At 41.5% G+C, this 288,358-nt stretch overlaps 2 protein-coding genes, 1 long non-coding RNA gene and 1 other non-coding gene across 11 annotated transcripts; 2 read left to right on the forward strand and 2 right to left on the reverse strand.

The window, feature by feature from the left end:
- Nucleotides 1-272: 272 nt before the first annotated feature.
- LOC118966068 lies at nucleotides 273-4,921 on the forward strand. Its single transcript, XR_005053278.1, has 2 exons — nucleotides 273-3,314; nucleotides 3,413-4,921. It is a non-coding gene; the product is annotated as an uncharacterized LOC118966068 (long non-coding RNA).
- A 17,457-nt stretch (nucleotides 4,922-22,378) lies between these two features.
- On the forward strand, nucleotides 22,379-134,324 carry si:dkey-178k16.1 (band 4.1-like protein 1). Of its 4 annotated transcripts, none has more exons than XR_005053279.1 (22): nucleotides 22,379-22,582; nucleotides 49,701-49,789; nucleotides 50,051-50,218; nucleotides 64,350-64,454; nucleotides 90,835-90,877; nucleotides 90,971-91,046; nucleotides 103,108-103,326; nucleotides 103,944-104,031; nucleotides 104,362-104,514; nucleotides 105,752-105,849; nucleotides 111,134-111,309; nucleotides 113,514-113,719; nucleotides 118,094-118,132; nucleotides 122,338-122,496; nucleotides 126,999-127,049; nucleotides 127,295-127,657; nucleotides 128,082-128,747; nucleotides 129,802-129,867; nucleotides 132,112-132,201; nucleotides 132,381-132,461; nucleotides 132,641-133,048; nucleotides 133,082-133,123. XR_005053279.1 is itself a non-coding variant. In XM_036988244.1 (22 exons), the coding sequence occupies exons 2-21, from the start codon at nucleotides 49,718-49,720 to the stop codon at nucleotides 132,755-132,757; spliced, it is 3,036 nt and encodes a 1,011-aa protein (XP_036844139.1). In that variant the 5' UTR covers nucleotides 22,379-22,582; nucleotides 49,701-49,717; the 3' UTR covers nucleotides 133,252-134,324. The 4 variants fall into 4 exon arrangements, 3 of the variants coding, with proteins under 3 accessions (XP_036844139.1, XP_036844140.1, XP_036844141.1); XM_036988244.1 differs by lacking the exon at nucleotides 133,082-133,123 and adding an exon at nucleotides 133,252-134,324 and having other exon boundaries at nucleotides 132,641-132,757; XM_036988245.1 differs by lacking the exon at nucleotides 133,082-133,123 and adding an exon at nucleotides 133,252-134,324 and having other exon boundaries at nucleotides 122,341-122,496; nucleotides 132,641-132,757.
- LOC118966203 lies at nucleotides 94,971-95,027 on the reverse strand. Its single transcript, XR_005053469.1, has one exon. It is a non-coding gene; the product is annotated as a U7 small nuclear RNA (small nuclear RNA).
- A 6,064-nt stretch (nucleotides 134,325-140,388) lies between the features above and the next one.
- On the reverse strand, nucleotides 140,389-243,676 carry cntn3a.1 (contactin 3a, tandem duplicate 1). Of its 5 annotated transcripts, none has more exons than XM_021616089.2 (24): nucleotides 243,349-243,676; nucleotides 242,444-242,510; nucleotides 227,095-227,235; nucleotides 220,098-220,230; nucleotides 213,455-213,630; nucleotides 204,885-204,980; nucleotides 182,540-182,743; nucleotides 182,173-182,275; nucleotides 180,445-180,629; nucleotides 176,722-176,861; nucleotides 172,839-172,995; nucleotides 169,045-169,195; nucleotides 158,413-158,540; nucleotides 153,545-153,720; nucleotides 150,499-150,616; nucleotides 150,061-150,219; nucleotides 149,716-149,865; nucleotides 149,306-149,376; nucleotides 148,701-148,935; nucleotides 145,246-145,361; nucleotides 143,882-144,068; nucleotides 143,528-143,640; nucleotides 143,091-143,259; nucleotides 140,389-141,817 (listed from the first exon to the last, which is right to left on the reverse strand). In XM_021616089.2, exons 3-24 carry the CDS (start codon nucleotides 227,147-227,149, stop codon nucleotides 141,801-141,803), a joined length of 3,039 nt encoding a protein of 1,012 aa, XP_021471764.1. In that variant the 5' UTR covers nucleotides 227,150-227,235; nucleotides 242,444-242,510; nucleotides 243,349-243,676; the 3' UTR covers nucleotides 140,389-141,800. The 5 variants fall into 5 exon arrangements, with proteins under 5 accessions (XP_021471764.1, XP_021471762.1, XP_021471760.1 ...); XM_021616087.2 differs by having other exon boundaries at nucleotides 140,389-141,892; nucleotides 172,839-172,968; nucleotides 243,349-243,673; XM_021616085.2 differs by having other exon boundaries at nucleotides 140,389-141,892; nucleotides 243,349-243,672.
- Nucleotides 243,677-288,358: the final 44,682 nt, after the last annotated feature.

Here is a 288,358-nt window from a genome sequence, read left to right on the forward strand (position 1 = left end):
AGGGGGAGTACGTGTCAGGTTTAAAAAATATGGTTTAATGATTCAGCAATCAGGGGGGCAGAGAGTGTTGGATCCTGTATTTTACATTATAGCCATTAGATATATATGATTAAATATTATCTGATGTTGGTTGTGTGAGGTGACAAGAACTGAGTAACATGACCTGCATGTTGCAAAACTGTAGATAACAGCCCAGCAGATGCTTTGTCCTTGTGTTTGTATGTAACAATATTGAGCACATGGTGTGACTTGCTGTATCTTACAAAGTTGTGATAGGGAGGGGTGGTCATCACGAGGTTTAACTGAGATGGAAAAAATACTGAACAACACAATAGCAGGAACTGAGCAACTGTTCTAACTAGGCTGCGATACCAGAACAGTAAGGATCTATACATCGACAGAGGGAGAACTCCAAGAAGCGCCAAGAGGCGGGGACCCGCCTGAGCGCCTGCAATAGGCTGGGCAAGTTTAAGTTGGGTCTCCCACTGGTCTGCTTGCTGGGGTGATTGAAGATTTGTGTGTGTATGGTGTAAGTTGAAGCTTACTGGCGTAAATGAATATTTGTGAGACTCAAATCGTGTGCATGAAATACGCTTGATATTCAGTCGGGGACTAATATCGGTATGAATGAGTTCGGGGACCAAGAGAGTGTGGTACATTAGGTATTTCAGTTGGAGCTGGTACCGGTGAGAATGTTTAAAAAGTCGCAGGCTTGCTGATGAGATGTTTGCACAGAGTTATATCATAGAATATGAAGGGGGTGTGCATGGCTGTTGGAAAACGTGTTAAACTCTTAACGTAAAATTATGTGTGTAGATTCATATCATGAGGTTTGAACTATACTAATATTGTAGAATTACATAATCAACATCTGAACATACTTACATTAAACATTAATTGAGCCACTGAGTAATAGATAAGATGTACGTACGGGAGACGGGGCGAAGGGTGTGGTCAACGTAAGACGGGAGGGGTGTTCTAACCAAGTGCTGAGAAATAAGGTAGATTTATTTTGTTCTTTTAATTAATTTACACAAGTACTTCCCGGTTATTGATTTTGGTTTGATTGTTCAGATAACACCATAGAAATTAAACAGGAGGTTAAGGTATACTAACATTAGAATCTGTTTTCATTATGGGGAACAATGAAAGGCCCGCAGAGTGGATTGCAGGCTGATTTTATTTTATGTTAAAGGGCCAGTGTACGTTTATCACAGTTGTGTGTGTCTAATGGCTGGGTATTTAAGAAGTATTTTGGGGAGACAATTTGGAGAAACACGAATGTAAGACATGAAACATTGAGACAAATTATTTGAGTTTGAGGGGATTATCATAATTATTAGGTTTTGTTTTTGTAGTAAATGTTTTGGGTTTAAGGGGATTTCCATGTTCCCAGAGACAATATATCTTAAAGGGGTACACTCACATATGAAATATTAGAAGTTTTTATTTTCTGAGTCTTAATTAAATAGGTGAAATATTTTGATAAAGGAATGTTGTTTAATATAGTAAGAAACACTTCTTTGGAGGGGTGGTATGACTTATGACCTCCATTGTAACTTTCCTTTGTGGTCTGATCAGCCTCATTGGAAAGCCATTTGGATGGAGAATCTAGGGTAATTTGTAATACTGATATTAAGGTAATTTAATACAAAAAGGCAATGAAACTTACATTATAGTGTCATTATATTTTCTCTGATGAATGTGGTGTGAAAATTAGCTAGGATAAGTTTAATGATGGGAGACTCATGTTAACTATTTGGGACATATTTTGAGCCAACAGGGCAGGGAAGAAATTGAGATATTTGTGTTTGGTTTTAACACCTGTGTACAGGAGTGCCAGTGTACCTGTGTAATGGGGGAGGGTGTCCGTATGGGGATTACATGATAACCAATTTGGGACAGTTCTGGGATTGGAGAAGAGGGTATCCTTATAGCATAGGGGATCCCACAAAGGTGGATAGGTTTTCCATGATATGGGGGAAACCTGGGAGCACTGTTGAACTTTGTAAAGGTGATGAAATCCTACTAACCATCAAAACTATTAAGCTCTCTGATGCAGGCACTTACACCCTGTTTTCTATTAAGATGCTGCCAAAACCACAGAGGTCCCAGACGAACCAGAGCCAGACACACTCCTCTACCACCCCTGGACCGAACCTGCCACCTACCACCACTGTGTCAAATCTCATTCAGGTAATTACCGTTAGAGACTATTCAGCTATTGATCAATTAGGCACTGAGACTGGTTTTGATGGTAGAGACAATTTGTGTCTGCCTTATATGAGGTATACAGCTAAGACCCTGAAAAGAAAGGACTTGCATGAGTTACATGAAACATTGGTCATGCTAGACCTGTTCTGACTACACATCCATCTGCTATAGGAGAAGGAGAGGGGTGTTTGTGTATTCTGAGAGGTTTTTACCAGGTTCAGCCCAATTCAACTCTCTGTTCCTCTTTGAGCCTTGTGTTTCCTACAGTACCTCCTCATCGGGCCCTTTGGGGTGTTAAGGCATATGGGGGCAATTACAGTTGCATCACGGGTACAGGTAATGGCATTGATTATGGGAGATTGCCTGAAGCTGATTGCAGTAGTAACATAACCATTAATTCCACTTGGCCAGTTACAGGCCTAAACCAAACTAGTGGTCTGGCTGATGTGTGGTGGATCTGTGGACCCAAAAGAGTGCTGAGACCCATTCTTAGAGGAGACTGGCAAGGTACGTGTGGTCTGACCAGTTTGATAATTCCATTGTTGATGTTACTGCTGAACAGCTGTTGGGTTCTGTATCCAGGGGACCTGAAAACATTACATCCCATGGGAGACATAGACGTAGTGCTCCATGGACAGAGGATGTAGTTGACATACACACTAACCTGTTGGGAGTGCCAGTGGGGGTTCCTCATGAGTTTCAGACCTTGGGTAGGAATGATAGACTCTGGCACTTACTACCTATTATAGGTCCAGCCATAGTGGATGCAAGACAGACTGCATGGATTAATTATATCTACTATAATCAACAGCGTTTTGTGAATTACTCCCGTGATGCACTCACTGGTATGTCTGAACAGCTTGAGGCCACATCTAGGGTTGCCAGACAGAATATACTTACTTTGGATATGCTTCTTGCCAGTCAGGGGGGTGTCTGCAAGATGTTCAGTGAACAATGTTGCACGTATATTCCTAATGACACCAGTCCAGATGGTAGTATATCTAAGGCCCTTAGTGGGCTTGATGCACTATCTGCTGAGATGAGGACCATGGCGGGGGTGGAGGAGTCTGGACTGTTCTCTTGGTTGGGAGCCTGGTTTGGTAAGTACACTAGTATGGTGGTTACTGGATTTCTGACCCTAATTATTGTATTTTTGTTATTGATGTGTTGTGCTGCTTGCATCATACCGTGTTTTAAGAAGTCTGTTACAGATGTGGTGAAGGCTTCAGGCATGATGCCTTTGCTTGATGCTCCAGTTGGAGATGCTGATACTGAATCATGCTTTCAGGGGAGGATGGGACTGACTGAGGATGATCCATGGTATGCTGTGGGTGAGGTAGTAGAATAAATATTACACCACCACAGTTCCTTGTTTTACATTTTTGTTTTATGTTAAGTTCTTTCCAGTATGTTTGTTCTCCCTGTTGTGAAGGTTTGGAGTCCCTGGGTGGCATGGTGCCCACCTGGTGCAGGATAGGAGTAGCTGAGAGGACCAGATGGTTTATAATAATGCTTTGCTCTGCTTTACTCTGTTTTCCATGACCAAAGTTTTATCCTACATCTTACATGTCAATAAACAGTAAAGTCTTATCCTGTTTTTGTCAAAAGGGGGAGACAAAAGCATATATCACTTGATTTTAATTTTTTCTTGGTTGATTTTTATTTTCTGTTTTTCTGTAAAAAATAAATAAAAATAATAATTATAATTATGTTTTATTAATAATAAACTTTTTGTTATTTTCATGAAATGCTATTAACATATTACTATGTTGGGACTGCTGAAATAAAGGATAATGAGTGACACCCTAGCGGGTGTCAAAAGGTGGACTTAAATTTAACACCATTTTCTTTTATTCTGTTTTTAAATGAGCTGTTGTTCTCTTATGACATGAGGGTTTTAAGTTCCTAGGTGGCTGGTAGCCAATCTAGTACATAGTGGGATCGAATGGAGGACATGAAGCTATTTTAAACTTTGTAACTGTTATATGATTCATTGCTGAATTTTTGTTCACACCCTTGGGGGTGTGAAAAGGGGGGATTGTTGGATCCTGTATTTTACATTATTGCCATTAGATTAGATATATATGATTAAATATTATCTGATGTTGGTTGTGTGAGGTGTCTGCATTTGTGCACTGGAGCATCATTATGAGATTAAACAACTGCTTGCTACTTGCCTGTTTGTGTGTGACAAGAACTGAGTAACATGGTGTGACCTGCATGTTGCAAAACTGTCAATAACAGCCCAGCAGATGCTTTGTCCTTGTGTTTGTATGTAACAATATTGAGCACATGGTGTGACTTGCTGTATCTTACAAAGTTGTGATAGGGAGGGGTGGTCATCACGAGGTTTAACTGAGATGGAAAAATACTGAACAACACAATAGCAGGAACTGAGCAACTAGGCTGCGATACCGGAACAGTAAGGATCTATACATCGACGGAGGGAGAACTCCAAGAAGCGCCAAGAGGCGGGGACCCGCCTGAGCGCCTGCAATAGGCTGGGCAAGTTTAAACCACGCCCAGCCTCTACTGTGATAGGCCAAAAGACGGGTTGGAACTATGTCTATCACAGTATAAAGAATACTGTTTACATACATCTTGTCAGTTCTCTGTTCTGCCCTGCGTGGTATTACAGTGAGCCTGTATATACAAAAGTTGCATTTGCCATTTATTACTTAGCTAATAAAAAATACATAGTATAAAATCGGTGACTCATTGTTATATTTATCCTGATACCAGATTCGAATTTACGCAACCCTAACAAGAGCTGCAGCAAAAATGGATCAAGCATATCAACCCCAGTGGATTTATTTTCTCTGAATTGTTTAAAAGAGGCATGTTTATCTGCCAGAGGAATAAATATGGAGGATACATTTTCTAGAGCCAACTCAGGATCAGGAATACAGGAGACTAGATGTATGGCTAAATCAGAGTAGAACATGTAATGTGAAAACCCTTGAGGAGAACACTTTAAAAAATGTGTCTTCTTAATTAAACAAGGATTAGAATTGAGCTGTTTGGTATCTCAAACACATACTACATGACAATGATCACTGAGATCATATGCAAATACTTCACTAGACAAATATTTATGGGGGTTATTAGTAAGAATTCATTCAATCAGGAGTTAACAGCGTTTTTCCCATTTAGCTGTGGGGGTTTTGAGATCAATTGAGTCAGACTAAAATCAATGCATTTACTCTTAAATTGATTGAGGTTGGGGATAGCCAATCCAGATTTCAAATCCTAAAAAATGACCAACTCAGAGGAAAGAAAATGTGTTCAACACTTAGATGTAGCACCAACAGCATCTGCCTTGGCAGTATTCTGGTTTATGGACACATCTACATCTAAATATTTCAAGAACAGGGCGCCATGAAATTTTACATTTTAAAATATTGATTTGACATATATGGCCACAACTCCCCCTTTCTGAAATATGTCAAATCTAAATACATTATAATCATTTACTTCAATGTCTTTATCAAAGACAGAACCATTTAACCGTGTTTCTGAGAGAACCAGAATGTCAGGACACAAGTCCTGTACCCAAATGTAAATTGTGTAATTTTTTTTAATCATACTTCGCACATTTAGGTGCATTAGCCCAAGCCTTCTACGTGACTTAAAGTCAGAGGGGGTATTCAGCTCATTCCCATAAGAGCTAACAGGCATAGAGTCATCTGTAGCTATTTGTTGAGTGAGAGCAGAGACCTTTGCCAAGGTCCCTGGCCAACCACGTAAGAGCAGAGCAGACTGAGCTGACAGACCTCCCTAAAGTCGCTGGATGCAGGGGCTGGTGCGGGAACTGGGTGAGCAGTGTTGGCAGAGATCAGTCCGGCCGGATGAAGCTCCCACCACAGGAGTGAAGCTGTTGCAGGAGACCGGAGTGGCTGCCAATGCTCCATTCTGAGTGTGCACACGAGGCCCTTGGTGTGGCTCTTGTTGCAGGGTTGGGGCCGCCATGGGGGGCAGTAGTGTCCCAGACCTGTCCTGGGGATGGGAGTAGGGAGGGTAACCAAAACTAGCCTGGAAGGGAGGTTGTGGGGGAATTGAGGAGGGTGGTGCGGAGGGCAGTGTAGCTGGCAAAGCTCCTAATTCTCAGCATATGAGGGCTGATGATGTGAATGATACATGGTGTGGACTGAATCATGTGGTGCACTACCCTCGACAGTGTTTTGCCAAACCCTAGGGTATTGGTCGGTCTTGTGTAGAGCTGGACTGAGTTGATGCCTGCCTGGTTTGGTAACATGGGAGGCAGGTTGTTGGATGAATTGAAGAGGGTTGTGTGGAAGGCAGTGTCACTGGCGATGTTCCAAACTGCGTGGGGCCACTGTGACTGGCTGGAGCATAGCTCAGTGTATCTGCATGCAGTTCCTGGGAGAGAAGTGATGACTGGTGATGTGGGGGGCAGTGTTGCTGGCTGTTCTCCAGTCTCTGTGAGGCGCCATCAGATGCAGGTCTAAATGAGCCTCTGATTTGTCTCAGGGAGTTGGTGGCTGGTCTGCTGCTCCTGTAGGGTGAGGTGGACTGGCCACCCAGAGAAACATCCTGACGAAGGTGGGTACACCCTCTTTGAACAAGTGTACATTATCACACAGACAGTCCAGACTAAGGGTGGGATGGTGGGTCAATTTCACATTTGGCCAGTTAGCACAGTCCCAAGGGAGGCTGGCATTTATTCCCTCGATAGTGGCAGGTGAAACTCTCTCCTCCGGAGCAGGGTGTACAATACAATCCTGGCATCTGGGGAGGTGGTAGAGGCCCTCTCCACCATCCTCCCAAGTGATGTGGCCACCTTTTCCTGTCTGCAATGCACTAAATTAACTAAGCTGTTCACATATAATAAAATAATTTAACAAAAAATTTAAGGAGGCAATTTAAGGAGGAACCCTTCTTAAGTCTTGCTGCACATGGAATTGGTTGCCAGGAGACGATCACCCTTCGCGGCGGTGGATGAAAGCGGGTGTTGCCGGTTTCAGGGATACAATATTTTTAACCTAACATCCATTTCCCCTGCTACATTAAGTTAGTTCATGGTTTACACAGCTTGTTGGCGGCATCATGCTGTGTTTTTCAGCAGCAGGGACTGGGAAACTAGTCAGGATCAAGGGGAAGATGAACGGAGCAAAGTACAGAGAGATCCTTGATGAAAACCTGCTCCAGAGAGATCAGGACCTCAGACTGGGGCGAAGGTTCTTCCAACAGGACAATGACCCTAAGCACACAGCCAAGACAACTCAGGAGTGGCTTCGGGACAAGTCTCTGGATGTCCTTGAGTGGCCCAGCAAGAGCCTGGACTTGAGATCGATGGAACATCTCTGGAGAGACCTGAAAATAGCTGTGCAGCAACGCTCCCCATCCAACCTGACAGAGCTTGAGAGGATCTGCAGAGAATAATGGGAGAAACTCCCCAAATAAAGGGTGTGCCAAGCTTGTAATGTCATACCCAAGAAGACTCGAAGCTGGAATTTCTGCCAAAGGTGCTTCAACAAAGTACCGAATACAGGGTCTGAATACTTATGTAAATGTATTTTTCAGTTTTTATTTGAATACATTTGCAAAAATTTCTAAAGAACAGTTTTTGCTTTGTCATTATGGGGTATTGTGTGTAGATTGATGAATAAGACTGTAACGTAACAAAATGTGGAAAAAGTCAAGGGGTCTGAATACTTTCCGAATGCACTGTATCTATGCCTAAACAAATAACATTTTGACAACGGCAAAAACAATTACTGATCAACACCAATGTAGCGGGTGCGGCAGAGAAGTCAGGCGCAAGAGAGCAGAACTGGTTGATAACTGGAGATTTATTATGCAAAACCAACAGCATCCAGAACAACAAGATAAATAGGCACAAAAATAACCCGTTGTGCGCTCACGGGGAACGTACACAAGTACTACAATAAACAATCCCACACAAAGACATGGGGGGGAAAAGAGGATTAAATATATAACAAGTAACTGAGGAAATTGAAACCAGGTGTGAGGAAAAACAAGACAAAACACATGGAAAATGAAAAGTGGATCGATGATGGCTAGAAGACCGGCGACGCCGACCGCCGAGCGACGCCCGAACAAGGAGAGGACCCGATCACCTTTATACATTAGATCCAGCTAATTCTCACAGCAAAACATTTGAGCTTCACCTTGTATGGGGGATAATCTTGGTTGATTGATTGATTTGAATTAATCTGTTAATGAAAAGTAGTAGGCTGCTTGAGCCAGAGACGACATTAAATACATAAAAAATGATCAAGGTTAAAAAACTGAATAATTTCCATTGAGGTCCTCATATAATCTTGATATAACCAATATGGTTTATCAAGATTATAAATCTCTGTGACTGTATAAACAAGGAAAACGTTTGAAACCTTCAAACTTTATATTGTGATTGGATCAGTGTGAATAGGAATGCATGAACGTGAAAATAACACTGTGGTAGATACTGCCCCCATGTGGATCCAGGCTCAAACATAACTTTATTTCATTATCTATTATCTATAAGAGAGAACGTGTGTCACAATGTTTGTAAATGCTTTTATCTCCATGTTTTCTTCTCTTTGATATGCCCTCCACTATATTGCTCTCCTCCAACCAGCCTTTTCAGATCACTGGACATAGAGGAAGCCAAGAAAAGGGGGAATTTACAAGTATGACTTTTTTTTCCAAGCGGCAACTGTTGACGGCTGCCTCTGACAATGTGTGAGGTCAAACTGATTAGGCTACTTCCTAGCTCCCACTCAACATAATTGTCAACAAAATATCACGCCTACGTCAAACCAAGGCACAGCCAAGTTGTGTTAATGTTCCGAAGGAGAACCATTGAGCCTGATTGGCATTGATTTTCCATAGGTCTATGCATATTACATATATTTGTACATAAACACTCCGCACAAAATCCAAGGAGGGCACCCATTACACAAGCTTACTATGCTCACATCCAGTGCAATACATCACCTACTTAGCTTTCAATAACTGGATGCATTTGACTATGCAGCATATGCCAATTGCTGTTTATGTGAACTAATGTGTGGAGAAATACTGTACAAATCATATTAATGCTAAATGCTTGAAAACCAAGGTCATTTTAAAGGAATACATGGTGCAGAGGTGAGGTTAACCTCAGAACACAAGTGAAATGAACCACAGACTATAAACAGAAAACATAACAATTCAACTGAATGGAGCTTACTAGAATCGACCTCAGCTCTGGCTATGTGCCCATTAGTTATTTTCTCACAATAACTTTGCAAGAGAAAGAACGCTTACAAGCCTGTAATGGTAAATCTAGCCATATATCCCACTGAATGGTAATAGGATTAGCCATTAGTTTTGTGCAGAGTGAGGAGCAGTGATTTGTCATGAGTGACACTCTTAGAAAAAAAAGTGCTATCTAGAACCTAAAAGGGTTCTTTGGTTGTCCCCATAGGAGAACCCTTTGAAAAGCACTTTGCAACCACAAAGTAGAACCCTTTCGACAGAGGGTTCTACACTGAACCCAAAAGTGTTCTACCTGGAACCAAAAAATGGTTCTCCTATGAGGACAGCCAAAGAATCCTTTTGGAACCCTTTTGTCTGAGAGTGTAGTGTCCATATATCAAAAATGCATGTGGATTTTCAGTAACTGACAGCTACAGATGACGTCTGCAGGAACATTGGCAAGCACAGACCACAGTATTGTTATTTATTGCCTTGCTCACACATCTGAGCTAGTTGGAGTAAATTACCAGGAGTAGACCCCCAGACCCCATAGCTCAGCACATTGGAGAATATCCTGGGTCATTTGTTAGAGGGGAGGAGTGACTGTTGATGTAGCAGACTGGATTTGTTTTCAGTGTTCATACGAAAGCCTATAGGAGGATAAAGAAAAATACGTATTAGCTTTATAGGGAAGATGTATTAGCTTTATTAGTTAATACGATTTTAATAGGCCCCCATGGTCAGTTTTTTTTCTCTCAAAACCTTTATTCTATCACAAATCGCAAGTCAGCAGGATTGTTACACAACTTCACCTTTATTCAGTTGTAGCATAATAGCCTACATTTTGGGAGATTTGACTAAATATGATAGCCTGTAGGCTTGACTACAATTCCTCAAGTTGTGTCCAAGCAGGGCCGGCAGTTTTAAAGGCCCAGTGTAGTCAAAAACGTGATTTTTCTATGTTTAATATATATTTCCACACTATGAGTTTGGAATAATACTGTGAAATTGTGAACATGATGATAATGCTATTCTGTGTAAGAGCTGTTTGAAAAGACCACCTGACATTTCAGCCTGTTTTGGTGGGATGGAGATTTGGCCTTCCATGGTGACATTACCATGCTGTAAATTAAGTGAGTTAATTAAGTGATAATGCCCTCGAAGCTGGTGTTTGGAGGATATATTGGCATGGTTCGTCTAGGGTCGGAAAACCATGCCAATATATCCTCCAAACACTGGCTTCGAGGGCATTAACACTTTTATACAACGGGTTACCAACATATTCAAATAATGATTTAAATATTTTTATTAAAAACACTATTTTCATTAATTTATTCACACTATTTCATCCTTCCACAAGATATAGTCCTGAAACAAATCTAGGGTTGCTACCCAAGCCGGCTGGTCGTTCGTTCTATCGGTTCGGTTGCCAGAGATCCGACCCAGTCGTTCAGTCTTTTTGTTCTGTATCTATGGACATGACCCAGTCATTCATTCTAAATGTTCTATTGCCATACTGGCTGGCAATGTTCTTATGCCTTGCTTTCTAGCTAGCCAACTACGGCTAATTTACAGTCACTACTTTGCAGCCAGAATAGCAGCAAAATAGCTGCATTTGCATTTGTTTAAGCTGTTTTCTAGAGACATGTATTTGGATCCATAACAATGAGCTAATGAGGCGCGATTTTGCCTGGCATAGAAAATGTGCAACACTCGTCAGGATACTGTTGTTCAGAGGTGCTAGCCAACAACACAGCTAACACAATCACTTTAAACTGAAGCTGGAAAGACTGCAAACTAGCTGCACTTCGTTTCGTTTTACCTTTTTCAATTGACATTTATTTATATTGTAATGAAACAAGCAGGTCTCGAACCCTCGACCTTCTAGCCCAAAGTCCAGCGCGCTATCGACTGTGCCGCAAAAGCATGCTCGTGCGGCAGAGTCGATTTCCGCGCTTATAAACCCAGGGTCGTTTACATACACCTTAGCCAAATACATTTAAACTCAGTTTTTCACAATTCATGACATTTAATCCTAGTAATAATTCCCTGTTTTAGGTCAGTTAGGATCACCACTGTCACGACTTCCGCTGAAGTTGGTCCCTCTCCTTGTTCAGTCTGCGTTCGGTGGTCGATGTCACAGGCTTTCTAGTCACCACTGATCCATGTTTCCTTTTCGTTTTGTTTTGTCTTCATTATACACACCTGGTTTCCATTCCATAATCAATGTTCCTTATTTAACCCTCTGGCTTCCCTTTCTGTTTTGTGCGTGATTGTCATGTGGTTTTGTAATTTTGTGCTCTGGATATTTGTGTTTTTCCTTGTTTGGAACATTGCTTAATTTTTGAGTATATTCTCTGATTATTACTCATACATGTGTCCTGCGCCTGACTCCGCCTTATCCGTTCACCTAATCACTGACAACCACTTTATTTTAAGAATGTGAAATGTCAGAATAATAGTAAAGAGAATGATTTATTTCAGCTTGTATTTCTTTCATCACATTCCCAGTGGGTCAGAAGTTTACATACACTCAATTAGTATTTGGTAGCATTGCCTTTGCATTGTTTAACTTGGGTCAAACCTTTCGGGTAGCCTTCCACAAGCTTCCCACAATAAGTTGGGTGAATTTTGGCCCATTCCTCCTGACAGAGATTGTGTAACTGAGTCAGGTTTGTAGGCCTCCTTGATCACACATGCTTTTTCAGTTCCGCCCACAAATGTCCTATGGGATTGAGGTCAGGGCTTTGTGATGGCCACTCCAATACCATGACTTTGTTGTCCTTAAGCCATTTTGCCACAATTTTGGAAGTATGCTCGGGGTTATTGTCCATTTGGAAGACCCATTTGTGACCAAGCTTTAACTTCCTGACTGATGTCGCTTCAATATATCCACATAATTTTCCTTCCTCATGACTCATGATGCCATCTATTTTGTGAAGTGCACCAGTCCCTCCTGCAGCAAAGCACCCCCACAACATGATGCTACCACCTCGTGCTTCACAGTTGGGCTCTTCTGCTTGCAAGTGTCCCCCTTTTTCCTCCAAACATAACATTGGTCATTATGGCCACATTTTTGTTTCAACAGACCAGAGGACATTTCTCCAAAAAGTACAATCTTTGTCCCCATGTGCAGTTGCAAACTGTAGTCTGGCTTTTTTTTATGGTGGTTTTGGAACACTGCTGAGCAGGTTATTTATTTAACTAGGCAAGTCTGTTAAGAACAAATTCTTATTTTCAATGACGGCCTAGGAACAGTGGGTAGAAGGGGTAGAACGCCAGATTTGTCAGCTCGGGGATTTGAACTTGCAACCTTCCGGTTACTAGTCCAACACACTAACCACTAGGCTACCCTGCCGACCCATTATGTCAACATAAGACCTGTTTTACTGTGGATATATATACTTTTGTATCTGTTTCCTCCAGCATCTTCACAAGGTCCTTTTGCTGTTGTTCTGGGATATATTTGCACTTTTCGCACCAAAGTACTGAGCGAAATGATGGCTGCGTGGTCCCATGGTGTTTATACTTGTGTACTATTGTTTGTACAGATGTATGTGGTACCTTCAGACAGTTTGAAATTGCTCCCAAGGATGAACCCGACTTGTGGAGGTCTACGATTTTTCTTCTGAGGTCTTGGCTAATTTCATTTGATTTTCCCATGATGTCAAGCAAAGATGCACTGAGTTTGAAGGTAGGCCTTGACATGCATCCACAGGTACACCTCCAATTGACTCAAATGATGTCAATTAGCCTATCAGAAGCTTCTAAAGTCATGACATCATTTTCTGGAATGTTCCAAGCTGTTTAAAGGCACAGTCAACTTAGTGTATGTAAACTTCTGACCCACTGGAATTGTGATACAGTGAGTTGTAAGTGAAATAATATTTCTTAAAACAATTGTTGGAAAAATGACTTGTGTCATGCACAAAGTAGATGTCCTAACCGACATACCAAAACTATAGTTTGTTTACAAGAAACTTGTGGAGTGGTTGAAAAACGAGTTTTAATGACTCCAACCTAAGGGTATGTAAACTTCTGACTTCAACTGTAGGTAAAACAATTGACCAAAATGTTTTTCGGTTGTAGAGTTAGTTGTGTTTCGTTTTTAAGGTTCCAAACACACTGTCATTTTCTTAACGCATCTAGTGACTAAATGAGAGCATAGGTTTCAAGGATTATGCTAGCTAGTCTGTTAGCCTAGGAAAGGTTACAGGAGATACAGGTGGGATGAAAGTAACACAATGTTAACTGATAACCTAGAATAAAATAAAATAAATGTTTAGGGCTAGGGGGCAGTATTCGGAAGTTCGGATGACTGATGTGCCCAAAGTAAACTGCCTGTTACTCAGGCCCAGAAGCTAGGATATACATATAATTGGTAGCATTGGATAGGAGTTTCTAAAACTGTTAAAATAATGTCTGTGAGTATGTAACAATATAACTTTAGACCGTCCCCTCGCGCGAACCAGGGACCCTCTGCACACATCAACAACAGTCACCCACGAAGCATCGTTACCCATCGCTCCACAAAAGCCGCGGCCCTTGCAGAGCAACCACCACTACTTCAAGGTCTCAGAGCAAGTGACGTCACCGATTGAAACGCTATTTAGCGCGCACCGCTAACTAAGCTAGCCGTTTCACATCCGTTATAAGTATAACAGAACTGATATGGCTGGCAAAAACCCGGGAGAATCTATGCTGATTTTTTTTTTTGAGGTCACAGGCCATTTCAATGCTAGTCTAAAGGATATTCAAAATAATTCCTCCCAGATTGCAGTTGTTTTTGGAAAAATGAGCAAGTAGTTGTAGTTTTTCAAGGTGTCCCTCATTAGGACTCTAGTCTTGTGTGAATGAGTTTGCGCACATCGTTTTTTTATCTCCGGTATTGAACATACTACATTCCGTCTTAAATTTGTATCATTTATTTACATATTAGGCTACCTGAGGATTGATTAGAAACGTTGTTTGACTTGTTTGGATGAAGTTTACCAGTAACATTTGGGATTCCTTTGTCTGCATGTTGAACGAGTGGAACGGTGGATTACTGAGTCAAACGCGCCAACTATATAGATTTTTTTGGGATATAAAGAAGGACTTTATCGAACAAAACAATCATTTGTTGTGTAGCTAGGAACCTTGGGATTGCAAACAGAGGAAGATCTTCAAAGGTATCGCTATTTATCGCTATTTCTGATTTTTGTGACGACCTCTGCTGGTTTGAAAAACGTTTTTAATGCTGGTGTATGCGGGGCGCTGTCCTCAAATAATTGCATGGTATGCTTTCACCGTGAAGCCTTTTTGAAATCTGACAAGAAGTTAAGCTTTTAAACAATGCAAGGCACTTGTATTTTCATGAATGTTTAATATTACGATTTTTGTATTTTGAATTTCGCGCTCTGCAATTTCACCGGATGTTGTCGTAGTGGGACACCTAGCCCAAAGAGGTTTTAAGCACAAGCCATTGTCTCCTCTAGGGCTGTTGCAGTGACCATATTACCCCCACAACGGCAGTCAAGAGTCATGACCGTAGTAAAATTCCATGTGACCGTTGAGTCATGGCAATCTCCTATTATGCACTCAGGACATTCGTTGGTAGTATTCTACTCGCTAATGGCCTTGTCTCAGGGCTCTATTGTCCTTCTAACCACTCTGACATCAATGCAATCAAAAAACACATCAAAAACGTATCATCAAAACAATATTGTGCTTTTAAAACGTACGTCACTGTGATTGATCAAGAAGAAAGAAGTTCAACAACAGGTTGAAACTGAGTGGAAAACATGGTCATGGTGGATGTTATTTCAAAACCTAACAATGAAATGGACAGTGCTTTCTAAGGTAATGATTAATTAAAAACAACCATATGTAACCGATGTGAAACGGCTAGCTTAGTTAGCGGTGAGCGCTAAATAGCGTTTCAATCGGTAACGTCACTTGCTCTGAGACCTTGAAGTAGTGGTTCCCCTTGCTCTGCAAGGGCCGCGGCTTTTGTGGAGCGATGGGTAACGATGCTTTGTGGGTGACTGTTGTTGATGTGTGCAGAGGGTCCCTGGTTTGCGCCCCGGGTATGGGCGAGGGGACGGTCTAAAGTTATACTGTTACACATAAACAGCCTGAGGCAAGGAACAGAGAGCAAGCTTTTTTGTGACTTTCTCAATAGCCTATAGTTGCATCATGCAGCCCATATATGTTTGGATTTCTATGACATTCTAAGGTTTGTATCATTAACAACTAAAGTTCCCAAATAACTCTAAATATAGCGCAACCTATAGGACCTGTTTCAAATGTTCCCTTTTACGCTTGTTGTGTCTTTGGCATCATTAAATTGAAGACTTATTTTATCAAATCAATTCTCTGTAATTATTATTACGTGATTAAACTAATCATGTAAATGTAATTAACTAGGAAGTCGGGGCACAAAGGAAATTCTTCAGATTACAAAGTTATAATTTTCCTAATATAACTCTTCAGATATTTTATTATCTGATCAATTAGTCTTCTAATGAATTATTCTTTACCTCATGTTAGTCTCATTCCGAACCTAAATTGTTGGTTATCTGCACGAACTCAGCCTTCACTATGAATCATCAATACATCAATTGTCTTAATCATTTATTTACTAACTAACTAAATAATCACATAAATGCATAACAAACAAACAGTAGATATGGTTACGAGGAAATGATAGGGGAGGTTCCCTAGTAGGCTAAGACGATATGATGGCTTGGTAGACAAAGGGAAATGGGTGTGGACTGAGAAGGGAGCGAAAGACAAAAGTCCATACACAGTTGATAATTATATTGATTGAAATGCATTGCAATCAATATATATTTACACTCAGTATGTCGTCGTGATCTCTGTTGGAATCGTCTGTCTTTCTGTTGGAAAGTTCACCCGCCCGTCTCTGTCTCTCCCATGAAGTATTTTGTGGTTAGAATGGATACTTCAGATATTTAATTTTCATGAAATCACAAGTGCAATATAGCAAAACACAGCATAGCGTGTTGTTAATCCACCTGGCGTGTCAGATTTCAAAAAGGCTTTTTGGCAAAAGCTATCCAAGTGTTTATGTAAGGACATCTATCTCAGCAGACAAAACATTACAAAGAGCTTGCAGCAAAGTAGATTGGTCACGAAAGTCAGAAAAGCAATAAAATTAATCGCTTACCTTTGATGATCTTCAGATGTTTGCACTCACGAGACTCCCAGTTACACAAAAAATGTTCCTTTTGTTCCATAAAGATTATTTTTATATCCAAAATACCTTGCGTTATGTTCAGAAATCCACAGGCTCGAGAGGTCACGACGGGACAGACAAAAATTCCAAATAGTATCCGTAAAGTTCGTAGAAACATGTCAAACGTTTTTTATAATCAATCCTCAGGTTGTTTTTACAATAAATAATCGATAATATTTAAACCTTTTTCAATAGGAGTGAGAGATAAAATGTCTGTTCCAAGCTGCTTGCGCATGCAAAACACTGCTGGCACCCAGCCATCCACTGATGTGATGTGATCGTTCTCGCTAATTTTTCAGAATAAAAGCCCGAATCTAAGTCTAAAGACTGTTCACACCATGTGGAAGCCATAGGAAAAGGAATCTGGTTGATATCCCTTTAAATGGAGGGAAGGCATGCAATGGAACAAATAGGTTTCAGGAAAAACAGCACTTTCTGGTTGGATTTTCCTCAGTTTTTCGCCTGCAATATCAGTTCTGTTATACTCACAGACAATATTTTGACAGTTTTCAAAACTTTAGAGTGTTTTCTATCCTAATCTGACAATTACATGCATATTCTAGATTCTGGGCCTGAGAAATAGGCAGTTTCATTTAGGTACGTTTTTCATCCAAATATCAAAATACTGCCCCCTACACTCAAGAGGTTAAGACAACGGACGTAGTTAATATAACTATTTGTTCAGCACTTTTGAAATGTACAGCGACAGAATTCAGAACATGGGCCGTTTTTACAGTGTACTCCCTGTACAACTAGTCAGAACTGTAGGTTAAAAAAATAGGGGTCATATAAACAGACAATGAAAGCTCTTACAATATTTGATGATTACATTTCTCTAAAACAGGTTATAGGCTACATATGCACCACCAAGTTAGAACAGTAGGCGCAATTAAGAGGAGCAAATATCAGTAGCACTGTCAAAGCTGTACAAAAAGGTTTGCAAACAAGCACACACCGGCCATGAACGATGTGTTTACAATACCGCGTTGTTGAAAATAGACCAAATTATTAGGGTGAGGCACATGGGCTTCTAACAGCTTACTACACAACATATACACTTAGTATCACTCTCTTAGCTACAGTATAAATATCTCCCTTGCATATTCATATTTTATGCAGCAGCATACAATACATTTTTGCACTCACCTTGTGTAGGTGGCGTGTCCTTTGTGGACAAATATTGTCATCAAACTTTGTCATAAAAGTCTGGCATTCTCTATAATTACAGTGGCAAGAAAAAGTATGTGAACCCTTTGGAATGACCTGGATTTCTGCATAAATTGGTCATACATTTTGATCTGACCTCTAAGTCACAACAATAGACAAACACGGTGTGCTTAAACGAATAACACACAAATTATTGTATTTTTCTCGTCTATATTGAATATATAATTTAAAATTTCACAGTGAAGGTTGGAAAAAGTATGTAAACCCCTAGGCTAATGACTGCTCCAAAAGCTAATTGGAGTCAGGAGTCAGCTAACCTGGACTCCAATCAATGAGATGAGATTGGAGATTTTGGTTAGAGTTGACCTGCCCTATACAAAACATTCACAAAATTTGAGTTTGCTATTCACAAGAAGCATTGCACGATGTGAACCATGCCTCGGACAAAAGAGATTTCAGATTTTAAGAATTGTTGACTTGCATAAAGCTGGAAAGGGTTACAAAAGTATCTCTCTAAAGGCCTTGATGTTCATCAGTCCATGGTAAGACAAATTGTCTATAAATAGAGAAAGTTCAGCACTGTTGCTACTCTCCCTAGGACTGGCTGTCCTGCAAAGATGACTGCAAGAGCATGGCACATTATGCTCAATGAGGGTAATAAGAATCCTACAGTGTCAGCTAAAGACTTACAGAAATCTTTGGAACATGCTAACATCTCTGTTGATGTGTCTATGATACGTGAAACACTAAACAAGAATGGTGTGCATGGGAGGACACCACGGAAGAAGCCTCTGCTGTCCAAAAAGAACATTGCTGCACATCTGAAATTTGCAAAAGAGCACCTGAATTGTCCACAGCGCTACAGGCAAAATATTCTGTGGACAGATTAAATTAAAGTTGAGTTGTTTGGAAGGAACAGACAACACTCTGTGTGGAGAAAAAAAGGCACAGAACACCAACATCAAAACCTCATCCCAACTGTAAAGTATGGTGGAGGGAGCATCATGGTTTGGGTCTGCTTTGCTGCCTCAGGACCTGGACAGCTTGCTATCATCGACAGAAAAATGAATTATCAAGTTTATCAATAATTTTTGCAGAAGAATGTAAGACTATCTGTCTGCCAATTGAAGGTTGGGTGATGCAACAGGACATTGAGCCAAAACACAGAAGTAAATCAACAACAGAATGGCTTCAACAGAAGAAAATACACCTGGAGTGTCCTGACCTCAACACGATTGAGATGCAGTAGCATGACCTCAAGAGAACGGTTCACACCAGACATCACAAGAATATTGCTGAACAGCCTCCCGGGTGGCGCAGTGGTTAAGGGTGCTGTATTGCAGCGCCAGCTGCGCCACCAGAGACTCTGGGTTTGCACCCAGGCTCTGTTGTAACCGGCCGTGACCGGGAGGTGATGACACCATAGGCCTTGTTGATCTCTGCACCAGACAGGATGATCTTGCCAGCATACTTGGGGTCCAACATAGGATCCTCTTGATGGGGCTGTCCATATCGGCAGTGTGATATGGCCATTTCTTGGAGACTCCTTCCCCTCCAGGAGACTGCCAAACATGACAACACCACCCCAACGGGTATTGCTGGGCAGCTTCAATGTGGTGCTCTTATTCTTCTCACTTTGCTTGGTGAGGTAGATTTCTGCTATAACTTGATGACCCTTCACATACCTAACCATTTCCTTGGCTCTCTTGTAGAGTGTATCCATTGTTTTCAGTGCTATGATGTCCCTGAGGAGCAGATATAATGCATGAGCAGTACAGCCAATGGATGTGATGTGAGGGTAGGACTCCTCCATGTTAGACCAAGCAGCCTTCATGTTGGCAGAATTGTTTGTGGTCCAAGGTCATTGATGACTGCCTTCAGCTGATGTGCAATGTAGAGACCGGGGTGTCTGTTGTCCCTTGTGTCTGTGCTCTTGTAGAATACTGGTTGAGGGGTGGAGATGATGTAGTTAATTATTCCTTGCCCACAAACATTTGACCACCCATCAGAGATGATTGCAATACAGTCAGCTTTCTCTATGATTTTCCTGACCTTCACTTGAACTCTGTTGAGCTCTGCATCCAGCAAGTTGGTAGATAAAGCATGACTGAGGGGTGTATGCTGGACGAAGAACATTCAGAAATCTCTTTCATTACACATTGCCTGTGAGCATCAGGGGTGATCCAGTTGCATACTACGTTCCTCCATTGAGTTGCATACTACGTTCCTCAATTTAGTCAAAAAAAACTTCTGATTCCAGTAGGACCATGAGCTGTTGCTATCGATAAGGTGTCTGATTCATCATTTTCACCTCGAATATAAGTAGTGGACCTTTTGTCAGGGTTTGCTTGCTGTGAGCACTGAGGGAACTTCATGCACATGACCAGATGATTCTGCATCTTTGTTGCATTCTTCACATATGATTTGGCACAGTATTTGCAAATGTACACAGAATTAACACTCCTCAGTTAGCAGGCTCAAGCAAGCTAAAACCCACATGATAGCAAAAACTACTTAGCAGAAATTGTTAACAAGTTAGAAGTTATTTAAAGACACTTTGCTGTTGGCTACTAATTACTATTCACCTCACCCAGTATTGTAATCAAACTTACCAGAAAGCATGTAGTCCTTGGCTCAGACAGTCTAGTGGTGTGGGCTCAATAGCATCTCATTAGTGTGCAAGATCTTGAGAATCAGCTGTACATGTGATGGAAAAGTGCACTGGACATGTGATGGAAGAATGCACTGTGCATGCAGAGGGTTGAGATTCCATTGAACTGGGGAAAGTTTAACCAAAATATACCACAAGACCTATAATTGCCTTATGTGCATCCCACAAAAAAGGTTAACGCACAATTGGCCTAGTGTCGTCCGGGTTAGGAAGGGTTTGGCAGGTAGGGAAATCCTTGTCTCATCGCGCACCAGTGACTCCTGTGGTGGGCCGGGCGCAGTGCGCGCTAACCAAGGTTGCCAGATGCACAGTGTTTCCTCCGACACATTGGTGTGGCTGGCTTCCGGGTTGGAGGGCGCTGTGTTAAGAAGCAGTGCGGCTTGGTTGGGTTGTGTATCGGAGGACGCATGACTTTCAACCTTTGTCTCTCCCGAGCCCGTACGGGAGTTATAGTGATGTTACAAGATAGTAGCCACTAAAACAATTGGATACCACGAAACTGGGGAGAAAAAGGGGTAAAAAAAAAAAAAGAAGAAGAATATTGCTGAACTGAAACAGTTTTGTAAAGAGTCGAAAATTCCTCCTGACCGTTGTGCAGTTCTGATCCGCAACTACAGAAAATGTTTGGCTGAGGTTATTGCTTCCAAAGGAGGGTCAACCAGTTATTACATCCACTTTTCCACCCTGCACTGTTCACACAGTGTGCTCAATACATGAAAACGTATAATTGTTTGTGTGTTATTAGTTTAAGCAGACTGTGTTTGTCTATTGTTGTGACTTAGATGAAGATCAGATCAAATTGGATGACCAATTTAAGTAGAAATGCAGGTATTTGCAAAGGGTTCACATACTTTTTTGGGAATTCATGTTATTTCATGCTAATGTTAGTGGTTGCTTTGCAATGCTTGCAGTTAGCCACTGATTCCTTACAAACCACTCATTGTTGAATTTGCGATTTCCAACTTGTTGTGTTATTTTTATGTCCAATGGCTGATGAGCCCGGAAAAGTTTTATCTATAATTTGTCTTCATTTATTTCTCTTCATATGACAAGGATTGAAAATAATTTGCCAGTAGATTGTCGACTTGATTAATGATGATGGCTGCTAGCTAAGACCTTGAAAGTAAGATGTTGACATGATCAGTCCAATCAAAGCTACTGTACATATAATGTGATTTGATGTCATTTTATCTGTGGCCAATGACCTTGAGCCTTCTTGGAAGGGCACTTGTAATGGCAGGACCCAAAGGGCTGAAATTTTGGATGTCTACCCTTACTATGGACTTAAACTTGGCGATGACGTAGTGTCCCCATGAGTGACAGAACACTGAGCCAATCACCGTGCAACGCTCCTATTTTCTGATGGCTCGCCCCACCACCACAGAAAGCACTGAGCTAGGCTGAATTCACCTGCATTTTGGAGCTGCCTCACTCAAGGAAGCAAAAAAAGAGACCATGTTTGTATGTGGCTTTATAAACTCAATGATATATATATATTTTTTTTTTTACATTGTTTGTAAACTATTATTTGACACATATTAATGGCAAAATAACATGCTAAACAGGCAAGCCCCCCCCCCCCAAAAAAAAAAATATTTATATTTTATATCAAAACAGGTGCGGCTCTGCCCTGAATGACGGATCGCCACTGGCTGACATGGCTAATTGAGTGACTGTCAGCGACTGACATAATAAGAGAAAAACTGCTGATGCACAACCACATTTCGAAATTTCACCTGGTCTATTCTGCTATTCTTACTTTCATTAATAAATTGAGACCCGACTGAGTAAAAAATAGTTGTGTTGTTTTTTATGTCTGCATCGGCCCTGTGTCCAATATATGGTGGCTGGAGCAGTCGACACATCACGCGCGTCGCTGGGAGTTCCCTTGTCCCCTATAGCACGCCCCTCCGTCTTTCCTCCGCGCCTTCCCGGTCGTGCCTCCCATCTATTCTCTCGCGCCATCTCCCGGGGAAAAGAAGCTGAGGGGCGGTGGCGGCGTCGGTGTAACGTTGCTTCGCTGGCCTGTAACCTCAATGGTCCACATCTAGACTGAAGACTGACAGTTGGACCCGACAGGACAGGTAGCCTTTATTTAATTGTTCTGCATTCTCTGGCAGTTATCTTGCAGTGTATGGGAGGCACAGGTGTAGCCTGTGTATCATGTGAGCATGACATTGTAGCCGACACCCGGAACGTTTTGTTATTCGTACAGTAGTGGAAAATAATGCCTGCACAAAACCGTGTGTTGACACCTTCCCATATATGCTACCGGTGTTAAAGCCACCGCCGGTTTCGTGGAATGATTGCAAGGGTGTTGCCAAAGGTTTAATCTGTGCAGTATGATCGGTCCGGTGTTCAATCATATGCCAAGACCAACATCCTTCTTCATGTATGATATGCTGGGTTATAATGCAGCGTAGCCTACGATAGCTAGTGTCAGTGTTGCTTATAGTAATGTGTATTAGGCTACGCGCGTAACAATGCGTTAGGACCCTGCGAGTCAGATGCAAGTGTGTCAAATCTGTTGTCCGAAATATTCTAATATCCAGTATTGAAATAGGCAATTGACCAATGCAGTATATTTGGCTGTCATGCCTACGGCTTTACTTGTGTGCGTTTTAAATGATTCAAATAGCCATTGTCTCACCTCTAGACAAGAGAATGAAGCCGGAGTATTGGTGCGGGTGTGGCAAAGGGGACAAGCAGCATGCGTGCCAATCTGTAAATGAACGTGCATGCTCTGGGTAGGCAACAACTGTGTAGGCAAAACGCTAAATAAATAGTTTAACTGAAATCGTTCAAAATCAAGAAAAGAAGGTAGAATTTAGAATCCTCGAGATGCACCTGCTACAGAATAAGTATATTTGAAAGCATGGCTAGGCTAGCCTAGTTTTGAGTTCACATCCACAGCTGTAATCTGCTGTAGCCTATTCAATGGTCATTTAAATTAGGTAATGACACAGCCTATTACAAATATACCAATACCCCCCCCTACCTACCTGCTGCTGCTGCACCCCCCTTCCAACAACGGAACCTTTTTGTCCAGTTCTTATTTTGGATGTGAGTAAAAACCCCATCATTCATTGTTAACACATCATATTCACCACCAACTTGTAATTCAAATACAATTTCTGAATGGGGTTTGAGTAGCTAGGCCAACAATAAAAAAGCAGACCCCTCATAGGTAGATGCTTCCATTTTTCAGTGTAGGCTACATTTGCACTCACTGAAAGTTTGTTTTTCCCCAACCAGACAATTAAGTGAGTTTTAATATCAAAGTTGCAAGATGTGAGACTTTCACATGAAGAAATTTACAGTAATGTCAGGTATTTATTGAATTTACATCAGGGATGATAAAATATCACACATGAAACAACACTTAGAAAACAATGGCTGTGCAAACGACAATTGTTCTTCCGAGACAGCGCCACAATCTAACTGTTCAACAAACAGAATTGTAAGACTGATGTTTGAGCGGGCAGTGGTTGTGGGATTGATTAAATATTGTAGAGACAAGCCAAATCTAGGTGAAAATGTAAATTTTTGCATGACGGCTGTTAGAGAACATTATACACTACATGACCAAAAGTATGTGGACACCTGCTTGTCGAACATCTTATTCCGGCAGGGTAGCCTAGTGGTTAGAGCGTTGGACTAGTAACTGGAAGGTTGCAAGTTCAAACCCCCGAGCTGACAAGGTATATATCTGTCGTTCTGCCCCTGAACAGGCAGTTAACCCACTGTTCCTAGGCCGTCATTGAAAATAAGAATTTGTTCTTAACTGACTTGCCTAGTTAAATAAAGGTAAAATAAAAAAAATAAAATAAATTCCAAAATCATGGGCATTAATATGGAGTTGGACTCCCCTTTGCTGCTATAACAGCCTCCACTCTTCTGGAAAGGCTTTCTACTAGATGTTGGAACATTGCTGCGGGGACTTGCTTCCATTCAGCCACAAGAGCATTAGTGAGGTCAGGCACTGATATTGGGCGATTAGGCCAGACTCGCAGTCAGCGTTCCAATTCATCCCAAAGGTGTTCAATGGGGTTGAGGTCAGGGCTCTGTGCAGGCCAGTCAAGTTCTTGCACACCGATCTCGACAAACCATTTCTGTATGGACCTCGCTTTGTGCATGAGGGCATTGTCATACTGAAACAGGAAAGGGCCTTCAACATTGAGATCTCTGTATTACAGCAGCTAGCTCTTATTGGTGAGCTGGTCTATACATACTTTCATTGCATCAGACTGAGCTTACAGTACCAGCTACCGACTCATGCCTCCTCTAGTCTCACAACACAGTCCTATTTCTTACTGTCTGGATTCAATCTGATCTTCTTTTGGATCCTCTCGTTCTTTCTCCTAGCTAATCTACTGTCTACTCTACAGTATTCGACTGAGCATCTGTGTGGGTGTCAGTGATCAGTCTAGTGTGCGTGTTCACTCACCGTGCTTCTCCACTGATCGCGCACAGCAACTGAAGCAGGATTTCACATTTCTCTATTCCCCCTATTTGGGGCCTGTTCAGAGGAAGGCAAGCCTGCCACTCCTCCATCCCTCTGTCTTACCTCTCCTTGATTACTGCCTGTTTCTGCTTCCCCAGAGTGCATTCTAGTCTTTGTGCCAACCAATGTCATTGTTCTGTGCCCCTTGTGTTATTATGTCTCCCTGCGAAAGAGGGTTGCTTATGAATACTATTGGTTTGGAGATAAGGGTTATGATCAACACATAACACCTCCAGATACATACTATATGAGGAATTGCTGTACAGGAAAATTCCTACAGGAATATTCCTTAAAGCCTATGGTTCAGTTAGTTTCCTTGTGAAAATTGCATTTTATGTTCATGTCACATGGAACACATTTACCAGAAATAGAAGCCAATTGTCCATAGAAGATCATTTGGAACAGTTCGTGCATGTATCATGACGACATTTTCTGACGTTATTGTTCGTTTTTGACTTCGGCAAGTGTTTCTTTGGCTGTTTCGTGCACACAAACATCTTTCGCGAAGGCAAGCCGAAGTCGTCAGCCGAAGTCGTCAGCCGAAGTCGTCAGCCGAAGTCGTCAGCCGAAGTCGTCAGCCGAAGTCGTCAGCCGAAGTCGTCAGCCGAAGTCGTCAGCCGAAGTCTACCACCCCTCGTTGGCGATTGGTCAACTGAAGGAATTCTTCAATGACGTGCCTGTTGTCATTCAACAAGAGACGACTCGTCGTCATGCAATTATTTTCCGGTTTGCCTATAGGCGCCAGCCAAACTGTAGCATGCTAACGTCTTTACAGTCATGCATGACACACTCAGACACACTGCCTCCCCTGTGTCAGCTCCATGTCATTACATGATTGATTTTCAATCCATGATATTTCATTGAATCTGCTGGAACAGTTATTTGTTCACAGCCATATTGAATTCACCACTAGATAAACTTACTGTCTCAGAGTCATAAGATTGATTGTAATAAACAGTCATTACACATTACAATTGACAGATGTTTATATCTTTCGAATGACGACATTGTGTTGTCTTTACGCCACTGAGAGGTAGCTAGATGACTGTATTACATCAATTTACCTCAGGAAGACAATGCATGTCCAAGATCATTCTCGTGTCAAGCAATATTGTCTCGAAAGACCAACAAAGGATTTTGCTGCTACCTGGCACATTCCTCTTGCAATGGCTGTTTGCTTTTGCAGACACTGTTTTGAACGTTTGATTACACTAACTCAGTCTGAACAGCTATTGGTTCACAAGTGTTATGCTCATTGCTCACTATTTAGGTCAACAAATTAATATGAAACAAACTGCCTCAGTCATGATGTAGCATGTGTATTTGTCACGCCCTGACCTGAGATATCTCTGTTTTCTTTATATTTTGGTTAGGTCAGGGTGTGACTAGGGTGGGTACGCTAGTTTTTGTATTGTCTATGGTTTTTGTATTGTCTAGGGTTTTTCTATTGTCTAGGGTTTTTGTATGTCTAGGGTTTTGTAGGTCTAGGGGTTTTTGTATATCTATGTTGGCCTGATATGTTTATCGTTGCTGTTTATCGTTGTCTCTTATTGGGGATCATATTTAGGTAGCCATTTCCCTTTGGTGTTTGTGGGATCTTGTTCTATGTTTAGTTGCCTGTCTGCACTATTCATATAGCTTCACGTTTCGTTTGCGCTTGTTTGTTTTGCTGAGTTTCGGTTTTATTAAAAACATGTGGAACTCTACTCACGCTGCGCGTTAGTCTCATCTTTATAACGAACGTGACAGTATTACATCTTCCAATTAGAGGAACTAATAAACTATGAGCCTATCCTGTATTTGTCTATGACATCCTCTGCTAAACTAGCTGCTCACTATTTTGGTAGTGTGGCTGCATGTAACTATAGAAGGATAATTCATATTTTTGACTGCGTACATCAGATAACAACACCAATATAGCCTACAGAAAGAGGTACTGTTCCATGTCCTGTGAAGGTTCTCCCACTTGACTGCACATGTGCGCCCACCTCTACTACAGTAGGTAGCTCGAGCCAACTTCCTCTCAGCATAGATTGATGGACTGGCCATAAACTCCATTAGAATAAAATATCTGATTAATACAGCTCCGATAGTGTATGGACCGGCATACTAAACAGGCAAGGTTGTGTGAGGAAGGTCCCGTGATTGGCCAACATTGAGAATAAATAGGTTGGGCTCTATAATCATGTGGATCGAGGTCTTTCACTTTATGTGAACTTGATATTTATTTTTATTTATCCTTTATTTAACTAGGCAAGTCAGTTAAGAATAGGGTTGAAAAGGGTCGAAAACTTTCCAGTAAATTGCCGGAATTTTCCATGGGAAGTTAAGCCCTGAAATTTGGAGAATTTTGCTTAAAACTTCTTAGGGCTGAAATCCCGTTAACGGGATCGATATGACAACAGCCAGTGAAAGTGCAGGGCGCCAAATTCAAAACAACAGAAATCTCATAATTAAAATTCCTCAACCATACATGTATTTTATACCATTTTAAAGGTAATATTGTTGTTAATCTCACCACAGTGTCCAATTTCAAATAGGCTTTACAGCGAAAGCACCACAAATGATTATGTTAGGTCAGAGCCAAGTCACAAAAACACACACAGCCATTTTTCCAGACAAAGACTGGAGTCACAAAAAGCAGAAATAGAGAGAGAATTAATCACTAACCTTTGATGATCTTCATCAGATGACACTCATAGGACTTCATGTTACATAATACATGTATGTTTTGTTCGGTAAAGTTCATATTTATATTCATATTTATCAGTTCATAAATCTCAGTATACATTGGGCGCGTTATGTTCAGTAGTTCCAAAAACATCCGGTGATATTGCAGAGAGCCACATCAATTTACAGAAATACTCATCATAAATGTTGATGAAAATACAAGTATTATACATGGAATTAAAGATATACTTCTCTGTAATGCAACCGCTGTGTCAGATTTCAAAAAGGATTTGAGTCCCTGGCGGCGTAGTGTGTTACTGATGGTAGGCTTTGTTACTTGGGTCCCAGGTCTCTGCAGGTCATTCACTAGGTGCCCCCGTGTGGTTCTGGGATTTTTGCTCACCGTTCTTGTGATAATTTTGATCCCACGAGGTGAGATCTTGCGTGGAGCCCCAGATCGAGGGAGATTATCAGTGGTCTTGTATGTCTTCCATTTCCTAATAATTGCTCCCACAGTTGATTTCTTCAAACCAAGCTGATTACCTATTGCAGATTCAGTCTTCCCAGCCTGGTGCAGGTCTACAATTTTGTATATATCCTCTCTCATCTTTTTAAGTGGGAGAACTTGCACAATTGGTGGCTGACTAAATACTCCCCCCCCCCCCACCCCCCCCCCCCCTGTAAATATTCACTTACCATTGAAGATCTTCATCAGAATGCACTCCCAAGAATCCCAGCTCCACAATAAATGTTTGATTTGTTCAATAATGTCCATTATTTATGTCCAAATAGGAGATAGGAGATACCGCTCATGTGAAATGCACATGAACAGCGCGTTACTGCTGCCAGACCTCTGACTCATTCAGCTCTCATTTGGTCCCACTTCACAGTAGAAGCATCAAACAAGTTTTTAAAGACGATTGACATCTAGTGGAAGCCTTAGGAAGTACAAGATTATCAATATCCCACTGTAACTTCAATAGGGGCTGAGTTGAAAATCGACCAACCTCAGATTTCCCACTTCCTGTTTGGATTTTTTCTCAGGTTTTTGCCTGCCATATCAGTTCTGTTATACTCACAGACATCATTCAAACAGTTTTAGAAACTTCAGAGTGTTTTCTATCCAAATGTACTAATACTATGCATATATTACCAACTGGGACAGGTAGTTTACTCTGGGCACCTTATTTATCCAAGCTACGCAATACTGCCATAAGAAGTTAAATTCATCAGTTAGCTTATAAAAGTTAACCTTTTTTGTGGGATACACATAAGGCAATTATAGGTCTTGTGGCATATTTTGTTAAACTTTCCCCAATTCAATGGAATCTCAACCCTCTGCATGCACAGTGCATTCTTCCATCACATGTCCAGTGCACTTTTCCATCACATGTACAGCTGATTCTCAAGATCTTGCACACTAATGAGATGCTATTGAGCCCACACCACTAGACTCTGAGCCAAGGACTACATGCTTTCTGGTAAGTTTGATTACAATACTGGGTGAGGTGAATATATTTGATATGACATACATAACTAGTAATTAGTAATTAGTAGCCAACAGCAAAGTGTCTTTAAATAACTTCTAACTTGTTAACCATTTCTGCTAAGTCGTTTTTGCTATCATGTGGGTTTTAGCTTGCTTGAGCCTGCTAACTGAGAAGTGTTCATTCACCTGTTTCTATACATGTTTCATTTAAAAAATATTTATCTAACAAATTAGTTGTTTAATCTAACTGTTTAACTATCTATCTGTACATGGAAATGTATTTGTTTTTTTTACTCATTTTTTTTCTAATCTTTACAGGAAAATGCCACAGGCTGATGTGTAGAGAAATTTCATTCCAGCTAATGTAGAAGGAAAAGCTGTGTACATTTGCAAATACTGTGCCAAATCATATGTGAAGAATGCAACAAAGATGCAGAATCATCTGGTCAAGGGAATGAAGTTCCCTCAGCACTCACAACAAGCAACCTCTGACAAAAGGTCCACTACTTATATTCGAGGTTAAAATTATGAATCAGACATCTTATCGATAGCAACAGCTCATGGTCCTACTGGAATCAGAAGTTTTTTTTGACTCAATTGAGGAACGTAGTATGCAACTCAATGGAGGAACGTAGTATGCAACTCAATGGAGGAACGTAGTATGCAACTGGATCACCCCTGATGCTCACAGGCAATGTGTAATGAAAGAGATTTCTGAATGTTCTTTGTCCAGCATACACCCCTCAGTCATGCTTTATCTACCAACTTGCTGGATGCAGAGCTCAACAGAGTTCAAGTGAAGGTCAGGAAAATCATAGAGAAAGCTGACTGTATTGCAATCATCTCTGATGGGTGGTCAAATGTTTGTGGGCAAGGAATAATTAACTACATCATCTCCACCCCTCAACCAGTATTCTACAAGAGCACAGACACAAGGGACAACAGACACCCCGGTCTCTACATTGCACATCAGCTGAAGGCAGTCATCAATGACCTTGGACCACAAACAATTCTGCCAACATGAAGGCTGCTTAGTTTAAAGTGGAGGAGTCCTACCCTCACATCACATCCATTGGCTGTACTGCTCATGCATTATATCTGCTCCTCAAGGACATCATAGCACTGAAAACAATGTATACACTCTACAAGAGAGCCAAGGAAATGGTTAGGTATGTGAAGGGTCATCAGGTTATAGCAGAAATCTACCTCACCAAGCAAAGTGAGAAGAATAAGAGCACCACATTGAAGCTGCCCAGCAACACCCGTTGGGGTGGTGTTGTCATGTTTGGCAGTCTCCTGGAGGGGAAGGAGTCTCCAAGAAAAGGCCATATCACACTGCCGATATGGACAGCCCCATCAAGAGGATCCTACTGGATGATGTATGTTGGACCCCAAGTATGCTGGCAAGATCATCCTGTCTGGTACAGAGATCAACAAGGCCTATGGTGTCATCATTACCGTGTCTGGCCACCTTGGCCTGGATGAGGGCAAGGTTCTTGGCAGTCTGGCAAAGTACACTTCCAAGCAAGGGCTTTGGGATGGAGATGCAATATGGCAGTCGTGCCAACATATCTCATCAGCCACCTGGTGGAAGGGACTTTGTGGATCTGAGACTTTTTCTCCTGTTGCCTCCATCATCCTCCAAATCCCACCATCATCAGCCAACTCAGAGCGCAACTAGTCCTTGTTTGGTAACACACACACCAAAGCAAGTAACAGGCTGACCAATACAAGGGTTGAAAAATTGGTGGCCATCCGGGCAAATTTTAGGCTTTTGAGCCTGACACCGAGCCATCCTCAACAAGGTTGGAAAGTGACAGTGAAGATGAGGCCTCAGAGTCTGATGTTCAAGAGGTGGACGTTGAGGAGGTTCAGGGAGAAGACATGAAAGCCTGAGAGGAAGACAAACAAAGCTTTAGTTTCTAGACTATCATTTAACAGATGTATGTTAAATGTTTTTGGGGGATGCGATGGATCATTGGGAATCATTCAGTATTCCCTTTCTTTTGTTGTTCAGTGAAATCATCCCATGTGAAGAGTCAACTCATTTAATTAAAGTTCAATTCATAACTAAATTATATAATTTTTTTATATTAGAAGGATTTAATCATTTGCAATTTTGTCTACTTATGATAAGGTAAAATGTTTATGTTTCGGTCTTCATATGATATGGGAAATATATCCAATGTAAAAAACATCTACATTTAAATGGTATTAAAATTCATTTGCACATGTTTCCGTTAATTCCCATATATTCCCGTTAATTCCCATATATTCCCGTTAATTCCCACAGAAAGTTTCCACCTCTGAATATTCCTCAAACTGTGCAACCCTAGTTAAGAACAAATTCTTATTTACAATGACGGCCTACTCGGGTCAAACCTGGACGATGCTAGGCCAATTGTGCGTTGACCTATGGGACTCCCAATCACTGCCAAATGTGATGCAGCCTGGATTCAATCCGGGTACTGCAGTGATGCTTCTTGCACTGAGATGCAGGATCTTAGGCCACTGCGCCACTTGGGAGCCCTTGATTCTATACTGTCACATTATATACTGTCACCTCATATATACTTTTACCTCATATAAAACATTTGATCTCCCACCAAAAATGCTGGAGTATTGAGGCCCAATTTTTTTATTTATTGCATCACTGTCCAAATAGATACGGAGGTGAGTGTAAATAAAACCAACATCTATTTGCACCTCTATATGTCTGCCTGAATCTTTGCCCTTACAACTGCTACAAGGTATTTTACAAACAATGAATGTGCCCTAATTGGAGGGAGATAGACAATACATTCGTGGAGAGAGATAACCCTATCACAGTCCTCGCCTTCTTGTCTTTCGTATTCTGGACTGGTTCTTAATCAGTTATGTTTAGGGCTGTTGTTGTTAGACCTAACAGTTGTATATTTCTGTAAATTGAACCATGCATTAAGATTATTAGGCTATTGCAAGTGTCAGAGGGGAGAGACCAGAGACAGAGTATGATTCTCAGCAGTGGCGTGTATTCATTCAAGATATGGACTTGATGGAAAGACGATTGTCTTATATATTCTGGACTGGTTGTCATTCAGTTATGTTTAGGGCTATTGGTAACAGTTAATTATTTCTGTACAATGAACTGTGTATTTTGCAATAAATAATGTTATTTATTGCATTTATTATTAGACCTTTGTAGAATATTTATTATAAATGACATTGAACTGTTCCATAAGAAAAGCTTGCCGACCCCTGTATTATAGCTTCATGATATCTGGACAATCTTTCATATGCCAAGTCTTTTTGTCTCGTGCTTTAGACCCATCAGCCGAAATGTTATGGCAAACTGTGTTTGACAACCAGAGTCTTCACTCTGTCTTCCATGTGCCTTCCCTCTCTGCTGTGACATGACACTGAGCCACCATGTTTGATAGATTCCTCCTGCCACCTGCCGAGCAGATGAAGGATTGGCCCCAGGGCTACAGCGACCCGCCCTAGCTCGCATCACATTTTTGGGGCCGCAAATTGTCAGGGTCTCTGTAAGGAAGAGGGCATGATGACAGATAGGCACCGTCAGGTCATGACGGATGGCACGTCATGGCACATCATTCTGCAGAAAATGACCCCCCCCCCCCCATTATTTCCATTACAATCTGGGCATTTATCTTAACGCTAGCTACAATCGACGAGCCTTTGTTGTGCTACCATACTATATCTATACTCAACCTCCATTGTTTGAAAGTGACATTCTGCAGTATGAGTTAGGAGTCTTTCTACTACAGCAGATATATGGTTTCAACATGTCAATGATACTGATGTTTCATTTCAACGGAGCTGACGCAAAGTGGTGATTGTTATCTGGGCTCTGTCTCAGGAATTGAGAGCAGAACAGAGGTAATCTCACAGACATAACGTCTGATTGAGTCTCTGATTGACATTCCAGACTCACAAAGTTCCAAATTCCTCACTATCCCTTCCCCTAACACTCCATTGTTTGCAGATCTGTAATGTGTAAGCAAAAGGGCGGAAGCTCCACCACACACACACACACACACACACACACACACACACACACACACACACACACACACCACAGGGGGTGTATGTACAGAGCAGATATTAATAAGCTCCCAGACATTACTTGAAATGTCAAAACGTACAATAGATTAATTGGCCGACAACACAATGCCAAGTTGGCATCAAGAGGACATTGAAATCCAAATTGCCCAGCCCGGTAAACTCTATTTTATTACATGCCGGTATTGATGCATGGACTGAGTTGGATTTTTACCTTGCCTTAAATAACGGTATTTTAATGTTTAGTTTCAAATCAAATCAAGTTGTATTAGTCACATGCGCCGAATACAACAGCTAATGTGCGATCCAGAACACAGCCTGTAGCCCCAGAGTCTATGAAAGCAGGAACTGCCCTTTGCCCAGAAACACTGGAAACAACTCGGAACCCCTCTGTCCTCTCACGACGACTTTCCCAAAGCCGGTTGTCAAATCGGATGGCCAGAATGATAAGTTCATCCAGAGTGTCAGGGTTGTCCTGGGAAGCCAGTTCATCCTTCAGAACCTCACGGAGTCTGTTCAGAAAGGCTGAGTGAAGGGCTTCTGTATTCCAACCGCTCTCAGCAGCGAGCATCCGAAAGTCAATGGCGTGATCAGCTACTCTCTGGCTGCCCTGCCGAAGCGCAATGAGTCTTTGAGCAGCATTCCTGCCACTGATGGGTTGATCAAAAACCCTCTTCATCTCCTGGGTGAAGCTTTGCCAATTAAAACAAATGTCTGATTGCTTCTCCCATATGGCCGTGGCCCAGGCCAGAGCCCGTCCTGAGAGCAAGGAGATGACGTATGCCACTCTGGAACGCTTACTGGGAAACGTTGATGCCTGCAGCTCGAAGGCCAGCGAGCATTGGAGCAGGAACCCACGACACCTCCCAGGAGGCCCCTCATAGCACTCCTGTGCCGGGAGATGAGGCTCCCGAATGGAGGAAGATGCTTGGGCTGGTAGGGAGTGGAGGATTAGGAACAGCCACAGGTGCAGCAGCCGTTGCTCCCGCCTGTCCTGTCTGCAGAGTGAACACAAGAGTTCTTAAATAATCCGACAATGTCTGCAGCCAAGCCTGCAGCCATGGCAACCAATCACAGTTCCATGGTGGGTGAGAGCCGACTAGCAAGCGCTTTGGGTGTGCACATATACATTTTTTACCATGAATAGTGCCCGTTAGGCAACACTGGAGCCAAAAGCATCCTAGAAATCGGGACAATGCCCCTTGTGGCAAAAGTAAGAACTGCCATTGAATCCATTGAAAATGCATGGTCAGAAACTAGGTTTCCATTCAATTAGCGACAGATTTTCATGCGAATATTCTAAAATCTGCTTAAAGAAATGACATACATTTTCTCACCAGTCATGAGTTTCCACACGTAATGCACACAAAAAGTGCTTTTATGCTTAATCTTTCATGTACCGAATAAAAATGTATTTCCATCGCATTTTCAACTCTACTGATAGTTTTGTCACAGAAAGCCCCATTAAAATATTTTTTGTTGTTGCCACTCTAGGGTCATGCACGATTCATTAAGCATATTTAGAACTTTTATTATTCAAAAACATAAAATATATACCATAAAATATATACCATAACACCGTAAAAAGAAATACAAAATATTGTGATACAGTATTTTGGCCATATCGCTCAGCCCTAGCCCAGCCTCTAGTGTTCTGCAACATACTTCTGGCAATGATCTATGAACAGTAAGCTCATTTGTCTTTTTCTAATGTAATCTGCTGTCATTTACGTCACTCAGAAAACAGGGTTCCAAAAGGGTTCTTTGGCTGTCCCCATAGGAGAACCCTTTTTGGTTCCAGGTAAAATCCTTTTTGGTTCCAAGTAGAACTCTTTTGGGTTCCATGGGGTTCATGACTTAATGACAAGGAGCTTCTTTGAAGAGATAAACAGTCAAAGAGTTGTGCACCTAAGCACTTGCCGTCCCATTCCCTATTATCTCCTCTAGGCTGAAGATTAAGTGTGCAGTGACCATAACAGATGTGGAGCTTTCAGTAATTGAGTTGCATTGCGGCCTAAATGAAAGAATTGATTGGCCCCCACGTCTTGACATTTGAAATGAGCACCCACGCTTCTGTCACTGATCAACTTCTAAGACCATTTCTCTCTCTACACACACACACACACACACACACACAGAGCATATTACATACACTCTTAGAAAAAAGGGTTCCAAAAGGGTCTTTGGCTGTCCCCTTTGGAGGACACTTTTTGGTTCCAAGTAGAACTCTTTTTTTGTTCCAGGCGAAACTCTTTTGGGTTCCATGTAGAACCCTCTGTAAATGGTTCTACATGGAACCAAAAAGGGTTCTTCAAAGGGTTCTCCTATGGGGACAGCCAAAGAACCCTTTTAGGTTCTAGATATGTCACGGATCACCCTGGCACTGATGCTCATTCTGTTCACCAGTTCCGGAGGTCTACTTCACCGGCTTTCTAGGCTTCACTGAACGGGATTTGTTATCATCAACCCCGGACTGTCTTGTCTGATTACACACACCTGGTTCCCATTTCCTCTGATTAGTATGTTATATATGTTCCCTCTGTCTTTGTCGGTTATTGTTCCCATGTCCATTGGTCGTGTGAGTGCCTATGCATTGGTGCAGCTGTTATGCTGCTTGCTTTATAAATTGTGTACTATGGGTATCGTCCAAATCCTTTATACCAGATTTTTTTTCTAAGAGTGTAGGCTACCCATTGCATAAACATGACCTTACTGATGTAAAACTGCACAGTCCTGACATATAGCTCACTCACACGCAATACAGTTTCAGTTTGCAATTTACAGCCATTGTTTAGGAAATAAAGTAATTATACCCTATTTCTTATTGTTAGGTGCTGGTCATGAAGTCACTTCATAAAGGGTTCAAAGACACTCCATGTATTACTTTCTTTGTCCACACTGAGCTTTGAAATTGAGGGACTTATCACTAGACTTGGGCGCTATCCAGATTGTCATATGTTCCTTCTGACCTTGTGCCATATTCAGTAATACTGGCACTGAACACAAGGGAAGCTATTTTCAAACCCCACTGAGCCTTTGTAATCCGATAGAGAATGAGAATGATAATGATAACGAAATGATAACGGAATGATAACGAAATGCTCACGAGCACTACATGTTATACAGTCTCTAACCTGAAGTATTTGCAGGACAGACATCCCAGATCAAAGTTATACAAGTAACAAAAAGGCTACTTACAGTTTGTTGCATGCACAAAACAAATATTAGACAGCAAGGCTCTTGATCCAGGAGATGATTCTCTGCTGTTACCAAGCGCAACTTGATTTTGTAAGAAGCTAACCACTTAGCTAGATAACTAAAGAGCTAATAAATTAGCTAAATTATCTGACAGGTAAAATGTAGAACGCGATCTTCGGTATTTCCTAATGTATTGCACAAGTTGACTGCAGGTATTTACTTAAAGGGATACTTAGGTATTTTGCCAATGAGGCCCTTTATCTACTTCCCCAGAGTCAGATGAACTCGTGGATACCATTTTTATGTCTCTGTGTCCAGTATGAAGAAAGTAATGACAATTCTTTTTGTGTTTCATTATTAAATTTTTTACCCCTATTTCTCCCCAATTTCATGATATCCAATTGGTAGTTAGTCTTGTACTATCGCTGCAACTCCCATACAGACTTGGGAGAGCTGTGCGTCCTCCAAAACACGACCCCGCCAAGCCGCACTGCTTCTTGACACCCTCCCCTAACCCGGACGACTTTGGGCCAATTATGTGCCACCTCATGGGTCTCCCAGTCGCAGACGGCTGCGACACAGCCTGGGATCTAATCCGTATGAAGTTAGTTTCTCAAGCAAATTCTAACTAGCCTTAGCACAATGACTGGAAGTCTATGGGTATCTGCGAATCCTGTAGTAGCCTTTAAAAAGTAGCTACAAATATTAAAATGAATAAAAAACTACTTTGTTGTATCAACGGTATTGACGGTAATGAAAAACCATCCAGTGGCTATTTCCAAAAACCCTGGTATAGGTATATACGGTATACCACCCAAGCCTACTTATCATGCCGCGTATCACATTAGTCCTCTCAATAGCCTGTTTATATAATTTTTGGATTGCCTCTGCTTATGCACAGATAGGTTTGCCTGTCGCTAAAGTTGAGAGAAGTCTTCCGTCTGAGCCTTTCAAGAGTTAAATTCAGAGACCCGCTAGCAGACAGACAGCTGGCTGAGGGAAATGTTCATCTTAACTTCCTTGATGCTTTGGTGACTAATACCACATTATCCATCAGCTGTTTACAAGTGTGGAGCAATTAAAAGACTGAATTAAAACCCTATTTTGTTACTTCTTAATTAAGGTTTTCCTGGATGTGTTAAACTTTAATCTTAGCCTGCCTTGTGCCATTTCACTAATCCCACCATCTCATTAGCTTTATCCCTTGTTTTTTAATCACACGTCCATTCTAGCTAGAGAAATGGTACTCAAATCTGGATCAAAGTACTGAAAGATTTAGAGATGTCTGTAATCTTGTCTAATGTCCATTGGTGGCACTCATGGTTTCCTGTCTTTATGCTATAGCGTAGCCGATGTGGAATAACTACTCAGTTAGCGATGCGCTAATCTTGTGCAAGTGATGTCATCCGCCCTGAGACCGAGAAGTATTGTTTCCACAGACCTAGAAATGCTTTTGTTTTAGGTCAGTGGTATTGATGGTGCTTCTTTGGGTTGCGAATGTTGCGTGTTCGTGCCCAGCTTGGGGCAGACAGGGATGGAAGCTATACTGTTACACTAACACCATGATACACGTGTGGTTTGACTTACAGATATAGAAGGAGTAATATTTGTTTACATGTTTAACTTAAGTATTCCACAACATAGTAGGGCTGACCACATTTAATCGATGGGTCGATTGTTTAGTCGACAGCCTGTTAGCCGAACAATAGCAGAAAAATATACAGTATCAGTCAAAAGTTTGGACACACCTACTCATTCAAGGGTTTTTCTTTATTTTTTACAATTTTCTACATTGCAGAATAATAGTGAAGACATCAAAACTATGAAATAACACACAGGGAATCATGTAGTAACCAAAAAAGTGTTAAACAAATCAAAATATATTTTATATTTGAGATTCTCCAAAGTAGCCACCCTTTGCCTTGATGATAGCGTTGCACACTCTTGGCATTCTCTCAACCAGCTTCATGACGAATGCTTTTCCAACAGTCTTGAAGGAGTTCCTGTTGGCAGCTTTTCCTTCACTCTGCAGTCCAACTCATCCCAAACCATCTCAATTGGGTTGAGGTCGGGTGATTGTGGAGGCCAAGTCATCTGATGCCTCACTCCATCATACTCCTTCTTGGTCAAATAGCCCTTACACAGCCTGGAGGTGTGTTTTGGGTCATTGTCCTGTTGAAAAACAAATGATAGCCCCACTACAGCAAACCAGAAGTGTGCCTTGAATTCTAAATAAATCACTCACAGTCACCAGCAAAGCACCTCCACACCATCACACCTCCTGCTCCATGCGTCATGGTGGGAATCACACATGTGGAGGTCATCCGTTCACCTACTTTGCGTCTCACCGTGTCGGCAGTTGGAACCAAAAATCTCAGATTTGGACTCATCAGACCAAAGGACAGATTTCAACCGGTCTAATGTCCATTGCTTGTGTTTCTTGGACTGAGCAAGTCTCTTCTTATTATTGGTGTCCTTTAGTAGTGGTTTCTTTGCAGCAATTCGACCATGAAGGCCTGGTTGACGTAGTCTCCTCTGACCACCTGATGTTGAGGTGTCTTTTACTTGCCCTCTGTGAAGCATTTATTTGGGCTGCAATCTGAGGTGCAGTTAACTCTAATGAACCTATCCTCTGCATCATAGTTAACTCTGGGTCTTCCTGTCCTCATGAGAGCCAGTTTCATCATAGCGCTTGATGGTTTTTGCGACTGCACTTGAAGAAACTTTCATAGTTCTTGAAGTTTTCTGGATTGACTGACCTTCATGTTTTAAAGTAATGATGGACTGTATTTTTTGGCTTATTTGAGCTGTTCTTGCCATAATATTGCCTTGGTCTTTTACCAAATAGGGCTATCTTCTGTATACCACCCCTATCTTGTCACAGCACAACTGATTGGCTCAAACCCATTAAGAAGGAAAGAAATTCCACAAATTAACTTTTAACAAGGCATACCTGTGGTTCTGAAACACATCAGTGCGCAGTTGATTTGGCACCTTTTCCTAGACCATGTTGCTATGTGCATAAAAGCAAAGTTAACCAGCATATTGGTGTTGAGAACAATGCGGCGGAGGCTGCAGCAGAATGAGGAGACGAGAACACAGCCCTTACCTTATTGGCTAAGAAAAGTGAGGAGAGAGGAATCCCCAATTTAATTAGGTCTATAATCAATAGCCTAACTGTTAAATGTGCTTGGCTTTATGAATCATCCATATACAGTGCCTTGCGAAAGTATTCGGCCCCCTTGAACCTTGCGACCTTTTGCCACATTTCAGGCTTCAAACATAAAGATATAAAACTGTATTTTTTTGTGAGGAATCAACAACAAGTGGGACACAATCATGAAGTGGAACAACATTTATTGGATATTTCAAACATTTTTAACAAATCAAAAACTGAAAAATTGGGCGTGCAAAATTATTCAGCCCCTTTACTTTCAGTGCAGCAAACTCTCTCCAGAAGTTCAGTGAGGATCTCTGAATGATCCAGTGTTGACCTAAATGACTAATGATGATAAATACAATCCACCTGTGTGTAATCAAGTCTCCATATAAATGCACCTGCACTGTGATAGTCTCAGAGGTCCGTTAAAAGCGCAGAGAGCATTATGAAGAACAAGGAACACACCAGGCAGGTCCGAGATACTGCTGTGAAGAAGTTTAAAGCCGGATTTGGATACAAAAATACTTCCCAAGCTTTAAACATCACAAGGAGCACTGTGCAAGCGATAATATAGAAATGGAAGGAGTATCAGACCACTGCAAATCTACCAAGACCTGGCCGTCCCTCTAAACTTTCAGCTCATACAAGGAGAAGACTGATCAGAGATGCAGCCAAGAGGCCCATGATCACTCTGGATGAACTGCAGAGATCTACAGCTGAGGTGGGAGACTCTGTCCATAGGACAACAATCAGTCGTATATTGCACAAATCTGGCCTTTATGGAAGAGTGGCAAGAAGAAAGCCATTTCTTAAAGATATCCATAAAAAGTGTTGTTTAAAGTTTGCCACAAGCCACCTGGGAGACACACCAAACATGTGGAAGAAGGTGCTCTGGTCAGATGAAACCAAAATTGAACTTTTTGGCAACAATGCAAAACGTTATGTTTGGCGTAAAAGCAACACAGCTCATCACCCTGAACACACCATCCCCACTGTCAAACATGGTGGTGGCAGCATCATGGTTTGAGCCAAATACAGGACCATTCTGGAAGAAAACCTGATGGAGTCTGCAAAAGACCTGAGACTGGGACGGAGATTTGTCTTCCAACAAGACAATGATCCAAAACATAAAGCAAAATCTACAATGGAATGATTCAAAAATAAACATATCCAGGTGTTAGAATGGCCAAGTCAAAGTCCAGAACTGAATCCAATCGAGAATCTGTGGAAAGGACTGAAAACTGCTGTTCACAAATGCTCTCCATCCAACCTCACTGAGCTCGAGCTGTTTTGCAAGGAGGAATGGGAAAAAATTTCAGTCTCTCGATGTGCAAAACTGATAGAGACATACCCCAAGCGACTTACAGCTGTAATCGCAGCAAAAGGTGGCGCTACAAAGTATTAACTTAAGGGGGCTGAATAATTTTGCACGCCCAATTTTTCAGTTTTTGATTTGTTAAAAAAGTTTGAAATATCCAATAAATGTTGTTCCACTTCATGATTGTGTCCCACTTGTTGTTGATTCTTCACAAAAAAATACAGTTTTATATCTTTATGTTTGTAGCCTGAAATGTGGCAAAAGGTCGCAAAGTTCAAGGGGGGCGAATACTTTCGCAAGGCACTGTATATCTATAGAAATAAGACAGATACTGCTTCTGTTGCCTGTTGATTGTCAAGTAAACAATTTCACACATTTAAAAAAAATCTTTGTTTTGCTTTAATAAAGGCTTTGCACTTTTTTTTCCCCATTAGAACAGCTTCTTGTATTATTTATCATTTATTTAGTGTTGTTTACACTGTTCCAAATTGTCCGAAAAATTATATTTATAATAATAATAACACTCCTTGTCTTTTTCTCCTTCTTCTTATTTTTTAACTATGATGATCATCAGTATCATAATAAGTAATGTCATTATCATTAGTAGGCTTAATTTACCAGCCTTGTGTAACCACCATTTATTACATTTTTTTAACCTTTATTTAACTAGGCAAGTCAGTTAAGAACAAATTCTTATTTTCAATGACGGCCTAGGAACAGTGGGTAGGCCTAAGTACATCCTCTTTAGTCTTACAACTGCAATTTAGGTATATATTAAGCCTATATTTCAACACTTATATAGGGTACTGGATCAATCAATCATTCATTCGTTCATGTCATCACACAGCATACGAGTCATTCATAATTGGAAATGCAGTCAAGCTTTTTCATTTTAAAATAAAATAAAGCGACCTTTGAATAATTTGCTTAAACATTAAATAAACCGTTCCATTCCGGAAATTGCATTCACGAATGATTGCGACTGTTTAGTCTTTGCTGTAATAAAGACTTGACAAAAAATCATTACAACAGACTCTCTGGTACGCTTGTAATTTATTTTGTGTTTACATTTTTCCAAACATTCAGAAAAATTATATTGTGATCTAACAGCACCTGTTTGGCACACATAATATACACGCAGCCCTTGCTCCTTACCTTACTTTTCTTGATCTCCAGTATTTTCCACAACTAGTAAGATTTATTCCACACATCTGACTTCCCCTTTAAATCAAATCAAATCAAATGTATTTATATAGCCCTTCGTACATCAGCTGATATCTCAAAGTGCTGTACAGAAACCCAGCCTAAAACCCCAAACAGCAAGCAATGCAGGTGTAGAAGCACGGTGGCTAGGAAAAACTCCCTAGAAAGGCCAAAACCTAGGAAGAAACCTAGAGAGGAACCAGGCTATGTGGGGTGGCCAGTCCTCTTCTGGCTGTGCCGGGTGGAGATTATGACAGAACATGGCCAAGATGTTCAAATGTTCATAAATGACCAGCATGGTCCAATAATAATAAGGCAAAACAGTTGAAACTGGAGCAGCAGCACAGCCAGGTGGACTGGGGACAGCAAGGAGTCATCATGTCAGGTAGTCCTGAGGCATGGTCCTAGGGCTCAGGTCCTCCGAGGGAGAGAAAGAAAGAGAGAATTAGAGAGAGCACACTTAAATTCACACAGGACACCGGATAGGACAGGAGAAGTACTCCAGATATAACACACTGACCCTAGCACCCCGACACAAACTACTGCAGCATAAATACTGGAGGCTGAGACAGGAGGGGTCAGGAGACACTGTGGCCCCATCCGATGATACCCCTGACAGGGCCAAACAGGAAGGATATAACTTTGCCAAAGCACAGCCCCCACACCACTAGAGGGATATCTTCAACCACCAACTTACAATCCTGAGACAAGGCTGAGTATAGCCCACAAAGATCTCCGCCACGGCACAACCCAAGTGGGGGGCGCCAACCCAGACAGGATGACCACATCAGTGACTCAACCCACTCAGGTGACGCACCCCTCCCAGGGACGGTATGAGAGAGCCCCAGTAAGCCAGTGACTCAGCCCCTGTAATAGGGTTAGAGGCAGAGAATCCCAGTGGAAAGAGGGGAACCGGCCAGGCAGAGACAGCAAGGGCGGTTCGTTGCTCCAGAGCCTTTCCATTCACCTTCCCACTCCTGGGCCAGACTACACTCAATCATATGACCCACTGAAGAGATGAGTCTTCAGTAAAGACTTTTGAGACCGAGTTTGCGTCTCTGACATGGGTAGGCAGACTGTTCCATAAAAATGGAGCTCTATAGGAGAAAGCCCTGCCTCCAGCTGTTTGCTTAGAAATTCTAGGGACAATTAGGAGGCCTGCGTCTTGTGTACGTGTAGGTATGTACGGCAGGACCAAATCAGAGAGATAGGTAGGAGCAAGCCCATGTAATGCTTTGTAGGTTAGCAGTAAAACCTTGAAATCAGCCCTTGCTTTGACAGGAAGCCAGTGTAGGGAGGCTAGCACTGGAGTAATATGATCAAATTTTTTGGTTCATGAGCAACCAGTAGCCTAAACATTCCCCCTTTTTGGGTTTATTTGTCACGTCCTCTGCATCCATTTTGCTGTTACGGTGTTTGGAGTTTTTTATAACCAATTTATTAATGTGTTTATGATATGCTATAGGTCAGGCCACATTGGTCACATGATGCATTCTTTATGTTATGGAAAGAGATCAAGATTTGAGGGAATATGGAATGTTTTCCTAAACAAATTATGTATTTTGGGAAACAGATCTTTGCCGTCAGAAATGGCTGTGATAAACACTGTGGTGGTCGGACTCCCTCTAGTCATTTGTGTGTCTTACTGATTTAATCAAACAATGTGCTTAAAGCATCAGACAATCTCAGTGAATATATTTGATTTGATTAAAACTAGGGTTGCACGTTTTGGGGAATATTCAGAGGTGGAAACTTTCCGGTGGAATATATGGGAATTAACGGAAATATATGCAAATTAATATGAATACCATTTGAATGTAGATGTTTTTTGCATTACCATATCATATGGAGACATAAACATAAACCATTTACCTTATCATAAATAGACATAATTGCAAATGATTAAATCCTTCCAATAGAACTAAAAAAACGATTTAGTTACGAATTGAACTTTAATTAAATGAGTTGACTCTTCACATGGGATGATTTCACTGAACAACAAAAGAAAGGGAATATTGAATGATCCCCAATGATCCATCACATCCCCCAAAAACGTTTTCAACATACATCTGTCAAATGATAGTCTAGAAACTAAAGCTTTGTTTGTCTTCCTCTCAGGCTTCCATGTCTTCTCCCTGGACCTCCTCAATGTCCACCTCTTGAACATCAGACTCTGAGGCCTCATCTTCACTGTCACTTTCCAACCTTGTCGAGGATGGCTCGTTGTCAGGCTCAAAAACCTCAAATTTGCCCAGATGGCCACCAATTTTTCAAACCTTGTATTGGTCAGCCTGTTGCGTGCTTTGGTGTGTGTGTTCCCAAACAAGGACTAGTTGCGCTCTGAGGTGGCTGATGTTGGTGGGATTTGGAGGATGATGGAGGCAACAGGGGAAACAACCTCAGATCCACAAAGTCCCTTCCACCAGGTGGCTGATGAGATATGTTGGCACGACTGCCATATTGCATCTCCATCCCAAAGCCCTTGCTTAGAAGTGCGCCAGACTGCCAAGAACCTTGCCCTCATCCAGGCCAAGGTGGCGAGACACGGTAGTGATAACACCATAGGCCTTGTTGATCTCTGCACCAGACAGGATGCTCTTGCCAGCATACTTGTGGTCCAACATGTATGCTGCGGCGTGTATGGGCTTCAGGCAGAAGTCTTCAAGCTTTTTGATGTATTTCAGAACTGCAGTTTCCTCTGCTTGGAGCAACAGTGAAGTGGGCAGGGCAGTACGGATTTATTCTCTTACATCTGCAAGCAGAGTCTGAACATCAGACAGGATGGCATTGTCTCCCTAAGTCCGTGCAATGGCTACTGCAATAGGTTTCAGGAGTTTCAGGCTGCTTTCCACTCTCTTCCAAAATACATCATCCAGTAGGATCCTCTTGATGGGGCTGTCCATATCGGCAGACTGTGATATGGCCATTTCTTGGAGAGACTCCTTCCCCTCCAGGAGACTGTCAAACATGATGACAACACCACCCCAACGGGTGTTACTGGGCAGCTTTAATGTGGTGCTCTTATTCTTCTCACTTTGCTTGGTGAGGTAGATTGCTGCTATAACTTGATGACCATTCACACACCTAACTATTTCCTTGGCTCTCTTGTAGAGTGTATCCATTGTTTTCAGTGCCATGATGTCCTTGAGGAGCAGATTCAATGCATGGGCAGCACAGCCAATGGGTGTGATGTGTGAGTAGGACTCCTCCACTTTAGACCAAGCAGCCTTCATGTTTGCAGCGTTGTCTGTCACCAGTGCAAATACCTTCTGTGGTTCAAGGTCATTGATGACTGCCTTCAGCCCATCTGCAATGAAGAGACCAGTGTGTCTGTTGTCCCTTGTGTGTGTGCTCTTGTAGAATACTGGTTGACGGGTGGAGATGATGTAGTTAATTATTCCTTGCCCACGAACATTTGACCACCCATCAGAGATGATCAGTCAGCTTTCTCTATGATTTGCTTGACTTTCACTTGAACTCTGTTGAACTCTGCATCCAGCAAATGAGTAGATAAAGCATGTCTGGTTGGAGGGGTGTATGCTGGGCGAAGAACATTCAGATCCTTTCCAATACACATTGCCTGTGAGCATCAGGGGTGATCCAGTTGCATACACAGCTCTAGCAAGACATTCATCAGCATTCCTCTGACAACGTTCCTCTATTGAGTAAAAAAAAAAAAAACTTCTGATTCCAGGAGGACCATGAGCTGTTGCTGTCGATAAGGTGTCTGATTCATCATTTTCACCTCAAATAGAAGTAGAGGGACTTTTGTCCGAGGTTGCTTGTTGTGAGCGCTTAGGGAGCTTTATGCACTTTGCCAGATGATTCTGCATCTTTGTTGCATTCTTCACATATGATTTGTCACAGTATTTGCAAATGTACACAGCTTTTCCTTCTACATTAGCTGCAGTGAAATGTCTCCACACATCAGATAGTGCCAGTGGCATTTTCTCATAAAGATTAGAGAAAAAAAGAGAAAAAAAAACTAAATACAATTCCATGTACATATAAATAGTTACGCAGTTAGATTAAGCAATTCCTTTGTAAGATAAATGTTTTTAAATTAAACCTGTATGGAAACAGGTGAATTGACACTCCTCAGTTAGCAGGCTCAAGCAAGCTAAAACCCACATGGGAGCAGGAATTGTTAACAAGTTAGAAATTATTTAAACACACTGCTGTAGGCTACTATTTACTAGTTAACAAAAACATATGTAATATAAAATATACCCTTACCCAGTATTGTAATCAAAACTTACCAGAAAGCATATAGTCCTTGGCTCAGACAGTGCTGGCTCAATCAGCTGTACATGAGATGGAAGAGTGCACTGCACATGTGATGGAAGAATGCTCTGTGCATGCAGAGGGTTGCGATTCCATTGAATTGGGGATAGTTTAACCAAAATATGCCACAAGACCTAGAAATGCCTTGTGTATCCCACAAAAAAAGGTTCATTGTTATAAACTAACTTTTTTGATGAATTGAAGTAAATTCCCCAAATTCCTGGGCTTAATTTCCCATGGAAAATTCCAGAAATTTCCTGGAATGTTTCCGACCCTTTGCAACCCTAATTAAAACACGTAGGATGTTTGGAAAAATACACGTTTTAAAACAGACGACTCTTGGTCGACCATTATGTTTTGGAGTCGTGGACAGCCCTACAACATAGATTATTGTAACGATGTGTGCTGAGTGTTGGGAAGCAAGTTCAGGGAGTGAGTGTTTAAAAAAAATAAATGTAACAAACATGTAAGACAAACAATACACAGCCATGACCCAGGAACGGAAACAATAACCCCTGGGGAAGGAACCAAAGGGAGTGACATATATAGGGAAGGTAATCAGGGAAGTGATGGAGTCCAGGTGAGGCTGATGACGCACAGGTGCGCATAACGATGGTGACAGGTGTGCACCATAACGAGCAGGCTGGTGACCTTGAGACCGGAGAGGGGGCACACGTGACAATTATCCTCAATGAGACTATGAGATTTTAACTGTGCCGCTGGCTACTTCAGTCCTGTAAGAGAATGAGCTCTGCACACCTCCCAATCCCAAATTGAATATTATGGTTGCATGATTCACTTTTTATATCTTGAGTCTTTTATGTGCGCATTCTCCTTCTATGGATAGATAGGCCTACCTGGAAATACTTTTGAAGTAGGATAACTAGACCAGCAAATGTAGCCTATTCTAAGAAAACAAAAGGCTTAAATTCAGATGTTAGTAGGAAGTCAGTATATTGTTATCAAGTTGGCTACAATGGCCAGACATCCTAGTTGTCTGTTGTTCGTAAAGTATTATTACTGTATACTATATGCTTTACTTGTTTCACTTTTTTGAACTGTGTGACCAACCTAAATATTATAGCATTTTCTTATGACTTACACTATATATACAAAAGTATGTGGACACCCCTTCAAGTTAGTGGATTCCGCTATTTCAGGAACACCCATTGCTGATAGGTGTTTAAGATCGAGCACCCAGACATGCAATCTCCATAGACAAACATTGGCAGGAGAATAGCCTTACTGAAGAGCTTAGTGACTTTCAACGTGGCACCGTCATATGATGCCACCTTTCCAACAAGTCAGTTTGTCACATTTCTGCCCTGCTAGAGCTGCCCCAGTCAACTGGAAGTGCTGTTATTGTGAAGTGGAAACGTCCAGGAGAAACAACGGCTCATCCGCGAAATGGTAAGCCACACAAGAGCTGAAGCATGTAGCGTGTAAAAATCGGCTGTCCTCGGTTGCAACACTCACTACTGAGTTCCAAACTGTCTCTGGAAGCAACATCAGCACAATAACTATTTGTCGGGAGCTTCATGAAAGGAGTTTCCATGGACGAGCAGCCGCACACAAGCCTAAGATCAACATGCACAATGCCAAGCGTTAACGGGAGTGGTGTAAAGCTTGCCGCCATTGGACTCTGGAGCAGTGGAAACATGTTCTCTGGAGTGATGAATCGCGCTTCACCATCTGGCAGTCCGACGGACGAATTTGGGTTTGGCAGATGCCAGGAGAACGCTACCTGCCCGAATGCATAGTGCCAACTGTAATGTTTGGTGTTGGAGGAATAATGTTCTGGGGCTGTTTTTCATGGTTCGGGCTAAGCCCTTTAGTTCCATTGAAGGGAAATCTTAATGCTACAACATACAATGACATTCTAGTCGATTCTGTGCTTCTGACTTTCCTGTTCCATCATGACAATGCCCCTGTGCACAAAGTGAGGTCCATACAGAAATGGTTTGTCGAGATCGGTGCGGAAGAACTGGCCTGCACAGAGCCCTGACCTCAGCACCATCAGCACCAGCACCTTTTGGATGAATTGGAACGCTGACTGCGAGCCAGGCCTAATCGCCCAACATCAGTGCCCGACCTCACTAATTAATGCTCTTGTGGCTGAATGGAAGCAAGTCCCCGCAGCAATGTTCCAACATCTTGTGGAAAGCCTTCCCATATTAATGCCCATGATTTTGGCATGAGATGTTCAACGAGCAGGTGTCCACATATTTTTGGTTATCTAGTGTAGCTCCTGTCTGGCTCAGTTGGTAGAGCATGGCACTTGCAACACCAGTGTTGTGGATTTGATTCCCACGGGGGACAGATATGAACATTTATGCACTCACTACTGTAAGTTTCTCTGGATAAGAGCATCTGCTACATTACGTAAATGTAAGATAACAACATCTAACCATTTGGGAAACACTGTCATAAAATAACTAAATTACATAAATGGTTGTAATAAGTACTGCATTAACATCACTGGGGTAGAAGTAGTTGTCAAAGTCATATTCCCCATATCTTCAAAGACAACAGCTGAAGCAGAAGAAAACTTGGAGCGGACACCCTTTGCCCCCTGATAATAGAGCTACATTATGTGGCTGTTATCTGAAAGATAATTGAGCTCTCTAAGAATGTCAGCTATTTTTAATCGTGAGGGGCGGAACTTCTGTTTAAGAGTACAAATCAGATTATTCTCAGAGAGCGAGTGGTCACCTTCACATGACAAAGCTCATCTGTCTCGCTCTCTCTCTCTCTTTCTCTACCCCTCTAATGAAATTGTTGTCACGTTCCCTGTACTCTCTCTCTCCCTTTCTCTCTCTCTCTCTGCTGTCTTCCGCTATGCCGCAGGGCTCTCTTGCTGATGTAATTTATTCTATGTCTTTGCTAGCATCAGGGAGAGCCTCCTAAAGTGAACGCTCTTCATGCAGACAGCTCCTGAGAGAGTCTCTGCTCAACTCTGCTATTACAGTGAGGACACATCGCTTTTGACGTAAAAAGCACTTAGTGATTGCAGCCAGAGCCTAATTGAAGCAACCACAATAGCCGTCAGTTAAGAAGAAAATTAGATGTGACATTGTTGGATATTCGTTTTGTGTTCAGTAATTGCCACTGTGTCGCAGGATGGTGACTTCAACAACATTGGGGAGGTTTCGGATTTTGCAAGGGGTAGGGAAGAGTGTGATGGGTAGGGTATATGTGTGAGTGTGTAATAGGCAGGCTGGGTTCACCCACTATAGGTAATATGTCATGCTGGTCTTGGGATGTGGACATCAGAAGACTGCTGACTTTATGTTTCTGTTAATTTATTGTTTCAGGATTGCATTCCATTACCATGACCACAGAAAAGGGATTGCCCATGGAGATGAAGAGTACCATGGAGGGTGATGTCAGGAGGACCAATCAGGTTGGAGAGCTGCAAGACTCACAGTCGTGTATCATTTTGCACTTCACATTGCATTAAACCTACAAAACACAGTATATCATAAAATGGAGCAAATCTTTTAATAGAATGCAGTTTGCATTGTATTGTATGCCTTTTGTGGTTATTACATGAATGTCCACATCATATAGCCTACTGTTTTGAGATTTCATACATTGGCTTGGTTACTAAGTCAATAATTTGTGGTTCATGACGTCTTATTTGAAACTTTTCACTTATCCTAAGGATCATGACAGTAAGACGTCAGATGACCATCATGGGGACATGGATGACAGCTCAGAGAAGACCCCCAGCAAAGCATCAAAATCCCCCCAGAAATCTTCCAAACGCCCCAAAACCGTTCCTGTCAAAATCTCCCTACTTGACGGCTCAGAGTATGAAACTGGAGTAGAGGTATTTACTATATGGGATTTCAATTTTTTTTTTTTTTTTAAATGTTTTGGTCCCCTTTTTTTGTAACAAAGTTGAAATCAGACAGGGAGATAGAGAGTTTACGGGCAAAGACAGGATTGACCATGACTAGGGCTAATCACTAGACCAGATTTAAATTCGGTGAAAGAAATGATTTTAGGCAGCATCTTAGCATGTTTGGTAACGCTTCAAGAATAAGGATAGTGCCAGTTCCAAAGCAATTTGTCCCTTGTAGTGTTCAAATGCTAAATCCAACATGCTGAATTGTAGACATTAACAAGTTATATTCAAGTTGCTGCAAACACACCTCTATCTATGTGCACTGCCTGGAGCTCATTAGCTTCTTGCAAAGGTTATAGTTATTTTTTTAACCTCTATTTAACTAGGCAAGTCAGTTAAGAACAAATTCTTATCTTGATGACAGCCTAGGAACAGTGGGTTAACTGCCTGTTGAAGGGCAGAACGACAGATTTGTAATCAAATCAAATCACATTTTATTTGTCACATACACATGGTTAGCAGATGTAAATGCGAGTGTAGCGAAATGCTTGTGCTTCTAGTTCCGACAATGCAGTAATAACCAACAAGTAATCTAACTAACAATTCCAAAACTACTGTCTTATACACAGTGTAAGGGGATAAAGAATATGTACATAAGGATATATGAATGAGTGATGGTACAGAGCAGCATAGGCAGGATACAGTAGATGTATCGAGTACAGTATATACATGAGGTGAGTATGTAAACAAAGTGGCATAGTTAAAGTGGCTAGTGATACATGTATTACATAAAGATGCAGTTGATGATATAGAGTACAGTATATACGTATGCATATGAGATGAATAATGTAGGGTAAGTAACATTATATAAGGTAGCATTGTTTAAAGTGGCTAGTGATATATTTACATAATTTCCCATCAATTCCCATTATTAAAGTGGCTGGAGTTGAGTCAGTGTCAGTGTCAGTGTTGGCAGCAGCCACTCAATGTTAGTGGTGGCTGTTTAACAGTCTGATGGCCTTGAGATAGAAGCTGTTTTTCAGTCTCTCGGTCCCAGCTTTGATGCACCTGTACTGACCTCGCCTTCTGGATGATAGCGGGGTGAACAGGCAGTGGCTCGGGTGGTTGATGTCCTTGATGATCTTTATGGCCTTCCTGTAACATCGGGTGGTGTAGGTGTCCTGGAGGGCAGGTAGTTTGCCCCCGGTGATGCGTTGTGCAGACCTCACTACCCTCTGGAGAGCCTTACGGTTGTGGGCGGAGCAGTTGCCGTACCAGGCGGTGATACAGCCCGCCAGGATGCTCTCGATTGTGCATCTGTAGAAGTTTGTGAGTGCTTTTGGTGACAAACCGAATTTCTTCAGCCTCCTGAGGTTGAAGAGGCACTGCTGCGCCTTCTTCACGATGCTGTCTGTGTGAGTGGACCAATTCAGTTTGTCTGTGATGTGTATGCCGAGGAACTTAAAACTTGCTACCCTCTCCACTACTGTTCCATCGATGTGGATAGGGGGGTGTTCCTTCTGCTGTTTCCTGAAGTCCACAATCATCTCCTTAGTTTTGTTGACGTTGAGTGTGAGGTTATTTTCCTGACACCACACTCCGAGGGCCCTCACCTCCTCCCTGTAGGCCGTCTCGTCGTTGTTGGTAATCAAGCCTACCACTGTTGTGTCGTCCGCAAACTTGATGATTGAGTTGGAGGCGTGCGTGGCCACGCAGTCGTGGGTGAACAGGGAGTACAGGAGAGGGCTCAGAACGCACCCTTGCGGGGCCCCAGTGTTGAGGATCAGCGGGGTGGAGATGTTGTTGACTACCCTCACCACCTGGGGGCGGCCCGTCAGGAAGTCCAGTACCCAGTTGCACAGGGCGGGGTCGAGACCCAGGGTCTCGAGCTTGATGACGAGCTTGGAGGGTATTATGGTGTTGAATGCCGAGCTGTAGTCGATGAACAGCATTCTCACATAGGTATTCCTCTTGTCCAGATGGGACAGGGCAGTGTGCAGTGTGGTTGAGATTGCATCGTCTGTGGACCTATTTGGGCGGTAAGCAAATTGGAGTGGGTCTAGGGGGTAGGGTGGAGGTGATATGGTCCTTGACTAGTCTCTCAAAGCACTTCATGATGACGGAAGTGAGTGCTACGGGGCGGTAGTCGTTTAACTCAGTTACCTTAGCTTTCTTGGGAACAGGAACAATGGTGGCCCTCTTGAAGCATGTGGGAACAGCAGACTGGTATAGGGATTGATTGAATATGTCTGTAAACACACCAGCCAGCTGGTCAGCGCATGCTCTGAGGGCGCGGCTGGGGATGCCGTCTGGGCCTGCAGCCTTGCGAGGGTTAACACGTTTAAATGTCTTACTCACCTCGGCTGCAGTGAAGGAGAGTCCGCATGTTTTCGTTGCAGGCCGTGTCAGTGGCACTGTATTGTCCTCAAAGCGGGCAAAAAAGGTATTTAGTCTGCCTGGGAGCAGGACATCCTGGTCCGTGACTGGGCTGGATTTCTTCTTGTAGTCCGTGATTGACTGTAGACCCTGCCACATTCCTCTTGTGTCTGAGCCGTTGAATTGAGATTCTACTTTGTCTCTGTACTGACGCTTAGCTTGTTTGATAGCCTTGCGGAGGGAATAGCTGCACTTTTTGTATTCGGTCATGTTACCAGTCACCTTGCCCTGATTAAAAGCAGTGGTTCGCGCTTTCAGTTTCACGCGAATGCTGCCATCAATCCACGGTTTCTGGTTAGGGAATGTTTTAATCGTTGCTATGGGAACGACATCTTCAACGCACATTCTAATGAACTCGCACACCGAATCAGCGTATTCGTCAATATTGTTACCTGACGCAATACGAAACATGTCCCAGTCCACGTGATGGAAGCAGTCTTGGAGTGTGGAGTCAGCTTGGTCGGACCAGCGTTGGACAGACCTCAGCGTGGGAGCCTCTTGTTTTAGTTTCTGTCTGTGGTCAGCTTTTCCGAAAGGAGGGCGGGGCAGGGCCTTATATGCGTCGCGGAAGTTAGAGTAACAATGATCCAAGGTTTTTCCACCCCTGGTTGCGCAATCGATATGCTGATAAAATTGTACCTTGTACCTTGTCAGCTTGGGGGTTTGAACTTCCGGTTGCTAGTCCACCGCTCTAACCACTAGGCCACCCTGCCGCCCCCAGATGCAGACAATGTCGAATTAACAATGGTTTAATAATCCAACGGGGGCAGGCAATAGACAGGTAAAGGCAGGCATGGGTCAGTAAACCAGAGATGGGGCAACAGTACCGGACGGTAGGCAGGCTCAGGGTCATGGTAGGCAGAGGTCAATAATCCAGAGGTGGGGCAAAGGTACAGATCGGCAGGCAGGCTCAGGGTCAGGCAGAATGGTCAGGCAGGCGGGCTCAGAGTCAGGGCAGGCAAGGGTCAAAACCAGGAGGGTGAGAAAAATAGAGACTGGGAAAAGCAGGGGCTGAGATAAAAATTCTGGTTGACTTGAAAAACAAGACGAACTGGCAACAGACAAACAGAGAACACAGGCATAAATACACAGGGGATAATGGGGAAGATGGGCGACACCTTGGAGGGGGGTGGAGACAATCACAAATACTTTTTCTTAATAAGTGATATTTATGTATAGGATGAGTAAGAGAGTTCTGATTTTACTTGAACACAAGGTTCACTAAGACAGGATGTGTTTTCTGAGGCTGCTACTTACAGCCCTCCCATATCAATGGACCTCTTGATTCAGTGTCCTATTTCTCTCTCTCTCTCTCTCTCTCTCTCTCCTCTCTCTCTCTCTCTCTGTCACTCTCTCTCTCTCACACACACACACACACACACACACACACACACTAGGGTTGAATATTTTACAAATGTTCCATCCCGAGAATAAGTCAGAATAAGTCACTTTTCTTCCGGGTAACCTGGTATTTCCCGCCAAAACCGGAAGTGTCATTCAATAGCATAAAAATAAATATACTTATGTCTGGATTTGATTAGAGCTTTGATCAGCATGAAAATTCAAACCTGATGCTACCTGAGCCCGATGACCCATATATTAAATACATTTTATGATCTCTACATTAACAACATTTAATGCGCCCAAGCCAGAAAAAGCCCAAATGATTGTGCCATTATCCAATACATTCTGTATATGATAAATCTACTGCACATTACACAAAACAGAAAAACATAAAAGCCCATAGATGTAGCTAGCTATATGCTCTCTTGGGTAAATAAATTAAACAAGCTCCAGTAGGCTAATATTTTTAAGTGTGAACTGTATTACTGTACTGTATTCTATTATACTCTAATACAGTGCATTCGGAAAGTATTCAGACCCCTTGACTTTTTCCCCCAAAAAATGTTACGTTACGTTTTACGTTACTTAAAATTTAGAATTGTCTTGCAAATAAATCAAAATATATATACAGTACCATTACTTTGGGCTCCCAAGTGGCGCAGTGGTCTAAGACACTGCATCTCAGTGCTAGAAGCGTTGCTACAGACCAACCTGGTTTGAATCCAGACAGTATCACAAACGGCTGTGATTGGATGTCCCATAGGGCGGCGCACAATTGGCCCAGCGTCGTCCGAGTTTGGCCGTTGTAGGCCGTTATTGTAAATAAGAATTTGTTTTTAACTGACTTGCCTAGTTAAATATATAAAAGAGTATACAATTTGACACACCTTCTCATTCCAGGGTTTTTCTTAATTTTTACTATTTTCTACATAGTATAATAATAGTGAAGACATCAACAATATGAAATAACACATATGGAATCATGTAGTAACCAAAAAAGTGTTAAACAAATCAAAATATATTTTCACTTTGCCTTAATGACAGCTTTGCACACTCTTGACATTCTTTTTAATTTGTGGAATTTCTTTCCTTCTTAATGCATTTGAGCCCATCAGTTGTGTTGTAACAAGGTAGAGAGAGTATACAGAAGATAGCCCTATTTGGTAAAATACCAAGTCCATATTATGGCAAGAACAGCTCAAATAAGCCAAGAGAAACAACAGCCCATCATTACTTTAAGACATGTAGGTCAGTCAAGAACTTTGAAAGTTTCTTCAAGTGCAGTTGCAAAAACCATCAAGCGCTATGAGGAAACTGGCTCTCATGAGGACCGCCACAGGAAAAGAAGACCTAAAGTTACCTCTGCTGCAGAGGATAAGTTCATTAGCGTTAACTGCACCTCAGATTGCAACCCAAATAAATGCTTTGCAGAGTCAAGTAACAGACATATCTCAACATCAACTGTTCAGAGGAGAATGCGTGAGTCAGGCCTTCATGGTTGAATTGCTGCAAAGAAACCACTACTAAAGGACACCAATAATAAGAAGAGAATTTCTTGGGCCAAGAAACACGAGCAATGAACATTAGACTGGTGGAAATCTGTCCTTTGGTCTGATGAGTCCAAATTTTAGATCTTTGGTTCCAACTGCCGTCTCTTTGTGAGATGCAGAGCAGGTGAACGGATGATCTCAGCATGCGTGGTTTCCACCGTGAAGCATGGAGGAGGAGGTGTGAGGGTGTTGGGGTGCTTTGCTGGTGACACTGTCAGTGATTTATTTAGAATTAAAGATACACTTAACCATCATGGAAACCACAGCATTCTGCTGCGATACGCCATCCCATCTGGTTTGCGATTATTGGGACTATGATTTGTTTTTCAACAGGAAAAGGACCCAAAACACACTTCCAGGCTATGTAAGGGCTATTTGACCAAAAAGGAGAGTGATGGAGTGCTGCATCAGATGACCTGGTCTCCACAATCACCTGACCTCAACCCAATTGAGATGGTTTGGGATCAGTTGGACCTCAGAGTGAAGGAAAAGAAGCCAACAAGGGCTCAGCATATTTGGGAACTCCTTCAAGACGGTTGGAAACTCATTCCTCATTAAGCTGGTTGAGAGAATGCCAAGAGTGTGCAAAGCTGTCAGCAAGGCAAAGGGTGGCTACTTTGAAGAATATAAAATATAAAATGTATTTTGATTTAACACTTTTTTGGTTACTACATGATTCCCTATGTGTTATTTCATAGTTTTGATGTCTTAAAAATAAAGAAAATCCTTGAATGAGTAGGTATGTCTAAACTTTTGACTGATACTGTATATACTGAAATATTACATTTACATAAGTATTCAGACCCTCTACTCTAAGGGGGGGAAAAAGTACGGCCCGCGGGCACTGCAATCCGTCCCGCGAGACATAATTATTTTTTTTCTCCCCAATCGAGCCAAAAGGTTTGCCCACCCCTGATCTACTAGTACTTTGTTGAAGCATCTTTGGCAGTGAATACATCCTCTAGTCGTCTTGGGTATGACACTACAAGCTTGTTACACCTGTATTTGGGGAGTTTCTCCCATTCTTCTCTACAGATCCTCTCAAGTTCTGTCAGGTTGGATGGGGAGCGTTGCTGCACAGATAATTTCAGGTCTCTCCAGAGATGGTCGATCGGGTTCTCTCTCTACTTTGCACCGCTCATCTTTCCCTTGATGCTGACTAGTCTCCCAGTACCTGCCACTGAAAAACATCCCCACAGCATGATGCTGCCACCACAATGCTTCACTGTAGGGATGGTGCCAGGTTTCCTCCAGACGTGACACTTGGCATTCAGGCCAAATAGTTCAATCTTGGTTTCATCAGACCAGAGAATCTTGTTTCTCATGATCTGAGAGTCCTTTAGGTGCCTTTTGGGAAACTCCAAGGGGGCTGTCATGTGCCGTGTACTGAGCAGTGGCTTCCATCTGGCCACTCTACCATAAAGGCCTGATGCTGTGCTACAGAGATGGTTGGATCTCCCATCTCCACAGAGGAACTCTGGAGCTCTGTCAAAGTGACCATCGGGTTCTTAGTCACCTCCCTGGAGACTGAATACTTTGTGAATGCACTGTATATGTCACGGCCGTCCTCCTCTTCATCTGAAGAGGAGAGGCGAGATGGATCTGAGGACCAATACGCGGCGTGGTAAGTGTCCATGGTCAATCTTTAATAAAGAAAGTAGCGAACACTGAACACTATACAAAACCAATAAACAAAATAACAACCGTGAAGCTAATCATATGGACTGTGCTGAAACAAGCCATCAACATAGACAATCACCCACCAACAAACAGTGCAACCCAGGCTACCTAAGTATGATTCTCAATCAGAGACAACTAATGACACCTGCCTCTGATTGAGAACCATACTAGGCCGAAAACAGAGAAATATCCCAAAACATAGAAAAACAAACAGACTGCCCACCCAACTCACGCCCTGACCATACTAAATAAATACAAAACAACGGAAATAAAGGTCAGAACATGACAGTACCCCCCCCCCCAAAGGTGCGGACTCCGGCCGCAAAACCTTGACCTATAGGGGAGGGTCTGGGTGGGCGTCTGTCCGCGGTGGCGGCTCTGGCGAGGGACGCGGACCCCACTTCACCATTGTCTTAGTCCGCCTTATTGTCCGCCTCCGTGACTTTCTCACCATGGCCACCCTTCTCAATGACCCCACTGGACAGAGGGGCTGTTTGGGACAGAGGGGCAGCTCGGGACAGAGGTGGGGCAGCTGCTCGGGACAGAGGGGCAGCTGCTCGGGACAGAGGGGCAGCTGCTCGGGACAGAGGGGCAGCTGCTCGGGACAGAGGGGCTCCGGCAGCGGCGCCGGACAGGCGGGAGGCTCCGGCAGCGGCGCCGGACAGGCGGGAGGCTCCGGCAGCGGCGCCGGACAGGCGGGAGGCTCCGGCAGCGGCGCCGGACAGGCGGGAGGCTCCGGCAGCGGAGCCGGACAGGCGGGAGGCTCCGGCAGCAGCGCCGGACAGGCGGGAGACTCCGGCAGCGGCGCCGGACAGGCGGGACCACCTGCAGGGAGGAGACAGAGAGACAGCCTGGTGCGTGGGGCTGCCACAGGAACCACCAGGCTGGGGAGCCCTTCAGGAGGCTTGGGGTTAGGAGGAGGCACCTGAAGGACCGGGCTGTGGGGGAGCACTGGAGCTCTGGTGCGTAACCTTGGCACCACTTCCCCAGGCTGGATAACCACTCTAGCCCGGACCCTCCAGAGTGCAGGCACAGGTTGAACCGGGCTGTGGGTAAGCACGGGAGATCTAGTGCTTACTACACGCACCTCTCCCTTAGGCTCCACTCCCACATTCGCCCGGCACGAGCGGAGCGCAGGCAGAGGACGCACTGCACCCTCCCAGCGCCCCGGAGACACAGCACGCAGAGCCGGCGCAGGATACCCTGGACCAAAACTGCGTACCGGCGACCAGACCCGCTGAGCAGGCACCATACGCCCTGGCTCGATGCCCGCACTCGCATGACACTCTCGGGGGGCTGTCCTATAGCGCACCGGGCTATGGACACGTACTGGCGACACCGTGCGCTTAACCGCATAACACGGTGCCTGCCCAGTATCAAGCTGCTTATAATAAGCACGAGGAGTGAGCGCAGGTCTGCTACCTGGCTTAGCTCCACCCCTCGTGTGCCCCCCCCCCCCAAAACATTTTTGGGGCTGTCTCTCGTACCTGTCGCACTGCCCTGCTGCCTTCGCCAACCTCATTCTCCTGTAACCCTCCTTGCACTGCTCCATCGAATCCCAGGCGGGCTCCGGGACTCTCCCTGGGTCGATGGCCCATCTGTCTACCTCCTCCCAAGTTGTGTAGTCCTGTGAAGCCGGCCGCTGTTGTTGTTGCTGCTGCTGCCGTCGCTGTTTTCTACCACGCCGCTTGGTCCTTGGTTGGTGGGTGATTCTGTCACGGCCGTCCTCCTCTTCATCTGAAGAGGAGAGGCGAGATGGATCTGAGGACCAATACGCGGCGTGGTAAGTGTCCATGGTCAATCTTTAATAAAGAAAGTAGCGAACACTGAACACTATACAAAACCAATAAACAAAATAACAACCGTGAAGCTAATCATATGGACTGTGCTGAAACAAGCCATCAACATAGACAATCACCCACCAACAAACAGTGCAACCCAGGCTACCTAAGTATGATTCTCAATCAGAGACAACTAATGACACCTGCCTCTGATTGAGAACCATACTAGGCCGAAAACATAGAAATATCCCAAAACATAGAAAAACAAACATAGACTGCCCACCCAACGCACGCCCTGACCATACAAAACAACGGAAATAAAGGTCAGAACGTGACAGTATATGGACTGGAATTACGCACATCTTTCAAATCATTATAAAGACAGGTGATTCTGTTGCAGCACATTCGGCACAAGTATAGGCTAGTAATTTTGATTTTAATTTAGAAATATAATGAGACCTATTTGTATAGGGGGGGGGGGGGTATGTTGGTGGATGTACTAGAGGTTTCCCATATCCACCCCTAACCACCCCCATCTCTCATCTTCTGCAGTGACATCAGAAGCATTCAGTTAAAGGATAGGAAATCTATACAGTTGACGTTTTAGTAGGTTTGTACCAAGGAGAAAATAGATTGGGAGAAAATAGATTGAGAGTTAGTGAGAGAGAGAGAGTATGTGTGTGTGTGTGTGTGTGTGTGTGTGTGTGTTTGTGAAGTTGGACAGGGATGGTTTGGTGTGGGTGAAGCATATGAATATTGTTCAAATCTCCAGGCACATTAATGTACACTCTTAGAAAAAAGGTGCTATCTAGAACCAAAAAGGCTTCTTCGGCTGTTCCCATAGGAGAAACATTTGAACAACCCTTTTTGGTTCCAGGTAGAACTCTTTTGGGTTCTATGCAGAAACCTCATGGAACCCAAAAGGTTCTACCTGGAACCAAAAAGGGTTCTCCTATAGGGACATCCTCAAAACTAATTTGGAAACCTTTATTTAACTAGGCAAGTCAGTTAAGAACAAATTCTTATTTACAATGACGGCCTAGGAACTGTGAACTGCCTTGTTCAGGGGCAGAACGACAGATTTGTGCCTTGTCAACTTGCAACCTTTCGGTTACTAGCCCAATGCTCTAACCACTAGGCTACCCTGCCGCCCCAGGGTGTAATGTGTAATGATGTACGATGAAGAACTGTGCCTTAATGGTATACACCAACAAGAAATCCACACCACTTTCTTATTGATCTTTGGTGCTTAACATTGCTGATATTGATTAAGTACAGTGCATTTACCTTGTTAAATCTCTAACCTCAAGCCATACAATTGATACAATAATTATTAGACCGGCCTGCCTGCCTTTTCTCATTCCAACCAGTTTCTCTTCTTAACAGACACAGACCACACATCATAGACAGATGAAGCAACTGTTGATCAGGCCAGTTCAAGGAATTGGGCCGTTCCACAACTAGAGTGCCTTTTGCGTTCCTTTGATATTTTAGAAATTGTGCACCAATATTAGATTTCAAAAGCCTGTTATATTAAATGAACTGCACTTTAATATGAACCACAAGTAAAATGAAATAAATCAGATTTTGAATATGAATTAACACTTGCTAATGTGTGCTAATTTTGATATGTCACTCGTCATGTTATTCCGACTTCTAGGATTTAAACCCACTTTACACCAACATTTCTCCAAGTTTTCACCATCACTAACCAAGTTTCCATCCAACCATTTCATGCGGATGAATTACCTGATGCATAAAACCGACTGGGGTGGTGGAAACAGGAAATGTCGGTGCAATTTCCTAAATGTCAACAGACAATTTGTTAGTTCACAGGGTGAGATCTTTTTGTGTCGGTAAAATGTATTGTTTGAGAAATGGTGGCGGAAAACGGCATAATGCGCAAATATTGGTAGAACAATCATCATATCGAAGTAAACTTGGAGTCACGCGATGATACTGTATGTTGTGTTGTCCTCCCACCACGACTTGGGAAAGCATGCAGTTTATTAGGCTACAGATGAAATAAGTTATAAATAACTTCACAGGGTGGTGAAAGTGATTGATGCTCCTATCCAATAAATATTGAGGGTCTTATTCAGGTGACAGGATAATTGATACTCAGCTGCCATTTGACAAGTAAAAATGACCTCACTCTTATCCAAAATAATCTCATCATATAGGCTAGCCTACCCGCACTGTAGCCTATCTGGAAGCTATAGGCTGGAGATCACATGTCAAGACCAGAGCTGGCACATTCGTTATTTAACTAGTGATGGGGGGAAAAAATCGATACAGTTACATATCACAATAATAATATTATTATTTTTGTGCTAGTTGGCTGTACAAAACTCCTGTATTTTTCCTTCATAGCTTGTTTCCCATCTTCTTTTTAAATAGGGAGCCAATTTGTTTTCAGCACTTTTATTTACCATGTTAAAATGAGAGTTCAGTTCAGGTTACACTGTTGACCTTAAACTAGTTTTGTCATGGCTCTCTCTTGTCCCTCTGCAACAGACATATGGGGAGTAATATGTTTGGAACATTGAATCGCAATAAAATCACAGTATCGAATCGCAATACATATAGAATCTTGAGAATCGTGAGAATCGCAATACATACCATATCGGCACCAAAGTATCGTGATAATATCGTATCGGGAGGTCTCTGGCAATTCTCAGCCCTATATTTAACGCACCATTTTTTTATTACAAAACCATCAGTGAAGTTGAAAATGCTTTTGATTTTATTCTGTACATGAAAACATAAGGGAAAAGTGCCTTTTATGTGCACTACATCATCACGCACAGTGTTTTATCCGCAACATGTCAGTTTGATGAAAACACAATTGGGTGGGAAAATGTACATCTTTTATTTATCAGGGTTTTTGAAGATGATTATGTATTTCATGTGATTAGTGATTAATTGATTAGCGATTAACCCTGTTATGTGAACCGAACTCTCGTTTTAATATGTTGAAATTCCTTTTTTAAATATTTTTTTCAAAAGAAACATTGAAATAATAGTCCAATCTTAGTGTAAAGGCAGGTGGTTCTATTCTTTGGACATTTTCTGGGGTTTTGTGGTGGAACACTGAGCGTGTCGAGCATAACACACCAACCCCGTTACCTAAACATACAGTAGATAGGCAAGATGTTTTTTTTTTACGTTTACATTTTTTTGTAAAGCTTGCATTCATTTGCACACAACGAGCTTCCATTCCCCCTGTCACAACGGGATTCATGGCTGATTTAAGATGAAAACATCAACCCTGTTATGGTCAACTCTGTTACTTTCATTGGCACCTACTTGGCATTTACTACAGTAGTTGAGATGTGATAACATGTTTCTTATGAAGTTGAACATGTGCTCTTTATGACAGAATCTTAAAATTAGGTGAAATAATTGTATTAATTTGTTAAACCCAAATGACAGTCCCCAAAAGGCACTCTACTAGTGGAACAACGCAGGTACAGTAGGAAGGCTATGATACCTTGGGCCGTAGCCAATCAAAACTGCTTACCATCACCACACACTACTCCTTTTGCTCTCGAAGAATACAAGATAAACCCATTTTTTATTATAGTAATTTAATTAATAAGACAATAAAATTTGAAAAAATATATGCTTAACTGGATATTAATTTCCCACCACTTTTCTTGAATTAATGAATGTTTATAAAAGAGAAGGAGTTTTGCCTAAACTTGAAAAGGCCTGTTTTTAATATTCTATTCTATACTGTTGTCCAGTATAGCCTTTCTTACTTGATCAATCTTATCACTACTTAACTCAACACTCTCTCTGAGACTAGCTATTAGCCCATACCGAGATACTGTCTCCCTTCATCGTGTTTGCATGGACCATACAGTCTCTAAAATGGATTTCCAGGATTACGCCAAATGGCTTCTAATGCAATCAGCCCATAGAACTAGTGTGGCAGAAATGTGATTGGAGGCAATTGGGACGGGAGCGAAATCTCATCAACAGCTTAGTTGCAATGCTTGGGGGGACCACCTAAAATGTGTGTTGCAATTTAATTTAGTTAGAAAATCAAATACGCTCCAAAATTTCTCAGCAGCCACTACGTTAATCGCTCCCTCACTCGCTCGTGGTTGCTGTATTTCGCCAGACTGGTACCACAGCATTTCTTTGATTAAAGGCCAGGTTATGTTTAATGTTTCATTAATATTTAATTTATGTTTCATTAATAATTTTGCAAGGTAATGGCTACTGTACCAGTTTTCTTTAAAGGAGTGTAACAAAGCCATGTGCCCCACCATTCACAAGACAGAGCACAGACAAAAAGAAAAGGAACCTATTACTTCTGTTTCCATGGTAACAGCTGCTTGGTTGCACTGTCGCCGTAGGAGCCAGGTTTCCCGGGAGACGAGTGTGTTGTGTGTGTGTGTGTGTGTGTGTGTGTGTGTGTGTGTGTGTGTGTGTGTGTGTGTGTGTGTGTGTGTGTAGACAGCATCTGCCAAGGCTGCCTCTGAAACACTGAAACATGCAGTGTGTCGGCTCTGAGCCCTAAAGGGGTGAAAACTAGGTGTGGCCCTGTGAAATACTAGCGGTTCCTTCCTTTTGTAGCCATTGCCTAGCCTTTCCTATCCCACAGGGCTGAGGAGGTACTGGACCATGAAAATGTCTGTCAGCCAACAGAAGGGCTGGATTTTCATGCTGATGGTATTTTCATAGTGTGATGAATGAGATTTTTCATTTAGTCAGTTAATCTAATAGATATAAATATAGTATATATATATATATATATATATTATTTAACCAGGCAAGTTGGTTAAGAACAAATTCTTATTTACAATGACGGCCTACCCCAGCCAAACCCTAACAATGTTAGGCCAATTGTGCGCCGCCCTATGGGACTCCCAATCACGGCCGGTTGTGAGACAGCCTGGAATCGAACCAGGGTCTGTAGTGATGCCTCAAGCACTGAGATGCAGTGCCTTAGATCACTGTGCCAATCGGGAGCCATGATAATAGTTCCATGATGCATTTTCTAAACCATCGGACAAAAATGTTTTTTTTTAATTCATAAATAGCTCCTGTATTTAAAAATGCGCTGTTACTGTATCTGTATCAAAAATGGGCTATGCAGTATTTTGGCAGTGAGATTCATTCTGATAGGGTAGAAGAGATATCCAGCATATGTACAAGGTTATTATGATATCACTTGACTCACTGGTATCTTTCTGAATATAACAAATCCCCACACACACCAAACCATTCCTGTGTGTGTGTGTGTGTGTGTGGGGGGGGGGGGGGTTGTGCGCATGTGTGCGTTTTTAAAATCATGTGTGTTTTTGACAGAAATTTGCCAGGGGGCAGTCCGTGCTGGACATGGTGTGTGGCCATCTGAACCTGCTGGAGAGGGACTACTTTGGCCTGACGTTCTATGACACAGACAACACCAAGGTCAGAATCTTCGTTCTTACTCTCACCTAGAACCCTCCCCCTCGCTCCCACCTACTGGCACCTATAGTGAAAGTATTCACACCCTTTGACTTTTTCCACATTTTGTCATGTTACCAATGAATAAAAAATGAAAATGAGTCATTAAGTATTCAACCCCTTTGTTATGGCAAACCTAAATAAGTTCAGAAGTAAAAATGTGCTTAACAAGTCACATAAGTTGCATGGACTCATTTGGTGTGTAATAATAGTGTTTAACATGATTTTTGAATGAATACCTCAGTCGAGCAGGGAATTTCAAACACAAATTCAACCACAAAGACCAGGGAGGTACCTCGTTACGAAGGCAATAACTCGTTACCTATTGGTAGATGGGTAAAAATAAAAAAGCAGACACTGAAAATCCCTTTGAACATGGTGGAGTTATTAATTACACTTTGGATAGTGTACTGTATCAACCATGTTTAAAAAATATATTTTTATTATTTTTATTTAACCTTTATTTAACTAGGCAAGTCAGTTAAGAACAAATTCTTAATTACAGTGACGACCTTTAACAAACCTTTTTTATTGTTTTACTTATGTATTGAAAATGTTTTTTGTTGTTGTGTGGTTTTCATATAAGGCCTTGGTCTTCCAACCACACCTGCACACCGTTATTATTTAATTAAATGTTTTATCTGTATTGTTGTCTATCACTTGTTTTCTTTGGTGCAAATACATTTAACTAAACTAAATACACACAGTCACTATAAAGATACAGGCATCCTTCCTTACTCAGTTGCCAAAGAGGGAGGAAACTGTTCAGGTTTTCACCATGAGGCCAATGGTGACATTAAAATAGTTATAGAGGTTAATGGCTGTGATTGGAGAAAACGGAGGATGGATCAACAACATTGTAGGTACTCCACAATATGAACCTAATTGACAGAATGAAAATAAGGAAGCCAGTACAAAATACAAATATTTCAAAACATGCATCCTGTTTACAATAAGGCGCTAAAGTAGAACTGCAAAACATTTGGCAAAGAAATTAATTTTATGTCCTGAATACAATGTGTTATGTTTGGTGCAAATCCAACACAACACATCACTGAACACCACTCTTCATATTTCCAAGTATGGTGGTGTTATGGTTTTGCTTGTCATCAGCAAGGACTAGAGAGTTTTTTTAATGATCAAAATAAACAGAATGGAGCTAAGCACAAGCAAAATCCTAGAGGAAAACCTGGTTCAGTCTGCCTTCCAACAGACACTGGGAGACAAATTCACCTTTCAGCAGGACAGTAACCTAAAACACAAGGCCAAATATACGCTGGAGTTGCTTACCAAGACAAGATTGAATGTTCATGACTAGTTACAGTTTTGAATTAAATCGGCTTGAAAATCTATGGAAAGACCTGAAAATGACTGTCTAGCAATGATCAACAACCAACTTGACAATGCTTGAAGATTATTTTTTAGAATAATGTGCAAATATTGCACAATCCAGGTGTGCAAAGCTCTTACAGACTTACCCAGAAAGATTCACAGCTGTAATCACTGCCAGCAATGATTATAAAATGCATTGACTCAGGGGGTTGAATACCAATAAAGTTAAAAGTGACATTTTAGAACTTAAAACATTTCTAGCATATCTATCTATGGGTAACAGGGTTGACATGGTATGCTCGACACTCAGTTTCCAACCTCAAAACACCAGAAAATGGCCTAAAAGTGTAAAACCAACTCACCTGTTTTTACACTATGATTTGACTATTACAGGTTCAATGTTTTATCATTTTTTTTTTCAAAATAATAGTTTTACCATGTTAAAATGAGAGTTCAGGTCATGTTACACTGTTGACCTTAAACTTGAGTTACAAAAGTAAATTAATTTCTAATGACATTACTTAAGCACATATCTTCAGAAATTACTTTCCCAAAGCAGCTAAATAACTAGGGCTTTACAATGATGGAGAAAACATGGGAAAATCTTGGGGTTAAGTGGGTTAAAAACTTGCCTGGCTACCCATCCACATCGCTCCGGCCAAACGCCATGCCCACTTATGTTTCTTCTCCAAGTCTGTGTTCTTTCCTCCCTGACTCTGAGTATGCGAACAGATTCTGACCTCTCTGATTGGTCTCAGAAACCGATGGGTTTCAGTCCACAGGACTGAGATTGGGAGACACTGAGTTAGAGCATAGATGTACAGTGTGTGATCCAACTGTTACGTTGAGTGTTTTATTACAATTCACACACATAATGTCTGAGGGCACTCTATTCATGGAACAACCCAAAATCAAATAAAATTTTATTTGTCACATACACATGGTTAGCAGATGTTAATGCGAGTGTAGCCATGTGCAGGTGACATTGTCCTTAAAAATCAGATAATGTATGTAAGGGCGTTCGTCTGTAGGAGGAAGAGAAGCGGACCAAAGCGCAGCGTGGTGGTTATTCATATTTTAATAAATCACTACACATGAACAAACTAACGAAAACAAGAAAAGTGAGAACGCAAACCAGTCCTATCCTGTGACGACAAACACAGTGACAGGAACAATCACCCACAAACACACAGTGAAACCCAGGCTACCTAAGTATGATTCTCAATCAGAGACAACTAATGACACCTGCCTCTGATTGAGAACCATACTAGGCCGAAAACATAGAAATGCCCCAAAACATAGAAAAACAAACAGACTGCCCACCCAACTCACGCCCTGACCATACTAAATAAATACAAAACAACAGAAATAGAGGTCAGAACGTGACAGTACCCCCCCCCCAAAGGTGCGGACTCCGGCCGCAAAACCTTGACCTATAGGGGAGGGTCTGGGTGGGCGTCTGTCCGCGGTGGCGGCTCTGGCGCGGGACGCGGACCCCACTTCACCATTGTCTTAGTCCGCCTTATTGTCCGCCTCCCTGGCTTACTCACCATGACCACCCCTCTCAATGACCCCACTGGACAGAGGGGCTGCTCGGGACAGAGGGGCAGCTCGGGACAGAGGTGAAGCAGCTGCTCGGGACAGAGGGACAACTGCTCGGGACAGAGGGGCGATAGCAGCTCGGGACAGAGGGGCGATTGCAGCTCGGGACAGAGGGGCGATAGCAGCTCGGGACAGAGGGGCGGCAGCTGCTCGGGACAGAGGGGCAGCTGCTCGGGCGGCCCCTGGCTGACTGACGGCACTGGCGGCCCCTGGCTTACTTGCGGCCCCTGGCTGACTGGCGGCACTGGCGGCCCCTGGCTTACTGGCGGCCCCTGGCTTACTGGCGGCACTGGCGGCCCCTGGCTGACTGGCGGCACCTGGCTGACTGGCGGCACTGGCGGCCCCTGGCTGACTGGCGGCCCCTGGCTGACTGGCGGCCCCTGGCTGACTGGCGGCACTGGCGGCCCCTGGCTGACGGGCGGCACTGGCGGCCCCTGGCTGACGGGCGGCACTGGCGGCCCCTGGCTGACGGGCGGCACTGGCGGCCCCTGGCTGACGGGCGGCACTGGCGGCTCCTGGCAGACGGGCGGCGCTGGCGGCTCCGGGCAGACGGGCGGCGCTGGCGGCGCTGGGCAGACGGGCGGCGCTGGCGGCGCTGGGCAGACGGGCGGCGTTGGCGGCGCTGGGCAGACGGGAAGCTCAGCTGGCGCTGGGCAGACGGGAAGCTCAGCTGGCGCTGGGCAGACGGGAAGCTCAGCTGGCGCTGGGCAGACGGGAAGCTCAGCTGGCGCTGGGCAGACGGGAAGCTCCGGCAACGCTGGAGAAAAGGAAGGCCCTGGTAGCGCCGGAGAGGCGGGAGACTCCGGCAGCGGCGCCGGACAGGCGGGAGGCTCCGGCGCCGGACAGGCGGGAGGCTCCGGCAGAGGCGCCGGACAGGCGGGAGGCTCCGGCAGAGGCGCCGGACAGGCGGGAGGCTCCGGCAGAGGCGCCGGACAGGCGGGAGGCTCCGGCAGAGGCGCCGGACAGGCGGGAGGCTCCGGCAGAGGCGCCGGACAGGCGGGAGGCTCCGGCAGAGGCGCCGGACAGGCGGGAGGCTCCGGCAGAGGCGCCGGACAGGCGGGAGGCTCCAGTCGCGCCGGACAGGCGGGAGGCTCTGTCAGCGGCGCCGGACAGGCGGGAGGCTCTGTCAGCGGCGCCGGACAGGCGAGAGGTTCCGGCAGAGGCGCCGGACAGGTGGGAGGCTCCGGCAGCGCTGGAGAGGAGGAAGCCCCTGTAAGGATGGGCCGGAGAGACAGCCTGGTACGGGGGGCTGCCACCGGAGGGCTGGTGCGTGGAGGTGGTGACGGATAGACCGGACCGTGAAGGCGTACTGGAGATCTTGAGGGCAGGGCTGGCACCAACCGCCCTGGCTGGATCTTCACCCTAGCCCGGCAGATGTGGGGAGCTGGGATGTAGCGCACTGGGCTAAGCACGCGTACTGGGGACACCGTGCGCACAACTGCATAACACGGTGCCTGACCAGCACCACGCCCGCCACAGTTAGCACTGCTAGGAGCACTGTAGTGCTGAGATGGCACAGGACGTGCAAGGCTAGGGAGATGCACAGGAGGCCTGGTGCGTGAGGCTGGCACAGTCTTCACCAGACCCCTCGCACGCACCTCAGGATGAGTATGGAGAGCTGACCCCGGTGCCATTAAATCCCTGACACGCTCCGTCGGGCGAATGTCGTGCCTCATGCACCAAACCAGCAAGTCCCTCATATCACTCTCCTCCAATTTCCCCATTAACTCCTTCACAGTCTCTGCTTCGCTCACCTCCAACACCAGCTCTGGTTCTGAGCTCCTCCTTGGCTCCTCACGATAAACGGGGGGAGTTGGCTCAGGTCTGACTCCTGACTCTGCCACACTCCCCCTGTGCCCCCCCCCCCCAAGAAATTTTTTGGGGTGACTCTCGGGCTTCCATCCGCTCTGCCGTGCTAGTTCCTCATAATGCCGCCTCTCTGCTTTTGCTGCCTCCAGCTCGGCCTTGGGGCGGCAATATTCTCCTGGCTCTGCCCAGGGTCCTTTCCCGTCTAGAATCTCCTCCCAAGTCCATCTCTCCAAGTAGTGCAGCCTCTCCCACTGCTGCTTCTGCTGCTGCTGCTGTTGCTCCTCCTGCTGCTGCCTTTGCTGCTGCTGCTGTTGCTCCTGCTGCACCAGTCGCTTCTCCTGCTGCTGCTGTTGCTCCTCCTGCTGCTGCCTTTGCTGCTGCTGCTGTTGCTCCTGCTGCACCAGTCGCTTCTCCTGCTGCTGCTGTTGCTGCAGCCTCTGTTTACCACGCCGCTTGGTCCTTGGTAGGTGGGTGATTCTGTAAGGGCGTTCGTCTGTAGGAGGAAGAGAAGCGGACCAAAGCGCAGCGTGGTGGTTATTCATATTTTAATAAATCACTACACATGAACAAACTAACGAAAACAAGAAAAGTGAGAACGCAAACCAGTCCTATCCTGTGACGACAAACACAGTGACAGGAACAATCACCCACAAACACACAGTGAAACCCAGGCTACCTAAGTATGATTCTCAATCAGAGACAACTAATGACACCTGCCTCTGATTGAGAACCATACTAGGCCGAAAACATAGAAATGCCCCAAAACATAGAAAAACAAACATAGACTGCCCACCCAACTCACGCCCTGACCATACTAAATAAATACAAAACAACAGAAATAGAGGTCAGAACGTGACAATGTATTAACCTTCTACTGCAGTGGGCTAAATCAGGGTCACACAAAGTGTTTCTTGGTAGTCTTAAACAAGTCTACCAAGAAACAAAAGTATACACCTCACACACATGGTTATGGGCTTAAAAAAAGGAAGACATGTACGATGTCAGAAATAGAGTTGAATTCGCATCCCAATATTACACTTTCTATACATCACAGAAGACTGAAATATAACAAAACCCGTTTAACATAGAAACAACAGAAGAAACGGACTAAACGTTTATTAATTATGAAAACTATTTATAACATTCCACCCATGAGGCCACTAGGTTATTTGACTGCAGGAAAGGGCTATGCGGTGGTTGCCCGTCCTCACAGTGGACCAGTCAGGGTGAAAGAAGGAAAGAGACCATTGCCCTTTGAAATGTGATTAGAAGTGATTGCCCTTTTAAAGGTGGCGCATGGGGTCCACAGTGTATAGAGAAAGTATCTCTCAGAAGACTCCGGTGACATTAAGCTAAGCGGACAGGGCTTAACTGGCATTTATATTCCTGTGCCCTGAGAAACTTAAAGAGACATACCAGGATTGGTACATACATTTTTGGACTTTGATTCTTGAGCCATTGATTGTTGAAGAATATCACTTTGAAATGCTTCATGAGCTTAGTTCAACTGTCCTTCCCCATCAGAACCCAAAATACACTACATGACCAAAACTATGTGGACACCTGCTCATCGAACATCTCATTCCAAAATCATGAGAATTAATATGGAGTTGGTCCTCCCTTTGCTGCTATAACAGCCTCCACTCTCCTGGAAGGCTTTCCATTAGAAGTTGGAATTTTTCTGCGGGGAAATATTCTGCATTTAGACACGAGCATTAGTGAGGTCGGGCACTGATGTTGGGAGATTAGGCCTGGCTCGTAATTGGCATTCCTATTCATCCCAAAGGTGTTCGATGGGGTTGAAGTCAGGGCTCTGTGCAGGTCAGTTAAGTTCTTCCACACCAATCTCGACAATCCATTTCTGTATGGACCTCGCTTTGTGCACGGGGGCATTGTCATGCTGAAACAGGAAAGGGCCTTCCCCAAACTATTGCCACAAAGTTGGAAGCACAGACTCATCTAGAATGTCATTGTATGCTGTAGCGTTAAGATTTCCCTTCACTGGAACTAAAGGTCCTAGCTCTTTATTCCTCCTCTACCAAACTTTACAGTTGGTACTATGTATTTGGGTAAGTAGTGTTTTCCTGGCATCCACCAAACCCAGATTTGTCCGTCTTACTGCCAGATGGTGGAGCGTGGTTTATTACTTCAGAGAATGCGTTTCCACTGATCAAGAGTCCTATGGCGTCGAACTTTACATTACTCCAGCCGACGCTTGGCATTATGTATGGTGATCATAGGCTTGTGGGCAGCTGCTTGGCCATGGAAATGTGTTGCAACCGAGGACAGACGATTTTTACGCGCTACATGCTTCAGCACTTGGCAGTCCCGTGAGCTTGTGTGACCACTCCACGGCTGAGCCGTTGTTGCTCCTAGACGTTTCCACTTCACAATAACAGCACTTTCAGTTGACCGGGGCAGCGCTAGCAGGGTAGAAATTTGACTAACTGACTTGAAGAAAGGTGACATCCTATGACGGTGCTACGTTGAATGTCACTGAGCTCTCCAGTAAGGCTAATCTACTGACAATGTTTGTCTATGGTGATTGCATGGCTGTGTGCTTTTTTTTATAAACCTGTCAGCGACTGGTGTGGCTGAAATAGCAGAATCCACTAATTTGAGGGGGTGTCCACATACTTAGATATCGTGTTTCAGCTTGTTTTACTCTATCGTTTGAAGACAATTCAATTGTAAAAAAAACAAAAAACCGTGGTATAGCTTCAAAACATGGTTAAAACTATAATTTTGATCTCATTTAGTTATTGTCAGTTATTGCATCCATAGCTCGATCAATGAATTGGAGAGTGGTAACATTTCTCCACCCCCATCCCTCAGCTGTTTACCAAAGCATGGGAAGTTGTTGGCTATGCTGACGTTGCCTCTCTGCCAAAGCACGTATGGCGCCGTACTGAGATGAGATGGACAAATGCCCTTCTAACTCCCGAGGGAGTTTTCAGCTGTTATCGTGACTGTTGCATAAATTCCACCTCAGGGCAAGAAAAATAACAAGCTGGCATTTAACGAACTGTATGAGGCTATAAACAAGCAGGAAAACTTACGTCCGGAGGCTGCTTTTCTGGTTGCTGGCGATTTAAATTCTGCGTCAACTTCCATCAACACATCTCCTTCGCCACGAAGGGTGATAAAGTCCTAGACCACTGTTATTCAACCCACAAGCAAGCATACAAGGCCCTTCCTCGTCCATTTGGCAAATCAGATCATAACTCCGTACTCCTGCTTCCAGAAGCTCAAACAAGAAGTACCTGTGACTCTCTCCATCGAGAAATGGTCAGCAGTATCAGAGATTATGTTATAGGACTGCTTTACTAGCGCTGATTGGAAAATGTTTTGAGACTCCGCTGATAACATCGATGAGCTAACCACCTCCATCACCAGCTTCATTAGGAAATGCTTTGGCGAAGTCGAGGTTTGCTGCTTTCCCCAATCAAAAGGCCTGGATTGACACAGAGGTTGGCTCTAAACTAAAAGACAGGGCTACCACAGACAGGGCTATCACAGACAACCCTGAGGCTACGGCTGAGGACAAGAACAAGTGCTATGATCTCCGCAGAGTCATCAAACAAGCCAAAGGACAATAAACTGTGGCAATAAGGTAGAATCATATTACTGAGGCTCTGTCGCAAGGGCTACAGTCCATTACAGATTACAAATGAAGACTCAGCTGTGATCTGCCCAACGATGACTCTCTTCCAGACGAACTCAATGCATTTTATGCACTCTCCGACAATAACAACATCGTGCCGGGTGTAAAGGACGCCACCGACCCAGAGGACTGGTTAATCTCACTCTCCGAGGCCGATTTGAGTAAGGTCTTTAATCAGATCAACACTCGCAAGTCCAGAGGGCCTGACAGTATTCCAGTGCGTGTTCTCAGAGCATTCTCAGAACACCTGGCAGGCATATTCACAGTAATTTTCAACCTCTCCTTGTCCCAGACAGTAATTCCCACATCTTTTAAGATGACTACCATCATTCCTGTTCCCAAGAACTCTAAGGCATATTGCCACAATGACTACCGCCATGTAGCACTCACAACTGTAAACATGAAGTGCTTTGAGAGGCTGGTTATGGCTCACATCAACTCCATCATCCCAGACACCCTAGACCCACTCCAATTTGTACACCACCCCAACAGGCCCATAAACAACACAATCTCAATTGCACTCCACATTGCTCTTACCCACCTGGATAACAGGAATACATATGTGAGAATACAGTTCACTGACTACAGCTCAGTGTTCAACACCATTGTCCCTTCCAAGCTCATCACCAAGCTTAGGACCCTGGGACTGAACACTTCCCTCTGTAACTAGATCCTAGACTTCCTGACGGGCTGACCCCAGGTGGTGAGTGTAGGCAACATCACCTCAGCCATGCTAATCCTCAGCACGGGGGCCCAACAGGGGTGTGTGCTTAGTCACTTCCTGTACTCCCTGTTCACCCACGACTGTATGGCCACGCACAACTCGCACAACTGTGTGGCCACGCACCGGCGATGATGAGATAGCCTACACAGAGGAGTTCAGTGACCTGGCAGTGTGGTGCCGGATCAAACCCTTCCCCTCAACGTTAGTAAGACCAAGTAGCTGATCGTGGACTGCAGGAAACGGGGCGAAGATGCCTCCATCCACATCGGCGGGGCTGCAGTGGAGCGGGTCGAGAGCTTCAAGTTCCTCAGTGTCTAAATCACTAATACTTAAAATTGTCCACACACACGCACAGTCGTGAACAAGGCTGCACCTCTTTCCCCTCTTGCCGACTCTATTCTTTGTACATATCAATGATGTCGCTCTTATTGCTGGTGATTCTCTGATCCACCTCTACGCAGACGACACCAATCTGTGTACATCTAGCCCATCTTTGGACACTGTGTTAACAAACCTCCAAACGAGCTTCAATGCCATACAACACCCCTTCCGCGGCCTCCAACTGCTTTTAAATGCTAGTAAAACTAAATGCATGCTCTTCAACCGATTGTTGCCCGCACCCACACACCCGACTAGCATCACTACTCTGGACGGTTCTGACTTAGAATATGTGGACAACTACAAATACCTGTCACGCCTGCTCCCGCTTTTCCCCCCTGGCGCTCGAGGGCGCCAGACTGCCCTGCATTACGCACTCCTGCCACCATCATTTATGCACACCTGCCTTCCCTCGTCACACGCTTCAGCGATATTGGACTCACCTGGACTCACTCATTCATCTGTTTATTTCCTCCCCTATATTTGTCAGTTCCCTGCTCTGTTCCCCGCTGCTGCATTGTTTGTCATATGCCCGTGTTACCCGTGTGCTTACGCTGTTCCTGTCTTGTTCTATGTCTGTTCCAGATTAAATGTTTGACTCCCCGTACCTGCTTCTCATCTCCAGCGTCATTCCTTACAATACGTAGGTGTCTGGTTAGACTGTAAACTCTTCTTCCAGACTCACATTAAGCATCTCTAATCCAAAATTAAATCTAGAATCGGCTTCCTATTTTGCAACAAAGCCTCCTTCACTCATTCTGCCAAACATACCCTCGTAAAACTGACTATCTTACCGATCCTTGACTTCGGCGATTTCATTTACAAAATAGCCTCCAACACTCTACTCAGCAAACTGAATGTAGTCTATCACAGTGCCATCTGTTTTGTCACCAATGCCCCATATACTGCCCACCACTGCCACCTGTATGCTCTCGTTGGCTGGCCCTCACTACATATTTGTCGCCAAACCCACTGGCTCCAGGTCATCTATAAGTCTTTGCTGGGTAAAGCCCCGCCTTATCTCAGCTCACTGGTCACCATAGCAACACCCACCCGTAGCAGGCGCTCCAGCAGGTATATTTCACTGGTCATCCCCAAAGCCAACACTTCCTTTGGCCGCCTTTCCTTCCAGTTCTCTGCTGCCAATGACTGGAACAAATTGCAAAAATCACTGAAGCTGGAGTCTCATATCTCCATCTCTAACTTTAAGCATCAGCTGTCAGAGCACTGTACCTGTACACAGCCAATCTGTAAATAGCACACCAAACTACCTCATCCCCATATTGTTATTTATCCTTTGCACCCCAGTATCTCTACTTGTACATCATCTATCACTCCAGTGTTAATGCTACATTGTAATTATTTTGCCTCAATGGCTTATTTATTGCCTTACCTCCCTACTCTTCTACATTTGCACACACTGTACATAGATTTTTCTATTGTGATATTGACTGTACATTTGTTTATGTGTAACTCTGTGTTGTTGTTTTTGACGCACTGCTTTGCTTTATCTTGGCCAGGTCACAGTTGTAAATGAGAATTTGTTCTCAACTGGCCTACCTGGTTAAATAAAGGTGAAATAAAAAATGAAATAGAAAAAAGTCATACAGCTGTACCATTGAGAGCATGTTGACTGGCTGCATCACTGCTCGGAATGGCAATAGCACCACCCTCAGTCGCATGGCACTACAGACGGTGGTGCGGACAGCCCAATACATCACTGGGGTTGAGCTCCCTGCTATCCAGGACCTCTATATTAGGCGGTGTACCAGTACATCACACTGCACAATGCACTATCCCGTCTTGACAAGAAGAATACCTACAGTGCCTTGCGAAAGTATCCGGCCCCCTTGAACTTTGCAACCTTTTGCCACATTTCAGGCTTCAAACATAAAGATATAAAACTGTATTTTTTTGTGAAGAATCAACAACAAGTGGGACACAATCATGAAGTGGAACGACATTTATTGGATATTTCAAACTTTTTTAACAAATCAAAAACGGAAAAATTGGGCGTGCAAAATTATTCAGCCCCCTTAAGTTAATACTTTGTAGCGCCACCTTTTGCTGCGATTACAGCTGTAAGTCGCTTGGGGTATGTCTCTATCAGTTTTGCACATCGAGAGACTGACATTTTTTCCCATTCCTCCTTGCAAAACAGCTCGAGCTCAGTGAGGTTGGATGGAGAGCATTTGTGAACAGCAGTTTTCAGTTCTTTCCACAGATTCTCAATTGGATTCAGGTCTGGACTTTGACTTGGCCATTCTAATACCTGGATATGTTTATTTTTGAACCATTCCATTGTAGATTTTGCTTTATGTTTTGGATCATTGTCTTGTTGGAAGACAAATCTCCGTCCCAGTCTCAGGTCTTTTGCAGACTCCATCAGGTTTTCTTCCAGAATGGTCCTGTATTTGGCTCCATCCATCTTCCCATCAATTTTAACCATCTTCCCTGTCCCTGCTGAAGAAAAGCAGACCCAAACCATGATGCTGCACCACCATGTTTGACAGTGGGGATGGTGTGTTCAGGGTGATGAGCTGTGTTGCTTTTACGCCAAACATAACGTTTTGCATTGTTGCCAAAAAGTTCAATTTTGGTTTCATCTGACCAGAGCACCTTCTTCCACATGTTTGGTGTGTCTCCCAGGTGGCTTGTGGCAAACTTTAAACAGCACTTTTTATGGATATCTTTAAGAAATGACTTTCTTCTTGCCACTCTTCCATAAAGGCCAGATTTGTGCAATATACGACTGATTGTTGTCCTATGGACAGAGTCTCCCACCTCAGCTGTAGATCTCTGCAGTTCATCCAGAGTGATCATGGGCCTCTTGGCTGCATCTCTGATCAGTCTTCTCCTTGTATGAGCTGAAAGTTTTGAGGGACGGCCAGGTCTTGGTAGATTTGCAGTGGTCTGATACTCCTTCCATTTCAATATTATCGCTTGCACAGTGCTCCTTGGGATGTTTAAAGCTTGGGAAATCTTTTTGTATCCAAATCCGGCTTTAAACTTCTTCACAACAGTATCTCGGACCTGCCTGGTGTGTTCCTTGTTCTTCATGATGCTCTCTGCGCTTTTAACGGACCTCTGAGACTATCACAGTGCAGGTGCATTTATACGGAGACTTGATTACACACAGGTGGATTGTATTTATCATCATTAGTCATTTAGGTCAACATTGGATCATTCAGAGATCCTCACTGAACTTCTGGAGAGAGTTTGCTGCACTGAAAGTAAAGGGGCTGAATAATTTTGCACGCCCAATTTTTCAGTTTTTGATGTTAAAAAAGTTTGAAATATCCAATAAATGTCGTTCCACTTCATGATTGTGTCCCACTTGTTTTTGATTCTTCACAAAAAAATACAGTTTTATATCTTTATGTTTGAAGCCTGAAATGTGGCAAAAGGTCGCAAAGTTCAAGGGGGCCGAATACTTTCGCAAGGCACTGTATATAAGAATTCTGTTCATTGACTGCTCGGCATTCAACCACTTAGTACCCTTCAAGCTCATCATTAAATTTGAGGCCCTGGGTCTCAACCCCACCCAGGTGGTGAAGGTAGGAAACAACATCTCCACTCTGCTGACCCTCAACACTGGGGCCCCACAAGGGTGCGTGCTCACCCCCCTCCTGTACTCCCTGTTCACCCATGACTGCGTGGCCATGCATGCCTCCAACTCGATCATCAAGTTTGCAGACGACACAATAGTAGTGAGCTTGATTACCAACAACGACGAGACAGCCTACAGGGAGGAGGTGAGGGCACTTGGAGTGTGGTGTCAGGAAAACAACCTGTCACTCAACATCAACAAAATAAAGGAGATGATCGTGGACTTCAGGAAACAACAGAGGGAGCACCCCCCTATCCACATCGAAGGGACAGCAGTGGAGAAGGTGGATATTTTTAAGTTTCTCTGCCTACACATCACGGACAAACTGAAATGGTCCACCCATACGGACAGTGTGGTGAAGAAGGCACAACATTGCCTCTTCAACCTCAGGAGGCTGAAGATATTTGGCTTGTCACCTAAAACCCTTACAAACGTTTACAGATGCAGACTTGAGAGCATCCTGTCGGGCTGTGTCACCGCCTGGTACGGCAACTGCACCGCCCTCAACCGTAATGCTCTCCAGAGGGTGGTGTGGTCTGCACAACGCATCACTGGGGGCAAACTACCTACAACAGCACCCGATGTCACAGGAAGGCCAAAAAGATAATCAAGGACAACAACCACCCGAGCCACTGCCTGTTCACCCCGCTACCATCCAGAAGGCGAGGTCAGTACAGGTGCTTCAAATCTGGAACCGAGAGACTGAAAAACAGCTTCTATCTCAAGGCCATCAGACTGTTAAACAGCCATCACTAACACAGAGAGCCTGCTGCCTACATACAGACTCAAATCTTTTACCACTTTAATAAATGTATCACTAGTCACTTTAAATAATGCCACGTTAATAATGTTTACATATCTTACATTACTCATCTTTATATTTATAAAAAAGTATTATTTACCTCAGATCTGCAATCCTTCAGGAAGCTAGCCAGAAACTCCAGGAGGCTGGCCAGAAACTAGCCAGAAGCTAGCCAGGAGCTAGCCCAGAAGCTAATCAGAAGCTAACCACGGTTTGTGGTCATCGGCTGTCCTTTAGTTCGAAAATCTATCGAAAATCTATCGCCAGTTTTGTACGGCGCAGCGCGGCTCGGAACGGAACATACCGGACCAATTTTTCTCTCCATGTCCCTGGATTTCAACTGCTCTCTGGACATTCATACCCGGATCTCACAGCTAGCTAGCTGCTATCCGTGTGACAGTCGGCTTTCGTCGATTCCGGAGCAAACATCGATTGTTCCGGTGCTAGCCAGCTCCGTCAATCACGCCTGAGTTCCATCATTCACTCCTGGGCTGCAGTCACCTATCCGGACCCGTTTCACTGCCTACGCGGAGCCCCACCGGGCCTTCACAACCGGACTGCCGACGTTATCTACCTGAAGGAGATCCGGCTGGCTCCTCTGTTGCGACGTTACCGGAACGCCCATCTGCGGCCCGCTAACCGTTAGCTGTCTTTCCGGCTGCTATCTGAATAGACAATCGGACAATTTATTTATTTGAATTATTATGTTTTCTTCTCGGGCCTCTATAACTATATCTATTGTTCTTATTTTTGTTGTTGTGTGATTTGGATTAATCACCTCTACCACACGGAACCCCACTAATCTACTGACCGAACGCAAGAGGTGGCTAACAACAGACTCCATCCTATGCTAGCTTGCTACCGGTTGGCTTGGCTAGCTGTCTAAATCGCCGTGACCCTAAACCAACCTCTCCACTCACTGGACCCTTTTGATCACTCGACTAAGCATGCCTCTCCTTAATGTCAATATGTCTTGTCCATTGCTGTTCTGGTTAGTGTTTATTGGCTTATTTCACTGTAGAGCCTCTAGTCCTGCTCACTATACCTTATCCAACCTATTAGTTCCACCACCCACACATGCAATGACATCTCCTGGTTTCAATGATGTTTCTAGAGACAATATCTCTCTCTTCATCACTCAATACCTAGGTTTACCTCCACTGTATTCACATCCTACCTTACCTTTGTCTGTACATTATACCTTGATGCTATTTTATCGCCCCCAGAAACCTCCTTTTACTCTCTGTTCCAGACGTTCTAGACGACCAATTCTTATTGCTTTTAGTCGCACCCTTATTCTACTACTCCTATGTTCCTCTGGCGATGTAGAGGTGAATCCAGGCCCTGCAGTGCCTAGCTCCACTCCTATTCCCCAGGCGCTCTCTTTTGACGACTTCTGTAACCGTAATAGCCTTGGTTTCATGCATGTTAACATTAGAAGCCTCCTCCCTAAGTTTGTTCTATTCACTGCTTTAGCACACTCTGCCAACCCGGATGTTCTAGCTGTGTCTGAATCCTGGCTTAGGAAGACCACCAAAAATTCAGACATTTTAATTCCAAACTACAACATTTTCAGACAAGATAGAACTGCCAAAGGGGGCGGTGTTGCAATTTACTGCAAAGATAGCCTGCAGAGTTCTGTCCTACTATCCAGATCTGTACCCAAACAATTTGAACTTCTACTTTTAAAAATCCACCTTTCTAAAAACAAGTCTCTCACCGTTGCCGCCTGCTATAGACCACCCTCTGCCCCCAGCTGTGCTCTGGACACCATATGTGAACTGATTGCCCCCCATCTATCTTCAGAGCTCGTGCTGCTAGGCGACCTAAACTGGAACATGCTTAACACCCCAGCCATCCTACAATCTAAACTTGATGCCCTCAATCTCACACAAATTATCAATGAACCTACCAGGTACCTCCCCAAAGCCTTAAACACGGGCACCCTCTTAGATATCATCCTAACCAACTTCCCCTCTAAATACACCTCTGCTGTCTTCAACCAAGATCTCAGCGATCACTGCCTCATTGCCTGCATCCGTAATGGGTCAGCGGTCAAACGACCTCCTCTCATCACTGTAAAACGCTCCCTGAAACACTTCAGCGAGCAGGCCTTTCTAATCGACCTGGCCGGGGTATCCTGGAAGGATATTGACCTCATCCCGTCAGTAGAGGATGCCTGGATATTTTTTAAAAATGCCTTCCTAACCATCTTAAATAAACATGCCCCATTCAAGAAATTTAGAACCAGGAACAGATATAGCCCTTGGTTCTCCCCAGACCTGACTGCCCTTAATCAACACAAAAACGTCCTATGGCGTTCTGCATTAGCATCGAACAGCCCCCGTGATATGCAGCTGTTCAGGGAAGCTAGAAACCATTATACACAGGCAGTTAGAAAAGCCAAGGCTAGCTTTTTCAAGCAGAAATTTGCTTCTTGCAACACTAACTCAAAAAAGTTCTGGGACACTGTAAAGTCCATGGAGAATAAGAACACCTCCTCCCAGCTGCCCAGTGCACTGAAGATAGGAAACACTGTCACCACTGATAAATCCACCATAATTGAAAATTTCAATAAGCATTTTTCTACTGCTGGCCATGCTTTCCACCTGGCTACTCCTACCCCTGTCAACAGCACTGCACCCCCAACAGCAACTCGCCCAAGCCTTCCCCATTTCTCCTTCTCCCAAATCCATTCAGCTGATGTTCTGAAAGAGCTGCAAAATCTGGACCCCTACAAATCAGCCGGGCTAGACAATCTGGACCCTTTCTTTCTAAAATTATCTGCCGAAATTGTTGCCACCCCTATTACTAGCCTGTTCAACCTCTCTTTCGTGTCGTCTGAGATTCCCAAAGATTGGAAAGCAGCTGCGGTCATCCCCCTCTTCAAAGGGGGGGACACTCTTGACCCAAACTGCTACAGACCTATATCTATCCTACCATGCCTTTCTAAGGTCTTCGAAAGCCAAGTCAACAAACAGATTACCGACCATTTTGAATCTCACCATACCTTCTCTGCTATGCAATCTGGTTTCAGAGCTGGTCATGGGTGCACCTCAGCCACGCTCAAGGTCCTAAACGATATCTTAACCGCCATCGATAAGAAACATTACTGTGCAGCCGTATTCATTGATCTGGCCAAGGCTTTCGACTCTGTCAATCACCACATCCTCATCGGCAGACTCAACAGCCTTGGTTTCTCAAATGATTGCCTCGCCTGGTTCACCAACTACTTCTCTGATAGAGTTCAGTGTGTCAAATCTGAGGGTCTGTTGTCCGGACCTCTGGCAGTCTCTATGGGGGTGCCACAGGGTTCAATTCTTGGACCGACTCTCTTCTCTGTATACATCAATGAGGTCGCTCTTGCTGCTGGTGAGTCTCTGATCCACCTCTACGCAGACGACACCATTCTGTATACTTCCGGCCCTTCTTTGGACACTGTGTTAACAACCCTCCAGGCAAGCTTCAATGCCATACAACTCTCCTTCCGTGGCCTCCAACTGCTCTTAAATACAAGTAAAACTAAATGCATGCTCTTCAACCGATCACTACCTGCACCTACCCGCCTGTCCAACATCACTACTCTGGACGGCTCTGACTTAGAATACGTGGACAACTACAAATACTTAGGTGTCTGGTTAGACTGTAAACTCTCCTTCCAGACCCATATCAAACATCTCCAATCCAAAGTTAAATCTAGAATTGGCTTCCTATTTCGCAACAAAGCATCCTTCACTCATGCTGCCAAACATACCCTTGTAAAACTGACCATCCTACCAATCCTCGACTTTGGCGATGTAATTTACAAAATAGCCTCCAATACCCTACTCAACAAACTGGATGCAGTCTATCACAGTGCAATCCGTTTTGTCACCAAAGCCCCATACACTACCCACCATTGCGACCTGTACGCTCTCGTTGGCTGGCCCTCGCTTCATACTCGTCGCCAAACCCACTGGCTCCATGTCATCTACAAGACCCTGCTAGGTAAAGTCCCCCCTTATCTCAGCTCGCTGGTCACCATAGCATCTCCCACCTGTAGCACACGCTCCAGCAGGTATATCTCTCTAGTCACCCCCAAAACCAATTCTTTCTTTGGCCGCCTCTCTTTCCAGTTCTCTGCTGCCAATGACTGGAACGAACTACAAAAATCTCTGAAACTGGAAACACTTATCTCCCTCACTAGCTTTAAGCACCAACTGTCAGAGCAGCTCACAGATTACTGCACCTGTACATAGCCCACATATAATTTAGCCCTATCAACTACCTCTTTCCCAACTGTATTTAATTAATTTATTTATTTTGCTCCTTTGCACCCCATTATTTTTATTTCTACTTTGCACATTCTTCCATTGCAAAACTACCATTCCAGTGTTTTACTTTCTATATTGTATTTACCTTGCCACCAAGGCCTTTTTTTGCCTTTACCTCCCTTCTCACCTCATTTGCTCACATTGTATATAGACTTGTTTATACTTTATTATTGACTGTATGTTTGTTTTACTCCATGTGTAACTCTGTGTTGTTGTATCTGTCGAACAGCTTTGCTTTATCTTGGCCAGGTCGCAATTGTAAATGAGAACTTGTTCTCAACTTGCCTACCTGGTTAAATAAAGGTAAAATAAAAATAAATAAATAAAAAATCTCATATGTATATACTGTATTTTATACCATCTATTGCATCTTGCCTATGCTGCTCAGTCATCGCTCATCCATATATTTATATATTATTCCATCCCTTTAGATTTGTGTGTATTAGGTACAGTAGTTGTTGTAATATTGTTAGATTACTTGTTAGATATTACTGCACTGTCGGAATTAGAAGCACAAGCATTTCGTTACACTCACATTAACATCTGCTAACGGCAGGTAGACTAGTGGTTAGAGCGTTGGGCCAGTAACTGAAAGGTTGGCGGATTAAATCCCTGAGCTGACAAGGTACCAATCTGTTGTTCTTCCCCTGAACAAGGCAGTTAACCCACTGTTCTTAGGCTGTCATTGTAAATAAGAATTTGTTCTTAACTGACTTGCTTGGTTAAAAAAAAAACAATAACCATGTGTATATAGCAAATAAAAGTTAATTGGATTTGATTTGACACTGCATCATTTGCTCACTCACAAATAATATGCACGTACATTTATACTGACTCTACACACACACACACGCACATACAATCATATATACGTTACTGCTACACTGTTTATCATATATCCTGATGTCTAGTCACCTTACCCCTATACGTATCTACCTCTATCACTCCAGAGAGATCCATCTCTGGAGAGACCTGAAAATAGCTGTGCAGAGACGATCCCCATCAAACCTGACAGTTTGAGAGGATCTGCAGAGAAGTATTGGAGGTTCTCCCCCAATACAGGTGTGCCAAGCTTGAAGCGTCATACACAGGAAGACTCAAGGCTGTAATCGCTGCCAAAGGTGCTTCCGCAAAGTAATGAGTAAAGGGTCTGAATACTTATGTAAATGTATTATTTCTGTTTTTTTTAAATAAATTTGCAAAAATGTATAAAAACCTGTTTTTGCTTTGCCATTGTGTGTAGATACTGTAGATGAAGAGAAAAATATACACTACCATTCAAAAGTTTGGTGTCACTTAGAAATTACCTTGTTTTTGAAATAACATTTTTTGTCCATTAAAATAAGATAAAATTGATCAGAAATACAGTGTAGGAATTGTTAATGTAGTAAATAACTATTGTTGCTGGAAAAGTCTTATATTTAATGGAATATCTACATAGGCATACAGAGGCCCATTATCAGCAACCATCACTCCTGCGTTCCAATGGCACGTTGTGTTAGTGAATCCAAGTTTATAATTTTAAAAGGCTAATTGATCATTAGAAAGCACGTTTCCAATTATGTTAGCACAGCTAAAAACTTTTGTACTGGTTAAAGAAGAAATAAAACTGGCCTTCTTTAGACTATTTGAGTATCTGGAGCGTCAGCATTTGTGGGTTCGATTACAGGCTCAAAATGACCAGAAACAAAGAACTTTCTTCTGAAACTCGTCAGTCTATTCTTTTTCTGAGAAATTAAGGCTATTCCATGTGAGAAATTGCCAAGAAACTGAAGATCTCGTACAACGCTGTGTACTACTCCCTTCACAGAACAGCACAAACTGGCTCTAACCAGAATAGAAAGATGAGTGGGAGGCCCCGGTGCACAACTGAGCAAGAGGACAAGTACATTAGAGTGTCTAGTTTGAGAAACAGACCCCTCACAAGTCCTCAACTGGCAGCTTCATTAAATAGTACCCACAAAACACCAGTCTCAATGTCAACAGTGAAGAAGCGACTCCGGGATGCTGACCTTCTAGGCAGAGTTCCTCTGTCCAGTGTCTGTATTCGATTGCCCATCTTAATCTTTTCTTTTTATTGGCCAGTCTGAGATATGGCTTTTTCTTTGCAACTCTGCCTAGAAGGCCAGCATTCCGGAGTCGCCTCTTCACTGTTGACGTTGAGACTGGTGTGTTGTGGGTACTATTTATTGAAACTGCCAGTTGAGGTCTTGTGAAGCTCTTTCATTGCTTTTCTTTAAAAAACAAGGACATTTTTAAGTGACCCCAAACTTTTGAACGGTAGTGTATTTAATTAATTTTAAAATAATGCTGTAACATAACAAAATGTGGAAAAAGTGAAGGGGTCTGAATAGTTCCCGAATGCACTGTATGTGATCCAACTGTTAAATTAAATGTTTTATCAAAATGTACACACATAATTTCACATGGACATAAAGGCACTATTTTTATGGAATGACCCAGTTAGCTGTTTTTGACTGACTTAGGTTGCAGCAGTAAGCTTATTTATTTAATTTTTATTTCACCTTTATTTAACCAGGTAGACCAGTTCAGAACAAGTTCTCATTTACAACTGCGACCTGGCCAAGATAAAGCAAAGCAAAACAAAAAGAACAACACAGAGTTAGACATAAAAAACGTACAGTCAATAACACAATAAAAAAAATCTATGTACAGTGTGTGCAAATGTAGAAGAGTAGGGAGGTAGGCAATAAATAGGTCATAGAGGCGTATAATTACAATTTAGCATTAACACTGGAATGATAGATGTGCAGATGATGATATGCAAGTAGAGATACTGGGGTGCAAAAGAGCAAGAGGGTAAGTAATAATATGGGGATGAGGTAGTTGGGTGTGCTATTTACAAATCCTCTCATTCCAAGATGGCGTAGCAGTGAAGACGTGTTTGTTTGTCCACTCGTGTACTTTTGTATTTTTTCATATTTTTTGTATATATATTTCAATTTATTTTCAATCTCTTTTCGATTTTTAATTTGATTATACCTTCCGGTAACCTGCCTCACCCAATGTGATACGGAATCGCTATTATTTTCAATTTTAGAACACATTCAAGAACCTCCAGAAGCTAACCAGCTAATTAGCTACAAGCTATTTAGTCATTGTTAGCCACTGCTAGCGGCTTTTACCTTCTGCACAGATACCAGCCCTGTTTTTAGTCTGGATAATACTCGCTAGTCTACCAGTATCGGACTGTCTCTCCACAACAACGCCGGATTCCTGCCGTAATCCCTGGACCACTACTTCTGATCTTCACAGCTAGCTAAGCTATCCCTGAGGCCCACCTCCCGGCCTAATCAGCTGTTCACCCGAACCCCACTCATACACGGCTAGAGCCCAATACTCCACCGGATCCTTGCTGTAAACACTGGACCTTGGCACTGGATCACCGCTGCTACCAATTGGCTATAGTGGCTAATGCCACTGCCACGAAGCTAGCACCAGTTAGCCGTGTTAGCCATGAGCCAGGCGCAATAATTTTGCACGCCCAATTTTTCAGTTTTTGGTTTGTTAAAAAAGTTTGAAATATCCAATAAATGTCGTTCCACTTCATGATTGTGTCCCACTTGTTGTTGATTCTTCACAAAAAAATACAGTTTTATATCTTTATGTTTGAAGCCTGAAATGTGGCAAAAGGTCGCAAAGTTCAAGGGGGCCGAATACTTTCGCAAGGCACTGTACCAGAGGTATGAAGAGTGGAACTAGGGGCTCCATTGTAAACTAAAACAATGATAACTAACCTGAACAACAGTATACAAGGCATATTGACATTTGAGAGAGACATACAGCAAGGCATAAAGTAATTGCGCGGTATGGTGGGGTGCGCTGTACCCGCACCCCACCATACCCCTGTCTGCGCATTATGCCCTGAATATATTCTACCACGCCCAGAAATCTGCTCCTCCTTTTTTCTCCCAACGCTTTAGGCGACCAGTTTTGATAGCCTTTAGCCACACCCTCATACTACTCCTCCTCTGTTCCACGGGTGATGTGGAGGTAAACCCAGGCCCTGCATGTCCCCAGGCACCCTCATTTGTTGACTTCTGTGATCGAAAAAGCCTTGGTTTCATGCACGTCAACATCAGAAGCCTCCTCCGTACTCACTGCTTTAGCACACTCTGACAACCCTAATGTCCTTGCCGTGTCTGAATCCTGGCTTAGGAAGGCCACCAAAAATTCTGAGATTTCCATACCCAACTATAAGATTTTCCGTCAAGATAGAACTGCCAAAGGGGGAGGAGTTGCAGTCTACTGCAGAGATAGAAAAGTACAAAGTAATGTCATACTTTCCAGGTCCATACCCAAACAGTTCTAACTTCTAATTTTAAAAATGAATCTCTCCAGAAATAAGTCTCTCACTGTTGCCGCCTGCTACCGACCCCCCTCAGCTCCCAGCTGTGCCCTGGACACCATTTGTGAATTGATCGCCCCCCATCTAGCTTCAGAGTTTGTTCTGTTAGGTGACCTAAACTGGGATATGCTTAACACCCCGGCAGTCCTACAATCCAAGCTAGATGCCCTCAATCTCACAAATCATCAAGGAACCCACCAGGTACAACCCTAAATCTGTAAACAAGGGCACCCTCATAGACGTTATCCTGACCAACTAGCCCTCCAAATACACCTCCGCTGTCTTCAATCAGGATCTCAGCGATCACTGCCTCATTGCCTGTATCCGCTACGGGTCTGCAGTCAAACGACCACCCCTCATCACCGTCAAACGCTCCCTAAAACACTTCTGCGAGCAGGCCTTCCTAATCGACCTGGCCTGGGTATCCTGGAAGGATATTGACCTCATCCCGTCAGTTGAGGATGCCTGGTCATTCTTTAAAAGTAACTTCCTCACCATCTTAGATAAGCATGCTCCGTTCAAAAAATGCAGAACTAAGAACAGATATAGCCCTTGGTTCACTCCAGACCTGACTGCCCTCGACCAGCACAAAAACATCCTGTGGCGGACTGCAATAGCATCGAATAGTCCCCGCGATATGCAACTGTTCAGGGAAGTCAGGAACCAATATACGCAGTCAGTCAGGAAAGCAAAGGCCAGCTTTTTCAAGCAGAAATTTGCATCCTGTAGCTCTAACTCCAAAAAGTTCTGGGACACTGTAAAGTCCATGGAGAACAAGAGCACCTCCTCCCAGCTGCCCACTGCACTGAGGCTAGGTAACATGGTCACCACCGATAAATCCATGATAATCGAAAACTTCAACAAGCATTTCTCAACGGCTGGCCATGCCTTCCTCTTGGCTACTCCAACCTCGGCCAACAGCTCCGCCCCCCCCGAAGCTACTCGCCCAAGCCTCCCCAGCTTCTCCTTTACCCAAATCCAGATAGCAGATGTTCTGAAAGAGCTGAAAAACCTGGACCCGTACAAATCAGATGGGCTTGACAGTCTGGACCCTCTATTTCTGAAACTATCCGCCGCCATTGTCGCAACCCCTATTATCAGCCTGTTCAACCTCTCTTTCATATTGTCTGAGATCCCCAAGGATTGGAAAGCTGCCGCAGTCATCCCCCTCTTCAAAGGGGGAGACACCCTGGACCCAAACTGTTACAGACCTATATCCATCCTGCCCTGCCTATCTAAGTTCTTCGAAAGCCAAGTCAACAAACAGACCATCTCGAATCCCACCGTACCTTCTCCGCTGTGCAATCTGGTTTCCGAGCCGGTCACGGGTGAACCTCAGCCACGCTCAAAGGTACTAAATGATATCATAACTGCCATCGATAAAAGACAGTACTGTGCAGCCGTCTTCATCGACCTGGCCAAGGCTTTCGATTCTGTCAATCACCATATTCTTATCGGCAGACTCCGTAGCCTCGGTTTTTCTAATGACTGCCTTGCCTGGTTCACCAACTACTTTGCAGACAGAGTTCAGTGTGTCAAATCGGAGGGCATGTTGTCCGGTCCTCTGGCAGTCTCTATGGGGGTGCCACAGGGAGCAATTCTCGGGCAGACTCTTTTCTCTGTATATATCAATGATGTTGCTCTTGCTGCGGGCGATTCCCTGATCCACCTCTTCGCAGACGACACCATTCTGTATACTTCTGACCCTTCCTTGGACACTGTGCTATCTAACCTCCAAACGAGCTTCAATGCCGTACAACACTCCTTCCGTGGCCTCCAACTGCTCTTAAACACTAGTAAAACCAAATGCATGCTTTCCAACCGTTCGCTGCCTGCACCCGCATGCCCGACTAGCATCACCACCCTGGATGGTTCCGACCTAGAATATGTGGACATCTTTAAGTACCTAGGTGTCTGGCTAGACTGTAAACTCTCCTGGTAAAACTGACTATCCTACCGATCCTCGACTTCGCCGATGTCATCTACAAAATAGCTTCCAATACTCTACTCAGCAAACTGGATGCAGTTTATCACTGTGCCATCCGTTTTGTTACTAAAGCACCTTATACCACCAACCACTGCAACCTGTATGCTCTAGTCGGCTGGCCCTCGCTACATATTCATCGCCAGACCCACTGGCTCCAGGTCATCTACAAGTCCATGCTAGGTAAAGCTCCGCCTTATCTCAGTTCACTGGTCATGATGGCAACACCCACCCGTAGCACGCGCTCTAGCAGGTGTATCTCACTGATCATCCCTAAAGCCAACACCTCATTCTGCCGCCTTTCCTTCCAGTTCTCTGCTGCCTGTGACTGGAACGAATTGCAAAAATCGCTGAAGTTGGAGACTTTTATCTCCCTCGACAACTTTAAACATCTGCTATCTGAGCAGCTAACCGATCGTTGCAGCTGTACCGAGTCCATCGGTAAATAGCCCACCCAATTTACCTACCTCATCCCCATACTGTTTTTATTTATTTACTTTTCTGCTCTTTTGCACACCAGTATCTCTACCTGCACATGACCATCTGATCATCTATCACTCCAGTGTTAATCTGCTAAATTGTAGTTATTCACCTACATCCGCATGCCTTTTGCACACAATGTAAATAGACTCTTTTTTTATTTTTTTCTACTGTGTTATTGACTTGTTTATTGTTTACTCCATGTGTAACTCTGTGTTGTTGTCTGTTCACATGGCTATGCTTTATCTTGGCCAGATCGCAGTTGTAAATGAGAACTTGTTCTCAACTAGCCTACCTGGTTAAATAAAGGTGAAATATATATATATATATTTTAAATTGGCTGTGTACAGGTACAGTAAGCTGCTCTGACAGCTGATGCTTAAAGTTAGAGAGGGAGATATGAGACTCCAGCTTCAGTGATTTTTGCTGCAGCTTGTAAACCAATTCCAGTCATTGGCAGCAGAGAACTGGAAGGAAAGGCGGCCAAAAGAAGTGTTGGCTTTGGGGATGACCAGTGAAATATACCTGCTGGAGTGCCTGCTATGGGTGGGTGTTGCAATTGTGTTGCAATTGTGTCTAGCTAGCTAACTAACAACAACAATTTCCGCAATGGTGATAAAGCAATGGAAAGAAACGACTCTTGTTTGTGAAATAATCAATCTGCATTTATTGTTGCTATAGTTAAATATTCCTAGTAGATCCATTATGCGTATCCAAAATCTGAACCCATCCATACTAGCTATTTAAATTGGTTTACAAGCTGCAGCCTTCGGCATGGGTAAAAAGGACAAGTGCATGTGCAGCTGGGCAGCCTTCCACAGGTGGGACTCGGACTTGGTAGCTAATTTTAAATATCCAAGTGCATGCGTGTCTGGTTGGCTGAGCTGGCAAATCAGCTTTTTTTGGCTGGTATATGCCCATGTTCTTTTTGTCCCTATCAGGGCAAGCAGGGGCACAGAGAGTAACTGCTTTTTAACATCTTTAATTGGCATTTTAGGAAGGACATTTATTAGTTCATATTGTAATTATTTATAGATCATATTTCATATAATTCTGGAACACTGGGAAGTTACTTTAAGGCATTGATGGTTTACCGAGACATTTATTTCCTTTTGCTTTGTGGATGCATTTTGCCCCGAATAGAGGAGATGGCTTTGGAAGAGAGGAGTCAGTGCAGTAGTTAACTCTCTGACAGGGTTTTCAAAGAGAGGGGCATTGGCTGTTTTTTTTGTTGCTGTGTGTTGTTCTCAAGGGGATTTCCCCATTCTTTCTTTCAGAATTGGCTGGACCCGTCAAAGGAGATCAAGAAGCAAATCCGAAGTTAGTGTGACCACGCATGTACACACACACACACACACACACACACACACACACACACACACACAGTGCTGACTGTGTGTCGTTTATCCACAGTTGGCTCATGGCATTTCGGCTTTGCTGTCAAGTTTTATCCCCCTGACCCATCTCAGCTCACTGAAGACATCACCAGGTGGGTTTGAATCATAATCAACACCAACAACATCTACTAAATATGCTATGGAAGTCAGATTTGATGTCCAACTGCCTTTATTGATAATAACCTGTCCCTCCAGGATTTTGCGATTTATTCTAGGGCTTGCAAATTTGACCACTGTTACTGCATAAAACTGCAATTATTACTTCATAAAATTGTGTGATCACTGCACTACAAAAACAGGGCTCGCAATTTTAACCAATCACCGCACTTAACTGCATAGATTTGTTAAATCAAGCCAGAAGTCGTTGCAAATTGCCATACAAAACTTCAGAACTGCTGCATCAAAACCAAACATTTTTGCTGACAAATCCCACATGAAAAAATACTATAGTATACTATGGTATAAATACTGTAGTATTATTATATATACAGTTGAAGTCGGAGGTTTACATACACCTTAGCCAAATACCTTTAAACTCCGTTTTTCACAATTCCTGACATTTAATACGAGTAAAAATTCCCTGTCTTAGGTCAGTTAGGATCACAACTTTATTTTAAGAATGTGATATGTCAGAATAATAGTAGAGAAAATGATTTATTGCAGCTTTTATTTCTTTCATCACATTCCTAGTCGGTCAGAAGTTTACATACACTCAATTAGTATTTGGTAGCATTGCCTTTAAATGGTTTAACTTGGGTCAAACGTTTTGGGTAGCCTTCCACAATAAGTTGGGTGAATTTTGGCCCATTCCTCCTGACAGAGCTGGTGTAACTGAGTCAGGTTTGTAGGCCTCCTTGCTCGCACATGCTCTTTTAGTTCTGCCCACACATTTTCTATGGGATTGAGGTCAGGGCTTTGTGATGGCCACTCCAATACCTTGACTTTGTTGTCCTTAAGCCATTGTGCCACAACTTTGAAAGTATGCTGTGGGTCATTGTCCATTTGGAAGACCCATTTTCTACCAAGATTTAACTCAACTGATATCTTGAGATGTTGCTTCAATATATCCACATAATTTTCCTGCCTCATGATGCTATCAATTTCATGAAGTGCACCAGTCCTCCTACAGCAAAGCACCCCCACAACATGATGCTGCCACCCCCGTACTTCACAGTTGGGATGGTGTTCTTCTGCTTGCAAGTGTCCCCCTTTTTTCTCCAAACATAACGATGGTCATTATGGCCAAACAGTTCTATTTTTGTTTCGTCAGACCAGAGGAAATTTCTCCAAATAGTACAATCTTTGCCCCATGTGCTGTTGCAAAACGTAGTCTGGCTTTTTATGGCGGTTTTGGAGCAGTGGCTTCTTCCTTGCTGAGCGGCCTTTCAGGTTATGTCCTTATAGGACTTTTTTTACTGTGGATATAGATACTTTTGTACCTGTTTCCTCCAGCATCTTCACAATGTCCTTTGCTGCTGTTCTGGGATTGATTTGCACTTGTCACACCAAAGTACGTTCATCTCTAGGAGACAGAACGCATCTCCTTCCTGAGCGGCATGATGGCGGCGTGGTCCCATGGTGTTTAGACTTGGTATTGTTTGTACAGATGAACGTGGTACCTTCAGACAGTTTGAAATTGCTCCCAAGGATGAACCAGACTTGTGGAAGTCTACAATTTATCTTCTGAGGTCTTGGCTGATTTCTCTTGATTTTCCAATGATATCAAGCAAAGATGCACTGAGTTTGAAGGTAGGCCTTGAAATACATCCACGGGTACACTTCCAATTGACTCAAATGATGTCAATTAGCCTATCAGAAGCTTCTAAAGCCATGACATAATTTTCTGGAATTTTCCAAGCTGTTTAAAGGCACAGTCAACTTTGTGAATGTAAACTTCTGACCCACTGGAATTGTGATACAGTGAATTATAAGGGAAATAATTTGTCTGTAAACAATTGTTGGAAAAATGACTTGTGTCATGCACAAAGTAGATGTCCTACCCAACTTACCAAAACTATAGTTTGTTAACAAGAAATTTGTGGAGTGGTTGAAAAACAAGTTTTAATGACTCCAACCTAAGTGTATGTAAACTTCCGATTTCAACTGTATATACTATATTATTCACTGTAATGTTTTCTCTGACTTTACTGTGTTATTCACTGTAGTGTTTTTGCTGAATTTACTGTGGTGTTTGGGACATGACTCTAGTATACTGTAGTATTTACTCTAGTGTTGTTGCAGACATCACTGTAATATACTGTAGTATTTACAGTTTATTATAATATATATACTATACTCCCATGGGGCAGCACACAATTGGCCCAGCGTGGTCTGGGTTAGGGGAGGGTTTGGCCAGGGGGGCTTTACTTGGCTCATCTCGCTCTAGCGACTCCTTGTGGCTGGCCAGACACCTGAAGGCTGACCTCGGTTGTCAGTTGAACTGTGTTTCCTCCGACACATTGTTTCGGTGTTTCGGAGGACCTTCGCCTCCCGAGCCCGTTGGGGAGTTTCAGCAATGAGACAAGATTAAAATTAGGGAGAATAAAGGAGTTAAAAAATGAAAAGAATATAGATGCTACAGTAACCACTGTAGTGTTTTTGTGGACATTACTGTGGTATTTACTATAGTGTTTTTGTTTTATTATCTTTGATGGTGATGGGATGTACAATACCGACACTTCCAGACTTGCGTAACATTTTCAAAGCCGTCTGATCTGATACAAAAGTACCGATACCTGTATCATGATCAATGATGTCCAAAGCTTACTTTGATCAAGTGCTTTTTCGAAATGTTGTGAGCTTTTTTTTGATGCCAAGTTGCTTTCAAACACTCACCTCTACCGGGGACAGTATTCGCAGATGTAGCTTTTATTTCCAGACCAGAGCACCTGACTGGTAACTCTGCAGGTAGGGTAGCGAGCCATCGGTTTCTCAGATGATAAAACATAGGGTTGAATCAAATCAAATTCTATTCGTCACATGCGCCAAATACAACAGGTGTAGACCTTACAGGGAAATACTTACTTACAAGCCCTGTATCACAACAATGCAGTTTTAAGAAAACCCCCAAAAAAGGTAAGAGATAAGAATAACAAATAATTAAAGAGCAGCAGTAAAATAACAATAGTGGGGCTATATACAGGGGTTACCAGTACAGAGGTAATTGAGGTAATATCTACATGTAGGTAGAGTTATTAAAGTGACTATGCATAGATAATGACAGAGAGTAGCAGCAGCGTAGAGGTGGGGGGAGTCTTATGGCTTGGGGGTAGAAGCTGTTTAGAAGCCTCTTGGACCTAGACTTGGCTCCCGTACCACTTGCCGTGCGGTAGCAGAGAGAACAGTCTATGACTAGGATGGCTGGAGTCTTTGATAATTTTTAGAGCCTTCCTCTGACACCGCCTGGTATAGAGGTCCTGGATGGCAGGAAGCTTGGCCCCGGTGATGTACTGAGCCATACGCACTACCCTAGTAGTGCCTTGCAGTCAGAGGCCGAGCAGTTGCCATACCAGGCAGCGATGCAGCCCATCAGGATGCTCTCGATGGTGCAGCTGTAAAACCTTTTTAGGATCTGATCATGCCAAATCTTTTCAGTCTCCTGAGGGGGAGATAATGTGAAACCACACTATCTGCATATTGTTGTTCTTAGAATTTGTTTAATTTAGTATGATAAGCTTTTGTCGCATCCTAAATAATGACATGGATATACAGTTTTTAAAACAAACTTGGAGGCAAATAAAAGGATGAAGGATGTAAGATGCTAACCTCATATTATAACTGTTTAGGTGTTCAAAACCCACGACTAACCGCTGTACCACAGAGTTTTGATAAATGCCTTGGTCAAAACTTATATCTGAACATCAAATGCTTCTGTTAATTGCTGAGCAGCAAGTGTCACTAATGTGCATTGTGTTAAAAGCTCATAGTAATGAACCGTATTTCGGCACAATTTGGTGAGAGCCACCAAAGGCTTCCAAAAGCCTTGTTTTCCCATCACTAATCTTTGACATAGAAGTAGGGGCTTTCTTCTTGAGGAAACCTACTGGACAAATACTAAAAGAGCATAATTTCCATAACCTATAGGTAGGTGGTATGTAGGTAGCTAGGTAGGACTGGCGTCTAAACAGATAGTTCTATAACATGTTACATATTACACAATATATGGTCTATACTTTGCATGTAGGTTTCTCACTCATGGGTGGCACAAATTGGGATATGGGAGATGGGAATGGGTTGGGTATATGCAAATGAGTAATGTGGTATTACTGTTCTACAGTATACAAAACATGTATATAGTAAGTACTACACTATCAAGGGATACTACAGTGTGTAGTATAGTAGGTCACATTTTATTTGTAGAGTCTGGATTTTTAAAAATATTTATTTTACTCCGTGGGCATGAGAGTTATTTTAGATCCTCTTCAAAGAGGTAGGGTTCATACGTTTTCGGAAGATGGGCAGGGACAGGGCTGTCTGACTTTAGGGGGAAGCTTGTTTCACCATTGGGGTGCCAGGACAGTGAAGAGCTTTGGTTAGGCTGAGTGGGAGCTGCCCTCCCGTAGGGGTAGGTGGGCCAAGAGACCAGTGGTGTTGGAATGGAGTGGTCGGGTTGGGATTTGAGCATAGCCTGACGGTAAGCAGTGGCAGTTCCCTTTACAACTCCATAGGCAAGCACCAGGGTCTTGAACATGATGTGAGCTTAGACTGGAAGCCAGTGGAGTGTGTGGAGGAGCGGGGTGCATGGATGTGGTGGCACAAGCGGGGAGCCCAGCTAGCAGAGAGTTGCAGTAGTCTAGATGGGAGTTGACAAGTGCCTGGATTTGGACCTGCGGCTCTTCCTGTCTGAGGAAAGGCCATATTCTACGGATGTACTCTGCTTTGATGTTTGCAGAGAAGGACAGAGTGTTGTTGTCCAGGGTCATGCCAAGGTTCTTTGCACTCTGGGAGATTAGGGGGGGGGACAATTTAGCCTATGTTTTTTTTGTCCCCCACTTTGGTTCTGCAATCACCATCTCCCACAAATTAATTTGTCATTTTGTCAGATTACGTGTTTGAACTAGTAATGTATCAATATTTATAGTTTACAAATTAGCTATAACATAGCCAATAAAGATATAGCACAACTTTGGATTTCATCCCCTTCTGATTTTGACCGTTTTTATGGAGTGATCTTCTCTTGTCCTCTTGCTTCGGCCATGCAGTGCGCCTCGTAAAACGGATTGCTTTCCACGTTATGAAATCATCAACTTTGCCCTGTCTATCAAAACATTACCATATACACTGATTGTTTAACGCAAAACTACCAAAATTATTGCTGATGAACCTGAACAATTAAAATACAATCTATTGTAAACCCCTTTCAGCAGGTATAGCCAGATGAGAGTTGTATCTCCGGTAGCTTACTTTTATTCCGGTAAAACACAATTTTCAACAGCGCATAGATAATAACCTAGCAAATTACATAGGTTGTCACGCAACTAATAAAGCCTAATATCAGGCAAGCCATTTTAGCATTTTAATGCTGAAGGTGCCATGCAGATGTGCAAGGTCAGGAACAGGCCACTTACCTCGCATTGTGCGCATGTAACGATGTACGCTGGAAGTCGGGAAGCAGGTTCAGGGAGTGAATACATTTAATTAATAAATGAACACAACAAGAAACACAAACAGCGCACCGACATGAAACAGGAACAATGACGACTGGGGAAGAAACCAAATGGAGTGACATATAAAGGGCAGGTAATCAAGGAGGTGATGGAGTCCAGGTGATTGTCATTATGTGCATAACGCTGGTGACAGGTTTTTTTTTAAATGGTTTTATTTATTTTTATTAACAACAAATCAATACAGAAAATACATGAGAGAACACAAGTATACAGTGCCTTGCGAAAGTATTCGGCCCCCTTGAACTTTGCGACCTTTTGCCACATTTCAGGCTTCAAACATAAAGATATAAAACTGTATTTTTTTGTGAAGAATCAACAACAAGTGGGACACAATCATGAAGTGGAACGACATTTATTGGATATTTCAAACTTTTTTAACAAATCAAAAACTGAAAAATTGGGCGTGCAAAATTATTCAGCCCCTTTACTTTCAGTGCAGCAAACTCTCTCCAGAAGTTCAGTGAGGATCTCTGAATGATCCAATGTTGACCTAAATGACTAATGATGATAAATACAATCCACCTGTGTGTAATCAAGTCTCCGTATAAATGCACCAGCACTGTGATAGTCTCAGAGGTCCGTCAAAAGCGCAGAGAGCATCATGAAGAACAAGGATTCTTCATTCATTCTTCATTCTTCACAAAAAAATACAGTTTTATATCTTTATGTTTGAAGCCTGAAATGTGGCACAAGGTCGGAAAGTTCAAGTGGGCCGAATACTTTCGCAAGGCACTGTATATAGATTATATACAATGGACAATCGAGCTAAAGACCTTAAGGAACATACATACACTTATAATTCTAACAGCTTTTTTGTTAGTAGAGTATTTAATTGTCTTAAAATACAGTTCAATTTCTTTTTGTAGGGTAAGAAAATTAGTTTTTTGTTTGTACATTTACATTTGTGTATATGAAATTTGGCCAAAAGAATAATGAAATTAATTACAAAAATATGTTTCAGCTTATTTCTATCGTATGTAAAGAATCCAAGCAGTACATTTCTCCACAATAGTGTAAAATCTTCATAAATGTGTTCAATTATAAATCTACTGATGTCTTGCCACAGTTCTTACATGAATACATTGCCAAAAAATACACTGTTTCTGGGTGGTCATTACAAAAGGAGCAATTTGAGTTGATGTTTTCCTTAAACTTCTTCATATAGTGGTTGGCAGGATAATATTAATGAATAATTTTAAAGGAAATTCCTTAATTTTTGTTAACAAGTAGGTATGTGTGTGGCAACATCCAAACTTTTTCCCAACAGATATTATCAATAAATCCATTCCAATAAGGCATGACATACTGTAAGGTATCAATACAACATCCTGCTGAAACAAGGCTCGTATCGCTCTGTTGTTGAATGGACCAAAAGAGAAACAAATATTTTTTACTGAGTCAACAGGGTCAATGGAAGGTAGGCTCTGAGGGTCAGGTCTTGACACATGTTCCTGAATAACAGAGCAACACCTGAGGGAATGGCATCTAAAACAATTGCAAAATATTTAGGTGTTAAAGGGACCTTGTAAAGTGATAAGAATTCCTTATAACTGAGTAAAAGACCCTCTGCATTTACCAGTTGGCTCACCAATAGGATATTATTTCGGAACCAATATTCTATAAACAAAGAATAATTTTTATACAATATATCCCGATTATTCCATATATAATATCTGTGTGGAGAAAATGTGTATTTATAAATTAAGGACTATGACAAGAAAACCTGCCGATGAAAAGCAGAGAGTTTCACTGGAACTTTGTCAATATTATAATTGCAAAACAACATGAAGTTAAGGCCACCAAAAGTAGAGAAGACATGATGAGGAATACAATTCCAGATTGAAGTGGGTCTTCTTAGGAATTGTTTTATCCAATTGATCTTAAAAGTATTATTTAAAGTAATAAAGTCCAGAAAATTCAGCCCACCATTATCATAAGTGTTCATTACAACAGTTTTCCTAATGTAATGGGTACGGTTTCTCCAAAGACAGTTGAAAAGCATCAGGTCTATCTCCTTGCTTATTTTACTGTCAAGAAATAAAGATAGAGCGCCATATGTTAGTCTAGAGATACCTTCAGCCTTGGTTATTAGGATAAGATAAGTCCCTCTGTAGCCATAGATTTAGCTTCTTCTGGGGGTTTTTAATAAGAGGGTTAAAATTTAGTAAGCCTCTAGACTTCTGATCCTTTGTAATGGTTATGCCTAAATATGTAAGTTCTTCTTTTACTGGAATACCATAATATGAAGGTGTCACACAATCTTTGACAGCTATGAGTTCACATTTATCGAAATGGGAATTTGGTTAGAGTCTTTCAGAAAAAGTGTAGTATCGTCAGCCAGCTGGCTTATAATAATCTCTTTACCAGCTATGGAAATACCTTGTATAGGACTATTATTTAAATAATTTGCAAGAAGTTGGGTGATTAATAAAAATAGGTACGGAGAGATAGGACAACCTTGCCTAATTCCTCTCTTTAACTCAAATCTAGGTGAGGTGCCATATTTCCATTTGATAGAGCTGTTACCGTTTGCATAGAGAGTCTTAATAGCCTTACAGAAAAAATCCCCAAAGCCAAGTCTCTCAAGGGAGTGGAAGAGAAATGGATGCTCTACTGTGTCAAATGTTTTGTAAAAATCTTTAAAAAAATATGAAGCTATCCTCGGTTATTAGTTCTGAGTAGTCAAGTATGTCTAATACTAGTCTGACATTGTTAGAAATATGTCTGTTCCAGGGCCTCCCGGGTGCCACCAGAGACTCTGGGTTCGCCCAGGCTCTGTCGTAACTGGCTGTGACCGGGAGGTCCGTGGGGCGACGCACAATTGGCATAGCGTCGTCCGGGTTAGGGAGGGATTGGCCGGTAGGGAGTGAGTGCAAAAAAATACAGTTTTATATCTTTATGTTTGAAGCCTGAAATGTGGCAAAAGGTCGCAAAGTTCAAGGGGGCCGAATACTTTCGCAAGGCACTGTATTTGGACACCTCAAATTTAAAGAGCTCCCAGTTCTTGCAATAACATTTTTCTTCACAAGCCCTTTCCCAAAAGTGTGAGAGCAGATCTTTAACCTCAAATTGAACTGTATCATGATTTAATAATGAGCTATTTAGCTTCCAGTAGGATGCTCTACCAAGGTTAGTATCAGGGGTAAATATTTTGATATTAATGTAAATGGCCCTATGGTATGTGAGGGGAGTAGTACAAATATTTGTAGTAACACACTCACTATCAATACATTTGGATATAAGCCACAAATCTATTCTGGATTGTCTGGAACCTGTTTTGTTACTCCAAGTGAATGATCTGTAAGCTGGAAACCTCTCTCTCCGTATATCAGTAAGATCAAAAATTTCCATAAAAAGTATTAAACCCATATTCTGATTTGTTGGCCTACCTGGGGGCCATCTATCAGTTGAATTATCTATAGTAATGTTAAAGTCCTATCAATAATAAAGAATTGGGAAATTTAGATAACCAATTAAGTATATGTTTCTCTATAGATTCAAGCAACTCATCATTCTCATGTTTGGTGTTGTACCCGTAGAAGTTTACAGTAATGAGTGTAATGTCATTGTAACTGATCACAAGACAAATAAAGTGACCAAAGGGGTCAGTCACATTCTGAGTGTAGAATATTACCACCAAAGCTATTTTTCATTGTAGTGACACAAGCGGAGCGTTCAGATCCATGGGAAAGCCAAATATTGTTGCCCCACTGTGACCTCCAGAAGTTGGCATCAGCCGAAATGAGTGAGACTCTTGAAAAAAGCAACATAAGTTATGTTATAGTCACAGACATGATTGAACCAGTTTTAGAAACTTCAGAGTGTTTCCTATGCTCACCTACTAATCATATGCATATAATATATTCCTGGCATGAGTAGCAGGAAGTTGAAATTGTGCACGCTATTTATCCAAAAGTGGAAATGCTGCCCCCTATCTCTAAGAAGTTAAGAGAAACTATAGACAAAGACAAAACAACAAAGATTATATAAAAGTATAAACTGTTGTAGGATAAGTCAAAGACGTAGGAGCAGTGAACGTAAATAATAAGGAACCGAGATCTGTACCATTTAAGTCAATTTAAAGTGAAAATAGCTTATTCCATAAACTTTGAGCTAGACGTTATCCGGCTTTGAAATTCAACTCAACTGAAAATTATGTTCAAGACCAAACCAAGGGTTCTTGTAGTAAGAGAGACTATTAACCCTATTTAGTGTAATCAGGAGCTATTCTGAGACATAAAATGCAAAATAATAATTTAAATAAAAGTTTACCTACTATTTTAAATGCATATGAAAACTGAATATAAAAAAAATGGAATAAAAAAGGTTTTACATATACACGTTCCTAAGACCTTTTTTTGGAAATAAGTATTAATAACTTAATAGAACAATAACTGTGTAAAGTCAGAGCAGACCTGTATGCCCTTTAAAACAGTATCTTAGTTACTGTATACATAAAAAATAAATACAACTTTCAGTCTTCTTCGTAAGTTTGTAAACAAAATAGGTCTTCTGGTCATACAGGAACAAACTAAACTAAGTACCTGAGTATTCCGAAAAATAGTCACCTGATGCTTGTTAGGTAAACAATATAAGGAACATGAGCATGCCATGGCTTAAACCATCAATCTGTTCCTTCTGGTGAGATTTTAGGGAGGAATATGGATTTCTGAACCGTTGATGAAGCCTCGTCCTCCGACGAAGTAAACAGCCTTTCCCTCATTTCGTGCTATCTTGATCGTTGGCCACAAGTTGTTCCTTCGTTCTATGTCCTCCGGGCTGAAATGCTCGGCGAAACGCATACCATGGCTCTGAAGGAAGGCGTTCTTCCTAGCAGCTTTCCAGACAGCATCCCTGTAGAATGTCATTGAAGAGGATGATGATACCCCTTGGTCTTGAATCGTTTTGCTGTTGCTTCTTGCCAAGGCAATGCACAACGTCGATGGTATTGTTCTTCTCTCCAGGCAAAACTTCTTGGCAGATGCGGATAGCCACTCCTCACACATCTTCATTCCCCACCTCTGGCAAGCCGTAGAGTCTCAGGTCGTCTATGGTAGACATTGTTATTCTTTTCCACACTTTTTTAAACTTTTGCCACTCTCGTTTTCACATTCTTGATTTCACCACATGCAAACTCCACAGTCTTTTTCAAGCCTCCGATAACCATGGTGTTTACGCCTACAATTTTCTCAATGGTGTCAGACCTGGAGTTGATGATTAAGTAGAGGGTAGCCATGATGTCAGAGTTCATGTTGGGTTTTTTGGAAGGTGGAGGTTTGCACGGAGTAACTGGTAAAGAGGGGAATTCGTCATCTTCAACAGCATTCGAAAGCATGATATTATCCATAGGGCAAGCGTAGTTATGGCAGTTGTCTATAAGCACGTTTCTCTCTTGTTGATTAGCAATAGAACGGCTAACTTCTTGCTTTCTTTTTTTGTCATGACTTTGCATGGACATGCCGAAATAATAAATTATCCAGTTATTATTCCAGTCACAGGAAAGGTCTTATATCTTAAACAAATAAAAATAGTAATGACTGTAAATCTTTCTGAAGTTTGGTACTGAGCTCGGTAAAAAAGCATCTGTTCAAGCCGCCATCTTGGCACCCCGCTGGTGACAGGTGTGCACCCTAATGATCAGCCTGGTGACCTAGAGGCCCTGAGAGAGAGCGCACAGTGACAGCACAGTTTGACTAGGCTACTGATATCACCTATGGTTGTTCGCCATGCAAAATAACTTGTAGATCAATATCTGTCATCACAGTTACATGCAGTTCGACACTGAAGGAGAGGAAGCATCAGTCGTCACTAAAGATGAGAGATATTTTCAGAAGGTAGAAAGAATGTAATATAAGCTAATACATTTAGTGAACCAGTGATTTGTAACATTTTATATATTTTCTGACCGATGCATTTGGATCGGTTTGGGGTCTGTGGACCGATGCACTTGTGTCTTAAACATTTGAATCAGGGACCGATGCGTATCGGTGAATCGTTACTTCCCTAGTATGAAGTATAGTATTCTACAGTATACTACACGATTATACTAAGTACTACACGATCGAGGGATACTAAAGTGTGTAGTAAAGTATTCTACAGTATACTACAAAATTCTCTATTAAGTACTACACATGATCAAAGGATACTACAGCATGGAGTATAGTATTCTACGGTATACTACAGTTTACTACAGAATTCTATAGTAAGTACTATACTATTCTATAGTAAACAGGGGCATTGTTTCATGTGGGAGGGACTAACGAGCTGTGGGAAGTTGCCTTATAAATCCTACATTCCCTCTATGCTGTTTGCCTCTTGTCTATCCATGATCATGTTCATCAGGGCATGAAACAGAATACATATTTTTTGTTTATGCAACATTAAACAGAAAGCATTTATTATTGGACCAGGTAGACCTCTCCCTGTTTGAATACATTGTCCTTCGTTTGGTGCCTAATGAACATGACTCATCGATCGATGCATGCAGGTACTACCTGTGTCTACAGCTGAGGGACGACATGCTGTCCTGGCGTCTGCCCTGCTCCTTCGGGACCTACGCCCTGCTAGGTTCTTACACGGTGCAGGCGGAGCTGGGTGACTATGAGCCAGAGGAACACGGGCCCGACTACATCAGTGACTTCCGTTTCGCCCCCAACCAGACGAGGGAGCTAGAGGAGAGGGTGATGGAGCTTCACCGCAACTACAGGTCAGGGCCTGACCGGCCACGTGCCAGCTCATCATTGTAAATAAAAAGCCTCCGGCACAGGTCTACGCTGTCGGCATAGATTCAAATTCAATTAAAATGGTAATTACCTAACAATTGCATAGTAGACACGTTGGTTTCATTGACACAAGCATCAGTATGTACCAGGGACGGACTGGGACTGGAATTAGCTAAATTATTATGGTTTTGAGCAAATCCCACAATTTCCACAGGCCCACTGGGCTAAAAATGGACAAGCCCATCTGGCATTTGCCCAAACCCCCCTATGGCCAGTCCGCCCCTGATATGTACCATTTGGTACTAGGTCGTTACCAATTGTGTTGAATTCTCAATACATGAACGTATATGGATAGTAGATAGACAATTAAATTAGTTACACACAATTGACTCATGCAAACATTCAAAACATGCAGAAGTCTAACATTAATCAGAGCCTGAGCAGACCTCAACATTTTTGTGCCACAACCATACATCAACCACTAATTCCAATGACAAACCTGCGTACTATAACCCAAACAGACCCATTGTTCTCTTTATTCAAAGTGCTGTAAGTTGTGGTGTCGTAATAGTCCAATGACAGCCTCTGTGTTCTCCCTTAGGGGAATGAGTCCAGCGGAGGCAGAGGTGAACTTTCTAGAAAATGCCAAGAAGCTTTCCATGTACGGTGTAGACCTGCATCATGCCAAGGTACAGTATGGAAAGATTTACAAATTGTGTTTGTTTGTGGTGTGGTGTTGTTGTGTGTGCGTGCGTGTGTGTGTGCGTACTGCTACATTATAGACAACAATGTAACTAAGAATGTAAGGCTGCAAATATGGTTTAGACTAATCAGCAAGGAAAACATTTTAAAAGAATAGTCACAAGATGTCAACTTGATAGCCTGTTCGCATCTAGCGCTTGTTACTTCATGTTACTTCATCTTATCTATCTGGATTGGATCCGTATGATAGTGACACACACACTTCTTCGCCATCCCTGACCTTCCCTCCCTCCCGTTGCACCCTTTGTCTCTGACAGGATTCAGAGGGCATTGACATCATGCTTGGCGTCAGCGCCAACGGACTACTCATCTACCGTGACCGTCTGAGGATCAACCGCTTCGCCTGGCCGAAGATCCTCAAAATCTCCTACAAGAGGAGCAACTTCTACATCAAAATACGCCCCGGGGAGGTAGACAGACCATATTATGTTATCTTGTAGCCTACATTATGCATTTTGTTTGACATGACTTCACTTCACTCGAAGTCTACACTAACTCTGCAAAACAGGCAAAACAGTTAATTGCAGCCAACTGTATAACTGTGACAACTCAGTTAAGTGCCACAATGCATGACATGGTTAAAAAGGTCAACCATTATATCAATCTTTACAGTTGTTTCATGCTTTCACAATAGTTAGGATTTCGAGCATGGCTGCTGTGACCTGATGTGCCAGTTGTCCTATGCGAGCTTAATGCTACAGTAGGTGTTATTTAACAGATTCTATTGAAGTGTCCCTTTTTGAATCTTATCTGGGGACTCAGTGAGCCATGGAATAATTGGGCATGATTTGTTTCAATGTGGGCTATTTATAGCAGTCAAGTTACTATTCTTAAAGATTAGGGAGATGTGGGATGTTTTGTGGTCTTGGAAGTGGGAACGGTCTTCTTCTTCTGTTGCCGAGCACTGGGACTTCAAAGCATGGTGGGCTGCGTGTAAGGATACGCTTTCATCAGAGATTTTGCTCTCTAGAAGTGTTAGTGTCTCATTTTGCTTGCTCTGGTTTTCTCCTCCTAAAGTGATTATCTACCGATGGTTTTCCTCTCTGTTCTGCTTTCTGCGGGCCTATGTATCTACAGAATGTTAGGACTCTATTCAATCTGTATCGCATTTTTTTTAAATGTTAAGGTAAATTCCGATTGAGCCTACATATGCAGCGTTTCTGTGTATTCTCAGTTAACAAGGGAACATTGGCCTTACATTTAAATTACGCTGTAACTCTGTAACTTCCGTGATACGAGTTGAATAGAGACCCTAATCTGACACTGATATCTTCATTCAGGGATTGTGTAAGGTCTTTTCTTCCAACTATCTACTTCAAAAGCACTAAAACCCACAGTGTAATTACTGTATGGGCCCAGTTTTCAGTACTGCTGTGTAGTGTTTGAATGACACACTCTTACTGCTTAGAGAATAGAGTACAATATACAGGGTGCAATTTCCTTGTTTTTTTATCAAGGGTCGTGAGATGGTTCCACGCACGCACACACGCACGCACGCACACACACACACAAACACACGCACACACACACACGCACACACACACACACACACACACACACACACACGTGCTCCTTCACTCCCTCGGTTCACTCCTCCTTTTATCCCCCACTCCTCCCCCATCTCTCACTCCTCCCCTCCATCCTCAGTATGAACAGTTTGAGAGCACCATCGGCTTCAAGCTGCCCAACCACCGGGCTTCCAAACGCCTGTGGAAGGTCTGCATTGAACACCACACCTTCTTCAGGTAGGCAACTGCCCCTCACTGGTGACAAATGCACGTACCCGCACCCAAACAAACACACTCAGCTTAAGACACCAAGCATCACACAGCTCATGCTACATTGCACAGCAACAAGCAAATCAAATCAAATTGTATTTGTCACATGCGCCAAATACAACAGGTGTAGTAGACCTTACTGTGAAATGCTTACTTACAAGCCCTTAACCAACAATGCAGTTAAAGAAATAGAGTTAAGAAAATATTTATTTAATCAACTGAAGTAAAAAATGTATAAAAAAATAACACAATAAAATAGCAATAACGAGGCTATATACAGGGTCTATGTGCGGGTGTACAGGTTAATCAAGGTAATTTATGAATTGTTCAGCAGTCTTATGGTTTGGGGGTAGAAGCTGTAAAGGAGCCTTTTGGACCTAGACTTGGCGCTCCGGTACCACTTGCCGTGCGGTAGCAGACAGAACAGTTTATGACTTGGGTGACAGGAGTCTTTGACAGTTTTTTGGGCCTTCCTTACACAGTTTGGTTGAGCTTTTAGAAATAGGAAAGAAAGAGACCGCAACGTTAAGTGTAATTTCTTACTTACCAGCCACTTTTACCTCTGTCAAATTTATGCTCCAGATAGTATGACACTCTCTTTCACACTAGAAATGCCGGGCCTCGATACTCCCGCATCTAAGCCAATGACGCGTTTTCTTGACATCAACATTCTAACAGTCTGATAAATACATGTAATATATGCTATTGCAAAAATAATCATTTGGTTGTGTTTATGAAGGTCTTAGGTAACATTAGAATACGAAAGAAAATGTACTTCAAAGAACACAATATTATTTTTATTAGATATGTAAAATGTAGGCTATATATACAAACGGAAAACCACTAAAACACCACAATTAATTATTGTGTTAAAATCCATTAACTCTCTAGAGTCCTACATTTACACGTTTCAAGATTGTTTTGATTACGCGGACTAGGATTTGTTCCGGTCAGCCTCAGAGAACAACATTGATCTATACACTGACTCAGTGAGTGAGTTTATAAGAAAGTGCATTGGAGATGTTGTACCCACTGTGACTATTTAAAGCTACCCTAACCAGAAACCGTGGATGAATGACGGCATTTGCGCCACCCCCCCTCTCCTTCTCCATGGCTGACGTGAGTAAAACATTAAACGGGTTAACCCTCGCAGGGCTGCTGGCCCAGACGGCATCCCTAGCCGCGTCCTCAGAGCATGCGCAGACCAGCTAGCTGGTGTGTTTACGGATATTCAATCGCTCCCTATCCCAGTCTGCTGTCCCCACATGCTTCAAGATGGCCACCATTGTTCCAGTACTAGAGGTCGACCGATTATGATTTTTCAACACCGATACCGATGCCCAAAAAAAAAACGATACCGATTAATCGGCCAATTCTTTTATATTTATTTGTAATAATGACAATTACAACACTACTGAAGGAACACTTATTTTAACTTAATATAATACATCAATAAAAATCAATTTAGCCTCAAATAAAAAATGAAACATGTTCAATTTGGTTTAAATAATGCAAAAACAAAGTGTTGGAGAAGTAAAAGTGCAATATGTGCCATGTAAAAAAGTTAACGTTTGAGTTCCTTGCTCAGAACATGAGAACATATGAAAGGTGGTGGTTCCTTTTAACATAAGACTTCAATATTCCAAGGTAAAAGGTTTTAGGTTGTAGTTAATACAGTATTTATAGGACTATTTATCTCTATACCATTTGTATTTCATATACCTTTGACTATTGGATGTTCTTTTAGGCACTATAGTATTGCCAGTGTAACAGTATAGCTTCCGTCCCTCTCCTCACCCCTACCTGGGCTCGAACCAGGAACACATTGACAAGAGCAACACTCAAAGCAGCGTTACCCATCGCTCCACAAAAGCCGCGGCCCTTGCAGAGCAAATGGAATAACCACTCCAAGTCTCAGAACGAGTGACGTTTGAAACGCTATTAGCGCGCAAAAGTGCTGTTTGAATGAATGCTTACGAGCCTGCTGCTGCCTACCATCGCTCAGTCAAACTGCTCTATCAAATCATAGACTTAATTATAACACAACATACAGAAATATAAGCCTTTGGTCATTAATATGGTCGAATCCGGAAACTATAATTTCGAAAATCAAAACGTTTATTATTTCAGTGAAATACGTAACCGTTCGGTATTTTATCTAACGGGTGGCATCCCTAAGTCTAAATATTCATGTTACATTGCACAACCTTCAATGTTATGTCATAATTACGTACAATTCTGGCAAATTAGTTCGCAATGAGCCAGGCTGCCCAAACTGTTGCATATACCCTGAATCTGCGTGCAGTGAACGCATGAGAAGTGACACAATTTCACCTGATTAATTATGCCTGCTAACCTGGATTTCTTTTAGCTAAATATGCAGGTTTAAAAATATATACTTCTGTGTATTGATTTTAAGAAAGGCATTGGTGTTTATGATTAGGTACAGTCATCCAACGATTGTGCTTTTTTCGCAAATGCGCTTTTGTTAAATCATCCCCCAGCGTTGCATCGATTATATGCAATGCAGGACACGCTAGATAAACTAGTAATATCATCAACCATGTGTAGTTATAACTTGTGATTATGATTGATTGATTGTTTTTTATAAGATAAGTTTAATGCTAGCTAGCAACTTACCTTGGCTTCTACTGCATTCGTGTAACAGGCAGTCTCCTTGTGGAGTGCAACGAGAGGCAGGTGGTTATAGTGTTGGACTAGTTAACTGTAAGGTTGCAAGATTGGATCCCCCAAGCTGACAAGGTGAAAATCTGTCGTTCTACCCCTGAACAAGGCAGTTAACCCACCATTCCTAGGCCGTCATTGAAAATAAGAATGTGTTCTTAACTGACTTGCCTAGTTAAAAAAAGGTATAAAGAAAAGACAAAGAAATCGGCAAAATTGGCACCCAAAAATACCGATTTCCGTTTATTATGAAAACTTGAAACCGGCCCTAATTAATCGGCCATTCCGATTAATTGGTCGACCTCTATCCTGTACCCAAGAAGGCAAAGATGACTGAACTAAATGACTACCGCCCCGTAGCACTCACTTCTGTCATCATGAAATGCTTTGAGAGACTAGACGAGGATATCACCTCCATCTTACCGGCCACCCTAGACCCACTTCAGTTTGCATACCGCCCCAACAGGTCCACAGACGATACAATCGCCATCACACTGCACACTGCCCTGTCCCATCTGGACAAGAGGAATACCTATTTAAGAATGCTGTTCATTGACTACAGCTCAGCATTCAACACCATAGTACCCTCCAAGCTCATCACCAAGCTGGAGGCCCTGGGTCTCAACCCCGCCCTGTGCAATTGGGTCCTGGACTTTCTGATGGGCCGCCCCCAGGTGGTGAAGGTAGGAAACAACATCTCCACTTCGCTGACCCTCAACACTGGGGCCCCACAAGGGTGCATGCTCAGCCCCCTCCTGTACTCTCTCTAGACCCACGACTGCGGGGCTATGCACGCCTCCAACTCTATCATCAAGTTTGCAGACGACACGACAGTAGTGGGTTTGATTACCAACAACGACGAGACAGCCTACAGGGAGGAGGTGAGGGCACTCGGCGTGTGGTGTCAGGAAAACAATCTCTCACTCAACGTTCCTTTGCGTACACATCACAGACAAACTGAAATGGTCCACCCACACAGACAGTGTGGTGAAGAAGATGCAGCAGTGCCTCTTCAACCTCAGGAGGCGGAAGAAATTTGGCTTGTCACCTAAAACCCTGACAAACTTTTACAGATGCACAATCGAGAGCATCCTGTACAGAGGGGTACAGAGATGAGGTAGTCATCATGTTAAACACTATTATTGAGTCCAAGCAATAACACGATAGAAAAATCGAGTTTAAGCACATTTTCACTCCTGAACTTATTTAGGCTTGCCATAAACAAAGGGGTTGAATACTTACTGACTCAAAAGATTTCAGCTTTAAATTTTTTATAAATTTGTAAACATTTCTCAAAACATAATTCTACTTTGACATTATGGGGTATTGTATGTAGCCCAGTGACAAACAATCTCAATTTAATCCATTCTAAGTTCAGGCTGTAACACAACAAACTGTGGAAAAAGTCAAAGAGTGTGAATACTTTCTGAAGGCAATGTTTCATGAGCTGAAATAAAATATCTCAGAAATGTTCCTTGTGCACAAAAATAATATTTCTCTACAATTTTGTCCACAAATTAGTTTATATCCCTGTTAGTGAAGATGTATCTTTTGGCAAGATAATCCATCCACTTGACAGGTGTGGCATATCAAGATGCTGATTAAACAGCATGATCATTACACAGGTGCACCTTCTGCTTGGGACAATGAAAGGCCACTCTAAAATATGTAGTTTGTCACACAACACAATGCCACAGATGTCTCAAGTTTTGAGGGAGCGTGCAATTGGCATGTTGACTGCAGGTATGTCCACCAGAGCTGTTGCCAGAGAATTTAATATTAATTTCTCTACCATAAGCCACCGCCAACATCGTTTTAGAGAATTTGGCAGTATTTCCAACCAGCCTCACAACCTCAGACCATGTGTACCCACACCAGCCCAGGACCTGCAGAATCGTCTGAGACCAGCCACCCGGACAGCTGATGAAACTGGGATTTGTACACCCGAAACATTTCTGCACAAACCTTTCGGTTACTAGCCCAACTAGCTCTAAACACTAGGCTACCTGCCACCCCAAGGAAATGTGTCACGCTGAATGATGCAAATGGTGGTCACACCAAATATTGACTGGTTTTCTGATCCACGCCCCTACTTTTTTTTAAAGGTATCTGACCAACAGATGCATATTTTATCTGTGTTCCCAGTCATGTGAAATCCATAAATTAGGACCTAATGAATTTATTTAAATTGACTGATTTCCTTATATGAACTGCAACTCAGTAACATTTTAGAAATTGTTGCATGTTGCATTTATATTTTTCTTCAGTGTATATACATACAATATATGCTGTATATATGTATATATAACTAAAGACAGACTGGTACATAAATAAAACTGCTTTTAACACAAATTCTGTTTGCGATATTAAGATTCTAACAATGACAGTGTGTTATATAGACTTATTTTGAAAAGTCAAGGACGGAAGGAATATGACTTTAAAAATGGCAGAGTAATTAAACATGTAAATTCAAAATGACGATCTCGTGTTAATGTTTAATAAAAAATATAAACATTATAGTGTCCATCTCTTTAAACCTTCATACTAAAACTGAGTCGCTCTATAGGTTGGTGTCTCCAGAACCCCCTCCCAAGGGCTTCCTGGTGATTGGCTCCAAATTCCGCTACAGTGGGCGGACCCAGGCCCAGTCGCGTCAGGCCAGTGTGCTGATCGACCGGCCAGCTCCACAGTTTGACCGTTCGGTTAGCAAGAGGTACCTGCTGCCCCGCAGTGTGGATGGAGGTAAGGCCCGGACTATTACTGTACTATAACATCATGAATTTGTACAACGTACTCACCACTTAGAATATGGGCCAACTCTGTAAAATGTTTATGCCTCTTTGTCAAGTAGGTTGTTGTTTATTCATTGTTATTTCAAATTTGCATCAGTACACTCTTAGAAAAAAGGATCCAAAAGGGTTCTTCGGCTGTCCCCATAGGAGAACCCTCTACATGGAACCCAAAGAGTTCTACCTGGAACCAAAAAATGGTTCTTTAAAGAGTTCTCCTACGGGGACAGCCGAAAAAGCACCTTTTTTCTAAGAGTGTATATTGCAGTGGTAGACAGATAGAATAGATAGCATCTGATTGTACTGTGAATTATTTTGAACTTTAAACAGGCTTTGTACTATTTGAGAACAACTGTTGTATTATTGAAAGTCCATAGGACATTGTTATACATAGGCCGGGAATCAAGCCTAGGCACGTTATTGAAAAGAACATTTCACTTTACTTCTAGGTAATTTACAATTGAGCCAACATCTGAAGGGTTTAACATAAATGCATTCTCCGCGAACGTCTGTGAAATTACCTTTAAAAGGTTAATTGTCTGCAGCTCAGTGTGCAGAGCTGCAACACACCCATAGCTGTGGGAAGTATACAGTCGTGGCCAAAAGTTTTGAGAATGACACAATGTTGACACATGTTAATTTCCACAACGTTTGCTGCTTCAGTGTCTTTAGATATTTTTGTCAGATGTTACTATGGAATACTGAAGTATAATTACAAGCATTTCATATGTCTCAAAGGCTTTTATTGACAATTACATGAAGTTGATGCAGAGTGTCAATATTTGCAGTGTTGACCCTTCTTTTTCAAGAACTCTACAATCAGCCCTGGCATGCTGTCAATTAACTTCTGGGCCACATCCTGACTGATGGCACCCCATTCTTGCATAATCAATGCTTGGAGTTTGGCAGAATTTCTGACTTCCTTGACTTCAGCAATGTCATTTACAAAATAGCCTCCAACACTCTACTCAGCAAATTGGATGTAGTCTATCACAGTGCCATCCGTTTTGTCACCAAAGCCCCAAATACTACCCACCACTGCAACCTATATGCTATCGTTGGCTGGCCCTCGCTTCATATTTGTCGCCAAACCCACTGGCTCCAGGTCATCTATAAGTCTTTGCTAGGTAAAGCCCTGCTTTATCTCAGCTCACTGGTCACAATAGCAGCACCCACCTGTAGCACGCCCTCCAGCAGGTATATTTCACTGGTCATCCCCAAAGCCAACTCCTCCTTTGGCCGCCTTTCCTTCCAGTTCTCTGCTGCCAATGACTGGAACGAATTGCAAAAATCCCTAAAGCTGGAGACATATCTCCCACTAATTGTATGCATCAGCTGTCACAGCAGCTTACCGATCATTGCACCTGTACATAGCCCATCTGTAAATAGTACACCCAACTACCTCATCCCCATATTGTTATTTATACATTTATTTTGCTATTTTGCACCCCAGTATCCCTAAATGCACATCATCATCTGCACAACTATCACTCCAGTGTTAATGCTACATTGTAATTATTTAGCCACTATGGCCTATTTATTGCCTTACCTCCCTAATCTTACTACATTTGCACACACTGTACATCGATTTTTCTATCGTGTTATTGACTGTACATTTGTTTATCCCATGTGTAACTCTGTGTTGTTGTTTTTGTCGCCCTGCTTTGCTTTATCTTGGCCAGGTCACAGTTGTAAATGAGAACTTGTTCTCAAATGGCCTACCGTATTAAATATTTCTATTTTTTTAAAGTAGGGGTGCTGAGGTTGCTGCAGCATCCCCTGAAAAATCAGGAAATAAAAAAAACATATTCACAAACGTAGTGCACTGGGCCTTTACTGGTCCTGTATTAGCGAACAAATGTAGTGCATGCATCCCCCGCCAAACATCTTCCCATGGCTATGAACGCACCTTTGAATGACTCCTGGCCATAATCTATGTTCTGACTCCTGAATCAGTTTACCCTGCCTCAACTGTAAGGAGATAAATACTTACCTGTAAAATGGATGTCAATGTAAACAAATTGTAATCTCGTTCAATCATAATTTACCGTACAGACAATGTTGACCTTTCTCTTGCTTTCTGTGAGCCAGGGCTGACTAGCTTTTCTCTCTTTTCTCCGCCATCCTTTGTGTGCCCTACCCCCATTTTCTGCCCAGCATCAGCCCTGGGAGACAGCATGGACCAGCTGTCCCAGCGCAGCTCCAGTGATCACACCCAGTTCCTGTCCAGAGAAGACCTGGAACAAGAGGGCAGTCTGGACCTAGACCAGGATCAGGATTACCAGGAACAAGACCAGGAGTACCAGGATCAGGACGAGGAGACTGATGGTTTTGCCACGTCCGCCAAGACCATGGAGCTGAAGGTACAAGGCGAGGCAAGGGTGGCGGACCCTATATTCATAGTAGATGATGGCTCCGTTTTTCCTTGAGTCCTCTCCATCATAAAGGATCACTGGTGAAAGACAGGTGAAAGGATAAAGGATAATTTTCTGCCATTTTGTAAGTAATTACAGTGCCTTGCGAAAGTATTCGGCCCCCTTGAACTTTGCGACCTTTTGCCACATTTCAGGCTTCAAACATAAAGATATAAAACTGTATTTTTTTGTGAAGAATCAACAACAAGTGGGACACAATCATGAAGTGGAACGACATTTATTGGATATTTCAAACTTTTTTAACAAATCAAAAACTGAAAAATTGGGCGTGCAAAATTATTCAGCCCCCTTAAGTTAATACTTTGTAGCGCCACCTTTTGCTGCGATTACAGCTGTAAGTCGCTTGGGGTATGTCTCTATCAGTTTTGCACATCGAGAGACTGACATTTTTTCCCATTCCTCCTTGCAAAAAGCTCGAGCTCAGTGAGGTTGGATGGAGAGCATTTGTGAACAGCAGTTTTCAGTTCTTTCCACAGATTCTCAATTGGATTCAGGTCTGGACTTTGACTTGGCCATTCTAACACCTGAATATGTTTATTTTTGAACCATTCCATTGTAGATTTTGCTTTATGTTTTGGATCATTGTCTTGTTGGAAGACAAATCTCCGTCCCAGTCTCAGGTCTTTTGCAGACTCCATCAGGTTTTCTTCCAGAATGGTCCTGTATTTGGCTCCATCCATCTTCCCATCAATTTTAACCATCTTCCCTGTCCCTGCTGAAGAAAAGCAGGCCCAAACCATGATGCTGCCACCACCATGTTTGACAGTGGGGATGGTGTGTTCAGGGTGATTTTACGCCAAACATAACGTTTTGCATTGTTGCCAAAAAGTTCAATTTTGGTTTCATCTGACCAGAGCACCTTCTTCCACATGTTTGGTGTGTCTCCCAGGTGGCTTGTGGCAAACTTTAAACAACACTTTTTATGGATATCTTTAAGAAATGGCTTTCTTCTTGCCACTCTTCCATAAAGGCCAGATTTGTGCAATATACGACTGATTGTTGTCCTATGGACAGAGTCTCCCACCTCAGCTGTAGATCTCTGCAGTTCATCCAGAGTGATCATGGGCCTCTTGGCTTCATCTCTGATCAGTCTTCTCCTTGTATGAGCTGAAAGTTTAGAGGGACGGCCAGGTCTTGGTAGATTTGCAGTGGTCTGATACTCCTTCCATTTCAATATTATCGCTTGCACAGTGCTCCTTGGGATGTTTAAAGCGTGGGAAATCTTTTTGTATCCAAATCCAGCTTTAAACTTCTTCACAACAGTATCTCGGACCTGCCTGGTGTGTTCCTTGTTCTTCATGATGCTCTCTGCGCTTTTAACGGACCTCTGAGACTATCACAGTGCAGGTGCATTTATACGGAGACTTGATTACACACAGGTGGATTGTATTTATCATCATTAGTCATTTAGGTCAACATTGGATCATTCAGAGATCCTCACTGAACTTCTGGAGAGAGTTTGCTGCACTGAAAGTAAAGGGGCTGAATAATTTTGCACGCCCAATTTTTCCGTTTTTGATTTGTTAAAAAAGTTTGAAATATCCAATAAATGTCGTTCCACTTCATGATTGTGTCCCACTTGTTGTTGATTCTTCACAAAAAAATACAGTTTTATATCTTTATGTTTGAAGCCTGAAATGTGGCAAAAGGTCGCAAGGTTCAAGGGGGCCGAATACTTTCGCAAGGCACTGTATTTAGACAAATTCACGGTGTATTAAAGTAGTCAAACGTTTCGTACTATTTGGTCCCATATTCCTTGCACTCAATGACTACATCAAGCTCGTGACATCAAGCTCGTGACATCAAGCTCGTGACATCAAGCTCGTGACATCAAGCTCGTGACTCAACAAACTTGTTGGACGTATTTGCAGTTTGTTTTGGTTGTGTTTCAGATTATATTTTGCCCAATAGGAACTGAATGGGGAATAATATATTGTGTAACTTTGGAGTTACTTGTATTGTAAGTAAGAATAGAAGATGTTTCTGAACACTTCTTTGTTCATGTGGACGCTACCATGATAATGGATGAACCGTGAATGATTGAGAAAGTTAAAGAGGCACAAAGATCATATACCCCCCCAAAATGCTAACCTTCTGTTTTTGGTAATGGTGAGAGATTAGCATGTTTTGTTGTAGCCTCTGTAACCTTCTCACTCACTCATCATGATTCATTCATAACCCAAAGCACAACCAAAACAAACTGCAAATGTAGTTGTAGTCATTTCATGCTAGGAATATGCAACCAAATACTACACGTTTGACGTATTTTATACACTATACGTGAATTTGTCAAAATACTTAAGACTTCTTCAAATGGGGGGACTAGGTACATAGGCCGTGTCCAAATACCCTTGAGTTCTAAATGGTAGGCTTTTTGAGTATGCGAAAATAGTTTTATAGTTTATACGTTTTATAGAATGTGAAAATTCAGCATTTCATCTAGTATAAATTGCTGCACAAAGGAAGATAATTGTATTTTCATACCCACGTGACAACAGCTGATAATCATAATAGGGAACTCACTCTACAAAAATGAACAAATTGCGGGGAACAAGTGTGATTGCGCATTAGATGACATCTTCTCAGTATGGATGAGCAATAGGTTGATATTTATTGCTTACTGCTTACGTTTTTACTAAACAGTATGTTCTAAGTGGTATGCAGTACTATTAGTACATAGTATGTAGTTGAAGTAAGTAGAAGGCAAGACAGATTTCAGACACGGCCATTAGGTGCTTTCATTTCTAAATGGTAAAACAGATAATGAAAATACCCTCAAGTACTGTCGCCTCTTATGAAATTTTCAATCTCAAATGGAAAAGGCTTGAAGATAAAGCAGGGGTGGGCAAATGTTTTGGTTCAAGGACCACATCGGGATTTTGAAATTCAACGGGCCTCACACATTTTGTTATAACCGATTTGTTCGCCAACAACACGGGACGTAGTTTGCCCACCCCTGGTTTAGAGCCAATGTGGTTCACTGTCCAAATTCACATGACAGTGAGTGAAAGTCTATCTTTCTACCTAAAGTGGATGTATTGTTAGATCCCCCTTTTTATTATGGCTGAATTGGACGCCTCTTCTCCAGAGCTAAACAACCGAATCACATTCTGTGCATGTGTTACAGACGCTGTGAGATATGCGAGCAGAGACAGGATCGGAGACGTTATCGCCAGTGGTAGTGTTGTGCCCAAATGTTTTCTTCCAGGTAGAATAGCAGCCTTCATGAGAAATATTATAGTGTTGGTAACCATATGGATGTTACCGGGATATATTATATTCAGTGGGGAGAGCATGCAACACCAGGATACAATGTGTGGCAGTTTTGTTTATGCTTTAGTGAATTATTAGCCAATTTCACAAGTTGATTGCTTGGTTGTATTGATTTTTCCACATAAAATATATGGCATTAACATGTATCCAAAAATGATAAAAACTAAATGAATCCTGAACACTAACTCCCAATTTCACACACACACACACACACACACACACACACACACACACACACACACACACACACACACACACACACACACACACACACACACACACACACACACACACACACACACACACACACACACACACACACAGGAGGGGGAAGCAGCAATGGAGGGAGCAGCAGATGCATAAAACAAATATTAAAGTAGAGAATTGCGCACATGCTCAGAAGTTTCGATTGTTAAGCTGTTGGGAAGAGGCGTCCGATGTTTTTGGCCACACAGCCACTCCCTTTTATTATTTTAACTCTATTAATATGATTTAAAACAAAAGAACCTGGTAAAACAAGACCCTTGGTTAGTAAGTTAAATTCAGGTTTGTTGTGGTTATTTATAAAATGTACGCACCTAACTAGTTTTTCTAAATTATATGCATAAGATTCAGAGAAGAATGATTAATTTTACTCATATTCCTCCCCTTGTAGTTCCAGTTCCATCAATGTCTAAATATGTGCTTTTTGAAATATCAGAATGCCTAACCTGCAGCGCAGTGAGAAAATCCATCATGTGAGCCCCTGACTTACACTCATCCCTCTCTCCTGCATTCACTTTAGTCTAATCCATATTCCCTCTGTCCTCGGCTCCTCTTCTCTTCCCTCCCTTTTGCTCCTCTGCGTGGAACTCATGCCCTTCTCTGTGCTCTGTTTCCTTAATCTCCTCTTCAAATCTAACATGCTGTCTTTCCCCCTCGCCCTGTTGCACCCTTCACTCTCCTAAAATTCCTTTTCTCCTCTTCCTGCTGTGGCTTCCTGCGCCCCACTGAACAACCGCTTCTCTCTTCCCACCTTCTCGCTTGCAGGGTGAGGAGGCAGGCTCGCCAGTAGACTCAAAGCTTGAGGTACTTCGTTTGTGATGACTAGTGTCTGTCTGTATGTCTGTTTGTCTGTTTGTTCTGGGTTTTTGTGTTATTTCTTTATTCAGCCTGTTCCGACTTGTAGCTAGGTTATTACTCCAAGTGTTATTCCACATGGACAGTACATTCATGACTTTCTTAGATCCCTTGGCTTTGTGCACAGCCTAAATCACATCACTTGACTGGATCACCGTCGTAGTAGTCTAGGGTAGGCTAATGGCATTATGAAGTCTGGGTACTATCAAGGTATTTAGACTGTGTTTGGTCAGTGTTTGTAATATGTCTACATAGGGAATTCATTTCAGTGCATCTGAGTGTCCAGCTGTGTTCAACAATGGGTCCATTACCATTTTCATGTGTATATTGTCATTAGAAGGATTAGCTGAGCTTGAACACAACTACTGTATGTTTGATTTACATTCATCTCCATAATACAAAAGGAAACACCATTTAAAACCTTCACTTTGTACTATCAATGACAACATCTAGGTCCTTGAATGCTGATCTTTCATACTTTGCCATTGAAATGTTTGGAGTGAGAAATAGCACGAGACTCTGAGTCCTTCCTCCGAATATCTCAGTTACCGCATTTATGTAATTCACCAGTGTTCATCTCAGTGTACATCTGTCTCCAAATACTAGATGTTTCCATCGCCGAACGAACTCACTGTCTCAGTGAGATGCTTGGATGCTACCAACACAACCTCTGTGTGGGTGTGTGTGTGTGCGTGTGTGTGCCTGCCTTCTTGACTCACCTACGGTACTCTGCCTCTTTGTCTCTGCACGTGCCCCACCCCCACCCCACCTCTTCCTCTGTGCCTATGCTCCATTCACCCCGTCCCCCTCCCCCAGTCGGACCAGGATCTGGCCACCCCACGCCCCCAACAGGAGGTACTGCTTCTCCTTGCTCTGTGCCTGTGCTCTCTCTCTGTGACCCCTCACCAGGTGTGCTGTCATGTGCTGTGCTGTGTAGCTCATCTTGACGGTGTCGATCAGTAAGGGCAGCAATATATGTTGTTCAGTACAGCTTCAGTCCACCCCTCAGTTTGTTTGCGTTTATTAAGGACAACTTTATTGTAAAAGTTCAGTTGTAGGTTTGGACATTGTTAACATAGACAAAGCCAGTAGCATTTTTGTTCTATTGCCTTTATAGCCACAGTCTCTATTAAGCTACATTATAATAATACAGTATTGCAATAAAGTGACTTGACATCCAGTGTCATGACACGGTCATAACCATATCATAATATGTCATAACAGCTGACATAACTTGGCATAACCTGTCAAAATATGCTCATTACACTGTCATGACCCATATATTTACATCTGTTGTGACATTCAGTTCCAGTCAAAAGTTTGGACACACCTACTCATTCAATGGTTTTCTTTATTTTTACTATTTTCTACATTGTAGAATAATAGTGAAGACATCAAAACTATGAAATTACACATATGGAATCATGTAGTAACCAAAAAAGTGTTAAACAAATTTTTAAAAAATCAAAGTAACCACCCTTTGCCTTGATGACAGCTTTGCACACTCTTGGCATTCTCTCAACCAGCTTCATGAGGAATGATTTTCCAACAGTCTTAAAGGAGTTCCCACATATGCTGAGCACTTGTTGGCTGCTTTTCTTTCACTCTGCAGTCCAACTCATCCAAAACCATTTCAATTGGGTTAAGGTCGGGTGATTGTGGATGCCTGGTCATCTGAAGTGACTCCATCATGCTCCTTCTTAGTCAAATAGCCTTTACACAGCCTGGAGGTGTGTTTTAGGTCATTGTCCTGTTGAAAAATAAATGATAATCCCACTAAGCGCAAACCAGATATGATGGCGTATCGCTGCAGAATGCTGTGGTAGCCATGCTGGTTAAGTGTGCCCTGAATTCTAAATAAATCACTGACCGTGTCACCAGCAAAGCACCATCACACCTCCTCCTCCATGCTTCACGGTGGGAACCACACATGCGGAGATCATTTGTTCACCTACTCTGCGTCTCACAAAGACACCACGGTTGGAACGAAAAATACAAAATTTAGACTCTTTAGACCAAAGGACAGATTTCCACTGGTCCAATGTCCATTGCATGTGTTTCTTGGCCCAAGAAAGTGTCTTCTTCTTAATAATTAACAGCGAGTAGCAGCAGCGTACAAAAGGGAAGGGGGGTCAATGTAAATTGTCCGGTGGCGATTTTATTTATTGTTCAGTAGTTTTATGGCTTGGGGGTAGAAGCTGTTGAGGAGCCTTTTAGTCCTAGACTTGCAGTTCAACTACATGTTAGTTTAGGTAATTTGTACATGTATGTAGGTGTAAAGTGACTATGCATAGATAATAAATGCAAATAGTCCGGGCAGCCATTTGATTAATTGTCCAGCAGTCTTATGGCTTCGGGGTAGAAGCTGTTAAGGAGCCTTTTGGACCTAGACTTGGTGCTCCGGTACCGCTTGCCGTGCGGTAGCAGAGAGAACAGTCTATGACTTAGGTGAATGGAGTCTTTGACAACAAAAAAAAGTACCCTCTGTGGCGCCTTCCGGTCGGATGCCAAGCAGTTGCCATACCAGGCGGTGCTGCTCTAGAACTTTTTGAGGATCTGGGGAGCCATGCCAAATCTTTTCAGTCTCCTGACGGGGAAAAGGTGCCCTCTTCACAACTGTCTTGGTGTGTTTGGACCATGATAGTTTGTTGATGATGTGGACACCAAGGAACTTCAAACTCTTGACCCGCTCCACTATAGCCCTGTTGTTATTAATGGGGGTCTGTTTGGCCCTCCTTTTCCTCTAGTCAAATATCATCTTCTTTGTCTTGCTCACATTGACGGAGAGGTTGTTGTTCTGGAACACTACCAAGTTTCTGACCTCCCTATAGGCTGTCTCATCATTGTCGGTGATCAGGCCTACCACAGCAAACTTAACGATGGTGTTGGAGTCGTGCTTGGCCACACAGTTGTGGGTGAACAGGGAGTATAGGAGGGGACTAAGCACGCCCCCCTGAGGGTCCCCATTGTTGAGGATCAGCGTGGCAGATGTGTTGTTGCCTACCCTTACCACCTGGGGATGGCCTGTCAGGAAGTCCAGGATCCAGTTGCAGAAGGAGGTGTTTAGTCCCAGGGTCCTTAGCTTAGTGATGAGCTTTGTGGGCATTATGGTGTTGACCGCTGAGCTGTACTCAATGAACAGCACCCTCACATAGGTGTGCCTTTTGTTAAGGTGGGGAAGGGCATTGTGGAGTGAGATTGAGATTTTGCGTAATCTGTGGGTCTGTTGGGACAGTATGCGAATTGGAGTGTGTTTGACATCAATGTGTGCTCAATTACAATGATAATTGAATATGGTAAATATAATCAAAATATATATACTACATTAACATTCTGTTGACACTTAGGCTATGGTGTAATGGAATGTTTTGCCTTGTGTGGTAGGTTTTGTGGGTTTTGACACTCTTACAGTATGTAGACGTCATAACCAGCCATAATGAAAAATAGCCACCGTGGTAGGTGTAGGTGTCAGAACCAGCCATAAAATAACGCAGTATATGTCACAACAAATATAAATGTGTCATGACAGTGTTATGACCATATTATGTCAGCTGTTATGACATATTATGACATAGTTATGACCATGTCATAACTTATTATGATGCTGGGTGTCAAGTAAAGTGTTACCCAATAAAGTATTGCAAGCCTTGAAGGAAAACATAAAAATGTCATTAACATGATGTCATCGTGATTGAAAGGTATTAATCAGATAAAATTACCACTGAGGATGACATAACATCAGTTGATTTTAAAATCTTTCATAGTGTGTGATTTGGTCATCTGGAAAATTCAAGATATCGCTTGTCAGAAATGTGTAATTCCAAGGCAGATAAATAACGATGTACTCATTACTCAAGAGGAGTGTAATGGGGTCCATGTCTATACTCTTCATCCATGCATAGGAGCGTTAGTCTCATTATTTAGCCCATATCAGAAACAGATTGGATATTTGTTGTAACATCCATGTTCTGAGCTCCGAGCAGAATTGAAATGGAGGTGGAATTTGAGATGAAGAATTGCAAACACATAATTGACCATTAACACGGCCCTTTTCATTCAAATGTCCATGTCTGGTTCAATCCCTGAGATGTCTGAAATGGAAGTAGGAAGAATACTAACTCCAGTCTGTGACCTATCTCCCTCTCTCTATCTAGCAGCAGTTCCTGGACAAGCCCGAGGATGTCCTGCAGAAGCACCAGGCCAGCATCAACGAACTAAAGAGAGCTCTCAGGGAGCCCAACAGCAAGCTGTCACAGAGGGAGAAACGCTTGTCCACAGCCACGCCCCCTGGAGGCACCCCAGAGAGGAAACAGGTAAGAGGGAGGGGGGGGGGGGCGATGTTACTTTCCAAAGCTTTAATTTGGAATCTTACTGTATACTCATTTTCACCAGCCCAGCAAACATGACCCCATTGGCCCCCTGTGGGTATTCTGTTGGCAATGTTGGCACGGTCTAGCCCACACCAAGCCAACACCAGCCCCTCACGGGCTAGCCCAGCTCAGCCTAGCCAACACCAAGCCAGCTACTTCATTATGTAGATTCTGCGCTCATTAGAATATTTGGGGCCGTGGATTGCAGTTATTTTTGTGCAACTGTTACTGAGAGGGCTGTTCTAGTTTGTTCTGTTGTTCAAGTGTTCTGTTGTGTGATGCCCCCAAAATATTTATCTTGATGAAGTCTTGATGAAGTCTTTAACCTGTTAGATGTAATGGCAAAATTTTGATTCAAATAGACATACCCAAAAGTCATTATTTATCATGAGAGGGACGTAAACAATAACTAGTAATGCTTATACTGCCAGAAAGATGAAAATCTCACCAGTGACATACTGAGCCAGAGAAAATAAATGGTATATGTAGCTCTGAAGGTCGTACTGCCTCAGTCACTGACCAGAATAACACATACGCCTATTTTTCTCTAAACCCAACACAGACACATCTATAAAACACATTCAGTACTGGCCAAAAATCCACGTAAGATTTCGGGGAGTTTATCAAAGAAGTTGATTTAATTAAGTACATGTAAAATTAAACAGTTTCTATTGTAAAAAGAATATATGGATGATAGGATTTGTTGTCTTTCTGAAACAATAAATAAATACATTGAAGGCTAGAAAATGTGTTAAGTTGCATTAAATACATCATGAATAAATACATCTCCATTAAATAATAGATAAAACTGGTAAATTGGCATAAGGTCAGCAATACACATAGGGCCAATACTATAAGCTCATATTGGGGCCCAATAAGGGCAGCCGATCCAAAGGGTGGGCTTATTTCAGGCGAAGTGAGGGCTGCCCTTGGGGCCACCTGCCTCAAATGCTGACCACATCGCTCGCGTCCGGAGTGCGAGCGTTGCAAAATATATTTAAACATACATGTTATGAAATTATTGCACCCACACTGCTTGCATGTGCCAATGAGCGTCTGCGTTGCCAAGAGCTAAAAGCTATTTGTGACACTGAACGCTGTGCAAGTCCTGCTTCTCCCATCTCGTCATTGGTTTATAGAAGCAGATACCCACGTGCCATCTCCTCATTGGTTATACCCACGTAGGGGGATTGAAAGATGAACTGAAAAAAAAGAATAATAATAACAAAGTTTATATCCTAGGACAAATTAGCTAGCAACAGCAAACTAGCTAAATAGGGCAAATTTAGCTAGCAACTGCAAGCTAGCTAGCTAAATTGCCATAAATGTTTAATGCTTTAATGCTCTTCTTTTTTTCTTTTTTTTTACCTGTCCCCAAATTAATATAATTGGTTAAAGAGTTTGTTTTGATATTTTAACCTACGTGTGATTATCACGTTTGGTGTGGGGGGACAAAGTCAATTTGCACACGATGGTGCACGAGCGTAGCCGGTTTGGGTACAGTGTTAGGGCCAACCTGGAGCCGACGAGCAAAGGTGCTTGGCCCAAATGTGGGCAGCCTACATTGAGCCAATATTTTAGGCTGCATTGGGCCCACATCATGCCAATGTTGGCATGTTTGCTGGGAGGGTTTCACTTACCACTTAATTGGAAGGACAGGCACCCTCATACTCCGTTTGTCCCCCTCCACTGTCCATGACTAAAGTAGTTGGTTTCCTTTGCAAAATGCTGATAAAAAAGCTACAGGAAACACGGCTCTCTAATAGATAGGTGGAAAAATATTGCAAAAACTCCAACCTGTATAAAAATAGTCTTCCACCATATATAGCTTTCACTCATCCAGTCCTTTCAAATGACATACTACCTTAAGTCCATGGGGTGATATGGTGTAACAAACTCCATAGTAATGCATCAGAATGGATACATGCAGCTTAATGAATCTGTGTTTTTACCAATATATAGGCCTCTGTGGATTCCATATTGAGTGAAAAGCAAGATGGTGCTCACGGAAGCTCAAAAGAAGAACATAATCAGTCCTCTCCCTATACACTTGCCTTAGCTTTTGATCCCAAGGACACATGTATTGGTATGGTGTCTGAGGATGTGCAAGTTGGAAAAGCAACCGAGATGAAGCCTATAACTTCACCTCAGGAATCTGGAAAAACTAAAGTAGGTGGCACTGGATCGAGATCCCAAAGACAAGAAACAGTTTCGACTGCAACTGGGCATAAGGATATGCACTCCGTGGATGATGCAACCTTTGGAAGTAATACGTATTCATATGACACCTTTTTCTCAAGGAACAGTGTTCAAGAGAATGGATTTGATTCACCTCCAGTGGATAATCTCTATTCCAAAGAGAGGATTGAAATGAAAAGCAAACAGTTGAAACAGGGTCTGTATCAGTATGAATCGTTCCCAGAGAGAAAAAACAATATCAATGACCAGGTCGCTGTGGAATCTGTAAATAACAGCAACCAAGGGGGAAGTGAGTCTGAAAGAAAGAGGGAGATGAGAGAACCTGAAGCTCTGGAAACAAAAGAACCAAAGCCCGAGAGAGGAAACTATTCCAACAAAACTGGGAGTGCATCACACTCCAAAGTCACCCGAATAGTTCCTCTCAAGCCACAGAGATCAAAGAAGTCTTTGAATAAAGGGGGGAACAAAGGGGTCATCAATCCACAAACGCAAACCCAAGCTGAAGGAGGCGTGTCCAGAAGAGTAGATGACACTCGGGTGATGCAATCAACAGAGGAACCCTCTGAAACCAGGAAGAGAATAGGTTTGCCTCCAGCATGTCCTGATGCAAATGACAGCAAGCAAGGGATGACAACCACCAACCAGCACACAGAGGTCACAAAGCATTGGCTACCAGAGAATGAGCTACAAGGGACTGGTGAACACAAGGATCAGAGGGACATTATTGGATCGAGTTTCTGGACTGACGGTGGAAGACTAATCCATGAAGGTCATCCCGAGGCTTACCCAGATTTTACAGACACCTTTTCCTTTGGCTCAAAGGCTTTGGCCTCCCATGCAGCTCCCCCTTCAACCCTTCCTCTGAAAACCCAGTGGTCCAGGGAGACAAGAGTTCGCAACAGGCAGAATGTCACCAACGACTCTAGCAACGGCCATTACAGGAACTCTAGCCAGGAAGCAACCAAGAGGCAACAAGTGGTAACGTCGTCTGCCTAACCTGCCTGTCTATCACTGGAAACTAAAGCATTGCATGTGCTTAAGTCGATCACAAACTTGTTTTTATCCGCTTGAATATACACATGTAGAACTCATGCGGCTGTATATGAAAAAGCAGGTCAAAGCCTGTGGCCCTTCACATCTAATCATTGGCCAAAGGCATTTTGAGACTTAACACGTTCATGGCCCGGGAGCTCCTGGCTCTCGTTTCCCTCTGCAAAGCTTAACATCTGCTTGTCCATTTAAAAATCCGGTGGGCCTTTAAGCAATGTTTCCATTGCTTAAGCTTCTGGCGTCTGTTCTTCACCGCGTTAACACATAGTCTCTCCTTCCAACATCATCCTCTTACCTCCCTGACTAAAGGTAGTTGCTGTTGCAAGGAGTCAAAGGCTTTCGCACCATCCCCTTCCTTTGAAGCCACTAATGTTTGATAAGGTTCTTGTTTGCAAACAGTGCGATTTGGACATTTGGCCAAAATGTTCAACATTGGCATCTCTGCAGCAATAGCCAATACATAGCCAATACGACATTTATTATGAGATGTTATGCACTAATTCTTGGCTGCAGCGCTGCCAGCCACATTGTTCAGGGCTGAGGTACTTGTACACTGTATACAAATACCTGATTCCTGGAAGGTATTGTTATCTAACCTCAACAGTGCATGGCATTACCATCGCACTTACAGTAATTTGATTTTGTGATAATGTTGACTTTAAAGACATCCTATGTGCATGTGCGAAACTTGTGTGAACAATTACCTCAAGTTATTAGAGCTAGAACAAATGTAGGCTTACTATTCATATATGAACTGTAAGCTTACAGTTAGCATAGGTCTACTTTCAATGGGATAAGCATGACATTATGAAGCCTACTCAGCCTTGGCATGTGCAAAACATCTTGGCTAGAACAATGTCTTCAACAAAAGGATGGTGGAAACAGCTATTATGTGTGATGATGTCAACATATGTTGCTCATAACTTGTCACACAGTTGGTTTCACCATCACTCCATTGTTTGGAAATATTTTTTGCCAGCGTTGTGCTGAAGTAAAGAGTAAACCCCAAGGTGATGTCACTGTATTCATTGACAATGCAGACCCTTGAATTCTCTCTGGGAATGTTCTTGTTCTATGACAGTCAGAAGGATGATGCCAATATTCATGTGTGTACAGTTCATGGCTGTTCTTTTCAGTTTGTTTAGGTTAATTAAAATTGGCTTTGCAATCGTTCAAACCTAATTTTTCTTCTACAGGAGACCCCTCCTACACCTGCCATTCATGAGGAGCCTTTTGACGAAGCCATGGTGAGTCAGTTTTATTCAATGTGCGAAAAACTTTTAAGCATGTTCAACTCCTTCAAAGCTAAAATATGAGCCTGTTCATTTTACCTAAAAGTCTCATGTTTGAATGCTTATTTGATATTTCTATTTTTACCTTTTAAGTATATATTTTTTTGCACAGGCGAAAAAAGCTTTATGTCAAGTCCCTTGTATTGAGCCGACAATGTTTTTTTCATTCTCTTGTCCTTCTTCCTCAATCTAACCTGCAGAGGGAGCCGTGGGAGAGGCGGTTGGGCTCAGTGTCAGAGGACGACCAAGACCACGAGACCCTGTACCTGAAGGAAACCCACCTGGGCATTGAGCGCAAGTGCTCCAGCATCACGGTCAGCTCTACGTCCAGCCTGGAGGCCGAGGTGGACTTCACTGTCCTCATGGACCTCCATACGGGCATGGAGGAGTTCTCCAGGGGCATGATGGAGCTGGGCGAGAGGCCCATGTCACCTGACGTGGGCCTCAGCCTGAGTATCGACCTGCAGGGAACCCTGCCACCTCTCGTCTCGGCTCCTCTCACCGGGGCTAGCAGCAGCCCTCCTACCAAGCAGCTACACACCGAAGACGTCCGACATCATGAGGTAAAGTACACAAGCAAATGGACAGTTTGGGTCCAGGTAGGTCTTTGAAGTGATAGTTCACTAAAGGTTTACATTTATAGGATCATATTTTGTTCTTAGAATAAGTAACGAGTCTACAGGTCAAATCAGCTGAAGTAAGCCTTAGTAGACAAATCGCTACATCATTAACAGTAATTAACTAAGTTTAACATTGACAACGTAATGTGAGTACCATTACAGCTCATTAATGTCTTCTTGAAGTTTATGCTGGATTTCACTGATCTTTCATATGACTAAATGATGGGAAAGCGCTGGCCCATATGCCTTCAGTAAATGTAAAGACGCTTCCTCTAAAATATTTTACATACAGATGGCTTGTAAAGAGTGCTGAATCTCAAATAAAATTTGAGCAATGGAAGTTAATATTCTGTATTTTTCCCCAAAGCCTGTTGTGCCCAGAAAACCAAAGAGGTCAGTTCCCATCGACAGAGACCAGTCACAGAAAGATACCACTTACTCATCCCCCATGACAGCACTGAGCAGAGAGGCTAGTGATGTCGTCGCCTCCCATGCACTGAGGAAGACTGAGGTCAAGATCGACAGAGACCAGTCACAAAAAGAGGCCACTTACGTGTCCCCCATGACAGCGCTGAGCAGGGAGGCTAGTGATGTCGTCGCCTCCCATGCACTAAGGAAGACTGAGGTCAAGATCGACAGAGACATGTCACAGAAAGAGACCACTTACGTGTCCCCCATGACAGCACTGAGCAGAGAGGCTAGTGATGTCGTCGCCTCCCATGCACTAAGGAAGACTGAGGTCAAGATCGACAGAGACCTGTCACAGAAAGAGACCACTTACGTGTCCCCCATGACAGCACTGAGCAGAGAGGCTAGTGATGTCGTCGCCTCCCATGCACTGAGGAAGACTGAGGTCAAGGTCGACAGAGACCAGACAGTCAGAGAGACCACTTACGTGTCCCCCATGACAGCTCTGAGCAGAGAGGCTAGTTGCGTTGTCGCCAGCCACGCATTGAGGAAGACCGATGTCAAGGTCGAGACACAGCCCAATGGGTCAGAGGTCACTACAACCATCGTGGAGTTTACAGATCAGGTAGACAAGCATTTTTGATGGAGATCTGGTATAGTTGATCAGGTAGTGGCCATTGCTCGTTAGGTATAAAGATAGAGAAAAGGTAAATAGATGCTACAGTAGAACCTCAAATATACAGACCTCAGATTTATGGACTGACCAGTCAACCAACTAGGCAATATCAAACTTGGACATTATAATTGCAAACAACAAACTTCTGTAGGCTACAGACAAATGCAAATGTTGCTTTCATGTGATAAAAACACATCAGCCATTTATAGTATCTGACTAAATTGTAGAAAATGCATGTTAATATGCCATTAGTCTTCTCTATCAAGGTTTTATGTTTTTTTAAAGTAATTTCAAAGTTAACAACATTTCAGTATTCGGTACGACCCCAAATCTCGGTCCTACCGTCATGGTAACACTCTCAGAAGAAAGTTCTGAGCCTGTAATCGAACCCACAAATGCTGATTTTCCAGATACTCAACTAGTCTAAAGAATGCCAGATGTATTGCTTCTTTAACCAGAACAACATTTTTCAGCTGTGTTAACATAACTGCAAAAGGGTTTTCTAATGATCAATTAGCCTTTTAAAATGATAAACTTGGATTAGCTAAGATAACGTGCCATTGGAACACAGGAGTAATGGTTGCTGATAATGGGCCTCTGTACGCCTATGTAGATATTCCATTAAAATGTGCTGTTTCCAGCTACAATAGTCATTTACAACATTAGCGATGTCTACACTGTGTTTCTGATCAATTTGATGTTATTTTAATGGACAAAAAAAATGATTTTCTTTCAAGAACAAGGACATTTCTAAGTGACCCCAAACTTTTGAACGGTAGTGTGTATATATAATGCCTAATAAGTTCATTTATAATGCCTTAACATCATAATAGCTCATAAGTAGTTACAGCATCCTTATAATACATTCCTATAATGATTTGAAAGCACAGAGAGTATAATGCATTATATCTCGACTGATCGTAAAATGGTCTGTCTGACATATTTGAAAGTCTGACATTCAAACCATGAGCGGGCATCACATCGGGTTTTCTGTCTTTTTCAGGATCATGGTGTGACTGTAAGCAGTATAGGCGAGACTTCTTATTCAACAACAGAAGGTGTTTCCCCTGTGAGTACATTATTACCTGACCTGTCCAATTTTAACTCCAGCACACAGATTGTAAACCTACTTCTCCCTCTGTGTTTGAATGAGATTGTTAGAATTAGATGTGTTAGAGTGAATCAAATCATTTGAATGTGTATGCCTGACTGTGCATCTATGTATAAGTATGTTTGCATTGTTCAGTTTAATATGTATATACAGTGCATTCGGAAAGTATTCAGACCCCTTGACTTTTTCCACATTTTGTTACATTACAGCCTTATTCTAAAATTGATTAAATAGTTTTCCCCCCTCATCAATCTACACACAATCCCCATAATAACAAAGCAAAAACAGATTGATACATTTGTGCAGATGTATAAAATAAAAATGAAATATCACATTTACATAAGTATTCAGACCCTTTACTCAGTACTTTGTTGAAGCACATTTGGTATCGATTACAGCCTTGAGTCTTCCTCTGTATGACGCTACAAGCTTGGCACACCTGTATTTGGCGAGTTTCTCCCATTCTTCTCTGCAGATTCTCTCAAGCTCTGTCAGGTTGGATGGGGAGCATCGTTGCACAGCTATTTTCAGGTCTCTCCAGAGAAGATTGATGGGGTTCAAGTCCGGGCTCTGGCTGGGCCACTCAAGGACATTCAGAGACCTGTCCCAAATCCCTCCTGCATTGTCTTGGCTGTGAGCTTAAGGTCGTCATCCTGTTGGAAGGTGAACTTTTGCCCCAGTCTGAGGTACTGAGCACTCGGGAGCAGATTTTCATCTAGGATCTCTCTGTACTTTGCTCCGTTCATCTTTCCCTTTATCCTGACAAGTCTCCCAGTTCCTACCGCTGAAAAACATCCCCACAGAATGATGCTGCCACAACTATGCTCCACCGTAGGGATGGTGCCAGGTTTCCTCCAGACGTGATGCTTGGCATTCAGCCCAAAAAGTTACATCTTGGTTTAATCAGACCAGAGAATCTTGTTTCTCATGGTGTGAGAGTTCTTTAGGTGCCTTCTTTCAAACTTTTAATGGGCTGTCATGTGCCTTTAAACTGAGGAGTGGCTTTCATCTGTCCACTCTACTATAAAGGCCTGATTGGTAGAGTGCTGCAGAGATGGTTGTCTTTCTGGAAGGTTCTCACATTTCCACAGAGGAACTCTGGAGCTCTATCAGAGTGACCACTGGGTTCTTGGTCACCTCCCTGACCAAGGCCCTTCTCCCCTGATTGCTCAGTTTGTCTGGGCGGCCAGCTATAGGAAGAGTCTTGGTGGTCCAAACGTCTTCCATTTAAGAATGAAGGAGGCCACTGTGTTCTTGGGGACCTTCAGTGCTGCAGACATTTTTTGGTACCCTTCCCCAGGTTTGTGCATCAACACAATCCTGTTTCGGAGCTCTCTAGAGAATTCCTTCGACCTCATGTCTTGGTTTTTGCTCTGACATGCACTGTCAACTGTGGGACCTTGATTTGGAAAGGCACACACCTGTCTATATAATGTCCAATCTTTTGAATTTACCAATAGAGTTGTAGAAACATCTCAAGGATGATCAATGGAAACAGGATGCACCTGAGCTCAATTTGAGTCTCATAGCAAAGGGTCTGAATACTTATGTAAATATGGTATTTCTGTTTTTGCAAACCTTTCTAAAAAAACATTATATTAAAAACCAAAAGTCATTATGGGGTATTGTGTGTAGAATGATAAGGAAAATGTTGTATTTTATCAATTTTAGAATAAGGTTGTAACATAACAAAATGTGGAAAAACTTAAGGGGTCTGAATACTTTCCGAATGCACCATATGTATTTAATTTATATCATGTATAGGTGTGTCTGTTTGTGTGTATCTGCATGCGTGTGTCCATTAGACCTGGGTTTCAAATATCTCAATTACTTTCACATACATTCAATGTAAGTATTAAGCTAGTGGTGGAATGAATATTTGAATTTGAATTTATTTGGAACTACACTAGGAAGTACACTAAGTACTTGAAAAACTGAAATACAACGATTTAAATACACTCCCATCAATTTAACCCAGGTATTTGAAATACATGTAAGTATTTGAAAATCCTGTCAAACACAATTTGGCAGACTATTATTATTATAATTATTATAACAACCATTCAAATACTCAAATAAAATAACAAATATTTTTAAATACCAGGTTCTCAAATTCACATGTATTTGAACTGACTGTGTCCATGTATGATCATGATGTCATTAATGCTTTTTTCCCCCCCATGTGTCCTGACATCCTGACAGGTGCACATGTGTACGTTGGGAAGAGAGGCCTCTGGATCTCCAATACTTGTTACTGAGAATGTTACCTCTGCAACCACGCATGTCACCAAGGTATCAACAATTGTCAAAATGGTCTGACGTATTCAGTACCTTCAGTATTATTAGTTTCCATTGATCTTATAATGTTTGCCAAATTGCACACATCTTTTCTCTAGCTGTAGAAGTATAAGCAACAGCAAAGGTGTGTTCAATTTGGCAAATGTTCCAAAGAAATGTGTTGTGTGTTCCAGACGGTGAAAGGGGGCTATTCAGAGACCAGAATTGAGAAGAGGATCATAATCACAGGAGATGATGATGTTGACCAGGAGCAGGTGAGCAGACTGCAGCTTAAGGACAACATGACCTCTGTAACGCAGTAACCTATAAGCCATAGATACAGCAGGGGATGTGTCGTCTTAAAAGTGCTCATAGAGTATTCATTACTTGACATACACCAGACTCTACATAGTAAGCAGTTGACATTCATGTCATATAATTTGTTCCTTCACAGGCCCTCGCTATTGCGATACAGGAAGCCAAGCAACAGCATCCGGACATGTTGGTCACCAAGGCAGTAGTTGTCAAGGAAACAGAATCGTCCACTGAGAATCCACATGGGACATCTTAGGTACAGGGGTCTTCAAAACATTAAACAATGACAGGTTTCTATTGTGAATTGAATCTCCATAACCTCTCTGCATGAAAGGTTGGTAGTTCCTTTCATCTGGTGTCATAGTTTAAACCAGGGATGGGCAACTGGCGGCCACCCCATTTGAAGGCCCTCGGATCATTTCGCGGGGGGTAGGGAACTCAGTCGGGGTCTCAACTGTTACTGTTGCAAGGTAGAATACTAGAATACACAAGGTGCAATTTCGAAATGTGGTTGTTGTGCATCAACAGTTTTCATCTTGTTATGTCAGTCACTGACCATCACTCAATTAGCCCATGTCAGCTAACATGTTTTAGATTGGTAAGTTAGTCTAGCGGCCAGCTCTCTGGGGGGGGGGGGGGGGGGGGGGCAACTGCGGCCCCTCATTATGAGTTCAGATTTTGTGTGGCACCATCCCCATCAAAGTTGCCCATCCCTGTTTTAAACAATGAATTGTCTCATCTCTCCTATAGTCCTGATTCCTGGGACATGAGCGCCCCCCTCAGGAGCAGACCTGTTGGTGCCTGAGCTACCTGAGACAACCACACTGCTGTGACCACTGCTAGTGGGGCTCCGACACACACAGCCACACACGTTTCAATCCCTCACCCTTACTACTCTTGCCCACTGGGCCAACCCATATACTTCCCTGTTGTCTACCATAGTAACAGGACTCCTTTAAATCCAACCCTTTATTTATGAATCTTTGCTCTGGCGGTGATATGGTGAAATATAGCCTCTTAGAATCTGAGAGTGAAATACTTACATACTCGTCTCTAGCATGTTGGCTCAGCATTCCCGAACAGTCACATTACAAGTCAAAATGTTGAAAACACTTCAACTCACTTTACCTGTTGTCCAATTATTATTTTTCCTATGTCGGAGGTAATCTGATACAACATATCCATAGGGGAACGTTATCAACCCGACCTTCAGTACGCTGGTCTGTATATTTCTGGTTTGTATTTTCAATACTGACTCAATTTGCACGAGACAAACACTTAAACAATTTGTCTGAACCTAACCACAGACCGAACGGCAAACACTTTCAGCTGATTACGAGGAAACGTGCTTCGGTTGACAACGTTTGGTTACATTCGGCTATTGTTTACATATTGTGCATCACATGAAATGCATCACATGATTTAAAATACTAAATTACAAGCCGACATAGCCAAATACCTACCGGCGCCCCAGAAAGTTGGGCTAATAGTACTTTCCTGTGGCCATTTTATCTCCACTTCCAACCGCCAAAAAGACAACTGGTAAAGTATGTTTAAATATAATTTTATTCAACATTCTGTCTGGTAGAGACTATTGCGTCTTTTTTACAGCGACTTCTTTCAGACTGATAGCCATGGAGTAACCATGGTAACAGCCTGATATTTAGACAAGGTGAAATACAGACATGGATGGCTAGATATGGAAATGTCATAAATGATGGCAGTCTTGGTACTAAGAAATAACAGGTTGAATGACAAAATAATGCCAGAATTCCTTGTTTCACTGCTGGAAAGTTTCAGTCTACACCTAGTACACTTGTCTGCACTGGTCTCAACACTCAAGCCAAACAACTGGGTTTTGACTAGATAGGTTAGGAAATTAATGTAGCAGGTTAGGAGAATTAGGCTGTTAGGCTAAGGGTTAGGGTTAGCTAAAATCCACATAATAAAACTTGTCCACAGGCTCGAATTTCTGGAACATAGAGCCTGGCAACAGTGTGGGACTGTGAAGGGGTGTAGATTTACTGAGTGACATGATAATCAATTCAAATTCTGAGCAAATCACACGACTATGAGATGTGGTTCCAAATCGAGGGAGAAAAGTATTTGTTATGGTGCACCATGGAAATAACTCCCCATAACCCAGGTAGTAGGAACATATCGACGTTCATGCTAACAGCTAGCCATAGCTTTGTTACACACAAACACAAAAACAATACTGGCCCCCGAATGCAGCACACTTACGGGGAGGTTCTAAGGGTTGCACTAAATGGTGATGGACTGAGAGATCAGCCAATTAAAACCAGTGGTTGTTTCTCCGCTCCTGCCATAGGCTTCCAGTCAAGTCCTTTTCTGAGGTGCTCGGAAACCAGACGGTTCGACAGAGAGAGAGCCAGCTGGTGGGCGAGATTAATTTGATATAAGCTGTATCCTATCTAGACCACCAAACTGTTCTCAGCTTGCCTCTGCATAGTATCCTCTAAGGAAATTAAATGGGAAGGTTTTTGCCTGAATGTCAAGTGGATCCAAATCTTAGGAGCTGTTGTCTCTTTGATGTGCTCATTCCATCATATCACTTTAGAGTCTCACTGCCGTCACAACCCACACCAATGCCACACTTGAAGTGCAGGACATTTTTATTACAGGGGTACTTAGTATGAGATAATCTGGCAGACTATAGGACTACAATGTGGTCCAAAGTCCTACTAAGTAAATTCCACCCACCATTCTAGACCTCAGATCCAACTCTAATGCCTACTGAGGCCTAGATTAAATCTGGACAGCAGAAAATCGTCGCTAAAGCACAATTGAAATTTAAAGGCAATGTTCCCGGATTCGCTGAGACTACATTATCTGTAAACGCTGCAAACAGTATGTCGGCTCAATTGTAAATTACCTTTATATTTTAATTGCGCTATAATGCGGATCTTGATTAAATCTAGAGTGTGCTTACATATCTACGTAGTTTGTCAAGAGAAAAAAAATGTGTATCCATTAGTTGTAGGTCCAGTACTGTTGACGTGCATGCAGTAAAGCAGGTTTTCATGAACAGGAAAACCTTCCCTTAGTTTTATATACTCGCTAAACCAGCAAAGTCCATAACTGTGCTTTGGCCCATTTCTGTAACAGTGAGAATGGTTATGGGAATGCCAGAGGATACACAGATTGCAGGAGATTTGAGAACAGTAGGCTACACTGCACCAGCGAGGTCCGTAAATCGCGGCGCTGGTTTGGTGGCACTAACTCGACGATGCCAAATGTGCCAGAGTAGAGAAAGGGGCACCACAGCTAACACAGAAAGGTCAAAGTTGAACTTTTCTTCCTGCAATGGCGCATCCTCACCATCATACAACAGAGGAGAAGAGCTGTTGAAACTCTCTCGGATAAATAGGCTTTCTCAAGATATCTTGCTTTTTCTTTAACCCACAATTCGGGCATTTGGCTGACATCTTGGCAGACCCTACCTTGAACTCTTGCAATTTGGCATTTTTGTTTTAAGAACACAATTGACGTTACTGTATTATGATGATGGTTTACTTGTTATTGAAGTTGATCTGTGTAGACATTTGGATGTATATGAATGGAGTGCTTATGAACCTCTGATCAATAGAATGTGCCTGTTGGGTATTTATAAAAATTGTGAAAGTATAAATTTTGAGCATGTTGCTGTTCTAAAATGATCCAAGGTCAGGTCCCCTTTCAACCGTTAGAGATACAGTCACTTTCTGCTGTTATACTGTGGCTAATTACGGTAGGAAATATTATGCCAATGAGCTACCTTTTAAATGAAATTAGTATTTTAGATAATGTTTGCACGATAAAGACATTCATTATGAAATTAAATTAAACCACTATAATACCTACTGTATAGATACAATGTTATAGTATTATGCAAAGTAGAAGAGACCTTAAGGCAGTATGAAATATCACAGTAGCTAGCTACAGTTGAAGTCGGAAGTTTACATAATGACACTTAGGAGTCATTAAAACTTATTTTTCAACCACTCAACAAATGTATTGTTAACAAACTATAGTTTTGGCAAGTCGGTTAGGACATCTACTTTGTGCATGACACAGGTAATTTTTCCAACAATTGTTTACAGACAGATTATTTCACTTATAATTCACTGTATCACAATTCCAGTGGGTCAGAAGTTTACATACACTATGTTGACTGTGCCTTTAAACAGCTTGGAAAATTCCAGAAAATTATGTCATGGCTTTAGAAGCTTCTGATCATTTGAGTCAATTGGAGGTGTACCTGTGGATGTATTTCAAGGCCTACCGTCAAACTCAGTGCCTCTTTGCAAGACATCATGGGGAAATCAAAATAAAACAGCCAAGACATCAGAAAAGAAATTGTAGACCTCCACAAGTCTGGTTCATCCTTGGGAGCAATTTCCAAACGCCTGAAGGTACCACGTTCATCTGTACAAACAATAGTATGCAAGTCTAAACACCATGGGACCACGCAGCCGTCATAACGCTCAGGAAGGAGAAACATTCTGTCTCCTAGAGATGAACGTACTTTGGTGCGAAAAGTGCAAATCAAACAGGTACAAAAGTCTCTATATCCACAGTACAACGAGTCCTATAATGACATAACCTGAAAGGCCACTCAGCAAGGAAGAAGCCACTGCACCAAACCCGCCATAGAAAAGCAAGACTACGGTTTGCAACAGCACATGGGGACAAAGATCGTACTTTTTGAGAAGTGTCCTCTGGTCTGATTAAACAAAAATATAACTGTTTGGCCATAATGACCATCGTTATGTTTGGAGGAAAAAGGGGGCGGCTGGCAAGATGAAGAGCACCGTCCCAACCGTGAAGCACGGGGGTGTCAGCATCATGTTGTAGGGGTGCTTTGCTGGAGGAGGGACTGGTGCACTTCACAAAATTGATGGCAACATGAGGAAGGACAATTATGTGGATATATTGAAGCAACATCTCAAGACATCAGTCAGGAAGTTAAAGCTTGGACTTTCCAAATGGACAACGACCCCAAGCATACTTCCAAAGTTGTGGCAAAATGGCTTAAGGACAACAAAGTCAAGGTGTTGGAGTGGCCATCACAAAGCCCTGACCTCAATCCCATAAAAAGATTGTGGGCAGAACTGAAAAAGCATGTGCGAGCAAGGAGGCCTACAAACCTGACTCAGTTACACCAGCTCTGTCAGGAGGAATTGGCCAACATTCACCCAACTTATTGTGGGAAGTTTGTGGAAGGCTACCTGACACCTTTCACCCAAGTTAAACAATTTAAAGGCAATGCTGCCAAATACTAATTGAATGTATGTAAACTTCTGACCCTCTGGGATTGTGATGAAAGAAATAAACGTTGAAATAAATCACTCTATGCTGTTATTCTGACATTTCACATTCTTAAAATGAAGTGGTGGTCCTAACTGACCTAAGACAGACATTTTTACTAGGATTAAATGTCAGGAATTGTGAAAAACTGAGTTAAAATGTATTTGGCTAAGGTGTATGTAAACTTCCGACTTCAACTGTACATCAGTAAATGTCCAACATAGGTTATGGCTGGGATTCAATCCGAGGCACGTTTTAGAGCGATGTTGACAATGCGCCCATTAAAACTAAAATTCTTAATGGTGAAACTGCCACAACAAATAAGTTACTGCAAACAACAGACACTGTTTTTTCCCATGACATCATTGCACACACGATAGAACAGTGGCATACTATATGTACTGCATTTGTTTTTCTTGATGCATGACGCTCCCCACCTCTGCTTCGTCGACAAAACAAAAACAATAGCAACAGCCGTGGGGCGGACAGTGGCGCTGTTCCCCCTATTGTGTATTTGATCTTTAAAGGCAACGTTCCCGAGGAGACCTCATTGACTGTAGCTGCTGAAAATGTCTGCTCAATTGGAAATGACCTTGAAATGTCATGAGTTCCACAATGCGCCTCCGATTGAATCCCGGCCTAGATGTCAGTGAAATGAAAAAGTCTGCATTATGTCTGTTCTAACTGTAGACTCCATCTACAGGAAATGAAACTCTGTAACAGGAAAAAGGAAATGGAAGGTATTATTAGCATACAGTGTTTTCAATTCAGAATGGGGGGGGGGAAAGATAACTCAACAAATTCAGTCATGATAACAGAGGGTTTGCCAATCCCGAGGTCCCACAACATGTTCACATTTGGTTGACTCCATTAAATAATAGGAGTGCTGTAAAGTGCTATCACTGCACTTGAAGGGGCATACATAAGATTCTCCATCCATCTACATACACATTTAACAACAACTATCATGACATTAGTAATTGCTAATGATTTTTATCCTGGTGGCGTTTATGCCATTTTCAGGGATGACTTACTGTGTGTTACATGGATTCAAGTTTTATATGGACATTTACCAGGCCTCTTGCAGTGGCTATATGGCATTATAAATAGAAACCCTTATTTATCCTCCTTCGAGCAAAGTGTTCCAGTGATACCTGGTATCTCAATCCCTCATTTGCTTTTAGTGTGTTTTGGTCTGGTTATATTTTGAGTGTGTGAGGGATACCATGGCCTATGTTTCCTACTGTATGAAAAGTGTGCTGTGATAATGTTTGGTAGTAGTGACACTTCTGTATTTGTATGAAGGAACTACTTCCAACAGTTTTGTAATCGAGGATATACTTTAGATGAACTATGTGCCAGAAAGCCAACAAAAATGTCACAAACGTGATATGGTAAGACTAATGTATATATCCTGTCAGAGTATTACTTGTCAGGTACCCTCTTACAACCCTCTAAGCTACTCCCGAGTTAATGCATTTAGACGAAAAATCATAGGTTGAGCTGAAGGTGCCATGTTAGGATTATGACAAGTTAAAGTTGGCTTTGGGACACATAACTCAACTGTTACCAGGTGTGTGGTGTGTAACTGTTGAATCTCATTAGACAGCCAAGTTTTTGCATTTATGTTTGATATCTTTTACAAATCACAGTGGCAAAATCAATGTGGGGGTTAGGAGTGGCGAAACCAATGTCAACAGCCATTCATTCCTTTGTACAGTATTCTGAGGATTAAATTGGTTTCAGATAAGTGGCAATGTTACTACTGTACACTAGAGAGTTTCAATGAGCTCTAGATAGCTTGCCGGGCAGTCTGCATTGGGTGCATCTAGCATCAGTTTACCCTACCCAAGTCCTAACCTTAATCATGACCTTAGATCAGTATCTAAGGGCAACTTCATCCTACATGTTGAAGTAACCTGGCAACTTGGACAAGTAATCAAACCAGCCATGATTAATCAGAGGCGTTGGCGAGACCATCGCCCTGTGCCGAACCCTGATTGGATGACTTCTGGCTGACCTCGGAACCCTCCCAGACCCCTCAGCTCACCAATATCTGTATAGCCCTCCTCTACTCAGTTCACATCATGTTTGCTCTGTGCTGCTCCCCATTGCTTGGTGCTGTGTCTTTGCTGTACAGTGAACTTGCATTCCATACATTAATAAACTAAATGAAAAGAGCACGACGAGAGTGAGATCCTCTGTTCTCTGTCCATGAATCACCATTTTTCTTGTGGATGTTTTTCTGAGTTGTGGCATCCGTATTCCACCATATGATATCAGGATAATTTGTATACTGTTTGTTTGATTATTTACATCTTGTCTTCAACGTCATATTTATACAATGTGGCACTGTATTTCACATAACCTCCCCAATGCCAAGACTTGTCTTTTCATGGCAAATATATAGCAAACATATATCTTCTGAAGAGTATGTATTTAACTTTTCAATACAGTGCCATACATCCAACATTCGAACACATTGTTTGAACTTGTCCATCTGTATTCTCACTATTGCTATGGTAAATAATAATACATTAGATCGGATCACATTTCCCCTCAGAAAAGAAGCAAACCAAATGTCATTATGTTTATTAAAAGCAGGTTGATCCATTAAAATATTCCAAGCCACTTACATTGACCACTTTCATGCCAAACAGCAGTAGACTGTAGGAATATGCACAATGTTTGAAAAACTCAATAAACACTGCCACTTCTTTTACAATGCAAATCATGAAAGACATAAGAAAAAAGGCATATCTGAGCACTAATGATAAAACATAAAAATGGTCCAAAGGAACCATGTTCTCATTTAATAAAATTGGGATCATTTCTAATAATATCTGGATACACACATGTGATTAATAAATAATAATAACAATAAAAACAACAATGATAATAGACATAAGGCTCATTTTGGGACCTGAGGATTTCATACATACAGTGTACAAGAAATTGGCTCACACAGCTTAGCGTGGCTATTTATGCACTTGTAATGGAGGGAAAGGTGAGGAGAGAAAAGACATCCATCTATCAGCTTTCCAGCACACTGTAGTTCCTACCAGAAGCCATTTTGGTGCTGACTGTACTGCAGCTGCCAGTATTATGAGGCTGGGTGGATGGGAACCATGTTGGCTCAAAATGTTATAATTTATACTGTATATAACAGTCCATATATAACGATATATGTGGTCCTCTGTTGATCAGTTGGTAGAGCATTGCGCTTGCAACGGCAGGATTGTGGGTTTGATTCCTGGGACCATCCATCCGTAAAATGTACACACGCATGACTATAAATCGCTTTGGACTAAAGCGTCTGCTAAATGGCACCTAATATTATATTTTATGTTATGTAAGAGTAAGTGCAGTTTCCAGGAAAAGGAACATAGGTCCCGAACCAGGCCATAACATAACGAGGTTTGTCAAGACGCCCTGGTAGTTGCAGGGGTCACCAGTGAAACGAGGTTTTCTCTTCTTAACCTTTTCAGTACAGTAGGTGTCCTAGATACAGTCTTTGAGGATTCAGGGAATGACAATCATCACTGCAGGTATGGGTCTCTTGAACGTAGCTTCATTTCATGTGTGTGAGTTAATTCCCTTCACACTGTCCAGGGTCAGCGGCATCTTAACTCACCAGTTGTACCCTTATCCAAATTATGTTAGAAAGTAGCAGTCTCCTTTTTTGGGGGTTCCTGAAACGTACACAGCTTCTTGTGCATCGTATCTCCTTGTCTTCATAAAGAAACGCTTTTGAGATTATCCATTTACGGAAAACATTTTAAAAAGACAGAAAGCGGTAACAACGTAATTTCAGCGTTTATCAACGCTGCTTATGTAACAACAGTTTCCAAGCTGGACTTTCAATATCTCCCATGAAAGGTTTGAGGGAAATATATTGTCAACAAAGGGGGTATCTGTTAGAGGAAGAAGATACATGGCCTCTTTGTCCAGTGTCCTCATGGAAAGCAGTGTGGTCCAGGAGCTGTTTGTCATAGGAACGTCCTGGCTGTGAAATAGAGTGCAAGCATATTGACCATGGATACCGCTGATAACTCCGGGGCTGCACCAATGGCCATTGAACCTGCAATAAAACCAGTCAAATCTAACGAGTTTCTTACAGTATATGCTGTTCAGAATGCAGTTCAATTTATTCTAGACACTGAATAAGGGTTGGGGTAAATTCCATTTCAATTCAGGAGGTAAACTGAAATTCCAATTCCCCAAATGTCTCTAGCACTTTGCATTACAGCACGGGAGAAAGTGGTATTAACATGGTAATAGTATGGTAACAATTTACGGTTACGCACCATGAAAGCAATATGTAACTAGTGATGGAATTAAAGGGTTTAAGGTTAGAGGAGTTTGGAAAAACAGATCCCTGTTACTATACTGTTGGTGAATTGTTAGCCCTCTATTACATATGTGGAGTATTACCTTAAAACGAGATTATAATTACACAGATATTAACGACTAACTGGGAAAAATAAGGTCTGTTATTAACACTTTGTCCCGTGAGGTAATGTAATGTAATTTCTCGTAGAGATGCATTTTGGAAAATGAGAATTTGAATTTCAGTTTACTTTCTGAACTGACTGACGTGGAATTGACCTCAACCCTGCACTGAATTAAGAATACCCACAAACACATAATGAGTGATAGGTTGTCATGATGAGTGAGGTTGTCACGATGCACATCTACATCTACAATAATGTTTTCCACCATGTTGTTATTGCTCAAATGTATCAGGAGGTGGCGCCGCTATACTGTATTTTGGATCATAATGGTTAGATAGAAGGGCCCATTATACTGGACTTGTTTGCATTGAATCCATTTAAAGATTTACATGTATAATGAATGATATGATGTTGCTCTTGTGTTAAAAAAAGATCAATTCCTAATGTTATTTCAGTCATTTCAATTAAAATTATTACATGATCTCATGCAAAAAGTTAAATCAGTTGGCCCTCATAATAATTGTATAATTTGGTGGGTGCTTTTTTTTGTGTCCTATTTCACACATGTACAAGTGTGTATTGATACACATAGTATGAATTGGAAATGTGTTTTTTGCATATCCCAACTCCCCGTGAGACACCCTCAGAGAGTGGGGACACGGCCAGGGTCAGACATTATCAACGGCGACTCTAGATCAATTGGGGTTAAGTGCTTTGCTCAAGAGCACATCGGCAGATTTTTCAACTTGTCAGCATGGGGATTTGAACTAGCAATCTTTCAGTTACTGGCCCAATGCTCTGACCGTGTCAGGCAAAATGTCCCACCTGCTATCCTGGGAATAGTGATTTGTCTGCTGCTACTCCCCTCTCCTCCCTCGCTGAAGGGTTTGATCTGGATGACATAGTCCTCGTTGACCGGTAGCGCCAGCTCCAAAGACGTGGTGTTGGTTTCGACCACGTTGGGACGACTGTGTCTGTCCTGTGTGTACATCACCTGGAGAGATGTGACAACACAAATCATACACAGTGTGGATCTGCACAACATAGCCTAGAGTGCAAGTACTGTATAAGAATCACTACGAGAATCAACCTTGTCGTGGTCAGAAACACTGCTATGCTTATTATATACTTTGCTTATAAGAATCAGTCTGTTCAGTCATTCAAGGGCTGAACAACTCAACATAGGTGAATAACCCTAGCACATACTGGATCATTTAATAAATAATAAGAAAAAAAGTTGAAATACGTGTTTACTCCCGTACTTTGTAACCAGTGACCTCGGACTCGTTCTCCAGAGCTCTAACATGATCCCATTTGAGGATGACCTTCGAGTTTGAGGTGTTCCATATGATCTTCACCGGTGCCTGGCTTGGGGCTGGAAGAAAAGAAAACGTGAACACTTCATTTGGATAGTCCATCTATAGATGCTGATGGTCTATTGATAGTTTGTTGGGTATTTATAGATGGCCTATCCAAATAAAATGTCTCCAGTCCAAAGAGTATTCAAACACAGCGAGTCAGGGTCAATATTTATTTTTTCAAGTGAGGGGGGTGGGGGGTGAGGCTCTATGGAGTGGATGCAGGCAGGTATCCTTGAATGTAGGTTTTGTACTTACGGGGTTTCTTGGTGGTGACATTGACTGTGGCACAGTGAGGGCCCACCCCTGCACTGTTGTACGCTCGGAGGGAGATAAAGTAGGTTCTGCTGCCCTCCAGGCCTCTGATCACCACAGACGTCCGGTTACCCATGGTCCTGATCACACTGGCTGTCTCCTGTCTCTCCCTCTCACCCCAGTACCTCAGCTACAGTTCAAAACACACCAGTCAACACTACAGTTCAACATCCCTGATATGTTTAAACATTTTTTCATCAATGAAATCAATCAACTGTATTTTTAAAGCACAGCCACACTGGCCATAAACTCCCCAGTAGGATGAACCCTAGAGAAGAACCCATCTTCCTCGGGCTGTAACGGGTAGAAGTTAAGAGTAGGCTGGATAGTTTGTCACGTCAGAGTATTCATATGCTTGTCTAAGGCTGTGGTCACATTATGATTTTGTGTTAGAATATTTCGGAGTGAGCCAATACTTTTTCAATGGGAATCATCCGTTTCCCGATGAATGACAACAGAGCTGATTGTCTGACAACAACAAAAAACGCACAAAGGCGTTTGCCTGAAATTGACAGATTTCTGGATGTCAATTTTCTGTTCTTTTTCAAAGATACTGGAGAGACCTACAAAAACTTCTGCCTTTATTTCATTATTCGGAGTGGCACCACAGGAGGCCCCTCTGTTGCTATGGGCAACATGCTGGCCTTTACCACTCTTCTAGCTAGACGTCTTCTACTATTGAAGTGGAAAGATCGGTTTTCTTCTACTTTAAGCCATTGGATAAAGGAAGTTACAAATTAGAATTTGTATCCCTATTTTTACTCTTCTTTACTTTTTTGTTTGATTATATTTTTGTTTTGTTTGTTATTTGGTCAAATTCTATATCATGCAAGCTGTGGGTTAGATTTGGTACGGGATCCTTTTTTCTCCTGTTGGAGCATGGGGGGGTTGAAGTAGGTTTGATCTGGTAGGGGATCCGTTTATGTTTTGCCCTCTACCTGTTCTGTCTGTATTATCTGTATAATCATTCAAAATGCCAAATAGAAAAACATTTGATAAATAAAATACAACTTTTGACGGATAAAACTCATCTGAACTCATCCGAAAACAGTTGACTCGAGGACTAATGACGGACAAAAACGAACAATCATACACGATTTAATCCATGTTCATGCGTCTCAGTGTGGCTGTACGTTAACTGATATTTGTACAGACAGTATAGGGTGTTGATTTAATCTACATAAATGTAACAATTCAATGAGGCATAATACTGGATAGTCCATTGATCATGTACGAAGAGAAATACTGAAGCAGTGTCAGATCTATCAATTGTATGTCTATGATGTCCAGTGTGTTTGGGCTCTGACCTCATAGCCCAGGATGCGTCTCCTATTGTTGCTCCAGGGCAGGGCCTTCCAGGTGGCCTCTACCTCCGATGCCGACACACTCCTGGCCCGCACCCTACCCGGGGCTCTGCTGGGCTCTAGGGTCACACACACACAGTGAATGTGTAACTACTGATAGCTGACAATAAGAAATAAAGTGCCTATAGAAAGTCTACATCCCCTTTAACTTAAAAAAATATATATTTTGTCATTGATCTACACAAAACACTTCATAATATCAAAGTGAAGTAAAAATTCGAAACATTTAAAATATATACAGTGCCTTGCGAAAGTATTCGGCCCCCTTGAACTTTGCAACCTTTTGCCACATTTCAGGCTTCAAACATAAAGATATAAAACTGTATTTTTTTGTGAAGAATCAACAACAAGTGGGACACAATCATGAAGTGGAACGACATTTATTGGATATTTCAAACTTTTTTAACAAGTCAAAAACTGAAAAATTGGGCGTGCAAAATTATTCAGCCCCTTTACTTTCAGTGCAGCAAACTCTCTCCAGAAGTTCAGTGAGGATCTCTGAATGATCCAATGTTGACCTAAATGACTAATGATGATAAATACAATCCACCTGTGTGTAATCAAGTCTCCGTATAAATGCACCTGCACTGTGATAGTCTCAGAGGTCCGTTAAAAGCGCAGAGAGCATCATGAAGAACAAGGAACACACCAGGCAGGTCCGAGATACTGTTGTGAAGAAGTTTAAAGCCGGATTTGGATACAAAAAGATTTCCCAAGCTTTAAACATCCCAAGGAGCACTGTGCAAGCGATAATATTGAAATGGAAGGAGTATCAGACCACTGCAAATCTACCAAGACCTGGCCGTCCCTCTAAACTTTCAGCTCATACAAGGAGAAGACTGATCAGAGATGCAGCCAAGAGGCCCATGATCACTCATGAACTGCAGAGATCTACAGCTGAGGTGGGAGACTCTGTCCATAGGACAACAATCAGTCGTATATTGCACAAATCTGGCCTTTATGGAAGAGTGGCAAGAAGAAAGCCATTTCTTAAAGATATCCATAAAAAGTGTCATTTAAAGTTTCCTACAAGCCACCTGGGAGACACACCAAACATGTGGAAGAAGGTGCTCTGGTCAGATGAAACCAAAATTGAACTTTTTGGCAACAATGCAAAACCTTATGTTTGGAGTAAAAGCAACACAGCTCATCACCCTGAACACACCATCCCCACTGTCAAACATGGTGGTGGCAGCATCATGGTTTGGGCCTGCTTTTCTTCAGCAGGGACAGGGAAGATGGTTAAAATTGATGGGAAGATGGATGGAGCCAAATACAGGACCATTCTGGAAGAAAACCTGATGGAGTCTGCAAAAGACCTGAGACTGGGACGGAGATTTGTCTTCCAACAAGACAATGATCCAAAACATAAAGCAAAATCTACAATGGAATGGTTCAAAAATAAACATCCAGGTGTTAGAATGGCCAAGTCAAAGTCCAGACCTGAATCCAATCGAGAATCTGTGGAAAGAACTGAACACTGCTGTTCACAAATGCTCTCCATCCAACCTCACTGAGCTCGAGCTGTTTTGCAAGGAGGAATGGGAAAAAAATTCAGTCTCTCGATGTGCAAAACTGATAGAGACATACCCCAAGCGACTTACAGCTGTAATCGCAGCAAAAGGTGGCGCTACCAAGTATTAACTTAAGGGGGCTGAATAATTTTGCACGGCCAATTTTTCAGTTTTTGATTTGTTAAAAAAGTTTGAAATATCCAGTAAATGTCGTTCCACTTCATGATTGTGTCCCACTTGTTGTTGATTCTTCACAAAAAAATACAGTTTTATATCTTTATGTTTGAAGCCTGAAATGTGGCAAAAGGTCGCAAAGTTCAAGGGGGCCGAATACTTTCGCAAGGCACTGTATATATACTATATATATATAGTATATATATATATAATGAATACTTATTAATTATAATGACTTATAATGAATACTTATTGAACGACTATATATATATATATATATATATATATATATATATATATATATATATATATATATATAGTCGTTCAATAAGTATTCATCTTTCTGTTGAGGCAAGCCTAAATTAGTTCAGAAGTCAAATTTGGCTTAACCAATCACATAATAAGTTATATGGACTCCATCTGTGTGAAATAATAGAGGTGACATGATTTTTTAATGACTACCCTTTCCTCTGTCCCCCATACATACATCATCTGTAAGGTCCTTCAGTCAAGCGTTGAATTTCAAGCACAGATTCAACTATAAAGATCAGAGAGCTTTTCAAAAGCCTCACAAAGAAGGGCAGTGATTGGTAGATGGTTAACAATAACAAATTACACATCAAATATATCTTTACGTATGCTCAAGTTTCTAATTATGCTGTGGATGATGTATTAAACCACCCAGACACATCGAAGATGCAGTCGTCCTTCTGAACTGAGCTGCAGGGCAGGAAGGAAACTGCTTAGGGATTTCACCATGAGGCCATTGGTGATTTTAAAACAGTTACAGTGTTTAATGGCTGTGATGGGAGAAAACTGAAGATGGATCAAAAACATTGTAGTGACTCCACAATAATGGCCTAAATGACAGAGTGAAAACAATAATACAAATATACAGAATAAAAAATATTCCAAAACATGCATATGTATGCAACAAGGCACTGAAGTAATGAAAAACAAGGTAAAGGAATACACTTTTTGGCCTAAATGCAAAATTGTATGTTTGGGGCAAATCCAACAAGACATCACTGAGTAACTGCCTCCTTATTTTCAAACATGGTTGTGGCTGCATCATGGTATAGGTATGTTTGACATCGGCAAAGACTGTAGACTTTTTCAGGATGAAAAGAAACGGGACAGGCAAAATGAAAATACATTTTACAATCCTAGAGGATAACCTGCTTCAGTCTGCTTACACCAGACACCGGGAGAGGAATTCACCTTTCAGCAGGACAATAACACAGCTAAATCTACACTGGAGTTGCTTACCAAGAAGTGAATGGTCCTGAGTGGCCGAGTTACAGGTATATTAGTGTTTCATTTTCATTCATCTTAAAAAATAATTCAAATTTGTATTCCACTTTGACATTACAGAGTATTTTGCTAGATCGCTGACAAGATGTTAACCTCACTTTGTAACACATTAAAATGTGAAGAAATTCAAGGGAGGTGTAGACTTATTATACGCACTATACATACAGCATCTGAAATGAAAAGGAATGATGGAATAGGTATGTTGTGTACTCAGCTGGGTCTGGCATCACTTAAACTTTGCAAAAAATACTCTACAGTGTTGAACCCTGTAGAGGTATTGATGGATTTCAGAATTCTAGAGTTATTTGGAACATCTCAATAACGTTAGAAAAAAAAAAATCATTTTCACGTAATTCATTCCCTAAATAAATAACAGGGTCTGGCAGTGTACTGTACCTTCCTCTGCAGAGTAGATGGTGGCCACCGGCCCGAAGGGGCCCTCCCCTTTGTTATTGTACACGCCCACTTTCACATGAAACGGAGAGAAGGGAGCGATGCTCTCGTTCTTGAAGATGTATCTGGAGGCGTCGGGGGAGGTGACTGCTGCCTGCATCCAGCCTTGAGCCCCCTGAGGTCGGAAAGCTACCACATAGCCAAATCCTGGGCCACTCTGTAGCTCTTCAGGGACAGGCTGCAGAAAGAGGTGAAAACACAAATGTACATCGGTGCATTCACATAACGCACATCTACCTTCTAATACTGCCGTGCAGACCGGAACTACTTTTCTGGCTCGTATAAAACATTTTCACATTGTCCTCTTCAGCGTGGGTCTAGCAACTTTGGTGCATGCGTGACCAGGCCAGCTCAATACAGCTAGGTTTGGCCCAGTATTGTAAAAATACCTATTGGCACAACCTGCATGCTCTGAAACATACTTGCAGTCAGAGAATGGGTTATGTTTGATTCATAATTGATTTCAACATATCATTTGGTGCACTTTGCTGAATCTGTATAACTTTACCAATCAAGCTGATCATCTTTATTAGTAGTGTTCACTTTACCTCCCAAGTGATGACAAGCTCCGAGCGACCACCACCACCTCCGTTCACTCTGGATGGCGTTATCTTGGGAGCTGCAAAATCAAGGGTGTTTGTTTTCATAGAGAAACTTTAATGTCTGCATGCCTCCTACTATTATCATGGAAAAACATCTGTCAATTAATGCTGTTAATTGTTGGGGTCACCGTGCAGTTTTTAAACAAAAGATCCTCCTCATCATCAATCATCAACATCCCAGTGGAAATGGGCTTGTACTGTAGCTCTTGCACTTTCCTATAACAATGCATTAACAATATTGCATCACAACTTTAATGTAAACAAACAATTCATTGGGTAAAATTGTGCATATTATATTACAGTATTCAGCATTCATCGTTGTGTTGGGAGCTATGTGGGGCAGATACAGTACATACGCATGTCTTTGGTCCGGGCTTTTTTGGAAGGTTTGCTGGGCTCTCCTGTTCCGATGGCGTTGGTTGCCAGCACTCTGAACTCATACTCCACCCACGGACTGAGGTCAATGACAGTGGCTGTCAGCTGTTTGCCCCCAAGAAGTTCAGGAACTAACCCGGACAACAAATAGCCTTTAATTAGCATGTTGCAGGATCTTCTAGTGCTATATAAATACAGTCTATAACTTTGTGTGCTAATTGTGATGATGTACCTTGAACCTTGATTATGTTGTGAGTGCATTATTCAATTTAATATACAGTGTGTGTGATAGATAAAGATGCACGTGCACACACACACGCACGCACCTGTGATGACTCCCTGCCAGCCCAGTGAAAAAGTTGTGCGGGCCTGGATGTTGTGGGTGAGGACTGGGCTGTGGTTGTCAGGACCTGGTCCCCAGGAGAGAGATGCTGTGCTGTCTGTCATCTCTGTCACCTGGAATTCCACAGGTGGGCCTGGAGCACCTGGAAAAATCATTATCACAGCATCATCTTAGTTGATCAACATGAGATAGCAGTCATGATTCAAACACAAGCTTACGAAGAGGTCTAAACATTATGGGCTGATTATTGGAGAGTAGGAGAACCCAAGGTTCCAGGTTTAATTATAAACCTTCCATTTGCTACACTAGTGGCAAAAGTGGGATTTCACAAATCAAATTGTATTTCTTTTTTTTTACTGGATCCTACCTAGAACAGATCAATGTGACATTTTGTGCTACTGGTGCTCCAGCATAGCCATACCTCTAACTACCACATCGGTGGCGATGGAAACACTGTCCACCTTGGTCTGGACAGCACAGGTATACTTCCCAGCATGCCTCAGCTGAATGTTACGGATCATGATGTCACCTGCTGAGCGCTGTCCATAAGGAATGCCAAACCAGAGCAGTAAGGAAAATGTTAGAATTTTAGAAAAGATATCAAATAAAAGGCCCTTCTTCAAATACGAGCAGGATGAGATACTACACTTGATGTGTTCAATATATGAGGTGAAAGTCATGATAAAAGTCAAAGACCTTCAGTAGAAACGGCTGAATATTTCAGACCGTTTAATGATGACAGTTTCTATCTGAGAAAATGAAAAGGCTATTTTCAGTCCCATTTCTTTTACTCCTTTCTGTTTCTAATTGTCAGCTATAATACATGCTGACCTTTGAAGCTGCTCTACTGTACTTGTTAGTCTGACTTTTGTCACATAGATAAGATTGAGGTCAAGACGACCAATGCTTTCAGACCGTAGAAGACCAACATTTGTGAGGAGATCATTTTTGCCGAGCATTAGCTCACACTCGCTATACTCTGTGATGGTTTCTTGTTATTGGGCCTCAAAATACCCAAGTTACAATGTAGTTGTAAGTAACTCATGTGGTGGGCGGCACTTAGAGTTTTAGCTTGAACATTGTAAGGAAACTGGGATCCATGTGAGCGAAACTGGGATCCACATGGCCAAAACAATAATGATAAACACTTTTTTTGCATAACAGTATACACGCTCTATCACAAAACACTTTTTACAAAACAGTAGACACAATTCTCTACATAGGACACAAAATAAAAAAATCCTACAATGTGATTTTCTGGATTTTTTTTTCTCATGTACCTATGATGGAAATTACAGGCCTCTCTCATCTTTTTAAGTGGGAGAACTTGCACAATTGGTGGCTGACTAAATACTTTTTTGCCCCACTGTATATAGTAGGCCTAACTACCTCACAGTATTTGGTTTGTAGTACCATAACTACCTGCTTGGTTTGGAGTACTTTTGCAGGACTAGATTTGATTTATGTTTACTTAATTGTAAGCATTTACAAAATTACATACAGCACAGAACACATATGTAATCCAAACAGTATCATATATTTTTGTACACCTTTCTATGAAATTCTTCCTACTTTACAGTTTCTCAATCACATACAAGCATTATTTTTTTATTGTTTTTACTGTGGCCAAACATATCCAAATACATTTTCCAAACTTCTGACAACTTTCTTGCCTTTGTATCTGGATTGCATATCTTAGACGCCCTTTTGTAAAAGTATGAATACAAAATGGAATCAGTGGATACAAAATTCACTGTTAAGTGTTCTTAGAATATTAACACATTTTCCTCAGAGGAGTTGTGTTCACTGTTTTCAGCAATCAGTTAATACTAGTGATGAAAAATCTTAATCACTCCATCAGTGCTATTTCATGTACAACATAGTGAAATATTTAGGTAATTGGGACTGTGTCATTTTAGGATTTTTTACAACATTGCAAATATGCAGAAAATTAAGTTGAGTTACTCTAATGCAACTTTAGGTTAGTCCTATTTCGTAACATTGTGACCATCCATTCGAGCTTTGCTTTGGTGTGGCCTATACATTCATATATCAGTTGTGTTCCTCCATCCTGATTTAGTGACTATCAAAGAAAATATATTGCTATAATAGGATTTTTTTTTTAGACAGTCGTGTTGGGAGAAGATATACGGACACTCCTGGTGGACAAATCAATGACGTATAGAGCCGAGTGAAGCGAATGATACGGACCAAAAAGGACTTTCCTTTTTATTTTATTAAAACACCGTCTCAAGTACTGCTGTGTCTGCCTCATCTTCTGGATTCTGCCGACTATTAGTGGCTCAGTTTGTTAAGTGACTGTTTCTCACACCGGACACCCGAGTTCGTAACCGGGTCTTGACACAATAGCCAAAAGAAGACCAAATCTACACTGGCTTGAAAATCTATGGCATAATCTTGAGAATGTCTGTCAAGCAACGATCAACCATCAAATATTGTACAACCCAGGTGTGTAAAGCTCTAAGAGACTTACCCAAAAGAAGACTCACAGATGTAATTGCCGCCAAATGTGTTTCTACAAAGTATTGACTCATGGGAGTGAAGACTTATGTAAATTAGATATTTCTGTGTTTACATTTCCAACATGTGTTTTCAATGTCATTATGGGATATTGTGTGTAGATGGGTGAGAATATTTTTTATTTTTATCCTTTTGTAATTCTGGCTGTAACACAACAACATTTGGAATACGTCAAGGTGTATGAATACTTTCTGAAGGCACTGTACCTCCAACAAAGATAATGTTTGATGAACAGAACTATTTAACCTTTATGAAATTACTCATTGCATTTAAGACACTTTTCTGCAACATGTCAGCTTTGTGTCAAGTGATTAGTGCAGGGAGTCAAGCGCTCAAATGAAGCCATGAGGCAAACACAATTACACAACTAATGGCATTGCTGATGAGCCGAAGGAATATAGAACAAACTGTGGGTAGTAAGCAGCCAAGATATTATAATTGCTTTTCTAATTAAAGAGAAATACATTCAACTGTAGATGACCAAATGTAATGTTTGACTGAGCATTGAATCGACAATTCCTTAGGCAGCAGTTTTTTCAAAGGAGTAGTTGTTATCAACAAGCGGAACAGGCAAACAGGCAGACCCCTCTTGTTAATTGCAAAAACAAATTTGATATGATTCATGAATGAAAATCATTCAATACACTTCCTCTAGTCCATTCACTATATATCAGCAGTAAAGTATTCATTGTTGTACTGTATATGTTATTGTGCTCATAACATAATGCTGTAAAAAGGTCTACTCTGCCGTTGGTAATTTTACATCATATAAACATACACAGTAAAAATACATTAATATGATCAACTGTATGTAATTGGATTGCAAATCACAAGTGACCACATAAATAAGTCAAGTAATTATAAAAGGTCATCATAGTAGACTTAATTCAAACACATGAGTGTAAGGCAGACTCAAAAGCACTTACCCCGCCAACTTTCTCAAAGTAGCCCCCGTGGTTTCCAAAGTGGATGAGCTGTTCGTTGAAGAACCAGGTGAATTTCAAATCGAGCGTGGGGTCATGGGAGACTTGGCAGGGGAGGACGATGCTCTCGCCCACCGTCACGTCCAAATGCCCAGCTGGGCTGGTGATAATGGTTGTCTCTGCAAGAGACAAAAACAAGTTTAGCTACCTGGGCCAGACAGAAACAGCGGGGCGCTTCTCTTATCACTATCAACTTTGTTCTGCCTATTTACATTGACAAAATGTATATACGTGTTTTATAGCACTATTGGGTTTCGTTTGAGTCCATTCTACTGGTTTTTCTTTGAAGGCATGGGGCTATTCTGGTGTCTTGTTAACTGCGGGACTGTTATACCTCTGAGATTGTGATTATTGTGCTTTGTTCCTGTAAAATAAATGGGCATTATCATGTCCGGTAACACTTTATTTGGATTGTCCATCTGTAGATGCTCTACAGACTATCAGTAACATTTCAACCTTCTGTCTACTAACCCTAACCATAACCCTAACCTTAACCGTTATCCTAACCCTAAACTTAACCCTAGCTCTTATTCTAAACCTAACCTTAGCAAGTAGTTGCTTATCAACAGATAGTTTATTGATAGTATGACCACTATCCAAATAAAGTCTGACCTCTCCAAACCACTTAGTATTTCATCCAAACGACTTAGTATCTGTCCAACTGACTTTGTATCTCGCCCAAATGACTTACCTTAAGTTGTTATGCCAGTTGTGCTTCTGTTGTGCTTTCAGACCGTGTAATGATGGCTGTAATGGTCACGGATTCCAACCATTAATATGATTATGCATTGACAGTTTTTTGATAGCCTACAGCGGGGCTGCTTGTGATTGCCAACTTGTAACAGATGCCCATATAGCTATCTGATTATTCATTTTCATCATGGACCTGTCTAATAAGGGCTCTAGGAGCCCATGTGAACGCCAAACGTTCTTGACTGAAGTGGATGCAGTCATTAACACTAGGGCCACTTGGCTTCTCAGTATACGAGTACCCGCTAGAGAACGTGCCTCTAGCTTAGGCATACTGTATCGTTATCAACCAAAAATAAATACCACAGTAACAAAATATTAGTTGACTGTGTTAAAAATCCAAATCTTGGAATAAAAAACTATTTGTTCAATTTGATTTATAGATTTGATTTAGCTGAAATATCACAAGGAACTCGAAAGTAGTAGAGCCCAGTAACAGCTTCTTTATATAAAGAAAATAGAAAAATATCATCTCAACTTGTGGCTGTAATGTTCACTGAATGGACAGCGCCTGTCTAGACAGCTATGGAAATCTCCTGTTCAGGCGCTGGCTCATATTGTCATCCTTTCTCATACACTGAATGAGAATGAACAGTGTAAGTGGCTTTAGCTGTCACTGTTTGTTCAAACTATAACCACAAGTCACTTACACAAAGTAATGCATCACTGAAGAAACTAAGACACCACACAAACCCATTCCTCTGCACGCCTCCATTTCCACAGGTCAGTCCGGAGTCTATAATTTGGTTCCATTTGGCTAGACAAAAAGCCCTCCTATTTCAACCACAGCATGGTGGTATGCTGCATAACAACCTAATCTTTGCTCTGGCTCTTTTGAGTGTCTTTTCCACTTCGGCAGTGCAGTGAGATACGCAGGGCTGAGTTTCCATAAAGCAAGCACCAGCTGAATTATGCATGGGTGTCATAAGCGTCTAATGGACAGAGAATCAGACACTGCATGTCAGATGGTGTTTAAGGTCTCTCTATACGTTACGCTGTCAAAACAGCCCAGTGAGTCATCTCACACCCCCTAGGGTGCATTCCAGGTGAGGCTATGAATGAATGCCCTATGAATGAATGTCTCAAGACAAAAAAATGAGGAGACTTCATAACACATTCATAATCCCTACATGCTGCATTGATAAGCCGTGTTTATGTCAACAACCGCAAGTCAATATTTTTGTTATGTCACAGTACTGTCCTTTACACTGCAACTATGAACACGCGGCTCTTGCAATAATGTATGTACTGCTTATGTACTGCTTATGATGTTCTTATGTAGGTACTCTTCAAATAAGCTGTTATCTAAATGAGAATGAAGATTTCCAACTGCTACCTATTGAGTTCGGAAATATGGAGTCATTTGAACACATTTTGACATGCGCGTTTCAATGTCATCCAGCTTACATTTTGCTAGTGTATTACTTTACTTGACAATGAAAAGGGTATCATGGTTTCTCTCTTCATTGTCATCTCATTGATTTCTTGTTGCTAACATGGTATGGACGAACCACTATCAATCCCGGATAATTATACAGGATATCAGGGCTGTGCACAGACCATTCGGAGGTCAAATTTCCTCGGCATAAACATCACGGAGAAACTGAAATGGTCCACCCACACAGACAGTGTGATGAAGAAGGCAGCTGAAGAAATTGTTCTTGGCACCTAAAACCTCACGAACTGTTACAGATGCACAATTGAGAGCATCCTGTCGGGCTGTATCCCCGCCTGGTACGGCAACTGCAGGGCTCTCAAAAGGGTGGTGCGGTCTGCTCAACGCATCACTGGGGGCAAACTACCTGCCCTCCAGGACACCTACAGCACCCGATGTCACAGGAAGGACAAAAAGATCATCAAGGACAACAACCACCCGAGCCACTGCCTGTTCACCCCGAAGGCGAGTTCAGTACAGGTGCATCAAAACTGGGACCGAGAGACTGAAAAACAGCTTCTATCTCAAGGCCATCAGACTGTTAAATAGCCATCACTAGCACATTAGAGGCTGCTGCCTATATACATAGACTTGAAATCACTGGCCACTTTAATAAATGGAACACTAGTCACTTTAATAATGTTTACATATTTTGCATCTCAAATGTATATTGTATTGTATTCTATTCTACTGTATCTTAGTCTTTGCCACTCTCTTGTCTATGCCACTCTAACATTGCTTGTCCATATATTTATATATTGTTAATTCCATTCCTTTACTTAGATTTGTGTGTATTTGGTATATGTTGTGAAATTGTTAGATATTACTGCACTGTCGGAGCCACAAACAGAAGCATTTCGCTACACCCGCAATGACATCTGCTAAACACGTGTATGTGACCAATACAATTGAACTTAAATTAATTGACTACAATCATAATTCTCTACTGTGTCTGCATCTGATCATTGCGAATATAGCTAGAAGATGATGTAAATCAGCTATCTAGTTAGCTAGCTAGTTTACTTGGTTTTAGTTTGTTGGTGACATCAGCCTTTTTGTTTTGTCCCCTGGCGACAGAAGGGCAGGGGGGATTTGTGAGATTAGCTAGTTTTATGGTCAATTCAGATACATAAAAAAAAAGCTTTTTCCTCATAGGGCAAAAGGACAGGTTCTCGAGCACCACTAGGGGCCTAACTGTGCACATTCCTGCAGGGTATGTCTCTCCATAACATAACAGTCTATGACATTTGTTGTAGCTTTCATTGCTATCATAACAGCCAGACACTTATTGTAGATTATATAAGTAGTTGATTGTAGCATGGTGCTAGCAATGGTAAAATTAAGAGTTTGATTCTTGTATGGCACCATGTAGACAGATCACTCACTCTGCTAATAGTGGGATCCGAACTTGAGAAACACACACATAACTTAAACTTGAATGTGAGACTTGCATTGATGTTAAATTGTATATCTGAAACTCAGTTTGAGTTAAGGGCAAATATGGATATATGGGTACGTGCCCATATCTCCAGCCCTGAATGTGAATGTACTATTGCAGGGAAAATCCACTCAAAAACGATGTATTGAATTTTGAATCATCATTATTTTAAAAAATATATATATTTTAGTCCTTATTTGGACTAATTTTCCAAGAGTCATGATGATGTGGCTGGTGACGCTTTGCTTCTTGAAAGTCCAACATCTTGAAAACTTGACTGCTGACATGCAAAACATTTGCGGCTGTATCAACAGTGGACTAAGGGGGGGGGGGGGGGGGGGGGGGGGGAATCCCTGTGGCTGATATTGATTTCTTTCAAAGGGGACTGGCTGGATTTCATGAATATAGTCTACAAAAATCACCTGTAAAATATACAGTATGTAAGATACTGCCATTCTTAGAGGCAAAAAGGCTGAAAAAAAGGAAATGAAAGCAGTTTCTATACCAAACAATTTGCAATTCATAAATTGTGAGGAATCACCAAAAGGCATTTTAATAGAGCACTGTTGTTGACTCCGCTCTTTAGAAGGGCTTGGAAATCCATTGCCTTGCAGAAGCGGGTGATTTAAATAGATTTAACTCTTAAACAAACAGAGCATGGCTATTAGCTACCCCAGGAAGGTATGAATTAAACATTAAGCCATAGCAATGCAATGAATCTTAAATCCAATGCTAACTCTGAACATGCCCAATCAACTAATTGTATGTTTGTGTGGTACATGGAAACTATCTGTTATTGTATCATCAATCCTTACATGGCTCTGTAGTCTGGTTCCTCTAATGAGACACTTGTTCATGGATAGTGCAGATAGTTATCTTCTATTGCCAAGGAAAACATTGGTCCCTTTCTTCATGCTCTGGTGATGTAAAAAGTCATACAATTAATTTTGTCCTGTTCCAAAATACCTCCTCTTCTCCAATAGTGCAGGGTCATTATATTAACCGAATTAAAAACTCTCTAAGGGTCCTACTCTCAACTAATAACAAACAACCAAACCTACTCGTGAAGCCTGCAGTACAATCTGCTGCTGCAAGCATCCAGTCAGCATTTTTTTTTTTTTTTATGTACATCTTAATGCAAGGATTGGAGAAATGGAGAGCCATCTCAAGGAGTGGAAGTAGAGATACCTTTAACCAAAAGACTCCCAGCACTGCTTGCCACTCCAAACTGGTTCCTTGCCACGCAGGTGTAGAGGCCGACATCCATTTTGGTAACGTTTGCTATTCGAAGACTTCCATTGTCCAACACTGAGACTCTAGAAATGAATTTAAAAAAATAATGTCAATATATTAAGTCATACTACACTGATAGTTGTCACAGAAACTGTAATCCAACTAAGGCCTATTTCTGAAGATCTGAGAATGCTATTATTGATGAGTGGGTGAAATATATACAGAGAATGAACAAATAAAATAAAGTAACATTTGTGACCATTGTGACTATTTCACCTGCATTGAAACTATTATTTTAAACATTGTTCTAAATCTTCAGTGAGGAGTGAAACCATTCTGTTCTCTTCACAGATCCAGACCTCAAGGGCTGCATTTTCTGCTGGTTATATCACCCTTGCCATTGAATCATCAGTTTCAATAGATCTAACCAGTTGTGTGTCTATTAGTCAGAACAGTGAGATGTTTTATTGATCAATGAAAACAGAGAACCAGTGGTATTGCTGCTGTGGCTCAGACTGGAGCTGTGCACCCCTGCCCTTGACCACCAGGTACCATGACAACAGTCCATAGTTAAAGGTAGAGTCAGCCATACACCAAGAAAACAGCAATATCGGGCCTACTTACGCAATAACTATGAATGTGAATTGCAAGGCCAAAAGTCTTTGCAGTTTTGGTCCAGCAGCTAACACGTTGCGTGAAGCACACCCATGCACATCTTTCTTTTGTGTGAGTGCAAGAGCTTGCAACGTGCCCATCTGCAATATCTGCAGTTCATCTTGCTGCTTGTGGCACTGTCATATCACTATGTTTAAAGCTTTTGTATAAACACTGTTGCCACAGATCTAAAGCCACACATCTGCTGGTCAGAGTGATATGTAATGAAAGGCTTATGAAGATGTAGTTTGTTAAAAGCCAACTGAACTCATCTTAGATAGCAACCATATTGATGATGAAAAAATTAACCAATAACCTAATGCAGAAGACAAATGATTGAAACAAATTACTAAATGGTAAGGCAGATTATGTGTGATCTATAATGTGTAAATTGCAGAAGATTGCCTGTGCAAACACTAAATACACAGGATATTAAGTATATTCATGTGAACGGAAGTAAGTTGCTTAGGTGAATTAAGTGATGTGTTCCGACCTGATCATCTGAACTAGTACTAGCGTTTCATTGTCATATTCTGATAATACCTTCCGCTATTAATCAATACGTAAGATTCCTGCACATCCCTGCTCTAAGCAGCTCTCTCAGCATCAAAACTGCTCAAGAGGGTGTGATGAGTCTCACCAATGCCCTATGCACATTAAAAAGGCTTTCAGAGGAAGTGAAGCTACACATTCTTAAAACACAGCTCCCAAAAGATATCCCTTAGCATACAGGATAGCTATCCTTTCCCAAACAATCAAATATGACCTGCTAAGCTCACCAGAATCAAATGGCATTAGTAAATTTCTATAACTAGGCCGCCGGGAGAGGGAAGCACTTCCTCTAACTTTATCAGAGGGTTTCCAATGAAATGGACCAGAATAAAGAGTTATGGATATGAGATTTCACTTGGAGAAGACTTGACATTATACTGCAAACTGCACAGTGCAGACTTCCTCATCTTTCAAAGTGGAATAGAATATAAAGATGCAGCCCATATTTAAGGAGAGTTTCCGCTCTATGAAATTACTTTTCTTTGCCCTCCCTTTCTTCAAGGGCACAACAGCAATTAAGGTATACGGGGACTGTTGTGAATTTCGTACAAAATCACAGTTTGGGATAAATATATGTTTTTCTCTCTGTTACTGGATGGTGTTAAAGTTAAATCCTGGACATATTGTTTATCACTACTAAACTCACATTTATTTTCTGCAAACTTAACATGTGTAAATATTTGTATGAACATAACAAAATTCAACCACTGAGACATAAACTGAACAAGTTCCACAGGCATGTGACTAACAGAAATTGAATTTTTTATTTAACCAGGCAAGTCAGTTAAGAACAAATTCTTATTTTCAATGACGGCCAGTGGGTTAACTGCCTGTTCAGGGGCAGAATGACAGATTTGTACCTTGTCAGCTCGGGGATTTGAACTTGCAACCTTCCGGTTACTAGCCCAATGCTCTAACCACTAGGCTACCCTGCCGCCCCAAATAATGTGTCCCTGAACAAGGGGGATCAAAATCAAAAGTAGCAGTCAGTATCTGGTGTGGCCACCAGCTGCATTAAGTACTGAAGTGCATCTCCTCCTCATTGACTGCACCAGATTTGCCAGTTCTTGCTGTGAGATGTTACCCCACTCTTCCACCAAGGCACCTGCAAGTTCCCGGACATTTCTAGGGGGAATGGCCCTAGCCCTCATCCTCCGATCCAACAGGTCCCAGACGTGCTTAAGGGATTGAGATCTGGGCTCTTCGCTGGCCATGGCAGAACACTGACATTCCTGTCTTGCAGGAAATCACGCACAGAACGATCAGGTGGCATTGTCATGCTAGAGGGTCATGTCAGAATGAGCCTGCAGGAAGGGTACCACATGAGGGAGGAGGATGTCTTCCCTGTAACGCACAGCGTTGAGATTGCTTGCAATGACAACAAGCTCAGTCCGATGATGCTGTGACACACCACCCCAGATCATGACGGACCCTCCACCTCCAAATCGATCCTGCTGCAGAGTACAGGCCTCAGCGTTGTTGCCGGTGATGTCTGGTGAGGACCTGCCTTACAACAGGCCTACAAGCCCTCAGTCTAGCCTCTCTCAGCCTATTGCGGACAGTCTGAGCACTGATGGAGCGATTGTGCGCCCCTGGTGTAACTCGGGCAGTTGTTGTTGCCATCCTGTACCTGTCCCGCAGGTGTGATGTGCGAATGTACTAATCCTGTGCAGGTGTTGTTGCATCAGCTGTCCGTGGTAACTCCCTGTAGCGCTGTCTTAGGCGTCTCACAGTACGGACATGGCAATTTATTGCCCTGGTCACACCTGCAGTCCTCATGCCTCCTTGCAGCATGCCTAAGGCACATTCACGCAGATGAGCAGGTACCCTTGGCATCTTTCATTTGGGGGTTTTCACATGTTAAAGTGGGTAACAACCAATTATGTACACAGCACCAGTTAAAAGTTTGGACACACCTACTTATTCTGTCAAGGATTCCCCCGGTACTGCTGCTCATTCTGTTCACCAGCTCCGGAGGTCTACATCACTGGCCTTCTAGTCGTCACTGAACTGGATTGATCACCACTAACCCCGGACTGTGTTGTCTCATTATGCACACCTGGTTCCCATTCCCCGTAATTAGTAGGTTATATATGTGCCCTCTGTTCCCCATTGTCCTTGTCAGTTATTGTTACCATGTCCGTTGGTCCTGTGTCACCTGTGCTGTTGTATTGGCTTCCATGCTACGTGTTATGGTGCACTTGTTTTACGGGACTCGTCCCGTGTATTATTTAGAGGTTTACACCTCGCTCATTTCTTTGGGTCGAGTAAACAAAAAACCCTGTTACGTATTCCTGCGCCTGTCTCCAATCCTTAGACAACGTGATACAATATATATATATTTTTTAAATGTTAAAACTATTTTTTACATCCCTTCTGGGATGGGGTATCACTGCAGAATGCTGTTGTAGCCGTGTGCCTTGAATTCTCAATAAATCACTGACAGTGTCACCAACAAAGCACCCCCACACCATTCTCACCTCCTCCTCCATACATCACGGTGGTAACCACACATGCGGAGATCATCCGTTCACCTACTCTGTGTCTCACAAAGACATGGAGGTTGGAACCAAAAATCTCAAATTTGGACTCATCAGACCAAAGGACAGATTTCCACCAGTCTAATGTCCATTGCTCGTGTATCTTTGCCCAAGCAAGTCTCTTCTTATTCGTGTCCTTTAGTAGTGGTTTCTTTGCAGCAATTCAACCATGATTGACGCAGTCTCATCTGAATAGTTGATGTTGAGATGTGTCTGTTACTTGTACTCCATGAAATATTAATTTGGGGTGCAATCTGAGGTGCAGTTAACTCTAATGAACTTATCCCCTGCAGCAGAGGTAATGCTGGGTCTTCCTTTCCTGTGGCGGTCCTCATGAGAGCCAGTTTCCTCATAGCCCTTGATGGTTTTTGCGACTGCACTTGAAGAAAATGTCAAAATTTCTTGACATTTTCTGGATTGACTGACCTTCATGTCTTAAAGTAATGATGGACTGTCATTTATTTTTGTTATTTGAGCTGTTCTTACCATAATATGGACTTGGTCATTTACCAAATATGGCTATCTTCGGTATACCACCCCTACCTTGTCACAACACAACCGAGTAGCTCAAACGCATTAAGAAGGAAAGAAATCCCACAAATTAACTTTTAACATAGAGAATGCCAGAGTGTGCAAAGCTGTCATCAAGGCAAAGGGTGGCTACTTTGAAGAATCTGAAATATAGAATATATTTTAATTTGTTTAACACTTTTCTGGTTACTGCATGATTCCATATGTGTTATTTCATAGTTTTGAAGTCTTCACTTTAATTCTACAATGTAGAAAATAGTAAATATAAAGAAAAATCCTGGAATGAGTAGTTGTGTCCCAACTTTGACTGGTACTATATACCCAGATGACTGATGGGGGGGGGGGGGGGGGGGGGGGGGGCGCTGTTTTGAAGCCTCTGCGCTGCCATTGTTGTACTCCTCCACCATCGTAAAATAATATTTTGGAAGATATAGATATGCATTTATTAATGTCTACATTCATTTTTGCCAAGTATATTCTATTATATACACCTTAATGCATTCTTTAAAATGAATTATGGGAATTGAACATAATTTTTTAAAGAAAAAAACACTGTCCCTTAAAGTAGAATTTTGTGAGAGTACTAACGTTACAGTCCCTACTACAACAAATAAATACTCAAATATATCTAGTTTTGTATTCAAACATTTAATTGAAATACTGTACAATTCCATTCATTCTTATGGAGGACTGCTCCTTCTGAGTACCACCAATATGGCGGAGGTGGCTTCAAAGCCTCTCATTGGCAAATACACACTGTAGCATCAGCCATCCAGGGTTTATATTCATAATTGGCTGAAACTAAAGGTGATACCACACTCCAGAGCACTATGTAGGACCTAGGCTATCAGCTACATGAAATAAATCAAATAATGTGGCAGTCAATCACGGATTACAAAAAGAAAACCAGCCCAGTCACGGACCAGGATGTCTTGCTCCCAGGCAGACTAAATAACTTTTTTGCCCGCTTTGAGGACAATACAGTGCCACTGACATGGCCCGCAACTAAAACATGCGGACTCTCCTTCACTGCAGCCGACGTGAGGAAAACATTTAAACGTGTCAACCCTCGAAAGGCTGCAGGCCCAGCCGGCATCCCCCGCCGCGCCCTCAGAGCATGCGCAGACCAGCTGGCTGGTGTGTTTACGGACATATTCAATCAATCCCTATCCCAGTCTGTTGTTCCCACATGCTTCAAGAGGGCCACCAATGTTCCTGTTCCCAAGAAAGCTAAGGTAACTGAGCTAAACGACTACCGCCCCGTAGCACTCACTTCCGTCATCATGAAGTGCTTTGAGACACTAGTCAAGGACCATATCACCTCCACCCTACCTGACACCCTAGACCCACTCCAATTTGCTTACCACCCAAATAGTTCCACAGACGATGCAATCTCAACCACACTGCACACTGCCCTAACCCATCTGGACAAGAGGAACACCTATGTGAGAATGCTGTTCATCGACTACAGCTCGGCATTTAACACCATAGTGCCCTCCAAGCTCGTCATCAAGCTCAAGACCCTGGGTCTCGACCCCGCCCTGTGCAACTGGGTACTGGACTTCCTGACGGGCCACCCCCAGGTGGTGAGGGTAGGCAACAACATTTCCATCCCGCTGATCCTCAACACTGGGGCCCCACAAGGGTGCGTTCTGAGCCCTCTCCTGTACTCCCTGTTCACCCACGACTGCGTGGCCACGCACGCCTCCAACTCAATCATCAAGTTTGCGGACGACACAACAGTGGTAGGCTTGATTACCAACAACGACGAGATGGCCTACAGGGAGGAAGTGAGGGCCCTCGGAGTGTGGTGTCAGGAAAATAACCTCACACTCAACGTCAACAAAACTAAGGAGATGATTGTGGACTTCAGGAAACAGCAGAGGGAACACCCCCCTATCCACATCGATGGAACAGTAGTTAAGTTCCTCGGAGTACACATCACAGACAAACGGAATTGGTCCACCCACACAGACAGCATCGTGAAGAAGGCGCAGCAGCGCCTCTTCAACCTCTGGAGGCTGAAGAAATTTGGCTTGTCACCTAAAGCACTCACAAACTTCTACAGATGCACAATCGAGAGCATCCTGTCGGGCTGTATCACCGCCTGGTACGGCAACTGCTCCGCCCACAAAAACAGCTTCTATCTCAAGGCCATCAGACTGTTAAACAGCCACCACTAACATTGAGTGGCTGCTGCCAACACACTGACTCAACTACATCCACTTTAATAATGGGAATTGATGGGAAATGATGTAAAATATATCACTAGCCACTTTAAACAATGCTACCTAATATAATGTTACATACCCTACATTATTCATCTCATATGTATATGTATATACTGTACTCTATATCATCTACTGCATCTTTATGTAATACATGTATCACTAGCCACTTTAACTATGCCACTTTGTTTACATACTCATCTCATATGTATATACTGTACTCGATACCATCTACTGCATCTTGCCTATGCCGCTCTGTACCATCACTCATTCATATATCTTTATGTACATATTCTTATCCCCTTACACTTGTGTCTATAAGGTAGTAGTTTTGGAATTGTTAGCTAGATTACTTGTTGGTTATTACTGCATTATCGGAACTAGAAGCACAAGCATTTCGCTACAATCGCATTAACATCTGCTAACCATGTGTATGTGACAAATAACATTTTATTTGATTTGATTTTACACAAAGCTCAAAAAGCATTGGAAAGAGAAAACCATTGTAGGTTTTGTACAATACTTTTGTTGTGCTGATATGTGGGTATGTATGAAACATCAACATTGTAGGGTTTTCATCTCCTCATTGAGATACAAACATTACACTCTCTTCCTCATTTTTAGAGACTCTTTAGGAACTTATTGTGGTCTGTTTGGTTGAGAGGCTAACAGATGGATCATCTTTTTGTTTAAGCAACAATGTGTGCTGTTTAACATAACAAAGAGGTCTAATTCCAATGGCAATTTTATAAAGCTATTTTATGAGTTTTGTCCTTTCCGTTTGGTCAGCATTGAAAATAAATAACTTGTAAGCCATTACGGTTAATGTCATAGCCCCAGCATAAGTACACACACAAATCTTGTTTAAGACGTGCCTGTGATGCGCAGTGCCAACGCTGCATGACTTGATTAAACAATCACAGCCCAAACTTGTTCTTGGTACATTTGCTCTCCTCTGGCCCAGAGCATCTACACATAATAATACCACAAAGATTAGAAAGAAGTATCTGTGTTATTAGGACAGTGAGATAGATTAGTAGTGTAGCACTCCTGCAATAACAGCGGTGCAGTCCTATCTAGATAAAGTGGAGAAGAATCCTTAAGAGACAAACAGGGGGAATTGGTTTGTGAAAGATGCAGCCATAACCCTAGCCAACTACTTTTTCTATACACATCTCTACTCTAGGATATTTCCTTGCTAAATCAAATATTTCTTAGGTGTCGTTGATTTGATCCGTGAGCAGGTTAAAATTGCTCACACCAGGAATATACCTGTACAGAAATAAATACATGTTGACCAAATTAATTTTTAGGAGCATTACTGAAGCATTACCATAGCAAAATACGAGTGCAATTTTGACACACCTCACACTCAACCTTTGGAACGATATTACTGCTAGAAGCCAGTTCAAACCACAGCACCTCATTCTTGTTCCTGAGCGAGATGTATCAACCCAGCTATTTCTTCAAAGTAGCCTGGCTCCACCTGGTACATCACCTCTGGTGCTTCCCAATAATGTTGGCAGAGGGAGGTGAGACTTCCAGGCCTTAGGATGGATATCCAGGAGATGCAGCACAAAAGCTGCTGAGGCAGTTAATACAATTAATCCCGGATCAAATAAGAAATGCAGACCCCTGCTGATTCTTCACATGCACCGGCAGATGTGCCCATGTTGTAATGTCTCCCGTTTGGCATTACTCTGTGAAAACGAAGATGCTATTGCAGGGAATGTGAAGATAATAATAACAATAGCAATAATGTGTAATTTCTATAGTGGTTTTCATAACAGAAAAATAAATGAATTGCCTAAAAAGCTAAATGTATGATTATTGGCTACAACAATTAAAGCTATACAGTAGGTCAACCAGAAGTGAAGATCATAGCACAAGGTAATGTTGACATTAGCATTGTAAAAAATGGATGATGTGCTTTAGCCAAATCCTCGGTTATTTGTTGTTTTGCCATATCTTCTTTTCTTGGTATGACAACGAGCATGACAGATGAGCTGTCTACAGAACAAACTGATCTGCTACCAGGCTACATTGAAGTCAATCTATAGCAGACTTAGAGAATTATGTCTGGTGGATAGAATTATATATATATACTGCTAGGGAGGATAGATTGTTACTGTGTGATTCTTTTCAATGTTCTCTCATCTCATGCCGGAGGTCACGACCACATACGACCCCTGGGGATTTGATTCCCAGATAAACCTCTTCTGACCGTTCATTCCTCTCTCGCCTGTCCCTGTCGCTCTCTATTCTAATCGGTGTATCTGAATAAACAGTCAAATATGTAAGGTGAACAGTATTCCGTTCTCATCCCGGCGCACACATAATTAGTGACCAGATTTCATATATTGTAGGAATTCTGCCCAAGGCCAATGTTGTACTTACTGAATTACGGTGTGTACATGTGGGTGCATGTGTGAATCACAGGAGGTTGGTTTGGGGAGAACAGGCTTGTGGTAATGACTGGAGCAGAATCAGTGGAATGGTATCAAATACGTCAAAACACATGTTTTCCAGGTGTTTAATGCTATTCCATTAGAGCTGTTCCGGGACATTATTATGAGCCGTCCTCCCCTCAGCAGCCCCCTGTGGTGTGAATGAGTCCTCATATTAAAAAATGTTTGGGCATGACCACGCTGGACCATGACACATTTATAGCACCTATCAATGAAAAAGGCCAAAGATCAATAAAAACTAAGACATCACCACTACATTGAATCAACATTCTTCCCTTCAAGCAATGTCCGTTTATGTAGTTTAATCACCTCGTCGCCACTGTAATATTTGTGTTGTGGAGAAATGACCAGGCAGGAGACGGGAGTACAGTTAGTTTTCGTTTAGTCAAAATCCCTCGTGCTCTACAGTTCGCGGCACCCCAGTGCGCATGTGCATTTCCTATTAGGTGTAGTAACGTAACACTGCCGTAATGCATTACTGCTTAGTAACAGCACAGTAACTAATATAAACCGATGTAGATCCCAAATACTACAATTCAGATAATTTTTGCAAAATTCATACAACATTAATTTGACCAATTGGCACTGCCTTTTCCCTTGTTGCTCGTGCCGGAGGTATTACACCCAGATCTACAGTAATGGAATTAGGTTGTTAGCCAGTTCCATTATACCACAAAGGGGATGTCTAGCTAAAGTTGTAGGTCCACCGATGATTGATCATCGTTTCTTGAGATTTCATCCACTACCCCGGTGTCTCAATTCCTGGCTCATACATTCAGATTTAACAATCCTCTCACTTGACCAACCCAGTGGTAATGAGCTGATGGATCAGAGGATCGATTTGTCTGCCAAAGACTAGAAAGTCCCAATTACCTTAAGTAAACACTTGAACACAGTTCCACAAAAAGCCCAAGACGGCGTAGTAGAGTAGTGGAGAAGGGGAAATGGAAGAAGATGAGAAAATATATCAGTAATTCTACAGGACCCCAATCTCATGTTAAATCATTGAAAGTAATTCAACATTGTTAACTGTGAGGTAACAAATGGCTTTGTACTTAGAAGTGTTTGTATGCATCCCTAAGAGCTACTATGTCCGTGTTTCTCAATCTCCAGTCTGTGGGCCTGTGTCGGTCTGTGTGATGTTGTTTACTGGTCCCTGGTCCCAGATGGTTAACTGGCACTAATTGAGTAACCGCTAAATTGGTAGTTGTATTGCAAGTGGTCCATCAAGGAGGAAACATCAAAGCTTGCCCTGACACAAGATGAGGGACCATAGTTTGCCACTGGGGAATCATTATTACAATGTATTTAATTTACCTGATACAAAGCATCCTGTAAAATAACGATAAAGTGTCAACATCTCCTTTACATATCACACTGCATTTCTCACAAAGTACGGGCATCAGACATGGGTTCAAATAGTATTTTAAACCTTTAAAATACTTTAGCATGCTTGACTGATTCTGTTTAGTGCGATGGAGCCAATGAAATAGTCCCAAAATCACAAACAACACCCATCTGGCACTCCAGACAGGCTGAAGTAAATGCTAAAAAATATTTGTATTAAGTACAATTTGAATCCAGGTTTGTGAATGTCCCAGCTTTCCACCATACCTGTGGCTCTCTCGGAGTGCTTCTTTCCCCTTCCTCCAGGAGATCATCCCATGTGGAGACATCTTAGGCCTGCACTCAATCAGCACATCACCCCCCTGCCTGGCCAGGGTCTGAGGCTTCAGCATGTTCTGGGAGAAATCTGGGGCTACAGCTACGAGAGAGATATTAAGAGATGGAGAGACATATATCAATTGGCTAAAATAGAGGGATTGAAAGAAGAGAGAGAAATCAAGAGAGAGCATCCCTCAGAACATATAGGTCACCATATCTATTAGGTAGGTCAGCTAACCACACGTCCTCCATAGACACCACACACGCACACACGCGCACAAACACACACACACACACACTTGGAGAGGGCGTTCATTTAAGAAAGATGCTTCATAGTTTTAGAACGCCTTGCAGTTTTCCTTGCTGGGGTGTAATACATCAAGCATTCAGCCGTGGGGCTTTGACAAAAAAGAAAAGATGTAAAACGAGGGGAGGCTTTGTAGCCACTCCTTTAGGCTTTAATTACTAACACTCCGACGTCTGGATCTGTTTTGTATGCATATCGACTCAGCAGAGCGCTCTTCAAAGCCAACACGCTGCCGAGCGACGATGACAGCGCTGAGAACCTGTGCAATGCGCTTTGCAATTATTTCCTGCCACGGTGTTTAAGACAAAAATACAAAAAAATGTCACTTCCTCCCTTTAACCCTTCGCCTATATGGCTAAACTGAAATGTTTCTTACAGAAGAAATATGAAAAGCATATGCATAAGCATGGTAGTAATTGAAAGGGAACAGTTTGGAGGTTATGGGAAAATTATTCAACCAAAGTTGAGGACACAACAGTTTTTACCTGAGACAAGACAGAATACAAACATTACACGGTTGATTTTATGTGAATTTAAAATGTACTGTACTTTTTGCCACATTTGTTGCTAGCGAAATCTGAAAATACTCTGGATTACATTCAGAACATGATAAGAATATCCCTGGAAAATATGGGGTAGGTCCTCAATGTCTCATCTTTCAAAATACATAAAGTCCTCTTAATTTCCCTCACTCAGTCAACAAAACATTTGCCCAATTAACGGGAAGGATGGGGGCAACTTATTCTCACATGCGGTGCTCAAGTTCAGAACGCCTGTCAGTCAAAACCCGTTAAGCGCAGTGAAGCGGACAGCCTGAGCTCTGATGTCATTTATAGCATGTTACTGTACAGCCAATGTGTTTCGATTTAGGCGCTCATCAGTGCCCAAATCTGCTATTTTCAACCCGTATACGGGTAGAGTGTAAAGGGTTAATATCTACAGACCAACAGATATTTTCATTCAATTTGTCCAAGGTCTTTTAGCTTTCGGAATAATTATGCTCTCATTCTCTACACCACCATGACATTAGTTGCTCTAATGAGGAACAAGTAATTTCACTCTCATGCCTTAAAATAGGGGTTCTGAAACTTCTTCAGCCTGGGATCCAAATGAGAAATGTGTGAGAAAAAATGCGTGCCTGGTTGGTATTCGGCCATGATTACTACAAGATTACAAGGGGACCCCCGTCTTGATGGCAGAGAGAATAAAAAAAATATACGTTTCCTACAATTCTGCACATTTTGCCATGTGGTGGAGAGAAATCTTTACCATTTTAAAGCTAATTTCCTGCAATTCTACACATTTTGCCATGACTCATGCCATGTTAATATGATATCTTAGTGACAGGGACTAACATGCACGTGCCCTGCGTGCCTGGCTGGTATTCAGTCATGATTACTACAAGATTACATAGCTGGCTAGACTAATAGACTAACTTACCAGTCTAAACATTGTTAGCTGACATGGCTAATTGCAGGGACTCAGAGTCCCTGGGTTCGCGCCCAGGCTCTGTCGTAACCGGCCGTGACCGGGAGGTCCGTGGGGCGACGCACAATTGGCCTAGCGTCGTCCGGGTTAGGGAGGGATTGGTCGGTAGGGATCTCCTTGTCTCATCGCGCACCAGCGACTCCTGTGGCGAGCCGGGCGCAGTGCGCTAGCCAAGGTTGCCAGGTGCCTCCGACACATTGGTGCGGCTGGCTTCCGGGTTGGATGCGCGCTGTGTTAAGAAGCAGTACGGCTGGTTGGGTTGTGTATCGGAGGACGCATGACATTCAACCTTCGTCTCTCCTGAGCCCGTACGGGAGTTGTAGCAATGAGACAAGATAGTAGCTACTACAACAATTGGATACCATGAAAAAGGGGTAAAAGAAAAAAGACATGGCTAATTGCGTAACTGACATAACAAGAGAAAAACTGCTGAAGTACAACATTTCATAATTGCCTTGTGTTTTCTATTATTCTAACTAACAGTAAGCTGAGACCTAAAAACTCAGACATGTCCGCAAGACACTTTGGGTCAAGACCCATATTTAAGAAAGGCTGCCTTAAAAGTCTTGGGGCTTGATTCAATCCATAACACGGAATATCTGAGTTGTAGCGCAATTGACATTTAAAGGCAATGTTTGCGTTTGCGGAGATTGCATCCACGGTAAACGCTGCATATGTCGGCTTAATCGGAAATGTCGGCTTAATCGGAAATTAGGCCTAGATTAAATTAGTTCCAGCTCTAACCTGCTATAACCAACAACTGTATAGCAGTCTCATTGTTTTTGTTTAGACAAAGTCAGAGGTGTATAGTAACGGCGTTGGAGGAGTTGAATTGCTGAGCAGCTGCTCTTGTCATCATTGTCATGAAACCACACCAGTCCTTAAATCACACCCGTGTTAGATGTTCAGAACGAGAAAGTGTAGGTTACATAAAAATAATGACACTCAAAATTAAAACCAGTAAAACAAAATAAGGATATACAGTATATCAGCCTAATTGAGGTATAGATTACAACACACATTCCAGTGTTCAAACTTGTAAACAAGGCTGCATGGGATTATTACGAATGCGACTCGGCACATCTGCCAATGTTCACGATAGGTATAACAACGGGAGCCGCTTGCGAATTTGACAGCTCCAACGCAGTTACACCTCCAACATCGCCTAAATAAAAACAATGAAACTTCTATGCAATTGTTGGTTATCGCAGGTTAAGGCAGAACTGGTTGACTCCAGCCCTAAATGTCAACCACACTACAACACAGATCTTCCACGTTAAGGATTGAATCGACCCTGTGGTTTCCTCCAAGATTTAGACTATGGGAGGATACATGTTGTTGGATTCGACATTTTGAACATTGAGATATTAAATAAATGATAGGAAAGAAGTATAGAATCAAATGAGAAAGAGACTGGGCCTCCGTAGAAAGACAGATAGCTGTGGAATGTGTTGGAATGTGTTGGGGGACGGGAGCAGAGCAACAGTTGAGATAGGGGAGACAGATGGGCATCTATGGACTAAGGGAAGGAGGGGTTGAGGTCAGGAGGTGAGGTCAGTTCCCCTTAAGGGAGTAATCAGGGTTTGGTATCTGGTTACCTTCTTTCTGTTGAACAATAAGATGTAAGGATTGGAGAGAGAAGGAGGAGTGTCCTAAAGTAGGATGTATATAACTGTGATGGTGAGAAATGTTTTACTGTCTGAATACAGCTGTACAGAACCTTTGGGAAATATTCAACTTGGTTAAAGCTTCTCTAGTGTCCGTGAGCTATTTACTCTGAAAAATAAGAACCTGACACTGTATAGCGTGCAGTATGGCCTTAAGTGGCTTCAACACTATTCATTTGCAAACCTTGCTAGTGACCATAGCTACTGAAGAGAGCTAGTTATCAGCTGAATGACGATGACAATGACAACAATGATGATGATAATGGCATGCTGAATCTTACCTATAACTCGGAGTTCAGTGTTGGTGAAGACCCGACCATGTTTATTCTCTGCAACACACTGGTACATCCCAATGTCGGCCAGCTTCAAGCTGCTGATGGTCAGGACTCCGTTGTTCACTTGCACTCTGTCCTGAAAAAGAGACACCCGGTTTTCCATCTGAAAGTCAGAGAGAGAGCTATTGTACTCATAGTACTCACAGGATGCCTTCAGATTCAAACTACTGACAGAAAAACAATGTACGGCAGGATACTAACACACAGACACCCATGTATACCCGACAAGACATGCCACCAAAGGTCTCTTCACAAACTCCAAGTCAAGAACAGACTATGGGAGGCACACAGTACTACATAGAGTCATGACTACATGGAACTCTATTCCACATCAGATAACAGTAGAATCAGAATTTAAAAAACAGATAGAAATACACCTTATGGAACAGCGTGATGGGACACACACACACAGGTACAGACACACACACACACGCACACAACCGCTAGCACACGCACTCTAAACACATATACCGTACGTACACATGGAGTTTGTATTGTAGATATGTGATAGTAGAGTATTGGCCTGAGGGCACACACTTAATGTGTTGTGAAAAAATGTATGAAATGTAATGTAATATTTTACATTGTATATAACTGCCTTAATGTTGCTGGACACCAGGAAAAGCAGCTGCTCTTGGGGATCATTAATAAATACAAATACTTGGTGACATTTTAAGGTTTGGTGTTCAAATGAAAGATGCTCCCACACACTGTGCTTGCAAAGTATCATTTATATTTATTGCTTCTCTATACTGTATACTTTAGGTTTGGTAACATTTGGTTTGAGGCCCTTTGATGAAGGGCTGAACCAAATTAAGTGTTACCTCACGACTTAAAATAAAATAAAATAACGACTGATGATTTATGAAACAGCAAATTATAAGCAGTTTATGGGCACAAAATAAGGGCTGTGTGTGGACACTTGAAATAATATTCCATGGAAACTGGTGTATTCCGTTGGAAGACCTGATCTAATTTCAGCTGTAGCCACCATTTCTCCTCGTCAGGGGGGGTGGTAATTAAAATACTGCTAATTTTCTGGGGTCCTAATAGGCCCATAGGGGATTATTCTAACCCCCTCTGCTAAAAATGTTCCTGAAACCTCATCAAATGATAGTTTAAATGAACAGTCCCTGTGGAATTAATCAGGAACATAATAGACTTGCTAAATCTGGGATGACCGTCTTATTCAGAAGAGCTGTTTGTTATGCAGGATCAAAAATAATATTGAGTTGATAAGACGCACGCGTGAATGCAAGTACAGAAACACACACACACACACACACACACACACACACACACACACACACACACACACAAGCACGCACGCACAAACACAAACAGAATGTGGATGACATCCGCTTCTTTCCTCCTCTATTCTCTCTTTGACCTTTATGAGAATTGCCACTGCTTCCTACGCCCCTTTTATAGTCGTGTCAATTTAGTCGAGCTACACTCATTGTTCTTGCCCTTGATCTTCTCTATTGAGTGCAGCCAGTCTTTTAATGTCATTGAGAGAGCAGTTCCGGAGGGACCATCCTGCACTCTGTCTGTTGTCTGAAAGCATTACTGCTCTGCTTCTTGAAAATACAGAGCTGTCCCTTACCATCAGTGAGTGACCCTGCTGAGGGGCCCTTATGAGTCTCAGTCATGCGATGGGCGAGTGGCTGACTCAGTGTTAGAGGCTGCGAGAGGGGGCTGTGCATGCAGCACTTGGGATGGCACAAAGCGTGAGTCTCTGTATCTCTACCAGTGTGTGTGTGTGTGTGTGTGTGTGTGTGTGTGTAGGGGTTGAGCCTCACTGTTCCATTCGGTGCCCAGCATTGTCCACTTGAACATTGTTAGATGAGTTTCTGCCTGGATTCTAGCTCTTACCAGAGAAAATAAATGGAGGCATACGTCTGCTTTATGGGCATCATTAATTAAGCTTGACGATTCTCTGATTTTAGCAGTATTTTACGATGATAGTTGAAAGGCCATTTGAGCACCTCATGTCGTATGAAATGGATTTAACAATCCCATCACTGGCACTGCTAGGTGAGCAGACACAAAAAAAACAGCAATGATTCCAAAGTCATGTTTGTGACTTTAGAGGGCATTTGTAAAAATTGGAACACCTCGAGATGCACTCATTAATTTGTCCAGGGCTAGGTGTTGAGTGGGGAAATATGTGTATGAGAAGGTCCTCGTTTCACAAGGTGACATTTTAAGTTACAGCCCTACTCAACGCCATCTACTTCCCTTGGCGTCTAGCCAACATTAGGAACAGTCGGAGCAAAAAGACTGGGCCGGACAGATCCATTGTAATGAGGAATAACAAATGGTACCTTTCCCCTTCCTTTCCTCCAGAAGAGGCTATAAAGACACTCCTGACCTGTAAAATGACTAACCAAATTCTGAAACTGAGCCTTACCTTAACCCTAACCTTAACCAAACCCTTAACCCTAACCTTAACCAAACCCTTAACCCTAACCTTAACCAAACCCTTAACCCTAACCCAATTTGAGCTAACTCTGAAATGAAACATCGTTTTGCAGATCACGAGTGTCCGTGTAGCCTTTTCCCTTTCCTCTCCTCTCCCACTACACCGCTGACCTTTGAGTTTGGGAAATTGATTAAATGCTGCCACGGTTGACGGTGGCATTTAGAAAATGGTAACACCCCAGCTCATTAACACAGCCACATGTATGAAAAGTGTGTTACCTTTCCTCCGCCGACCGATATTTGGAATAGAATATGTGATTTGAAAGTCAATAAACGCTGAGGTACACCGGTATACTAACAAGTGTTTTATGTGGTCCGGGATATGTGGTGACCAACACTTGACCTTCGAAAGACCCTCTCAATTGCACATTTGAGAATGCTGACCACCTTTGAGATACCAAACCAAGTCTACTTCAACATCAACGTAACTTGATTCTTAAATCAACTAAATGGACACCTGTTCACTTGTAAAAAAAAGAAGTGTTTAACACATTTCCTGTTTAACACAGTGGAAGGTTTATTACGCAATTCCAACACTGACATTATACGTGTCTGTGATTCACGGGATTTATCACAATAACAAACTAAGCCAAATGCATGAATGTGAAATCTACTCAGTGTGATAAGGCTTCTCGTTTCCTTTCCCTGGGGAGAAGTGGCTTAATGGTAAAAACTTGAAAGAGCAGATAGGAGAGATTGAAAAACAGATTACTGCGGGCTCAGTGTTTGACGCAAGCAGAAAATTGCATCACTTTGGCTCATTCGCAAAACAAACTCACCCTGCTACACAGACATGTGGGCCTTTTTCAATTGGATGCTAAGATTCTGCAAGCTCTTACAAATAGAATGACTATGCTTTGTTCTTCCACCCACCCAGTCATGTCATTGCTCACTATAATAGCAATGTCCTTTCTCACAAAGCAACAATATGGTCAAGAATTTGGATGAAACATTTTGCATTATGTATGAGTAAACACTTTGATTTACATTGGTCATGTCCCAGGTTCTTATACTATAGTATTACAATGAATAAGTCTGATAGGCTTTGTCCGTTCTAGTAATTTGAGTAATTGGGTAACACCTCTTATGAATACCCTCTTCATAATGCATTAAAAGCACATTTATAATGCCTTATGAGGTTTGCAAAATGCTCTATAATGCACACCATAGGTGCAACTAGCTGCTTGCATTCTAATTCAATGGTTTTTTTAAAAAGTTAGGTCACATTGTGGTATTGCAGTATCACCTAGTGATAGTTTATCACAAAAACCTGTACTGCAATAAAACAATTTTTGTTAAAGAAGTGAGACTGGCTTCCCTCCAACTCTCACAGGAAAACACTCACCTCCATTGTGTCCAGAGGCTCGCCGTTTTTCAGCCATCGGTACGAGGACTTCGGCTTGGCACTGGCCTTGCACTCCCACACCAGGGTGTCATCGATTGGCTTCTGAGCATCCTGAGGCTCCTCGATCAGGTGAGGGGGAGCTGCAAGGTCCACAGTATACTCAATGAATTAACATTGCCGGGATTCTGGATGGTGGTTTAATATTGAAAATGGGTTACAGTTGTGAACATAAATCAATTAATCAACCAAGCAGGCAATTAGTTAATTAATAAAGCAACCAACCAAGCAATTCATTAATCAACTTCCCATTAACCCAAATCTGACCCCAAAAGAAGCAAAAAAACAAACAGCAATAAGAGGTTCTATAGCAGAGCCCATACACAGCTCTCTTGTCACAACAATTTTTAATGAAAAGTTTACGGATTGGTGATTGGCTTAGGTTAGTTCATATTGACTCGACACATTATTGTGAATTACTGCTAAGTGAAGTGGATGTGAGTCTAAGGCAGCAGCATTAATGACACAATAGGATGCCCCCATTTTCTAATTTGAAATTAAAATCTATTGTAAAATGGTGGTGCATTTAAAATGGTGGTTCTTGTGTCACATAAATTACTACTGCCTTATCTTCCAGCCTGGCCTCAAAGCCATACGAAGCATACTATACATATTGTTGTGCACCTCCAAGACATATGATATGTACTAATGGTCTCTAGACTTTAGTTACTTTAGACATAAATGTACTGTAAGTAGTGAGGTTTGTCGGGGAGGATGGGTGGGCCTACACCGCAACCGTCTAGCAATTCAAAGGTTGCGTGTTTGAGTCATGTCAGTGACAACTGCAGCATTTTAGCTAACCCTTCCCCAAACTCTTTTCCTAACCTTAACTTAATTCTCCTAACCTTTCAAGTACATTTTTCTAACCTTTTTCGTTTTAGTTTCCTAAACATTTAATGTAAATGATCCTAACCTTTGTCTTTATTTCACCTTACCATAAATTCTCCCTGTAAAAGTCCTTTGTAATTGTCCTTTGTTGTTATGACGCAACAAGCAACCTTGTCTCAGAGAAAGATGTATAAGACTATATGTCCTCCAAAAAGTAATGTGTTACTTCATACAATTCATATGCTATTTTACGACCGGGAAAGACATATGATACTATACGTTATTTAAATCGTATGATATTGTATGACCGCTATTCCATTCATAATGTGACCTAACGTAACGTAACATATAAATGAAGAGAATAAATCATACGTACCAAATCATACAAAGCCCTGAAACCAGGTTGTATCTTCCACAAGGATAGGGGCAGATTCATGGCCTTTGAGTTAACACATAAATACTGTATGCTGGCCAAGGGGTCAAGGACACCTATTCGGTGTGTGTTTTTGTGCGTTTGTGTGTGCATGCAAGCAAGTTTGTAAACTAAGTTTCTGTTGTGTTATTTAGTAGCTAACATACTGTTAGTATCCTGTGATAAACCTGAGAAAACAGACAACGACAAGTACCATGTCTACATGGGTTAAATTTGTATGAGCTACTAAGTTTCATCTATTATTGGAAGAGTGTTCTGTACATACTCCTGAGTGATTGATATACAGTATATTGTGTTGAATCATGATAGCTGTCATATTGTCATGTTGTACTCATCTTTCTTGCACTAACACTTGCATTTCTATCTTCTTACTAGCACTGGCTTTGCTGATACTGTATAAGTTTTTATTGAAGAACGTTTTTACTCGCAATGCCTATGTGGTTGTCTTACCTACCTTAGTTGATTGCACTGACTGTAAAAAATGTAAATGAAAAATGTCATGTGAATAAGGAATACCTCCAACACTTTTACACCTGTCCAATATGCTTATTGTAGTGAGACCTTTTGAAGCACTTCTCTGGAGGAGACTATACTCTTCAGAGATGTGTCCAAAAACTTACAATAGCACTCAATCAATCACTTAGATCTGGACTTAGTTGCCAGGAAGGACTTGGGGTGTTTTATGTTGATGATTTATCTTTGTATTTCTTATCTCCTCTAACATAGGTTTGCTGAATTCATAGTTCAAAGTGAATGTTTGACAACCCTATAAGGATGAAGAACTGTTTTGCAGCTTTTTGAAAGAAATAGGGCTTTAATTCCATTATTTAAAAACAACCTTTCCTCAACTGAATTTATTTTACAAATGTCTACGGTATGATGAATGTACTGGGAAGAATCCAAGTCCCAACCATTGGTGAATTGAAAATGAATTACTGTATGAAGAAAATACAAAATGACAACCTCCAAGAATTACAAATGAGACCACCAAAGAGTAGGTAATGGAAAGGAGACACAACTGTGAGGGTACTTTTTAAGTCAATTATATCCAAAAGCAGGCCTATTCATATGTCATCCAACCTGTGAAACAGGATTTTATTTAATACACTTAATGGAACTTTGAAGGGCAATTAAGAGCGAAATTGAAAGAGAGGGCCCCATATTGTTCCTGCGCCAGCAGCAGGGGATGTTGTGCTTCAAGTCCAGATCCCCCATATTGATTATCTTATTCCTCTATACAGTTGATGGATGCCCCACAAGCTCCTGTCTATGGGAGTTCAAAAGGAGATTTTTATCACCTGGCAAGAGGCCAGTCAGTGTAGCTGGGAGAAAAAACAGACTAAAAGCTTACAAGGACAAACAAGCCTCCACAATGCACCACTCAGAGATGGAGAAAGTATCAAGACCACGTCAGGTTTTGGTCAAAGTACAATATGTTTCTATCTACCCACTGGTACTGGAAAATGTATTATCATATTAAAGACATCTCCTTTTGAATACAAATTGGTAATTCATGATTTTATAGCCCACCCCTCTGTAAAGCCTTGTGGGGATCCTCCACTAATGCATAAACAATAAAATAATAGGCAGAAATACTGTAAAACCTTCAGAGTGGCCATTAAAAGCTTTCTCAGTAAATGGGCCATAAGTCCAGTCTGAGTACTGAAAAATCACCTGGCCCTGAAGGGATACATAAATCTCTAAGGACTCACTACAGCCTCTGTTTAGCCTCTGGCACAGCTTGTCAAGAATGAAATATGATAAAACCTTAATTTACAACCCCATTCCACTATATGATGCAGTTATACAGCCAGTAAAGAAAAAAAGTGTTGAACATTTGTAACATGCAGGATATGCACCCAGGTCTCCCACAGAAGCAACCAACATCTTAGACCATTAGACCAAGAGGAAATTCCCTCTCAGGCCAAGGGCAGACACTGGTTTTGAAGTTTGCAGGCGGGGCTACCTCATCATGTGATCATGACGGACTCATGTCCGCTACAGATTCACAACAAATATAATAGGGGAAGACATTTTACCAAAAACTATTTGCAAACTTTTTTCATCAAGCTATTTTACATAACACTGATAATGAATGACTTTTTTCAGTGAATTCTTTACAGATATGTACTCTAATATGACTGGAACAATTGTGCAACATCACACTGTGGATGCTATTTGCTACCTCATGATCTACAACAGTAGGAGGTAAGAGGATCGGAGTCTAATATTTTACAAATCTCTGAGAAAGTGGGAACTCAACCTTGCTGCATCAGAATTTTCATAAAAATACCTCTTATGAAAAGATGGTTCCTGAAAGAGAAGGGAAATTAAGTTGTGTAATATGACTCCATAGTTTATTTTCTTCATAACTCTACACAAAACCCAGAGTGACTCTTACCCACCATAGAAAGAGAGCTTTCCTTTAACCGAGTTCCTCCCTTTGGAGTTTTCAGCAACACATTCGTACAGGCCTGCATCTTCCTGCTGGAAGTAGGGGATCTCGAGCACTCCGCTGACCTTGTTCACGTCCACCTTTCGTCCAACTGCTACCCCATCCACTCTTCTCCAGCTAATGGTTGGAACTGGGCTAGTTACACACAATAATAGAGAATACGGTGTAAAAACCTGAATAGCCCTTTTCAAGTGAATGTATCTGTTTTTGTACATGTGTTTATTTCAATGGCCAGTCGGCGTTGGACTTAAAATAGTTAATTGGCTGGAAGGATCATTTGGAATGTGATTTGATGATATTACAGCAAATTGAGGAAGAAGGGGCCGGTCTTTGAGAGGAGAAACCAGCCAGCAAATGAACTCTTCCCTGTCCAATGCTGTCTTGTTAATTAAATAAACACTGCTCTATAAATCATATCACACAGTGTGCTCAAGGCTTAACATCTGGTTGATTTTGTTTTGTGACTAGTGTGATGGAGCACAGCATGTCTGCTTAGCAGTATAGCTTCCTCCCCATCTGGGTACACTGTCCGTACAATGGCTCAAACCAGTGACCTCCGCCTCACAAACACACAACTGCCCACTTGACAACGTACTAGCAAGTTGTGCCATCAAAAACCTAGCAATTCCGCAGCACAAGTGGAGACATTTAAAGCTTTGGAATAGAGCAGGGCGATATGGACAAAAAATAGTATCATGATAAATTGGCCCATTTAGTTCAATAAAAATACATGTGTTTTTTTTATGCACAGTTACTTTTCATTAGTGGCAGTGCTCTAGACTAACTTTTTCCAGTGTCATTAAGTAGTAAGGCAAGAAGTTAGCTATTTCATTTAACATGTTCAGGGAATCCATGATCGATATTTTTATATGCAACATTCCAAAATAGTATCCAGAATAATCAGATTTCATTTGGGCTATTTAGAGATGAATTTGACTAGATCTTCTATAACCTATGGCCTATATAGCCTATATGCTATATAATTCACCACCTGAGGAAGTGGGAACTAAAAACACATTAGCTAAATTGCTAACTCTAAATATGATATTCTTGCTAGATAGCCATGTAATTGATCTAACGGTAAATGTCATTTCCTACAAAAACGTCTCATTGGTAGGCTTATAGGCAGAGGTGTGGACTCGAGCCACATAACATAGACTACTCAAGTCGCAAATTTGTTGGACTTGAGACTCATCTTGATAGAAAATAAAATAACTTAAGACTTGACTTGGAGCCTCAAGACTCGAGACTGATGACTTGAAAAACTGTCAAGTGAGGTAGCGGATTGCTGAACAGTATGCAGCGCAATCGTCAAATTGTAGAGAGAGGATTTCCATTAATAAATATGCAGCTCCAAAAATGGTCTACCGATCAAGAATATAAACTCTTTACTTTGCAAGCTAACAAGTAATAGGGCATCAAGCCACAATTGCTAGCATAGGCCTTTTGATCTTTTGGTAGGCTATGTCAAAAAGGTTAATGAACACTACTGTTCAGAAACCAAAAAATCTGCAGAAACACCGTGTAGCCTAATCACTGAAAATAACCGATGTAAACTAAATTGTTTTGATAAGAGGAAGTCTGTAATTTTCAGTTTATCGACCCAGCCCTACTGTGGAGTGAGTTTACATTATGATCTTAACTCTGTTATTCTAGTGTGATACAGATTAGGACCTACTTTCCCAGTGCAAAACACTCCAGTTTGACAGTGGAACTCTTGGCCACAGGTATGACGTCGGGAAGCTGGATTTCAATCTTTGGCTCGTATTCACCCATTACACCTAAAAGAGTAGCAATAAACAGGTAACATACATAATACACATTTAATTAACAAATCATTCAAAAAATAGGCATTCCAGTTCAGGTGGGTGAGCTGCAATATTGAATAGTGTGTTTGTTTGCGGTTTGTTCGCTTATGTTATTTATTTACAAACCTCTTCACTGAAGAACACAGTAATGTAATAAAGTATGATGTTACTGTTTGGAAATCGTTTGATGATACAGCATGTGTAATGTTCACCAGTGGTACACTTTGAGAGCCCTACCATCAACACGTAGCACTAAAGGGGTGGGGGGGCCTTGAATGCTACTTTTGGTGACTGTGTTGGTCACCACACAGGTGTAATTGCCCACGTCTGATGGCTCCACCATGGCAATGTACAGGTTACCCGTCTTTTGAGATACAAAGCGACGAGTGTCTTGCATCACAAAGGATGGGTACTCATTAAAGATCCAGGTGAAGGTGAGCTCTGTGGGAAGAAGGGGGAGTATAAATATATGAAGAGTTTCATTCCAAAACGCTATGTAACCATTTTCAGATACGTTGGTAAATTAGCTATTGTTGTTCTGGGTTTTTTCACTATCTAATCATGGCATGGTGTTGAATTAGTTTAAAATCAATCACTTGATGATTTTTTTTTGCTGCAAAATGCTGTACATCTGCCTCACTCTCAGATATATAAGTAGTACTGCTAGGTTTTGCACAGTCAAATGTACCACATCTAAAAAATGTATAAAGACATTTACAAATGATACATTTGTGACATAAATATTAATAACACATTTAAATAATAACTCAATAGAGTAATATGAGATCTGTATGTAAAACATTTACATTTGACATTTTAGTCATTTAGCAGATGCTCTTATCCAGAGAGAATTACAGTAAGTGCATTCATCTTAAGATAGCTAGGTGAAACAACCACATATCACAGTCATATACTGTATACTGGATACAAACTTTCCATTACAGCTAAACCAGTGGCGGTCAGTGCCGTTTAAGATTAGGGAGGATGTTTTTTTAATGAACATGGTCTTATTTCTATTACAGCATTTTGGATGACTGGCTGTCATTCATATTGCACTCACCCAGCTCAATGTACAGTAACATCAATAGCTATTTGAATTTCCCTATACCCATCATGTGGATGCTACAACCTAGCCTATAAATGAAAGTTTATAACGTAGGTGCACAGGTAGAGAAACACATTGGAGTAATCAAGGTGACAGACAATTACATATTCAATACTGCTTTGAACACTCTTGCGTGCATCAAGCTGATCTACGGTGTAATCATTTGTCCAAACTGTGGCAAAACAAATTTGGGTAGATCAATCCCTGTTTAATGTCATTTGCTTCTGTTTAAGAAAAGTTTTGCAACAGAATTGGCGGAATGAATACACCCCTGATCATCCGCACACACAATTCACTTTCATAGCAGCCATACAAACAGCATCCTCACATCTACGCACTCTCCTTTTCTCACAGTTTCCCTTCGCTTGAGGACTTCAGTGCACAAAACAACAGCTGTCTGTGACCAGGCGAAAAAACCTCTCCAAGCCAAACCTTCATACCATAACCGTTACACACAGCCTACAATGTTGTCACCATATTAGCTAACATCATAGTCAACATAGCTAATAAAACTAACGCCTTAGTAAACCCCAATCCAATCCATGTGTACAATCACACAGTAGTAGTACAGAAATCCATTTAGCAGTTATACTGTGAGAACCATGAGCTTCCTAGGTTTTGCATTGAAGTCACTGTACCCAGAGGAGTACAGAAAATAGATGCCCTCTGGCTACACCATGGTGCTTCCCTACAGAGTGCTGTTATCATTACAAAACATTGTGTTTTAATCAGTTATTTGGTGACATGAGAATATTTTTAGTACAGTTTTATCTAAAAATGATAACTTTTTAAATGTTTCACTGTTTTTATTTGTATGAAATTCACTGAGTAGTATGGTCCTCGCCTTCCTCTGAGGATCCTCCACTGAGTCAATGTTCTTCATAGAAGGTCCTGAAGGGCTGCAGTTCCACGTGCTTTTTGAGTCCTGTGTAGATCTAGCTAGTATCATAGTATACCCCTCAGGATAGTTTGTTCTGGACTAAGTTGTTTCCCTGTCCCAAAAGCAATCATTCCTGTTGGTAAAGCCTGTTAAATAGATGACTCTGCAGTGTAGTATTGGGAATACTTGTGAAATGAGTTGTGCTCTCATTAAATGAATGAGTGGAGGGTATCAAATACATCAAACACATAGTTTCCATGTGTTTGATGCCATTACATTTGCTCCGTTCCAGACATTATTATGAGCCGTCCTCCCCTCAGCAGCCTCCTATGATGTACAGGGATGAGTTCCATTGTAGTGATTGCTTGACTATTATTCTGAGAGTGGTGTGTAAGTATGGTCAAAGTTAAAGTATGTAATTATTGCATAGACATTCATCAATAAACAATTGCATTGTTTATATTACACACCATGTATTCTGTACCTACAATTGTTGACATAAGCACATTAGTATTGATAAACTTTTTATGTAATGCTTATGATTGCATCCCAATACTATTACAGTAGGCCTACGCATTTAATGTAGATATGTAGCTACTGTAGGTACGTATTACACTGCTTGTGGGGAATAGATAAATACACATGTGTAGTAGAGGGCCCCCTTTGAGCATCACCTTGGTATACATGACTTGTAGCATCAAATACTTATTGGTTTGATACATGTACATCTGCTGCGGAGACACAGGCGAAAGATCTTCTTCACCTATTAATAATACATTCAGTGTTCATCCTGACAAGTCTATGCATTTTTTATGTTTGTTTTTGAAACAACATCATCCAAAACATGCGAGGGGGTGACAAACAGGAATAAGAGGAACAAAAAGGTTACTAATTGATTGGTTAAAGTTGAGTAATGATCCCAGAAACAGGAAGCAGGAGCAGTATGCTGAGTCACTCCAGAACTTCTGTGGTTGGTCAGTAATGTGCCGTTGACTGACATGGATTGACAGGTATTCCTTTGTGGTTCCATTTAGCTGATATATTATGAAAAGCGGCTTCAATTTCCTTTGAATGGTTAGTGGGTGGATAAATATATAACTGCAGGTACTGCTTGTACTTGGTTGCACAGCCTTTGGCCATAACCTGGTCTCATAGTATGATATGTTACGTTTCATATCAGCATTTAGTATTATTCTCGATGTAAATCCAAGACACTCCATTTATGTTACATTTCATATGGTATGTATTAATTTGTGGATGTCCATCATCTATTTCGTAGGATATGTTACGAATTACAATTCGTATTATATTTGACAAATTTGAAAAACGTAGAATATGTTACGAATTTTCAAAACAAACTGTTACGTATTTTGGTTAAGGTTAGGGTAACGTTTATGAGTTAGGTTAAAGGCTTAAGGTTAGGGCAAGGTTTAGCTAAAAGTGTTATGGTTAGCATTAGGGGAAGGGTTAAGGTTAGGGGGAGTTTTAGCTAACATGCTAACTAGTTGCAAAGTAGCTCATAAGTAGTAAGTAGTTGAAAAGCTGCTAATTAGCTCAAATTGACCATGATGAGATTCAAACTCACAATCTTTCGGTTGCTAGACGTTCGCATTACATACCTACCAATCTACCATGACCGACCGACCAACCCAACCAACCACACACCCTACTTTTGTTTGAGGTATCAGCCTCAAGCAAACAGGCATTAGCTGTAAAAACACTGCCCTTCAGTGTCATTCAAACATACTTTTTGATGTTTTATTTTGACTTTATTTTTTATACTTTTATCTTTGACCTTCATTCTATCCCCCACCCAGCACCTCCACTCCCACTTGTCTCTAATTCCACATCCCAACCCTCAGCCCCTCCCACCTACCTCTTCGGATGTCTATGCACCATACATCTTTCAAATATGCTGTGATGTTTAACAAACAATATCAATCTACCGTGTTCGTCATTTGAGTGTGAACCACTGGTACCATTAATGCTAGTCAGTGCTAGTTTGACTACCATCTTTGAGAAGCATTTGATAGCCTTCAATAGTGGCTGTACTAGAGATTTTTGTGAGAACATAGTATATGTGACTGATTTTAAGAAACTTTGCTTAATTAATTTGATCAATATTATGGTATATTATGTTTCTAAAAATTAAAAACCCATTGGGGTTCCGTTAGGATGGAATAGAAAATATTGCGCTGTACAATGTGACAGTAGGCTACTTAGCTAAAGAATCCCTGTGTCATGTGAGAGACTGGGGTTCAATTCCCTGATGGGGAGGAAGGAGTAGGCCATCCTTGTAAATTAGAATTTGCTCTTAACTGACTTGCCTAGTTGAATAAAGGCTACACTAAGAGCATAAAATTTTGACACCCTAATTGTAGTCTAACCAATACCCAAAGAGAAATTTACTCAAAATAAAAATCTCATTGATTTATCAAGACCAGTGCCCATGCTTGTCTCAGAGCAGCGCGAAATGGTGCTAAAATAGTTCTAGACTATTTCTTCTAACTTCAATATGCTCTTTAAATAAATGAGACCTACACCACTTTTAACAGCACATTACTCACTAGTAAGACTCATGTCGCCTACGGTAGGCCTACCGTATATCGAAAAATATGACGTGACTCTCCGCCAATAATTACATAGAGGATTGGAGGATTCTAAATTAAAACCAAAAGCACCCAGCTGTGCCACTGGGGAGGCCCCATCCACAAAGTATCAAAATACAGAGAGGTGTTGGTAAAGGTATATTGTCCTGCTAATAGCCCATAATTGGCTATTATAATACTGTACATGGTGTCCAGGTCAGGATAACCAAAACATTTATTTATTAAAGACAATCAAAAGGAATGTTGGTACTTATTTTTATCCAAATCCATGCCTCCATGCTTTTTGTAGGTGCCGCTATATGACAGTGCCATCAACTTGATAATATATAACAATATTTTGGAGATTATTTAGTTTTCAAAAAAACAAAGGTGAGAGATTGTAATCTGAATAAAGGCCAAAATAATATTTGTAAAGGCCAAAACATTCATTTCTGTTTTTAGAGGGAGAAACGCTGGGCCAATTGTGCGCTTCCCTATGGGACTCCCAATCACGGTCAGATGTGATACATAATAATAATAATTTTTGTTGTATTATTAATTGTCTTTACTGGTGTATTAAACTGAAATTGCAACCAATCACGGCCGGGTGTGATACAGCCAACCTAACTAAGAAATACATTTGACGATAGAATTCTCCCCCTACCCTCCTTCTAGGCAAGTCTATTGTACTGTACCTGCTAATAACCATAATAGTGCTGTAGATCGTCACTGTGTATGTTTGAAAGAATATTTTCCAGTAAGCAACAATTTGTTTACCTTCATTAGACAACTTTGTTCCAATATTTCTGTAATTCAGTGATATGTATTCCCACAATAATTTGTGGATCCATACCTACATAAACATCAGCATTTTGAAAGAGTATTGTTGGGTTCTGAGAATATGAAATATACTTCATGTCACTGAGGAAGAGAGGGTAATGTATAATGTTTACATTATGTCAGGATATGTTATTGTTAGCCATCAGGGATCCTATGGGAGGGATCCTCTGGGAGGAGAAGAGACAGTATGGTACCATTCAACATGACAGCCTTGAGTTGGGGAGGAGTGAGCACTTTGGGGTAGAGGTTCTGTCTAGCAACAGCGATGCATTGGCTGTTCAGATGGTAGGAGGAGACTCAGCCTGGGAGAAGAGGTTAAATATCAGTGCTTGTGTGAAAAATGTCTGTCTGATGCAGCTGAATTGACCCAATGGGCAAATAAACTTGGTTTAAGCTTTCATAGTGTCCGTCGAGTTCTTACTCTGATAATTAGAACCTAATAGTTGGAGCTGCAAGCAGGGTTCTCCACAATTTTCAGTCAAACTAAAGATTCCGAAATCAGTGAAACAGGAGCTGGCACCAGAAATAAGGTAGTGTAGGCACTAGTGAAAGGAAGACGTATGAGAACATGTCTTACACAACTTTTTAATAGAGGCCAAGGATCAAATATTGCGGATTCCTTAATGATGAGAAATTGGCTAAATTTGCCACAGGAAAAAGTGTTGGGTTGAAGAATTTTTTTGATCTCATGAGACCTTTTATGTGGTTTTATTATGAAATAGATTTCTAGAATGGGCAAACAGGTGGAGGGGTAACAAGGAATTAGCAAAGGGGTTACTAAACCTAAATGTAACTTTACATTTTTTAGTTCATTAACATCGGTTATGGAGAATCAAGGGGGAAAAGAGACCAGTACATCGTTGGACTCAGTGGCGAGATAAAGTCACTGTGTCTAAGGGTAGTACATGCTAAATAAAGGATACATAAACAATGTTGTGGATTAAAACACACGTTTAATGATTGGAGTATGGACAGTGGATGTACCATTATCATGTTTGGTTTATAATTAATACTTGTGGATTGCCGATTAAAATGTAGCATAGTGAAAGCTAACGAAATGTACACTTTCTTTTCCAGAAGAGGGGGTTTCTTTATCTCGTTGGAATGCTCACGGAGACTGTGGTATTAGGGAGAGCAGTTAGTGATACTCGGCAGTTTTAAGTATAAAAGTTTAGGCCATAAACTGAGTTCCCAGATAAGTAAGGCCTGTTCATGTGTGTTTTTGACCTACTGCATGGTTTACCACACACACACACAATTTACCGGTTATGAATATGCATTAGTGGTGTTGATACCATGGGATTTATTTAGTGGGGTCTTTCAAATTTGGTTTTACATTGGGTATGCAGAAGGATTGAAATGTTTTAAAGGGTCTCTGAAGGACAGGGAAAGAAAAGGGGAAGGAAATATTTAATGGTGTCGAATGCCCTGTATCCTGACTTACTGGTGAGGCCTGATCAATCTCACTAGAAATGATTGAAACAGGTGGGATTTAATTATAAAATGAATGACAAACACCAGTCTATATTCTACTTTACCATTACTTTATGAGAGACTATTATTTGAGTTATCAAGAGTTGTAATTCTAAGTTGATTGGTTATTCGAATTCGTTTTTATTTTATTTAACATGTTGTTTTTGAATCACGATGTGAATCATGTGTTTGAAGGGAAAATGACCAGTTCCCTGGGGCCCTGGTCTTTGGGTAAATATACAAATGTATTTTGTTCAGTCTGCATATAGAAGGAAAAATATATGTTAATAAGGGATGACAGTTACTCCAAATGGATTGTGATTTGTGTATTGCTGATGTCATTTCTCTCTTTGTTTCAATATACATTTCACCAGATTGGGTCTACTGGAGTGTGGGATTACCCAATGGGTTAGGGAGCTAACTTCCTGATCTGGTAACTCTTCTGAGAGGTCGCCAGTCAAATATGAGTGTATGAACTAATTTTGAAAATGGTTTCAACAATAACAGTATGTTGTTATGCTCTTTGACATTTGTCGTAGAGATAATGTTATTAAGAAATTGGGAATGTAGTAATTTGTCATATTCTTGTCTGGATTTCCTGAAACTAAACTGTTGTTCTGATCTGTCTTCTCTTGGGGTTATCATGGAAGGTGACGTCAGATAGTGTCTTAAAGCATGTAGGAACAATTTGGTCACAAACAGCTTGTGTGAACCTCAAAACCCTCCCTAACCAGCTGAAGCAAGGCGTTCAATGCGACAGCGATTTTCTTTTTTCAAGACACGCAAGACATCATCAGCTTAAAGGGAAATCTTGTGCTGCAGGCCGCCTGCAGAAACACCCATAATACTTGGATTGCCCCTTATCAGCTCTGCCAGAGGCTCCGCCCCCAACAAGTCGAGCAGGGGGGCAGGGAGCACCCTAGTCTTGTGCCCCGTTCCAGAGGGAATCTGTCAGAGTCCAGTCCGTTAGTAGTCACCATGGCATTTGGATGAGAGTATAGTGATTTGATCCATTTAATAAAATTTGGGCCCATATTGAACTTTTCTAAGAGTGAAAACAGAAAGCTCCACTCCATCCTGTCAAATGCCTTCTCAGCATCCAGTGAAGCCAGCAGGACAGGGGTCTTCTGTGCGTTTACTTGATCAATAATATCAAAAAGACAGCGAATGTTATCAGAAGAGTATCTGTCTCTAATAAATCCAGTTTGGTCCGCTTTTATTATTTTGGGAAGAAAAGTGTTTAGTCTTTTGGCGAGCAATTTGGTAATTATTTTGTAGTCGAAATCCAAAAAGCTTATGGGCCGGAAGGATGAGCAGGATAGAGGGTCCTTGTCTTTTTTGAGCAACACTGTAATGCGAGCTGTGTGCATTGAGTCTGGGAGAAATCAGTTTTTGCAAAAATCCTCCAGCATTGGCAAGAAGATAGGGCTGAGCTGGGGCCAAAAAGCTACGTAGAACTCTGGGGAATCCATCTGGGCATGGGGACTTATTAGGTGAGATGGAGATAATTGCCTCCAGGATCTCCTCAGGAGTGGAGTGGGAGTTGAGATCTTCTTGGTCGGTCTCTGATAGTTTAGGTAGAGAGATTCCCTCTAGGAAAGAGTGGAGTTCTGCCTCCGTGTGTTTTCTCTCAGAGGTATATAGTTTGCAGTAAAAATCATGAAAAGTTAAATGGATCTTTTTTTGGGTCATATGTGACCTCGTCCTCTGCTGTTCGGATAGCCATGATTGTACTCTGACTGCTTAAAAAAAAATGGTAAGCAATCAATCTACTAGGCCTATTGCTATACTCATGGTATTTCTGTTTAGTAAAGAAGCAGCTTTGGCTGCTTTAAGTTGACTCCAGGAGGTGCTGTCTGGGGATTGTTTATGTACTTTTTCACAGCATTCCAGCTCCCTTTCGAGATCTAGCCTGTGTGCTTCCATTGCTTTTTTCTGAGAGGAAGCATATGCAATTAGATGACCTCTTAGTGTGGCTTTAGCAGCGTCCCACATTGTGGCCGGAGAAACAGGAGAATCTTTGTTGTCTTGTGTGTAGTTGTCTATCCATGTAGTTACCAATGTATGGAACACTTAATTTGATAACATGGAGGTGTTGAATTTCCAGCTCTTTGACCTCGGGATGTGTTTGCAGAGGTCAAAGCGAAGGTGGACAAAGACGTGATCTGAAAGTGCTATGGGTTCGATTGTACACGTGGCTGAATTTATGAAACTCTTTGGGATAAAAATGTAATCTATACAGCAGTAGGTGTTATGGACATTAGAGTAGTATGTATAGTTCATAGATGAGCTATTAGTCTCTCTCCAGATATCTATCAGTCCCATCTCTTTAGTAAGAGAGTTCAACATCTTTGCAGATCTAGGATTTGTGGTGGGGACTTGAGATGATTTGTCTAGGGTTGGGTTAAGGGTACAATTAAAATCTCCGGCCACCACGCCAAAGGAAACGCAATGCTCATTGAACAGGGTTATCATATTTGACATGAAAGCAGGAGTATCTGTGTTAGGGGCGTATATATTTAAGACAGTAATTGGTTGACCATACAGTGACCCAGTTATCAAAATAAATCTCCCCTCCGGATCAGATATGTTTTTGTCAATTATGAATGGAACATTCTTATGGATAAGTATGGCTGTACATCTAGTGTTTGATTTGAAAGATGAGAAATACACCTGTCCCACCCAAGCTCTGCGGAGTTTGGCATGTTCGGCATCACAGAGGTGTGTCTCTTGTAATAGCGCAATGTCTGCTTTTTCCTTTTTTAGAGCACATAGTATCTTTTTTCGTTTTATTGCATGTCCTAGACCATGGCAGTTCCATGTCAATAGATTTAAGGTAGTCATCGTCATCGAACAGTAATCGAACTTTAGTGCAAGTCATCGCTGGGTAAAAGTGGATAATAGTTACAGCTGCGTTCACATAAAAGGAAAATAAATGGTGTACATAAAATAACAATATCTGAACACCCCAGCCGAGTTCCCAAACAACTCGACACATCCCGTTGGATCTATTGCCCCCCCCCCCCCGCTCAGTCTCAATTCTGTGTTCCGAAAAAAAAACAGGAACAGTTAGCAACGTGCAACGTCCCCCCCTCCCCACCAAAGAAATGCCTCATCCTCTCCGCCCCGCATTGAGTAAATGACAACGTAGCCCCCGTCCAGACCATATTAAAAGAGGGAGAAAATAAAATCAATAGCCCAGCCTACATATACCTCCCACAAGGGACATAGTAACAACAACAAAATGTGGGAAATAAAAGTAGGCTGAAACGTTAGTAGGCCTAGTTTAGGCTATAGAGCCTATCCCTCTCAGCTAAAGGAAAATAAATATAGATTGGACGGCTATAATGACATTTAGCGGGGCGGGTGGGTCTTTGGATATCGGCTATATGCTGTCTTACCTCCTTTAGTAATAGCATTAATCACATTTAGTCATTTTGCCTCTTCGGGAGTTTTGAAGTGTCGCAGGGCTCCTTGGCGAAGAATCCTGAGCTCGTTTGGGTATTTGAATCCCCTGAAGATGCCTCGGTCAATGGAGTATTTCTTCACCTCGTCAAACTCACGGCGCATTCCAGCAGACAGGTCCTGGTGTAAAGTGAGTTTGGCGTTTCCCCACTGTGATGGTGTTGATTTTCGACCGCCTGTGGGACTCGTTCCTTGTCGGTGAATCTCAGGAAACGTATGGTGATTGGGCGCGGTGGTTGTCTGGCTGCTGGTGGGGGCCTCAGTCCTCGGTGAGTTCTATGGGCCTGTCGGTGGACAGGTGGAGCCACTCGGGAAGTTTGTCTTGCAGGTAGCAGATCAGTGGCATGTTTCCCTCTTCTTTTTCGCCCAGATTTAATAGAACACAATTATTCCTTCGCCCCGTTTTCCAGGTTCTCTGTTTTCTCTTTTCCACATGCTCTATTTTAGCATATGCTATTGTTTCCATGGCGTCTGTCAACAAGTTTTCCATGGATAGGATTTGCCCCTCTGCCTCGTCCAGGCGCCCTGCGTTTATGGTTCTTGTTGTTGATGTCAGGCAAAGCGTTTTCCAGGATTGTCACCTTGCCTCCTATCGCACTGAGCGGAGAGTTAATGGCATCTAAATTAATGTTGAGTTCTGTACGTTGGGATCTCAACTCAGAAAGGATGTCTTCAACAGAGTGCGAGGTTGGCATTCGTTGGGCCTCGGGGGGGGGGGGGGGGGGGACCGGGTCCTCTTGCTCCTGGCTAATGGCGCTAGCTTTTTCTGAAGCTAGCTTCTTCTTGAAGGCTTTTTCCGTCGCTAATGCTCGAGTCCGGGTAAAAATGTCACCTGTAGTGTCACCTTAGTTCACGCGGCCATCTCGTTAAAGGGTCACGTGATCCCCCGCGACAGTGACTTTTAACACTCCTATCTGAGTCCGAGCCATTAACCTGGGTACCGGTGGCAGGAGTGCACCAGAGTCCTGAGACCATGCATGTGGAGTGAGCGTGGAGAGAGAACATACACATTTCTCTCATGTTCCTATTTGTATATTGAAAATCGGGACATTATCAAGGGCCATCAAATGTGACAGGCAAAAGTTAACATGTGCCGTTGGGAAGATGAACTGTAACGCTATCTGAAGAAGACACGCTAGAATGATAAGTGCCGGGAGAAAGGGGGGGAGTCTACACACTGCGAACAATTTAGACTAAGTATGCATTGAGATACCGATCTTTCATTTCCAGGCCACTCGCGACAGGAAAACAGGGACAAAGGAGGGCTGTAATGAGAAGAGTTATTACCGGCAATAAAAGGTTTCATTTATAAATGTACATTGTAACCGAGATGATGTGTGTTAGGTTGTGAAGCTTGAATTTGAGTCATACTGAAAGTAAACTACTCAGGACTGAATTTGGGTTGGATAATGTATTAAATGTTGTAGTTATGATTCGGATACAGCGAGAGAGAGTAGCTTTCAAACGGTGATGGGTGGAGGCACTGCTCAAATGTATTAGGCCTAGGGAGGCTCTAGAAACCTTATCTTTAAGTTTCCTCCGACAGGGAGGTTATTAGAGAACTCAGTGGATGATAGCTTGGGTCAACCATGAAGGTTTTTTTTGTTTTATTTTGTTTTACCATGTCATCAGAATTTTTATGTTATATCGCATCAATTGTTGGATGATACGGTACAATTAATTGCAAACAAGGCTCATAGTCTGTGTTTTGCGTTAACAACCAATGATGAAAATGAAGCAGACGGCAGGGAGACCAACATCACATGGGGATAGAACGACGAGGAAGGATGGTTCTGTCCCCAGTTTTAGTCGCATCAAGGGTGGTGTGAAATTATTAAACATGTACTTTTTTTCCTCTTTCCTTTTCAAGTCAACATGTTTTTAGGTTTCGTGGAACATAAGAGTGATCATTGTTCAAGAGGAGAGTGATGTATGTTGACTAATTGATTTGGGAATGTTGTAGTATGTTTATACCTGTAGGAGAGAGTTAGGAGTAGTGACTATTGTGTTATGGGTTAGATGGAATGATATGTGTAAATGTATCTGTAGCAGGAGGTGAGGTACACATGAGGCCTGGGGTTGAGACAGAATGTTTACATTGGGCTGTTCAGTGGGATGGAATATGACTGCGGTGGAGATCTGTGGGAGCTCATAAATTAAGGTTGTGGTGGTAGAATGGTATCATTCCCAGAGTCGGAAGTTTACATACACTTTGGTTGGAGTCATTAAAACTCGTTTTTAAACCACTCCACAAATTTCTTGTTAACCTCTCTGGGATCGTTCCGGACGCTAGCGTCCCACCTCGCCAACAGCCAGTGAAATTGCTGGGCGCCAAATTCAAAACAACAGAAATCTCATAATTAAAATTCCTCAACCATTCAAATATTTTACACCATTTTAAAGATACACTTCTCGTTAATCCAACCACAGTGTCCGATATTTAAAAGGCTTTTCGGCGAAAGCAGAAAATCATTATGTTAGGTCAGCAACTAGTCACAGAAAGCATTCAGCCATTTTCCAACCAAAGAGAGGTGTCACAAAAAGCAGAAATATAGATCAAATTAATCACTAACCTTTGACGATCTTCATCAGATGACACTCCCAGGACTCAATATTACACAATACATGTATGTTTTGTTTGATCAAGTTCATATTTATATCCAAAAACCTCAGTTTACATTGGCACCATGTTCAGAAAACATCCGGAGAAATTGCAGAGAGCCACATGAAATAACAGAAATACTCATCATAAACCTTGATGAAAGATACTTGTTTTACATGTTTTACATAGAATTAAAGATAAACTTGTTCTTAATGCAACCGCTGTGTCAGATTTCAAAAAAGCTTTAAGGCAAAAGCACAATATTCAATCATCTGAGAACAGGTTCAGCCACAAAAGCAAGCCATACAGTTACCAGCCAAACTGTCAACAAAAGTCATAAATAGCATTATAAATCTTCACTTAGCTTTGCTGATCATAGTCGGAACACACTCCCAGGATTCCACTTCCACAATAAATGTTTGTTTTGTTCGATTACGTCCATATTTTTGTCCAAATACCTCCGTTTTGTTCGCTCGTTTAGTTCACTATTCCAAAGGCACAATGCGCGAGTGCAAAATCCAGACGAAAAGTCAAAATAGTTCCATTACAGTTTGTAGAAACATGTCAAACGATGTTTAAAATCACTCCTTAGGGTCTTTTTATAATAAATCTTCAATAATATTCCAACCGGACAATAGCGTATTCATTACAGAGGAAAAAGAAGGGACGGCGCGCCCGTGTGACCGCGCAGTAAACAACTGATTGGCCTCAGCCTAGTCCAGCCTAGCAACTACAGTGCCTTGCGAAAGTATTCGGCCCCCTTGAACTTTGCGACCTTTTGCCACATTTCAGGCTTCAAACATAAAGATATAAAACTGTATTTTTTTGTGAAGAATCAACAACAAGTGGGACACAATCATGAAGTGGAACGACATTTATTGGATATTTCAAACTTTTTTAACAAATCAAAAACTGAAAAATTGGGCGTGCAAAATTATTCAGCCCCTTTACTTTCAGTGCAGCAAACTCTCCAGAAGTTCAGTGAGGATCTCTGAATGATCCAATGTTGACCTAAATGACTAATGATGATAAATACAATCCACCTGTGTGTAATCAAGTCTCCGTATAAATGCACCTGCACTGTGATAGTCTCAGAGGTCCGTTAAAAGCGCAGAGAGCATCATGAAGAACAAGGAACACACCAGGCAGGTCCGAGATACTGTTGTGAAGAAGTTTAAAGCCGGATTTGGATACAAAAAGATTTCCCAAGCTTTAAACATCCCAAGGAGCACTGTGCAAGCGATAATATTGAAATGGAAGGAGTATCAGACCACTGCAAATCTACCAAGACCTGGCCGTCCCTCTAAACTTTCAGCTCATACAAGGAGAAGACCGATCAGAGATGCAGCCAAGAGGCCCATGATCACTCTGGATGAATTGCAGAGATCTACAGCTGAGGTGGGAGACTCTGTCCATAGGACAAATCTGGCCTTTATGGAAGAGTGGCAAGAAGAAAGCCATTTCTTAAAGATATCCATAAAAAGTGTTGTTTAAAGTTTGCAACAAGCCACCTGGGAGACACACCAAACATGTGGAAAAAGGTGCTCTGGTCAGATGAAACCAAAATTGAACTTTTTGGCAACAATGCAAAACGTTATGTTTGGCATAAAAGCAACACAGCTGAACACACCATCCCCACTGTCAAACATGGTGGTGGCAGCATCATGGTTTGGGCCTGCTTTTCTTCAGCACTGACAGGGAAGATGGTTAAAATTGATGGGAAGATGGATGGAGCCAAATACAGGACCATTCTGGAAGAAAACCTGATGGAGTCTGCAAAAGACCTGAGACTGGGACGGAGATTTGTCTTCCAACAAGACAATGATCCAAAACATAAAGCGAAATCTACAATGGAATGGTTCAAAAATAAACATATCCAGGTGTTAGAATGGCCAAGTCAAAGTCCAGACCTGAATCCAATCGAGAATCTGTGGAAAGAACTGAAAACTGCTGTTCACAAATGCTCTCCATCCAACCTCACTGAGCTCGAGCTGTTTTGCAAGGAGGAATGGGAAAAAATTTCAGTCTCTCGATGTGCAAAACTGATAGAGACATACCCCAAGCGACTTACAGCTGTAATCGCAGCAAAAGGTGGCGCTACAAAGTATTAACTTAAGGGGGCTGAATAATTTTACACGCCCAATTTTTCAGTTTTTGATTTGTTAAAAAAGTTTGAAAAATCCAATAAATGTCGTTCCACTTCATGATTGTGTCCCAATTGTTGTTGATTCTTCACAAAAAAATACAGTTTTATATCTTTATGTTTGAAGCCTGAAATGTGGCAAAAGGTCGCAAAGTTCAAGGGGGCCGAATACTTTCGCAAGGCACTGTATAAACACCATGGGACCACACAGCCGTCATACCCCTCAGGAAGGAGACACGTTCTGCGTTCTAGAGATAAACGTACTTTGTTGCGAAAAGTGCAAATAAATCAATTCCAGAACAACAGCAATGGACCTTGTGAAGATGCTGGAGGAAACAGGTATAAAAGTATCTATATCCACAGTAAAACGAGTCCTATATCAACATAACCTGAAAAGCCGCTCCACAAGGAAGAAGCCACTGCTCCAAAACAGCCAGACTACGGTTAGAAACTACACATGGGGACAAAGATGGTACTTTTTGGAGAAACGTCCTCTGTTCTGATGAAACAAGAATACAACTGTTTGGTCATAATGACCATCGATATGTTGGAAGGAAAAAGGGGGAGGCTTGCAAGCCGAAGAACACCATCCCAACCGTGAAGCACGGGGGTGGCAGCATCATGTTGTGGGGGTGCTTTGCTGCAGGAGGGACTGGTGCACTTCACAAAATAGACGGCATCATGAATAGGACAATTAGGTGGATATTTTGAAGCAACATCTCAAGACATCAGTCAGGAAGTAAAAGTTTGGACGTAAATGGGTCCAGATAAACAATGTCCCCAAGCATATTTCCAAAGTTGTGGAAAAATGGCTTAAGGACAACAAAGTTAAGGTATTGGAGTGGCCATCACAAAGCCCTGACCTCAATCCCATAGAAAATTTGTGGGCAGAACTGAAAAAGAGTGTGCAAGCAAGGAGGTGTACAAACCTGAGTCAGTTACACCAGCTCTGTCAGGAGGAATGGGCCAAAATTCACCCAACTTATTGTGGGAAGCTTGTGGAAGGCTACCCGAAACGTTTGACCCAAGTTAAACAATGTAAAGGCAATGGTACCAAATACTAATTGAGTGTATGTACACTTCTGACCCACTTCGAATGTGATGAAAGAAATCAAAGCTGAAATAAATAAATCTCTACTATTATTCTGACATTTCACATTCTTAAAATAAACCGGTGATCCTATCTGACCTATTACAGGGAATTTATACTAGGATTAAATGTCAGGAATTGTAAAAAAAATAGTAAAAATGTAGTTGGCTAAGGTGTATGTAAACTTCCGAACGGAAATAGCTCATAAGAGAGGGAGGACAGCTAACTGTGCACAATATAGGGACTATTATGTTAAATTGAACGTTACACATACCCAGATCATGGTGAGAGTAGAAGCGATAGTGTTGGCATTTCAGACACTATGGTAGACTTTCAAGAAACCTGAGACTCAGAGTTTTGTTAGGTTGGATATTCTTCCAACTCATTAATCTCTTTCCCAATTTCTAACAGCCGGTGAACACTTGACAGACTCCATGCAGTAGTTACTCACTGCAGTTGCTGTAGGGACAGTAATTAAAGGAGGCTATGGTAACAGCATGGAATTGGATATGGCGCAAATGAGGGAGTTTGAGGTATGCGTCATATGCAGTGTCAGTAGTAGCAGGGGTTACTTTAGTAGCATTGTTGGGATATCCGTTTATGAGGACTCATGCCACATGGCTTGGTAGCTGGTAACTGGGAGACCGGCTGTTATTCAAATGTCACAAATTAGTGATTTGGCCATAAAGGGGGAGTCTATGCTGTCAGGAAATGACCCATGAACCATGAATATCCTCAGGTGAAAGCAGCAGATGAGGAGCAGGAGATAACCGAGTGCACAGGCTGACAAGGTAAAAATCTGGAGATTGAGTGTACATCAAGATACACCAGGTGGGGGTATTGGGACAGCACTGGTCTGGTCCACACACAGTACTCCTTATAGCACCTGCAGCGATAAAGATTGCCATGTCTCTACTCGGTGGGTTCACAGTTCTCACGTGAAGTGAGGTCCAGCTGCATAATAGGTGAGCTTGATTAGGGATACGCACTTGCCTATCAGGTGACGTGCCCATCAGGTGGCAAAGATGGTGATGGGGAGCAAAGTGAGAATGACATGGATTGGGAACACCTCTTGGATCCTGTGGTCTGACGGGGAAGACTGGGCGGAAGGATGAGGAGGATTTTTATGGCTTTAATTTTTGCCAAACTCAACAGAAAAGTATCCTGAAGGCATAGTCGGGCAAAGAGAGAGCGGGAATTGTCATGTTATCAAAATTAGGGTTTTCATGCATTGTGCATATCTTAACACATTATTAATGCTGTTATGTCTTGTGTTTATTTTTGCTTTCCAAGTCTTGTGCTATAACTCTCTTAGGGACCAGAAAGAGAAGGTTGAACTGGGAGAAGGCAACAGATCCACTGGACACGTTATTATCAGTGTTCTATGAAAAATGGAAATAAGAGTGTTCATGGTGTGATTATAGGACAGAGGCCATAAGTCTCTGAGGTTGTAAACCTCACTGTGAATGTTAATCATGTTTTATATTTTGTTCACGTGTTATCATTGTTTGTTCATTTATAAGTCATTTCCAAGATGATGTAAGTTGAACAGTAGGAAACTATTGTTCAAGAGGGTGGACTGTTGGGTTCTGAGAATATGAAATATACTTATTCATGTCACTGAGGAAGATCCACAAAGTATCAAAATACAGAGAGGTGTTGGTAAAGGTATATTGTCCTGCTAATAGCCCATAATTGGCTATTATAATACTGTACATGGTGTCCAGGTCAGATTAACCAAAACATTTATTTATTAAAGACAATCAAAAGGAATGTTGGTACTTATTTTTATCCAAATCCATGCCTCCATGCTTTTTGTAGGTGCCGCTATATGACAGTGCCATCAACTTGATAATATATAACAATATTTTGGAGATTATTTACTTTTCAAAAAAAACAAAGGTGAGAGATTGTAATCTGAATAAAGGCCAAAATAATATTTGTAAAGGCCAAAACATTTATTTCTGTTTTTAGAGGGAGAAACGCTGGGCCAATTGTGCGCTTCCCTATGGGACTCCCAATCACGGTCAGATGTGATACATAATAATAATAATTTTTGTTGTATTATTAGTTGTCTTTACTGGTGTATTAAACTGAAATTGCAACCAATCACGGCCGGGTGTGATACAGCCAACCTAACTAAGAAATACATTTGACGATAGAATTCTCCCCCTACCCTCCTTCTAGGCAAGTCTATTGTACTGTACCTGCTAATAACCATAATGGTGCTGTAGATCGTCACTGTGTATGTTTGAAATAATATTTTCCAGTAAGCAACAATTTGTTTACCTTCATTAGACAACTTTGTTCCAATATTTCTGTAATTCAGTGATATGTATTCCCACAATAATTTGTGGATCCATAACTACATAAACATCAGCATTTTGAAAGAGTATTGTTGGGTTCTGAGAATATGAAATATACTTATTCATGTCACTGAGGAAGAGAGGGTAATGTATAACGTTTACATTATGTCAGGATATGTTATTGTTAGCCATCAGGGATCCTATGGGAAGGATCCTCTGGGAGGAGAAGAGACAGTCTGGTACCAATCAACATGACAGCCTTGAGTTGGGGAGGAGTGAGCACTTTGGGATAGAGGTCAGGTCAGATGAAGTGAGGAAGAACAGATGTCACTAAGGTTCTGTCTAGCAACAGCGATGCATTGGCTGTTCAGATGGTAGGAGGAGACAGCCTAGGAGAAAGGGTTAAATATCAGTGCTTGTGTGAAAAATGTCTGTCTGATGCAGCTGTATTGACCCAATGGGCGAATAAACTTGGTTTAAGCTTCCATAGTGTCCGTCGAGTTCTTACTCTGATAATTAGAACCTAACAGTTTTTTTATAATGATTTTATTAATGAAAGCAGGTAGCCTAGTTAGAGTGTTGGGCCAATAACCGAAAGGTCGCTGGATCGAATCCTTGAGCTCCTGAGCAAGGCAGTAAACCCACTGTTAACCCACTGTAAATAATTCTAAATAACAAACTGGCTTTATTTACAAATTAGTAACAATGTCACACCCCGTGTTCAAAAGCATAATCAGTGCTCTAATTCCCCCTTGCGCTGGTCTGGAGCAATGAAGTGGTGACGCAGGGTACTGTACTAAACCACACATTACCTCTAAGTCCCGCAGCATAATCACAAAACTTTTAGTGGAGCAACCACTGTATCTAATCAAAATGAATCCACAGATTGCGAGATGAAGATAAATACTTTTACTAAGAGTATTAGTATATTAGTAATTGAGTTACCCGGTCTCTCCAGATCTCCCAACAGTTCTAGTTCTAGGGTCAATTTTAGATCAATGTTATGCATTTTCAGCCATTTCTGAACTTGAGACCAGAAACAGGCCACCTGAGGGCAATACCAACAGCTGTCAACATCCTGGTCCTCATATGAAACTGGTATACTTTCTTAATAGGTAGGGGTTATTTTCTTTGAATGCTTCCCGAGTGGCGCAGTGGTCTAAGGCACTGCATCACAGTGCTAGCTCTGGCACACTAGATTCTGGGTTTGAGTCCAGGCTCTGTCGCAACCGGGAGACCCATGGGGTGGCGCACAATTGACCAAGCGTCGTCCAGGTTAGGGGAGGGTTTGGCCGACAGGAGTGTCCTTGTTTTGCACTAGTGACTCTTGTGGCAGTGCACGCTGACACAGTCGCAAGGTGTACTCCTGCTTCCTCCTGTTTCCTGCCTCATGATGCCATCTATTTTGTGAAGACCACCAGTCCCTCCTGCAGCAAAGCACCCCCACAACATGATACTGCCACCCCGTGCTTCACGGTTGGGATGGTGGTCTTTGGCTTGCAAGCCTCCCCTTTTTTCCTCCAAACATAACAATGGCCATTATGGCTAAACAGTTCTATTTCTGTTTCATCAGACCAGAGGACATTTCTCCAAAAAGTATGACCTTTGTCCCCATGTGCAGTTGCAAACCGTATTCTGGCTTTTTTATGGCAGTGTCACGATCGCCGTAAGAAGTGCACCAAAGCGCAGCGTGATGTGAATGCATCATTTTAATGGATGACGAAAACACAAAGAAAACTGAACAAAACAATAAATGAACAACGACCGTGACGCTATATATGAAATGTGCTGACACAAACACTACACATAGACAATCACCCACAACACACAATGACCAAACAGGCCACCTAAATATGGTTCCCAATCAAAGACAACGACTAACACCTGCCTCTGATTGAGAACCATATCAGGCCAAACACAGAAACAGACAAACTAGACATCCAACATAGAATGCCCACTCAGATCACACCCTGACCAAACAAAACATAGAAACATACAAAGCAAACTATGATCAGGGCGTGACGGGCAGTTTTGGAGCAGTGGCTTCTTCCTTGCTGAGCGACATTTAAGATTGTGTTGATATAGGAATCGTTTTTACTGTGGATAAATATACTTTTGTACCGGTTTCCTCCAGCATCTTCACAAGGTCCATTGCTGTTGTTCTGGGATTGATTTGTACTTTTCTCACCAAAGTACGTTCATCTCAGGAAGGAGACAGAACGTTCGCATCTCCTTCCTGAGCGGTATGATGGCAGTATGGTCCCATGGTGTTTATACTTGTGTACTATTGTTTGTACAGATGAACGTGGTACTTTCAGGCATTTGAAATAGCTTCCAAGGATGAACCAGACTTGTGGAGGTCTACAAATGTTTTTCTTAGGTCTTGGCTGATTTATTTTGCTTTTCCCATGATGTCAAGCAAAGAGGCAGTGAGTTTGAAGGTATGCCTTGAAATACATCCACAGGTACACCTCCAATTGACTCAAATTATGTCAATTAGCCTATCAGAAGCTTCTAAAGCCATGACATCATTTTCTGGAATTTCCCAAGCTGTTTAAAGGCACAGTCAACTTAGTGTATGTAAACTTCTGACCAACTGGAATTGTGAAACAGTGAATTATAAGTGAAATAATCTGTCTGTAAACAATTTTTGGAAAAATGACTTGTGTCATGCACAAAGTAGATGTCCTAACCGACTTGCCAAAACTATAGTTTGTTAACAAGAAATTTGTGGAGTGGTTGAAAAACAAGTTTTAATGACTCCAACCTAAGTGTATGTAAACTTCCGACTTCAACTGTATATAAGATTTTATAGAGGACAAAATCTGCAAGCCATGTGTGTAGCTAGCTTGCTACCTTGATTTCTGTCAGATGTGCAGGAGAACAAGGGATTACATCCTTGAGTAAATCTAAAAAGTCTAGTTCCATTAGGAAAAGGAGGTCAGGTGCATTAGGTCTGGGTCTGAACACAGTCATCCAGATAGACACTCAGAGAGCAGTAGGGGACATGAGTGCAGACAAAGCAGGACCCTAATGCACAGGCTCTGAAAAAAACGTGCCACTGTGATTTCTCTTTAACTCTGTATAGCATCTTGGTGCTTGGCCACACTCAAATCCCGAAGCCTTCTTGAGTTATTTCTAGTTAATCGTTAACCCTCTGTGCGCCGGAATTCTATAATTACTAGAATGGCCATGGCTGACATTTTGACCGTATAAATATTCCATAATAAATAACAAATGCATTTATTCTGTTAAAATAGGCCATAAGAAACCTCAGGACATGAAATGTAAATTGTATTCAGTCCGAAAATGTATTGATTGATCCAGAAGTGCATAGATTGTAAATACTAAAATAAGAAGATGGTGCTTTTTCTGACTTCACAGCTTGGAATAGCTCATTATCCCAATCCCTCTCAGACCAGCTTGAGCACATCCAAAAGTGTGCTTGCCGCATCATCCTGGGCACTGCATATGTGAGGTACACCGATGCACTGGAGACACTGGCACTGCAAACACTTGAAGAGCAAAGAGAGCAGCTGTGCCTGGATATTGCAATCTCTCACTACAAGTCCCCCTTCCGTGACTGGTTAGTTGCTTGTCTAAGTTTCCATCCAATTCTAAAATCCGCATATGTGCATTTTCCCACCAGAGCTGTGTTTCCATTAAATTGACTTGTTGCGGATAAAAGTTGTGTGTGATAACGTAGTGTACATACAAAGCACTTTTAACCTTAAATTTCCATGTACCGAATAGAAAGCAAGAGTTTTTTTCTACCAATGGTTTTGTTACAAAAACTGCTGCAATAAATAGCATACTTGCCCAATCTGGTTTTGGCGCATGCCCTCTAGACTACAGTTCACTGATAAAGTGGACATGGTAGGTTATATTGATGAGATATTGAAGAGCAAGATACTTTTTATTTGATCATTGCCAACCAAGAACCGATCATCATGCCACCAGCATTCAAATAATAACCATGATATTTATTTATTTATTGTAGGCCTACATATGACTTATGGAAATAGTGTACCACTTAAGTTTTTAGTTGTTCCTTTCACAGTCATTAGGTGTTCCGCAAAGGCTTTCTTACCTCCAGAGTGGGGTGGTGGGCCACAGAGTAGGACCACTCCTTGGCCCTCACGAACCCTCACTGGACTTCGACTCTGTGTCTTGAAATTCTCCAAGTCTGTTTCAGAGAGACAAAAGGAATAGGCCAAAATGATCAAGCAGTATTCTACTGAATTTATGAAGCAATGGCAATAGCCATTATAGCCATAACCAAATATTGACATAGTAGTTAATCTATCATTGGTAGTGTGGAACACCATGCAGTGACTTGACATTATACAAATTGATATAGCCCCAAACACAGCTCATGTCTTTTTGTCTAATACTCCCTTTTAACAGTGAGTCATTGGTTATTCTAAGGACTACAATTTCAGCTTTTGGGACACAAATTGTACTATAGTATTATATTAATGTATCATAATTTATTATTCTTGAGCATCTTCCTCATTGGGTTAAATGGCAGTATCCGACACCTTTGGACAACTTTGTGAGACAATAATTTCTTCCGGTGTACTTACAGAACTGTTCAATCCCAAGCACCTCCAGCATGCGGAAAGCCCTTCCTCAAGTATAAGTCACACATGAGTGATTTTAATTGAAACTATGTATTGTTATCACTTTCTGTGTTTCATTCATTACTTTCCTCATTGCACACGTTCCAGCAACAATTAAACGGCTATGAGATTGAAATAGCATGTGTATGGCAACCATTTACTTCTTGACAACCTACTCGGGAAATAGGACAACAATCCACATCTGTCTTTTCTCTGCTGTTGTTGCTCTTGTAGATATCTAAGAGCCTATACTGCAAAATAGCAAACCAAAGTAACCAATAATGCCATAATCAAGAGAGAATGGAAATAGAAAGAAGAATAATGTACTGTAACACCTACTTCCCCATGAATACATGAACTTAATGAGAACACTGCCTCAATTAACAGATTCATTTGAGAAGTCTGTATAATATTGGGGAATTATGTCACCATGTCTGTGTGATGCTTCAGGGACATCTGTGCCACACCTAAGCAAGATTTATGTGAAACACTTCTAGATCGATTCTAAGTCTTGAATACCATGAGTGATTAGTTCTGCTTTAGGAAGCAGTTTAAATTGGGAATTACAGAGCCCACTGATTAATTAAAAGTATAAAGAGGTCAGGTACAGTAATGAATGTCCTCAAGGCTATGGGATAACTTTGTTATAAAGGCCTGTTTTTCTTATTTCCCATATTCTTGAATTCCCCTTTAACCTGTAAACATACATTTAGACACTTAGATTGTTGAGGCAGTCTTGTTGAGGCACAAAATTGTGTTTCTATGTTTTATCAGGTGCATAAGTATTCAGCATTTGAGAGGCATGATTAGGTGGATTTGGAAAACAACCAAATCTCAAGACGCCACTGAAATGACTTTGTTAAAGAAAGTCATTGCTATCATCAAAGTTATCTTTCCCTATGACAACATGAAAGCGAGTGTCAGGTTAGTGCTTACAATCAACTATTGGCACATTGGAATTTCTAACAACATGTCCTGTGTTTTCAGAACTAACGAGGTTTAAGAACTAACTGAACACAGTGTATAATTCCAAAAAGTATTAACATTTAAAATAAAACTTTCTCAAAGTGAGTATTAAAATAAATATTTATTTGACAAAAATCCCTGAAGCTAGGTGAAATCTGTATATGAGCAGTATTTCCCTATAGCACCTAATAATATTACTACACCACCGTGAAGTGGGAAAAAACGGTCAATATTCTCATAGTGTGAAACGCAAATGAGCTGGACACACTAAAGCCAGCCATGCCTGATAAACCAAACTGTTCTGCAACCCCTGGATTATATTGTCAAGCCTTTCAAAGACATACCTCTGTGTGCTTTTTCATTGCCTAATTCAAGCTATTTTGAGTGCTTTCAGGTCCATGAAATTGGATGTGAATTAGCATTTTGTGACTTAATGCAATGAATCAGAGGAGATTGTATCAAAAGAGAATGTGAGTAACTTTTGTTGTGGTGTGAACGAGAGCATTAACCAACAGTCATGGCTTGTCCTTCACAGTTATTTAATATTGAGTCATATTACTGTAGAAAGTACCACTCAAACCACTTTCATAGCCTAAAATGTAAATGTTATGGTTTACCGCTTTGAATAGTTTATATGATATGATACTGTTCCCATCTCTTCATTAATCTATGTTCTACTTATTCAAAAAGTGAGCAACACACAATTTTGCAGTGAGCACTCAGAAATAAGTACGATATTACAAGACTGAGACACTTTACAGCAGGGATATTCAACTCTTACCCGATGAGGTCAAGAGGCTGCTGGTTTTCTGGTCAAACTGACAATTAACTGCGCCCACCTGGCATCCCAAGTCTAAATCTGTCCCTGATTACAACAAATGCTGTGGAACTGCCTTTGAGGTCCAGAATTGAGTTTGAGAAATGTACACTATGACATCAAAAACGTTAATTGAGAAACTCTTTACAATTGTTCTCTAGCATTGTGTGATAAATTCCTGTTTTAAAAAAATGGTATGTTTGAAATGCAGATAGCTAGAGCTCTGATATATTTTGGACAGGCCAAGACTGTGAGTGCTGTTCATGTCCCCACTCTCTGATTGCTATAAAACTAAATAAGGATGTAATTTTCTCTTGAGGCGAAAGTGTGGATGTTATGAAAGGGACTTGATAGAAATGAAGGAAGGCGTTTGTTAAAAACAAGAGATAGAAATCAGATCTACTTGTGAAATGGATTGTAATGTCAGACAGACACTGGAAAACAAATATGCAAATGATGTGCAATTGTGAGCCTGAACTAAAGAAGAGATATAAAATCTGATGCTCCTAAAATACAAGTGAATTGCATCCTGTGCAGTTTCTTAAATACAGTTATTTCACCATTCAATAATTAAGCACAGAGCTAACAACATTGCATCTGGAGCATATCATGCTCATTCTCTTGGGTACAAATTAAAAGGTTATTCCTGCAATATGGCAGTTACAATCTGTGGAGTAATGTTATATTTTACCACAGCAGAGTCGAGAGACTTTCAATTATATAAATCCCAAAGAGATTACAGAATTCAATCTGCCCCTAGAACAAGTGAGATTATTCCAGTGCACACAACAGACGAGCAGAGGCTTTTAAAACATTTCACCACAGTATTGTCAGTGGAATCATCAACCTTTAAATGTTCTGATATGTTAAGCCCATATTAGATGGTGAAAGATTGTCCACAGTTTATATGGCTCAGCCCACAGGCTGGTGGTGGATGAAGGGCTGCCATGTAGCCCTAACACAATCACTCTTTGTGCCTACATTTTTATAAAAATATATATATTTGTTCAATTTAACAATTTAAATTTGTACAAATGTACATTAATACGCATAGTGCGAATTGGAAATGTGTTTTTTTGCATATCCCAACTCCCCCTGAGACGCCCTCAGAGAGTTGGGTCACAGCCAGGGTCATCATTATCCAGCAGCCCTGGAGTAATTAGGGTTAAGTGCCTTGCTCAAGCGCACATTAACAGATTTTCACCTTGTCGGCTAAGGATTTGAACTAGCGACCTTTCGGGTACTGGCCCAACGCTAGTATACCTGCCACCCTATATATGATATATTATATACGGATATCTTACTAATCTTGGTAACGCTGAGCCAGCAAAATACCAATTAAAAGACCAACTTCAGTAGCCACAAGAGCTTATGTGCCTACAACTTTATATTTTAAACCAATGCTTTTCATGGTCCAACTGCATCATGTGCAACACCTACAGTGAGTTCTAAAAAGATTGACACCTTTGATAAAGATGAGCAAAAGTGACTATATAAGATACATAATTCAAATACTGAGCTACAGTATATTGCATGTGTTATCAAGGTGAGTTATTGAAACGTACTGAAAACAGGGGTGTCAATAATTGTACATGTCCTGATCTGTTTCACCTGTTTCTTGTGTTTGTCTCCACCCCCTCCAGGTGTTGCTTATTTTCCCGAGTGTATTTATCCCTGAGTTTCCTGTCTCTCTGTGCCGGTTCGTCTTGCATGTTTTCAAGTCAAGCAGCATGTTTTCCCGTGCTCCTGCTTTCTATTTATCTTTTGCTAGTCCTCCCGGTTTTGACCCTTGCCTGTTTTCTGGACTCCATTCCAGCCTGCCTTACCATTCTGCCTGCCTTGACCTTGAGCCTGCCTGCCACTCTGTACATCCTGGACTCTGAACTGGTTTTGGCCTTCTGCCTGTCCACGAACATTCTCTTGCCTACCCCTTTTGGATTGTTAATAAATATCAGACTCTAACCATCTGCCTCCTCTGTCTGCATCTGGGTCTCGCCTTGTGCCTTGATAGTATTATACTGAACAAAAATATAAACGCAACATTCAACAATTTCAAAAACTTTACTGAGTTACGGTTCATATAAGGAAATCAGTCAATTGAAATACATTTATTAGGCCTTAATCTATAGATTTCACATGACTGAGAATGAAGATATGCATCTGTTGGTCACAGATACAGTACCTTAAAAAAGGTAGGGGCGTGGATCAGAAAAGCAATCACTATCGGGTGTGACCACCATTCACCTCACGCAGAGCGGAGGTTGTTGGTTGAGTCCTGTGGAATGTTGTCCCACTCCTCTTCAATGGCTGTGCGAAGTTGCAGGATATTGGTGGGAACTGGAACATGCTGTCATACACGTCGATCCAGAGCACCCCAAACATGCTTAATGGGTGACATGTCTGGTGGGCACGCAGGCCATGGAAGAACTAGGACATTTTCAGCTTCCAGGAATTGTGTACAGATCCTTGCGACATGGGGTCATTCATTATCATGCTGAAACACGAGGTGATGGTGGCGGATGAATGGCATGGCATACTCACCAGATATGCCCCACCCATTGAGAATTGTGGGATGCTCTGGATCAACATGTACGACACCGTGTTCCAGTTCCCACCTATATCCAGCAACTTCGCACAGTCATTGAAGAGGAGTGGGACAACATTCCACAGGCCACAATCAACAGCCTGATCAACTCTATGTGAAGGAGATGTGTCACGCTGCATGAAGCAAATGGTGCTCACACCAGATACTGACTGGTTTTTGGATCCATGCGCTTACTTTTTATGTATCTGTGACTAACAGATGCATATCTGTATTCACAGTCATGTGAAATCCATACACTCTTAGAAAGTGGAGAACCCTTTGGAGAACCCATAGGATAACCCTTTGAAGAACCCTTTTTGGTTCCAGGTAGAACCATTTTGGTTCCATGTAGAACCCTCTACACAGACCAAAAAAGGGTTCTCTTATGGGGACAGCCAAATAACCCTTTTTGAACCCTTTTTGTAAGAGTGTAGATAAGGGCCTAATTAATTTATTTAAATTGACTGATATCCTTATATAGACTGTAACTGATTAAAATCTTTGAAATTGCTGTATCTTGTATTTATATTTTTGTTCAATATATGTTACATCTTTGTTACATTACATCCTATTTTATAAAAAATCAAAGCCTAAAAGAGGGACAAAAAAGCACTCCAGGTGCTTCTGGTCTGGTCCAAGTCTTTTACAAATGACATGATACAGACTTTCAAAACAGGCTTCTCCTCAATTCATTATTACTCTGACCCAGCGCCGTTCAATCATTCTGCAGGATTAATTAAGTTATACCAAGAGCAACAAATAAGATGGATGACACATCACCGCAGATACTTGTCCTTGTCAGTTGACAAAACCCACAGGTCCCAGGTCAGAGCCAGGCAATGGACGAGACCAATCACAGTGACATACAGTGCAGGTCAAACCTTGAAAATTGGTAGGAAATATGAATATGATACACTGCCTGGTGTAGACATTTGGTGTCAGCGGTGGGATTCACGTGAATATGATATACTGCTTTGTGGGGACTCGTGACTCAAATGCACCCATTAGAAGCCAGCTAAATACCCGGGGTGCTCTCACAAGGATCATCCCTAGGTCTGCTAAAAGGAAACAGACGTCAGAATTCAATCTGGATGCACCATCTGTTCTCAGAGGTTCACGCTGTCATTTTAGATGGGATTCCCGTCAGAGCAGAGGCCCTGAGTTTACCTTGCCATCAGAGATGCCGAAGACTTAAAATGTGATAGATGAAGACTGTAAAACATCAGTTATATAGCTGCTGTCAAGGCCCCCGACAATCGCACCCTCTTCATCCCAAACCTACTCTTTGGTAGAGCTGTTGCATTTAGGGCTGTTACGGTGACCGTATTACCTTCACACCGACAGTCACGAGTCATGACCGCAGTCAAATTCCACGTGACCATTGAGTCACAGTAACTAGGCTTCTCCAAAACTGCGCTCTGATGCCGCTAATGGTCATTTGTAGACTACCAAACTAACCAGTCGCCAATGGCCTGGTACTCAGCGCTCTATTGTCCCTCTAATCCCTCTGGCATCAATGCAAAAGCTTGAAAATCAAAACAAACACTTCATGAGAGCTTTGGCATTCAGAGTTCGAGCGGAATAGGATAACCTGTTGAACAGCGAGAGCCAGCTCCTTATAGCTGGTTGATACATGTAATTTCTATAAGCCCATGTTGCACTATATTTCTACAGACTATGCTATGCAATTGCGTGAGAAAACAGAGGTTTGATGGCCTCCATTAAAAAGAGAAGGATCCTATCAGTTTTCAATAGACTATATTTATTTCTCAACTCTCCTAATATTGAGCACAATGCTTCGCTTTAAGACTGGAGTAGTCTACCTGACTGGCATGAAAATTAACTGCGGGAAAAGCTTCCTCCACAAGCTATTCAAGTGCATATGAATTACATGTATTTTCCCCCCTGCCCGTGTTCTGACAGGTGCATGATAATGGCCCATTCTAAATCCAAACTAATTTCGCACATATATTACTTAGTATATGTAAAGACAATATTAAATTGAGAATAGTCTGATGGGTGAGAATATTATCACTTTTGAATGATGCCCATCGTGTGCAGTCCAAGGCAGGACCCCTGGAACATGGTTGGAGAGCACATAGCCTACAGAGTCTAATGAAACATGTGTTCTTATAAGCCCAGTCATTGCTCAATCGACCTGTGAAAACAGACTTATGACTCGCCACTATTTAAAAAAGGATCCCATTTTTCTCGTGCTGCTATATTTATTACCAAATGAATCTGCTTTACAACCGATGTAGCTTACCTGGCATATTAAAAACGCAACTTTACGGAACCTCCAATCACTATTTGAGTGCAGGCTATGGATGAAATGATGTTTTTGTGGGCCATTCTAAATAAAAAATGATTCCACACACATATTAGTAGGCTATGAGAATATTATCAAGTGCTTGTCAAATTATGAATGAGAGACTGCGCAAGAAACAGAGCAGAGCTCATGCTTTTCATGCAACTTTTAAAAAAACATCATTAGAGTCACATCATGCAGCCTTAGAATGTATTAGAAATCAAAACATATAGTCTAAGGTTTGTATCGCAACTAACGTTGCATAAATAACTGTAAATTAGGCATATAGGAGGACCTGCTTCAAATGAACACTTTGTTAACCGCTCAACTGTAACGGTCGTCGGTGGAAGAAGGTGAGGGCCAGGCGCAGCGTGGTACGTGTTCATGTTATTTATTTCAACTGAACACTATCAAACAAAGAAACAAAACGCACAACCGAAACAGCTCCGTCAGGTGCAAAACACACTAAACAGAAAATATAATCAGGGTGAAAACAGGCTGCCTAAGTATGGTTCTCAATCAGAGACAACGATTGACAGCTGCCTCTGATTGAGAACCATACCAGGCCAAACACAGAATACCAAATCATAGAAAAAAGAACACCGACTGCCCACCCAACTCACGCCCTGACCATACTAAAACAAAGACATCACAAAGGAACTAAGGTCGGAACGTGACATCAACACAGCACACTCCCTTGGAAATCATTTTGGGAAAATATCCTTTCTGTTTTATTCAGCTATGTGGAATTGTATTCTTCTTACTATAAAATAATATAAAATAATGCCACGGGAATTATAAGCAAATCTTGTCTGCTAAATTAACTAGTGTAGCCCACAGCCATACAGCACAGCCAGATCACGGCTTAACATAAGGATGACTCAGAATATGCTATTCTGTTCTTCTGAAATAGGCTACATTGTCTTCATATCACAATGTTTCTTTAGATGTATCTAAAATAAATAATGGTATTATTAAGATGGTGTAGGCTATATTAAATGGATTTATTAGTTTTTTTGAAATGCAGATGTTCCAAAGGTCCGCATCAGTGGATTGTAAACTCTGCCTGGAAGCTCGGAGAGGCTAAACGTTATTATGTTAATTAACTGTCATTTACCGTGAGACTGGCAGTTATTTGCATGACAGTGACCAGTTGACAAAATGTCATGATCGCCACAGCCCTAGTTGCATCTCCTATCACACAGATGTCCCAAGCCACTGTTTAAGCTGGATTAAAGGATCAACTTAGTGACATAATCATGGTTTGCTAACGACTGATGCTTTGTGATAGAATCCACTGCCTTTTTCCTTGGACTGAGAAATATTCCATTTAAACCTTTACTGTATTAAGAGGAAAACTCACAAGCTATATGTAGACTAGCTTCTCTGCTGACGATGGTGCCGAAGGAGTTGGTTGCCAGACACTGGTAGATCCCGACATCCTCCTCTTTGTTCAGATGGCTGATGCGTAGGTTGCCCCCAGTGAGGGCATAGCGTGACCCTGATCTAGGTACAATGAAGGAGTCATTCAGCTTCCACCTGAAAAAGCAAGAGCATTAAAAGGATAAGTTGACAAGAGAACTGTAGGGAAAGTCCACCAGAATGTACAGAATGAGCCTTATATGTGTATGAGTGATCTCATCATAATGCCTGGAAATATTACATAAAGTAAAACATTCACAAGTGTGGGCTACATATTGTAAGCACACAAAAGCAACGACAAACTGGAAGAGGTTACTAGACACAGAACACAAATATGTAGAAAATATACAATCCTCAGACTTACGGACTTATGTATTAAATGCAAATTAAGCTTACATGTGCTAAAAACACATCATATAGTATAGTATTTGGCTAAATGACTAGAAAACACAAATGCGCAATAAACATTGTCTATCAATGTTTTAAGCGATTTTCAATTGAATTTCAAAATGAGAGACACCTAAAGAACGACTTTCATTCCCAACGTTTTCATATTATCGAAGGTGTGTATGATGATGTTCACAACTATCCTATTATTAGGCTGCACAAGCCATAGTGCCACAAACACAACATATCCTATTGCCCAACTCTCGTGTTTCCTTGAAGGTTGCCCAGTTCTGGTTCATTATGCATGTGATCCATACAGTCAGATAGCATAATCACACACTTTCATCATGATCAAATTGCAATCACAACCCAAGACAAGGCAAATTTGTGGCAAATTCCAAATTAAAACAAACGACACAAGGCCCTGTGCTTGTCGCTCCAAACAACACTGAATATAATTGATGTGGGATGTAATCAGTGAGAGACATTACTCATTTGCAACCATAATTCGTTTTCATTAAATTCCTTTCACGCCTTGCTCAATTTAAACATGGGATGAGACCAAAACCAATGGCTGTAAATACTGTCATCATTTTATTTTCCTCAAAAGCAGCCAGACCTCCCTGCTCAATAAGGGAGGCCCTGGGACAAGAATTGTAACCAATTCCTAAACCAACCACAATGATTTTCAAACACCACATGTGGATGTAGCCTATAGCCTACCTAATGATAATGATAACCCAATTTTTTTAAATGAACCGTTGTTCAACCAGCAAAAGACCCTCGAGGATAGAAATCTATTTTTCAATGGGGACCTGGAAAGTCAACAGGAAGTAGTCAGCGTGTAAATACAACACAAGCGCACAATACGATGCATTAAAAACAATCACAAAGGTCAACAACATTTTCCCCTTTCAATGCTTTAAACTCAGCAAGCGATACCCTCTCCTCCAGTTTAAAGTATTTTGCAGCTCGTTCCAACACCAAGGATTATACGAAAATGATAGTTTTCCCATTTCAGTTCTGGCCTTAGGAAGTGTGAAAGATTGTAGCAGCTGAGAACGGGGACTATCAGTTTGTGATTACCTTTTTAGTGAGGGGGACAGGTAAAAAAGCAATAGTCCAAGCAATGCTTTGTACACAAAGATGACCTGTACCAGTGCTTCAGCATTTGTGTAGGAAGAGAGGGCCACTTCACCATATAGATTACAGTGATGGGTGAGTGATCTTGCATTTGTTATAAATCTAAGCATCCTGTGATACACAGTGTCCAGTATCTTAAATCTGCTGGCTGAGGCTTGCATGTAAACAATATCACCATAATCTAGCACAATATCACCATAATCTAGCACAGATTTGTTTTAAAATCCCTTGGATAACCCTACGCTAACCCTATAATAACAGTCCTTTTGATTAAGGGTAATGCGATCAAAGACATTGAATACAGAACAACGCTAGGTGGAATCTGGAACTCAAATGACAAAGCGGTCACCTTAACACTTTTTGGGTGAACAGCTGTCAAGATGCTTGGACATTTTGAGTAATGTAGGATTGTGGTCAATTCAGTTGAATTGGAAAAACCTGAACAACTTTCAGTTCATTTTCTGAATTTCCTGAATTGAAAGCTGAATCTACCCAAACCTTGAAGTCTTGCGCGTGCTTCACAATAATTTGCTACAGTAAGTTAGAACATCTATTCTTCCTGAATCACTGTGCAACATGAAGAGAATTACTGTATTGCTCATCTTCACCATTTTTTTTCTTCTAGATTTTGATTAATTTTGATTATCAAAAGTTACAGAACCTATTCAAATACAGTTTGACCGCACCTCAAAACTGTTAATAATGAACACAAGACAAGTGCATCCACTTAATCCCAACAGTTTGATGTCAAGGAGAGAGAAAATGAACAGAGGAGAGCAAACAAGCCTAACAAGAAAAGCTATCTTTGTGTCCATGAGGAGCTCTTGAGAAATAGCTTTCAGAGACAGAGATAAGGCACAATTATATTGAATATTAGATCCTTTTGTGCTGATTGGAATTCCACAACTCCTTGAGTCAAATAAGCCTGAGGTTTCCATTTCTGAGAGAGAGAGAAAGAGAGAGAGAGAGAGAGAGAGAGAGCGAGAGAGAGAGAGAGAGAGAGAGAGAGAGAGAGAGGCCTATTCAGTGGAGCGGTGCCTAACGGCAGATTGGCTGATTAGATTGATTTATCGATTTGGTTTTGCAGCTGGAATGGCTCCAGACTAGACAAATCAAGGGACCACGGTGACAACTCAGAGGGGGCTTTCAGTGACAGCGGTCGAGGAGTAGTCTTAAGTATGTCTTAAATTAATGTGTCCTTGGCGCCTCCTGAAAAAGAGCTGCTCTATTCTCAGCTCTAAAGACCCATTTGATGTACTATGATGCAGACTGAGTGAAGGACTCTTAACTTTTCCAAACTAATTTCATACACTGGAACAGGTTACTTCAATGTGGTGTGTGTGTGAGTACACTCTGCGCACACACACACAGGTGTACGACTTCAATGTGAGTTGAAGACAGAATTATTAGGTTCCCATCTTTTAGGCTGGTGTCGGAGGCTGCATTGTAGAAACAGATTGCGTAAGTATTCTATCCAGTGGAAGTGATAAGATCTTGTACATTCATTTCAATTTGTGCCCATTAGGCATAACACCCAGGATCTTCAAGCTACATTAACAGCCAAATACGCTGATGTTATGAGGGATCGTTTCAACCTATTGCATATTAAATGCTTGGCTTTGCAATTTGCATTTAATTACAGTGACAAGAGTACAACAGCCGTCATTGTTTGATAGATTGAAAATTAATAGCTTATGCAACTGATGCTCTTTAAAGCAAATCATAATTTGTCATCTGTTTTAATTTGTCATCACTTAAGCTGGTGATCAACGGGGCATCAATACATTCCTAGGACAATGCACTGGGGACAACTCCCGGAGAGGGACAATACACAATACGCAGAGTTTGACAGTGAAGTCCAAACCCTCTGGTCACAAACTAAATTAATCTATGTTGTTTCTACGTTAAAAAAAACAACAACAAAAAACAATGTGATGATGTTGAATTAACGTGGAAAACATAAAGGAATTTCGGAAATGTTTGTCTTTCTTTCACCCAACTTTTAACCTAAATCCAATGACATGGTTCAAATTCCTGATTTCCTTATCAAATATCAATTATCTTGGGTCATCATTAGGCAACAAACAGGGGAAATTTGCCTGATAACGTATCCTGAATTTAATTCCGCTGCTCTATGTATCGCCCCATACATTCAGTCTGAAACTACCATGCTATAAGTCGGTTGTGCTGACATCAAAATGAGGGGCATTGTACAAAACAAATTCATCCGCGATTGAATCTTCTCTAACCAATCAGAATATTCAAGCCAATAACGTGATTCATGATTCTTGTAGGCCCATTCTGGTCCAACCCATCGGTTTCTGGGGCCAATCAGAATGGTCAGAATGTATTTGCGATGGGCAGTCATCGTCATTTTGATGAGTCTCCAACGTCATTTTAGAGAATTTGGCAGTATGTCCAACCGCAGATCACGTGTAACCACAGCAGCCGGGTTTTTCATCTGCGGGATCGTCTGAGACTAGCCACCTGGACAGCTGATGAAACTGTGGGTTTGCACAACCAAAGGATTTCTGCACAAACAGAGAAGCTCATCTGCGTGCTCGTCGTCCTTACCAGGGTCTTGACCTGACTGCAGTTTGATGTCGTAACCAACTTCAGTGGGTGAATACTCACCTTCGATGGCCACTGGCATGCTGAAGAAGTGTGCTCTTCACCGATGAATTCTGGTTTTAACTGTACCGGGCAGATGTGGTCGTTGTGTGGGCGAGCGGTTTGCTGATGTCAACTTTGTGAAATAAGTGCCCCATGGTGGCGGTGGGGTTATGGTATGGGCAGGCATAAGTTATGGATAGCGAACACAATGGCATTATCGATGGTAATTTGAATGCACAGAGATACCGTGACGAGATCCTGATACCCATTCTTTTGCCATTCATCCACCACCACCACAATCACCTCATGTTTCAGCATGATAATGCACGGCTCCATGTCGCAAGGATCTGTCCACACTTCCGGGAAGCTGAAAATGTCCCAGTTATTCCATGGCCTGTATACTCACCAGACATGTCACCCATTGAGCATGTTTGGGAAGATCGACGTGTACGACAGCGTGGTCCAGTTCTCGCCAATATCCAGCAACTTCGCACAGCCATTGAAGAGGAGTGGACCAACAGGCCACAATAAACAGCCTGATCAACACAATGCGAATGAGATGTTTCTCGCTACATGAGGCAAAGGGTGGTCACACCAGATACTGACTGGTTTTCTGATCCACACCCCTAGCTGTTTTACAGGTGACCAACAGATGCATATCTTTATTTCCAGTCATGTGAAATGCATAGATTATATAACTTATTTCAATTGACTGATTTCCTTATATGAACTGTGACTAGGAAAAAACATTGAAATTGTTGCGTGTTGCGTTTATATATTTGTTCAGTGTATATCCAAAGTATTTCTTTCTTTCAGGTAAGAATGCTAGCCGCACATGGCGGGATTTAATTTCCCGTAATTTCCCGTTTAGAGTTCTTAACTACGGTGCCAATATTGTCTGGCACTACATGCTGTTGAAGTGGCTTAGTGAATAGCTATTGAGTCCAATTACATGGAACAACTTCTGCGAAAGGAGTTTATGGAACACAAATCCAATGTGTGGAGTCTTAAACAGAATAAGATGTATTATATTTTCCAGAACAAGTTGGAGTCAGAGAGAAGAACAGGTCCACTTGAGTTGGTTGAGTCACTGATGTGATCTTCCTGTCTGGGTTGGCGCCCCCCCTTGGGTTGTGCCATGGCGGAGATCTTTGTGGGCTATACTCGCCCTTGTCTCAGGATGGTAAGTTGGTGGTTGAAGATATCCCTCTAGTGGTGTGGGGGCTGTGCTTTGGCAAAGTGGGTGGGGTTATATCCTTCCTGTTTGGCCCTGTCAGGGGTATCATCGGATGAGGCCACAGTGTCTCCTGACCCCTCCTGTCTCAGCCTCCAGTATTTATGCTGCAGTAGTTTATGTGTCGGGGGGCTAGGGTCAGTTTGTTATATCTGGAGTACTTCTCCTGTCTCATCCGGTGTCCTGTGTGAATTTAACTATGCTCTCTCTAATTCTCTCTTTCTTTCTCTCTCTCGGAGGACCTGAGCCCTAGGACCATGCCTCAGGACTACCTGCAAATGATGACTCCTTGCTGTCCCCAGTCCACCTGGCCGTGCTGCTGCTCCAGTTTCAACTGTTCTGCCTGCGGCTTTGGAATCCTGACCTGTTCACCGGACGTGCTACCTGTCCCAGACTTGCTGTTTTCAACTCTCTAGAGACAGTAGGAGTGGTAGAGATACTTTTAATGATTGACTATGAAAAGCCAACTGACATTTACTCCTGAGGTACTGACTTGCTGCACCCTCGACAACTACTGTGATTATTATTATTTGACCATACTGGTCATTTATGAACATTTGAACATCTTGGCCATGTTCTGTTATAATCTCCACCCGGCACAGCCAGAAGAGGACTGGCCACCTCTCATAGCCTGGTTCCTCTCTAGGTTTTTTCCTAGGTTTTGGCCTTTCTAGGGAGTTTTTCCTAGCCAACGTGCTTCAACACCTGCATTGCTTGCTGTTTTGGGTTTTAGGCTGGGTTTCTGTACATTACTTTGAGATATCAGCCGATGAAAGAAGAGCTCTATAAATGAATTTGATTTGATTTGATTATTTCCAGATTTCGTTATTGACAAATTAATTCGAAAAGTACAGTAAAGGTCAAATGCACATAAAATCAACAGTGTAATCTTTGAACTCAATCTTGTTTCAGGTGAACGGCTTTTGCTCTAATCTTTGTTCTTAGAATTTCCCTAAAATCTCCAAACTGTTCCCATTCAATTGCTAACATGGACATGCACATGCTTCTTAAATTATTTATTTGAAAAAGCTTTCAATTTGGCCCTGTTCATATAGGCAAATTCCCCATCGTGTAAAGGGTTAAAGTAACCCGTGGTATAATGTGAGATATCATAAAATATGTTTCCATTTATCTCATTAAGACTAACCTGGTTAAAAAAAAGTTAAATGTACACTGCCAAACTTGAAGTAACAGTGACAGCTGGTACCTGTAGAATGGAGGTGGATGTCCCTGGGCCTCACAGCTGAACACCACCTCTCTGATGGTCTCAGTGGGGTGGACGGGAAACACCACACTGCCTGGTTGTTTGGTGAACACAGGCCTCAGCAGGACGTTGTTTCCTGCCAGGAGGAGAAACAGCAACATTATCTAGAAGGAGGGATGGTCTGAATGGGGGGGAGAATAAAGCTGTGATGTAGCCCATCAGCCTGAAAAAGTACCTGTTATTATGATTTTTGACCTAAATTATCATAATTTGGCTATTTGTCTGCTGTCCCATTTCACAGACACCGGTTACAGAATAGTTAAGTGGAATGGCCCATCAATTAAAACACGCACTTGAAAAAAAATAAACCCCCTCCCCCCCACATCTGTTAGAGTTCCATATCAATCTTAGCATGAAAACTCAGAAACCACTCTTGAATTTAGTAGGGTCCTGAGCAAAAGAGAAAAGCTGCTGACAAAACTGTACCACCACCTACAATAGTCGGTGTGGCACTCATTTCTAAACTACACTGCATGGAGGGCATCATGTTTGTCCACTACAGTATGTCACTAATCCCATATAAATGATCTCTCTCATGGATGATGCACATTAAACAAAGTGTTGAAACAAATGCCACAACAACTTTGGGAGTAAAATGGTATTTTTTGAACCCAAAAGCTTTTGCTTGCAAAATTAGGTTGATTTGGAAGAAAATGTTTTTGGAAACAAAAAGAAAACAATAATGTGAAGGAACAAGTTTGGCATCTGCCATGTTTTATGAAATTCTGCACCTCGAGAAAAATACTGAAATAACTGAAATGGAGCTATAGCCCGCATATGTGCTATAGCCCGCATCAACACAATTAGCAGCTCATAAAAATGATTTCCTTACAGAAGATTGAGGCAAAGAGAGTGTGCTGAATAAAGGACAATTTTTGTACTTGGTATATCAGCGCTGTATTGTACCTTAAAACGTGAAGTCTACGAATGTAAATAGCCTACAGTCCCCGGTTATCTCTTAAAAACCATGAGTGGGTTTGACAGTGCAATTAACATGAGTTGAAAAAAAACTTGTTTTGATGTAGGAATAACATGACATTCTTTCCATAGTTACGTAAATATATTTCAATGCCATCTCTTACATAAATGTATTAATGCATAACGCTCTGTTAACACTGACACAACAAAGAAAATGGGGCGTCTACCGTATTCTACTATGACAATTCTTTTTTAGCTCATTAGTAAAGCACTATTGAGTGAATGTAACTGCTGCAAAGATCTACAGGATCTGAACAGCAAAGGAATGACCTGTGGGACTATGGCAGACAACACTTCTTTGAAATAAACATGTCTCTTTCCTCTAGGAAGGAGAATACATTTGCCTTTCTGAGGATACATTTGCATTTTCTCAGAACAGCAGAAAGGTAAGAACACTAGGTAATTTGTGGGGAAGAGATACTGTATTCCAGTCTCAGGGTGTTCAGGTTTATTCCCGGGACTCAGAATAACTCTCAGAGAGAGAATGCTGTTTGACGGGGATCTTCTGTGCACCGATTGTTCTTCTCCTTAAGGATAAACACGTTTGAGAAAGTTACACAAAATGGAAGACAGCCTAATTATAGTCTTTGTTAGATAAGCCTTGTTCCCTGAAGCAGAGCTGAAGTTGATTGATTACCAGAGGACACTTCTTACAGAGAGCTCCATACAAGCACAAACACATACTGTACACAAACACGTAACCATGTAAGCCCCCGGTGAACATAATCATGAAATGAATCGACATTTGCTACAGAGGGAGTGAGTGAACGTGTTGATAAATGACTTGGCTAATCGATGCACACATGTTGCCTCAAGAGGACAGAGATGAAAAAAAAACACAGAGAATACACACTCAGAGTACAGTAGCTGTAAAACGTAAAAGATGCACTCTGCTTCACCATTAGGATGAAGCATCTAGACACTCATGCGTGATATGTTATCAATTAACACAAGTCCTCAAATTGGGGACAGGATGATAGGAATATAATACAAATATTAAAATAATAAAAAGGGAGCAATGCTATCTGCTCTCTGATAGAATTTGAATTCAATCAATCAATCAATCTATCAAATGTATTTATAAAGCCCTTTTTACATCAGCCGATGTCACTAAATACAGAAACCCAGCCTAAAACCCCAAACAGCAAGCAATACAGATGTAGAAGCACGGTGGCTAGGAAAAACTCCCTAGAAAGGCAGGAACCTAGGAAGAAACCTAGAGAGGAACCAGGCTCTGAGGTGTGGCCAGTCCTCTTCTGGCTGTGCCGGGTGGAGATTATAACAGTACATGGCCAAGATGTTCAAATGTTCATAGATGGCCAACAGGGGCAAATAATAATAGTGCTTGTAGAGGGTGCAAAGCTATCTACAAATGTCTATCTATCCCTTGAAATGTTTTTTATCTTTTTTTATTTTTATAAACTAGATATTTACGTATGCATCATTGCATGCATAAGTTTACTCATAGTGAAGAAAAAAAACACATGCATGCACCAACAACCCCACTGAACCATCTATAAAAAAGCAAGTATCAGCCTCTTATAACCTTGATACTTATCCTGTTCTCTTAATCAATCCCAAAGTGGTTTCAGAGTGCAAAGTTAACTCAATTTCTATTAATTTAAATGGGAAATTAATCAGCGTAACTAATATGAGTCTTAACAGGTATGCCCAAGCTGAACCGAGCTGATCTTTGGCAACGCCATGGCAACCGTTCTGAAGAATAACTGTGGGATAATGAGATGGGATGGGATTGAGTTCTCGGGGCTGTGCCTGGGGGGTTAGTCCAAAGTGATGCAAACTCTGTGAAACTTCCCCGTTGCCCAACGGGAATTTATGTAGTAACGCAGTAGGGAGGTAGGAATAATTTCAATCTTGCTTTCTGGTAACAAAGAAAATCAAAAAGTAAAAAGTGCTGTGTTCCAGCATTGTTTGACATAGATAACGTTTTTGGGGGGATTTTGAGAAATAAGAACACTATTTAGGGGCTAAAACCAGTCATTCTTTAAAAGGAAGTTACACTGCATTTCTAAAGGTAGACAGGCTCAGAATACTTACGGGAAGTTTACTGCACAATGCCCCTAGACAGAGACAGAGGTCATTACGAAACTTTATTTTTTTTAAAGCTAGCATCCCTCATATCTCTCACCTGCTGCAAGATGATGATATGTGGCGGGGCTGAGGGCCAGAGACTACACAAGACCGGCATCAGCACAGGGGGAGAGCAAAAGGGTGCTTTGGAGGGCTGAAATATAAACTAATCTCAAATTCAATACGGGCTGACAGCAAATGAATTCAGTGAGCTTACCTCAGCATGAATAAACAGCCACATGGGAAGTCGACTGTGGGGGAGGTATTGGTAGTTTGTGAGGTCCCCAATCCATTCGCTTCAGCTTTGGGTTTTATGCATCAAATAAAAAAGCCAATCTTGCTTTTTAAAGCATCTCTTCCCTCTGTCCCGACAGATAAGATTCACCCTAAATGTCTCTCATTGAGGGGTTCCAAATGTTATTCTGAGGATGTAGGAAGGTTGGGGTGGGATGTAGGAATTAGAGGTTCAGGGCAGTCTACCTGTACTGGAGACATTTGGGGCCAATTTCCTGAGGCCTTCACACAAACAACAAAATAATAAAACTTAATTATGATATTAACTTTGGCTAACAAGTGGAAGGAATAGAAGATGTCATGTGGGGGGATAACAGATACTGTATCATGTGGATGGTATGACAGATATCATGTGGATGGAATGACAGATATCATGTGTTTTCATGCTTGTCATGTGTGATTGCATTTTCACATTGATATCCAAATCACTCACACACACCATACAGAATATAAGGAAATAGGGCCCATATACAGTATGTAATAGGAAGTAAATTATATTCTGGGAATATGCTATCAATACTTAATACTATGTTCTTTGGGGGAAAGAAAACATTGATCAAATCCATCTCCGCACAAGGAATGACAATTTAAAGCGTTGTTGATTTGCTCCATTAAATGTCTATATAAAGTCAAAAACATATGGCTGCTGAGAATGCCATTTGTCATCTAATTACTGTAATAACCCTACCTTTTCATCTCCTACTTTGCTAAGAGGGTTATTTGTCATCTATGAGTTGCTGTGGTCTATACTAATAGTAACATTTATCATTGTTTATTACTGTATATGTCCAACCATACTCCAAGAATGCATGATTATACTATTTGGGGATTTAATTTTGGGGTTTGACAGCAGAGTATATAGTTTTATGGATTCCTTGCCTTTGCTTGATAAATGGTCTAAGAATAATCTGAAATAAATTGTTGCTTTATAGGAAATAAAATGTGGATATTACCGATGGAAAAGTGTTGTACAACTTCCTCATGAGCTTTGGACTAAACAAAGGGGATGTGTCCAATAGGGAGAATTATTTTATATTGCATTTCCTACTGAACACGACCCAGGACTACACACCACGTGGCCATGGTCAAATCTCATTGTGTGTATTACAGACCTGAATTTAAATAGTAAAAAAGACTTTGTGTATGATTGAGCCTGTCTGGAGTGCCAGATGGGTGAAGTTTACACTTATGGCACTATTCCATTGGTTCCATGGCTCCAGGCAAGCAAGCTCAATGAAAGAAGACAAAAACCATTGTAATCAGGAGTGGTGTGCAATACTAGAGCACCATGCTATAATGACAGTGAACAATGACAAACTTAACAACTCTTAACAGTCATATGGGTGAGTAGTTAAGGTGCCATTGTGAGTATTGTTGAGTATTCTGGGTATTGTTGTGACTATTTGAGTATTGTGAGTATTGTTGTAATTATTAGAGCGGCCTTAAAAGCACAATATTTAGAAATTGCTTCGCCATTACCTGATTGCTAAAGTTCTCTCATGTTCACCTAATTTCAGTTTATGTGACAAAACAAGCAATGTATAGTGTAGAGAATCAATGTACCATCTAAACTGCTGTGAAATATATTTAACTTTTATTTAGGCAGGAAAGTCCCATTGAGACCAATGTCTCTTGTGTAACGAAGCCCTGCTTCACAAAACAGTAAACGATATAAAGTACATAACAAGGAGTTAGTGACATAACTACTTCAAAGACAGGAGTACAAAAAACACAAAAATCCCCAAACACAATTATAAAAAACACGCACATTCCTCAGAGAAGAGGTCATGTACCAATACTCTGAACTGCGGGAAAGGCACTTGGGGTCCAATTGTAGGGTTTTCTGAAATGTGTGTTTTAAAAGACAACTTATATCGATCCAAATGCCTAGGCATTTATGAGAAGGGACACGCTCAATTTGGGCTGAATTCAATGTATTTAAATCTGTGGAGTTAATATTGTGGGCGCTACATTGCAGTCAGTACCTGGCTCACTCTCTCACACTGTGTTCCTGTGCTCAATAGGGCATATGACCTTGAATATTAAAATGCTTATCAAGTCTCTCTTGGAATACTAAAACCTTGCACTTACCCACCTTACTCACTCATTCTGTGCTCCTCTGAAACACAGAGGACAGTTGAAATACACCTCTCTGAATATTAAAGCTATGCTAGCTTTATTCCCAACCATACAGTCTACTTTACAAGCTATAATATTATATCTTATTATCCTGATTCTGTGTTCCTTGAATATCATCTTGATGATTATATTCAACCCACTAATCATTTCTAAAATGCCCTTCTAGCCAATCAGATTAATTAATTCTGTGGTATAATCCATGTTAATTACAGGTCACGTGCACAAAAACAATCAGGTCAGATCAGTTAACTAATTCACGCTTAGATATTTCGCAATTGCATTTTAGTCATTTAGCAGACGCTCTTATCCAGAGCGACTTACAGGAGCAATTAGGGTTAAGTGCTTTGCTCAAGGGCACATCGACAGATTTTCCACCTAGTCATCCTAACGCTCCGAATCGCTAGGCTACCTGCACCTATAAATCAAATGGGAAATCAAAACCTTGCGCACTGCCACTAACAGCTCAAATCTACACTTATTTCTATAAATGTTTGATAAATGAGGGCCTACCTATATGTTTACATCCTAAACCAGGGCATATGTGATACAGTCTAATTGTGAAATGACTAATCCCAAGGTGAGTCACTGTCTCATTAGGTAACCACTGAAGTGCACTGGATAATGTGATGAGTTGCGCTAATTGCCGTGTAAGAACATGTGTGCAAGGCTGTTAAGCTCTTTAAAGCTACATTCCGGGATTTGAAAAACAAAATAATGTCAAACAAAAAAACACAATTGAACAGCTTTCCAAATCCCTGACTATAGCTTTACCAGCATATTCTAATTGCTCTAAATTCCAGCTGTGAAGGTGAGGGTAGGGGGTGGGGGAGGTTGACAGTCTTATTCTCTCTTGAAATGACCAAAGATGTTGGATAATCATCCAGCAATTTAATCTATATTCATCTGGCAGTCAGTATCAAATACTGACATCTACAGGGCTATAGCGTTTGACCCTGCCATTTTGTAAGTGAGAGAAATTAAGCCGCTTCATAGCCTCGTTAAAACAAGATCAATAGCAGGACTCTTGTACTACCAGCGTAGCCTCAATTAGGGTACCAATCGAGCTGTACTTTAAATGAATGACTGTGCACTCAAGCGCTAGATGAGACTTTCTTTTAGACTCACAACCTCGCTTTTCAGTGGGTTTTTTTCTCTCCAACCAGGATTAACATAAAGAATAAAGAATGGTATCCATTATCCACATCTTAAGGACTTTAAATGTGTCTTCAGGTCAGAACGGTGAATGGAGGATGATGTCTGGGCACTGCCTGAAAGCTTTGCATTGCCTGTCCTATAACACACTAATGCCATATGTTCCCAATGTCAAGGCTCCATGCCTTAACATTTATTTTCCCTTGATGATTACGAATAAAAAAGGATGACAACTTCCAAGCAACATCATTGGCAAGGCTAAAGAATCATTTCTTAAGGCGCTTACCTGCAAGGAACTCCGCAAATGATAGCAGCATCATCAGTTTCCATAGCAACTCCATTTTAACTGTCTCAGGTTAATACAGGCTCACATCCAACCACAGGTGTGCAGAATCCTGGCTTTGTCCTTTCCGGCACCTTTTCTGGCCTTTGGTCGGCACGAAAAGAACAGAGGGGAGGAAAGCAAGAGGGAGAGAGAAAGAGAGAGAGAGAGAGAGAGAGAGAGGACATTAGACATTCAGAATCAGTGGCCACTGGCTAGTCACAGTGTTTTATATCACGGGGACAGTAATTGTCCATGTTCCCCAGGCAACCACTCCCAAGACAGAAAAGACAAGAGGAAGATGAAAATCTATTCCATCTGGAAAGTCATAAACCGGTTTTCAAAACTTGTTAAGCATTGGCGCTCGACATTGTCCAGGGCTTGAAATGGTTTAATAGACCCCTGTCTGTGTTTGTGTGCTTCCCATGTGTGCTTCCCAAAATAAATGGCTTTTCTTGTCTTCTCCGTATGTCTTGGACAATGAAGCTAAAATGTTGAATTTTTCTTCATGCTCCAGCATTTTGAATTTGAGACCAAAAATGTCAAATGATTTAAGAGTATAGAATGTCACCTTTTACTTGAGTGTATTTTCATACATACTGTATCTGTTTTACTATTTAGAAATGAAAGCACTTTATGTTCCTAGTCCCGCCATTTGAGGGAGTCATATTTATTCACTTATACAGTGCAGGTTATTAAAGTAGTCAAAAGTTTAGTATTTTGTCCCATTATCATTGCACACAATGTCTACATCAAGCTTGTGACAAAAAATGTGGATGCATTTACAGCTTGTTTTGGTTGGGTTCCGGATTATGTTTTGCCCAATAGGAAATTAATGGTGAATGTACTGTGCAATTCTTTGGTCACTTTTATTGTCAAATAAAATACCATTTGATTCGTCACATGCAATGAATACAACAGGTGTAGACTTTAGCGTGAAACACTTACAGAGGTAATAATAATAACACAAGAGGAATAAGATACAAAACAATGAAGCTTTATATAGGGAGTACCAGCACCAGATCAATGTTCAGGGGTACAAGGTATTTGAGGTAGATATGTACATGAAGGCAGGGTTTAGTGACTAGGCACAAGGATAGATGATAATAAGAGTAAAATAAAGAACAGAGTAGCAGCAGCATATGATGAGTGTGAAAGTGTGTGTATGCGGTTGTGTGGCATCATACTGCGTGTGTGTGTTAGTGTGTGTGTGTGTGTGTGTGTGTCAGAGTCAGTCCAACATAGGATCAATGCAGATAGTCCGGGTAACCATTTGATTAACAATTTATCAATCTTATGGCTTGGGGGTAGAAGCTGTCTTGGAGCTGATGCTCTGGCACCGTTTTCCGGACGGTAGCAGAGTGAACAGTCTATGGCTTGGGTGGCTGAAGTCTTTGGCAATTTTTCGGGGCATCCTCTGACACCGCCTGATATAGAGGTCCTGGATGGCAGGGAGCTCAGCCCCAGTAAGTAAGAATGGAAAATATTTCTGATGTGGATGATATAGTGATTATGGATAAGCATGAATTAATTGTGAATGATGATGAGTGAGAAAGTTACAGAACAACAAAGATCATACCCCTGTAAAATGCTAAGCTCCTCTGTTATTGTTAATGGTGAGAGAGGTTAGCATGTTTCATTGTAGCCTCTGTAACTTTCTCACTCATCATTATTCATGATTCATTCATGATTTTTCTTAATCATGGCATTATCAAGATTAATTTAGAAATGTTCAGAAATGTATCTCCTCACTTGGAAAGAAAATGACTAAAGTCATCGTTCACCATTCAGTTCATATTGGGAAAAACAACCCAAAACACAACCAAAACAAACTGCATATGCATCCAACGAGTTTGTAGAGTCACAAGCTTGGTGTAGTCATTGGGTGCTAGGAATATGGGACCAAGTACTAAACCTTTGACTACTTTAATGCACTATAAGTGAATTTGTCCATATCTTATGAATACTTCAAATTGGGGGATATATAAAGTACTTTCATTTCTAAACAGTAAAACAGATATGCATGCAAACACCCTCAAAGAAAGGTGACATTCTGTACTGTTTATGAAACATTTGGTCTGAAATCCAAAATGTTGAAGTAACTGAAAATGTTTGCTTCACTGTCCAAATACATAGGGAGGGGAGTGTATTTGATGTGTATTTTGTACCATAACATGTTGTAGTTTCATTCACACACAGTCATTTATCTATCTTAGCAAAATGCGAACAAATTGCTTGTGCCAAAATAATTATAATGCATGTTTACAGTAGATGTAGGCCAATGTTCTTCGTATAATCAGGATACTCTTCAAATGAAACATGACAAATATAATAAACCGCCATCCTAGCATTTTGAGTTCTGAGCTGGAAGGATTATGCATTTCTGACATAAAGAGCTGACTATCCATGGTGAGAACCATTCTCATTCACTGGCAATTGAATTTCATGTCCTTCTCCTCAAATTAAGTCACAAATAAAGTTGCAATATAATAATATGAACCAGTGTACAACTAACTGATGGTGGTATATGTTTCTATGGATCTATGGATATTGATGATATATCTAAGGTAAGAACAGGCTGATTGTAGCATTGAGGTAATTGCAATGGCACAACGTGATCATTTCTAATTTAGTCGACCAATTATATTAAAGGTTCAATGCAGCCATTTTTGCCTCAATATCAAATCATTTCTGGGTAACAGTGAAGTACGTTAATGTGATTTTTTTCCAATTAAAATGGTCAGAAAGAAACAAAATAGCTTCTTAACAAAGAACAATTTCTCAAACAAGAATGTAGCTGGGGCTGTCTGGGAGTGGTCTGATTGGGAAAGGAAAACTGTTATTGGCAAAGAGGTTTGGAACTCTCTTTCTTATTGGTCAATTAACTCAATTTACCACCTGGTAATGTCACCAGGCATGCCAAAACTCCATCTCACCAGATGGTCTTTTCAAACAGCTCTTACACTAAAAGGGCATCATCATTTTCACAATTTCACAGTATTATTCCAACTTCATATTGTGGAAATACATATAAATCCCAGGAAAATCACATTTTTGACTGAAGTTGGCATTAAATGTTGTGTGTATGATTTGGCTGATTGGCAGTTGAAGCGAGAAATGAATCAAATGGAAAGGGGGAATCTTATTTATTCTGTCTATTAAGTTGGAATCTTATATGGATATTCAGCGATTTTACATATTTAGATATTTGTTTCCTTCCCTTGAAATCAATGAGGAGTGACTGCAATAATTTGTGAAACTAGCTGCATGCCAATAACGCTAAAAGTATGTTTGGACTAAAACTCCATGTAAGTCAATCTCCCTTTCTTAGCATGTTATATGTTTGGGTATGACATTTTAAAACATGCTAAACAGGGGAGTGTAAGCACTTGGCACCCATAGCTGTGAACAAGGAGTGACTACGTACAGGAAGTGGTCTGAAAAATGCTAATATTAGCATTTGTTTGCAATGGCCATAGACTGTTTTTAAGGTGACAAAACAAATATCTAAATATTTAAAATCACTGAATTATTGCTTTATTTACATTTGATTTTTTTCTCTCTGCATTGTTGGGAAGGGCCCGACACCTTTTGTTTACAAAGCATGTATTTTATTTGAGGCCACAACCTGGGTTCAGTTCAACTATAGCCCTGACACATGTTTTTGTAAGAAATGTTGACAAGCTGAATGCACCGAGCTGTCTGTTTAAACTACTAGCACACAGCTTGGACACCCATGCATACCCCACAAGACATGCCACCAGAGGTCTCTTCACAATCTCCAAGTGAAGAATAGACTATGGGAGGGGCACAGTACTACATATATCCATGGCTACATGGAACTCTATTCCACATCAGGTAACTGATGCAAGCAGTAGAATCCGATTTTAAAAAACAGATACAAATATACCTTATGGAACAGCAGGGACTGTGAAGAGACACACACAGGTACAGACACACACATACGCACACAAACGCTAGCACACGCACTCTATACACATGTGCATTGTAATATTGCTGCATGGCGGTATTATACATTTTGTATTGTAGCTTTGTAGTGGTGTAATAACGTTATTGATGTACTATTTTATCTTTTGTTTTACAGAAATGCATAATTATGGATACAAAAGTCATTCTCGTGTTTCAAAAGTTGGGACATCACAGCGCAATACAGCAGAGCACAGTGCAGTACAATAAAGCAGAGCAGAGTAGGGTAGAGTTCAGTACAGTGGAGTAGAGTACAGTAGAGTACAGTCGAGTAGAGGTCAGTGCAGTAAAGAAGAGTATAGTTCAGTATAGTAGAGTACACTACAATATAATATACTTTACTCTACTGTACAATACTCTACTTTGCTTTATTGTACTGTATTGTAATATACTGTATTCTACTGTGCTCTATTCACTGTACTGTGATATCCAAACTTGTGAAACATACGTCTATGATAGGTGTCGGTCGGTGCTCAGTGGGTGAGGATGCTGGTTACGTGGAAGTTGAAAAGTAGTTGAAATTTGGTCAGTCCACCCTGGCCTTGAAGTTAACGTCCACAGATGGACCCGGAAAAAGAGGAGGCTCTTGGGAAGGTGTTAGTAAGAGCTGGGAGAGGTGACATTAAGAGAGAGAGAGAGAGAAAGAGAGGGAGGGGATGTCCAGACACTTAATACTCTTGGCTTGACCATCAGACTACACAAAGACAAAGAAAACAGACATGCTGAACATAGCAGTATGCCAGTGAAAGGGAGACCAGTAGCAAGTGACCCAACTGTGGTTTGTGGCTATTATGATTTCCCATTGTAGCCAATTCACTTGCAGTAAGTTTTTTTGGTAATTCCGTTACCAATTGTTACCGGGTTTTAAGCACTTAATAATTAATAAACAAATTGGACATCAGTAAAATCACTATAAGCAATTGGCACGTCTACCATTACTTGTTACTTCAGTGAACTTTAATTATCCTCTCTTCTCATGAGGAAGAGAAATTAGAAAATATATCTTGTTTAGGGAATTACAATACACAAGGCAATATTTCTTAGACTTACAGAAGATTTTTTTTTAAATCTTTAAAAAAATATAAGTGTTGATATTAGTTGGCATGGTTGAAACATTTACATTGTGTTTTGATTTATTTCTGATACCTTTTTGTTTCCAGAAATGAAAGCCTTTACATATTTTTTAAGACGGAAAATGGTTGAAAAATGTATCTATGCCTTCATTTGCTAAAAATATAGACTCCTAATTTAATATGCTCCTATGAACTTCCCATAGTGGTGTTCATGGGTCCATATAGAATGTTCCATACAACCGTCTCTTCAGCCTGCTCAAAAGCCAGCACCCTGTTTCATTGCTACAATACTTGCAGCTATATTTTATGTTGTTTTTGACCATGTGGGGTGCCAATTGTATAAGTCACACAAATATGGACCAGTCCATTGTATTTAACAGCTCCCTAGCTTTCTCTGAATATAAGGTTTTCCTATTATTTTTTTCCCATGGCCCTATATTGACTTTTATCCAGACATACAGTAGCCATATAGGTGCAAAATCCTTGCAAAGTGGTAAGCTTGAGAGGTTACTCATGAGGCATTCATTTAAATGACCATCGACAAAATGGTCAACAGGAGGTATTCTAGATTGTGCCTTTAATGAGGAAAAGAAAACACATATCATTGGCTATTCAACAAGCATTCAGAAATATTTTTTAGAGAGGGAAAGTAAAAAATAAAATAAAAAGATGGTGCAATGGCTGAGCAGCCGGTAATAGACAGGGGGTTATTTTCACAGTTTCTCTGTTTTCTGCATGGCTCTTATCTTTGTGTGCCTTTAAGGCAACGCAAAGCATACTGATGCATTTTGAATAAATCAACTGTATCTTTGACACATTCCCCAGCACTGCACCCATTCTGCACATGCTAAAACATTGAAGACGACACTTTCCCCCATAAATCTCATTATGGAGATTGGGTTTAGTGTGTCATTCTAGTTCTAATTTATCAGGCAGTCATTACGATGCAAATGTTGTGAGGAACTGTTGGGTTTTAACAATAAAACAAAGTCTTGTGCCCCAGTCACTGGATATTAATACTCATCCTTTGAGGGAATAATTGTGAGAAAACACTCTTGATAAATTAATCAACACAGTGTCTGACACATGCAAGGAATCCTTGAAACTGTCAGGTCTCAATATATAATGACACTACACTCTTCAAAGCCAATATGTTTTCTGTTTGATGGAAGGACGAATCATGTTGTCTATTATGATTGTAAAAGCATAAATGTTCACCAACATCCTTGTAAATTCCGTCATCCACATGAATGTTTGATGTGCGGAAAGGACAACATTAGCATATTCAGATCGACAAGTACTCTACTGGAGTTGCCAGAAGGTAGGAACTGAAATATCAGTCCAGTGGAGTTGACTCATTCTTAAAAGCTGGAATCAGAAACACCTTTGACAGCAATCTCTTGATCTCTATTACTGAGTAAGGAGACATTAGACAAAGGGTTAGAACGAGTGATAAAAGTCTGCCTTTTGATCATGGGATATGTTCATCCTCAAATGATGTTGGGAATTGGTGTCTGTAGCACCCCTTGAATATTTTTACAAATGAATAACCCCAGTGGCCTAAAATGGTGGCTCTAAAATTTCCTGATTCATTCTTAAATTTTATTTGGTTGTTTATATTAACACATTGCTGCATAAACTGTAGTTAATGATTAGATGCACCAAAACATTAGGGGTGGTGTTAAGACATTTAATTGTGTTAAAGCGAGAGAGTTAAAGGGGCAAGCCCTGGCACTGATTTGATGAACAGAACTATGGTTGCAAGGACTGACCAGACATATGATTCAATTTATAGTTTTAACCATGTTTTGAGGCTATACAGTGTTAGTTTACAATTACATAATTTACAAACAATGGATAAAAAAGCTTATATTTTAGGTTCTGATGGGATATGAGAGAACTAAGCTCATTAGGCATTTATTAATTATATTCTTCAATAATCAATGGACACAGTTTGGACACACTCTCTTTATTTTTTACTACTTTTTACATTGTAGAAGAATAGTGAAGACATCAAAACTATGAAATAACACATATGGAATCATGTAGTAAGCAAAAAGGTGTTAAACTAATCAAAATATATTTTATATTTTAAATTCTTCAAAGTAGCCACCCTTTGCCTTGATGACAGCTTTTCACACTCTTGGCATTCTCTCAATCAGCTTCACCTGGAATGCTTTTCCAACAGTCTTGAAGGAGACCCCACATATGCTGATCACGTGCTGGCTGCTCTTCCTTCACTCTGCTGTCCAACTCATCCCAAATCATCTCAATTGGGTTGATGTCGGGTGGTTGTGGAGGCCAAGTCATCTGATGCAGCACTCCATCACTGTCCTTGGTCAATAGCCCTTACACAGCTTGGAGGTGTGTTTTGGGTCATTGTCCTGTTGAAAAAAAAATTATTGTCCCACTAAACGCAAACTATATGGGATGGCGTATCGCTGTAGAATGCTGTGGTAGCGTGCCTTGAATTCTAAATAAATCACTGACAGTGTCACAAGCAAAGCACCCCCACACCCTCACACCTCCTCTTCCATGCTTCACCGTGGGAACCACACATGCGGAGATCATCAGTTCACCTACTCTGCATCTCACAAAACAACAGTGGTTGTTTTTCGGACTTATCAGACTAAAGGACAGTTTTCCACCAGTCTAATGTCCATTGCGCTTATTTCTCGGCCCAAGCAAGTCTCTTTTTATTATTGGTGTCCTTTAGCAGTGGTTTCTTTGCAGCAATTCGACTATGAAGACAAGATTAATGCAGTCTCCTCTGAACAGTTGATGTTGAGATGTGTCTGTTACTTGAACTCTGTGAAGCATTTATTTGGGCTGCAATCTGAGGTGCAGTTAACTCTAATGAACTTATCCTCGGCAGCAGAGGTAACTCTAGGTCTTCTTCTTCTGTGGCGGTCATTATGAGAGCCAGTTTCCTCATAGCGCTTGATGGTTTTTGCAACTACACTAGAAGAAATTGTCCGGATTGACTGACCTTCATGTCTTAAAATAATGATGGACTGTCGCTTCTCTTTGCTTATTTGAGCTGTTCTTGCCATAATATGGACTTGGTCTTTTACCAAATAGGGCTATCTTCTGTATACCACCCAAACCTTGTCACAACACAACTGATTGGCTTAAACACATTAGAAAGGGAAGAAATTCCACAAATTAACTTTTAACAAGGCACACCTGTTAATTGAAATGCATTCCAGGTGACTACTTCATGAAGCTGGTTGAGAGAATGCCAAGCGTGTTCAAAGCTGTCATCAAGGCAAAGGGTGGCTCCATTGAAGAATCTCAAATATACATATATTTTCATTTGTTTAACAGTTTTATGGTTACTACATGATTCCATATGTGTTTTTTCATAGTTTTGATGTCTTCACTATTATTCTACAATGTAGAAAATAGTAAAAATAAAGAAAAGATGTGTCCAAACTTTTGACTGGTACGGTATATATATAATTTGGGTGAACTATCCCTTTAAAGCCATTTTAAAGTTTGACAAATAAATTCCGTTTAACATTTTATGTTACACTTACAGAATTATACACTCTATATCTATACTTGGCTTGGGGCTAATTGTTGCCTTGCTTTTATATTTCAACTCCCACTCATACCATCTTCGCCATAACTTGTTGATGTCTTTTTTAATTATTGATAGTGCTACCAAAAAAGTTTTTATGAAGAAACCAGGCTAAGCCTTTGGCACTTGTTTTTTTATTCCTCATTGTTCCACAGACAGACCTGTCTATTCATCAGTGAATGTATGTGGCCTTGTGTGCCTTCAGGGGAGTTGAACAGCCTTGTTATTGGGTGATTCCTCACAAAACTAGAACAAACAACAAACAAATGTTGTTTTTGATTTTCATTACATTTTATTCATAGAAGGATACTTTAGAGGAAGGATTATGGAAATATATTTGACATTTGTTAATTAATAATTTGAGATTACTTTATTGAAGTTGGAACATTTGAAACATTTTGGCCTCTTTGTTTCATCTGTAGGTGCTACATGCAAAAATGTGTGTCATATGAAGCTTTAACGCTAGCTCTGTAATATGAGTGGTATTGATTTAAATTACAGTTTTCTTACATTAATTTATGAATATAGAAAATATATGCATTTTAATTTGGCTAATATTTATGTATATCATTGAACATACTATACTGTCCGTGCATATCAAAGTTCCAGAGTGGGATATCGTCTGGTTTTAAACTTAAATCCCATTTTATACAGAGAAATTGGCATAGTTGGCAATGTAACCAATCACAGCCCTCCGATTAATTGTATCATTGCACATCCTGCAAATCACCAGCAGAGGGCAACCATTTTGAATCCATTTTCACATTCACTCTGTTGGTAATGCTTTTGCAAATTGGATCATAACTCTAAAAGTAGCAGGCAGAGATCCCACTCTGGAAGTTTGATATGCTTGTAAAGTATATTATATTTAACAATATATTGAACAAATTGCCAACTCAAAAATCACATATTTTTTTATATTCATAAATTAATGATTGACAAGTTTTATTGAAATCAAAATGCTACAAATATTACAGACCAAGCGGTAAACCTTCATATTACACAAATATTTGCTTTGTAGTACCTAACAATGAAACATGATGGAGTCTTAAAGGAGGCCTCGGTAAGGTCAAAGTGTCACCAATATTCCAACTTTAATAAATTATTTCTCGATTATGCTTCAAGATACAAATGTCAAATATATGTCATCAATGGTCACCATAGCATCACCCACCTGTAGCACGCGCTCCAGCAGGTATATCTCTCTGGTCACCCCCAAAACCAATTATTTCTTTGGCCGCCTCTCCTTCCAGTTCTCTGCTGCCAATGACTGGAACGAACTACAAAAATCTCTGAAACTGGAAACACTTATCTCCCTCACTAGCTTTAAGCACCAACTGTCAGAGCAGCTCACAGATTACTGCACCTGTACATAGCCCACCTATAATTTAGCCCAAACAACTACCTCTTTCCCTACTGTATTTATTTTATTTTATTTCATTTATTTATTTATTTAATTTGCTCCTTTGCACCCCATTATTTTTATTTCTACTTTGCACATTCTTCCACTGCAAATCTACCATTCCAGTGTTTTACTTGCTATATTGTATTTACTTTGCTACCATGGCCTTTTTTTGCCTTTACCTCCCTTATCTCACCTCATTTGCTCACATCGTATATAGACTTGTTTCTACTGTATTATTGACTGTATGTTTGTTTTACTCCATGTGTAACTCTGTGTCGTTGTATGTGTCGAACTGCTTTGATTTATCTTGGCCAGGTCGCAATTGTAAATGAGAACTTGTTCTCAACTTGCCTATCTGGTTAAATAAAGGTTAAATAAAAAATCCTTCCTCCAAAGGACCCTTCTATGGATGAAATGACGTGAAAATTCAAATAATGATGGTCTTTTTTGTTCTAGTGTGATGTGGAATCACCCTATGACTAAATCGAATTCAAAATGGTCACTGCTCACTGCTCATGCTAGTCTGACCCTTTGAAAAAGTTCCTTTGATAGCTATGGTTGTTAGGATACCGTATCTGTACAACATGCAATGGATGCAAAACATTTTAATCGCAGGTTGCAGTGTTTAGTTCCATTGCCGTGATAAGACGCAGTTGCAATAAGCTTATCTGCACAGTTTGTGCAAGTGAAGGATAAATAACCTGCAAAATGCCTTCAAAGGGAAATCATACAGCACATCTCATATGTTCTCTTCCCCTGTTACAGGTTCAGTCCTGTGTCATCCCGACATGGAGTATAATCGATCACAGGACACGGCGGCTAATGAAACCCAACATGTAGCCATCTCTGTTTTCTCTAATGATGGTAAATGTCTATCCATTAAATTCCCATACTGTACAGCCCTGGCTGTGTCTCTAGGAAATTGTGACGCATTTTGAGATTAAAACCCTGTGGATATAAAATACCAAATGTTGACAGTTTGGAAGCAGAACAGTAGTGGTGTGTGGGTAAAATCACAAGGGAAGCCAGACCAGAAAAAAGGCATATTACAACCTATGTGTTGTGATAATGGCTTTGTTTTCTCTATAACCTGTTAGTTCATATACCTTGACACTGTGATATATAGGCCTAAGGCCGAGACAATAAGAAGACACAGTGGCAGAATAAATTCAACCGCACATTTGTTTCTTTACAAAACCGGAGAGCAACATCTGTCTGGTGAAGTGCACAAAACATTGCATGTAACAAACAGTTACATGACCTACAGCATGGTCAAGCAAGGTAATGTTTCCAACAGTTTTGAACTACAAAACAACTATTGATTTAGAACCACGGATAGTTACCGCCGGTCGCAAAGAAAACAGGAGATACCTCCACTATTCCAGAACCATTTCAACTTCAACATTTCAACATAATTGAATCACCTATGCTTAGTCTAATACAGTGATAACTAAAAGACACCAAAAACGATTTAGTCCAATCAACGTAAGCTAAAAATGATGTCACTGTCCATGGGACTGATTTTTGTGTGTGTGTGCATGCGTATGTGCAAGTAGAAAAAACATGTTGACTCTCCCCACTTGAAGAGAAACAACAATGCCATCCTCCTATTTCATGTTGCCTAAATGGTCTATTACTCTGTCGTACAGTACAAGCTTTTAGTTTTTGTTGACCTAGGCTCCCAGGCTAAAATACTTGCTTGCTAGACTAACTTCCTTTCATGGGAAATGATGCGCCAGGACAGCTCGTTAACATTAGCATACTACATCTAGCTCATGTCACTTTCATCCTCTCAGACCAGGGGCATAATGTATGAATTTATGGTTGGATCAGAATTGCTGTTATAATCATTGGCCATTATGGAGAATTAAGTAAAACCACAAGTCCAAATCCCTATCTCCATCCATGGCTAAATTACGAAAGGGATGATTTTAGCTAGCTAGCTAGCCACCTGAGGACAACAACAAAACGAGATGCAACAATTCAAGTTTTTTTCTGTCAATAATGACGTTTGGCTTGTGATGTGATTGATCTGAAGCCAAATTCAAACTGGCTTCCCTTGACACTTTCTTTTGGCGCGCCAGGACCATTCAAAGCTGAGCTCACTCAGTTTAGCTCAATGCTGATTGCTCGCTGGCTTCCCTTGCATTCAATGCTACGGGGGGCAACAATGTCATACTCTTGCTGACCAGACAGCATCAGATAGATACGCTACACATACTGAGACAAAGGGGCGCTGTTTCATTCACCTGGATGCTTTCTCCAGTGAGATACATTCAGCCTCTTGAAGGACATTTATGAAACACAGAGACGAAAGATAAAATATTTTGTATGTTTTTTTTCATTTTTTCATGGTACGTATTTTGGGGAAGCCTGGCTTCCCTTGGCATCCATGAATACACACCACTGAAGCAGAGTAGGACATGCTGTAAATAGGCTTACAGGTTGTTGTTTTTTGACCTGGTGATCTTATAGTTCCATTTTATTATGGGTATGTTTCAATCCAAATTGACAGATTTAGATTGAGGTTTAACGGATTATTTACATCAAAAAGTTAGGGTCAGATGTTTCATGCCTCAAAAGTGTCTTTAATTCAAGTCCAATTCCTATTCTACAACATATGTTGTACTGTATATCTCACTAAATGAAGAAGTCTGAAGGCCTCAAACCCAAATTAATGAAAAGGTTTGGCACCATTTAATCAGTTGGAATTAGATGGTGGCAATCCTTCCCATTCGTTTGGTATTTGAGCCTGTAAATTCATCCTATTGCATCGTGGGATCTACAGTTGGATGTACACAGCAGATGTTATGGCTGATTAACTTTATACCACTTTTCGGGAATTAAGAAAATCAGACTTTGGTCTGCAACTACCCCTTTAAATAGCAAAAGATCAAAGACAGAGAAAATGGTCATGTTCCCATGCTCAGGCATTGCATGCATCAACCAATGGTTGGGTTACATGTCATTGACTATAAAATATGATGTGGTTAGCTAATACGTAAAATACCAATCCAGGCTTTGCAAGATCTGGCAGCAATGTCTGAGCAGGGGAACACGACCAATGACTGTTGATGGTAGCCATACTCTCAGGCTACAGCGATGGCAGTTGATTTGACCCCTCACCACCCACATTCTCCAATACTATACATTTTTCAAGACAAATTTATTAATAGAACAGTACTCCTGCTCCTTACTGTCGAGGAGTCCAGATGACAATATTCACACTAAAATGCATGAGCACTCCCCCCAAGCTCTGAATCATGAATGAGACATACTCCCACACTCCTCAGTACAGACAAGACCAGGAAAAATAGAATACAATGCTGCATCTTTAATCACTCAGGCCTTGACTTCACTTGATCCACAGACACCATCTCTATTTCATTCCTAGTCTGCAAGGCTCATTTGACTGCTCCAAGTGCCTTCCTGTCATTTAAAATACATTTTCTGATGGGGCTCAAGTTAAGACAAGTGGTAGAGAGGGACAGAATATTTCCACCAATCCTCTGTCCTTTGATTCAACTCTAATGGGAATTAAAGATTAACGAGACTACTGCAAGAAATAGTTGAGCACTGGCCGTAGTTACATTATGGCATCATACCAATTACAGTATATATTAATGGACAAAGCCATTGATCACATGACACGCAATAGTGCATTGAAGCCAAATGAACTCAGTTAATTAAGGTGGCGTCTCATGGAGACAAACATGAGCAGTTTGAGCTACTCCAAGAAGTGTTGGAGGCTAGCTCAATGCTGCCGCCTCTCATTGAGTAACTCAAGGTGAAGGCCTGACCGTGGTACTGCAGGCTGCTATTAGCAACTAAATTATCCTTAAAACTTCTTCTGTCTGAGATTTAAAAAATAATGGGTTCAAGGACATACATCTGGTGTATTAGAAGCAATTATTGGTACACAGATTGTCTTCTAAAAATGTTTTTATTTACCCAAAGATTGACCACAAAGATTGACATTTTTCCATTCACTATAATGGTGGATCCTCTTTCTGCTAATAATGCCTGCAGTACCGCGGTCAAACTTGAACCTCTGTGGCTTCAATGGAAGAGGGCAGTCGTTCTCCCCTGCATCATACAATTAAGACACTATTTCAATGTGTCCTATCAGTTCTTTCTTCCCCACAAATGGTATAACTTGGGGGTTGAAAATGTGCCAAGATATTCCCTTGCCAAAAAAACACCTTAAAAGTGGCACTAGACAAAGAGACTAATGGTGTTTTGATCGAAGCACAACCCGCAGGCATGACATAATATATACCAGCTTCTCTGTTCTTCCAGACCCCACCAGGGGCGCTCAGAGTGTACTCGTACTGCCTCCCATGTGACATGAGCAAATCATCTAAATATGTCAAAGGGTTCCCCATGCACCATGTCAATCTTGAAGCTACAATATAAACCATATGGAATTCCCATTTTCCCAGAAGCCCAGTTATAATGGCTAAGCTCAAGCAGAGTAAAGAAAACGTTGCAATTGATCACCATACTATGACCACTGCTCAATGTTGAAACCTTATTAGTACATGGGTAACCAAGTAAACCAACTGAACTTGCTACACTATCAAATACATGAAGCTCTACTGATTTAGTACAGTCAATGGCTATGTCTACATACACAATTGTAGATCCTACAATTGTAGATCCTACAATTGTGTTGCAGATCCTACAATTGTGTTGCATTGAGATCAGATACTTTCAGAAGTGTTGACGATTCCCTTTTCGCACAATTTAAGCAGTCTACAATTCGAAAGACAACATAGTGGGGTCTCCCGCCACTTGTTTTGGCATACAGGGATGCATTTAGTGAAATGTAACTCTTCTCAAATTGAAAGACAGTGCTTTAGATGCAATGACTGACTATGTCAGAGTTAATTCCAACCAATAACAGAATATTTAAGTGTATTGTAAACACAATCAATGAAACATATGACTTAAGTTTATCATATGCAAATTAACTTGGACAATATGACCACACAATCAAGGTGGTGCAGGTTTGCTCTCAAGAACCCAAGGTGGCATTCTGCACTATCCCAGCCATTAGTACCACTCACAGCAGGCTCCATGTGAACTACAATCCCGATGCCTTGTTTGAACGTTTAGAAACGTGAATAATCCTCGTTTGCGATACGGTTTTGGACACTTAAGAGCCGGTCTGAACGTGTTTGTGCAACAGTTTTGGAAACATAAGGACCTTATATTTCATATCAACGGGACATAATAATAAAAAAATGTAAAATTACTACACACCTTTATAAGGTTAGGGTTCCCACACGGCCATATTTCCATGTTACAGCGCCTGTTTACAGAAGACAGACTGAAGACAGAGGTGACCACCTTGGTTAATTAGCGTGCTCAGAACAACTCTGTGTAACAGAGGGGAAAGGATGCCCTACAAGTATTGTAACTGAAAAATATGTTTGTCTGCAAATGTGTTAAAAACAGTTAATGTTAAGTGTATATTTTGTATTTGTGAAATTATGTTCATGTGAAAGTAGAGACCTCTTAACAACCCCCGGCAAAAGATGCCTTTGTGAATAGAGTTAGCTAGAGTCCTTGACTGTCGAGCGCTCTGTAGCCTACAATCATTGAAAGGGTGACAGATGTGATTGGAATAATTCCAATCCCCTGTTGCTCACTGCCTGTCTTGGCAAATTAGTTCTATTGGTGGTTTACATGAGGTATAATTGATAGGGTGAAAATGTATAAATTGAAAATTACAATCTTGCTGGTACTTTCGTCTTTGAGATCATATGGGCATAGGCTATAAGAACATGTATTCTAAAATATTAGGCTTATTGGAAATATTCATTTTTTTTAGGTTAAATAGAATTTACAGTAGGCTAAACTGTACGTTTGTTATTAAAATAAATAATTTAAGAGAGACAAACATTATCCAAATTAAATGCAGACAATTAATCAGACTGTGAAGTGCAAAAAAAAAAACAGACCATAGCGGACACCTGCTATCGTAGAGTAATAACACACAGAATTCAACTACCAAGAAGCATACAGTGACAACGTACTGTATGCCTACTGTGATCCCATGATTGATATTGGTCATATCAACTAAAACTGTATTCATTGTGTTTGTACAATTCTGCTTAAAAAACAAAAATCATAACTACAGCAACAACACAAATGTTATGGGTTACCTGTCTATAATTCCTGCAATTTTTAACGATGCTTATCCTTTGCCCGATATCCATGTTAAACCACGCATTCCTCTTCTCTCCAGTGTCAGTGATAGACACGTAGTTGTTGAGTTACTCACTTGGCTCTGAAAGTAGTCAACTGAGAACACATTTCAGTCGGATAGATGTTTTCTTGTTCCAAATAAATACAATAGGTTTACTCAAAACGATATAATCCACTTCAAATCTTAACCATGGCGCGCGCTCAACCGAGGTTGACTGGCACTTGGTGTAGGCTACCACATCCACGGCTGTCAAATTCATTTGAGGCACAGCAGAAGCTTCGCTTTGTGCCACAGCGGGACACCAAACCGACCATCTAAACAGTAAGGGATTTTCAGGATTTCATACGCAATTTATTAATTATTTAACAACCAACGAGAGGGGACGTGGAGTGCTTAGCCTACTGGTCGCCACAGAGAAGCAACAGAAAGCCACTGTTTTGGCCATGGTAGCCTATGGAGGGGTTTATGTACTCACCCACTGCGGGTTTTTACACGAAATGTTCATTGTGAACCACTCCTCGGGAATGACAAAGTTGATGCTGCTGGCACTGGCAGTGTGAGCTGTACAGAGAATTTTGCTTACACTCCATATCTTGGACACATTTTATCTGTTGGTGAACAATTACATAATTTTAGAGGTAATCTGGGATTGGTACCTGCATTTTTTAAACTTTTAAATTATATGTTTTTTTTAAGAATAGGGTAAAATGGGGTAATTCACATTTAAAAGCTAAAGTCTAGATATCATATTCTAATTAAATAAATAGAATTTTGAAACAAAATGGCATCGCACAACACACCAGTCTCAACGTCAAGAGTGAAGAGGGATGCTGGCCTTCTAGGCAGAGTACCTCTGTCCAGTGTCTATGTTCTTTTGCCCATCTTAATGTTTTCTTTTTATTGGCCAGTCTAAGATTTGTCTTTTTCTTTGCAGCTCGGCCTAGAAGGCCAGCATCTCGGAGTCGCCTCTTCACTGTTGACGTTGAGACTGTTGTTTGGCGGGTACTATTTAATGAAGCTGCCAGTTGAGGACTTGTAAGGCGTCTGTTTCTCAAACTAGACATTCTAATGTACTTGTCCTCTTGCTCAGTTGTGCACCGGTGCCTCCCACTCCTCTTTCTATTCTGGTTAGGGCCAGTTTGCGCTGTTCTGTCAAGGGAGTAGTACACAGCGTTGTACGAGATCTTCAGTTTCTTGGCAATTTCTCACATTGAATAGCCTTAATTTCTCAGAACAAGAATAGATGGACGAGTTTCAGAAGAAAGTCCTTTGTTTCTGGCCATTTTGAGCCTGTAAACAAACCCACAAATGCTGATGCTCCAGATACACAACTAGTCTAAAGAAGGCCTGTTTTATTGCTTCTTTAATCAGGACAACAGTTTACAGCTGTACTAACATAATTGCAAAAGCATCTTCTAATGATCAATTAGCCTTTTAAAATTATAAACTTGAATTAGCTAACACAACGTGCCATTGGAACACGGGAGTGATGGTTGCTGATAATGAGCCTCTGTATGCCTATGTAGATATTCCATAAAGAATCTGCCATTTCCAGCTACAATAGGCATTTACAACATTAACAATGTCTACGCTGTATTTCTGATCAATTTGATGATATTTTAATGGACAAAAAAATTGATTTTCTTTCAAAAACAAGGACATTTCTAAGTGACCCCAAACTTTTGAACAGTAGTGTATATACAGTTGAAGTCGGAAGTTTACATAAACCTTAGCCAAATACATTTAAACTCAGTTTTTCACCATTCCTGACATTTAATCCAAGTAAAAATTCCCTGTTTTAGGTCAGTTAGGATCACCACTTTATTTTAAGAATGTAAAATGTTAGAATAATAGTAGAGATAATTATTTATTTCAGCTTTTATTTCTTTCATCACATTCCCAGAGGGTCAGAAGTTTAAATAAACTCAATTAGTATTTGGTAGCATTGCCTTTAAATTGTTTAACTTGGGTCAAACGTTTCGGGTAGCCTTTCACAACTTTCACAAGCTTCCCACAGTAAGTTGGGGGAATTTTGGCCCATTCCTCCCGACAGAGCTGGTGTTACTGAGTCAGGTTTGTAGGCCTCCTTGCTCGCACATGCTTTTTCAGTTCTGCCCACACATTTTCTATAGGAGTGAGGTAAGGACTTTGTGATTGCCACTCCAATACATTTGATGGCCACTCCAGTACTTTGTTGTCCTTAGGTCATTTTGCCAGAACTTTGAATGTATGCTTGGGGTCATTGTTTATTTGGAAGACCCATTTGCGACCAAGCTTTAACTTCCTGACTGATGTCTTGAGATGTTGCTTCAACATATCCACCTAATTGTCCTTCCACATGATGCCATCTATTTTGTGAAGTGCACCAGTCCCTCCTGCAGCAAAGCACCCCCACAACATGATGCTGCCACCCCCGTGCTTCATGGTTGGGATGGTGTTCTTTGGGCAATCAAGCATTCCCCTTTTTCCTCCAAACATAACGATGGTCATTATGGCCAAACAGTTCTATTTTTGTTTCATCAGAGCAGAGGACATTTCTCAAAAAAGTACAATCTTTGTCCCAATATGCAATTGCAAACTGTAGTCTGGCTTTTTTACGGCGGTTTTGGAGCCGTGGCTTCTTCATTGCTGAGCGGCCTTTCAGGTTATGTCGATATAGGACTTGTTTTACTGTGGATATAGATACTTTTGTACCTGTTTCCTCCAGCATCTTCACAAGGTCCTTTGCTGTTGTTCTGGGATTGATTTGCACTTTTTGTACCAAGTACATTCATCTCTAGGAGACAGAACGCGTCTCCTTCCTGAGCGATATGATGGCTGCGTGGTTCCATGGTGTTTATACTTGCGTACTATTGTTTGTACAGACGAACGTGGAATTGCGATACACTGAATTAAATAATCTGTCTGTAAACAATTGTTGGGAAAATTACTTGTATCATGCACAAAGTTGATGTCCTAACCGACTTGCCAAAACTTTAGTTTGTTAACAAGAAATGTGTGGAGTGGTTGAAAAACGAGTTTTAATGACTCCAACCTAAGTCTATGTAAACTTCCGACTTCAACTGTATATACACAGTGCATTCGGAAAGTATTAAGACCCTTTGACTTTTTCCACATTTTGATACGCTACATACAGCCTTATTGCTAAAATTTATTAAATAAAAACAAATTCCTCATCAATATACACACAATACCCCATAATAACAAAGTGAAAACAGATTTTTATACATTTTTGAAAAAAACAAATACCATACACATAATTATTCAGACCCTTTGCTAAGAGACTTGAAATTGAGCATCCTGTTTCCGTTGATCATCCTTGATGTAACGGGATTTGTCCTCTTCTGACGAGGAGTATGAGAGATCGGACCAATGCACAGCGTGGTACGTGTTCGTCATGTTTTAATGAACAAAATCACTGAACACGAAAATACAAAATAACAAATTGAAAGACAGAAACAAAAACCGAAACAGTTCCGTGTGGAACACACAGACACAGAAAACAATCACCCACGAAACACTGGTGGGAAAAGGCTACCTAAGTATGATTCTCAATCAGAGACAACTAACGACACCTGCCTCTGATTGAGAACCATACCAGGCCAAACGCAAAATAATACATAGAAAAACAAACATAGACTACCCACCCCAACTCACGCTCTGACCATACTAAAACAAAGACAAAACAAAGGAACTAAGGTCAGAACATGACACTTGAGATGTTTCTACAACTTGATTGGGTCCACCTGTAGTAAATTCAATTGACTGGACATGAGATCAAAGGAATTGTCCGTAGAGCTCCGAGACATGATTGTGTCGAGGCACAGATCTGGGGAAGGGTACCAAAAAATGTCTGCAGCATTGAAGGTCTCCAAGAACACAGTGGCCACCATCATTCTTAAATGGAATAAATGTGTAACCACCAAGACACTTCCTAGAGCTGGCCACCCCGCCAAACTGAGCAATCGGGGAGAAGGGCCTTGGTCAGGGAGGTGATCAAGAACCCGATGGTCACTCTTACAGCGCTCCAGAGTTTCTCTGTGGAGATTTGAGAACCTTCCAGAAGGACAACCATCTGCAGCACCACAAATTAGGCCTTTATGGGAGAGTGGCCAGACGGAAGCCACTCCTCAGTAAAAGGCACATGACAGCCCGCTTGGAGTTTGCCAAAAGGCACCTAAAGACTCTCAGACCACGAGAAACAAGATTCTCTGGTCTGATGAAACCAATATTGAACTCTTTGACCTGAATGCCAAGCATCACGTATGACGGAAACCTGGCACCATCCCTACGGTGAAGCATGGTGGTGGCAGCTTCATGCTGTGGGGATATTTTTCAGTGGCAGGGACTTGTAGACTAATCAGGATTGAGGGAAACATTAATGGAGCAAAGTACAGAGAGATCCTTGATGAAAACCTGCTCCAGAGTGCTCAGGACCTCAGACTGGGGCCAAGGTTCACCTTTCAACAGGAAAACAGCCCTAAACACACAACCAAGACGACGAAGGAGTGAATTCGGGACACATCTCTGAATGTTCTTGAGTGGCCCAGCCAGAGCCCGTACTTGAACTCGATCGAACATCTCTGGAGAGACCTGAAAATAGCTGTGCACCGACACTCCCCATCCAACCTGACAGAGCTTGAGAGGATCTGCATTGAAGAATGGGAGAAACTCCTCAAACACAGGTGTGCCAAGCTTGTAGCGTCATACTCAAGAACACTCAAGGCTGTCATCGCTGCCAAAGTACTGAGTAAATGGTCTGAATACTTATGTAAATATTTATTTATTTTTTGGAATACATTTTTAAAAAATTCTACAAACCAGTTTTTGATTTTTCATTATGGGGTATTTTGTGTCGATTGATGAAAAAAAATCAAATCCATTTTAGAATAAGTCTGTAACTTAACAAAATGTGGAAAAAGTCAAGGGTTCTGAATACTTTCCGAGGGGTTATGTTACTCCATCAGAACCCCTAAATATAATCTTGTTTACTTAATTGATTGCAAAAATGAAATTGTAAACACTAACACTGAGCCTCAAAACATGGTTAAAACTTTTTTGGGGGGTATCTGTAATTTACTTTACTATTTCTATTTTTGACAACTTTTACTTTTACTTCACTACATACCTACAGAAAATAATATACTTTTTACTCCATACATTTTCCCTGACACCCAAAAGTATTTGCCACATTTTGAATGCTTAGCAGGACAGAAAAATGGTAAAATTCAGACACTTATCAAGAGAACATCCCTGGTCATCTACTGCCTCTGATCTGGCGGACTCACTAAACACAAATGCTTAATTTGTAAATGATGTCTGAGTGCTGGAGTGTGCCTCTTGCTATCCATAAATAAAAAAACAGGAAAATGGTGCAGTTTGGTTTGCTTAATATAAGGAATTTTAAATCATTTTTACTTTTACTTTTGATACTTAAGTATATTTAAAAACCAAATACTTTTAGACTTTTACTCAAGTAGTATTTTACTGGGTGACTTTCTGTTTTACTTGAGTCATTTTCTATTAAGGTATCTTTACTTTTACTCAAGTATGACAATTGCATACTTTTTCCACCACTGATCATAATGCTTAATGACAGTATCATAAAGTGTATTTTCTACAAGTTATTTAAAGTATGATGAAAAAAAACATGAATGCAAAGAATTCATTACAACTGTCACACCCTGACCTTAGAGATCCTTTAAATTCTCTGTTTGGTAGGTCAGGGTGTGACTAGGGGGGGGGGAATCTATGTTTGCTTTGTTGGCCGAGTATGGTTCCCAATCAGAGGCAGCTGTCTATCGTTGTTTCTTATTAGGGATCATACTTAGGCAGCTCTTTTTACCACCTTCTGTTGTGGGATCTTGTCTTTGTTTGTTGCATGGGTTGCATTCCTAAGCTTTTCGTTCGTTGAGTTGTTTCTTGTTTTTTTTTGGTGGAACATTTTAATAAAGAAAATGTATGCCTACCACGCTGCACCTTGGTCTTCATTTAACAATGGACGTTGCTACAACAACAACAACAAAGGATTTAAGAAACAAACTTCCAACTGAAAGGAAACTTCTTGGCAGTGAAAATACTCATTTGAATAAATGTGGGTTTTGACACTCTTACGTAGGTGGCATAACCAGCCATAAAATAACGCAATATATGTCACAACAGGTGTAAATGTATGGGTCCATGACAGTGTTATGACCATATTATGACAGGTTATGACAAGTTATGTCAGCTGTTTTGACACTGGGTGTCATCTAAAGTGTACCAAGGTGGGTAAAGGCATTAAGAAATACATCAAAACATGTAGTAACTAAAGACCCTTAATGTAAGTAAAGACCCCTATTCTAATATTTATATTTCGTTTCGCAGACATTATTGGCCTTAAGGAATATTGCCCAGTGTCATGTCATTCTGTTTCCAAAAATATCTAAGATATTTTCTAATTCATCTCCCTCATGGGTCGGGAGGATAATGAATGTTCACAGAAGAAACAAGTAAAGATAGACTTACCAATTAGTTATAGTGTTTTTACTGATAACAATTTGGTTTGGGATTCATTAAGTGATTAAAACGCATCATTCTGATACCAAATAGGTAACAGAGTGACAGAAAAATCCGTAACAGATGACTGTAACTGAATTGGTTACAATGGGAAATCATAGTAATCACAAACCACAGTTAGGACACCTGCTACTTTCCTCCCTTCCTGGCATGCTGTTATGTTCAGCTTATTATTGTTATGTTCAACTGTTTTCTTTCTCTTTCTGTCATGTGGTGGTCAAAGCAAGAGTGTGAAAAATGTCTGGACAACCCCTCCCTCTCTATCTCCCTCTTTCTCTCGCTTCTCTCTCTCTCTCTCCAGTAAATGTAACCTCTCCCCGCTCTTACAGACACCTACCCATGAGCCCCCACTCTTTCCAATTACTGTAACCAGCCTCTTCACCCACTGAGCACTGACTGACACCGGACGTCCATGGATGTTTAAAAGTAGAGTATAGGTCAGTACAATATATACAGTACAGTACTGTAGTGTAGAGTTTAGTACAGTACATTAAAGTTGAGTACTGTATAAGTTGCTGTATTGTACTGTACTTTAATTTACTGTACTCTACTGTACTGAACTATACTCTACTGCACTATACTGTGCTGTACTGTACAGTGCTTTCTTCTACTGTGCTTTACTGTGATGTCTAAACTTGTGAAACATACAAGTCGATGATTGGTAATGATTAATTCTTGTTTGGGGCCGGAACTCATTAGAATAGCCAGAGTGTAGAATAATACCCAAATATGTAAAGGAGGATATTACATTGTTCTACCTATTCAGGATACATCACCATGAAGAGAATGACATTCATAATTATGCATTTCTATATACTGTAGTACAGATCAAGGACCCATGATGTTTTTCTGTTTCCATCATTCTGTTACCGGGTGTTAGGCCACTTTACTTACAGTATGTAGCTCAATAACCAAAAGAGATTGTCAAGGTGACAAGGTGTCATATCATAGCTGACACCCCATTCTTTCTGCAGACATCTTTGAATATTAATTAAGAGCAGATATTTAACACTAGAAAGGCCTTTTTGGGGGTGGACTCAAACAGTCTAAGAAATATTTTCCATTTATGCTATTGGAAAAAGTATCATTTGGTTGTGTTTATGAAGGTCTTGGACATCATTAGAATGAATACAAGAAAGTTATTATTTCAAATAACACAATAGCAGTTTCAGTACTTGATAGTACTGTAGTCTATCTGTTGCCCGTGCTCATGTATGTAACGCATGGAACAGTGGTTATTCTTGAAAAAAGTTATATTTTGAAATAGAGCTCATCTCTTCAATTTTGAGAGTTATTAGTCAGTGGCACATGTTTTAGAAACTTTAGAATATGCTCGATTTGATACTATATAGAAATCATCATTTCTTACCTGCATGTGACTGTAGGTGTAGCTGAAAAAGTCACTTTTTGGCGCTTTAGTAAAACTCTTAAAACTGCTTATAACACAAATTCTAACAACATACTTGCGTTAAATAGACTTATTTAGGAAAGTCAAGGGTGCATGACTTAAAAAACGGCAGAGATATTAACATTGTACATTTACTTTGAGTCAAAATCACTCACTCTGCCTTTCTGAGGGAGATTTTACGGTCATTCTCTTACCAAACTTTATATCTGCACTGTTATTCGAGTAAATGTGTTTTTGTAAAATGATTAGTGGAAATTGTTTAAAGCAGCCATTGTGCATAGAGTTTTATTGTTTGTTTAACTATGCAATCAATGGTTTTTGTTTGGCATACATTTTAAAGTGAAAATCGTAGTCTCAGCGTCATTCTGTTACCTTGAAATTGCCTTAAAGCTTTTTTGACAGTGCATATTTCCAATTAAAATAGCAAGTTCTTGTCTTTTTGCTCACTTTGGTGTACACATTTTCTTTCACTCCAGGGAAGTGCTCTCATCCCTAGTTGACAGTGAGGTGTTTATTGTTATTTGCAAAACATCACTTAAACATCCATACAGCCAATCCTGATGAATTGTGTTTCAAAAATCAGAAGCTTGTCATTGCTGTCATGAATCAAAAAGACAGACATAATTTGGGAATATGTTGCTGAATACAAAGTGAGCTACATTTCCAACATATAGAATTTCTGATGTGTCTTTGGCTCACCACAAAAGGATTTCTGGAGTAGCTACAGGCAGCTTCAAGGCAACCAGAAAGTTTGAACCAATTGCTGGATGTCACTTGTGCACTGTTAACTTTCTATCACTTTCAATTTCAAGCTTCTGCCTCTAACCCTAGGAATCTCTTTTTCACCTACTCTTCCCCCTTTAATCCTCCATCCTCTCTCTCTGCGGACGACTTTGCCAACCACTTTAAAAAGAAGGTTGACGACATCCATTCTGCCTATTGAGTCCACTGGTCCCAATCTCACAGAACTACCCTGCGATTTGACCTCCTTCTCCCCTCTCTCCAGGTGAAATCCTGCGACTATTGAGGTCCGGCCGACCAACAAAGGAGAACTTCTTCCGTTCCTCACTTCCCTCATCAACTCATCCCTGACCACTGGCTGTGTCCCCTCTAACTTTAAAATGGCCCGAGTCGCTCCCCTCCTCAAGAAACCAACACTTGACCCTTCTTACCTCAAGAACTACAGACTGGTATCTTCTTTCTTGCTGTCTCTGACCAACTCTCTTGCCATCTCTCTCAGAATGATCTTCTTGACCCTAACCAGTCAGGCTTCAAGACGGGTCACTCAACTGAGACTGCTCTTCTCTGTGTCATGCTCTCCGCACTGCCTATGCTGACTCTCCTCTGTTCTCATCCTCCTAGATCTATCCGCTGCCTTCAACACCATCAAACATTACATTCTCCTCTCCACCCTCAGGGCTGGGCGTCTCAGACTCTGCACACTCTTGGATTGCATCCTACTTGGCAGGCTGGGACCTCTCCTCTTCTCCTACCTGGTTTCTGGGACCTCTCCTCTTCTCTTTATACACCAAGTCACTCGGCTCCGTCATATGTTCATATCATTTATCATTGCTATTCAGATGACATTCAACTACTTTTCTCCTTCCCCCTTTTGTCACCCCAGTGACATGCAACTCTGCGTGCCTGGCAAAAATCTCAGCTTGGATGTCGGCCCACCACCTCAAGATCAACCTCGACAAGACGGAGCTGCTCTTCCTCCCGGGGAAGGCCTGCCAACTTCAAGACTTCTCCATCACGGTTTACAACTCAACGGTGTCCCCCTCCCAGAGTTTAAAGAACCTTGGCCTGACCCTGGACAACACCATCGTTCTCTGCAAACATCAAAACAGTGACTTGCTCCTGCAGGTTCCTGCTCTACAACATCTGTAGAGTATGACCCTACCTCACATAGGAAGCGGTGCATGTCCTAACCCAGGAACTTGTCATCTCCCATCTGGACTACTGCAACTCGCTGTTTGCTGGGCTCCTCGCTTGTGCCATCAAACCCCTGTAACTTATCCAGAATGCTGCAGCCAGCCTGGTGTTTAACCTTCCCAGATTCTCAAATCTCACCCTCCTCTTCTGCATCCACTACAAAACCATGGTGCTTGCCTACGGAGCAGCAAAAGGAACTGCCCCTCCCTACCTTCAGGCTCTGCTCAAACCCAAAACCCCAACCTAAGTACTCGGTTCTGCCACCTCTGGTCTCTTGGTCCTCCCACCCCTACCGAAGGGTAGCTCCCGCTCAACCAGGTTCAAGCTGTTCTCTGTCCTGGCACCCCAATGGTGGAACCAGCTTCCCCCTGAAGCTAGGACAGCAGAGACCCTGCCCATCTTCTGAAGCATGCCAAGCAAATCAGATCCACTTTTGAAAATGGTAATCTTTCTCATACGTGATTTCTTAAGGACAAAATTACGTTTTGAGGAGCTTAATGTCTGTTCAGGATAGGTACTTTCAAGCAATCTTTTGGAATAATCATATAGCTATCATCTGAAACCTTACCTCTTCAAAGATTATCTAAAATAATCCCACAGCACTCCCCTAGCACACCCTTCTCACCCCCCTAACACACCCTTCTCACCCCCTCATCCCCCCCCTCACACCCAAAAAATCATTTTGTGAACTAACATTCGCAATTGACTATTTTCCCCCTTACTAGTTCTGACATTGCTGATAGATACTTTATTGAGGAAAAAAGTACTATGACTGTGATATGTGGTTGTCCCACCTAGCTATCTTAAGATAACATTTTAAAAGTGCACAAGCGGCATACAACAATTGGTTCAAACTTTCTGGTTGCCTTGAAGCTGCCTGTAGCTACTCCAGCTATTTGTTTTGTGGTGAGCCAATGACACATCGGAAATACTATAAGTTGGAAATGTAGCTCACTTTGTATTCAGCAACATATGCCCAAATTATGTTTGTCTTTTTGACTCATGACAACACTGACAAGATTCAGATTTTTTAAGGCATTTTTTTCAAGGGTTTTATTTTGACAGCATTTTATTTATTTATTTTGCACCCAGGCTACAACACAAGAAGGCTCCACCAGTGAAAAATATGTATTTTTATAACTTATTTTGTCTACTGTGGTAATGCTCCCCATTGGGCACACCATGTCATTTCAAGATGGACAATTAGGTCATATTTGGTTGAGATGATAATCAATGAGATTACAAGCTACTGTGTATTCACCCACTTGAAAACACAGCCAAAAGTTTGTTGAATTCCGAATGTGTTATCACTACACTCTTAGAAAAAAGGGTTCCAAAAGGGTTCTTTGGCTGTCCCCACACGAGAATCCTTTTGGGATTCAGGTTGTACCCTTTTGGGTTCCATGTATAACCCTCTGTAGAAAGGGTTCTAAATGGAACACAAAAGGGTTATACCTGGAACCAAAAAGGGTTCTTCAAAAGGGTTCTCCTATGGGGACAGCCGAAAAACCCTTTTCGGTTCTAAATAGCACCTTTTTTGTAAGAGCAACTCTTAACCAAATTTCAATTCAAAAACCATTTCTGATTTTTGGTTTAGTTGTCACCTAAATGTGTTATCATAGCGCTTTTAACCATTTAAAAGAACAACAAAGTTCATATGGGACAATTATGTCAGTTATTTAGTTAATTTATACAACAACTGAATGCGTTATCATATGCTTCATCTAATAGCACAACCAAATGACCTGAATTACGATTGAGATTGCATTAATAGTACATGGTAATCAATCCTGTTCAAGATTCTGCACAGATTACCTGTGACCTTTGCATGCTATCTTGAACATTTTTCACGTTTTCTATATTTTATTTAACCTTTATTAATTCAGGGAAGTCCCATTGAGACAAAAGTATATTTTCCAAGGGAGCCCTGCTTCCCAAAAATGCAGAAAATACAAAGTACACAATAAGGAACCAGTGATATCATACAAATTACAACAATCAAGGCATGAGAAATAAAACAATACAAAAATACAAATGATAAAAAAACATGTACGTACATTTACCAACAGGGTTGGGTATTATTATAATTGTTTTTTATGTAATCCGTTACAGTTACTAGTTACCTGTCCAAAATTGTAACGTAACTTTTGGATTCCCCAAACTCAATAACGTCATCTGATTACTTTCAGTTATTTTTGGATACATTTTCCCTGAAGAGGCATTAGAAGAAGACAAAAATGATCAATCTAATGTATTTGGTGTGTCATCATAGTGGTCTCCGACTTGTGGTCAGACTCGCTCACGTGGAACAAACTTAAACTTGCACCTTTTTTCTGTTATTGAGGAAAACAGAAAGGTGTCATATTGTTATATATATTTCTAAACATCCTTTCTGAATTTAAAATCGAAAAAGTAATCATCTAGTTTTTCAAAAATATCTGTAATCTCTACAACAATATATGTAACTAATTACATGCCATCAATTACTGCCCAATACCTTAAAATACCCGAAAGGCACTAGTGCCCAATCATGGGGTATTCAGAAATTTGTTCCAAGTACACACATAAAAACTAAAGTCCGTAATTCGGAGGCAACAAGGAATTCCAAGAGTTAGCTATTCCTGTGAGCGAGTAAGGTATTTTGTACTTCTGTAGGTTAGCAGCGATGTGAGGTAACATGTCGTTTTTGAATGACATTAACAAAATGCAATGCAATTAACAAAAGGCAATGTTATGTTCTCCTCATTTTCAGAGACAGCCAGACCACTTTCTGATACAGATTACAGTGATGTGCACAATATCAGTCACCCATAATAAAGCGTAGTGCACTATGGCAAACAGCATCCAATGGTTTTACAGAAGTGGCAGCTGCGTTCATATAGATCACGTCACCATAGTCCAGGGCTGACAAAGTCAACATAATAATAATTTTCTACTAAAATCTATTTCTGTAGAAGTCCAATTTAATTATCCACATCTGTGTTTGCTCATCTACATGTATTTTAAATGACAACTTGTCATCAATCCAAATTGCATGGTATCTATGAGGGGCCTCGGTCAATTTAGGCTCCATTCACTGTGGAGATATAAAAGTCTGTGGAGTCAATAGCTATTTTTCCATTAAATGGATATTTGGGGATTTTGTCATTGAAGTGCTTTATCTACTTCCCCATAGACATATGAACTCATGAATACCATTTGTATGAGTCTGCATCCAGTATTAAGGAAGTTAGACGTAGTTTCACATGCAAATTCTAACTAGTGTTAGCGCAATGGCTGGAAGTTTATGGAATCTACTTGCATGCTAACACTAGTTAGCAATTGCGCTAACTCTAGTTAGCAACTTCCTTCACTGCACGCAGAGACATAAAATGGAATCTACGAGTTCATCTGACTCTGTACATAAATGGCTTCATTGCCAAAATCCTAAAGTATCCCTTTAACCTGTTTTTGTAGACATTTAGAAAGTTTGCACATAAAATAGATGTGACAATTGCCTGCTACTTTCAAAGAGGTGGTAAGTGTTCCTGAATGGTCCAGTCCCGACTTAAATCTTCTTTTGAATATTGCTGTCATGAATGATTCCCAACCAATTTTCTGAGCTTGAGCCATTTAGAAAAAAACAATGTATATATTTTGCCCTAAGAGCTGTGCAAAGTTGGTAGAATCTTATTCAAAATGATTCCCAGATGTAATGGCTACCAAAGGTGCTTCCATCAAGTTAATTAATTTAGAAGGCAGCAAAATATGAAGACGATGCAAGTGGTGTAGACTTCCACTAGCGACTAAATATCAAACATTGGTATTTATTGTTTTCCAGCAGATGCCACTAACATGCATTGTTTTTAAAGCTCAGACCTGTTTTTCAGCAGAATTTGGTGAAATCCTTCAGAAAGCGCAGGTTAGCGTTTTTTGTCATGGAACTTGTCCTGGAGGCAGCTCTGCAGAGTGATCATTAGCTAGCACAGCCACAAAGTCATAAAATCTGATTTTAACCCTAACCCTAACCTCAACCACCTAACCTTAACCTTAAATTAACACCAAAAAGCAATTTTTTTGTTATAATACATTTTTATATGAAGCAAATTTTGACTTTGCAGCTGGCCTATCTAACGGGGAAATCGCTCAATTCTGTCTCTACGACAAGACTCATGACAATAAATGTCAACTTGCTCAGAAAGCCTAGTTTTCCCATCACTACCGAGCAGGGTTTCAGTTTCCCGGTAGCAGCCTGACCTCTCCCCAGGTAACGGTGGTACAACTGAGCGAGGTCTGTCTTCTGTCTGGTCTCTGTGCTGCTTTCTGAATCACCCAGCACTGAACGATAACTGCTTTTATCCAGGTGGCAGCTTGTTAATCCAAATGCTGTGTTCGGGCTGCCCTTTTTTTACTCCACAAGACAAACACCATTACAAAATGGTTATCAATATCAAGTTCAAGGTCAAATAATGAAAATAGTGAAATGTCAAGCAAAACCATGTGATGAACAAATAAATTAGGCACTTCTAAATATGTAATTAAAAATATGAAAAAAATGTAACAACCAAGCTACGGCTATACTACGGAGTATAGTTTTCCCAAGATTGGCTTTTGCACATTCATAATCGTATGTGTGCTTTGGTACTGAAATAAATACAGCAAATTAAGTCATAATATAGGGAAACCACAGGTAGGTGCTATGGGAGATTGATAATGTCCTAACTTAACTTGAGCCTTGACACTGTTGCATTGGTATTTGACAAAATGGGTTTCTGTAGGGGCAGAATCAGAGGTTGAATATTCATTGTGACAATTTGTTTTAGACAAGGTCATAACATTTGCAATAACCAGAGGAATGTTCCATTTAATAAAGTGAATCTATCTAAGAACATGTCTCCATACTGTAGGTCTTCTAAATTGAACATTTTACTATCAGGATCTCATTTGTGTACAGAGACAGAGAATAAAGCGGACTATAGATAGCAGAGAGTTTAAATTCAAGGTCCTCCATCCAACTGTCACCATCTGCCTCCTATTTAACTATTTCATATTAAATCAATGTTAACCCTGCAGTGAAAAAATGTCATTATTTCCCATTCAAAGAAACCAAACCAATTTGATGAGGAGCATTTTGATAAGCATGGCAAGCAAATCAGATCCACTTTTGAAAATTGTCATCTTTCTCATATGTGATTGCTTAAGGACTTATTGCAGTGAAAATTACATTTTGGGGAGCTTAATGTCTGTTCAGGATAGGTACTTTCAAGCAATCTTTCGGAATAATCATATAGCTAATACTGGTAGACGTGCATAGGTAAACATAATGTACAGTATAATAACCTTATTCTTTACCTCAAAACACTGAACAAAAACCTCCTCAAGCTGACTGGACACCTGCTTCGCCTTGCATAATATGACTCAAGGAAGCATTTTTCATGGTGTTCCAAAAATGTATAGAAATCAATATTTAATCAACAGAAAATATTGGACAATGTTCAACAGGCCAAGATACTAAATACATGACATGGGTACTTTCCTTTCAAGTGATGACTCAGCATTTTCAGACTATAAAGTGAGAGTAGATTTATAGTGGTTGGAAAGCGTTTTATATTTTCACTGTCTGTGATAATAGAGCATAAAGCATGATTTATAATTCACAGTATGTACGTTTTGATTTCCTTAAATCTCTTGTAACTAGTATCTAATAAGACACCTTATAAAGAATTAAAACAAGAACATAACATTTTACCCTCACATTCAACATCTGTTACCACAGGTGTGGTCAATACAGTAATTGATATTCATATTATGTAATGAGGACTGCCTCCCCACTGGGCACAAACTGGTTGAATCAAAATTGTTTCAACACAGTTTGTCAGTGCATTGTGACGTGGAATCTGTGTAAAATTTACTGGATATGCAAAAAGTCATCAACGTGTAATGGTGAAATTTCAACCACAGGATTTTATTTTATTTAACATGGCAACCAATTTTCAACATAGATAAATATTGTTTAAAAAAGTTGGAATTTGTACTTTTGAAACAACGTCAGATGTTTAACATTATATGTACTATCAGAAAAAAACAGGCTGTGCAGCACCTCCTACTGAAGAATGACTATATCTACAGCTCTCCCTTTGGTCTCCCATCCAGGGTTTTAACTATGCCTAGCGCTGCTTAGTTTTGATATTTTTTACTGACTATTACCATTGTGTTAATGTGAGAATGACTGCTGCAAGATCTCCACTTAAAAATGAAATAGATTTACTGCTGCTATCTAAGTCATTCCATAGCGTAGGTGTAACTGTCAGAGCATCATCAATAATGTTATTTTGGCTTACATAACATTTGCAAAGTCATCAACAGCTATTGTTTCAATTCTACCCAGGATTCAACAAAAAATAGGCAATACATATAAGATTTGGGTTTCAAGCTTTGGTTGATTTAAAATGTAATTTACAAGTTAATGATGTATATGTTGGATTCACATCTCCATCTTAACCAACAATCTAGTGAAAGAATAGGAATAAATCAAAACTTTATTTGAACTGCATTTAATATTTGATTTAGTCCTATTCTTTAGATTTTTGGTTGAGAGATTGAGACGTGAATCCAAAATATCTGTTCCTATGGCTAATTTCATAAAATGAGTGTAAAGATATCTGTAAAGGGGGTGTAGAGGTATGCTTATTTGCTCATTTAACTCCTCTTCTTTTTGATCACACGCCATAGGTTGCCCGACTGACTGTCATTAATAGCTTTTTTGATTATCCTTATAGCCTCTTTTGAACCAATTCAGTCTAAATAGCTTCTGGATAATCTCAACTCACGGGTGAGATGGCCCCTTGGTGCAGGATCTGTGGCTTAACCTAACACAATCCAAACAATTATTAAGTTTCAAACTCCAAACTGCCCCAGGACCAGTAAATGAGGACAATGCATTTGCTATGTTGCCTCAAACCTTGAAAAGTGTCTATGTACTGTAAACAAACACTTTCTGGAGAAGAAAGGATAACCTTGTTAATGTGACACTTATTTGACACTTATAAGTAAACTGAATTACACATAAAGATGTGTAAAATAACCCAACACCAGTGTTGCCACTGCACCTAGTGTTACGGTTTTCTTGCGGTGAAGGAGAGTCGGACCAAAATGCAACGTGGTATTCTTGATACATAAAATGTACAATACAAAACAACAAACGTAACGTGAAAACCTATACAGCCTATCTGGTGCAAACAAACACAGAGACAGGAACAATCACCCACGAAACACAAAAGAAGAATATGGCTGCCAATCAGAGACAACGATAACCACCTGCCTCTGATTGAGAACCACTCCAGACAGCCATAGACTATGCTAGAACACCCCACAATCCCAATACCTACGAAAACCCCAAGACAAAACACACCACATAAATAAACCCATGTCACACCCTGGCCTGACCAAAATAATAAAGAAAACACAAAATACTAAGACCAGGGCATGAACAAACCCCCCCCCACACCCCCAAGGTGCGGACTCCCGACCGCACAACTAAACCCATAGGGGAGGGTCCGGGTGGGCGTCTGTCCACGGTGGCGGCACCGTCGCGGGACGTGGACCCCACTCTAACAAAGTCTTAGTCCCTTTGCCCCTCGTCCTTAGATAGGCGACCCTCGCCGCCGACCTTGGCCTAGTAGTCCTCACCAAGGGCCCCACTGGACTGAGGGGCAGCTCGGGACTGAGGTAGCTCGGGACTGAGGGGCAGCTCGGGACTGAGGGGCAGCTCGGCACTGAGAGGAAGCTCAGGCAGGTAGTTGGCTCTGGCAGATCCTGGCTGGCTGGCAGTTCTGGCAGATCCTGGCTGACTGGCAGTTCTGGAAGATCCTGGCTGACTGGCAGTTCTGGCAGATCCTGGCTGACTGGCAGATCCTGGCTGAATGGCGGATCCTGGCTGAATAGCGGATCCTGGCTGACTGGCAGCTCCATGCTGACTGGCTGCTCTGGCTGCTCCATGCTGACTGGCTGCTCCATGCTGACTGGCGGCTCTGGCTGCTCCATGCTGACTGGTGGCTCTGGCTGCTCCATGCTGACTGGCAGCTCCATGCTGACTGGCTGCTCTGGCTGCTCCATGCTGACTGGCTGCTCTGGCTGCTCCATGCTGACTGGCTGCTACATGCTGACTGGCTGCTCTGGCTGCTCCATGCTGACTGGCTGCTCTGGCTGCTCCATGCTGACTGCCAGCTCTGGCGGCTCCATGCAGACTGGCAGCTCTGGCGGCTCCATGCAGACTGGCAGCTCTGGCGGCTCCTTGCAGACTGGCAGCTCCTTGCAGACTGGCAGCTCTTTGCAGACTGGCAGCTCCTTGCAGACTGGCAGCTCTAGCTGCTCCATGCAGACTTGCAGCTCTGGCTGCTCCATGCAGACTGGCAGCGCTGAACAGGCGGGAGACTCCGACAGCGCTGGAGAGGAGGAAGGCTCTGACTGCGCTGGAGAGGAGGAAGGCTCTGACTGCGCTGAACAGGCGGGAGACTCCGGCAGCGCTGTAGAGGAGGAAGGCTCTGGCAGCGCTAGATAGGCGGGAGACTCTGGCAGCGCTGGAGAGGAGGAAGGCTCTGGCAGCTCTGGACAGGCGAGGCGCACTGTAGGCCTGATGCGTGGTGCTTGCACTGGTGGTACTGGGCCGAGAACACGCACAGGAAGCCTGGTGCGGGGAGCTGCCACCGGAGGGCTGGTGCGTGGAGGTGGAACTGGATAGACCGGACCGTGCAGGCGCACTGGAGCTCTTGAGCACCGAGCCTGCCCAACCTTACCTGGCTCGATGCCCACTCTAGCCCGGCCAATACGAGGAGCTGGTATGTACCGCACCGCACCACAGCATAACACGGTGCCTGCCCGCACGTAGTTTAACTGGCGCTTCCAGAGATGCAGCCTCTCTCATCACCAATCAATGCCTAGGTTTACCTCCACACCCTACCATGCCCTTGTCTGCTCCTTTTACTCTGTTCCGAATGCACTAGATGTCCAGTTCTTGTGGCCTTTAGTCGTACCATTATCCTACTCCTCCTCTGTTCCTCTGGTGATGTAGAGGTTAACCCAGGCCCTGTGAGTCCCCAGGCGCTCTCATTTGTTGACTTCTGTAACCAGAAAAGCCTTGGGTTCATGCATGTTAACATCAGAAGCCTCCTCCTTAAGTTTGCTTTATTCACTGCTTTAGCACACTCCGCCAACCCTGATGCCCTTGCCATGTCTGAATCCTACAGGAAGGCCAACAAAAATTCTGAAATGTCCATCCCCAAGTACAACATTTTCCGTCATGATAGAACTGCTAAAGGGGGCGGAGTTGCAATCTACTGTAGAGATAACTTGCAAAGTTCTGTCCTACTATCCAGGTCTAAGCCCAAACAGTTCGAGCTACTACTTTTAAAAATCCATCTCTCAAGAAATAAGTCTCCCTCTGTTGCCGCTTGTTATAGACCCCCGTCAGCTCCCAGGTGTAACCTGGACACCATATGTGAATTGGTTGCCCCCCATTTATCTTCAGAGTTCGTTCTGTTAGGTGACCTAAACTGGGATATGCTTAACACCAACAATCTAAGCTAGATGCCCTCAATCTCACACAAATTATCAAGGAACCTACCAGATACAACCCCAAATCCGTAAACATGGCACCATCATAGATATTATCCTGACCAACTTGCCCTCTAAATACACCTCTGCTGTTTTCGACCAAGATCTCAGCGATCACTGACTCATTGCCTGCGTCCGTTATAGGTCCACGGTCAAACAACCACCCGTATCACTGTCGAACGCTCCCTAAAACTTCTGCGAGCAGGCCTTTCTAATCGATCTGGTCCGGGTATCCTGGAAGGATATTGACCTCATCCCGTCAGTAGATGATGCCTGGTTGTTCTTCAAAAGTGCCTTCCTCGTCATCTTAAATAAGCATGCCCCTTTAAAAAAATGTAGAACTAAGAACAGATATAGCCCTTGGTTCACTCCAGACTTTACTGCCCTTGACCAGCACAAAAACATCCTGTGGCGCACTGCACTAGCTTCGAATAGTCCCCGTGATATGCAACTTCAGTCAGGAACCAACATACACAGGCACCTAGGAAAGCAAAGGCTAGCTTTTTCAAACAGAAATTTGCACCCTGCAGCACTAACTGCAAAAAGTTTTGTTACACTGTAAAGTCCATGGACAATAAGAGCACCTCCTCTCAGCTGCCCACTGCACTGAGGCTAGGAAACACTGTCACCACCGATAAATCCACGATAATCGAGAATTTCAATAAGCATTTCTCCACGGCTGGCCACACTTTCCACCTGGCTACCCCTACCCCGGGCCAACAGCTCTGCTCTCCCCGCAGCTACTGGCCCAAGCCCCCCTCCCCCCCGTTTCTCCTTCACCCAAATCCAGACAGCTGATGTCCTGAAAGAGCTGCAGAATCTAGATCCCTACAAATCAGCTGGGCTAGACAATCTGAACCCTCTCTTCCTAAAATTATCTGCCGCCATTGTCGGAACCCCTATTACTAGTCCGTTCAACCTCTCTTTCATATCGTCTGAGATTCCCAAAGATTGGAAAGCGGCCGCGGTCACTCTAGGTCCAAACTGTTACAGACCTATATCCATCCTGCCCTGCCTTTCTAAAGTCTTCGAAAGCCAAGTGAACAAACAGATCATCGACCATCTCGAATCTCAAACCTTCTCCTCTATGCAATCCGGTTTCCGAGCTAGTCACGGATGCACCTCAGCCACACTCAAGGTCCTAAACAATAGCATAACTACCATCGATAAAAAACAGTACTGTGCAGCCGTCTTCATCAACCTGGCGAAGGCTATTGACTCTGTCAATCACCGTATTCTTATCGGCAGACTCAACAGCGTTGGTTTCTCTAATGACTGCCTCGCCTGGTTCACTAACTACTTTTCAGATAGAGTTCAATGTGTCAAATCTGAGGTTCTGTTGTCTGGACCTCTGGCAGTCTCTATGGGGGTGCCACAGGGTTCAATTCTCGGGCAGACTCTTTTCTCTGTATATATCAAGGATGTCGCTCTTGCTGCGGGTGATTCTTTGACCCACCTCTACACAGATGACACCATTCTGTATACACCTGGTCCTTCTTTGGACACTGTGTGTGTGTTTGTGTGCGTGCATGTGTGTGTGTGTGTGTGTGTGTGTGTGTGTGTGTGTGTGTGTGTGTGTGTGTGTGTGTGTGTGTGTGTGTGTGTGTGTGTGTGTGTGTGTGTGTGTGTGTGTGTGTGTGTGTGTGTGTGTGTGTGCGTGTGTGTGTGCATGTGTGTGTGCATGTGTGTGTGTTTGTGCTAACAGGTGTGTTTGTGCGAGTGTGTGTGGGCCTGTGTATGAATAATGTTCATTCCATTCTTTGCTTGTGTTGACTCTGCTTTGTTGTAGCACGGGGCATTCTCCAGAATAAACTGCACCCTTGGCTTGTTGACAAACTTGAAATGGGTCGACGCATGTGATGTCATTTAGCATAGATTGATCGGTATTTCTCAAAAAAATTAGTTCATGTTGCCTGGCACAGTGTCTCAGTACAACTTTCAGATCCCAAACGTGTGACTATGGACAATAGGCACTGAGGCATAAATGAATAACATTTCATTGTGATTTACACTTGCTTTCCCATTAGAAATAATAGTGGGTGTCAGCAGCATCAACAAAAGTAGGTAATGCTAACTTGATAAGCTTGAAGCACCTATTTGAATGTATTCAACCTGACCGACTCCCCGTCAGTTTGCACAAGGTTAATGCACTAGGAAATTCACGCTGGCCAAAAAACATGATCCATGAGTTCAATTGCAAATAAAAGCATGTGTCTTTTCCCCTCAGTAACAAAATTAAGTATTATAAACGTTGACGCAATATCTGAAGGTTTGTTGATTGCAGAATAACTAATGGCTATTGACACACATTTTATCCGTCATATGTATGCATCCTTATAGATAATCACACTGTTAGGACTGTGACAATATTATCCTATAATCTGGGATTCCTTTTTGGTTATGGTTACTGTTATGCTTTTAGGGCTTTCTTGGAACTTGACAGGTGGGGTGGGAGAGCTACATGGCTTAAAACGTGAGGAAATCAAAAACAAGTATTACAGTGTGTTCAGTAGAACACGAGAGTGCCGATCACTATCGACAATAATACCTGAATTAAATAAATATGAAGATAATAGTTTCAAGCAGTTAGGGTTGTACAGGAGTAGAGGGACATGGGTCGTTTTCATTAGGACACACAATGGAAAACAATTCAAACGTTCTCCAATTAAAATGTTCTCCAATAGAAAGTGAAAAGTTCAAATGTTTTATTGGACAAGTATGGGTAGTCTCTCCTTACTTCAATCCGTAGTCCTCTGTTTGGTGCCTAATGAACACGACCCACGGTTGTTCAGTTTGGTATTCACTTATACTGTCGTTTTGTTCAAATCCTGTCAATGAAGTTGAAGTTACCAACAACATGAATGGGAAGACTGTTTTGGTTAGTTTTATGTGTCAATATTGGTGTGTGTGTGTGTGTGTGTGTGTGTGTGTGTGTGTGTGTTTCGCAGGGCAATGGCTTATGAATGGGGGATGTCTATTTCAATACTTATCATAGTACCATTCCCCAAAAAACAAATCCAACCCATAGTCTAATTTCTGCCTACACTCTTACTCATACCACATCATGGGGGTTTCATATCTTTGTAATATGATGCACAACAGCTTGGCTCATAGACTTCAATGAAGTCCCTTTCCAGCCTCAGTAAGCTCTGCAAAGCCTTTTGATGTGTGTCAGATTTCTGACGGTACTCTTTGATACAGATAGGCCCTCATGGGTGGCACCGGAGGAACCCCTGATACACCAGTGCAAACAAAGCGGCAAAAGATCTCACAAATGTCAAATGCGACATAATGAGGACAATGGGAAACATTTCTCATGCAGCTGGGGTAGGTTAGTGTATGCAGTCGTGACTGAAAAATCCCTTGAAAAATTAATTGGGCTCCCTTCACTATTCGCAGCCTGCTAGAGAAAGACAGTCTTTTGAAATCTTCACTATCTGACCTCTCCTACTCCAGAATTGCTCGTGATATCAGGTTTATACAAAGTGTCAATAGTAGGCTACATTTGTTTCTTGCTATGTTATCAAAAGTTATCGAACAATTATGTACAGTCCCTGATGCATGTAACATTGTTTGTCATGAGAGTGACATATTGCCTTTCATAATAGGTTAAAATAAAGCTCTGACTGGTATTAACATGCTTGAGCAGAAAGCATGAAATACCTGATGTTTCAAGATATTATTTTGCAGTGTTAGCTGCTATGTGTAAGTGTAAGGTCAGGTGTCAGTATGGGTATCATAACCTGTTATGATTCAGGTGAGAACATCATATGAGCTGTATGCTTGTCAGGATGGTGTCAATGAGATGTTAACAGAACACCTATTTCAACTCAGAGTGGCCATAAGTGTCACACTAGTGTAACAACTAGAGTGCACAATGAAATATTATAGCTTTAAATGCCTTCTACTTCGGGCTCGTCAGGTTTACAAGACTCGGTTGGCCCATCAAGCGCCAATGGCCGAAGCTTCCGAGGATGCCTCAGGTAGCTTGAAAGGTTCACAAGACTTGGTTGGATTGGCAGGCTCCCATGCCTCAGCCGGTTCGTCAGGCTCCCATGCCTCAGCTGGCTCGACAGGTTCCCGCGCCTCAGCAGAAGTGATCAGCCCATTCCGGGTCCCTGGGACCGTCCCTCTGGTCGGCGTCCTGCGTCTGGAGCCGCGCATCATGGAGGGGGTACTGTCACGTATGCTCTCCGGCGCTCAAGGTTGCCAGTCTGCTTATTATTACGCACATCTGTCACCATCGTTACGCGCACCAGTGCCTCATCAGACTCACTTGGACTCCATCACCTTTCTGATTACCTTCCCTATATATGTCACTCCCTTTGGTTCTTTCCCTAGGCGCTATTGACTCTATTTGTGTTTCATGTCTGTATGCTACTACGGTTTCTTGTATTGTTCCATGTTCATTTATTTATTAAATATTCACTCCCTGTACTTTCTTCCTGACTCCTAGCGTACATATTACAAATACTTGGAGAATGAAGTATACATATCCAGAATAAAATTAAAATACATTTTTGAGAATAAAGTCAAAATACAATTTTGTAAATAAAGTGGCAATATTTCGAGAATAAAGTCAAAATGCCCACTTAATCCAGAAGCCAGCCACACCAATGTGTCAGAGGACTCGGACAACACTGGGCTAATTGTGCACCACCCCATGAGTCTTCCGGTCGCGGCCGGCTGCAACAGAGACTGAACTCAAACCAGGAACTCTAGTGACACAGCTAGCAACTGCGATGCTGTGCCTTAGACCACTGCGCCACTCGGAAGGTCCATCCTGAAGACATTACTGATAGATGGAAGTTCACATACACTTAGGTTGGAGTCATTTTTCAACCACTACACAAATTTCTTGTTAACAAATTATAGTTTTGGCAAGTCGGTCAGGACATCTACTTTGTGCATGACACAAGTAATTTTTACAGCAATTGTTTACAGACAGATTATTTCACTTAAAACTCACTCTATCACAATTCCAGTGGGTCAGAAATGTACATACACTAAGTTGACTGTGCCATTAAACAGCTTGGAAAATTCCAGAAAATTATGTCATGGCTTTAGAAGCTTCTGATAGGCTTTCCTTGGGAGCAATTTCCAAACGCCTGAAGTAACCAAGTGCATCTGTACAAACAATAGTATGCAACTATAAACACCATGGGATCACACAGCCGTCATACCGCTCAGGAATGAGTCGCGTTCTGTCTCCTAGAAATGAACGTACTTTGGTGCGAAAATTGCAAATCAATTCCAGAACAACAGCAAAGGACCTTGTGAAGATGCTGGAGGAAACAGGTACAAAAGTATCTATATCCACAGTAAAACGAGTCCTATAATGACATAACCTGAAAGGCCGCTCAGCAAGGAAGAAGCCACTGTTCAAAAACCGCCTTAAAAAAGCTATGACTATGTTTTGCAACTGCACATGGGGACAAAGATTGTACTTTTTGGAGAAATGTCCTCTGGTCTGATGAAACAAAAATATTGTAACTGTTTGGCCATAATGACCATCATTATGTTTGGAGGAAAAAGGGGGAGGCTTGCAAGATGAAGAACACCATCCCAACTGTGATGCACGGGGGTGGCAGCATCATGTTGTGGGGTTGCTTTGCTGCAGGAGGGACTGGTGCACTTCACAAAATAGATGGCTTCATGAGGAAGGGAAATGATGTGCATATATTGAAGCAACACCTCAAGACATCAGTCAGGAAGTTAAAGCTTGTTCGCAAATGGGTCTTCCAAATAAACAATGACCCCAAGCATACTTCCAAAGTTGTTGAGGCGAAATAAAGTCAAGGTATTGGAGTGGTCACCACAAAACCCTGACCTCAAGCCTATAGAAAATTTGTGGGCAGAACTGAAAAAACGTGTGCGAGCAAGGAGGCCTACAACCTGACTCAGTTACACCAGCTCTGTCAGGAGGAATGTGCCAAAATTCACCCAACTTATTGTGGGAAGCTTGTGGAAGGCTTCCCAAAACGTTTGACCCAAGTTAAACAATTTCAAGGCAATGCTACCCAAACTAATTGATTGTATGTACACTTCTGACCCACTGGGAATGTGATGAAAGAATATTCATAATTATTATTATTATTACTATTATTCTGACATTTCACATTCTTAAAATAAAGTGGTGATCCGAACTGACCTAAAACTGAGAATTTTTACTATGATTAAATGTCAGGAATTGTGAAAAACTGAGTTTAAATGTGTTTGGCTAAGCTGTATGTAAACTCCCGACTTTAACTCTATATATAGCCTATGACAACCCTAAGCACACAGCCAAGACAATGCAGGAGTAGCTTTGGGACAAGTCTCTGAATGTCCTTGAGTGGCCCAGCCAGAGCCCTGACTTGAACCCAATTGAACATCTCAGGAGAGACCTGATAATAGCTGTGCAGCACCACTCCCCATCCAGCCTGACAGAGCTTTAGAGGATCAACAGCGAAGAACGGGATAAACTCCCCAAATACAGGTGTGCCAAGCTTGTAGGGTCATACCGAAGAATACTTGAAGCTCTAATTGCTGCCAAAAGTGCTTCAACCAAGGACTGAGCAAAGAGTCTGAATACTTATGTAAATGAGATATTTCAGGTTTTAATTTTTAATACATTTGCAAACATTTCTACAAACCAGTTTTTACTTTTTCATTATGGGGTATTGTGTGCAGACTGATAAGATTTTTTTTAAATACATTTTTGAAAAAGGCTGTAACACAACAAAATGGCAAAAGTAAAGGGAATACTTTCCGAATGCACTGTATGCATGTTACCACCCGTACTTGGAATAAATACCTCATCCAAGTCTGTTTGGTACCTCCTTTTGAAAAGACTAAAGCTGTGGTTATCATGTGCTGAAAGAGTAACCATTTCCTTGTTACTGAAGCCAATTCAAAAGTATAGTTTCACCAAGTCATCTAACTCAGGCATTTCAACTGTGGTTAGCACAGCAACAGGGAGACAGGGAGGCATGAAATTAATAACCAAATCCACTACTTCAGTGTTTCCCAAACTTTTTATAGTCCCGTACCCCTTCAAACATTCAACCTCCAGCTGCATACCCTCTCTAGTACCAGGGACAGCGCACTCTCAAATGTTGTTTTTTGCCATCATTGTAAGTCTGCCACACACACACTATAGGATACATTTATTAAACATAAGAATGAGTGTGAGTTTTTGTCACAACCCGGCTCGTGGGAAGTGACAAAGAGCTCTTATAGGACCAGGGCACAAATAATAATATAATAATAATCAATAATTTTACTCTTTATTTAACCATCTTACATATATAACCATATTTGTTCGTCAAAAATTGTGAATAACTCACCACAGGTTAATGAGAAGGGTGTGCTAGAAGGATGCACATAACTCTGCAATGTTGGGTTGTATTGGAGAGAGTCTCAGTCTTAAATCATTTTCCACACACAGTCTGTGCATGTATTTAATTTTCATGCTAGTGAGGGCCAAGAATCCACTCTCACATAGGTATGTGGTTGCAAAGGGCATCAGTGTCTTAACAGCGCGATTTGCCAAGGCAAGAAACTGAGCGCAGCCCTATCCAGAAATCTGGCAGTGGCTTCTGATTAAATTAAATTTTCACAGAATCACTTGTTGCGATTTCGATGAGGCTCTCTTGTTCAGATATCAGTAAGTGGATTGGAGGCAGGGCATGAAAGGGATAACGAATCTAGTTGTTTGTGTCATCCGTTTCAGGAAAGTACCTGCGTAATTGCGCACCCAACTCACTCAATCACATTTGATATTGTCCGTAAGCTTGAGTTCATTTGCAAACAAAAAATCATACAATGATGGAAAGACTTGTTTGTTGTCCTTGTTAATGCAGACAGAGAAGAGCTCCAACTTCTTAATCATAACCTACATTCTGTCCCGCACATTGAATACAGTTTCAGAGAGTCCCTTTAATCCTAGATTCAGATCATTCAGGTGAGATAAAACATCACCCAGATAGCCCAGTCGTGTGAGAAACTCGTCATTATGGTCAGTAAAGTAAACTTTAAGCTTGTCTCTCAATTTAAAAAAAACGTGTCAATACTATGCCCCTTGATAACCAGCGCACTTCTGTGTTTGTAAAAGCGTTACATAGTCGCTGCCCATATCATTGCATAGTGCAGAAAATACACGAGAGTTCCGGGGCCTTGCTTTAACAAATCTATCCAAGTCCAAAACTTATTTCTAGCTGTCAGGCATTCCCTTGGCAGCAAGAGCTTCTCGGTGGATGCTGTAGTGTACTCAAGTGGCGTCGGGAGCAACTGCTTTCACGTGCGTTACCACTCCACTATGTCTCCCTGTCATGGCTTTTTCACCATCAGTACAGATACCACCATGAGCAGCAGCTACATTTGGCTACATACGAACTGTTAGTGGAATTCCCGTGAGAGAGTAATGGTTAATGTGATTGGATGTTCATTTTTTGACTAGACTACCCGTATTTCACATTGTGTTGTTATTTCGCTGAACGTTAGATGGTTTAATTTAATTTTTGGCAGTGAAACGAGGCTACTCAGGTGAGAAAAAAACCTCAACCGAATGTGTTTAAAAAAAATGTGAATCACATTTTTATTTGGCGTACCCCCGAAGGCATTGCTAGAAGGCATTGCCCCAGTTTTGGAATACCTGCCCTACGTAAATATTGCCTCTTTATCCTCAAAATATTGCCTCTGTATTCTCAAAATATTGCCTCTTTATTTTCCAAATATTGCCACTTTATTCTCACGATGAATTTTGACAATTCTTGAAATGTAAACTTCATTCTCTACGTATTTTAAGTTTTAAAGTACTGTCCGAGGAACAAAAAAGTTCAATACCACCACCCATCACCGTTCTTTTTTCTCTTCACCAGGCCCTAATAGAGTAACACAGTCATAATACCCTTGAAGCATAGCGGTCAAACAAGGAAATGGTTCTAATAATTTTTCCACTATTCATTTTTCCCATCGGGGAAAACAAAAATGTAGAAAATAGTAAAAATGAAGAAAAACCCTTGAATGAGTAGGTGTGTACAAACTTTTGACTGGTACTGTATACATTCACAACAATAAAAAATGGGTGGGGGGGAGGGTTCTTTATTTGTACTATTTTCTACATTGTTTAATCATTGTGAAGACATCAAAACTATGAAATAACACATGGGATCATGTAGTAACCAAATAAGTTTTAAACAAATCAAAATATGTTTTTATTTTAGATACTTCAAAGTAGCCACCCTTTGCCTTGATGACAGCTTTGCACAGTCATGGCAATCTCTCAACTAGCTTTATGAGATAGTCACCTGGAATGTATTTCAATTAACAGGTGTGCCTTGTTAAAAGCTAATTTGTGGAATGTCTTTCCTTCTTAATGCATTTGAGCCAATCAGTTGTATTGTGATAAAGGGTTGGTATACAGAAGATAGCCCTATTTGGTAAAATACCAAATCTAAATTATGGAAAGAATAGCTCAAATAAGCAAAGAGAAATTACCTTCATTACTTTAAGACATGAAGGTCAGTCAATCCGGAAAATGTCAAGAACTTTGAAAGGAAGACCCAGAATTACCTCTGCTGCAGGGGATACATTTATTAGAGTTAACTGCACCTCAGATTGCAGCCAAAATAAATTAACAAAGTAACAAATTAAATTAACAAAGTAACAAACACATCTCACCATCAACTGTTCAGAGGAGACTGCATTAAATTAATCAGGCCTTCATGGTCGAATTGCTGCAAAGAAACCACTACTAAAGGACACCAATAATAAGAAGAGACTTGGTTGGACAAAGAAACATGAGCAATGGACATTAGACCGGTGGAAATTTGGACTGGTCTGGTGAGTCCAAATTTGAGAGTTTTGGTTCCAACCACTGTGTCTTTGTTAGACGCAGAGTAGGTGAACGGATTATCTTTGCATGTGTGGTTCGCAGCGTGAAGCATGGAGGAGGAGGTGTGATGGTGTGGGGGTGTTTTGCTGGTGACACTGTGAGTGATTTATTTAGAATTTAAGGCACACTTAACCAGCATGGCTACCACAGCATTCTGCAGCGATACGGCATATCATCTGGTTTGCGCTTATTAGGACTATCATTTGATTTTTAACAGGACAATGACCCAAAACACACTTCCAGGCTGTGTGAGGGCTATTTGAAGGTTAGAGATGGAGTGCTGCATCAGATGACCTGGTCTCCACAATCACCCGACCTCAACCCAATTGAGATGGTTTAGGATGAGTTGGACCGCAGAGTGACGGAAAAGCAGCCAACAAGTGCTCAGCATATGTGGGAACTCCTTCAAGACTGTTGGAAAAACGTTCCTTATGAAGCTGGTTGAGAGCATGCCAAGTGTGTGCAAAGCTGTCATCAAGGCAAAGGGTGGCTACTTGAAGAATATGAAATGTTAAATATATTTTTATTTGTTTAACACTTTTTTGGTTACATCATGATTCCATAGGTGTTACTTCATATTTTTGATGTCTTCACTATTTATTTTTAATTTCACTTTTATTTAACCAGGTAGGCAAGTTGAGAACAAGTTCTCATTTACAATTGCAACCTGGCCAAGATAAAGCAAAGCAGTTCGACACATACAACAACACAGAGTTACACATGGAGTAAAACAAACATACAGTCAATAATACAGTAGAAAAATAAATAAATACAGTAGGGGAAGAGGTAGTTGTTTGGGCTAAATTATAGATGGGCTATGTACAGGTGCAGTAATCTGTGAGCTGCTCTGACAGCTGGTGCTTAAAGCTAGTGAGGGAGATAAGTGTTTCCAATTTCAGAGATTTTTGTAGTTCGTTCCAGTCATTGGCAGCAGAGAACTGGAAGGAGAGGTGGCCAAAGGAAGAATTGGTTTTGGGGGTGACCAGAGAGATGTACCTGCTGGAGCCCGTGCTACAGGTGGGTGCTGCTATGGTGACCAGCGAGCTGAGATAAGGGGGGACTTTGCCTAACAGGGTAGATGACCTGGAGCCAGTGGGTTTGGCGACGAGTATGAAGCGAGGGCCAGCCAACGAGAGCGTACAGGTCGCAGTGGTGGGTAGTATATGGGGCTTTGGTGACAAAACGGATGGCGCTGTGATAGACTGCATCCAATTTATTGAGTAGGGTATTGGAGACTATTTTGTAAATGACATCTCCGAAGTCGAGGATCGGCAGGATGGTCAGTTTTACGAGGGTATGTTTGGCATCATGAGTGAAGGATGCTTTGCTGCGAAATAGGAAGCCAATTCTAGATTTAACTTTGGATTGGAGATGTTTGATGTGAGTCTGGAAGGAGAGCTTACAGTCTAACCAGACACCTAGGTATTTGTAGTTGTCCACATATTCTAAGTCAGAACCGTCCAGAGTAGTGATGTTGGACGGGCGGGTAGGTGCAGGCAGCGATCGGTTGAAGAGCATGCATTTAGTTTTACTTGTACTTAAGAGCAATTGGATGCCACGGAAGGAGAGTTGTATGGCATTGAAGCTCGTCTGGAGGGTTGTTAACACAGTGTCCAAAGAAGGGCCAGAAGTATACAGAATGGTGTCGTCTGCGTAGAGGTGGATCAGAGACTAACCAGCAGCAAGAGCGACATCATTGATGTATACAGAGAAGAGAGTCGGTCCAATAAATTAACCCTGAGGCACCCCCATAGAGACTGCCAGAGGCCCGGACAACATGCGCCCGGATTTGACACACTGAACTCTATCAGAGAAGTAGTTGGTGAACCAGTTTGAGGCAATCATTTGAGAAACCAAGGCTATCGAGTCTGCCGATGAGGATGTGGTTATTGACATAGTCGAAAGCCTTGGCCAGTTCAATGAATACGGCTGCACAGTATTGTTTCTTATCGATGGCGGTTAAGATATCGTTTAGGACCTTGAGCGTGGCTGAGGTGCACCCATGACCAGCTCTGAAACCAGATTGCACAGCGGAGAAGGTATGGTGGGATTCGAAATGGTCGGTAATCTGTTTGTTGACTTGGCTTTCGAGACATTAGAAAGGCAGGGTAGGATAGATATAGGTCTGTGGCAGTTGGGGTCAAGAGTGTACCCCCCTTTGAAGAGGGGGATGACCACAGCTGCTTTCCAATCTTTGGGAATCTCAGACGACACGAAAGAGAGGTTGAACAGGCTAGTAATAGGGGTTGCAACAATTTCGGCAGATTTTAGAAAGAAAGGGTCCAGATTGTCTAGCCCGGCTGATTTGTAGGGGTCCAGATTTTGCAGCTGTTTCAGAACATCAGCTGACTGGATTTGGGAGAAGGAGAAATGGGGAAGGCTTGGGCGAGTTGCTGTGGGGGGTGCAGTGCTGTTGACCGGGGTAGGGGTAGCCAGGTGGAGAGCATGGCCAGCCATAGAAAAATGCTTATTGAAATGCTCAATTATAGTGGATTTATCGTGGTGACAGTGTTTCAGTGTCCCAGAACTTTTTAGAGTTTGTGTTGCAGGAAGCAAATTTCTAACTGCCTAATTGGTCTAATTGGTTTCTAGCTTCCCTGAAAAGTTGCATATCACGGGGGCTGTTCGATGATAATGCAGAACGCCATAGGATGTTTTTGTGTTGGTTAAGGGCAGTCATGTCTGGAGAGAACCACGGGCTATATCTGTTCCTTTTTCTAAATTTCTTGAATGGGGCATGCTTATTTAAGATGGTGAGGAAGGCATTTTTTTTTTTAATAACCAGGCATCCTCTACTGACGGGATGAGATCAATATCTTTCCAGGATACCCCGGCCAGGTCGATTAGAAAGGCCTGCTCGCTGAAGTGTTTCAGGGTGGAGTGGAGGTCGTTTGACTGCTGACCCATTACGGATGCAGGCAATGAGGCAGTGCTCGCTGAGATCTTGGTTAAAAACAGCAGAGGTGTATTTAGAGGGCAAGTTGGTTAGGATGATATCTATGAGGGTGCCCGTGTTTATGGCTTTGGGGTGGTACCTGGTAGGTTCATTGATAATTTGTATGAGATTGAGGGCATCAAGCTTAGATTGTAGGATGGCTTGGGTGTTAAGCATGTTCCAGTTTAGGTCGCCTAGCAGCACGAACTCTGAAGATAGATGGGGGCAATCAGTTCACATATGGTGTCCAGAGCACAGCTGGGGGCAGAGGGTGGTCTGTAGCAGGTGGCAATGGAGAGAGACTTGTTTTTAGAGAGGTGGATTTTTAAAAGTAGAAGTTCAAATTGTTTGGGTACAGACCTGGATAGTAGGACAGATCTCTGCAGGCTATCTTTACAGTAGATTGGAACACCGCCCCCTTTGGCCATTCTATCTTGTCTGAAATTTTTGTAGTTAGGGATGGAGATTTCAGAATTTTTGGTGGTCTTCCTAAACCAGGATTCAGACACGGCTAGAACATCCGGGTTGGCAGAGTGTGCTAAAGCAGTGAATAAAACAAACTTAGGGAGGAGGCTTCTAATGTTAACATGCATGAAACCAAGGCTATTACGGTTACAGAAATCATCAAAAGAGAGCGCCTGGGGAATAGGAGTGGAGCTAGGCACTGCAGGGCCTGGATTCACTTCTACATCACCAGAGTAACAGAGGAGTGGGATAAGGGTACGGCTAAAAGCTATGAGAATTGGTTGTCTAGAACGTCCGGAACAGAGATTAAAAGGAGGTTTCTGGGGGGCGGTAAAAATAGCTTCAAGGTATAATGTACAGACAAAGGTACGGTAAGATGTGAATACAGTATAGGTAAACCTAGGCATAGAGTGATGATGAGAGAGATATTGTCTCTAGAAACATAATTGAAACATAGTGATGTCATCACGTGTGGGTGGTGGAACTGAAAGGTTGGATAAGGTATAATGAGCAGGGCTAGAGGCTGTACAGTGAAATAAGCCAATAAACACTAACCAGAAAAGCAATGGACAAGGCATATTGACATTAAGGAGAGGCATGCTTAGTCGAGTGATCAAAAGGGTCCAGTGAGTAGTGAGGTTGGTTGGGGTAACAAGCTAGCATGGGGTAGCAAGCTGGGGTAGCAAGCTAGCATAGGATGGAGGTCTGTTTTTAGCTACCTAGTGCGTTTCCGTCGGTAGATTAGTGGGGTTCTGTGTGGTAGAGGGGATCAATCCAAATGGCTAAATAGATATAGTTATAGTGACCCAAGAAAAATTGTCCGATAGACCTATTCAGATAGCAGCCGATAAGACAGCTAACGAATAGCTGGCCGCAGATGGGCGTTCAGGTAACGTCACGATGGAGGTGCCAGTTGGATGACTCCCTCAGGCAGATAACGTCGATAGTCCAGTCGTGAAGGCCCGGTGGGGCTTCGCATCGGCAGTAAAACGGGTCCGGATAGGTGATTGTAGCCCAGGAGTGGCTGATGGAACTCTTCAGCTGGCTATTTCCGGAATAATTGATGTTTTCTCCGGGATCGACGTAAGCCAATAGTCACACCGATAGCAGCTGCGAGATCCAGGTGTAAATGTCCAGAGCTTGCGATTGAAATCCAGGGATATGGAGAGAAAAATAGGTCCGGTATGTTCTGGTCTGAGTCGCGTTGTACAAAACTGGCGATAGGTTTTCGAGCTAAAGGATAGCTGAATACTAACATTAGCCAGTAAACTAGCTTCTGGTTAGCTTCTGGCTAGCTTCTGGTTAGCTTCTGGCTAGCTTCTATTGTGGATTTCAGATTTTACGTGAATAATACTTTTTTTAAATTGGTGAGGCGGGTTGCAGGAGAGTGTTATGAAGTTGAGTTTTTGGAAAATAAAATATATAAAAGATATGCGAAGAAAGATGTAAATATACAGTATATATACACGGGACACGACAAGACGAGGACAAAGGACGTCTGACTGCTATGCCGTCTTGGTATAATCTATTATTCTACAGTGTAGAAAATAGTACAAATAAAGAAAACCCCTTGAATGAGTAGGTGTGTCCAAACTTTTGACTGGTACTGGATATACTGTATATATATAATAACTACTTGAAACATAGACCTTATTTTAATTGTTTCTAAAATCCTCTCTGAGAAAAGTGAATGGTGGAAAAACAATTGGCATCATTTCCCTGTTTGACTGCTAGGTTTTATGTTTATTAATGACACCTCCACTGTGGCACTCTATACTCTTCTATAAAATTGTGATGACTGACTGATCTAGGGTGAGAGGTTGTAGCGGTTCCGCAACTAATTTCAGTTTGTTAAAATAAATAAGTCTATGTGTAATTATGCTACTTAAACCACAAATGCTTTGAACAATATGTACCTACACTGTAATTTCACTGTACCTACTCATCTGATAAGGGATATGTATTGTAAAGTAGGACTGTGGATTCAATTGTTTTAAGCACATATTGTTTGTACTTTTTACATATGAGCTGTTCAAATATTTATTTGGTAAGGATCGCTAACAAAGTCTAATTATTTAAATACTGAATAATTTTGTCAATATTACACAATGTCAACTGCCAGAATGACGTCAAATTATGTGGAACTATTGCCAAACTGCAAGACAATCTTAAAGCGTTGAAAACTGATTCAAGACTTGACAGTCTTTGTAACTGTGCTCTGTATTATTGAACTGCACTGAGCTTTGAACTGGATATTACAAGCTGGGCTGAAACATAAAAGTGCACTGTGTTTTGGGTTATGACTGGATAAGGCATCGTTTCATGTAGGAGCACAGAGGATTCCTGGAGTATGAGAGAAGTTATGTTGTCTGCACACAGAACAATTGGAAAGGACAGCGAGGGAGCAAGAGATAAGAAAAACAACAAAAAGCATCTGGCTGTTTGTCAGAGGGCTTCACGGCTACGCTCCCCCAAGCCTTATCAGTTTAATGTTTAATTTTCATGAAAGAAGGAAGGACTGGGAGGCATGAAAGCACACACAAACATTTATTTTGTGGTGTCGACACCTACAAAGAGGGCTGTCTTCAGATTGTGCTTTTTCACTCCATTCGTGTTCTTTATCGAAGACTGTTCTGAGCAACACATCTTCTTTACAACAAACTAGTTCATCTTTGGAACTACACCCACCCAGTCATTTGTATTGCTACTTTGAAAAAAAGCTTGTTTTGAATGTTCTCTCTATTTAGTGCCATTCCTTTTCCCACTAGAACACGAGCACACCACAGACCTCTTGATTGTATTGACGCGGTGATGTCAGTTTTGTTTTGAAGGAGGATGTCTTGACTTTGTGGAGGCCAAATTGATCCAGAGACTTTTGATGCATTCTAAAGTGCCAGTGAGTGGACTGGCATCAATTATTTATCCCCCAACCCACTATTAAGCCCGTAATGAGCTGGTTTAATTCACTGAACAAACAGGCTTACAGCAGTCATGTATCAATAAATGTTAATTATCTGTCTCCCGGTCACGTTTCAGTGCACTGTGCCGCAGACTTATTGCTCGAGGACAGAATCCAATATGGAGGACGTCAATTCAGAGACTGCGTTCCCCTGCTCAGACATTGCATGCATCATCCAGGGGTTTCTGGCTACATCTTCAACTATGAAAATAAAAGAGAGCCGCACACTCTACGAGCTCAGATGCAAAAATGTAATACCAACGTTTCGTCAGCCAAGCTGTCTTCATCAGGGTATAATCACAAACACTTGTAAAGTCAAATTAATCTATGATCGTATGCTATCCATTTGTTTGTATGCTGTTCTTTGTATGACATTTTAATATTTGATTATTAACCAATGATATTAGGCCACTCCTGGCCATGATTACAGACACCTGTGTCTTTTGACACTATATAAACGAGTCATCCCGCAGTGTTTGTGATTATACCCTGATGAAGACAGCTTGGCTGTCGAAACGTTGGTTTTACATTTTTGCATCTGAGCTCCTAGAGTGTGCGGCTCTCTTTTATTTTCAAGTTTCTACTCCGCTAGACAGCACCTCGTCTTAATAGGTGTGCGTTTCTTTTTCTTCTAGATACATCTTCAACTATGTCATCAACTCACAGATTACCATAACATTATGTGGTTAGCTGATACATAAAATACCTATCTATCTGGCATCAGCAAAGCCTGGCAGAGAAACACACCCAAAATCAAAAGAGGAATGTGGCATGCAGTGTTTAGTCAATTAGAGTACCACATAGGTATTTGGTGTAGCATAACTGCACACGTACACTCTCAGAGAAAAGGATACGTGTGGGTACAGTATGGTTCCCTGCGGTACAAAAATATTAAAATATGCATGATGTCTCCTCTAGCCTGTAGTGTCTCCTCTAGCCTGTAGTGTCTCCTTTAGCCTGTAGTGTCTCCTCTAGCCTGTAGTGTCTCCTCCGCTGCGCCACTCGGGAGCCCGATAAAAAGTTGTCACACCCACTGGTGTTGATCCTCCCACTTGTTTCGCAACTCCCACTTTCAGACACACTCCACGTATGCAATTACCCATACTTGTCAAGACCCAGCCCCTTCACACTACCCCCAGCTACTGCGCCCATAATTACGGTTCTGAAAATAGCTGCCAAAATAACTGCCACAATAAAGGAAAGACCAACATAAAGAGTCTTAATAGGGCGTTGGGCCACCACCAAACGCCAGAACAGCTTCAATGCATCTGGGAATAGATTCTATAAGTGTCTGGAACTCTATTGGAAGGATGCTACACCACGTTCTTACATAATTTGGTGATGGTGGTGGAAAATGCTGTCTCAGGCGCCACACCAGAGTCTCCCATGAGTGTTGAACTGGGTTGAGATCTGATGACTGAGATTGGGCAATAACCAAACCAAATCAACATATTTTGTTTTCCAAAGGTATGCATGGCAAATATGAATCTCTAGTATTTTCTGTGACCACATACATTTACATATGGATAGAGATATATCTACCAGGGGTTTTATAAACAAAACAAAAAACTAATTACAAGGATTTTGAGAGTGTAACACGATCTTGGCATCATAGCATGAGTAAAGTTTTGGCTGGGTGTGAAATAGATATTGTAAACACAGTTAATTAGAAAAGATAAAACTTGACAGCTCAGAGTCCCTTCCCTATAAAGGAGGTTTTTAGAGGCACCTAGACATTACCCCTGACATACTGACAGCCGATCCACCCACTGCCTCCATACTGGATCACACACACACACACACACACACACACACACACACACACACACACACACACACACACACACACACACACACACACACACACACACACGCACACACACACACACACACACACACACACACACACACACACACACACACACACACACACACATTCTCCTTTGAGACCTCCCTTTCAAAGTCACTGAGATCTCTTCTTCTAGCCATGGTAGCCAAAATAATGGGCAACTGGGGATTTTTATACATGACCCTAAGCATGATTGAATGTTAATTGCTTAATTAACTTAGGAACCACACCTGTGTGGAAGCACCTGCTTTCAATATACTGTACCTTGTATCCCTCATTTACTCAAGTGTTTCCTTTATTTTGGCAGCTATCTTTAAGTCACAGTGATGGGTTTGGAATGCGCCACTAGTGACAAGGTCCGTGTTCCGGAGCTTTCTGATGCCTTATAGATTTGACAACGCCTGGATATGTATTTTAAGTATGAGTTAACCACATCATACTGTATGTTATAGCAATTTGTCAGTCGATGCCACAGTTGATGACTTGGCCAGCAACCATTGGTTGTTGTGTCGCATCGCCTTAGATGTGGAACATGCACAAAGCATATGGCAGAGTGGTGAAGTTTGAGAAAACCTGCTGTAGATGACATCCCCATAATTCAGGATGGGGAGTTTTGTTATTTGACCAGGGTGTGTATAGCAGAGTATGTGAATGAAGATGTGTTCCAGTAGAGGAAGCCTATTCTGGACTTGACCTTTGCTTGAAGATTATTGAGGTGTGTGTGGAATGATAGTACTGTGTCCAGTGTCTTGGAAATTCAGTACTGAGAGAGTCATTTATTCCAACAATCATCTTTATTTAATATTGATTAATTATTGCAATAATGAGGCTGGATGACCCCAAAACCTTTAAACAAATGCAGAGTACAATATATGGCTGACACTAACAATGCTCAGTCATGGTTGGTTCAACACCCCTCATGCAGAGCAAGGAGCATCATAAGCCACTCTGGGTTCATCCTGTCGTTATCTGCACCTGGGTTGTTGTCTAAACCCCACCCTGGCTTAGTTTCCCAGATGCAAGGATGAATTTGAGACAATGAGGGATTGTTCTACTCCTAAGCTATCTCTAGTAAAACACATGATTGTTTATGTAACGCAGTCTTTAACTCATTTGTCAGCTCAAGCCATCTCTGGTGACCATACGCCCAGATTAGCTGCAGGGAACTAGAGTGGAGCCCATGAAAACACAGACACTAGCAGGACAGAAATGTCTTACTATTAGTTAAATATTAATTGTTAACCATTAATATCAAATTGATCAGTTAAATATGTAATTTTTCTATCACACCAGCCAGATACACAGTTATTTATATGAGCTGACAAATTCCAGGGGCCAGATGTATTGAGAATGGTGTTATCGGTTTAGAGGTGTACTGTAGATTGGTATGGCAACTGCTCGGCCTCCGACCACAAGGCACTGCAGAGGGTAGTGCGAACGGCCAGTACATCACTGGGGCCAAGCTTCCTGCTATCCAGGACTTATAAACCAGGCGGTGTCAGAGGAAGGCCCTAAAAATTGTCAAAGACTCCAGCCACATTAGTAATAGACTGTTCTCTCTGCTACCACACGGCAAGCGGTACCGGAGTGCCAAGTCTAGGTCCAAGAGGCTTCTAAACAGCTTCTACCCCAAAGCCATAAGACTCCTGAACATCTAACCAAATGGCTACCCAGACTATTTGCATTGCCCCCCCCCCCCCCCCCCTCTCTTACACCGCTGCTACTCTTGTTATCATCTATGCATAGTCACTTTAATAACTCTACCTACATGTACATATTACCTCAACTAACTGGTGCCCCCGCACATTGACTCTGTACCGGTAGCCCCCCTGTATATAGTCTCGCTATTGTTATTTTACTGCTGCTCTTTAATTACTTGTTACTTTTATTTATTATTCTTAATCGTATTTTTTTAAACTGCATTGTTGGTTAGGGGCTTGAAAGTAAGCATTTCACTGTTGTATTCGGCACATGAGACTAATAACATTTGATTTGATTTGTATGAAGGACTCATTTGCGATTTGTGAAACATTGTTTATATGAACTGAGGAGTTACCCAAGATGTGTTCTTGACAATGCACAAATGCCTCAAAAGGAATGTGTGTATTAGAGTTTGACGTGCACACTTCTTTCTTGCGCAACAATTCTTTAAGATAGTTGACCGTTTTTAAACAATCTGCTCTCACAATTGCATCAGACAAACTTGCATTATCATAAGAGACAATGGTAAAGCAAAACTCAGCTACAACGACAATAATAATGTTTTCATGAATGTATAACAGTGCAAAGATGCCCACATACAGTATCTTATGGCAAGCAGTTTGTACAAGCCAGCAGCATGCATTGCCACAGTTCAGACTCTGATCTCCTAGCCAGTCCCAAGGGTCTGTCCAATAAGAGCATAACATATTCACTAACAGTAGAAATGACTGATGGCTGCACATGTTAAAGACGAGGGTAAGGCTACCACTACCACCATAATGCCATTTAAATACATTTGCAAAATGTAAATGAAAAGGAAACACACATACTTTGTAGCAGAATTACATTCCATATGATGTATGCATAGTACAAATAGCCTATACAGTTCAGTGATCACATTCAAGTACCAGTCGACGTTAATGGAGGACCTACAGTATGAGTGCGCCTCAAATTGCAACCTATTCCCTACACCAGGGGTCCCCAACCATGTTCCTGGATAGTTACCCTCCTGTAGGTTTACGCTCCAATCCCAGTTGTAACAAACCTGGTTCAGCTTGTCAACCAGCTAATTTTTATTAGAATCAGGTGTGCTAGATTTGAGTTGGTATGAAAACCTACAGTACTGTAGCGCTCCAGGAACAGGGTTGGTCAAAAGTAGTAAACTGTGTAGGGAATAGGGTGCCATTTGGGATGCACACTTTGTGTTGTGCTTCTTCCTCGCTGACAGCTAGGCTTGTCACAGTTGTTGTGGTGTGTGAGAAGGGAAAACGTGCCCCTCTGGCCCTGATAATTATCTGGCCATTTTCTCTCCGTCACCTGCCTTTATCTTTCCCCTCAGGTCTGCACCTAGGGGTCAAAGACTGTTACTTTGGGACACCTCGATCTCTCAAGGTGTGGCAGGTTAAATGTAAAAGGCCCTCCCACTGACCTCTGTTCTCTTCTGTTTGTTTTCCAGGAAACATGCGACACAATCACATAAGAGCAAATCTTCAATGGACAATATGCACAGCTAAAGTGCAGAAGGCAGATGCTCTGGATTGCACTCAATAGTAATGACTCTGTTAATTTAATGTACACATCTCTTCAAATTAAAATGATGACATGGAAACCAAACAGCTGAAAAGAGGCTTGTTGACAATTGACGTGTTCTAGGGATCCATATATCAAAACATTTACATATCCTATACAGTATTACATCTAACAGCCTATCTATAGAATGGTACACAGTCTAACCATTGTTAGCATACAGGCACTGTTACTGTAGTTACATGTCATGTCTGACTGGTACACATAGCAAATTACTATGAATGGTCTGTGAAGGTAAGTGAATGGCACTTAAATTAAAAAAAACACATGGATGACAAAATAACTCGAATGCATAGCATATACATTTTGTTGACTAATCAACAGCTTTCTTAAATTTGATTTGGATTTGAATTAGCAAGAGAGATAGATATGACATTTACTGGTCAGACATTTGGGTTAGAGTGTCATCAACAGCTCCACGTCCCGATGGATGCAGGTAGCTAGACAAAAACTGTGACACTGTGACAAAAACGAATCCCCATCTGATGTGACATGTGGACAAACAACACCATTTGAGGGAGGAATTAGGAGCTTTATAATCGGATAAGACACAATGTCACTCCCATCAAGCAACTTAAGGTTAGACGTGAGAAAATTAACTTGGTTTGGGCCTTAAAGGGGCACTCTGGGTTTTTATCTTTGAAATTAATGATATAGCCATTGATTTTTGAAGAATATAACTTATAAATGGCTGATTGTGAGCTTAGTTCAAGCTAGTTTTACTCCATAGCTTATAAATAATGTAATGTAAACAAACACAGTAAAGCTTCAAAACATGATTAAAACAATACTTTTCAGAATCTCCATTATTCACCAACTACATTTATTACATGTACCAGGAAGTGGTGCTGACATTGTCTTACAAGAAACAATACACAGACAAAAAATAGACAGAAAATGCACACATACAGTATAAATATGTTTAAAAATGTAACATAATCTGGGGAAAAAATTTATATATTGAAATTATGTAATAAAAAGTTAATATATTGATTTAATGGATGGTAATTCCTTGCATCCAAAGCTCTTTATATGAATTTGAGAGTGGTTACATTTCTCCAGCACCATCCCTCAGCTATTTATCAAAACAAGTGATGGAGTGACCACTTTGTTGTTTTTCCTATCCCAGATTGCCACTTTAATTGTCTCGTTCCATTGCCTTAGTAATGCAATTTTGTAGTTCATAAACCTTTTCCGTCACTTTTCCAGGACATCCCAGAATAAGAAAATATCTTGGAGTGGAGAAAAAGTTTAGGTTTTAGTCTGCAGTACACACTACTTCACTTTTCAACCTTACATATTTAAAAATGTATTTTCAGAAAACATGATTTTGCTGGTTTACTCTTATAGACTGTATCATATACCCCGCTAAGTTTCTACTATTAAAATCATGATAAACAGTGCATTTCCCACTAATGACAGATAATAGGCTACCCTTTTCTTAGTGACACATCCACATGTCATACAGGCCATTCTCACCACATGCCACTTTCAGCCTAATGGATCCCAACTGTCTCTGTAAACAGTTTTATTTATGATGTGGGTGGTACTGAAGAAAATAAATATATTTCATACATACATCGCTTTTCCAAATACCAAAGGTAGCTCAAAAGGTGGAACACAACATAAAAGAAACATCTACAGTACTGTATGCAGCAATTCAGAACCTACTGCAATTCAGCTTTTAGCTGCCATGCAACACATGAAAGAAAATTCCACTAAAACTGTGATATGAACAATTAGCCGTTCACGTAATGGGCCACATAGTCTGACTTGAGCTCTGTTTCACCTCTGGATACAGAATGTGCAGAATTCTTAGACTTCTTGCATGAACCCTGCCTACCCCCTGACATTCTCACATACCTCACCTACCCAATGGCCTGTGAATGATCACTCCTAACGCTTGAATAGGCAGGTTTCAATGGAGGAGCTATTAAAGCATGGCCTCCCGTGGGGAAATGAGTGGCTTGACATTGATTGCGGGTAGAGAGATTCAACTCAGTGGGGTTTAAAAAAAATAGGATTACTGTGGGTGGCAATAGCATTGTCTGTGCGGGGCACTGTTATTAGGTCCAAATTCAGAGCCACTTCCCACACACCGTCTGTCAATCCAGGTGGACATGTTGCTTCTTCAAGACTTTAGACACAAATGCACAAAAATGCCCACCTTTGAGCTGGTGCATGAAAATTGTATTGATGTGTTTATTACATTTTTGCATCTACCTATTAATTTTGAGATTTGTTGGTATGTTGGTCCATTAAAATTAGTATTTTCAAAAATTAAACATAAAAATGTAAAAAACTTATTGATAATGCATTTCTGTAGTTTATCATACCACTGTCATCAACTTTTGAATGCATTTTATGCACTTTAAAATGGACATACATTGCCATCAGAAAGTATTCACACCCCTTGACGTTTCCCAAATTTTGTTGTGTTACAGCCTGAATAAAACATTTATTAAATATTTATTTCATTGTAGATTTTTTTTGTCACTAGGGACTCAACCATCAGGCCAATGGTGACCTGTGATAGGAGACAACTGAGGATGGATTATCAGCATTGTAGTTATTCCACAATACTAATGTAATTTACAGAGTAAAAATAGTCCAGAAAATGCACCCTGGCACTAAAGTAATACTGCAAAAAATGTGGCAAAGCAATTAACTTTTTGTCCTGAATACACAGTGTTATGTTTGGGGCAAATCCAATACAACACATTACAGAGTACAACTCTCCATAATTTCAAGCATAGTGGTGGCTGCATCATTTTGTGGGCATGCTTGTAAAACGGAAGGACCGGGGAGTTTTTCAGGTTAAAAAATAAATTGAATGGAGCTAAGACAAGGCAAAATCTATGGCAAGACCTGAAAATGGTTGTCGAGCAATTACCAACAACCAATTTGACAGGGCTTGAAGAATAATGGTCAAATGTTCCACAATCCAGGTGTGGGAAGCTCTTAGAACCTTACCCAGAAAGATTCACTGCTGTAATAACTGCCAAAGGTAATTCTAACATGTATTGACTCAGGAGGCTGAATACTTACAGTTGAAGTTGTAAGATTACATACACTGAGGTTGGAGTCATTAAAACACGTTTTTCAACCACTCCACACATACTAACATACTATAGTTTTGGTAAGTTGGGTAGTGTCACGTTCTGATCCTAGTTATTGTGTTAATTGTTTGTTTTAGTTGGTCAGGACGTGAGTTGGGTGGGCATTCTATGTTTTGTGTGTCTAGGTTGTTTTTCTGTGTTCGGCCTAGTATGGTTCTCAATCAGACGCAGGTGTCGTTAGTTGTCTCTGATTGAGAATCATACTTAGGTAGCCTGGGTTTCACTGTTGTTTTGTGGGGGATTGTTTCCGTGTCTGTGTTTTACACCACACGGTACTGTTTTCGGTTTTCGTTATTCACGTTACGGTTATTGTTTTGTATGGAGTATTCAGTTTATGTGTGTAATAAACAACCATGGACACTTACCACGCTGCGCATTGGTCCTCCGATCCTTCTCGCCTCTCCTCCTCAGAAGAGGAGGACGAAGACCCTTACAGGTAGGACATCTACTTTGTGCATGACACAAGTGATTTTTCCAACAATTGCTTACAGACAGATTATTTCACTTATAATTCAATGTTTCACAATTCCAGTGGGTCAGAAATGTACATACACTAAATTGCCTGTGCCTTTAAACAGCTTGGAATATTCTGGAAAATTCTGTAATGGCTTTAGAAGCTTCTGATAGGCTAATTGACATAATTTGAGTCAATTGGAGGTGTATCTGTGGATGTATTTCAAGGCGTACCTTCAAACTCAGTGCCTCTTTGCTTGACATCATGGGAAAATCAAAATAAATCAGCCAAGACCTCAGAAAAAAAATTGTAGACCTCCACAAGTTTGCTTCATCCTTGGGAGCAATTTCCAAACGCCTGAAGGTACCACGTTCATCTATACCAGGGGTGTCAAAGTCAAATGGACGGAGGGCCAAATAAAAAAATCAGCTACAAGACGAGGGCCGGACTGTTCGAATGTTCATTGAAAAATTTTTAAATGACGCATATAGTCTAGTGAACCTAATTGAACCTACTGAAAACCTAACA

This window comes from Oncorhynchus mykiss, chromosome 9 (genome assembly GCF_013265735.2).
Source record: "Oncorhynchus mykiss isolate Arlee chromosome 9, USDA_OmykA_1.1, whole genome shotgun sequence".
NCBI classification, from domain to species: Eukaryota; Metazoa; Chordata; class Actinopteri; order Salmoniformes; family Salmonidae; genus Oncorhynchus; species Oncorhynchus mykiss.

Coding starts and splice junctions, on each gene's coding strand:
- si:dkey-178k16.1 (XM_036988244.1), top strand. CDS start 49,718: ATGACCACAGAAAAGGGATTGCCCATGGAGATGAAGAGTACCATGGAG. Junction 104,032..104,361: donor TAGACCTGCATCATGCCAAG/GTACAGTATGGA, acceptor TGTCTCTGACAG/GATTCAGAGGGCATTGACAT. Junction 122,497..126,998: donor GCACCCCAGAGAGGAAACAG/GTAAGAGGGAGG, acceptor TTTCTTCTACAG/GAGACCCCTCCTACACCTGC.
- cntn3a.1 (XM_021616086.2), bottom strand. CDS start 227,149: ATGGAGTTGCTATGGAAACTGATGATGCTGCTATCATTTGCGGAGTTC. Junction 213,631..220,097: donor CATCCACCTCCATTCTACAG/GTACCAGCTGTC, acceptor TTGCTTTTTCAG/GTGGAAGCTGAATGACTCCT. Junction 176,862..180,444: donor AGGAAAGCTCTCTTTCTATG/GTGGGTAAGAGT, acceptor TGGACCTTGCAG/CTCCCCCTCACCTGATCGAG.